The following is a 288,358-nucleotide window of genomic DNA, read 5'->3' on the forward strand; positions in this document are numbered from 1 at the left end:
GGTAAGCAATTCAAACATTTGGAATCAAATGGGTTAATAAACAATGCCATAATTAATTAACAAAAAATTAAAATTTATAATACAAAACAAAAGAATTGGACATATCTATAATATTGTATATGCATTATATTAAACAAAAATGAGTATAAAAATTAAGAAATATTTCTATTAATGATAAAAATGGAATGCCAAATTTAAAATCAACCTAGAAATGAAATGATATCATACTAAACAATAAAATTTTTTAAAAATAAAAAATACAAAGAATCACAAAAGTAAAAAAAAAAAAAAAGATAAAATTTTGAGCACATATCTAGTGTTATATATTTATAAAAAATAAAATATTGGGTACATTTCTAATATTATACATTCATTATATTGAACAAAAATAAGTATTTTACATAAGAAATAACTTTATGAATGATAAAAATTTAATACAAAATTTAATCTCAACCTATAAATCAAACCATTTTCCTTTTTGGGTGGTGGGTTAGTGGTTTAGGTCAAATGGACTAATTGATGATATGATAGTTAAATAATAAATCTTTTAAAAAATATATATATAAAATTATATATTAATTATACCAAACAAAAAGTGGATGTGATGTGTATAAATTATTTATATGACGTAGATGAAATATATAATTTAAAACTTATTTGAAAACAAAAATTTGTTCTTATCTAGATGGTGAGTCAATAATCCAACTTTTTAAAGAAACTCATGATAATTGTTAAAATAAAAATTATTTTTATTTATGATGGAAATGGGATAAAAAATTTAACAACAACAGCAACAACAACAACAATAATAATAATTGTTATTGTAATTTAAATTTTACGTGTGCAATGCATCTACAAATTTACTACAAACATTTAAAACTCAAATAATTAAAATCAAGAAAAATTTGTCACATGCAATGCATGTGCTTAATTACTAGTATAATTTCAAGTGGTATTCATCTATTAGTTTTCTCTTTAAAGAGGAAAGTTAAAGTGGGAATCACCTATTATATTCTTCTTAAAAGAGGAAACTACAAGTAGGTCCCACTTATAATTTCAAGTGGGGTCCACCTATTATTTTTTGCTAAAGAGAGGAAGTTCAAGTAAGATCCGCCTATAATTTAGTGAACTCATTAATTTGTATTTTATTTTTAACATTTACTAGTTTTACATTAAATAATTTTTATTTTATCTAATGAGACCCACTTGCAATTTTTTCAGTTTAATAATATTACGTCAATATTTCTTATTATTTTATTCATCATTTAGATGAACCTAATGACGATCTTTCAACTTAGGGGATGTTTGGAACCGTGACCATTTTTCAAAAAAAAAATGGTGCCACATCGGATCCACACAGGCATTTCAACAAGAGGCTAGATCTCTTGCCCGCAGCTTCCTACCCACGCCATAAATTTTGGACACGTCCACTAGCATGTGCCTCTTCTTCACATGTGCAGAATTGCATGTGAATTCAATAGAATGTAATGGGTCCATCCCGTCAAAACTTACCCATTAACCCAATTAATTTTTTAACCTACAAATAATTAATCTTTCCCCTTCCCAAGAACCCTAATATTCTCATTCTCTCAATTCCATTATCCATAGCGTACTGTTCCAGGAAACTTCACTGGCATCCCACAACCGGCAACCAGCGGCATGCTCACTAGCATCTTATTCTCTTCATACTCCACTGGTTAACCTTCTTCTTCTATTCTCCATAATGTCCTATTCCAAGAGATTTTACCAACATCTTACAGCCGACAATTGAGGATGTGCTCACCGATACACCGGTGGTTAAGTAACCTCAGCCAATACAAGAAAAAATTGAGCATTATTTTCTTATAGTTCTTCTAACCAGGTTCTTCTCACTGGTTGCCGGTTGTCGGATGTCGGATGTCGATGAAATCTCTTGGAACAGGACGTTATGGAGAATAGAAGAAGAAGGTTAATCAGTGGAGTACAGAGAGAATAAGATGCTGATGAACACGTTGTCGGTTGTCGGTTTCTGATTGCCGGATGCCGATGAAGTTTCTTAGAACAATACATTGTGGAGAATGGAATGGGGAGAACAAGACTATTAGGGTTATTGGGAAAGGGAAAGGTTAATTATTTTTAGGTTAAAATTTTAATTGGGTTAATGGGTGAGTTTTGACAGGATGGACTTAACGTCTGTCCCATTACATCCCATTGAATTCACATGCAATTATGCACATGTGAAGAAGAGGCACATACTAGTGGACGTGTGCCCAAAATTTATGGCATGGATAGGGACATGGATAGGAAGTCGTGAGCATGAGATCCGACCTCTTTCAACAAACGCCCATGTATTTCATTGTTTGGTTCAAGCATTTATTGAAAAAGCGGGCATGCCTCGTAAATCGGGATCCCTCTGATGGCATTTCATGCATCGGTGAATCATTCCCCCCAACGGCAATGAAAATCACCTTACCAAATAGCATAGTGTTGCTCACTGCCTACGTGGCAGAAATAGGCCTGTAAACGAAGCGGATTCGAATTGAATAAGGCCATGTTCGAATTCGATTCCGATTACAAAATAATTTATTTGAATTCCATTCGAAATCCGTTAGATGTTCAAAAATTCCAACCGAATCCGATTTTGATTAAAATACTGAATATTCGAATTGATTCAAATTCGATTGATTTTATAAATATTAAAAATCCTAAATCTTTAAATTAGATTACACAAGAAGAAACCCCCTTGGCTTGTGAGCAAAAAATAGAAAATGCCTCAAAAGACTATAATAAGAAGAAAATGATAGCAGAAAACACTTGAAAAATCTAAAAATAAAAAAAGAGATATAAAGTAACAGAGAAAATTGATATTTGAATGGAAGAAGTTAGAAGAAGTGAATAACGCCATGAAGCTCATTTGTCTTCGATGAAACCCGATGCTCTTTCCTTTTTTTTTTCTTCTATCTTTGAATCTATGATTGCAAGTTATGATAACACGACCATGACTAGGGGAGAGGGAGATGAGACGGAGATGGGGAGAAGCATGACCATGAAAATGGGTTATGCATGTTTCGATGAAGACAGAGGGGTTGTAGGGAGAAGGGGAGAAGAGTTTGTAAAAGTGAATGAGTTGTGGGGAGAGGTTCGATGAAGACAGAAGGGCTATGCATGTCTCAATGAAAAAAATATAATATAAAAAATCAAGAGGGACTATGCATGTCTCGATGGAAAAAAAGAATCAAAATGACTTGTACATTTATTGATTTTTGTCAGTTTTCTAAAAGGGCTGTAACATCTTTAATTGTCTTTGATGATACTCTTACACCTTTTTTTCTGAAAAGGTGTAAGAGTATTAAATGTATAAGACACGAAATCTTATATTACAATATATTTACATATATATTATATTATAATATATATTATATTTATATTTAATCAAATTTGAATATTTATCGAATTGAATCAACCTATATTCGAGTTCGATTTGATAAATTAATCAGTATTAAAACTTAATTCTAATTTGACCATTAAATTAATCGAATAATATGAATTTGATTCGTTTACATCGGATTTCGTATTCAAAATCAGATACTTGAATACCGTTTACACCACTAGGCAGAAACACTCCCAAACAAAATTAAAGATTTTTTTTTTTTTTTTTTGTGAAAAATGGATCTTGGAAGCATGGACGTTTTTTCTTAAAAATCAGTTCCAATAAATGCCTACGCTTCAAAACACCATCTTAGTTTGAGGGATAAATTGGCCCCTCAAATTTTAAAAGCCAAATATCCATTTTATTTTTACTTTTTATTTTTTTCTTTGTAATACATTAAGGATATGTTTGGTTTGAAGGAAAAAGTAGGGAAAGGAAGAGAAATGTAGGGAAATCTTTACAATATAAATTTCCCTGCATTTTCCTTCCTTTCCCTACTTTTTCCTTCAAACCAAACACAGTCCGAAATTAAGAAAGAAAATGACCAAGCCTGTTAAATAGCAATTTTTTATTTTTATTTTTTTTCCTTCAAGACATTCACGGAAATTGAGAAGAAAGAAAATGACCGGCAAATCAACATTCCCCTCTCCGGAGCCTGTTAAAAAACCAAATCACATGTAATTATTATTGTTTCTTCTCCTTTCGCCATCTCCCGCCCTTTCAATGTATGCCAACTGGATCTCTTCATTAGTCTCTCGATCGCAAAGTAGAATTATCGAAGGAGAACAGTAGAGGAAAAAAAAAAAAAAAATCGGGTTGGGGCAGATCTCACAACATTGGATGGAAGGTACAGGTAGAGATTGAGGAGAGCAGAAGATCAGAGGTAGCTGCTTTATTAGTTAATTGCTGGTAGAGGAGACAAGCGATGACTCGGATCTTCGAGTACTTTGTCGTTTGCGGGATCGGTCCAGAGATCTCAACGCTCGATGGTAACAAAGGATACCATGGAACAGGGGTCATGTACTTACCTTCCGTGCTCGATCAATACCCTCCTCCCAATAACGCGCTCTACCCTCCCCCGCCCCCTCAGCTTTCCACTGTAAGTGAAGGGCAAGTGCTTTCATAATTTCAATAGCTTTCGTTTTTTCACTTGTAACATGATTCTTAATGCGAATTTCCTTATAATGGCGCGCTTTTGCCAATATCTTGCTTGACACAATGTGTGTTTTGCCTGCAATCTATACAAACATCATTCTCCCTCCAATCATCGTTCTTCAACCCTGAAGTTATTGAAAATAAGGTTCTTAAAAGGGATAGTTTTGAAGTGGTGTTTATAGTCCTGCCCATAAGCCCATATTTTTTTTTCCAAATATCTACGTCGTGTTACTGTCTTTTGACTTCTTTTTGAAATTGCACCTAATCATTTTAAAGAATTTAAATCTCTTACCCTCCTGAAGTTCTTGAATTGGAAGCTACTGCAACGCTATTTCTTAGTATACCAACTTATCGGCCATAACCTACACTAGAAGAACTCACTGCAAACCTTCTGATTATCCAATGGGGAGCAAAGGGGAAAACCTCCCTGAGCAGTCCAGGCATACCAAGCTCTGCTCAATTTCAAATAAGCTGAACATGTTTCTTGAAGGAGGCTGCTAAAACAATAGCAATGACCAAATGAGTAACACCCAAATCTCACTAAATGCTGCATGACAAGGAACAGGTGTTTGTCACCACATTCTTTATTCAAGAGCACCCTGGAGCTTTCTGGAAACTATAAAACTTGAAGAAAATTTATGCAATCATATTGTTCAACAGTTGAGAAGTAAAAAATGTCCAAATTCCCTAGCTCTTGATCTCTTTCATTACTGGAGATCAATGAAACAATGGATCTGGGTACAATACTTAAGAAAATTGATGATCTTAAAATTCTAGAAGGTATTGTATAGTTCTCTAAAAAGTTTTAGTTGATTTTGAGAGTTTGATCAACATTATTAATCTGTTTGTCCAGTCTAATGCACTTTGTCTTGTATGGATTTTTGAAATAGTGAAACCCATTGCATGATATGGGACTGGTTCTATTAGTCACCCTTTTGGAGTATAGAACAGTGCAGAGGTTAATGTGGAGAGCATTAATCCATGTTATTCTTTTGGGAAGACCAGGGAGGTTAGAACATTTTGTTACAATAAGAAGACTCTGCAAAGCTTGTAGAAAGGAGACTATCACCATTCTAGTTATTTATTGGGTGCAGACCCTGGAGATGGCATTGCAATTGATGCCACATGACTTTCTTCGGGCAATCTGGGAGGGAACTAATTTAGAACATTTTATTACAATAAAATGACTCCTCAAAGCATTCTAGCTATTCATTAGGTACAGACCATGGAGGTGGCATTACAGTTGATGTGATGCTTAGATATGGGGTGCTGTGATAACATCTGATCCTCATAGATTGGTGAAACAGCAGGGGTAGGTACACTACACTGGGAACATCATCAAGCTGAATTTGATGGGTGTTATTTACTGGTCTATTAGATATTTGGAGTAGTGATCATATTCACATATTTTAGATCCATTTCATGATTTAATGTTTACGTAAGATTGGAATTGCTCTCTGCTAGTCAAGTCAGCGTTACTTATCGAAAAAGAAATTGCTCTCTATCAGACCTACTCTATTGTTTTCAAGGGAGCTATAGTGGCTGAAATTGTCTTAAAATGCTATTGTTTGGACAGGGGAACTAGGAGATTCAATATTGGATGCTTAATTACAGCAGAACTCTGAAGATGTAAAAATTGTAAGAAAAGGAAGAGAAGGAAGGAGAAGATTTGTGAGAGAGAAAGAAGAGAAAGAGGGGAGAAAGAGAAGAGGAGCCAATCATATTGGCTGTCCCTCTCATTAGCTTTTATACTTAAAGAAACAACATGTACAATGTCCAATATACCCTTGATGGGGTGTTTACTACTAACAACTTACAAATAAAAACAAACTACTACTTAAAAGTGCTCCTAACTAAAGGGCTGTGGTCCCAACATGCTAACTAAACAAAAATAAACAATTAAGTGATTAACAAGAAATCCTCAACACTCCCTCTCAAGTTGGGAGTAAATGTCACACATTCCTAACTTGTGTAGGTCATGTTCAAGCTTGCTCCTTGTAACTCCCTTGATAAAGACATCATCCAACTATGAGTCAAAAGAGACATACGGTAGGTAGACTTCTCCAGTTGTTACCCTATCCTTTATGAAGTGTCTATCAACCTCGATATGATTTGTCCTATCATGTTGAACTGGATTATGGGCAATGTTGATTGTGGCTTGACTATCACAATACAACATCATAGGTTCCTTAACAACAATCCTAAGTTCATTTAACAAGGACCTAATCCAAAGAAGTTCTAGGACACCACGTGCCATAGATTTGTACTTTGCTTTTGCACTTGATCTAGCCATAATTGATTGCTTTTTACTTTTCCATGAGACCATATTACCTCCTATAAAGGTGTAAACTCCTGATGAAGATCTCCTATAAGGGTGTTCACGGGTCGGGTTGGGTTGGTTTGAGTCATTTTTTTCAACCGACCTGACCTAGTCGGTTTACTCATTGACTAAACCGAAACGACTGACCCTGAAGAAAAACCGACCCAAACATGAAGGGTCGGTTTATCAGTTTAGTCGGTTTTTATATGTATTTTAAACTAAAATATCTATATCTAAATATCTATTTATATTTAAGTTTATTTCTTTTTAGTTTTTATGCAAAACCAAAATATATATATATATATATATATATTTAAATCAATTAATTTTTTATGCAAAATTGATTTTTTGTCAAAATATATTTGAATTTATACAAAACTGAATTAAATATTATACCATTGTATTATATTTGTATTGGTTTTGTGTTTTTAGTTTTTATCATAAAAATAACCATTTTTTTTAAAGTTCAAACAAAACACAAATAAAATATATCAACATTTAACATATAGGGTAGGGACTAATTAATAATTACTTAAAAATATAGGATCGGTTCGGTTTGGTTTGGCTTTGGTTTTCATACATGAAAACCAAAACTGAACCGAGTTGTTGGTTTATTTTTTCATACAAACCGAAACGACCAACGATTTTGAAAAACCGACCAACTCAGGTTGGGTCGGGCCGGTTTGGTCGATTTGACATTTAATGTGAACACCCCTAATCTCCTGTCATCTAGGCACCCTACCCAATCTGCATCTGTATATGGACAGGCCTCCAATATCAAGTGTCTATGATCAATAAACAAAATTCCCCTATTGGAATGTTGTTTTAGGTATGCAAGAATCCTATCAATAGCCACTTGGTGCTAAACTCGAGGAGCATGCATATATTGACTCACAATACTAACAACATAAGAGATATCTTGATGGGTCATGCACAAATATAGTAGGTGGCCCACCAACCTTTGATACCTCCCTACATCCTTTACTAACTCACCATCTGAGGCATTAATTTTGTGGTTATGATCAATAGGAGTATTGGCTGGTTTGAGTCCAAGCTTCCTAGTTTCCTGTAGTAAATCCAATACATACTTCCTCTGAGAGATAAATATCCAATGTTTGGATCTTGCATCCTCAATGCCCAGAAAATACTTTAGCTCACCTAGATCCTTGATTTCAAATTCCTACTGTAATGACTTCTTTAATGCATTAATCTCACTTAAGGCTTAGTTTGGAAGGAGTACAAATACAAATATGTACAGTACAAATCTATACAAAATAATACAAAATATAAGGTTTTGTGCTTTACATATTTGTATTTGTACTCCTTCCAAATGGAGCCTAACTAATTTCCTATAACCATAGGATCATCAACATATACAATCGGTACTGATACAAGTGATCCTCTCCTTTTCACAAAAAGTATAAGATGTGGATCAGTTCAATAAAAATAACAATATGATATGAAATTAGAAAGAAAAATAAAAAAGAAATAAGAGACATCAGAAGAGGAAGAAGAAGAAGATGAGAGAAGAAGGGAGAAGGAGAAGAGAGTTTGATCAATCCTCTCTCCTTTTGGAACTCCCTTTGTAAGAACAACTCTGAAACGCCATGGGCCATTTCCATGTACTCTGTCTCATCAGAAGATCTAGCCACCATAGAGTGATTCTTACTCCTCCATGAAACAATGTTCCTTTCCACCATAGCACAGCAACCCGAGGTAGATATTTTTTTGATAAGATATGAAATTTTATTGAAATTAAAGAATAACAAGATAAAGGTACAAGGTGGAAACTTCAACCACAGAGGTGCGAGCTGCAATCTCAATGAGTAAAAAGCATATTACAACTGTACCCAAAATAACTGATTCTTGTGTACCCCTTGCTTAGCTAAACAATCTGCCACACCATTGGCCGATCTTCTTTCCCAATGAAGCCTTACTTCAATGCTTGTGGTTAGCCATTTAACTCTTCGCAAAGCCCCCCTAAATGACTAAGGCGCTTTCTCTGGTTCCCTTAGCCACCCAATTACCAGTTTAGAGTCACCTTCAACTAGTAATCTGCCAAAGCTCAAATCTCTAGCAAGCTCCACTCCTTGGAAGACTACAAGGATTTCCACATTCACAACATTCCCTATTCCAATGGGACCTGAGAATAAGCTAAAATGTGACCATATACATTTCTGTTCACCCCCAACACCAGAGGGACCCGGATTGCCTAAGCTGCATCCGTCAAAGTTCAACTTGATAAATCCTTCTTTAGGGCCCCCCCACTCTTTCATAGGCTTCTTCTTGACAGTTGAGCCTTTTGCAATCAGTCCCCAATTCTGCCATAAGTCATCAAAGGAGTAATGTGAAAAGAAGTTGGAGGCTTTAATCTAATTTATAGCCCTGTTGAGTAGACATTTCCTAACCGCAACCTCATCTCTCTCCTTACCATTGAATGTTCCAGCATTTCTTTCCTCCCAAAGTGTCCACACTAGAGCTGCCCTAACACATTGCTACATAATCTTTCCTCTCCTCTTAGGCCATCCGAAAGTTGTAATGTCAAATAGGCTACGAACCTGTGAAGGCTCAATCCATGTGCAACCAAAAATACCAAAAATCTTTTCCCAGATGCCTATAACAAAAGGGCAGGAGATTAGTAAGTGGTAACAACTTTCTCCATTAGTTTTGCAGAGAACACACTAGTTCGGGGAAATGCTAACTCCAGGTCTTCTCTTTTGCAAGTTGTCCAAGGTGTTTAACTTTTCTTTTTTTTTTTTTTGATAAATTAGTAAGATTTTATTATAGCAGCAAATAAGAGTTACATGCAACCCATGGAAAGGCATGAGGTGCGACCTTTCCTTTATGACTAGTTATAGAATTATAAGTACAAAAGAAATTACACAAAAGCTCAAAATAAAGTAGCCCGAAGAACCCCCTGTTTTGCAAGTGAATCATCCATTGAGTTTGCTGATCTGCCTACCCACTAAACTCTGATTGTCATATTCCTTGTTAGCCATTTAACCTTTTTGAGAAGATCTCTAAAACCAGTCCGGATCCTTTAACCAACCCACTATCACCTAGGAGTCCCCTTCAATAATCAGATGCTCTATGCCTAGCTGATTTGCGAGCTGGATTCCTTGTACAACAGCAAGTAATTCGGCCCTTAAAGAGTCTCCCACACCCGCAGGACCTGAGTACAAAGATATAATGCTACTGTCTTTGTTTTTTAGAACTTCTCCTATGCCTGAAGGTCCTGGATTACCTCGACTACTTCCATCAAAGTTCAGCTTAATAAACTCCTCCCCTGGTGGCATCCATTCAACCACATGTCTGTCCTTCTTGGTAGAAGTATTAGCCACTGCTAACTAGCTTCTCCATAGGTCATCAAATGAGTATGCATCAAAGAGACTTAGAGTTTTCAGCCATTGAATTGCCCTTGTGAGAATACATTCTTTAACTTCCGAAAAACTCCTTTTACACAAAAAATTCTGGTGTTCCTTTCTTCCCAAACTGTTCACAACAAAGCTGCTCTTATGCACTTCCACATGATTCTCCCTCTCTTTGTGTGCCATTCAAAGATAGATGGACTAAACAGCAAGATAATATCAGATGGCAGGTTCCACCTACACTCAAACAACATAAAACTCCAATTCCATAAAGCTGTAGCAAAGGAGCAATCCAAGGTGTTTAACTTTCCAAGAGACACTTCCCAACAAAAAAGCCCTCACTTTGGGAGGAATTGGTCTAGACCAAATTTCCTTACAAAAAGACAACCGGGGGTTAGAAATAGAACACAGGGAAGAGAAGAAGGAGGCACAAGAGAAAGAACCCAAAGAGTTGGGGGTCCAAACATGCGTATAAGGTTTAGAAGGGTCCACACAATCAATCTCTGAATCCCTCAAGTCTCTCCTAAAACCCAAGTTCCAATTAAAACCCAAAGAATGAGAAAGGGACACTAAGCTTTGAATGGGTTCATTTTTAAAGAGAGAAATAGAGTACAATGAAGGAAATTGGTCCTTTAGGGCAGAGTTACCAATCCAGATGTCTTCCCAGAAAAGAACCTTATCACAGAGCAGATGTCATACCTGATGAGGCTCAAAAAATGGGGGAGAACCTCAATTATAGCCTTCCATGGAGAGTTCAAGGTGGCCCGTTGAGATACACCAGCATCCCAACCATTATCTACACGACCATGGATACATCCTATAACCTTATGCCAGAGCATCTTTCTCTAAAGAGGCCACCTCTACAACCACTTACCTAGCAATGCCATATTTTTCTTCCTTAGATCTCCTAAGAGCATGCCTAGGTACTTCAAAGGCCAATTAGAGATGGGACACCCTAGAGCATCCGCTACTTCCAACAACTCCTCCAAATTTAAACCCACCATGCAACTTATCAAAATTGACTTTCATCTTAGAGATAACCTCAAACAATTTTATCACCCTTCTCAGTTCCAAGCCTTATGTGGCTTCCCACTCACAAAATATTATTGTATCATCTGCAAACTATAGGCGAGTGACCACAATATTCTCTTTACCCACCCTCCACCCTCTAAAAAGATCCAACTTATCAGCTCTCAAGATAAGCATGTTGAACACCTTGGCTGTCAAGGTAAATAAGAAAGGAGAAAGAGGATCCCCTTGTTGCAACCCTCTGGTGGCCGGAAAAAAAATCTCCCATTAACTAGCATTGAATAATGGCAAGTCTTCAAGCAACCTTTAATCCATCTACATCATCTCTCTCCAAATCCACAACACCTCAGAATTTCTATGAGTAACGACCAATCAACCATATCATAGGCTTTCTCCAAGTCCAGTTTACATACAAAGCCTTTTTCCCCCATTCTCTTAAAATCCTCCACACATTTATTAGCTACTAGGAATTGGTTAGTAATTTGTCTTCCTTGAATAAAAGCTCCTTGGGATTGACTTATCAGGTTGGGTAGTAAGACTAATTTTAACCTTAGTGACAATACTTTAGCCATTATCATATAGATGCTTGTCACTAGGCTGATGGGTTTGAAGTCTTTTGGTTGGATGGCATCTCTCTTTTTAGGTATCAAGACTAAGAAAGTGGAGTTAATACTCGTACTAAAGTGTTCCTCAACAAACTCCATATAAATTGCCCATAAATCCACTTCAATCATCTCCCAACAATCCTGAAAGAATGCCATTGTGAAACCATCTGGACTTGGAGCTTTAGATCTATCCAATGATAAGGCAACTCCCTTTATTTTTTCCAAACCAATGTTTCTTTCCAAAATTATTGCCATTTCAATGTCCAGTCTTGGCCATTCTAGTCCTTCCACCCTAAACCCAACATTGTTCGACCTTTTATATATTGCTTTGAAGTGATCCACAAAACCATGGGTGATCTCTTCTTGGTTGACCAAAATTTCACCATTCACTTCTAATTTCTCCACAAGGTCCTTTCTTCTTATTGGCTAATGATGAAAAAACTTAGTGTTGCCATCCCCCTCCTTAATCCATTGATGCCTCAATTTCTGCCTCCAATAAAATTTCCTTCCTAAGCAAAATCTCTTCTAACTCCTTCTTTAAAGCCTGATGCAAGATCCTATCCTCCTCTCTTAACACTCCTTGGCCTTCCTTATCATCTAGTTGCTCAATTTGGGATACCACTCTTAGTTTTCTCTCCTCTATTCTTCCAAAATGATCTTTATTCCACTCTTTTAATTTGCATTTAAGCCTTCGTATTTTCCTGTGGAATTTAACTCCTTTCCAACTGACATCCCCAATTTCCTCATTCCACCATTCAGCCACCTTGTGCACAAAGTCTGGGTGAGTAAGCCACATATATTCAAATCTGAACGGTTTGGGGCCATTGAGAAAATCCTTGGTTGCAATACTAATTGGGCAATGATCTGAAGTGACTCTTGGCAAGGCCTTAGCAATCGACCCTATCCAATGCTCTTCCCACTCAGGATTGAAGATAAATCTATCCAATTTAGAACAAATGGGGGGGTACTTGTGAATTTGACCATGTAAATAGAGTTTGTTGGAGAGGAATCTCTTTTAGCGCATAGTCTTCAATAAACTCATTGAACTTCCTCATACTGGTAGAGGCCATCTGATTGGGATTATTTGTCTCATTTGTAAATCTAACTACATTAAAGTCTCCCACTAGATACCAAGGTCCATCCTACAGACCTCTAACATCATATAACTCTTCCCACATTTCACCTCTCTATCTATGTCTGTTAGGACCATATACATTCGACAAAACCCACACGAATCCATCTTCCATATTCCTAAACTTTAGAGAAATTGAGAATTGACCAATTAATTATTCCAAAGACTCCACCACCTCATTCTTCCACATAGACATAGTTACTAGACCCCTAGATGCTCCCCACGAAGGCAAAAAGGACCATTCTATTCCTCTAGTGCACCAAACACTTCTCAACTATCTTCTGTCCATATCTACCACTTTTGTTTATTGTAACAACACAATGTCTGGACTTTCCTTTCTTAGCAAGTCTTTTATTACTCACCTTTTCTTGGCACTCCCCAATCCTCTAACATTCCAACTTATTATCTTCATGACAATTTTTGCAAAATTACCCCAAATTACCCACCTTTTATTTTGATCCCTTCCTTCTCTCCGCCCTTGCACTAAACTCTTAAGTCCCCCACTACTAGGAGTGTGCATTCGGTTTGTTTGGTTAAAAACCAAATCGAACAAACTGAATTTCTTAAAATCAATATACTATATTGGAAAACCGAACCGAAACCGAACTTTGCCTAAACTGACCAAATCGAATCGATTTTTTTCCCGGTTATTTCAGTTGATTTGGTTAAAACCGAAAGTCCATTTAGATGGATTTAATAATCCACCATGTCCTGCCAGTTGCTTCAAACTCACTGGTGTCGGGCGATTCATTGAATAGCTAGCTCACTAGTCACCGTTGCAACTGAGGTAGGTAGCAAAGGGGAAAAAGAAAAAAAATGAGAACTAAACTGAACCAGATTGGAATCAGCAATCTGGTTAGTGAAGAATAAAAGGGGACTGGTTAATGAAGAATAAAAGGGGACTGGTTAATGAAGAATAAAAGGGGGAAAAGAACAGAAAAGAAAAAATTATTGTACTTGAGTTGTAGAATCGCTGTTGCCGGAGCTTGCTAATAATCCATTGGATAATCAACGTTCGATGGTCGGAATATTAGTATATCATTGTGTTCCAGTGTCAGTCTTTCATGGAAGAGGAAGACGGTGAAGACCGAAGAGAAGATGAAGCAAAAACAAAAAGTGAGAGGGAGACATGTCAAGGGTTTTGGCCTAATGGCTTGCATTATTACTCATTTACCCCCCTAGATGTTTGGTTATTTTAGTTAATCGAACCTCTAAATATCACAACCAAAACTGAAACCCGATATTAACAAAACCGTAATTAAAAACTGAACTGAACCATTTACTCGAACTAACTGAAGTGACCAAACTGAAACCGGAATTTTAGTTCTGTTATTCGGTTTCAACCGAACTATGCTCACCCCTACCTGCTACATCAGACTTTAATTTCTCTACTTCTGTCATTTTTTTTCTTTCTATGCCCTTATTTTCCCCTTTCTTATTGGAATAAACTATCGTATTATTAATTTCTTTTGCATAAATAGTTAGAGGATTATGTACTCCAGGAGGAAATAAGTTGGAGGTAGAAGTCAAGATGTAAGTGGCTGAAAGAGGGGGACAGGAATACTAAGTTTTTTCATGCTTTGGAAAGTGGCAGAAGGAGAAAAAACACTATCTCTAATCTAGAGATTGAAGGGGTGATAGTCACCAGTCAAAGAGAAATTTCAGGTGTTTGTAGACACTTTAGATCTATCTTTAGAAGGCCCCTAAATAACATGGTGTGGCTTGAAGGTTTGGAATGGCCAACACTTAAGAGGGAAGATAGGGAATGGTTGGAAAAGAAATTTGATTTGGAAGAGGTAAAAGGGGCAATTTTGTTCAATGGGTAGATCAAAGGCACCGGGCCCAGATGATTTTACAATGGCTTTTTATTAGGATTGTTGGGAGATACTGAAAGAAGATTTAAGGTTGGTATTTGATGAGTTCCATACCAGAGGAGTGATTAACCTTGGGCTAAACTCCACTTTCATTGCATTGATACCCAAGAAAAGTGATGCAAGTCACCCGAAGAGTTACAGGCCGATTAGTCTAGTTAATAGCCTTTATAAGATCATCACTAAGGTGCTGCCTTTGAGAATTAGGAAGGTGCTCCCAGTAATCATATCAAATAATCAAGGAGCTTTTGTGAAGGGGAGGTAGATAACAGATTAGATACTTGTAGCAAATGAGAGTCTAGAGGACTTTAAGAGATCAAGGAGAAGAGGGGTGGTCTGCAAACTAGATTTAGAAAAGGCTTATGACTTGGTTGATTGGTCCTTCCTACTAGAGGTGATGATTAATTTTGGGTTTGGAGAAACTTGGTGCAAATGGGTAATGGGCTGCATTAGGGATTGTCATTATTCCATTCTGGTGAATGGGATAGTGGTGGACTATTTTCCAGCCTTGAGAGGGATTAGACAAGGAGACCCACTATCCCCTTTTTTGTCTCTTGGAGGGAGAATCACTTTGATTAGGTCTACTCTTGCTAACCTTCTTGTCTATTTTTTGTCAGTCTTAAAGATTCCGGCTAAGGTGGCTAGCAGGCTGGAAAAACTAATGAGAGACTTTCTTTGGGAGCTGGGGGAGGAGAAAAAGGATCATAGGATTAGGCGGGAGGTGGTATGTAGGAGCAAGGAGGGGGGGCTTGGGAATTGGGAAAATAAGGATTAGGAACTTAACATTACTAGGGAAATGGCTGTGGAGAAAGAAAGATTGTGGGAAGTAATCATGGGTTGGCAGACAATGGATGGGACTTTGGGATCTCAACATGGACTACTAGAGCATCTCCATGGAAAGCTATTCAAACTATATTGCCCTTGTTCTCCCCATGGATCAGGTATGATTTTTACTCAGGTAATCTTATTAATTTTTGGGAACATGTTTGGGTTGGGGATTTCTCTTTGAAAGACCAATTTCTAGGCATCTTTGCTATCTCTACCCTTAAAAATGAACCAGTTTCCCCTTTCCTTGTACCTTCTAACTCACCCTCCAGTTTCAGCTGGAATCTGGGTTTGAGAAGGGATATCAGGGATACAGAGTTAGATTGTATCTCAGCCTTATTATCCTCTCTTGAAGGGATTTCTTGGAGCCATCAAAGACGGACAATAGAATTTGGACACTCACTCCCTCAGGTGCTTACACTTGTGCCTCTTCCTTTAAGGCCCTTTTACCTCCTCTTGTTGGACTGTCATTCCCTGTTAAAGAAGTGTGGTGTCAACCTATACCTCCAAAGGTTGGGAGTTTTTGTTGGAAAGCCATTTTGGAAAGAGTTAATACAGGGGATCTACTTCAAAGAAAAAGACCCAATAGTTGTTTGTCCCCTCATTGGTGTGTCCGTTGCAAATCTAATGGTGAGTCTTGATATAATTTACTAATTTCTTGTCAGTTTGTTAAAGTTATTTGGGAATGGTTTACTTCTTTGTTTGGGTGCAGGTGGACTCCCCCTTTGAATGAGCAAAGCTTATTCACTTTCATGCCTAATTGGCAAACCAAAAGGGCCAAGATCATGTGGAGATGTGTAAGGACTGCGGTATGTTGGACTGTTTGGGAGGAGAGAAACTCAAGGGCATTCTCAGATAAGGAGAGAAGCTTGGAAGTAATCTTGGAGACTATCCACATAAGGGTGATAGTTGAAAACTTTGGAATTGTTTACAGTGTTCTTAGTTGATGAGATGAAAAGACATTGGAAGGAGATTGCAGATTCAATTCCAATTAAGAAGATTTCAAGTTCTTGCTGGACACCTCCACCTCATGGGTTTACCAAACTGAACTTTGATGGCAGCAGCATGGATCCAAGGCCCTTCAGAATAGGGGGAGTGATAAGAGACGAAAAAGGGAATCTGTTAGCTATGCTTTCTGGTCCAATTGGGGTGGGTGATTCCCTGAGGGCTGAGATTTTAGGAGCTCTTGAAGGGATGCAAAGGGTCAAGGAAATGCATATTAAAAAATTGATCATAGAAGGTGATTCTGAAATTGTGGTGAATTGACTAAAAGAGGACAGCTCTATGCTTCGGAAATACAGCAATGAAAAGAGGAAGTTCAAGTGGCTCACTAAGGACATGGATAAAAAGAAGTGCAAATGAATTGGCAGATGGGCTAGCTAGGCAGGGGGTGAATAGAAACTCTATCTTTTGGGCTGTTTTGTAATTGCTTCATGGTTTGGGTGTACGTTGGATAGTAGGGAGTTAAGATTTTTTAGCACCCTTCCTTATAATCCTGAATTTCTCAGTCGTTAATAAAATTCATTATTATTGATAAAAAAAAATTCTTTTAGATTCTCAAACCATCTCCCTTGCCACTTCCACTACCGGTTCCCCCTTATTGTCTCCAATCTCCCCACTTAAATTTCTTTCAAGCTGAATATTGTCTTGCTTCCCAAATTCCCCATGATTTGTTGTAATCCCTCCCTCCTTACCTACAAGCTCCTCAAAGGATTCACACACCATGTTCCAAATTATTTCCCCTTGTTCCTTATGAAAAGCCTTCTCAACTTTCTCTTCATCTCCACTCTCTGTTTCTCTCAGAAGTCCCCCTTGGCCAGCTATTGAAACTTGTTGGGGCTGGATAGTATCTGTTATAGGCATAATAAACTCATCAGTAGCCTTAAAACAAATGACAGGCATACCTGGAGAGAGAGGTTCAATGCTGGACTCTGGAGCTAGAGCAACTGGATTGGCACTCGACCTAGAATTACCAAATTCCGAGGGAGCAGGGTTAGGTTTAATCAGCTGTAGAGAGATCGCTTGACCCTTGTTAGAACAAATATCCATCTCTAGTGTAACTTCCCTTTGTACAGGAAGGCAGCTAGAAACCACAAATGGAATACCCCGCGTATGTTGAGTTCCTGAAATAAGATTGGGTGTAGATGGGCATTGACTGTTACCTCTGCCACTAGAGCCTATTTCTTCCCTATTTGCCCCTAGAATGACTTCAGAGGGTAGTAGTAGTAGAGTTAAGTTTTTTGATGTGATGTTGTTTTCTTCCTCCAGGAACAAAAGTTCAGCATCAAAACTCTCTTGAAAATCTGGATTTCTGTCCAGGCAGATTTTTCCAATACTCGATGTTTCAAGATCCCCTAACTTGGTCTCTTCATCGTTTAGTGAAAAAACACTTTCAAAATCTCCAAAATCATCATCTGCGAAATCTTCTTGTTCCTAGGATTCCTTTTTTCAGAAGAACCCTTCTTGTTAGACTCCATAGGCTTCCAACTAAGCAAAGCTTCCCGCTTGGTATTCTTGCTTTCTGTCGAGCTTTGTGGGAGGGATGATGATGGACCATAGTTAGTGTCCACCATCAGTCCTTTAGAGACTCCTACGTAGTCATGAGCCTTACCTTTATTTTTACTTGAGAAATCTGGCCCATTATAACGCACAAGACCTTCCTTAGCATCTGGTACGTGACCTTTTAAATTGTCACTTGCTCCACCCCTTTTACTTGTTAATGGGCCCAACCCACTTGATACCCCTTTTATTCCCTGATAGCTTTCACCCGAAATAGATCTCCCGTCATCAATACATTCAACCTAGTCAGCATCTATATATGCCTCCAGTTTCATATGTCCATGCTTAGCAAAAAGAATGCCCTTCCCTAGAGTACTCTTCAGGTAACACAAGACCTTCTCAGTGGCTGCCATATGGGTGTCTTTAGGAGAATGCATGAATTGACTAATGACACTCACTGCATAGGAAATATCCAGCCAAGTCATACAGAGATACAATAACTTCCCAAGAAAATGAGCAATCTTTGGAACATCCCCCTATCAACGAACAATTCACCATCAATGACTGGAAGCTTGTGATTTAAGTCTATAGGTGTAGAAGTAGGCTTAGCACTAAATTTGCTAGTCTTGGCAAGAAAATATCTGAGCTCCCCCAAATCTTTGATTTTTTTATCAATAACAAAAGCAATTTCATTAACAAAGAACAATTAAGTACAACGAAAAGGCTCCCCAAGGAAATATCAAGTTACAACATAACCCAAAACAAATTGTTCCTTCCCACCCCTTGTTTAGCTAGTGTGTCAACAAATGCATTGGGTTCTCTTGTCACCCAATTGAATGTGACCTCTATCATGTGTAATAACCTCATCACCTTCCTTTTTTCATAGATGTAGCACCACCATCCATCCTCATCCTTTTGGAGCCAATTAATCACAAACTTAGAATCTCCTTTAATTGAACATTTTTGGATGTTCAATTCCTTTTGCCTTTTGAATCCCCAAATCTTTGATTTCAAACTCAGTGTTAGAAACTTCTTGAGGATAAGAACTTCATGTGCATCATCACTAGTAACTACAATATCATCCACATAAACAAGAAGAAATGCCACCAAAGAGGCTCTCTTCTTGACAAAGAGGGTATGGTTAGACTGAGTTTGTGTGTATCCAAAGGTAACAAGAGCAGCCCATAATCTCTCAAACCAAGCTCTAGGAGACTATTTGAGACCATAAAGGGACTTTTTCAATTTGTACACCTCCCCTTGCATTTTTCTCCCATACACTTCTGGAGGCAAAGACATATAAACCTCTTCATGCAGATCTCCATTTAAGAAGGCATTTTTGACACCAAATTGATAAAGTGACTAGATGAGACTAGCAGACAAGGATAGGAGAACTCGAACTGATGTCATTTTAGCCTTAGGAGCAAAGATCTCCAAGTAATCAATACCATACATTTGCATGTAACCTTTAGCAACCAAAGGTGCTTTAAACCTCTCAATAGTATCATCAACATGGTACTTAACAGTAAATACCCATTTACAACAAACAAGTTCCTTCCCCTTGGGTAAATCTGCAATTTTCCAGGTAATGTTCTTATTCAATGTGTCTATTTTAGTCATCATAGAATCCCTCCATTTTGGTTTAGATAAGGCTTCAGAGACAGATTTAGGGATGGCTTGTGTAGAAACAAAGGCTAAGAAGAGGGCAGGCCTATTATTTGGTTAGTGATGGGTGGTGCCAGAGACTCAGCTGAAGGTGTGGAAACAACTTGCGCATGCCTGAGTCATTGTCTTTGATACCACCTTTGAACAATGGGATGAGAGATAAAAGTATGAGGATGAGTAGGAATGTGTGAAGAAGACTCAATAGGAGGAGACACAACAGAAGGAACAGGTGACTCAACTGAGGACTCAATAGGAATGGGAAGAGGAATAAATAGGGGCTTTGCAAATAACCCCATTAATGCTCCCCCTCAGAAGAAGTGCCAAAGAAAGTGACCAGCCCCTGAACTCCCTACTTTTTGCTGTTTTCTTGATGAAGAACTAGAACTAGCTGCATCCTTCTTACCTATAAATTTTCCATACTTATCCAATTCAGTCTTGACTACAACTGTTGTAATAGACTCCAAGAGTGAGTGATCCTGATGACCCCCCAGTCATCACCATATTAGAATTACCTTTCTTGTTCCTGAGTTGAGCTGCTTTAAGGTGTGGGTGGAGTTTCTAGCATGTGTCTTTGGTATGCTTAGATTCCATACAGTAGTCACGCACTAGGTCCCCCTTATCTCCATTGGGTTTTGGTTTGACAGTGCTCACCATAGTTGATTGTTCTATCCCGGACTGTCTCATCATAGCATTCCTTTTGCTCTCCTTTCCAAACACAAATGCATATGCCTAAGAAAGAGTCACATTTTCTTTAGAAAGAATGTGCTGTCTTGCAATGTTGAACTCATGGTTAAGTCTAGCTAAAAACTCAAAAACTCTCTCAAACAATAGTCTCTAAGTGATCTATCTCTTGCCAAAGAGATTTTAGGATAGTGTAGAACACTGCAATAAGTATATCTCCTTTCCTTGCATTAATTATCTGATTTCTTAACTGATAAGCTTTGGCTACATTTTAGTTCTGGGAATAAGTTTCAACTGTTTGCTGGAATACATCAGCTGAAGAAGAAGAAGAAGAAGAAGAAGAAGAAGAAGAAGAAGAAGAAGAAGAAGAATTGAGAAAGGCGGCATGCACTCTTCAGCCGGCCCTACAATCTTATATAGATGATTATAAATAATATTACATGAATGGACTAGAATGCCCCTGATTAGTGATGGGACACCTAGACAAATAAAACAAATAAAACATTAAACAAGTTTAGGCCCAATAACTAAGAACTTAAGATACAAATATGACTAACATAAACACTAAAAAACAGCCGAACCAACACTCCCCCTCAAGCTAAGTATGGATGTCAGTCACGTTTAGCTTGCCAAGTAAGTTTGAGAAGTTCATTGAAGCTAGTCCTTTAGTTAATACATCTGCAATCTGCATCTCGGAAGGAGTATGAGGAATGCAGAGTTCTCTTGAGACAATTCTTTCTCTAACGAAGTGCCGGTCAATCCCAATGTGCTTCATCCTATCATGTTGCACTGGGTTATTTGCAATGTTGATGGCAGCCTTGTTGTCACAGTACAGCCTGAGAGGACACTCGACCTTTATTCCGAGCTCACCAAGAAGGGTCCTAAGCCACAACAGTTCAACAACACCATCAGCCATAGCTCGATATTCAGCCTCTGCACTTGATCTAGCAACCACATTTTGCTTTTTACTTCGCCATGTAACCAGATTTCCTCCAACAAACGTGCAATACCCAGAAGTAGATTTCCTATCTCCAACAGAGCCAACCCAATCTGCATCAATATACGCTTCAATTTCAATTTTATTGTGTTTTTTTTAACAGAATTCCTTTTCCTGGGCAAGTCTTCAAGTACCTAAGAATCTTTCCACTGCTCTCATATGAGGAATCTTTGGAGAGTGCATGAATTGGCTGACAACATGTACAACATAAGCAATATCTAGTCGAGTGAGAGACAAATATATCAACTTCCCTACCAGTTTTTGGTATCTTTCTCTATCAAGGTAGTCCTCTCCAACTGATTCCTGTAGACCATGGTTCTGTTCTATTGGAGTATTTGCTGGTCTACACCCCATCATACCTGTATCCCCTAGAAGGTCAAGGACATACTTCCGCTGACATATATAGATGCCCTCTTGTGACCTAGCAACTTCAATTCCAAGGAAGTATCTCAGATGGCCCAAGTCTTTGATCTCAAACTCAGAAACCAAGAACTCCTTTAATCTTTTTATCTCTTCCAGATAATCCCCTGTAATCACCATATCATCCACATAGATGATTAGTACCGTAAGTCAGCTATTTTGTTTCCTTATGAACAAAGTATGATCTTCACCACTTTGAGTGTATCCCACTCTCTTCATGGCCCCACAAAGTCTCTCAAACGAAGCCCGAGGAGACTGTTTAAGGCCATATAATGCTTTCCTCAGTTTACATACTTTCCCATCAAAGCCATAACCTGGTGGAGGATCCATGAATACCTCTTCACGTAGATCACCATTTAGAAAAGCGTTTTTCACATCCAACTGATGTAGCTCCCATGAGAAATTTGCAGCTAACAATAATAAGACCCGGATTGTGTTGAGCTTCGCGACTGGAGCAAGTCTCTTTGTAGCAAATTCCTTCATTTTGAGTAAACCCCTTTGCCACAAGTTTGGCCTTGTATCTTTCAATGGACCCATCCTCCCTATGCTTTACAGTGAACACCCACTTGCATCCCACAGTGCTCTTCCTTTTTGGTAGATCCACTAATTCCCAAGTCCTTGCTTTCATTAAGGCTTTCATTTATTCATTTATAGCCTCTTTCCATCTTGGATTAGACACTGCCTCTGAGTACATAGTAGGAACATGCACAGAGGAGAGAGCAGACACAAAGGAATAATAATGAGGAGATAAACGTGAGTAAGAAACAAATTCAGCAATGGGGTGTTGGATAGTACAAGAACGGGTAGACTTACGAAGAGCAATGGGGAGATCCAAATCAAAAGTATGAGTGATAGGATTACCTGGAGTTGCTGAGGCAGATTGATCCGAGTCCGATTGATTGCTGCCATGAGTTAGAGGGTCTTTTTTCCTTCTGTTGTAGGTGATTCTTATATCTTTCTGTTGCTTACTGGTGTCCTCAGTAACATCTGCAGCATCAAGAGTGGTAACAGGTGCAATGGGAGCCTCACTAGGTTCACTCGGGATGCTACAACTAGGAGGATCAGGAGGAGAAGATGGAAGGCCCGAGGTAGAAAGAGGCACAAAAAAGGAGGGGGAAGAAGAATCCTCTTCCATCCCACTAGTCTCCCTTAAGAGGATTCTGTGAAGAATGAAAATAGGAGTGAGACTAAAAAAATACCACATCTTTTGTGACGTATTTCTTCTTGGTGACGGGATCATAACACTTGTAACCTTTCTGTGTAGGAGAGCACCCTAGAAAGATTCCTTTCGTAGCCCTAGGATCCAACTTGGTATTCTTTGGATCCTTTACATGTATAAAACACACAACCAAGGAAGAGGAAAATCTAGAAGATTAGGGCAGAGGACAGAGAAAGGAGTTTTCACACCCAACACCTTGGATGGCATCCGATTTATCAGATATGATGCGGTAAGGACGGCTTGAGACCAGTAGTGCTTGGGAACCTTGTGCTGAAATAATAAAGCTCGAGCGGTCTCCAATAAGTGCCTATTTTTGCGCTCAACAGCCCCATTCTGTTGAAGGGTACTAGCACAAGATGACTGATGTATCATGCCAGCATCCTCCATGAACAGGTTCAAGGATCTTTCAAAATATTCCGCAACATTGTCTGAATGAAATTGCTTAATCTTCTTGTCAAATTGAGTTTCAATCATTTTACAAAATACCATGGTTATCTGTGGCACTTCATTACGCCCTTTTAACAAGTAGATCCATGTGCATCGTGAGTAGTGATCAATAAAACTGATAAAGTAACGAAAACCATCCACAGAAACAAGGGGTGAAGGGCCCCAAACATCAGAATGGACCAAATCAAAGGGAACTTGAATTTCATTACTAGAAATTGGATAAAGAGTTCTACATTGTTTTGACAACTGACACACTTCACAAACTAAACTTTGACTTGAAATACCCTTGAATAATTCAGGAAACAACCATTGCAATGATGAAAAAGGTAAATGACCTAGTCTAGCATGCCACAAGTGTAACCTAGCTATTGACTCCTCATTATTCTGACTACTAGTAGCAGATGATTGTAAGGCCGAACTTATGTCTGCATCAAAATAGTAGAGACCTCCACACTCATGACTGCTCCCAATCGTTCTCTTCGTCAATTTGTCCTGAAAGACACAATGAGTAGGAAAGAAAGTTACGCTACAGTTTAAATTCTTGGTAAGCTTCGAAGCAGATAAGAGATTAGAAGTAAGATTGGGAACATGTAGAACATATTTAAGAGAGAGGTTCTTGCTTAGGTCAACTCCCCCTTTCCCAGAGATGGTGGAGAGGGAACTGTCAGCAACTCTCATCTTATCTTGGCCAGACATCAATTGGTAAGAAGAAAATAAAGAGGACATGTGTGTCATGTGGTAAATTGCACCGGAATCAATAATCCAATAAGTAGAGTCTATAGAACTAGTTGTACTATAAGCAGAGACAATACCTGATCTGGCAAGAGAGGTGGAAGCAAGGGAATTAGTCCTTAGACGAGTTAAGGCCCGGCTAAGGACCTCTACCTCATCAGCAGTGAAACCCAAGGATCCGGATGTGGAGGAATTAGCAGTCTGGCCCAATGGGAGAAGATGCAACTATAGATGTGTTCTTCGAGCTATCATCACTGTGACTAGTAACATGATTTCCACTTGCTGTTTGATTCTTCTGGGGCTTCTTGTCTTTCTTTAATGCAGCTGGTTTTAGATGATGATAAAGAACCCAACAAGTCTCTTTTACATGTCTTTCACCACCACAATGAGAGCACTTAAGATGCCTCTTGTCTGAATGCTTGCTCCCCTTTTGGTTTGAAGAAATCAGGGCTGAATGCTCAACAGGCTGCTCGGCTGGCTGTGTTTGAGTGTCAACTTGCATCTCTTTCCTCCTAACCTCTTCATTTCTTACTAGATAATAGACATGATGTAAATCTGGCATTTCATCCCTTCCCAAAATTTGAGACCTTATGCTCTCAAACATTGGGTCTAAGCCAGCCAAGAACTTAAAGGCTCTACCCTCTTCAATTTGTTTATCATGCCTCTCCTTGTCTTTTGCATTCTCCCAATCAAAAACAAGATGATGATCAAGTTCTTCCCATAGTCCTTCTACGGTTGCAAATACGTGGCAACTATCATATCTCCTTGTCTCAATGCAGCAATGTCTTGGTTCAGCCTATAAATTCTGGCATTGTTCTTTCTTTGTCCATAAGTTTTAGTGACTTTCTTCCAAATCTTATCAGCAGTAGGAAAGTGTTGAACAGTTTTGGCCACTCTTGAAGTCATCGAAGCAAGCAACCTGGACATAACAGTAGCATTTTCCTTACGCCATACTGCATACTCCGCACTACCCACTACAGGTTCCTTCTTCTGTCCATCTAGGTAATCCATAAGTTCTCGGGAAGAAATGAAGAGCATGGTTGAAACATACCATTCTCTAAAATTGTATTCATCCAACAATACACTGGTGATCTGCAAGCTGTGCAGATTTGGATATTCCAGATTAGGAGACCTACCACCAGTTCTATGATCCCTAGAAGACACTTCTCCCGATATTGAAGACATCTCCTTCCTCTTACAGTGATCACAATTGAAAACTCAGTACAAAGAACACTATTTCAGACTTACCGAAGCTGTTGCAGGTCTGAGAACTCCTTGTAACAGGTCTGAAACCAAGGACAGTCCATCTCTGTACTGTGCTGAACTCTTCTAGACTAGACTGGGCTTTGACTTCTGCTGTTGTAGACTGTGATCACCCATACGATCTGTACTAGGACTGTCGAAGTCAGTCCTTCCACCTAGATCTGTTCCACACAGATCTCTCTTAGCAGCCGAATGGCTACTACCTGCTGCGAGGTGTCTAGTAGGGCATCGATTGCTGGAACAAACTCCCCTTGGGCCCTACAACCAAGGGAAACCCTATATATAGACCTTGTTGTGTTTTACAGTCAGCCCTAGGGTTCCTTCACAGCGACCAAGATAGGAGAGAGAGAGGAAAAAGAATGGAATAGGGAAGAGCAGAAAAAGTGGCGGCTGTAATCAGACAGACGGATTAGTGCTTTGATACCATGTTTGCTGGAATACAACAGCCGAAGAAGAAGAAGAAGAAGAAGAAGAAGAAGAAGAGAAGATTTGAGAAAGGCGGCATGCACTCTTCAGCCGGCCCTACAATCTTATATAGATGATTATAAAATAATATTACATGAATGTATAGAATGCCCCTGATTAGTGATGGGACACCTAGACAAATAAAACAAATAAAACATTAAACAAGTTTAGGTCCAATAACTAAGAACTTAAGACACAAATATGACTAATATAAACACTAAAAAACAGCCGAACCAACATTAACTATTCCATCTCAAATCTCCTTTGCAATATCAGCCCACAAGAAATTCTTACTAATATGAGGTAACATAGAATTACACAACCAAGTCATTACCATGTAATTCTCTTACATTCACTGAGAAGAATTTGTATTAGGTTTCTTCTCCTCTAGAAATATACCCTAGTTACCACGTGCACCAATAACCATCTTGGCTGATTGTGCCCATTCTAGATAGTGTGTACCGTCTAATTTAACTGTAGTGATAATCCTAGATCCCAAAGGATCACTAGTACCTCCTACACCCAAACCAAGGTCATTGGCAGTTCAACATGACAACCCTCCATAATATCTCAAACAGCTTACAACAGTAGTAAGAGGCAAAGAAAAAGCTCTTGTTTTAGATCGATTTCACTTGTATAATGAAAAATCGTTATGGAGACAAAAAACACTTACCCGGAGAGAGTTCTCCTTATTTGGGAACTGATAGAAACAGGAGAAGAGGATGTTAATCTCTCCAGAAGGCCTAGAATCAGCTAGAAACAAGATCGTCCACTATAGGAAGCCTCAAGAAATCCAGAAAACCTTGAGCACCCAATTCTAGGTCAAAAACAAAGAATCCACTCTGACTTGGACTCTTTCTCTTACCCCAGTTCATCCTGATTTTGATGCCTAATTACAGATTGCCCTCTTGGTGACTGAATCTCATAAAAAAATCCAAGAGCTGGACCTTCCTTGATCAAGCGATCAACCTCTTTACTTCTTCATGTAGTTGGCTGATCTAGGGCTGCATGAATACAGTTTCAAAAACACCTAAAACTGCTCTGATACCACGTAGAAATCAGTAGAAGTAAAAATTGTAAGAAAAAAAAGGAAGAAGATGATTTGTGGGAGAGAAAGAAGAGAAACATGGGAGAAAGAGAAGAGGAACGAATCATAATGGCTGGCCCTCTCTTATTAGCTTTTATACTTAAAAGAAAAAAACATGTACAATGTCCAATATACCCTTGATGGGGCAACTACTGCTAACAACCTAAAAATAAAAACAAGCTATTGCTTAGAAGAGCTCCTAACTAAAGGGCTTTGGTCCAAATATGCTAACTAAACAAAAATAAACAACTAACAGGAAATCCTCAACAATTACGAGATCAGATAGGATTAATCTCTGATTGCGAGGCTGAATCCCTTATTAAGGTAGTTCGAGATCTGTTGGCTTGGCTGAAAGCCTCTCTGGGGTACTGGGGTATAGGAAGTGAATAGAGATGTTTTGCATTTCTTATATGCCAACTTGATAATTTTTTATTTATTTTTGTATCTTTTATGCATGATGTAAAGGGGATCTCTAGGGGCTGCCATTAACACTCGTTTGATACCAAGGAGATGGTGTCATATCTATTTTTTTCTATGTTAAGACACACCTTAATTGTTTACAGTGAAAAATGAAAAAGAATAACCATTACATGATGCAATTCTAGTTCCAGGATCAAAGGGACTAGTAGCTGTCTCTCTGTCTCATTTTGGGTGATGGGAACACCTTTATGCATTTTACCTCTAAGTGGCGTATCTCATGTATCCATGATGCACTAGAACCTAGGTTTATGTTACTAATGCTACGATGTGATGTCACTGTAACTTTTCAATTCATTGAAAAACCTTTTATTTTCCTCTTCTAATTTTTATTCTTAATTTGTTTATTTATTTTTTGTTTTTTTTTTTTGTTTTTGTGGCGATGATCCATTCCATAAAGAAAAATTAGGATGATCCCTTACCATATGTGTTCTCAGATTCACCATAATGATCTGGAATGTATTTTCCAATGATTTACCTGGATGCTTAAATGAGAATATTGCTGGGTGATATCCATTAGATGGAAATGAAAGTTTTTTTTTTCCCTTTTTTTGCTGGATATTAGATGTATTTCATTTGTTTATTATGTGATTAAAGTCATAGACATGTGTCCTATGGTTGTAGTGTGTTCTTCCAGCTGGTGTGGAGTTCTATTCATCAGGGCTCAATCCTAATGATGCCTCAACATTCCCGAAGAGCTATCCAATAGTTTTAACAGGTACAATCTATAACCTTTAAATATTCTGATAAGTCTCTTTGATATTTAAGAGTTTGTTGAAAACTTTGGTCCTTAACTAGTGTTTCTTTTCTGGGTTGGTCCTTAACTAGCGTTGATTGTATTGGTATGTACTATGAGACTATCAGTTGTTTGCTTTGCTTATAGGTGGAAAAATTGTTGGTTATGTTTGAATGATGGTCATTTGAACAACATATAAAAAGTAGTATCAGGCAACAACCAACCATTCATTAGCCAGCCCATGCTTACAAAATGGAGGAGCCAATAAGAGTATGTGGTCCAGAAAATATCATAAAATGCCATTATGAAGCAACCAACAATGGAGGAAGGAGAAAGGAATTTCTCAGACAAAGGAATTTCTTGCTGGTGGAAGTGGAACAAATCACAAGAAGGCCTATGACTCAAAGTTTACTTTAAAAGGTTTTAAGGAGAGAGTAAATAAGTTGGAGAGAAAAATTCATAAGCAATGGATCAAAGAAGGGGCTATGAATTCCTGATTTTCTGATCTCACAGTATTGCAAATGGGAGGAGACAAAAAACCTTATCATCAAATTGGCTATGGATTGGGAGGAATTCATGGCCGACATTTGTCTCCCATTTCCAAACTTTTATGACTGCCACCTATTTTAGACGGTCTGTTGAGGGTGGGAAGAGGCAGCAAGGAAAGAACCTTTACAATGGACAAGGATAAATCCCTTGGTCTAGATTGTTTCACCATGAGCTTTTACCAGAATTGTTTGGTTAGTTAAAAGACCATATGGAAGTGTTTGGGGTATTTCATATTTTCATTTCTGAAGGCATCATCAAGGAGAGTGTGAGTTTTACTTTCACATCTCTTTTTTCTTATGAAGAGGGTTTTGAACCTAACTTTACGCCGGTTTATCTAGTTGGGAATCTGTGTGAGACAATCTTGAAAGTGATTCATTGAGAATGAAAGTTCTCCAACCTTTGGTTTATTCATTTTAAGGAGTGTTTTAGATGGAAGGCAAAATTTCTAATTTCTAATGAAAAGTGTGGATGTTTTGAAATGGTCAGGGACAAAGTGGTTGTATGCAAACTTGGAGAAAGTCTACAATCATGTGAAGTGAGATTTCTGGATAGGGATGTAAATGGCATCAATTTATCCAAATTCGAATTTGATCTGGTTATTTTGATCCATTAATTATTTTATTGTTATTAAAGCATAATCTTTCTCTTTATTCATATTGTTTTTTAGCTGTTCTGCATTTATGGTTTTCTTGATTTTTTTGAGCTTTATTTGTTTCCTGTCAATGTTTCTAATAGTTTATCTTGTTTTTCTGGAGTCTTACTTATTGCACTTAATTTGGAAAATTTACTACAGAGGGTGATGGATCTAAAATATATGTTAGCTGCATTGCTTTTCGGGATCCAGTCTGTGATGATATAGCTGAAGCTTACCGCATTCCCGCAAATTCTTTTGCTGACAAGTGCATTTGTCTTGTTTCACGCTCACCCAGTTTTCGTGTTCTTCGGGATGCACTGGAGGAATTATTTGCTCTGTGCTTTTCTCCTGATGGCAGTAGGTATTATTTTTAGATGATAGAAGCTTGATCGTCTCTATCTATTGTATGCTAATGGATCTATTTCATATATGGTCGGTTGTACATCAAAGTAGCCTTACATTCATCAAATATTGCTTTCTTACATGTTAGTTTTGCATGTTTTGATGACTAATATTCTTTTACATTCTTTTAGACATTATTAAATGATGATGAAATAATGTGCTTCCCAGTCGTACTTACTGGGAGACACTTGGAGTAAATAAAAAATTGTTGGACTGGGGTTTGCTTGGTCCCGGGAGGGATGTGTATCAAAATCATACTTAAATGTTTACAACCTAATTTGTAGTTTGCATATGTACTTGTCCTATATTCTATTTCTGGAACGTATGGTCTTTTTTCTAATAATAATACACAACTTTAATGGTAAAAAGTGTGTTTCCCAATCACACATTTCTAATTCATCTGCCTTCAAACTTTCCAATCTTAGCACCGTAAAATGTATTTGTTGGAAGTTGAAGGGCTTGGGTATGATGATGTGCCTTCAAAGATTTATTTTTTTGTATGGACGGCTTACCTCAACAGAATACTTACAAGGGATAACCTCTCTTGGAAAGGTGCTCTTCTGGACTCGAATAGCTGTCTCCTATGTGAAGAACATCTGGAAACAGTGAATCATCTATTACTTCACTGTAAATTTTCTTCAGAGATCTGGAACATAATCTCACAATTATTTGAAGTGAAAAGTTGCTGCCCAGGTTCGGTACAGGATTTTGTAAAAGGTTGGAGAGTGGAAGGCTTGAGTAGAAAAGGAAGATTAGTTTGGAATTTAACCCCAACAGTGGTTTTTTGGTGTCTGTGGCAAGAAAGAAACAGTCGGGTTTTCAAAAATAAGACAAATTCTGCTAACTCCTTTTTCAGAAAATTGTGGGAATGATGTTCTAGTCACAGGCTGGTTAGGAGTATAGGTTGAGTCCTTTTTTGTACATGATAATCTTTTTGTAAAGCAGGGTGGGGAGATCAAGTTTAGAGGGAACAGTTTTTTTCTGGTTCCTTTAGCACATCATCTTTCTGAACATTTTGTTCATAGTTAATAGAATGATACTTCACTTTCTCTCTCTCTCTCTCTCTCTCGAAAAAGATGTGTTTACTTACTTTCAAACTTTATCAATTAGAGCTTTGGTTTTTGAATGCTTTATTTTAAGTATTCTGATATAATTGTGTCAGAAGAATTTTCTATGTTGTAGACTTGTATGTAACTTCTTAGCTGTGCATCACTTTCAGCAAGCCTCTGTGGGATATTATAGCATATATTGTATCGGGCGTTCCTTTGCCTACTCCTGGAAAGGATCGAGTCCTTTTTGCTATTGAGAACTGCCTGCTTTCTGTGGAGGCTCCAACAAAGGATGGACTCCCATATGCTGATGTATGGTTCCTTTAAATCTGTTCTCATGTTGGCAATTAGCTTCTACAGTATAATATTGATGAACTATATGTATCTTGTTAAAATCAACCAATGCTTTTGACAACTGTTATTTGTGTTTTACTTGGTGCAGATATCTTTTCAGCCACTAGTACAGTGCTTGGATGTTGATAACTTGATTACGCTTTTCACTGCAGTGTTGCTTGAGAGAAGGATTTTGCTCCGCTCAAACAAGTACTTCCCTGATTTTGAACATTTAAAATTCAGTTCCTCCTCTAAAGTCCATTGTAACTTAGTAATGCATTATAATTCTTTATCTGAAATTTCTAGTTTAAATGGTGGACAAAATATTTACTTAACCACCATCTTAATAGCCAGTAATTTAGATTTAGTTTTATGGACATTGCTTTAATTGTTGAAAACTGGTTAATACAATAGATTGGCTCTAGCCACCCATAAAGACATTATCCAACCCCCAACAGAGTTACAATAGTGCCCAAAACAACTGCTATCTATAGACCCCTTGTTTTGCTAAAGTATCGACCACTCCATTTGCAGTCCTTACCCAATTGAAAGTAATGTTCTGCTCCTGTGAGAAGGCTCTCTATTTTCCTAAAAGCGTGCCTACAGATCCATGTCACACGATGCTTACTCCTGGCCCAAGAAACAACCAGTTTTGAGTCTCCCTCTACTTCCAAGTGTTGAAAGTTTGATTGCTTAGCCAGTTTTAAGCCTTGCAACAATGCCATCAGTTCAGTCTTTAGTGAATCTCCAATATCTGCACAATCTCTAAAGACTCCTCCAATACCTGCCACTCCCGAGCTTCCCATGGAGCTCCCATAAAAAATTTAATTTAATTTTATTAATTGTTGGGGGTATCCACTCCATAAACCCCTTTTCTTTAGAAGAAAGTACCATTAGCCCATGCCCTTAAAATATCATTCACTAAAAATCCTTGGAAAAGATCAAGTGTCTTTATCCAATGCGCAACTCTTTTGATCTACTTTTCTCATTGAAGATCCTCCCATTCCTTTCCTACCAAACAATCGACAACATTGCTGCCCTAATTGCTTTCCACATGGTTCTCCCTCTCTTTTTTTGGCTATCTTAGGAAACTTGGATTGAAGAGGCTCACTACATCCTGTGGAGAATTCCATCTGCAACCAAAAAGAGAACAAAGGAAGTCCCAAACACAAAGTACAAGAGGACAGGATGGCAATAAATGAGGTAAGGATTCACCACTTGCAAAGCAAAGGAAGCACATGTGAGGTGATGGGCATTTGTTTGGCTTTCTCTTCTAAAGCATATCACAAGTGTTTACCTTTCCAAGAAAAACTTTCCAACACAAAGCCTGAAGTTGGGGTAGGATAGGTTTGCTCCAAATCTCTTTCACTGGGAAATTCTCCCCCAAAGTATTAGACTACATAAGGGCATTGAAAAAGGAAGCACAAGAAAAAAACACCATCAGGAGCACAAGACCAAACTCTAGTGTCCTCCACTGATTGATCTAGAAAAGTTAAATGAAATTTATCCAGTAGTTGAATGAGGGCTTCACACTTGCTATCCCTTAAACCCTTTCTAAAACCAAAGTCCCAATTTAACATGGAAGGAGAAAAGGTAACAAATCTTGAGATAGTTTGTAATTTATAGTTAGACAAGGAGTAAAGGCTAGGGAAAGCAAATTGAAGGGGAGTTTTAGCCAACCAAAGGTCTTCCCAAAACAATACTTGGGTCCCACAGCCCACATCAAATCTAGTGAAGATAATAAAAATTGGATATACCTCTTGTATTGATTTCCAAGGAGAAAGTGACGTTGATTTGCACCCCAACCATTATTCAACATCCCATGAATCTTGCAATCATGCTATAGCCTGTCGCTTTCCAATGGAAACCTCCATAACCATTTACCTAAAAGCGCTCTATTCCTATAAATTAGGTTCCCTATTCCAAGCCCTCCCTACTCCTTAGGTTTACTAACTTGCTCCCACCTCACTAAATGATCCCTCTTCTCATCCCCTGGATCCCATAGGAATTCCCTTATGATCTTCTCTAACTAACCCGCTACTCTAGTTTGAATCCGAAAGGTGGAAAGGAAGCGTACAAGTAGGTTGGCCAAAGTTTCCCTAGTACGAGTTATTCTCCCACCCACTAAAATGTAATTCCTTTTCCAAAGTGTTAGTCTTTTAGTGAATCGTTTGACTACCTATTTCCAAAATTCTTTTGATCTTTGGTTTCCCCCATCGGAAGACCAAAATATTCCAAAGGCCAGTTCCTTACTGTGGAAAAATAAAGAGGAAGAGAAGAAGAAATGAAGAGGGAGAGAAAAGAAATACTTCTGTATTGATAATGTGTTAATAAAACATGTTGAGCATACAACTTAAATAAGAAAAGATAGGAGAGACAAACTCCTAGGATCTCTCTCAATTACTCCTAGAATCTCTCTCAATTAGGGATTGATTAAATCTTTCCCTTAATCCTAGGATATGATTTTCCTAATTTTATTCAAATCTAATCTTTCCTAAATTTATTCAAATCTGTAATCAATCAAATCAAATCTTTCTAAATTTGCAGCAAATCATATCTTTCTTAATTTGCCGCAAATCATATCTTGTCGACACTTCCCCTCAAGTTGGTGCAAAGATATCTATCATGCCCAACTTGCTAACTTGAAGTTCAAATGACTGTCTCAACAAGCCCTTAGTCAAAACATTTGCAACTTGCTGAGTGGTTGGTACAAGCGGAGTGCAAATTATTCCTTCTTCAAGTTTCTCCTTTATAAATTGTCTGTCAATCTCAACATGTTTAGTCTTGTCATGAACTGGATTATGAGCAATGCTGATAGCTGCCTTGTTATCACAATACAGTTTCATAGAAAAACACACTGGTCTCTTAAGATCTGCTAGCACCCTTTTTAGCCAAAGAACCTCACACACTCCTTGAGCCATTGATTTGAATTCAGCCTCAGCACTGCTTCTAGCAACTACACTTTGCTTCTTGCTTCTCCAAGTAACTAAATTGCCCCAAAGAAATGTGCAGTACCCCGAAGTTGACCTTCTATCAGTGATTGAGCCTGCCCAATCCGCATCTGTATACACTTCAACCCCTCTTTTCTCATTTTTCTTGAAGAAGAGTCCTTTTCCTGGTGTGCCTTTTAGATACTTAAGAATTCGATACACAACTTCAAGATGTTCTTCGTACGGGGAGTGCATAAATTGACTCACCATGCTCACAGCGAAGGCAATGTCAGGACGTGTATGTGACAAGTAAATCAATCTTCTTACCAACCTTTGGTATCTACCTGCATCTACTGGATTTAACTTCTCCGAGTTTATCCTTAACTTCTATCGGAGTGTCTGAAGGTTTGCATCCACTCATTCCAGTTTCTTTCAAGAGGTCTAGAATATATTTTCGTTGCGAAACCACAATGCCCTTCTTTGATCTAGCCACTTCCATTCCAAGAATGTACCTTAGCTGGCCTAAGTCTTTAATCTCGAATTCCTTGGCTAAGCTCTGCTTTAGTCTGCTCATCTCTTCAATATCATCTTCAGTCAAGATTATGTCATCAACATAGACAATCGGAACCGATTACTTGTCTTCGATGGATCTTTTTGTGAAAAGAGTATGATCAGATTGTCCTTGACTATATCCTTGACTTTTAACGAACCTTGTGAATCTTTCAAACCAGGCTCTGGGAGATTGTTTAAGTCCATATAGAGACTTTTTTAGCTTGCATACTTTAGTTCCAAACTTCTCAGTGAAACCAGGTGGAGGCTCTATATATACTTCTTCTTCCAAGTCTCCATTCAAAAAGGCATTCTTCACATCCAGCTGATTCAGTGGCCAATCAAGGTTAGCTGCAACAGATAAGAGTACTCGAACTGTATTTAGTTTTGCCACTGGAGAAAAGGTCTCAGAGTAGTCCACTCCATACGTCTAAGTAAAGCCTTTAGCTACTAGGCGAGCCTTATATCTCTCGAAGGATCCATCTGAGTTGTACTTCAGAGTGAACACCCATTTACAACCAACAACTGTCTTTCCATCCGACAGATCCACTTTTTCCCAAGTAGCATTCTTTTCCAAAGCTCTCATCTCCTCAAAAACAACTTCGTTCCACTTAGGAACATTTAGAGCCTCCTGGATACTGTTAGGAATGGAAACACTGGACACTTGTGAAATAAAGGCACAATATGAAGGTGAAATATTTTTGTAAGATACAAAATTTAACAGATGATGTTTTGTACAAGACCTAACACCTTTCCTAAGAGCAATGGGAAGATCAAGCTGACCGGAATAATTAGAATTACCTGAAGGAATATTTTCAGGTATTTTTGGAGAATTATCATGAATTTCATGATCCACCCTCAAATCAGATTCTTGTTGATGCTGTGGAATAGTGCCTCTCCTTTTCAATGCTAGATGTTCCCTTGAATATACAAGGCCTTTATACTGTTTCACACACATCTCTGTTGTTTCAGCTTTATTTTGAGATGGCATCACCGAAGGTTGTTCATTTTCAATATTTAATTCATTTGTTTCCACTAATTTTGTATTTTCTGCCTTACTTTCTTTTGGTGACTGGTTGTGAGGAACATCATTATGGACAAATTCAAACATTAAATCAGAACCAACTAAAAGATCATCTTCACTAGTGTTGCTCTCCCCCTGAAGATGGGAGTGTCTGTAGTAGGAGGTTGCTTCAAAGAATGTGACATCCATAGTCACAAACATCCTTTTCAAAACTGGATCAAAGCATTTGTAACCTCTCTGATTAGTGGGATAGCCTACAAAAATACATTTATGTGCTTTTGGGATTGATAGAAGAGACAAACTCCTAGGATCTCTCTCAATTACTCCTAGAATCTCTCTCAATTGGGGATTGATTAAATCTTTCCCTTAATCCTAGGATATGACTTTCCTAATTTTATTCAAATCTAATCTTTCGTAAATTTATTCAAATCTGTAATCAATCAAATCAAATCTTTCTAAATTTGCAGCAAATCATATCTTTCTTAATTTGCCGCAAATCATATCTTGTCGACACTTACCTCACACCCTAGAATCTTTGGCAACACACTTAATTCTTCCTCCACATTAATCCCTGCTACGCAACTCTTTCCCAAGTTTACCCTCAAATTGGAGGCAGACTCAAAAGCGGCATTGAGTTCCTTTAAATTCCTTAGGTCATCTTGATTGTGTCCTTCATAGAACAAAAATATATCATCTGCAAACTGTAGATGGGTACTATCACCTTGTTTCTTCCTACCCTTAACCTCTAAGCAACCTTTCCTGATCAGTCCTTTTTTTATTTCTTTTGAAGTGCTACACAACGGGGGGTAGCCCATCCCCCAACCTAGGTGCAGGCAGGATTTGATCCCAAGTCTCCGCTACGACCAGCAGGAGACCTTACCAACCAGCTGGTTGGCACCTTGCTTCCTGATCAGTCTTAACAATCATCATGCTTAAGACATCTGCTATTAAAGTGAAGTGGAATGGGGATAAGGGATCTCCTTGTATCAAGCCTTGTTGAGCTAGAAAAAAGTCTCTGGCCACTCCATTTATTAAAATTGAACAGTGTACTGAACTTTGCATCCTTTAATTCACATTCTCTATCTATTGTCCAACCCAATCTTATCTAGGATTTCAAGGAGGAAAGACCAATCCCCTAGATCATAGTTCTTCCCTAAATCCAGTTTACAAACTAAACTCTTCTCCCCGCCCCCCCTTTAATCTCTTCTCTGCTACACACTCATTAGCCGCCAAGATTTGATTAAGGGGAGTGGGAGAAGGTTTGTAGAGCAAAGGAGGGGGGAGACTTAGGGTAAAGTTATTTAATAAATCTCTGCTAGGGAAATGGCTGTGGAGGTTTGGGCAAGAGGGAGAAAGGGAGGCATTATGGAGAAGGGTGGTGGTAGGGAAATATGGAGTGGTGAGGTTTGGGTGGGAATCCAGGAGGTAAGAAGTTCCTATGGGGTGAGTGTATGGAAGGGAATCATGAGCTTTAATCAAAATTTCAGAAGTTTATTTAAGTTTAAAGTGGGGGAAGGCCTTAGGGTAAGGTTTTGGGAAGATGAGTGGTTGGAGGTGGGAAGATTATGTGAGGTATGTCCTAGACTTTATAAATTGACAGATCAGCAAGTGCCTATTGAGCAGTGTTACGAGTGGAGGGGGGAGCAAGTGGTCTGGAATCCTAAGTTTAGAAGACCTTTATTTGACCAAGAAGTGGAAGAATGCATTCAGATATTGGAGAAATTGGAAGAGGCTAACATTTCCAGAGATACAACAGATGGTTTATGGTGGAAAGATTGCAAAGAAGGACGATTTTCAGTTAAATCCTTTTACAAGGCTCTTCTGAGAGATGGTAGGATTCAAATCAGATAAAAGGTGTGTGGGGCAATCCTGTTCCCCCAAGGGTAGAGGCTGTTGCCTGGCTGGTGGCACATGATAGTATCTTAACTTGTGATAATCTGAAATCCAGAGGCTTGCAGTATTCCATTTGCAGTGTGTTGGGCCATTTGGAAAGAGAGGAACAGAAGGGTATTTGAAGACAAGTCAAAAAACATCGAATATCTGATAGCAGGACTGGGCAATATGACTTCAGCCTGGGCTCTAAGTCTTCCAGAGTTTGACCAAGTGCACAAGGCAGATCTGTTAGAAAACTTCTGGAGAATTGAATCCATGTAATTTTGATCCTTTTCAGCGTAATTCTGTTAAGCAGATGGTTTGTCATCTAGACAACCAGCATTTTGAGATGTACTGCATTTTTTCAATTTAATGAATTTCCTTTTTATTCTTCAAAAAAAAAGAAAAGATTTGATCAATGATCTGCCTCCCTTTAATGCAAGTACCTTGGAACTGTGAGGTCACCTGGGAAAAAACCTTTTTATATCTTTTTTTTTTTTTGATCAGTAAAAAAGATTTCGTTATAAATTTAGAAAGATTACAGAAATGAGAAGCCTCGGCTAACCCACTAGAACTTAGAGTTCGCCAACTATTGACTTTTAATTATCCAACCTTACAACTGAGCCCAGAAACAATGTTGCCTGTTAACCCCCTGTTTTGCTAGCTGATCTGCAAAGCCATTTGCCGCTCTTGGAGTCCACCATATTAACAACCGCATGTCCATGGAAAAGCAATTAAACTTCAATTTCATTTCTATAGAGCCAGGGAGTCTTTTCATTTTGCTTTAATTGGAATCGGCTTCCACAACCAGTTTTCTCACTTCCAACTTCATAGCCTTTTGTATCCCAAAAACCGCTGCCTTTAGTTCAGCTGTAGTGGAGTCTCCCCTTCCAATAGGGCCTGAGAACATCCCCACCACAGCTCCTTTGTCATTTTTTATCACCCCTCCAATTCCAGATATTCCTGGGTTGTCAAAACTACTTCAATCAAAGTTTAATTTGAGGAATCCATAGTCAGGGGGATCCCACTCTCTTAAAACCTTCTTTTTAGTTGATGAAGAGGAAGCTACTGTCCTCCAATTTCTGAAGATATCATCCACCGTAAAATCTGAGAACAATCCCATAGATTTTACCCACGAAATCACCTTTATCATGATCCCTTCTATCAGCACTTCCTTGCATCTTTGCTTTTCTTCAAAGATTCTCAGATTTCTTTCCTCTCATATCACCCAAAGAAATGCTGCCCAAGTGCATCTCCATAGCATTCTACCTCTTCTTTTTGGCCATCTAAAAGTGGAGGAGTCAAATAGCCTTTCCAAACTCATCGGGGTGTCCTGTCTGCATCCAAAGAGAGAGAAAAACCAGTCCCAAATACAGCTAGCAACAGGACAGGAGACAAAAATATGAAAAGCAGTTTTGCCACTTGACTCGCACAAACAACACCAATTAGAAGAAAGGCACCAGCCAGGCACAGGTGTTAATTGCACCATGGTAGACCTCCCAACAAAAAGCACTCACTTTCGGGGGAATGGAGCGACACCGAACTTCTTGGACTGGAAACAGTACCCCAAGTTGAGCAGAAGTAGACATGGTTTTGAAGAAGGAAGCACAACTGAAGGCTCCGGAGGGGTGAGGGGTCCAAAGCAAGAAACACCCCATCTAGCAGCTGAAGGAGAGAGGACACCAAGCCCATCTCAGAATCTCTCACATTTCTACAAAGCCCCAAATTCCAAGCAAAACCAGACTGGGAGAGAGAAGGGGTTAATATATCAGCAACTGGTCTGTTCTTAAGAGAGGAAAGGGCATAAATTGAGGGGAACAGTGTCTTCAAAGGAGAGTTATCCTCCCACACATCTTCCCAAAAGTTAATCTTGTTACCTGAATTGAGATCAACAAGAAGTCCCTCATTATCCTCTCCAACTTCTTTCCAATAGCCTAAGGCATGCAATACACCGAGAGGTAATACACCGGAAGATTTGCTAGGGTTGACTTAATGGGAGTAATCCTATCCCCCAAAGAAATGTAGTTCCTCTTCCACACTGCTAACTTCCTTTCAAACCTTTCCACTATTGGGTTCCAAAACTCTAGATTTCTAGGATTTGCCCCAAGGGGAAGACCTAGATACCTCAGCGGCCAGTCACTCCATAAACAACCTAGCTCCCCAGCCCACAAGTTAATCTCCTCTTGAGCTAAGTTGATCCCTGCCACCACACTTTTATTTAGGTTCACCTTTAGATTTGTCACTTTTTCAAATGGATTCACCAACATCTTTAGGTTTCTTGCATCAAACTTGCCTCCACTCTCACAAAAGATAACGATGTCATCCGCAAATTATAGGTGTGTTACCACCATTCTCTCCCGTCTTATTCTCCACCCCTTTAAAAGACCCCTTTCATCCGCCCTCGAAAGCAGTCTACCAAACACCTTTGCTAGAATTGTGAAAAGGAAGGGAGAATGTGGGTCCCTTTGTCTCACTCCTCTTTGGGCTCTAAAGAAATCCTTGACTGCACCATTTACTAGAACTGAGAAGTGGCAGGATTTTAGACAACCTTTAATCCATTTGCACCATCTTACTCCAAACCCGCTCGTCTCAATGCTTCAATCAGGAACTCCCAATCCACAAAATCGTAGGTTTTCTCAGGTCCTGCTTGCACACAATGCCCTTCTTACCCGATTTCTTGAAATCCTCCACACATTCATTGGCAATGAGTATTTGGTCCGAAATTTGTATATCTTGGATAAAAGCCCCTTGGGATTGAGAGATTATTAATAGGAGGGCCTTTTTTAACTGAAGAGAGAGAACCTTGGCTAGGATTTTGTATTGACTTGTTACCAAGCTGATTGGCCTGAAATCCTTGGGATGGCAAGCACCAGACTTCTTTGGGATCAGTGCGATAAAAGTAGGATTTACCTCCCTGCTAACAATCTCTCTGTGATAAAATTCCTCAAAGACTTGCATAAGATTGCCCTTAATCCATTCCCAACAGTCCTGGTAAAAATCCATAGAGAATCCATTGGGCCCTAGTGCTTTAGAGCAGTCCATAGAAAAGATTGCTTGTTACCTCATCCACCTAAAATTCTTTTTACAAGTTCTTACTTATAGTACCTTCTAAAACTAGCCAGTCTAATCCTTCTAACTTCCACCTTCCTGATAGAGGCCTTCTGAAAATCGATTTAAAATGATCCACCAAGGCCTTCGCAATTTCATACTGATTAGTTAACATGCCACCCTCCAATTCTAATAGAGAGATCAAATTCTTCCTTTGCCTTCTGTTCGCAAATCATGTGAAAATATTTTATGTTCCCATCCCCTTCTTTGATCCAACGCACTCTTGATTTCTGCTTCCACTTCATTTCTTCTCTTAGGAGTGTAATTTATAACTCTCTTCTCAAATTAAATCTCTCTTCCTTATCCCCTGCTTCCACCAACCCTGACTCCTCCTTTTTATTTATTTCTTCATTTTTACTTACCAAATTTATCTTCCTCTCTTCTTATCTCCCAAACTTATTAAGATTCCACTCGACTTTCTCTTCTAGGTTCCGAAGATTCGTATGGAATCTAAGCCCTTCCCACTCTACCAGAGGATCATATTCCTCCCATTGCTCCTTGATTTTTTGCACAAACTCTAGGACTGTAAGCCACATGTTTTCGAATCTAAAAGGCTTTTGACCTTCTCCTTCTGTTCCTTGTCTAAGACATATCGGCGAATGGTCTGAAGTGATTTTGGGTAACATTTTGCCTACCAAATTAATCCAATGCTCCTCCCAATCTTGAGAAACAAGAAATTTGTCCAATTTTGAGCATAACGGATTCTCTTGGCAATTAGTCCAAGTGTACCTATTTTGTCCAATTTCAATTTCCTTCAATTCAAAAGTTTCTATAAAACTATTGAATCTCCCCATATTAGTGGTCACACTTTGCCTTGGGTTATTCGATTCAGCAACATGTCTTATCACATTAAAATCACCCCCAAGCACCACGGGCCTTGCCATAGTCCTCTTGTTAGACAATGTATGCCCTTAGCTCCAATCAGAATGATGTACATTATGACCGAGAATTCATCTGAGTGGGTGATCATAGTGACAGGATCAATCCCTTTGTCGGACAAAGCGAATGATCGGGGATGCACTCTCTCTGATGGAAACCTAAACTGCTGGCAGTTGATTTCAACCGTTGAAATTTGTTTTGCAAAATATATTTATATAGAGACACACACACACACACACACATATATATATATATATTATGGTTTCAAAATGTTTGCAAAAGGTTTTAATTCTCGGGATCCATGTGAATAGAGAGTGCAACACTATACCTTGCAGTCGAGGGAGAGGTCCTCTCTTGTTGGGCAGTGTTTGATCATTATGGGCTGAGAGGTTAAGTGTAAGACCATTGAGGGTAATACCTGATGGACTAATTTTGCATATGCCCACAGTCTTTGGGTTTTTATAAGGTGGCTTGACCCAATGAGCATTTAGTGTAAATGTTGGGCCCATTAAGAGTCCATAGTGATGGACTCAGGGGTTCATTGTCTCCTATAGTGAATTCGGCTAGGCCTTGTAACAGAGGCTGGGCTGAACCCATGTGACTGATGTGTAGATCAATGTTTGGGTCCCACGCCATACAAGGATAACCAACTAGGCAGCAGATTGAGGGGCTGGTGAGCAGATAGACTTAATGTGCCTAAAGACCAATTCGAACTGGCTTAATGAGATTAATTAAAAGAGGGTGGTTTTGGGATTTGGATCAACAGATAGGATAAGGGATTATCCCTATCCACTCAAAGAGTCTATATCCAAATAAAGATTTGGATAAGGAAACTCCTAATTAGATTAGGAAGGCTGATCTTTATCTGTAGATAAGATAAGGGATTATCCATATCTCTTAAAGAGAGTCCAGATCCAAATAAAAGATTTGGATTAGGAAACTCCTAATGGGATTAGGAGAATCTCTCTTTAAGGCTTTAAATAGAAGAGTAGGGCGAACCTCCAGAGGATCTAACAGACTGCTAGTTTCTTGAGAGAGACAACTTAGTTTGACTGCACTGTCTTCTCTCTTGCTCTTGCTGCCATAACAGTTCGATCTCCACCTGTGGGAGTGATCATGAAAGGTTCTTGATATTACCTTATGGTAGAAACTGTAATTTGAAGTCGTGCTCACTAGCCCTCCATCACATTCTTGTTGAAGAATTCGGTTCTTGCTGAAGAGTCGTCGTGATGATTTTGCTTCACCCTGCACCGTGTCATCTTCGGTGGAAACAGTTTTTGGATTTTTCCTTGGGTGTGAACACCTTCATTGGAGGTTATTATTACTTTGTATCAGGTATATCCCTCCACTCCCTTTTGGTTTCAAATCTGGTTCGGTTTGGTTTCAAAATTCATCATTTAAAATGCAGTTTTCTAAAATAAGAAATGTGAGTCCCACATGGGAGAGAAATTTTTGAAATTTCGCCCAACTTTCCTGCAGGGTTCGGCCATCCATATGATGGATCTCTCATCCCATTAGTGGTATCAGAGCCAAGTTCAAATCTTGAACCAAAATTAACCAGATCTGGATCTGCGCAAATGGGCAGAAGGCGTTCTACCCGATTTGCACAGATTAGCGTTTTCTGGGAAATTTGTTCCCAGCTTTTGGGCGATTGATTTGACATTGAATAATTATAAATCTGATTTATATTTAGAATTGATCTACATATTTTTCTTGATTTTTGGGCTGTTCATACGGTGGTGATCGAATTTTTTAATGGTGCAAGAAATCTGTGCACCTGCTGTTCTTTTCATTCTTGGTCTGTAATTAATTTTTTTTTTAATTTTTAGACGGAATGTATAGGAATTCAATTTTGATGTAATATGAATAGAAAATAGGTTTTTGTATTTTATTCCATTCGAAGTTGAAGCAGAAAGCACAAGGAGGAGAATTTCACAGATTAGGGTTCGGCCATCTGCGATTTGTAGTTTTGGAAACTGCATGCTGCGGTCTAACTTTTGTTTTGCAGGGTATCAGTCCTACGAACAACCCTCCTACTGATTCTTGATTGTCTTGTATCAGTAATTTAATTTCAGATCATGTTCTTGAATTAAAAATCAAGCCCTAAACCCATTTGAACTAGATTGGACCAAACTGGTTGGACCGAATTTGTGGCTTGATGGGGGCTGTTCTCAGCCCTAATTTTTAACTCATGGGTCTAGGAGTTGATAATTAATTGCAAGATGCAATTCAACCCACATCTATAAAACCTAGTTTTAATTTGTTAAAACTGCTTTAGCCCATTTCAGCATAAAAGCTATATGGGCTGAACTGCTCTTTGCAATTCAACCCATATACCTAGATAGTATTAATCAGTAATATTATGAATTTTTTATTGGCATTAATTTTGGGTTTTACAGTTATTTAATTGATTGGATCAATTATGATTTTCCTGCATGTGATGTATGGATGTGTGATGTGCAACGTTCATAGACCATAAGTACTTGGCCCATGCTGATTCGATAGTGGCTCTTGTGTACACCATGGTTGAATGCACAATCATTGCCATGGTGTCATTAAGATCATTGGATGATCTCCCTTCGTGGTGGGTCCCCCTCCGGCTTCCTCCCCAAGAGGAACTGTGTGGAACCCTAGCCGTCTAGGGCCCATCTAAATATGGCTTTATGAAATCCAGTGGGAGCCACTTTGGTTTGACCTAATTTAAACTAGGGCGTAATATTTCGTTCCCTCCACTGAAATATGATTGCATGTGATAGGGAGATTCATATGATGAACTCTCTAAAGGCCTTCCATCATTAACATGAAGATGGGTCCTTCAGTAATGAGGAAACACCATAAAATTGGGTTATCCATTTGTTGCTGGATCTGTCGGATTGTTTCATAAGATGATAGGAGTGTCATGGACTGATGTGGGAGGGGCTTATCCTAAAATGGATTGCTCTCTCACGGTACCTTGGCATTCACGAATATGATGGGTGAGCAATCACTGGACAGAAAGGTTTAACCTAAAATGGCGATGAACCTTGTCTGACAGAGGCCAAAGGGAAAGCTCATAAGATGAGTGGATGTGATCCTTCACAAAAGGTGGTGGGGTTATGCAGTTGAAACAGTTGGCTCCATGCACCCTATGTGATTTCCCACATTTCCAGAGACATAATTCGCAGTCTCTGTTACCGAGATAGGAGGGAAATCTCAGAGATGAACAAATGGAAATGGAACATAGATTAAAAGTCATATCTATGTAGATAACATGATTCAAATAAGTTTCTGGACTAATATTTACTTTGCCCTTTATCAGAAATGGCAAACGAACAATTCGCTAAATTGTTGGATGACAACAAGCTTAAGGGCCCAAATTACACTGATTGGTATCATAATTTTATGTTGGTCTTGATGTCCGAGAAATTGGACAAGGTAGCTAAAAACCCTGCTCCGGAACATCCGGGCGATAGGCCTTCTAAGGCCCATAGGAGGGACTATCAAGAATATGCAGAGAAAAATTCTCTTGCCTTGTGCTACATCCTCCTTAGATAATCCGATACAGCGACAACTCAATCAGATCGAATTGTATGAGGAGCTGAATCGTTCTACTCGTCAGAAGGTCTTAAAATAGTTTATGACCGCACAAATGTCCAAGAGCCAACAAGTTCATGACCATTGTCTTAAGATGATGGGATACATCAATGAACTGGAGGCTCTTGGATCTAGGCTAGATCATGTCACCAAGGTTGATGCCATCCTCAACTCTTTGCCTCCTTCCTTCAATCAGTTCATCATGAACTATAACATGAACAAGCTAAATGTTAGCATCCAGTAACTCAACAATATGTTGCAGAGGGCCAAAGAACTGATAAAGAAGGATGAGCCCATTGCCATGCTTGTTGATGGTGGCAAATCAGACAAGAAGAAGAAAAAGGCAAAGAAGAAGCCTCAGAAGAAAATTAGCAAGCCCAAAAGGTAGAGAAAGGACAAAGCATCAGATGCTTGTCACTTCTGCAAACAGGCCGACCACTGGAAGAGGAACTGTCCTCACTACCTGGAGACCAAGAAACAAGGTAATTTTGAATCATTTGTCATAAAAAACCAATATGTTGGTAACTTCTGCTTCCTAGTGTATTGACTCCATGGCTTCCACTAATGCATGTAATACATTGTAGGGGTTCAGGACAAGCAGAAAACTGAGTGACGGAGAGGTGATTCTTTACTTGGGGACTTCTACAAGTGTTGCAGCTACAACCATAGGGACTGAGAATTGTATTTCAGAGAAGGATCAATTACATTAAAAGATTGTCTTTATGTACCCAATTTGAGAAGAAATTTGATTTCTGTTTCAAAACTGTGTGCAGATGGATATTTTGTTATCTTTAGTAATATGATTACTATCAAAAGAAATAACAAATTCCTCGCATACGGAGAACTTGAGAATGGTCTATATGTTCTCCATCCTTCTCTGGAAACAAACATAACCGAAACTACGTCGGATAATAACCCCAAGAAAAGAACCCATGGTACAGTCAATCCCACGTGCCTGTGGCATTACCGACTTGGCCACATTAACATATATCGTATCACAATGTTGGTAAAGGATGGTCATTTGGATTTTCTAACTATAGAAGATCTTCCAACCTGTGAACTTTGCCGTCAGGGTAAGATGACGAAACGACCATTTAACGGTAAGCCTGAAAGATGTACAGGAACACTTGACCTTATACATACTGATGTATATGGTCCTCTGAATGTTAGGACACGTAACCAACATGTTTACTTCATAACATTTATCGATGGTTATTCACGGTATGGTTACGTGTACCTAATGAGATATAAGTCTGAATCTTTTGAAAAGTTCAAAGAATTCAAACAATAGGTCGAGAAACAATTAGGGAGAGAAATTAAGACCCTTTGATCAGATCGATGTGGCAAGTATCTCTCTGACGAATTCAGGGACTACTTAAAGGACAATGGGATAGTATCACAACTAGCTCCTCCTGCTACACCACAACTAAACGGTATGTCAGAAAGGAGAAACCAGACTTTATTGGATATGGTTCGATCAGTTCTCGTACACTCAGAGTTACCCACATCCTTTTGGGGTTACACATTAGAGACTGCGATATACGTGCTGAACCGGGTTCCAATCAAATCAGTTCCGAAGACTCCCTATGAGCTTTGGATCGGTAAGAAACCAAGTGTAAGACACTTGAAGATTTGGGGTTGTCCGGCACATGTTAAACGAACAGGTGCTGACAAATTGGAATCCAAAACCAGTCGTTACCTATTTATAGGCTACCCCAAGGGCTCTGTGGGTTACTTATTCTATGACCCAGGAGAACAGAAGGTGTTCTGTAGTCGAAATGCCCATTTCTTGGAAGATGATTACATCTTGAACAATCATCGTCAAAAAGTTGTTCTTGATGAGGAGAACTCAGGGGTAGTGGGAGGTGTCCCACAAGCTCCAGTTAATAACCCACCTAGGAGATCTACCCAGGTTTCTTGGCCTCCAGTTCGTTTCGGCTATGACCAAGAAAATTACTTGGTGGAAGTCACGACCAGTAAGGTGGATCCCGTGATTTATACGGAAGCTATGCTGGACATAAATTCCTTGAAGTGGGTAGATGCCATGAGAGCTGAGATGGACTCAATGGAGGGTCCCGATGGTAAGGTTGACACCTACAAGGCTCGTCTTGTGGCGAAATGGTACATTCAGAAAGAAGGAATCGATTATGAGGAAACCTTTTCACCCGTGGCCACGCTTAAATCCATTAGGATCCTGCTAGCTGTAACAGCATACCATGATTACGAGATTTGGCAAATGGATGTCAAAACTGCTTTCTTGAATGGAGATCTTTGTGAAGATATCTATATGCAGCAACCACAAGATTTCATTGTTACGGGTCAGGAACACATGGTATGTAAACTAAACCGATCCATGTATTGACTTAAGCAAGCTTCTAGGAGTTGGAACATCTGGTTTGACTCTACCGTGAAACAGTTTGACTTTGAGCAAAATCCAGATGAGCCCTGTGTCTATAGGAAAACCAGTGGTGATAAGATTGCGTTCTTGGTTCTGTATGTAAATGACATTCTACTCATTGGGAATGATGTAGGAATGTTGACTATGGTGAAAGTGTGGCTTTCGCAGCAATTCTCCATGAAAGATCTTGGAGAAGCCTCTTACATACTAGGTCTTTGACTCTATAGAGATAGATCGAAGAGGATAATATGATTATACCAATCTGCTTACATTGACAAAATAGTCAAGAGATACAACATGGAGAACTCCAAAAAGGAAATGTTCCTTTCAGGCATGGAGTCACTCTCTCCAGGGGCATGTCTCCCAAGACTCCCGAAGAGATTGAGGGCATGAAAGAGGTTCCCTATGCCTCAGCCGTAGGGAGCATTGTGATGCCATGCTGTACACTTGTCCTGACATTTCTCAGGCAGTGAGTGTGGTAAGCAGATACCAGTCTAACCCAGGGCAGGAGCATTGGACCGCTGTGAGAAACATACTAAAATACCTTCGAAGGACAAAAGAATATTGTCTGGTATTCGATGGTAGTTCACTGTAGATCCAGGGGTATACTGATTCCGATTTTTAGTCAGATCTAGATGATAGAAAGTCTACATCTGGTTATATCTTCATGATAGGATCGTGTGCTGTTAGCTGGAAGAGCATCAAATAGGGGTCATAAGTAGTATGAATAACAGTCCACGACCCAAGCCGAACACATTGCCATAAGTGAGGCTGCCTAATGAATGAAGGTGTTCATTTTGGAATTTGGAATTCAGCACATCACCCATTCCACTGTTGTGTGACAACACTGGATCTACGGGAGATTGATGTTAAAAGGTAGCATCAGTGGAGAATGTGGCAGACCCATTGACTAAGCCAACTGACACAGAAAGTGTTTTAGAAACACGCGGAAAGTCTGGGACTCCGACTTGTACCCAATTAGACCTAAGTGCAAGTGGGAGCTATTAGAAGTGTATGCCCTTAGCTCCAATCAGAATGATGTACATTATGACATTTAATGTAAATGAATAAAGTACATATTTGATTTATGTTATCATGGTGTGTTTCTGTGTAATACCCTTAAACTGGACACATATGAGACTTGTGTTAGTTTAGAATCTTCACATCCGTTGGGTAGATCTGGGGAGATTTATCTTGCCAAGGCTGACACTGATGTGCCACCAAGTTGGTTGGGGTGGTCTGTCTCAGCTATCGGGGTGAGACCTGAGGTACATGCAGTGTGAGTTTTTCTTGAAACCCTGAATCGGACCAGAATTCCAATATTGCCCTGGACCTTGGAAATAGATGGGCAAAACTGGAATGTTACACTTGATCCCTAGACTCGATTATGATATTGCACTAGGTGTCGGATTGGGCTGTTTTTGATATGCCAATCTGTGAGATCCTAAGAGGGGGTCAAAACCTGGGTATGTTGGGACAGTCCGAGAATTCGTTTGAGTGGGTGATCATAGTGACACGATTAACCCCTTTGTCGGACAAAGCAAATGATCGGGGATGCACTCTCTCTGATGGAAACCTAAACTACCGGTAGTTGATTTCAACCGTTAAAATTTGTTTTGCAAAATATATTTATATAGAGATGTACATATATATATTATGGTTTCAAAATGTTTGCAAAAGGTTTTAATTCTTGGGATCCATGTGAGTAGAGAGTGCAACACTGTACCTTGCAGCCGAGGGAGAGGTCCTCTCTTGTTGGGCAGTGTTTGATCATTATGGGCTGAGAGGTTAAGTGTAAGACCATTGAGGGTAATACCAGATGGGCTAATCTTGCATCTGCACACAGTCCTTGGGTTTTTATAAGGTGGCTTGACTCAAGGACCGTTTAGTGTAAATGTTGGGCCCATTAAGAGCCCATAGTGATGGACTCAGGGGTTCAATGTCTCCTATAGTGAATTCGGCCAGGCCTTGTAACAGAGGCTGGGCTGAACCCATGTGGCTGATGTGTAGATCAATGCTTGGGTCCCACGCCATACAAGGATAACCAACTAGGCAGCAGATTGAGGGGCTGGTGAGCAGATAGACTTAATGTGCCTAAAGCCCAATTCAAACTGGCTTAATGAGATTAATTAAAAGAGGGTAGTTCTGGGATTTGGATCAGAAGATAGGATAAGGGATTACCACTCAAAGAGTCCAGATCCAAATAAAGATTTGGATAAGGAAACTCCTAATTATATTAGGAAGGCTGATCTTTATCTGTAGATAAGATAAGGGATTATCCTTATCTCTTAAAGAGAGTCCAAATCCAAATAAAAGATTTGGATTAGGAAACTCCTAATGGGATTAGGAGAATCTCTCTTTAAGGCTATAAATAGAAGAGCAGGGCGAACCTCCAGAGGATCTAACAGACTGCTGGTTTCCTGAGAGAGACAACACAGTTTGACTGCACTGTCTTCTTCTTTCCTGCTCTTGCCACCATAACAGTTTGATCTCTACCTGTGGGAGCGATAAAAAAAGGTTCTTGATATTACCTTTTGGTAGAAAAGGTAATTTGAAGTCGTGCTCACTAGCCCTCCATCACATTCTTGTTGAAGAATTCGGTTCTTGCTGAAGAGTCATCGTGCTGATTCTGCTTCATCCTACACCGTGTCATCTTTGGTGGAAGCAGTCTTTGGATTTTTCCTTGGGTGTGAACACCTTAATTGGAGGTTATTATTACTTTGTATCAGGTATATCCCTCCACTCTCTTTTGGTTTCAGATCTGGTCCGGTTTGGTTTCAAGATTTATCATTGAAAATGCAGTTTTCTAAAATGGGGAATGTGATTCCCATATGGGAGAGAGCAATTTTTGAAATTTCGCCCAACTTTCCTGCAGGGTTCGGCCATCCATATGATGGATCTCTCATCCCTTCACTTCTCACACCTGCCAACTCTTCTCACATCTCATTCCTTTCCCTATACGAGTTAGGCCCATATACATTTGTTAGCACCCAACTAAATTTGTCATTTACACTATGCAATTTCACAGACATTGAGAATCTTTCTATTAAATCCTCCACACATTCCACGGTCTCCTCATTCCATAGAGTAACTATCCCTTCTGAAGCACCACAAGATGGAGCCTTTGGGCAACATGTCTTATCACATTAAAATCACCCCCCAAGCACCACGAGCCTTGCCATTGTCCTCTCACATCTACCAACTCTTCCCACATCTCATTCCTTTCCTGTAGACCCATATACATTTGTTAGCACCCAACTAAAATTGTCATTTACACTGTGCAATTTTATAGACATTGAGAATCTTTCTATTAAATCCTCCACACATTCCACGGTCTCCTCGTTCTATAGAGTAACTATCCCTCCTGAAGCACCACAAGATGGAGCCATGGCCCATCCAATGCCTCTACTTCCCCAGACACTTCTTACCCACCTCCTATCAATGTTTTGTGCCTTTGATTCTTGTAACAGCACCTCATCTGGCTTTTCTCTCCTTAATACTTCCTTTATGAGCTTTCTTTTCGCTGCCTTCCCTAATCCTCTTACATTCCAACTTACAAACTTCATTATAACACCACAACGCTTAGCCCCTAGCTTACCTTTTTAACTTTCTACCTGTCCTTCCGCTCTTCTCCCCTTCCTTCACCCTCTTTCCCCACCCATATCTGAGTTTTTCTACCTCCTTGCCCTTCCTCTTACATAATCTTCCCCTGTCAACCACCTTCACCAACCTTGGGCTCTCTTTGACAATGGCTTCCTGCTGTAGCATCTACAGAGACATCACTTGCATCATTAGTAACCAAAAGCGAATTCACACAGTTACCTTGGTTACCCTGTAAACCTGGGGAGGAAGTGGGAGGACTTGGTATTGGCTCAATAACAACTTTCCTTAAACCCGAGTTGAAGAGTGTTGTAGGTTGGTCACCATCTGGCTGAATCACGTGGGATTTGCCTGAGTCTGAAACCTTAGACTTAAAATTTCAACTGCCTCCGTTTCTTTACAGGCTTCCTCGAATTAAGTCATAAAGCTCTGTAGAACTTTTGAAATCAAACCCCACCCAAAACTATTTTTTCCTTAAGTGAAGCAAACTAGTTGCTTTCTCCCTGTTCCAAAGTATTCAAACAGAGCTATGAAGTTTACTTTTTCATTCTTCTTTCTTTCTGCAATGAATCTCCTTCCATCTACTTCTCTTGACCTCTTAAATTCTTTTTCCAAATGCAAACATAAAGAATCATGAACAAAATTCTTGAACCAAGCAATAGTCTCAAAACCAACAAGCAATACCATAGCTATTTTCAACGATACTTTGAGATCCCCAAACAGGAAACTTTTTGTTTCTATCTTCTCCAGCCTCCATATCAGCTGCCTGAGGGCTCACCAAACCTTATGCCTCCATGTAACTTATTCTATGCTTTGATGCTTGGATATTAGCATGGTGCAATTAATTTTAGGTAATCAAATGAAAATCTAGCTTAAGCTTCTATTTCAATATATATATATATATGTGTGTATATGTATTTTTTTGAAGATCAACAAAGAAAAATTTTATTCATAAAACAGAAAGATACAAAGTTTTGGTGACAAGGGAGTCACCCCATCGCTAACGAAGAAAGACTCAAAGAAGAAACACCAAGAAACACAAATGGATTTAAACATTCAAAGTGTCCCAAAATTCAGTTTAAAAATCTTCTTTACTTAAGCCTTCGAATTCGGGCAAAACTAAAACCCAACCAACAATCCTTTAGCTAGTGGGGGTCCATCCTTCCCTGTTAAAGAGGTGTGGAGTAAACCTATCCCGCCTAAGATTGGAAGTTTCTGTTGGGAAGCATACCTGGAAAGAATCAGCAGTTGTGACTTACTTTAAAAGAAAAGACCAAAGAGCTGTTTGTCCCCTTACTGGTGCTATCTCTGTAAGGTCGACAGTGAGAATTGCTACCATTTACTAATCTCCTGTACTTTTATTAAAGGTTTATGGGAATGGTTTTCCTTGTTTGGATGCAGGTGGAACCCGCCACCAGATGTGAAAAGGTTATTTGCACCTTTGTTTTTCAGACTGCCAAAGAAAAGGAGAAGAATGATGTGGCATTGTGTAAGGGCTGCTGTCATTTGGACCATTTGGGAAGAAAGAAATTCCAGAATATTCTCTGGTAAGGAGAGGGGCAAGGAAGCTATTCTAGAGGTAATTTGTATCAGGGTAATACATTGGCTTAAATCTATGGAGCTATTCAATAATGTGTCATCGGATGACCTGTTAAGAAAGTGGAGAGAAGTTGCTTTTTCAGCCCCCGGTAAAGAAGTAGTAGTTCCAGTTTGATCCCCCTCCTAGTGGCTGTTACAAACTGAACTTTGATGGAAGCAGTTTCAGCAACCCAGGGCCATTGGGTATTGGGGGTGTTCCAAGATATGAGAAGCGGACAATAATTGCCTTGTTCTCAGGTCCAATTGAACCTGGCGACTCTCTTAGAGCTGAGATCTTGGCGGCATTGGAAGGTGTTCAGTGAGCTAAAGAGTTAAACTTACAAAAGTTAATCATTGAAGGGGACTCCAAGCTGGTGGTGGAGTGGCTGAAGGAAGATAAAAATGGGATGTGGAGGTACAGCAATGAAAAGAAGAGATTCAATTGGTTAACTAGAAACATGGAAATTGAAGTAAATTGGGTCAAGAGGTGTTCTAAATCCTTTGCTGATGGGTTGGCAAAACAAGGGGTAAACAGGATACATTGTTTTGGTCTCAACTGTAATGTTTTAGCTTGTTTTATTTGTTGTTGAGGGAGATAAGAAAGGTCATCTCCCCTTGTATCTTTATCTGTTAATGAAATCCTTGTTATTGATAAAAAAAAAAAATCCTTGAACTGATGACAGCCCCCAACTCTCTGTTGCTTCTCAATCTATTCTTGAAAGTTCTCTTATTTCTTTCCTTCAATGTTTTAAAACGCGGAGGCGTGATGTGAGGCGTTCCACTACCTAGAGCCATGAGGCGTAGTTTAGAATGCAAGAGGTGTAAGGAGGTGTAAGCCTCCCGAACACAAGGAGGCTTCCTTAAGAGGAGGGGGGTTAGGGGGAGGATGAAGAGGAAGGAGGGATCTCAGTTTTTCTTTATTTTTAATAAAAATCTTTTATATTAAGAAGAATAAAGATGCATAACATTAGTTGAAAGGGGTGCGACAAGACCCCCCTAACTCAAAAAAAAAAAAAAACAAATTGGGCTGCATCGAAAAGGGGGTGGGTGGTGGGGGTCTGGGGGGTGAAGTCCCCCAGCCGAAGGGGCAGGGGGCAAACCACTTTCTTTCCCTTTATCTTTTCTTCCCTTCCCTTTCCTTTTCTCTTTTTTCTCTTCTCTTTCTTTTTCTTTCTCTTCCATTTCTTTTCCTTTCCTTTCCTTTCCTTTTTTTTTTCCTTTTTTTTTTCTGTCTATTTATATAAGATGTGCACGAGGCATAAAACATTGCTTTCCTACCACACCTCCCAATATACAGCAAAAGGAACACAAAAACATTCTCACTTCCACCTCTTGAAGTTTCGCCAACAACCCCACACATTCCTCTATCTCCCAGTCCAACAAAGGTCTTCTAAACTTGGACACCCACCACTGAACCATCGTAGAGATCATGACATTGAGAAATATTTGTGGATCATATGGAATTTGGGGAATTCTACAGAAGATCATCTCATTAGGCTTTCCCTTATTCCATAACAATGAACTAGCATTAGACAACTACTTGATAGTGCAGACAAATTCAATATTTCATACTATATATATATAATAAATAATATAAATATAACATTTTATATTTATATAATTATATATAATATAAAAATTTAATATATGATTTAACAGTGGATATGGCTTTAAATAGAACAGATTGGTGAAACAGGAATCATGTGGCCGGCCCCATATAGTTGGGATAAGGCATGGATGATAAATTTATATCTGTAATAAATTTAATATTTAATATTTTGTTAATTTATTATATAAGCTAAAAAGTAATTAATATTTATTTTTTAAAAATGAAGCAGAATCGGATTAAATCCAATCCAATTACATCTCTGGTGGCTGGTAGCTTTCAGTCTTTCTTTTGGTTTGGAGAGAGGGTCCTTGGGAGTGTTTTTTTTTTTTATTTATATGTTGAGGGTGTGGAAATGAGTTGTGGTAGGGTGAGGTGTTGTTTTCTTTCTTCTCTCCAGTGACTTCTAGTCACCTTTCTTGTAATTTCTGTTTTCTTTTTAATAAATTTTATTTTACTTTCTTAAAAACAAGAGATTTTGCACTTGGTGCAAGTCAGTAGGCAATCAACTTGGTTAAATGCAACTTCCTAGTGCCTAGTTGTTGAGTAGTCTGTGGTTTTCACTTGAAAACTATGCTATATTTATATCTAGTAGATGATTGTCCTGCTTATTTAAAATTAAATATGATTGCCTCCTTGCCCTCTCTTCTCTTCTCTCTCTCTCTCTCTCTCTCCTTATGGGATTGTTCTTTTATTCTTTTCTGGCAGGTATTCACTATTAACACTTGTATCAGAAGCTATCTGCCATTTAATTTATCCATTCAGGTGGCAGGTGATTTTTTGAAGCACCCTTCATTTATTTATGTAGTATAGTCCTGTATATGTGTTCATAATTCTATGATGGCTTCATTTCAGTGGTAGGGTTTACATCTGACCCTTGGACAACCAGGGATTTTAATTAATACTCTATATGCTTATACAGAAGAGATGTTTTTATTTGTTTCCTTGATTGCCTTCTGATTACAGTTTTTCTCCTTTGTTGTGCTGAAGCATGTCTATATTCCATTGTTATTTTTCAATGGAGTTGACTACATTGATGCTCCTACACCATACATGATGGGTCTCCATTCAGGTGTTGACACATCTGGTCTGGCTGATGGTGTAAGTATCTGACCTTTGAGATAAGTATGGACAACTTTTCTACATTGCTTCTTGTCATGCATGTTCCCATGTCTCTTATCAGAGGTTATGGGCTTTCTTTTTCATTGGTGAACTAAGCAACTAGACCATGGAGCAGGAACGGGAACAGTAGTGTAGGACTTAAAATATGGGAAACTCCATGATTTAGGAGCAGCTATGGATAATTTGTTTGTGTATATGTGCATATATATATTTTTTTATTTCATATTTGCATATTATGCACTATATACATGTATTATCAATTTACCATAAATATACATTAAACAAGAATAAAAGGACATTTAGTTATGATAGAGAGATCCAATCTAGGTTTGTGATCCCTCCCATATAGGATCTATCAAGTTAAGATGGATAATCTTTTGGGTAATTTGGAAGCAAGGTGCAAATGTTAAAAAAAACCAAAAAGTTAAAAAAAATATTTAAAAATTTGCAAAAGTGTAAAAAAATTCAAAATAAATTAAGAAAAATATAACAATTAATATGAATTAAAAATATAAACTTTAATTTTAAATTAAATATATTAAAAAGCTTATTAGCTCAAATTAATATACATAACCATAGCATATAAATATTTATAATGAAAATGCAAAAAATAAAACCAAATATAACACATAAAACATATTCAAGTATGCCAAACTTTCAATTTCTTTATTTATTTTCTAACTGCATTATTTCAAATAGATAATATGATGTTCAACGTGTTTTATTTCTAATTCTATGAGCCGCCTTTGTACCAAGCCTTTTGAGGCAAGTCCAAACAAATGTGTGTTAGGGTCTTAAATTCTTAATCCCTACAAAAAAAGGTTTTATAATTTTAGTTACCTTTTGGAAAATATCATTTATTAGGAAGAACGAAAGAATGTCATTAGCAAATAGGGGGTTCTCAGAGCTGAGGAGAGTAGGATGGGGTGATGCCGCTCCTATCTCTCCTAAGAGGACATTGCATTTCATTGTGCTTGATTACTTCAGATTGGATGTAGAAGGTGGTTCACAGGTTATAGTGGGATGGTTGAGAGGGGAGCAGGAGCCCTTGGGTATATTGGTATTGTGTTAAAGAAGTCAAATCATTAGTAAACAAAGGGAACATCTTTTCTTGATCAATAACAGAGGGAACATCATTAATAAAGAGTTGTTTGGGGCAGCATTTGGTCTTTGTTATTGTTGGAAAAATGTAGGGGGAAGTGGGTACATCTTATGTAAATTTTGCTTTTTTTTTGGTGTATTTCTTATTTAGTGGGTGATTGCTTATGACTTTTTTTGGATCTTCATTATTATTTGTTTAATGAAAATTTCTTTTTTATTTACTATAAACAAATCTCATTCCACTTCATTAGGAGATCTGCTAATAATATAGCTGATTCTTTATCCAGAGACAGGATTCGTAGGGAAGGCTTATATTGGGGATCTGCACTTACTAGAGCAGATTTGGGTGTATAGGCAAGCTTTAGTTACAGCTTGGGTTCACTTTTTTTTCCCTCTCCTTCTCTCTATTTGCTTATTAACAAAGTTCATCCTATTACCGGTTGAGGGAGAGAGACTGTTGGAACTTGAAAGATGTATTAGTTTTGTCCCTGTCCTTTTTGTGGTAGAAGGTTTTCTCCCATCTTGAAAAAGTAGAACTGAAAGCAGGCTTTGTATGCCCTGTAAAAGGTACACCTAGAAATAGATTTTAGCCAACCATATGGCGTAATGGTGATACAAGAATGGGTGCCAAAACTGAAACCCGTTAGAAGTGGCCAAATGGCTCCTCTTCAGAATGCATGCCCCAAACAAATTCTTGTGTGGAGCAATTCTCACTTTTGCTCATTTTATTAATTGTATGTCATCTTGCAACTTGGGTTTTAAGGCCCTCTTCAGAATTTCCTTCCTGATTGTCCCTTGTTTAATTTAACTGCTTTGTGTCTTTGGGTGTATCCGCATTGCTCATATTTTGAGTTCATCTTGTTCTAGGTTCAATCCTAAGTTTGTCTGTTGTGTATTACTTTTTTCTTGATAGGTAATTGTAAAGAGGTTTTATTAAAATGAGACAAAAAGATATATACAATAGAACAAACAACCCTAGAGAGGTATAAGCTGCCACCTCTCAAAGTAATACAATTCTTGGATACTCTCATACTCAAAATAGGGTATTAGATCTTTGACCCATTTAATGGGAAAAAATGTTTTTGTTGATTTTATCTTTTGGGTATTAGTTCCTTTCTTTTCCCTCAATCTCTTTAGGGGGAGCCATAGACTCAGTCAAGTGAAGAGAGGTTGTGTCCTATTCCGCAGCCAATGCTGATATCAAGCCCTGAGATGCAGGGGTAGTCAGAGGAAGAGGCCAACAACAATAAATTCAAGTGGATATGAGGAAGATAAAGGTTGCATCCCTAGGGGCCAAACCACTCAATCTCATCTAAACCAAATAACCCATCTATTCATCCATTATGCTTGATCTTGACATGCCTATTGTTGTCAACAGAGAAAAGAAAAACAAGCCTGTACTTCACACCCCATTTCTCAATTCGTGTTGATACTTTATCTCCTACTTTCCATGCATTTATTACCTCCCTTTTCTGGTGTCTTTATTCCATCTAGTGTCAAAGATACTTTATATCACCCTAAGTGGAAAGGGGCAATGATTGAGGAGATGGAAGCTTTTCTCATAAAGATAGTTGATTTCCCCATTGGTAAGAGACTGGTAAGCTTTAAATGGGTTTTTACTACTTAGCAGATATGTGATAGTTTTGTGGACAGGCATAAGGCAAGGTTAGTGGCCAAAGGCTTTATCCAAGGTTATGGAGTTGATCATGGGGAGACACTCTCCAGTTGCTCAAATAAATACTGTTAGAGTCTATTTGTTTCTTGCAGTGAGCATGGCATTGAATATGCTGTGGTTGGACACTTGGACCAATGAAATTGTGTTGTGATAATAAAGCAACCATTAGTATTGTCCATGATCTTATGCATATGATCATATGAAGCACATTGAAGTGGACAGACACTTTGTTCGGGAAAAAGTTGCTTGTAATGAAATTTGTCTATCATTTGTAATTCCTAATAAAATTCTAGCTTATATTTTAACTAAGGCTATATCCAAAAATAAGCTAGTTAGGGTGCTTTACAAGCTGGGTACGCATAACATGTATGTACCAGCTTGAGGGGGAATATGTTAAAAGATAGGTGTTATCTTATCAAATTATTGTAGGGTGCTTTGTATTGTAACCAAGGGCAGAAGGGTCCCCCCACTTATGTCCTTGCTCCTTATCTTTTAATGAAATGATTCTGTTATTGATAAAAAAACATCATCTTTCTTTCTCCTCTCTCCTATATTCTTTTTTTTTTTTTTGATCAGTGTTGACATTTAGAATTTTATTAATGATGAAAGGTAGCATGCAAGTTACAAGATATAATACTTATATGCAGAGCACAAAACGAAAAGAAAAGAAAAAGTCTGTTACAGTTCACAACTCTGATCCATTAATAACAGCTACATATGCAGGATTCTTAATCCAATGGGTGTTCACCCCACCACATTTCCTGCCTTCCCACACCCTCATGAGCAAGGGAATCTATCCGAGAGTTAGCAGACCTAGGGGTCTAGTAAATTTCTTCTTGCATCCTCCAACATAGATGTCTAGCTTCCCATCTCATATATCTAAGGATTCCTTCTGCTTCACCTCTTAGGCAACTTATAATTGATTTTGACTCTTCCCTGCTAACAGTCTTGAGTAATTATGAGTACTGGTTAATCTCAATTCTCAACCCCTGCAGAATAGCCAGTAATTCAACTGTAGTGGAGTTGCCAAAATCAATTGGTCCAGCATACGCAAGAATAACCCCCTATGTGATTCCTAAATGGTTCACCAATGGCTGACTCCTCTTAGTTACCAAGACTACAATTGTCAAAATTCAGTCTGGTTTTGTCCACTGGTAGGGGGGGACCCATGTCCATAAGTAAACATCAACTGATAAAATAGTAACAATACAAGAAAGTTAACTAACATGAACTGGTGAGTAGATGAAGACTGATTTTTTTTTTGTCTCCACTGATTGTTCTCTATTCCTCTGTTCTTCTCCCTTTCTATTTTCTGTTTATTTCTGTTGTTGCATTACTGTTTCAGATTGTTTATGACACAAATCTTTTGATTGACAATGAGAAAGCATAGATACATATGCCAAAGATACATGATATAAAAAAAAAAAACTGCCAGCAATGCTGGACCACTGACACCCCACTATATAATGGAGAACACAAAAACTGACTGAACTTGAAAATGGACCCTAATATCCTGCTGGAAGGCCAAATTAACATTCATGAAATGGATTCTTTCTTGTTGCTTAACTTGGTTTTCATTTTTCACTAAATATTTATGCTATAATTTCCAGAACCTTTTCCTTGTTCCTCTTCTTTAGGTGGTTGTTGTAGACCTTGAATATAACCGTATTACTACATCAGAAGAAATACCTCCTATACCAGAGCCAGAATTAAGTTCTTTGCGTGGTGAGATAATGAAATTGTTGTATCCAAAAGTTGTTGGAATAGATCAAATGAAGACAAGCTTTGGTGTTTCATCTGAACAATATCCTAAAAGTGCAAACAAGCCTTGGGGAGAGGAACATGATCTTCAACTTAGGTGAGATGCCTCATCAAATATTTATGGCTTGCATGCAGTTTGCTTTTAGATTTTTCTTTTGTTATTAATATTTATGGAGTAGTTGACTTCTTTTTTTGGTAAAAGAACTGTTGATTTTAGAATCTTTTTTTTTGTCTTTATGTGTAAATTAAGAAGCTTTCTTAATCTAAATATGATTTTTATCTTGGCAACAATGAAGAAAAATTATTCAAGTAAATTTATCATAAATTATGATGATGATGTTGTTTTGATAAGTGGTTGAATTTTGTATTAAAGTGATCTTTTATTTATTTTTGAAGCTTGATGATGATATTGCTAATGACAATGTTGTAATTCATGTTCTTTTGTTATAAGTGGATAATTGCAATTTGTACAATTATTTGCATGGAGAATTAGAAGAATGGTAGATATAAAATAATGGAAATAGTTCCAAAACCTGGTCAAAGTTTCATTTTTTTCAACATATTCTGTGGTTTGAGAAGGTAATTGGAGGATTTGGAGTCACTCGACTCTTCACAGGGTGTCCAGGGTAAAGTATTTATTTTAGCAATATCTGCTTTTATTGACCTTTGTTTTTTCTGGTAAATAGCATAATGCTAATGTGTTGAGTAACATTTGATAGTGCTTTACAAGAGGATATGGAACTTGTTAAAAGAAGAATTTCTGATTGTTTACACTACTTACTCCTAAGGCAACATTTCACAGGTGGAACCCTTTCAGCTTCATTCTCATTCCAGAAAATAAACAACATTAGGTCTCTTCTAAGGCCCTAGCCTTGTAGATAGTGAGCCATCCACATAACCTGATGTACATCTATTATCTGTCTTGGTAACTTGTTCTGTCAAACACTTCACCCACTTTAACATCAGGTGTGGGTGAAAGCCAAGGAAGAAACTTTATGATTACAATGAAGGATTTCTCTTTTTGATCATTTATAAGAAGAAATTTTATAAGATAAGAAGTGATTCTAGAAAGTGCAATGTTCCTGGAAAAAGAATTGAAGGGAAGCCCAACCCTATAAAAACTGGTTCTTGACTCTCTTTGGGTCCTTTTATACAGTTTATGCACCATTTATCCACTTTTTACAACAATTAATAAAAACTTATGTTTGTTATAAAAGATATATCGGCAATCAAACTTTCAATACACTTAACTGATGGATGGAGCCCAGAAAGAAGAAAATAACTCCTCTCAGAATTTCTACTCACTGATTTGGAGTAAAGGGCCATTATGCAATTCTGGTCCCGAAAATCTGTGGTCTTGGGGGGGGGGGTTGGATGGATATGGACCTAACCTTTTGACATCAAACTTGAACCAACTGATTCAGAGTATGACAGATCATTAACATCCCTGAACGTACCTGATCTGATGGTTCTGGAGAGGCATTCACATCTGGAATAACTAATATACAGGGACAGATCTCTCTTTTACATGGTTAAGTATAGTAATATACCTCTGATATATGAAAAGTTTGTATGGATGAGCAGTGGAAATGATACTTTGATTTGTCCTTCTTGCTTGAATATGCATAAAATATTGTGATCACAGAATGCATCGCATGTGAACTTTTTCCTAATATTTTCAGTGAATTTATTTTTGCAGATTAATATTCTTAAAATTCTTTGCATCAATTTTGAGTGGCTACCGTAATTTCATAGTAAAGATTTTTCTTCTTCTATCTTTTCATGGTTTTTCAGTTTCAGTTTCTTCTTTTCTAAATATTCTTAGAAGTTTTCTTGATGATATTGTTCTTTATCAGGAAAATAGTGCTACTCAGGTCTTCAACACACAAGCATTTTTGAAGAAACGGTCTAGGTCAACAAACCAACCACTAGAACCCATGGTGATGCTAACTTGTCCTAATCTCTCTTTTACAATCTTCTGACTTCTTCCCTTAGTATCCTTTTTCTGTTACTTTCAAGTCAGTGATCTTGTATTGAACGCTGTATCTTTTGAAATGCTTCTTTTACTAGCATAAAATGAGTAGAATAGCACCTCCTTTTTCATGGTTCTGATCTAAAATCTATTTGTTTTCTATACTTTATGGTACTTGCTGGATTAAGAGTATGTGTTATTTTGTTTTTATCCAGATCGAACAGTTTTTAGATTCTCAAGGTTTCTTGGATTATTTGGAGAGGGGTATAGGTTCAGATGAAAATTCTAACAATCTTCTTGACAAGTTACAAGATGCTATTGGAAGAGGTCAAAATCCTATGTCGATTCTTCCCTGTCTTACGGAAGAGCCTGAGGTTATAACCATATCTGACCATGGTGTTGGAATTGCTGGTATTGTTGCTATGGTTGCTTATTAAACCTTGAGTTTTATGAGCTTTATGTGCATTAGAAACAATTATATTTTGGTTCCTTTTTTAGATATTTGTTCTTATATTCATATCTTTAGTTTTCTTTGACCATCAGGATCAGGTGCCAAATATTGTTATGACAGGTTTCCATCAAATGTTAGGACAGAAGAACAAGAAGAAAGGAGAAAGGCCATTATTGCAGCAGCAAGTGGAGCATTGGAGTATTCAGGAAGGCATATGCCTAGGTATAAGTAGAAAACAAAATGTTATTTTTTTTTTTTTAATCAGTAAAACAAAACAAAATGTTCTTTTGATGTTTGGCTTCTTGTTCTTTCAATTTTTGGATATATTAAGAGATATGCCGGTATTTATTTTAGTGTTAATTTCTTTACTCAAATTATCCTCATCCCTCTGCCATGGTTTTCCAGCTCACCTTCTATGCTAGTTGGTAAGGACTCAAAAGCAGAAAGTCTAAGTCCAAGGGAGAGGGCGGTAAGTTTATTTATGACCATTGTTGCATCCCAGAGGTTTTATAGTAGTTCTAATAATCAAGTGAATCGAATTTTTTACTACAGGCAGAAAGAGAGCGAATGGTCCTGGACATAAAAGTGAAGCTTCAGGTGAGGCTATTGTTCACCATATAACATTCTACCCATCACAGTTTGTTCTGGACTTAAGATAAAAATGTTAGGTCACTTCTCTGCATATTTTTCCCATAATAATGTGGATGACATTCACTTGCTTCACTTGGGTAAGTGGTTCTTTCGGTTATTTACATGTTCTTATCCTGTAAGTTTCTTGTGTGTTTCTAAAATTGCAGCCATTTTCCATGTGAAGAGTTTCTTATGGCATAACCCTTAAGCTGTGTTTGGTTTGAAAGAAAAGGTAGGGAACCCTTTTCTTTCAAACCAAACACAGCCTTTGGAGCTTTTGTGTTTGTTTAATCTGAATGACCGTCATTGGCTACCGTATAGATGATCTTTTGGACTTATTGATCTTTCTTACTGAATGGTTGAGGGATGTTTGCTTCATTTTCAAGTGATTATTTGCTTATCACTTCATAATTTGAATGGTCATTTCCCCATCCCACACTGCTTGAAATGTGTTGAATTTGATGGTTTTGGAATTAATAATTGGTTAGGGATCCTTTCTGAATGGTTCTATGTAATATCTTTACCAATTGGCAACAATTCAAGGAAAATGGTTTTGATTATTTAACTGGGTGAACTGGCTAGTTGAATTGTCCAACACCCACCCAGCCATTTTTCTGGGTTGAACTCCAGGTTTGTTTTTAAAGCATTGAGTTCAACATGTATCAATTGCCAAACTTAATATATGATATATGTGAAGATATCTTCTCTCTTTTTTTTTTTTTTGATTAGTAACTCTGAAATTTTATTAATTTATTTAAAAAATGGAAAAAAATTACAGTACAGGATGTGCCTTAGCACCCATGCTACTACTAGATTATTTCCAATCTAGCCTTTTGCCCCTTCTCATCCTTTTCCTTTTCCCATTTTACATATTTTCTTTTTAAGCAATTCTGTCAGTGGGGTTATCAGAGCACCATACCCCTTGATAAAACCCTGGTAATATCCAGTAAGGCCCCAGAAACCCCTAAGACTTGACTGTAGTGGGCCTAGGCCATTGCAACATACAGTCTATCTTATCCAGGTCAACTCTCACCGTGCCCGCAGTGACAATGTGACCTAAGTAGTGGAATTGGTGTTGCTCAAAATCATACTTCGACCTCTTAGCATAAAGCTGATTTTCTCTGAGGATGTCCAGGGTAGTGCGTAAATTCTGCACACCTATGCTTGGGGTAGTGGATTTGATGTTGCCAATACACCTATGCTCGGGGGAGAATTTCCCATTGCATTTGTAGCAGATCCCCCATCTCAGTGGGCCTGCATCTCTGACCACAACGACCTCTTCAGAGGAATGGGCTGAGTTGCCATAGCTGATGACTTGATTGTCTGGTCCTCCGGATGATTGGGAGGTGTCTTGAAGATTGGTCTGGATACTTGACTCAGCCTCCTTAGCCTATTCAATCGCTCTTCATGGGCGGCAGCGGAAATGGTGGTAGGTTGCATAGCCTTCACCTCCAAACAGATTTCATCTCGGAGACCGCCAACAAAGCAGCCAACAAGAGTTTTCTCCGGCCAGCCATGCATTCTCATCGCCAACAATCAAATTCCACCTGATAATCATGAACCATGCCTATCTGTTGTAGCTCAGCAAGCACAAGTGCCTCATCAAAATCTTCGAAGGAAGACATTCTAAACCTAACATAGAGAGCTTCTGACAAATTGTTCCTAATCATCTGCGGATGAGAACACTTATACCACTGGAACCAGTTGATAGTTCTCTTTCCATGTACACTGAAGCAATTGCCACCCTCTGATGACTGGCAATCTTGTAGATCCATGAAAGAGTATCTTCACCATTATAGACAGGGAAATCCATCTTGACTGGCCGAGGCATATTTCTGCCAAATTTTTGAATGCTGCCTTGGTTGGGAGCTCTTGGAGTCATTTTCCCTGCTGCTCACAGTGGCTGATATCTTTTCACACTGTATCATCACCACTGAGAGCACTTCCTTGATATCTCGGAGGTCACCCAAGAATTTGTGTAAATCCACCTTGATTTGGCTTACTCTTTCTTCCATAGTTGCAGATCTTGTCTGTGGCATGACAAAGCCGGTGCTCTGATACCAGAATTGTTGAAATCCTGCTCACCACAGGAATCTTTTTTGAGGGAGACTTTGCCTCCTGAAGCAGAGAGAGAGAGTGCTCGATGGCTCTCTTATTATTCCATGAATAGAGGCTGACATAGTACCAATTACCAAAGCTATCCCTGAATACAGAATACTCCACCAATGCTAGATGGTTTATTCATTTCACAAGACTATCCACATGCTCCATTCTGAGGAAGAGAACCCACAATATAGTTTCTTTCTTCAGGGCATGGGGAAAATAATAGTCCAAACTTGTATAATTCTCTTAGTCTGTTTTCGTCTCTTAGATGGTCAACAATGCTTGTGTCTCCAAGTAAATTGAAGATCTTTTGAGTATTAAGATGTTGTTCAGTTTCACAGTATGGTTTTACTAGTCATTTGCATTGTTATATTTTTACTTACAAATTTTCTTGGTTAAACAGGGACTGTGGTTACGTCTTTTGAAATTGGGAGCAACTGATGATCCTCTTTCATCATTTGAATATGGCACAATTCTTGGTATGATTCTGTGGGACATCATTCATTTCACTACTCTTTATGCTTGCTTCTGATGTATCTTGAGTGAAATTAATATCTAAAGTTTATATATACTATCTTGGTATGTTACAAGCATATGTTTTTTGCTTGCAGCTTTAATTGAGTCTGATGCAGAGGGAATTGGAGGCAGTGGTTTTGTTGAGTGTATAAGGGAACACATTCATTCAGTATGTAAAACATTAAAGAATACTTTATTTGAGTATTTTCTATGCGTGTCAATAGTTAACTGTCCATTGGGTTTATGTTATCAGGGATGGGCCTGTCGTTTGACCGAAGAGCAGTTTGTTGCAGTTAAAGAATTGGTATGTTGGTGATATTACCAAAAATGTATTACTAATGTAACAACAAGAGTTTACTTGGCTGCAATTCATGCCTCTCCTTGGGATGCTTGTATTGTTTCTATATTACGATCAATGAAAACATATTTTACTTGTCAGAAAAAAACAAGAGTTTACTAGGCTGGATAAAATATATTCTGGAAGTAAACCATTTAGCTCTTTCGTGGTTTTAGTTAGGACTGAACTTCTGCCTACAAATAAAAATATTGTCTTTTACTAGGTGGAAAACTGGAAATAGGTTGAGGTAAGCTTTGGTGAAACTCTTGTCTTGTGATGAGAAGTGTATAATATTCTAAATAAAATAGTGGAAAAGTATTACTAGTATTAGTTAACATTTTATATCCATTATATTTGTAAGTAGGACAGTTTTTGCTTTTTGTCTGCTCTCTTTGTGGTCTTTTAGTTTAGTTTGTATGCTTTAGAATTTCTCTTATATAATCCTTCTTATGAATGTCTCTTTTTGAATTTGTGTGAGACTTCAGCTCAAAACAGCAATCAGTCGTGCCACCTCTCGGAATGACATGTCGACCATAAGAGATGCACTTGAAGTTTCTGCAGAGATGTATAAAAAAGATTCTAATAATGTTCCAGATTATGTTCAATGTCATCTCCTTTCTCTATCCATCTGGGAGGAACTACGGTATGTTTTCACCATTCTTTGTTTGAGACCAGTGAGATTGGAGGTATTATTACCTCTATTTGCTATCAGCTGTTTTTGTGAGAAAGAAGCAATACAGTTGTTTAAACCCTGTTGTCAGTCGTTTATGTTTATGTATTCAGTGCTGAAGCTGAATATCGTGCTATGGCCCACGGGGTTGCTGAAGGCATGTGGATAAAGAATTTGTTGGGGGAGTTGGGTTTTCCAGTGACCAAACCTATAACTCTATTTTGTGATAACAAAGCAGCTATAAGCATTGCTGCCAATCCGGTGCTACATGATAGAACAAAACACATCGAAGTTGAACCTTTCCAGACATCTTTACAGGCGAAGTGTGTACCCCCTAAGTCACTTCAGAGAACCAGCTTGCAGACATCTTTACAAAGGGTTTAAACCTTTCCAGACATCATGATCTTTGTGACAAGTTGGGCATGATTGATATCTATGCTCCAACTTGAGGGGGAGTGTTGTTAGTCATTTGTGCTTATGTATTCAAGTTTAGTACCATAAGGGTACTGATGTAATTTCCTCTTTGATTACTGTTTGGCTGTACTAGTATAAATAATAATAGATCATTCTTTCGCCCCCTAAGTTCAATAGGGGCTTTCAGTCCTCTCGGCTCTCCTCTCCTCTCTCCCTCTCTTCTCTCCTCTTGTCTATCACTTGCTCTTGCTCAACAAACCCCTGATTATATAGTTCTTCTAATACTATTGTAAACCTATTTATCTTTTAATATCCTTACATATCTGATCAATGTACCCTCAGGTCCTAGCATTGCTTATTGGAGGAATATTATTTTTGTACTAGTTTGTCTTAGTTGTTATAAAAATTACAGTGCGCTAATAGTTAGATAAGAACTTTTTCCTAATCATTGACTTTAGAAATTGCACTCTATCAGGAGAGTAAGGATGATATGGAAGTCCTTAGGCTTTACGGAGGAAATGACAGGCTGCGAAAATCTTAAAAATGGATATATGAAGCTTTATTTTGAAGAGTAATTGCTTGGAAACTCAGGGCTATCAGGTGTTGGTGTAGAATTTAGAGGTATGAGGGGTTAGATTATGTTGCTTTTCTTAGGGCTAATTTGGAATAGGCTTAACCAAAGATTATATTGGTGTAGCATTTAGGTGATAAGACACTCATGGAGGGTCACCTCAGCCAATTGCCAGGACATTTTTTACAGAGTGCTGTTGGGTACTTTTACTCAAAGCTGAGGGGCTTTTTTGTCTTTGTACTTTTATTTCATTAGTTAGGTTGCCCTAATATAAATAGAAGAATTGGTGCCGCTAGCCTAACTTTTTGATTCCCAAGCTTCTTTTTCTCTTTTCCTCTCTTCTCTTCTCTCTTCCCTTCTTTCTCTCTTTTATTGATTTCTTCCAAGAGAACATGGTATCAAAGTGGAAATATCAGGTCAAGAATTCCTTGTCTTTCCTGCTGTTTTTTTTTTTTTTTTTTCAGATTAATCCTCCCCTTAGAACACTTCCTCCTGTCTGTGAATATCCTCATCTCACATCTCTCGTCTCTCCCCAATTACTACTTTCTTCCCTCCTCCTCTCAAATTCCTCCAAGGCCTTCCTAGCAAACTCCTCCCCTCCCTCGCAAAAAAAAAAAAAAAGCCAAGGCTTTTGCCAAATGCTATGTCTTTCTCCACAATTTTCTCAATAAGAAGCTTTCCAGACCTCTCCACCTGATCATCAAGACTTCTATCATGATCTCTCGCTTCAGAACTGGAATCAATTCCATTGTATTTTTCATGCTGAAAGATTCCCATCTAAGAGACCAGGCTATTATTAGCCCGAAAGTGAACACCTCCAGCGTCTTCGAATATTGGCACTGTTGTCTTCCTCCCTTTCCTCTTATAAATCTTTTTGTAATTTTTTGTAGGTCCTTCCCCCACCAAACCAAGTTTCATCTGAGAAAATACCTTGGTAATGTGGACAATGTCATATTCCTTTCTCCACAAGATTTCTTGGGAACTTCAGTTGTGACCACATCATTGTCTGCCGCCTTCCTACCTAAATCCACACAACTTTCCAATCACCACTTCCTCAAAAGGACTGTGAATGGCATCAAAGCACTCTACTTGGGAAGATTTGCAAACAATTGCATTGTTATCCTCTTTTCCTCTATCGTCATCTCCTAAAACCTTTCTAGATTCGGCATTGCCAACCCCTATCACAACTTCCTTCGGCCTCTCCTCCTAACCTATCCTTTGCTCCATTATGAATCTCCCTGGAATCACTAGCTAGAAATTCCTCCTTAGGCGAGAAATCAACCCGAACCGATATAGAAACAGTCACCTTTTGGCTCACCTCTCCAGAAATCTAATTAGCATCAATCTTGCTATTTTTGCAGCAGACTGGGACATGATCGTCAGAAACAACTATTTGATCAACTTCACGTTCATCACTCTCAGCCTCAAACTTCTCGATGCCCTTCTTGCTTTTGTCATATCTTAAGATTACCCACTTCCGTCCTTCCTTCCACCTTTGTTCCTTACCCAAAAATAATGGTTTCCAGATCCCACTTTTTTTTTGTTCACTTTTGAATGTTTGCCAATAAATGAGTTCCTTTTAACCACCCTTAAACAATCCAAAAGAATGCACTTCTTCCTAATAAAAGACTTGGACTTGGTGATATGGGTCCCACTCAACCCTAAATCTAGCTTCTTGGCCCTAAGCGTCTCTGTGTTCGAATTTGGAGACTCTTCCTCTCCCATATCAAACCCCAAATTCTTCTTCTCTTGGCCTTCCACACATCCCTCATCAACTCCTCCCTCCTCACCTTCCCCTATCCACTAAAGAGAGCGGGCAAAGCCGATCATCCTTGGCCGAAATTGAATGGACCCCAAATGCAAATTTGGGGTCCTACATTCTCCATTTCCAACGAGCCCCACATCTTCCCAATCATCCTTACAATCATTAATTTTATCTTTAATGCCAAAATTACCCTCATGTTTAACTTTCCTCCCTCTCTCCCAGCTAGCTTGTTCGTCTTCCCTTCCAACACAATAGAAGCCAGTGACCACTAACCTTAAATCAAAGTTCTCTCTAGCAAAACAAAGAGATAATGTCGTAGGCACCAAATGAATCTCTGGAACCTCGACTAAAATACGGCCAGCAACAAGATTTCACCATGAATTCGTTCTTGAATCCACAAACCCGAACCTTCCACACACATCTCCCATAATTTTAAAAGTTTGGAAGCACCAACCATGCAGAGGAATTCCATATATGTTTAACCACACCAAGCTTGAGGGACCTGTGTCTCTAATCGCACTAGCTAATGGGTATCATCTCCCGATCCTTAAATCTGGGGAACGTATCAGACTCTGTTCTCGAACCAAAATATCTCTCACTTCCTCCACATTAAAGAATAGAAAAAGAAAAGATCCAACACTCAATTTTCTAACATGAAGAGAACTTTTTGGACACCATTCCGCAGCAACCCATCCCCATACAACTTCTGCATCAGGATCAAAATTAACAAACTGGGCCACCAAACTCCTCTCTAGCAGTTTGAGACGACCGTTGATATCTCCTGACGAATTCACAACCACCTCCTTCATCCCTCTTGTCTAATTGCTATGCCCATCCTTTTGAGACGACTGTTGATATTGTGTGATCTCGAATTTTGCTCCGATGTTTCATCTAGAACACTTTCATCGTCTTCTTACTTCTCTCCTTCTGTACAAAGATTTGTGCATTCCTCTCCTCCCAAATCATCCAAATCAATGCTGGTGGAAGCCAAGTCTGATTTTCCTTGCTTTTGGTATTGGTTTGATGGCTGTGTCCTCTACTGTGGGTGCATATGTGTTGTTTTGCATGTCTCTTCTTCTCTTGGCCGTGTGCCAAGATATAGCCTGAAATGTGGTGGCTGCTTGCAATGAAGGTGTTTGAGGAGCATTTTCATCCTTTATGTGGACCATGTGATCCTTGTGTACTCAGGTGAGTGCTTTTGTAAGTTTGGAATGACCTGTACATGCAATAACAATAAGTGTATGTGCTATTCTTGATGATAGTAGTGACTCACTGTGTACCCTAGAGGAGTGGTTTTTGATGTTCATAGGGCTTATCTAGACCTATCCTGATCTGATGTTCGTATGGGGGTCTCCTTGAAAGACGAAGGAAGGCAGAGGGTAAAGGGTAGGCTAAAGGCTCTGATTGACAGAATGTTGTCCTCGTTATGAGTTAGACCTCCTTTTATAGGGAGAGATCCCAAGGTCCCGAAAGGAAGGAGCCAAAAGAGTTTTATTCTCACTAGGAAAGGGAACCTTTGATTCGGTGTTAGTTGTCAAGGGGACATCGCTAAAGTTTCGCCATGTGTCTTATGAGATCTCTCCATAACGAGGTTTCCTTTCATCTGAGTATTCTCATAATACACGTGTGCTACTTTTTGCGAGCCTCTTAAACTGACGTGGCGCGGATGGTGTCAATGCTAGTCTTATGTGTCTCTCCTAATCCTACTGGGCATTCTATCATGAGTGATGTCGACCGGTCATCGTGTTTCTTCGTTCGCCGCTGATCTGCGATGGTTGTGAACTCATTGCAGGTTTGCGATGGCTTTGAGCTCATCGCGGATCCCTGGCAGCTTTGATTTTATCTTCGGTACCATGGCTTTGAGTCTATTGCAAGTCCGTGGTGACCTTGAGCACATCGCAAACTTGTATAGGTTTTGATCTCATCGCAAGTCTGTGCGGGCTCGGAGCTCATCGCGGATTCGTCCTGAGTTGTAAACTTATCATGGGTGTCTTTGTAGCATTGGTTTAGCACCTTCTACGCTATTGCGGTTGTGGTGATCAACATGTACGTACAGGTGTTATATGTGGATTGTAGTGAATACCAATTTTTAGTGTTGTTTGTATAAGACCAAGGGGTCTAATGATTGTTATTCCTTCTTCTATTGCTTCCTGTGTGGCTGAACTGTAACAACAGTCATATTTCTCCATGTCATCTGAGGATTCAGCCACTTCTGGTGTGTCTGCTACCCATGGTGGAGTGAGTGGGGGGGTTGATATGAACTACTCTATGGTTATTTTTCCCCTAGATGGACTTAGAGATGTTGAACAGTTGAAGGGAATTAAACTTTACATAACTGTAAGACGAAATATAAGCTACATCAATGGAAAAATTAAGGAGCCGAAGTTTGGGTGTGCAGAACATGATAAATGGAACCAAGAAATAGTATGGTGATGTTGTGGCTTTTAGTTTCCTTGCTGCCACTAGTGTGGAAAATTTTTCTATGGGCGGACGCAACCTATGAAACGAGCAAGCTAAATCTACATATTCTAAGCAAAGACATTATGCAAAAGTCTACCAGTTGCAATCTGAATCTTCGACCTATAGACAAGGGGAGAGGAGTCTCTCAGTTTACTACTCAAATTTGATCTCTATCTGGAGGGAGTTGAATCATTATCTAAATATGGACTGAAAATGTGATGAAGATACAAAGATCTACAAGTCTCTAGTTTCCCAACAATGAGTCTTTGCTTTTCTTTTGGGGCTGAATCCTATGTATGAGTCTATCAAGGTGCAGATTTTGGGAAGCAAAGATCTCCCTTTAGTCCAAGAATTATATGCCTTGGTGTAGTTAGAAGAGGGTAGGAGAAATGTGATGAATAGTTCAGAGGGGGAGCTAGTTGCTTTGGTAGTTGGGGGAGGTGCAAATGCAAGTGGTGGAAGTTCTTTTAAGAAGGATGGTTTCCAAAAGAAGGTACATGGTTGTCAAGGCCTAGGTGATGCCTAGGGGACAAGGCACCCTTGGAGGCTTGCCTTGCCTAATTGCCAAGCAGTTCTGTACATTGTGTTATAAAATTCGTTGAACAACTTATTATCTTTTTGCTTCACATGGATCCCTTCACCGTAGTTCTTGTGCTAAAACACCCCAACAAAATGGCATTGCAAAAAGATAAACCATCTCCTTAAAGTTGCTCGCGGGTTGTTACTTAATATGAATGTACCCATATGTTTTTGGATGGATGTTGTTTTATCTACTACATATCTCATTAACCATATGCCAATTTTGGTTTTTGGAGTACAAGGCCCCACATCAACTCTTGTTTCCCAAGGCTCCCTTGTTCTCTGTCCCTATGTGTGTGGTTGATTGATGTTTTTTTCACGATCTATCTCCTCTCGTGGTAAACTTGACCCTCGTGCCATTCCTTGTTTTTTCTAGGTTTACCTTCTTCTCCAAAGGGTTACCGGTGTTTTGATCCTATCTCTAGAATACTGTGTATCTATAAATGTGTCCTTTGAGTGTGACCCATTTTTTCCTATTTCTCAAGGGCAGAGTAGGGTTGTGGAGAAGCATGCTCAAAAATAGTAGGGCCAACTGAGTATCGTGTGTTGCTTTGTTGCTATAAGGGCCAACCGAGTTAAAAAACTGTAGAGCAACTTGAAGTTGTACCATTGACATCATCACAATCTCTAGGGGTAGATCCTTCCCAGCCAAATACCAGTATCCCTATTGATATGTCTGATCCCATTAGTATAGATACTTTTGTTGTTGATGATCGTGGCATTTATATTGCTAAAAGAAAGGGTGTCTGGTCTTGTACCACCAACTATCCCATTTTGCATTTTGTTTTTCTATAAGAATATCTCACTTGTTTTTTGTACCTTTCTTTCTTCCATTGACAGTGTTCCTATCCCTAAGAATGTGGTAGAAGCCTTGTCAGTACTTGAATGGACAGATGCAATGAAGGAAGAAATAAGTGCTTTACATAAAAGTGGTACATGGGAGTTGGTGGACCTTCTTGAAGGACAAGAACTAGTAGGATGCAAGTGCTTTACATTGTGGAAAGGTATTAATCCCAATTGGTGGAAAAGGGGTTCACATAGGTGTATGGAGTGGATTAAGCAATGAAAATTTCCCCAGTTACCAAGATGAACTCCATTAGAGTCCTCTCATTGGCAGCCAATTTTAATTTGGACCTTCACCAGTTAGATATCGAGAATGCTTTTTTGAGCAGTTGTGTGGAAGAAGAGGTGTATATAGTTCAACCTTTTGGTTTTTGTGCTAAAGGCAGTGAGTAGAAAGTGTGCAAATTGAAGAAATCCTTGAATGTCCTAAAACAGTCACCAAGGACCTGGTTCAATAGGTTCCATCTAGTTGTGCAGCAGATCTGTTTTAAGCAATGCTAGTCTGACCATACATTGTTTGTGAAGAGGTGGAAAGGTAAAATTGTAGCTTTGATAGTGTATGTTGATGACATGGTAGTGACTGGAGATTGGGCAAGTGAAATTCAAAAGCTGAAGAAGTTTTTAGCCATTTAGTTTGAGCTAAAAGATCTAAGTTCCTTGAGGTATTTCCTTGGAAATACATTCTAGATCTATTATAGGAAAACTAGGAGTAAAGCCGGTTGATTCTCCCATTGATCCTAATCATAAGTTGGGTGACTGTCATGGAGAAACTAAAAAGGATGTGAAACAGTTTTAGAGGCTTGTGGGAAGGCTCCTGTATTTGTCTATAACTAGATCTGACATTGCATTAACTGTGGGTGTTCTTAGTCAGTTCATTCATGCCCCTAAGGCTGCCTACGTGGAAGCTGTTGACAGAATACTTAGATCTCTTAAGAAGTATCTAGGGGATGGTTTGTTATTCCAGAAGCATGGGCATTTGAAGCTGGAAGTGTATATTGGGCTAGGTTAGTAGATGTAGAGAAGATGGGCCGAATGGCCTATAGACTGTCATTTCATGTTATGTTATGTTTCTCTCTGTTGTGGGCCTTATTCTGGGCCCATACTCTGTAATATTCTGTTTTTTTGTATTTTCCTGCTCACTCAAGGGCCTCTCTGTAATTTATCAAAGATTAACTTATTAATAAGATGTTTAGAGTGTTAGAGAAGGGCTATGTTCGAACCTCTTACTCTCTAACACTCATTGCCGCCAGCTCTCTCTTCTCTTCCTCTCTTGTTTGTTCATTTTCTGGTTTGCATCTAATCTCAAACAGTTGCATACATCAAGTGGGCTGTTTTTCAACTTGGTATCAGAGCAGGCCATTGCTTGGCGTGTCCCTCATATGGTTCTAGTTCAGCCAACTACATGAGGAGGTTCTAGGGCTGAAAGTTTACAGTCATCCGCCTGGTTCTTGGAGGTCATTGGAGGGTGCCCAAGTTTCTATACACTTGGAGAAGGGTTCGGTGACCAGGAAGAATCAGAGAGCAAGTTGTTTGGCCTGATTTGAAATCAGAGAAAAGGACTTTCGAAGTTATCTCAGAGAACAAGTGTTCGGCCTGGTTTATAGTTCAAACCAGAGACTCTCTTGCTGTAAGTCTTTTCTCAGTCCTTTGCTGAGTTATTTTTTTGTTGTTTGGGAGGACTATTAAAGCATTCAAAGCCCACATACATTCGGCCCACTGTTGCTGGACTGTTTTTCTGGGTTGTTTTGGAAGTGCTATTCGGCTGATTATTGGACTGCCGAGCTGCTGAAACTGATCTAAAACTAAGTGGCACTAGTCTCATCTTCATCCCAGCCTCTTCTTGGACCTATACTGAACACCTTGAAGTGGTTTCTTCTAGTTAACAGTAGGCTGTTAACTACTGCACACTGAGTGTTCGACGAAAGGTCTCTTAAGGACTGTGGCCCTGTTTTCTTCTCTTTGGGACAACGGCTGTTGAGAACCTAAAATACCTTGTGATTGGAGGTTTGTTGGGTTTCCTTTAAAGGGTGAAACAGTAAAGAAAAAACTACCACCGAACTGGACTGTCACAGTTATCAAGTCTGAACTGATTCTGTGAGCTAGTTGTTGTTACCTATTCAGCTCAAACTAAACTCATCAAGACCCCAGTACCTTGAGAAACCTATTAAAATCCTAATTGGAGCCTTTACATGATGGATTTCTCAAGCCTTGAAAACAAGAACGCTGCTGAATATGGACAGATTTTGGGAACCCCAACTGATTCTATGCTGGCTGTAACTACAGTTAAGCTTGATGGGACCAACTACTTGGCTTGGTCACAATCAGTGAAAATCCACATTTGTAGCAAAGGAAAATGGGGTTTTATTTCTGGGAGCAAGAAAGCTCCTCCAGAGGATGATCCATCTTATGAGAGATGGGTACAAGAAAACTACACAGTGATTGGGTGGCTTGTGAACTCAATGCAGCCACAGATTAGTCAACATTATCTGTAGATGAACTCGGCTAAAGAAATCTGGGATAGTGTTGCAGAAACTTACTCCCAGAAGTTGAATGTTGCCAGAGCTTACAAACTGAGAAGTGATGTGAAGAATCTAAGACAGGGGGAGAAGTCACTTGCAGCATACTTCTCAGCCCTAAAATCTATATGGCAAGAGATTGATTTGATAGAGGCCGTGACATGGGATACCCCTAAGGATGCTGAAACATATAGGAAATTGGTTGAAAGGAATAGGGTCTTTGAGTTCTTGACAGGGCTGAATTCTGAATATGACATTACAAAGCAAAACATCTTGTCCAAGGAAGATGTTTCATTGTCTCAAGCATATGCTTTGGTCAGCAGTGATGAAAGCAGGAGGCAAGTGCAGGTTCAAGGGGTCAGTATCAATGATCATTTTGCAAATATGGGAATCAAACCCAAAGGGGTTACAGAAGCCCCCAGTGGCACAGGAAAGAAGGAGGTGGTGTGTGAATATTGCAAGAAGCCAAAACACACTAAGGACAAGTGCTGGAAATTGCATCCCAGTCTTGTCCCTATCCGATTCCAGAAGAAGAATGACAGTAGAAAGACAAGAAGTGCACATACAGCCACAAGTACAGATACAGAGTTTGAGTCTGCAAGTGCACAATTGGCAGCCATGAAAGCTGATTATGAGAAGTTTGGAAGGATGATCAGCCAGCTTGAAGGTGTAACTTCATCATCCAACCCTTCTGGAAGTCCAGCCACCTCTGCATTTGCTCACTCAGGTATAAGGGCTTATGCTAACCATGCATCTACCTCAGGTAATCCCAAGACCCCTTGGATCATTGACTTAGGTGCTTCTGATCACATGACCAACCTTTCCACTTTGTTTGTGTCATATGATTTGCTTCCTGGTTGTGACAAAATCACCTTAGCTGATGGTTCTCTTGCCCCCATTTCTGGCAAGGGAACTGTCAAGCCTACAGACTCTTTACTTTTATCTTCCACTTTTCATGTACCTAAGTTAAATACCAACTTGTTATCTGTAAGTAGCTTGACCAAGTCATTGAATTGTTGTGTAACCTTTTTCCCTTCTCACTGTGTGTTTCAGGACCTGAAGTCTCGGAAGGTGATTGGGAGTGGCCATGAAGCGAATGGAATATACTTGCTCGACACCCCTGGCCAATGCTTTGATCATCCCAAGAATGTTGCTTTTGGTTCTACTTCTTCAGAGTCATTGTCGGTTGGGTCATTTACCTTTTTCTGCTTTAAATCATTTGCTTCCCAAACTGTTTAAGGAAGTCAGTGTGTCCAGTCTCAATTGTGAGTCATGTCAGTTGTCAAAGCATTGTAGAAAAAATTACCCTATGAGCAATAAAAGATCCTCTTTTCTTTTTCATATTGTACACTCTGATGTGTGGGGGCCTTACCACTTATCCTCTATGGGGGGCTACAAATACTTTATCCTGTTCATTGATGACTTTTCTAGATTCACTTGGATATATTTAATGAAATCCCGAGACGAAGTCTCGAGACTTGTGAGGCAATTTCATGAGCTTGTTTTGACTCAATTTGGTACCAGAATTAAGGTTTTCAGATCTGACAATGCAAAAGAGTATTTTGAGAAGAGCTTATCCTTGTATCTCTCTGACATGGGGGTTATTCACCAAAGCTCCTGTGTTAGAACCCCTGAACAAAATGGAGTTGCTGAGAGAAAAAATAGACATATTGTTGAAGTTGAAAGGAGCCTTTTATTTGCCTCACATGTTCCCACAAGATTTTGGGGTGATGCTGTACTTACTACTACCTATCTCATAAACCGTATGCCATCCAGGGTTTTAGGGTTTAAATCCCCCTTCAGTCTTCTTCATCCAGATAAGGATCTCTTCCCAATTCCTCTTCGTGTGTTTGGTTGTACCTGTTATGTTCACATTCCAAGTGTGCAGAGACACAAGTTTGAACCAAAAGCCCACAAATGCATCTTCCTCGGTTACTCCCCCACACAAAAGGGTTATTGTTGTTTTGATCCAAAGACTGGCACCAGACATGTCTCTATGGATGTTACCTTTGATGAACTTTCTCCTTTTTATGGTTCCTCTCAGGAAGGACATTGTCAACAGGGGGAGAGTCTGTCACAAGTTTTTGCTCTTCCCCTTCCTGTCCCAGTTCAGTCTCTTGACAAATCTGTATCCTCACAAAATGAATCAAAGGAGGATCAGCCACTTCATTCCTCTTGTCCTAGTGCTCCTATTTCTTTACCTCCTTGTCCTACCCATAATCCCAAAGTGCATCAAAGGCAGAGATCCAGGAATGAGCAAGTGGTTTCCCTTACAACAGATGAGGCTCATACCCTCCCAATCACAGATGAGATAACAGGTATTGCTTCAGCTCCCTTGGAATCCCCCTTCCCAGATCTTGATGTCCCCATTGCTGTTAGGAAAGGAAAGCGGAAGTGTACTGCACACTGCATTTCCAAACACCTTTCTTATGACCTACTTTCCCCTTCATATTGTGCCTACCTCTCCTCAGTTGCTTCTAACCCCATTCCTAGGTCTGTATCAGAAGCTCTTGGGATTCCAGAATGGAGAGATGCCATGCAGGCTGAAATGGATGCTCTACATGAAAATGGTACTTGGGAGGTGGTGGATTTGCCTGAAGGGAAGGATCCAGTTGGATGCAAGTGGGTTTTTACCATTAAATACAGGGCAGATGGGACTATTGAGAGGTACAAGGCCAGACTTGTTGCAAAGGGCTACACACAGACATATGGGATTGACTATCTGGAGACTTTTGCCCCTGTTGCTAAGATGACATCTGTGAGGGTTCTTTTATCTCTGGCAGCTCACTTTGATTGGCCTCTCTATCAGTTAGATGTAAAGAATGCATTTCTGAATGATGACTTACATGAGGAGGTCTACATGTGTATTCCTCCAAGAATGTATGGGAAAGATATGCAAGGAAAGGTATGTAAACTGAAGAAATCTCTTTATGGCCTCAAACAATCTCCTAGAGCCCGGTTTAAGAGATTTAGGGCTGCACTTGTTAAATTCGGCTATGTTCAGACACAGTCAGATCATACTCTTTTTGTGAAGAAAAGCGGGTCTCTAGCAGTGTATCTCATTGTGTATGTTGATGACATTATAGTGACTGGTGATGATGCCTCTGGCATTCTGGGCCTTAAGTCTTTCCTCCGTACAGAATTTGAGATTAAGGATCTGGGGGAGTTGAGATATTTCCTTGGCATAGAAGTTGCCAGATCCAGGGATGGGATTCTTATTTCCCAGAGGAAATATGTCCTTGATTTGTTGTCTGAAATTGGAAAATTGGGTGCAAGACCAGCTGCAACTCCTATTGATATGAGTCACAAACTTTTAGCTTCGGATGGAACTTTGTTGGAAGACAAAGGGGTCTTTCAGAGACTTCTTGGGAAGCTTTTGTACCTGTGCATGACTAGGCCAGATATCGCGTATGCTGTCAGTTGCATTAGCCAGTTCATTCATGCTCCTAGAGATACCCATATGGCGGCAGCAGAACGGATTTTGTGCTATCTGAAAGGCTCTCCAGGAAAAGGAATTCTATTTGCCAAACATGGTCATCTGAAACTTGAAGCCTATACTGATGCTGATTGGGCTGGAAATATTGATGATAGAAGATCTACTTCAGGGTATTGCAGTCTGGTGGCTGGTAATGTTGTCTCTTGGAGGAGTAAGAAACAAACAGTTGTGGCTCGATCCTCCGCAGAAGCAGAATATAGAGCCATGGCACATGGAGTCTCGGAATTATTGTGGCTAAGGTCCTTAATGGAAGAACTTGGGGTAGATCATGACAAACCCATGATGTTGTACTGTGATAATCAGGCTGCCATCAACATTGCTCACAACCCGGTACAACATGATAGAACCAAACATATTGAGGTTGATAGACACTTTATTCGTGAAAGAGTCTCCTCCGGTGAAGTGTGTCTTCCATTCATTACTTCTGAAGGACAACTGGCAGATTTTCTCACCAAGGGCATTTCCAAGGCAAGGCTTCAACATGACACTGGCAAGCTGGGCATGATTAACATCTATGCTCAGCTTGAGGGGGAGTGTAGAGAAGATGGGCCGAATGGCCCATAGACTGTCATTTCATGTTATGTTATGTTTCTCTCTGTTGTGGGCCTTATTATGGGCCCATACTCTGTAATATTCTGTTTTTTTGTATTTTCCTGCTCACTCAAGGGCCTCTCTGTAATTTGTCAAAGATTAACTTATTAATAAGATGTTTAGAGTGTTAGAGAAGGGCTATGTTCGAACCTCTTACTCTCTAACACTCATTGCCGCCAGCTCTCTCTTCTCTTCCTCTCTTGTTTGTTCATTTTCTGGTTTGCATCTAATCTCAAACAGTTCCATACATCAAGTGGGTTGTTTTTCAACTGTAGATGATAGGAAATCCACCAATGGATATTGCACCTTCGTGGGAGGAAATCTTGTCACATGGAGAAGCAAGAAACAAAGTGTGGTGGCTAGGTCTAGTGCAGAAGCAAAATACAAAGCTGTCTCATGGAGTTAAATACTGTGGATAAAGAACTTGTTGAATGAATTGCGATTTGCAGTTGATAGTCCTATGTTATTGTATTGTGACAACAAGGCTGCTATCAATATTGCAACCAATCCTGTCCTTTATGATAGGATTAAATGCATTGAAGTGGACACACACTTTATTAGGGAGAAGCTTGTAAGTGGCGAAGTATGCACCCCTAGTTGCTAAGAAGCTGGAAGGAGATTGCAGAATTAGCTTCAGCTAAGAAGGTCTCAAGCTCTTGCTGGAATCCTCCACCCCAAGATTTTACTAAACTGAATTTTGATGGCAGCAGTATGGGTAATCCAGGGCCATCCGGAATAGGGGGAGCAATAAGAGTTGAAAAAGGGAATCTGTTAGCTATGTTTTCTGGACCAATAGGGGTGAGAGATTCCTTGAGGGATGAGATACTAGCAGCTCTTGAAGGGGCACAAAGGGTCAAGGACATGCATATTAATAAGTTGATCGTACAAGGAGATTCTGAAGCTGTGTTGAACTGGCTAAAAGAGGATAATTCTAGGCTTTGGAATTACAACAATGAAAAGAGAAAATTTAAGTGGCTGACTAACAGACTAAGGACATTGAAATTCAATGCACATGGGTAAAGGGAAGTGCAAATTCATTGGCATGTGGTCTAGCTAGGCAAGGGGTGAATAGAAACTCTATTTTTTGGGTTATGTTGTAATTGCTTTACTTTTGGTGTTCACTAGTTGTACTCGGGAGTTGAGATTGTTTAGCTCCCTTGCTTTGTAATTTTCATAATCTTAATTCAATCCATAGTTATTGATCAAATAAATAAATAAATAACAACTTGTAGATATCTTCACAAAAGGCCTACATCACCTGCAACATAGTGGCTTTTGTGACAAGTTGGACATGATTGACATCTATGTCCCAATTTGAGGGGGAGAGTTAATAGTGCTTGTACTCAAAGCCTTATGGGCTTTTTTGTCTTTGTACTTCCTTTTATTTTATTAGTTTGGTCACCCTAATATAAATAGAAGAGTTGGCGCTACCAACCTATCTTTTTGATTCCCAAACTTCTATTTCTCTCTACCTCTCTTCTCTTCTTTCTTCTCTCTTCTCTCTTCCCTTCTTTCTCTTTCTATTGATTTCTTCCAAGAGAACAACTTTTATATTCTTAATTTCTTGATATTATAATAAATAAAATAGACATTACTAAACTAAATTATTCAGTTTAGGTTAAAATGCTAATTTCTTTTTATTTATTTTTCTCATTTGTTAGGGTTCAATCAACATTTATACTATCTTGAACCCTTGAAGACTTCAAAACTTGAACTGATAAGCATGGAAGAACTCAAAATTTTATCCAGTCAACACATTGTTATTTTCATCATCATCATCATCATGAATATGTTGATTTCTTTTCTTCTTTTCCTAGGACAAAAATAGAGGCTCAGTCTTAAAATTTCTTTTCTTCTATTTTTTTTCATGAATATGTTGATTTTCTATGTTTCAAATAAAGCTTATACATTTATATGAAAATTATAGACAATTAATAGTGAAAGATGGTTGCTGCTTGCTAGGGAACCTAAGGCTGTATTTGATTTGAAGGAAAGGTAGTGAAACCTTTACAAACCTCGTATAGGTTTCCCTACCTTTCCCTACCTTTTCCTTCAAATCAAACATAGCCTAAGGAATTACCCTAGGATTCATGGTTTTTATTCAAAAAACCCCATCACCTAGGCGACTAGGCGAGAATTAATAATGAAAAGTAAAGACTACCTTTAAGGTCTACTACCTTACTATGACATTCAAGAAATGCCAAAGTAGCCTAACATGTGTTGTGATGTGTTCACATAGTCACAATACTTGTGACCTTCCAATTAAACACTAACATGTTATCAATACAAAGAAAAACCAAATCACCCCATGAGTGCATGCTTGGGTGATTTGATTTCAATGAGTTAATGTGGTCACAACACTTTCTTGTGACCCTCTAATAAGTCATGATCATGCTAATAATCAAGTTTAAAACCACCTTGTGATTGCACGCCTAGGTGATTTGGCTTTGATTTCCACATGGTTACTATAATTTTTTGCAACTCTACAATAAAACATAGACATTCTATCAATCAAATGAAAGACAAAATTACCCAGTGAGTGCATGCTTCTTGTTGCTACCCCAAGTGATACATGAACTACCCGCTATTATATGAAAAAATGGAGACTACCTCTAGGATCCACTACCTTACTAGGAATATCAAGAAATACAAAGGTAGCCTAACATGTGGAGCAATGAGTTCACATAATCATTACACTTTCTTGTGGTTTCTAAAGAACCCAGACATGCTATGAGTCAAGAGATAAACCAAAGCACCCAATGAATGCATGTTTGGGTGACTTTGTTTTGATGAGTTCACATAGTCACAACAATTTCTTTTAACCATCCAATAAAACACAGGCTTGCTGCTATCAATCAAACGAAAAACCATGGTTATATCTTGGATCTCGGGTGGCTAGAAATTTTAGAGCTAAATTGGTCCATGCCATACTCTCTGTCTAATTTTTCTTCAGTAATGTAATATTTGTTTTTGGAGTCTAATTTTCCTTCATGGTATGAGGGTAAGGATGCCCTAGTTGGTTGTCTGTACCTCATGTAATGTTTCTTTTCATTTTGAAAATATGATTCTTTACTTTATTCAAATATGTGCCGTCACTTTTACTTAGAATCTCCTTAAGCTCCTGATGGAATGAATTCATTTATTAAATTATTGTTCCTTTTATATTATTGTGTAATTAATCCTTATATTTCTCCTTTATCATCAATGTTTCACTTGCAGATTTTGGGAAGGCTACTTTGAGTATTTAATGGATCAATCTTCAAATAAGTAAGCATCCTATTTATGTGGAAGTCTAGTTATGCACCTGCTTTAGTTTTCATTATTTTTTAAAAGTGACTATATTGTCCTAAAATTTCTTGCTCTTTGGATGGTGCTTACGATTTTGTTGTTTCTTAGCATGTTTCTTTTCTAAATTGGCTTAACTCTTGGTAAGAAGGACCTTACCAAATGTGACATTACAATGTAGTGTATACCAATTACCAAATGTGACATAATTACAAAAGTAAGGACTTGGAATGGTTATATAAGTGAACTTGTGTGTTGGGTTGGTAAGTAATTGGCCATTTGCTGGGATTTCTCTTTTCTGTTGGGTGGCATTTTGGGTTGGGTTGTTCATAGTTCTGCTTTAGCAGTGCCTATTCGTTTCTGGCTCTCAAATCTAGTTGGTTCTTTCCCTCCACCCCCACCCCCACCCCCTTTATTTTCTCCAGAGCATTATCTGTTTGTCCTCCATTTGTACTTCTCTTCCAATTAATGCTTCAACAAAATTCCTTTCTAATCGATTAAAGAAAAGAAAGAAAAACAGAAAAAAAAGCCATGTATGCCAAGTGGAATTTTGGTTAATGAATAGCGTTCTCCTACTTCTATTGCCAGTTAGCCATATAAATAGCTGACTATAGTCTTTTGTATGAAGAGAAGAAATTAGAAGAATCTAAGAAATATTTCTATCAACCTGGCTTTATATCAATTGACAATAGTTTTTTGCCACTGACATGGCTTTATATCTTTCCATTGTGCCATCAACCCTGTGTTTCACTGCAAATACCCACTTGCACCCTACTAGTTCTTTTCCATCAGGAAAGCCCATCAAATCCCATGTACCATTTTTATGCAAACCACTTGTTTCCTCTTTCATTGCATCTATCCATTTAGGTACCAACAGAGCCTCTGCCACATTCTTAGGGATAGGGACACTGTCAATGGAAGAAAGAGAAGCATGGAAGGAAGATGAGATGTTCTCATAGGAAACAAAATGGGAGATGGGATATTGGGTAGAACAAGATCTGACACCCTTTCTTTTAGCAATGGGAATGTCAAGATCATTAGCAATAGAAGTATCTGCCCTCAGAGATTCCGATGATATTGGTGGTATGGCTTCAAGTTGCTCTACTGCTTTTTAGCTTAGCTGGCCCTTTCGGCAACGAAGAAACACACAGAATGGAGGAGGATCGGCAAGAGGAGGAAGTTGAACTTGTACGTGTTTCTCTTCAACCCTATTCTCCCTGTGAGGAGAAACAGGAAAGAAGGGGTCACTTTCAAAGGACACATCCATACAGACATAACATTTCCTAGAGATGGGATCACAACACCAATAGCCCTTTTGAGAAGAAGGGTAACCCAAGAAGACACACCGAATAACACGAGGGTCAAGTTTACCATGGGAGGGAGATAGGTCATGAACATAACAACGAAAACAAAATACGCATGGGGACGGAGAACAATGGAGCTTTGGTAAACAAGAGCTGATGTGGGCCCTTGTACTCCAACACCCAAGATGGCATATGGTTAATGAGATAAGCAACATATAAAATAGCATCCATCCAGAAATGTTTAGGAGCATTCATATGAAGCAACAATCCATGAGCAATTTGAAGAAGATGATAGTTTTTTCTTTTTGCAACCCCATTTTGTTGGAGTGTTCTAGCACATGAGCTATGGTGAAGGGATCCATGTGAGGTAAAGAACTTTGTGAGGTTAGAGTGGAAATACTCCTTTGCTTGGTCAGACAAGAATATTTGGATTTCAGTTTGAAACTAGGTGAATATCATACATTGAAAATCTTTTAATATTTTTGGAACTTCATCTCTTGATCACATTGGATACGTCCACACATATCTGGAATGATCATCAATAAGTGTAATAAATTACTTATAACCAGCCTCGAAGGGTAAAGTAATACGGCCCCAAAAATAAGAATGAACAATATGAAAAGGAAATTGAGCTTTATTATTCTTTGAAAGAAAAGATTTCTACAATGTTTGCTCTACTAAAAGGTTTGACATCTCAACTCAGACATAGACACTAACTTAAACAACTCCGGAAACAAAAATTTTAATGACTCAAAAGATAAATGACCAAGACGATTATGCCATAAATAAACCTGACTTATATTGGACTAACTCATAGACTCTATAGTTGCAAGACCAGGCTCTGTAGCTTCAAAACCAGATTTATTCTCCAACACATAGAGAGAATTGACCATATTACCTTTACCAATCCTCTCCCTCGAGGTTAAATCCTGTATAACACAAGAAGAAGGAAAAAAAGGTTGCTGAGTAGTTCAATGAATTTGTAATGCTACTAATGGAAAAGAGGTTTATGGGATGTTTAGGTACATGCTATATATTTGAAAGAGAAAGGCCCAATAAGAGGGAAATGGTTCTTTGACCAGCTATGGTGGAGAATGAACCATCTACTAGTCTCACCTTATCTCTCCTAGAAAGTAGGTTATAGGATTGAAATAAGTTGGACTTACTTGTCATATGGTTCAATGCTCAAGAGCCAATGATCTAGGGAGACTCTAAAGTAAGAGAAGATACATGGAAGGTTGTGGCAGAGTACCAAATATAGATGCAAAGGAAGTGGAGGGAGTAGTGCTAGAATCCATTTGACGAAGTATCTTACCATACAACTCAATATGGTCACAAAATGAGTTGATGATATCTTCCTTTGGATCGGAACTAGAAGGAAAATCTTGGTTCATAATGGGACCCGAAGTCTGATGTTCTTGGGAAACCATGTTTGCTGAGTTGTACATCTTTTTCTGTTCTTGAACTGATTTCTTACTTAATTCTTGTGCGCACTTAGGCTTTTATTGGAGATCCCAACAAGTGTCCTTAGTGTGCTTGTGTCGCTGACAATGAGTACACCACAGTTTATCTTTATCGTCCACCCTTTTGTGAGAATCACTTTTCTTAAAAGAACTTCCACTACTTGTGTTTGCAGTTTTGCACCTCCCCTGACTGCTAGAGCAACTTGCTCCACCTTGGAACAATTCATCGCATTCCTCCTATTTTCTTCTAATTGTACTAGAGCATATACTTCTTGCACTGATGGAAGATCTTCCCAATATCTGAACTCTAATAGATTCATACATGGGGTTCAGCCCCAAAAGAAAGGAGAAAACCTGTTGCTGACCATAGACTTGTAGGCCTTAGCATCCACATCACATTTCCAATCCATATTCTAATAGTGATCCACTTCTTTCCAAATGGAGGTCAAATCCGTGTAGTATGTGGAGAGACTCCTCTCCCCTGCTAGCAGGTTGAAGGAGCAGTTTGCAACTGATAAATCTTTGCATAATGATGTTGCTCTGAGTAGGTAGATTTAGCTTGCTCCCAAATCTCATAAGTAGCTTTTGCCCACATGAATGTCTTCCTCAGCTGTGGTAGCATGGGTAGTAACAGTCACAACATCACCGTGCTGTTTTCTTGATCCCACCTATCATGGTTTGCACTCCTTGACTTCGGTTCCTTTTTTTTTTTTTTTAATCAGTCCCTGACTTTGGTTCTTTAGTCTTACCATTAATATAACCTACCTTCCCCCTTGCAGTTATGCAGAGTTTAATCCCCTTCAACCATTCTAGGTAATTGAGTCCATCAAAGGGAATTTACAGCCATGGGTAAGTTCATTTCTAATCCCCTACTCACTCAGTTGTGACCAGAAGACACACCGGAGACAAATGAATCCTCAAACAACATGCTAGGAAGGGCTGATTACACTATTTCAGTCACAAAGAACAGTAGGAAAGAGAGAAACTGTCACCACTGTCACAAGAATACTTGAATTCACGTAAACCAGAACTATAGGATCATTCCCCTTTGTTTGAACCAAAGAAGGGACACTACCACACTGCTGAAAAAGAGTTCCAGAAGAGAAACAACTGTATTTCTGGTATGGACAGCCCCTACAAGGACCACTTCACCCTATTTCAGGCCACACGAGTACTACAAACACTGAAAGCAACATATAAAACTGCTGTTGCAGCATTTACAGGTCAGCCAGAAGCCTAGGCATTGATAAAAAGGTAAAAAATTCTCCAAAAATCTTCTAAACATCAGGCAATTTGAGGATGACACATCATTACTATCCTGAAAACAAAATTACTATTTGTAATAATTTATGAACTCACTATTTATAGTAATTCTCATAAGTACTACTTGTAGTAAAATTGTGGCTTACAATTTATAGTAAAAACCAGATCTGATTAAAGGAACTGTAAGAGGAGAAAGTTTAGAATAAAGAGATTAATCTAATAGGTCAAGCAAGGTGGGAGATCAAAGACACCAATAAGCTAAACAAAAACTGAGTGAAAACTAAACAGTTCAGATCAGACCATAAACAACTTCAAATCTAGTCATTATGAACGTCTTTATCATCATCAGAGTCTTCTTCTTCTTGCTCTGATACCCTTTTGTACTTTTTAGCAATAGAAAACGGAAAAAGAAATCAAGAAAAATAAGCAAGGAACTTAGGTTTTAAAGATAGAAGAGAGTAGGCTGAGACATGCTTGGAGAATGAATTGTGTTTCTCATAACAAATCTCCCAATCTCTTATATGGTTGCCAGAAATCTGTAAAAATTACAAAAGTGCCCTAATAAGATGGCAGTAAAAGGGACCTATAAAAACAAAAATAGGCCCGTGTCAAAATAACAATAAGTCCCATAAACTAAATAAAAGAAAAACAGCAACTAATTCCACTTCTACTAATACCTTCTACAGTCATTAATTTTACTTTCTGCTCTTTGAGATTGACTGAAAATGATTGTTGAGACAAGAAGGTTGAAAGCTCAGAGCACCCTAGATGGTAAGCTGAGAAGGCTGAATGGTATTCTAAGAAGCTTCATGCTAAAGGTATATCGTAGAAAGCTGAAAAGCAGATGAGTCTCATTTTCTCTTCCAATGATGACTCTGGGGGTGGTAGAAGTTGAAGGTGAGCACTTTATGCTGGTTTCAGATAAGAGCAGTACTAGGAATCAAAGAGTGCTCAAGGACACTTAATGGAAGGTCAAAGGGGATCAAGATCATGTAGTGTCCTCTTCAGAAGGTGTAATCATGCTCACTTTTTGTCAGAGCGGATGGAGAAGAGCTGAAAATGGCTGAGGGAGAGACTAGTTCGTACAGGGGTGATGGATCAACATTTAAAGAAGATGAGGATGATGAGGTAGCTATTAATTAAGCACATGGGTTTAGTAGCTCTTTGCCTTGGAAAAGGTGGTAGATATAGAGGTCCATATGTCAGAATTTCTTCTTGGGCAGAAGGGAAGCTGTTGTGAAAGTCTTCAAGAGGCTGGAGTAGGAAATTAGCATAAGCAGAGAGCTGTTTAGCAATGTATTTTGTGGCAGAGAATAAGATGTTTCCTTTACAGGTGTAGTGAGAATGATAATTCGGGTGGATTGGGACTAAGGAGGTTGAGAGGAAGGGGTCAGAAAAAGGTTAATACTACCTTTCACAAAGGAATGCTAGATCTGTCTAAAGAGTTTAGAGGTTCTGCTGGCTGTATACGAGGCAGGGGAAGCGGGGATAGGAGCAAGGAGTTTAGAGTTTTTGTTTAGTAAAAGTAAGGAATTTTATTAATTTATTGAGATTCTTGAGAAGAATGATGTACAAAAAATAATTGTGCCAAGCAGCCCATTTGGTAATTGGTAGGTTATCCCTTGCTACTTAAGCCCTCTTGTGCTATGTATTTATTTTCTATGTTACAATAATTTCCCTAGGTGGACCATCCCCAGAAAAGCTGGTTCCTATTTTCTCCTTGTCTTGTCCAGGCATCAGCCGTGCTGTTGGCAGATCTGTTTGCCCAATAAATGGTTGATTTCAATGTTGTTAAAATCTTATTCTTTATGATACGACTCATGACTTGAATCATTAATTGCAAGGGTTTCAATTTGAATCTTATGTCTGAATCATTTTCTGCAAAAATCTTACGGTTTTTATTTGAATTATATGATTTGATTCATAAATCTTATGATTTATACGATTCGTGTGACTCATTGTGATTCAAATAAATTCAGTTAAGAATTGTTCTCTACTTTGTCATTTTGTTTTTGTTTATATTTGGTTTTGTCAAGGGTGACTTTGTTTAATGACCTTACTGGAAACTGATTTATTTATGTTATTTAAGACTATATATTGAGTTTATTTTCTATCATGTGTTGGGAAAAGAGCCATTGCATGTGGATTATTTGACTTTCAATTCAAACTCGATTATATTATCTTGGACTTGTATTGTATAAATGGTAAGTTCTATTGCTTTAGCCTTTTAGGTACATATATGGTTGATACGACTAAAATAACACTTTTCTATACATATTTAGTCTTTTAGCATACTATATTTTATTTTTGACTAGTTTGTAAAAAATAGAATCAGTCTTACAATTTACGATATGATTACGATTTTTAGAACATGTTGACCTTAGTTCAGAAGCCAATTCTTTGGCCTCTGTTATAAGATGCTATTATTTTCATGTTCACATTGTATTATTAACCCAGCTCACCACTACCTTTGAGTCACCTTCCACCTCTACATTTCTGTAGTTATGGGATTTGCCCAATATTAGCCCTTGCAATATGGCTAAAAACTTAGCTTTTTGTAGAATCACCATGTCTCATGGATCCAGAGAATTGTGCCACCATATCTCCGTAACAATTCCTGAATACATTACAAATCCCTAAGTTGCTGGAATTCCCCAAACTACAGCCACAAACATTCATTTTGATAGTAATGAGTGGGAGGTGGCTAATGTTTGGTTTTAAGTGTTGTAGTCAATGAAGAACCAACAATAATTTTCCAACCTCTAATAATGTAATCAGCAGAAAATTGATAAAGATGGGCAAATATCTTACCGAATGTGCGACCCATACCATAATATTTTGCATTTGTTGCTTCCTTTGATTGACTTTTGTCTTTGTTCCCATTCTTATGAAGTTTGGAATAGGCTTCCCAATTCTTTTGAGTATTCTCCTCTTTTTGTAAAGGTTTGACTAGACCATCAATAAATCATCTGTTGCCTATCCATAAAGAAAGTGCAAAACATGCTTCCATTCCAAACATGGTGTGTGCATGTGCAGAGGGATTATTGTAGAGAACGCTGATGTGGGCCCCACAGCCGTGGTCCCCACTGTGTTCGTAGGACAGTATGTGTAATTATTTGTTTCAGTCATGGTAGTGTCAGTTGGTGGTCAGTTTTTTATTTGCTTTATTTGTCATGTAAGTACTAAGGGCAGATCTGTCCTTTTCCCAATGTACTGAACATAACCTATAAATACTAAGAGAGTGGCGGCGGCAGATCATTCTGAATCTGTCCCTTCTTTCAACCTTTGTTTCTCTAGTTCCCTCTCTTTTCTCCCTTTCTCTTCTTTTCTTCTACTTTTCCTAATCTGAAATCTATTAGGGTTCAAGGCTGGTTGTAGTCTTGATCGTCTACTTGGTATCAGAGCCTATCTATCTAGGGTTTCTCATGTGAGTCTAGTCCAACCAACCACATGAGAACCATCTAGGGCTCGAAGTTTATGAAGAAGTATACGTTGGCTGATTCTTGGAGGTTACCAGAAGAGGTTCGCAGCTGTTGAAGACTTGCCACAGCTTGCAGAGTGTTGGTAATCAGGAAGAATCAGAGAAGGCTAGGGTTCAGGCAACCTTGGAAGGTAGCGAACAGCATTCTCTGGGTAAGTCTTATTTATTTTCTAGAGACTGCTATCAGTCAAGATAGGTTGGACCTATCTAGAAGGAGCGGCCGAACTATTTTAGGGTTTTTGCTCAGTTCTAGGGTTTGATATTAACCTTGCGGCAAACCTTTCTGTTGGGCCGAACTCTTGTTATCCTCTTGGAAAGTGCTTGTTTTAGGGTATTCTCCCAGAGGTGATCAGTTTTAGGGTTTCACATTGACCCTACGACAAAACCTAACTGTACGGACTGCTTGGAAAGTGTGGCTGAGCACTTATTTCAGACCTACGATTGAAACCCTAATTCTGTTCCAGCATCTCAGATTGCTTTCTAAGCTGGATTCAGACCTGTTTTTTGGTTTCGAGCTCTTTTAGGGGGTGAAAACTTGTACGAATTGCTTGGTACTGTGATTGCCGATTGGTTTCAGATCAGATTTATACTGGTTTCATGCATATACTGTGGTTGTCGATTGGTTTCAGATCAGACCTGCACTTGTTTCATGCATATACTGTGATTACAGATTGGTTTCAGATCAGACCTGCATTGATTCCATACTGGTTTCTGATTGTGATCGACTGTCCAAGTGCTGTTTTCTGTTGTAGTGACCCTAACAGTTCGTACCTACTGATTCTTGACCAAAGATAGAGTTTAAAAATGAGGGAGAAGGTAGTTGTTGGAACAACAGTTATGGTAGTATATCTGAAACTGGGTTTCAGATTATAACTGTGAGATTTGACGGGTCAAACTACTTGGAATGGGCCCAATCAGCCATGATGGCCATTGGGGGAAGGGGAAAATTGGGCTACCTCTTGGGAGATGTGAAAGAACCTTCCAAGGAGGACCCGATGTACACCAAGTGGGTTCAAGAAAACTACTTGGTTATGGCATGGCTGTGTAATTCTATGCAGTCACATATCATCCGAAATTACTTGTGGGCCAAGATAGCCAAGGAGATATGGGATGTTATGAAAGAAACCTATTCCCAACCCCTTAATGTTGCCAGAGCCTATGAACTGAAGTGTGAAGTGAATAGTCTTAAACAAGGGGAGAAACCAGTTTCTGTCTACTTCTCTACACTGAAATCCCTGTGGCATGAGATTGATCACCTAGAGACCCTTGAGTGGGAGAGTCCCAGAAATGCATAGACTCACAGAAAGCAAGTCGAGACAAATAGGGTGTTTGAATTTCTGGCTGGCCTGAATTCAGAATATGACATTGTGCGGCAACAGATACTGACCAGAGATAGTGTGACCCTCTCTCAAGCATACTCCCTGGTGCATAGTGAAGAGACCAGGCGGAAAGTCATGATGCAACCTCAGCCTCTTTCCCCAGCCCTGACAGCTATTAAACCTAAGTTAGGGGGTGATCCAGAAAGGGACAAGAAAAAGGAAGATAAACGGGACCTGGTATGTGAACATTGCAAGAAACCCAAGCACATCAGTGTTCTCTACAATTATCCTGCAGAAATATTGAAATAATCAAACCTACAAATGTTTTCATAAACAGGCTTGGGTGCTGGTGATCTTGTGGAAGACTATTTAGGGGAGAGGGAGGAGGGTGCTGCAGAGAAACTCGAGAGATATCCACGTTAATGGGTTTTAAGGTTCAACAGAAAGAAAAAGAGGGTAGGTGGGTGGGTGGGGGAGTGGAACCGAATTCTTCCTTGGTTTAATCAGTCTTTGAGTGTGAAGGGTGAAAGTTCGGGGATAGGGAGGAGGGTGTTGCAGAGAAATTTGGAAGTGATATCCACTTGAACAGGTTGGAGGGTTCAGCTTAAAGAAAAAGAGGGTAGTTGGGTGGGGGAATGGAAGAGGTAAATTCACATCCTCTTGAGGGAGAGGGAGATTCTATAGAAGACAGAATTCTTCCTTGGTTTAATCAAAGTTTTTGAGTGTGAAAGGAGATAACTTGAGGGAGGATTTACACTTCATTGGGTGGTGGCTGTTTGTAGTGCTTGGGTGACCATGAGGCACAAGGCCTTGTTATGTTTCTGGTGTTCTGCTTTGTGCAGTTGTATGCAAGGTTCAAAGTATCGGTACGCCCCTGTGTATCGGAAGGGGCATATTGGTACTAAAAACTTACCGCTCAATGTTTTTTTTTTCAAAACTTGATCTATGGAGATGATTTTTAAGTGTTTTTTTATTGAAATAAATGGGGGTCCCGAAACACCTGTAAATAGGTGTATCGAGACCAAAAGATACGATATGGTATGCCCGATACGGGGCGTATCGTATCGATACTTTGAACCTTGGTTGTATGTTTTTGTAGAATTCCTTTTTGGAGTCTTCTAGAGCATGGTTTGGCTGGCTGAGGTGTTTATGGTTTTGGGTTCTTGTTGCATATTCTAGGCTGTCTGGCCTCTTCTTGGTTGGTGGATTCTGAGTATGTTTTTATCTATTTCTGGGCACTTGCTTCTTTTTATTATACAAGTTAGTCAGTTTTGTTTTTAATAGAAGTTAGTTTCAGAAAAAAAAATGCTCTGTTCATGAAAGATGATGACCAAGATCTGTAAGATATGGGTATGGTATCAATCTTGCATTAATACCTGTACAACCCTGCTACATGTTTTCTATAGCTTCAATATTAACTTGCTCTGCAAGTCTGCACTCTCTTGTATAATGTAACCTCTGGGCCAGGTAGAATGGTTTTGTATGGATTTGTTTTGTGATTGTTATTGGTTCTGCAATATCTTTATTGAGATTTCCATTTATGTTTGCATGTGGTTATTGTTGTCAGGATGTCTAATTATGTCATTCTTGTGACGGCACAGCTAATTATAGTGGCATCACATATGGTAATGTTGTTTTTTTTTTTTTATTACTTCATTGTATTCTCATCTTACTTTTTGGTACTTTATTCTTTTGTTTCATGTCCTCATGGAAGGCTGGGTTAGGAATGCCTGATACTGATGCTTGGTATATCATTGAGACTATTGCAAACAAAAACAACATTGGATATAAGCAATTTGTAAGTTCTTAATTTCTTTTGCCCTTTTCCTTTGCTTTGGTGTCTCTGCCATGGACGAGGGGTTTTACTTCAGATATTGTCTGACTTGGATCATTAATAATGCTTTTTGACAAACAGATGCAAAGGAATCACTTAAGTAATCACGATCCTATTTGATTCTTTTGTGGCAGTTCTTGTGATGATAATTTTCACAGAATTCTATAATCTTGATACTACTATTTGACTTTCTTGGAATGGATGACTTAATTGATCTGCCATCTCCGATAGCTCAAGGATCATTTTGGTTTTAAAAGCAATGATTCTTGGTCATTTGAATATTACATGTCTCTTATTGCTCAGTACTTGTGGTCATTTTCCACAATGTATTATTTCTAAATAAATCTTTAATTTTGTGAATAATTGGAAATGTACACCCTACATGAATTGGATTTAGTTGCCATATGTTTCTTGTACTATTTTTTAATGTTAGAGTCTGGTGGGAAACTGCCCTTCGCAGGGGTTCTTTGAGGGACCCTTGCTCCTACAGATGAAAAGAAAAGGAAATGAGTTCAAATATTGGTTCTTTTCCTGTCCATTCTTGTTTCATCCTTTTATAGGTTGCTTACATCCAATTCATGTTTTATATGCATGAGCATCTTAACTTACTGAAAACACATTTCCTTTTGAGTCTGATGATACTGTTGGCCGTGGGCTTGGGAGTAGTGGGCCTTATGAGCTTGCCCCTCCTCGAAAATAACCTTGTCCTCAAGGTTGAGCTGTGGAAATTGTTGGAGAGAAGAATTGTCTTCCCAAGTGGCCTTTGCTACTAGCAGATGAGTCAACACCACCAAGGCCTGCTTAGCAAATCATTTACCTATTTTCACCCAACAAAAATCAATGAACTTGTGCAGGAAAGTGTTGATCTCTCCTTGATCTCTCCTTCAGTGAACTTGTGCAGGAAAGTGTTGATGGTAGATCCTAGGTCTAGGTTCTTCTTGAGCAAGTACACATGAAAGACTTGGGCCCCGTTTGGTTCATGGGAATAGGGGTCTGGAATCGGAATCAGAATGGGCTATTCCGATTCCAACTGTTTGGTTGGGCGGAATCGGAATCCCATTCCCATTCCTGCTGCAATGGCATTTCCCCATTTGAGGGAATGGCCATTCCCTGCCCCTCCCTTGGGAATGAAATCCCATTCCTGCTCACTCCCATTTCCATTCCCATTCCTGTCTGAACCAAACAGAATATGGGAATGGACCATTCCGATTCTGATTCCAAAGGATTTCGATACCGATTCCGACTGCGAACCAAACGGACCCTTGGTGTAAATGGGAGGTAGAGGGCAAGTCCAGCCTGTAGGCAACTGCTCAACCAGTAATAAGATATGGTCCACAATGGCATGTGTTAGTGTTCATATTAGAGAAGAAGAAGAGAGGAGGAGAAGAAGGTTTGAGAGAAATGGGGTGGCAGCAGCTCTAACAGTCCCTAATCTTATTATTTATAGTAGGGTTTAAGAGATGGAGTACAATGACAAATCTACCCCTGATTATTAGGCAGGAAAGAAAAGAAAAGAAAAAAAAAACGTATTAGTATAATAGAGGCCCAGGCCCATTAAGCCTAAGAAAGAAACAAAAAAGATAACCACATAACATAAACAAATGGCCCAAGCCCACAAACTAGGTCTCACAACACTTCCTCTCAAACTGAGCATAGATATCTTTCATGCCCAGCTTGCATAACATCTCCATTAATCTTGCCTTAGGTGGCATTCGGTAAATCTGAAGTCTGAAGTTTGAAAAGCAAAAAAACCTCCGAAAAGGCTCTGAAAGTATTCAGTGGAAAGTTTGCTTTTTGCTTTTGCAAACATCTGAATATAGTGGAGTTGTTTGGAAATCTGAATGTTGTAACATCTGAAAATTGTGCATTTTACAAATTTACCCCTTCGTTATTTTGTAAAAAAAAATGAAAATGACTACAATAAAATATTAAAATAATAATAAAAAAGGCTAATAAATAATATTTAAAAGAGTAATGAAAAAGTTTAATATTACAAAAATAATAAAAAATTAAAAAATAAAATAATCATACAATATTATCAAAAATAATATCGGAGTAAGTATAAAATATAATAATATTAATAATATAATAATGCTAATAAAAATGAATATAATAATATTAATAAAAATTAATATTATCAAATATAATGAAAAATAAAAAGCATAAAATACCAAAATAATTCTTAACCAATAAATAAAAATATTAAATATACTATTAAGGATGATTAAGTATTAAAACTATTTTAATAAAATAACTAAACATTATAAACTAAGTACAAAATATTAACTAATAAATGAAAATTATAAAGAAAATGAAAAATAGTAAAATAAATTAATAAACAACTCATCTTACTTTATTTATAAAAAATATTAGAATTCTGGAGAAAGAGAAAAAAAGAAAAATATATAATTACAAAAACATCGAACGGGGTCGAGTATCTAGTCATCGGCATGAAGATGAAAAAATAGGGGATGGTTAGAGGTATCATTTTTTATTAATTTTTAAAAGGGGCACACTCAAGAAGAAGAATAGTCGGTGAACAGGGGCATCTTCGTGAGTAGTGGTAGTAAGAGCAGCATCGACAATCCTGTTCGTTGACTCCTTTGTTCACCATAGTGAAGAAGAGGGGTAGTGTTGTTGAGAAGATCATCATCAATGACTTCTTTGACATCTCCAAAGCCATAATCTCCACAATCATAGGCCGACCCGAGCAATCCAAGCTGGTCTTCCAATTACCTTTGCAACAGCTGCACCTTTCTCTCCTCCTCAACCAGGTTTCAGGACCAACCCTCTTTGCACCACCACAGTCCACTCTCGTCGCCATCTTTGTACCGATTGCTCCATCCCTTCTTGTCAAGAAAAAAGGGGGAGCAAAGAAGAGGAATATAAAGTGTTTCCCTTCTCTAACCTTGATATAGAGAACAGTCGGTGATCTGGTTTGCTGATTCCTTTGTTCACTGCAGTGAAGGAGGAAAGATTGTCGGCATTTTGTATTTTGAGAGAGAGACAGAGAGGGGGCGTAGATGGAATCGACATTTTGTCCACTACCTTCGAATGCGCTTGGAGGTAGATTGGGTGCTGAACGATTTAGAAGTATTTTCGGTGTTCAGATGAGCAGTTCAGACTTCGGAGGTGCAGCCGAACGACCTCCGACCTCCGACCTCCGACCTCCGAAAAAGCAAGATTTTTGATGTTTGGAGGTCGATTCAATGCTACCGAATGCCACCTTGGTGAGCCCCTTGGTAAAAACATCAGCCAGTTGTCTTGTAGATGGCATATAAGGATTAAGGAATACAAAGGTTGTTAGGAAAAATTCTTTCTCACACAAAGTGCCTATTAATCTCCATATATTTTGTACTATCATGTTGGATTGGGTTGTTAGCAATGTTGGTCACAAATTGATTATCACAATACAGCTTTAGAGGCACAGTAACATCTATCCTCAACTCCTTTAGAAGAATCTGAATCCAAAGCAATTCAGCAACTCTAGAGCCTTAGCCCTATATTCATCCTCGACACTTGATCTTGCTATAATTGTTTGTTTCTTGCTCCTCCAAGTAATAACATTACCACCTATGAAGGTACAATATCCAAATGTAGACCTTTTATCACCAAAAGAACCTGCCCAATCAGCATCAGTATAAGCTTCCACCTCTATTTTCTCATATTCCATAAATAGTAATCCCTTTCTGGCACATGTCTTCAAGAATCTAAAGGTCCTTTCCATTTCCTTCATATGTGTAACTTGTGTAGCATGCATAAATTGGCTGACCACATAAACTACATATGCAATGTTAGGTTTAGTGAGAGATAAATAAAGCAGTTTACCAACTAATTTCTGATACCGCTCTTTGTGAGGATACAATTCTCCATCATCTTCATGCAACTCATGATTTTGCTCTATAGGAGTATCTACTGGTTTGGTCCCTAGCTTTCTTGTCTCCTTCAGAAGGTCAAATACATACTTTGGCAAATGTAGATTCCCTTACTAGACCCATCTACCTCTATCCCTAGGAAGTATTTTACAAGTCCCAGATCCTTGATTCAAACCCCAAGGCTAAGAAGCCTTTCAACTGTCGAATCTCATCTGCTTTGCTTCCTTTCTTTTACAAAACAAAGTGCGATCAACACTGCTTTGCTTGTCCCCAACAAGCTTCATTGCCTTGCATAATCTTTCGAACCAAGCCCTTGGAGATTGTTTGAGACCATATAAGGCCCTTAGCTTTGCAAACATTTCCTCTCATGTCATACCTTGGAGGAGGATCCATGTAGACTTCTTATAGATCTCCATTTAAGAAAGCATTATTAACATCCAATTGGTATAATTCTCAAGAAAAGTTTACTGCAAGAGAAACACTTGCATAGTATTCAATTTGGCAATTGGGGCAAAGGTCTCCTTATAATCAATACCTTCTTTTTTGGGTGAATACTTTTGCAATTAATCTGGTTTTATACCTCTTGATAAAACCATCAACCTTGCATTTGATTGTATTCACCCACTTGCACTCCATAGTGTTCTTCCTGACCAAGAGATCTACTAGCTCCCAAGTATTTTCCTTAACAAGGCTTTCATTTCCTCATCCATACTTCTCTCCATTTGAGATTAATAATAGCCTTTGAGTACTTGGAAGGGGGTAGAAACAGAGGACAAGGCAGAGACAAAAGAGTGATAGGCAGGAAATAAATGAGATCTGAACATGTTTTAACAAGGTAATAGGAAGATTTGAATTGGGATTAGAGGAGGTTAGGAAGAGCAATACCTTGGCTAGAACATAAAGTTCCGTATTGGTTGTTGTCATTAATTGGAAAGCCTTTCCTCTTCCTTTGAGAAACACTTAGTTGCCTTTCATCATCAAGGTTAGGAGCAATTGCCTCAATGTGAGTAGCATCACAAGGATTTTCATCATTCATAGTCTCAATTGGGCAAATAGATTCAACATGAAGAGAGTCTGAGGAGAGAGAGAATTAGAGAGAGGGGTTGGAAGAGAGGAAGTAAGAGCCGAGACAAAAGGATTAGCACTAAGAGGAAGTCTCTTCCACTCCACTAGTCTCCCACTGAAGAGGATTCCAAGGAGGCTCAAACATAGTGACTCACAAAGGGTGATGTCTTTGGTGACAACTTCCTTCCAGTAGTTGGATCAAGACATTTATATCCCTTTTATGTAGGAGAATAACCCAAGAACACCCCATGGGTTACTTTAGGATTGAGCTTTGTCCTTTTAGGATCATTAATATGATTGAAACATACACAACCAGAAATCTTATGAGGCAAAGAGAACATAGGCTGCTCTGGACAGAGGACAAAGAAAGGAGTTCTCATCCCCATTCCCCAAAACCCTGGATGGCATTTGGTTGATGAGATAAGAAGGCATTAGAACAGCATGAGACCAAAATTTCTTAGGGACCTTGCTTTGAAACAGTAGAGCACGATTGTTCTCAAGTAAATGTCTATTCTTTCTTGAAATATTTAATTACATTATCTGAATGGAACCGTTTAACCTTCTTTCCAAATTGTGTTTTAATCATTTTACAGAAAACCATAGTGAATCTAAGTACTTCCTTTCATTCTTTCATCAAGTAAATCTAAGTACATCTTGTAAAATGATCAATAAAACTAATGAAATACTGATATCCATCCATGGAAATAATGGATGAAGGACACCAAACATCCGAATGAATTAAATCAAAAGGAGCATTGAATTCATAACTGGAACTTGGACAATTTGTTTTACAATGTTTAGACATTTGACAGACATCACAAGAAAGATTTTCGAAGGGCACTTTTTCAAATAATTCTGGAAACAAGACTGTTAACAATGAAAAAGACATATGAACCAATCTGGCATGCCAGAGATAAACTAAAGTACTAGACTCCTTGCATTCAATGATATTAGTTGACAATGCCTTAAGAGTTGAACTAATATCTTCATTGAGATACTACAGACCTGTAGATTCACGACCACTCCCAATCGTTTGCTTCAACTGGTCGTAAAAAACACAATGAATAGGAAGGGTCACAATACAATCCAAAGTTTTTGTTATTCTGGAAACTGAAAGCAAGTTGGTAGTAAAATTAGGAATATGTAAGCTAGACTTAAGAGAAAGAACTTTCCCAAGTTGGATATCTCCTTTCCCATGAATAACAAGAGAGAGAGCCATAGGCAACCTTAATTTTGTCTTGTCCAGAAATTAGATGATAAGATGAAAATAAAGAAGAATTGTTGGTCATGTGTTTAAAAGCTCTTGAGTCAATGACCCATGAATTTGGGGAAGAAAACTGAATAGCCCTAAGTGCAAAAGCAAGCAATACATGTTTTGTTAAAAGAGGAGGAAGCAATAGATGACTGTTTCAATCAAGCCATAGCTCGATTAAGGATATCTACCTCTTCAGCCATGAACTTGAGGAAGCTATTTGAAGGAGTAATGGCCTGTCTCGTAACAAAATAAACACTAGTAGTTCTAGTTTTATCTTTGGTGTGTTTCTCCCACCACAGTGAGAGCACTTTAAATTTCTCTTGTCTCCCCCTTTCCCACTCTTTTGAGTAGCTAAAACAAGAGTTGAGTGCTCCACCTATTGTGTGGGAGCCTTAACATTCATCTCTTTCCTCCTAATTTCCTCATTTTTGATTAGGTAGAACACATGTTGTGAGCTAGGAGTTCATCTCTCCCCGAAATCTAAGACTGAATACTATTATGTGAAAAGCCTAATCCAGCAAGAGATTTAAACCGTGTCTTCAGAATTTTTCTAATCATGATGAGATGATGATCAAGTTCTTCCCAAAGTCCTTCGAGGGTAGCAAAATAAGTAGCAACCAACAAGTTTCCTTGATTCAGGACTGCAATATCTTGTGTCATTATTCTTTCATTGTCCATAAGTATAAGATAGCTTTTCCCAAATTTTATGAGTTGTAGGATAGTGCTGAACTGTCCTAGCAATCTTTTGAGTCATGGAAGACAGTATCCATGACATAACCAAGGTTAGTCCAACCCCCATGGGTAGGATCTTCCATCTTCACTTCCTTACCTGTCCATTGATGTATCCCAGCAAACCATGACTTGTAATATCAAGTTTTGCAGAAATGGACCACTCCTAAAAGTTATATTCATCCAGTTTCACACCAGTGATTTGAAGACTAAGGAAACTAGGGTTTTCCATGTTCAAGAAATCCTCACAAGGTCTGTTTTACTTTTTGGTACGCTTGGTTTCCGAGAAAGGGAAGGGGTGGGAAGCATATTGGTGGAATATTCCACCTTTCTAGTGTTTGTTTAACAAGAAACACTAGGAAGTGGGAGGGATGCGAGTTCTCAAAAGTTAAAATGTGGGGTTGCACCAAAACAGTGAGACCCCGCTGAGAAGAGAAAATAGAATGTTTCAAGTGGGAAAATTTTGTCGAGCCTGTCAGAGCACCAAACTCGCATCTTTGTCTTCTGACTGTACATCCTTCAATGGTTAGTTCTCCGATGATGTTTCCGGCAGTTTTGCGCGACACCAAGTACAGATCCGACATCCTCTCATGTTTTACTTCTATTTTTGTATCATTTTTATGAGGTTTCGTTGATTTCTTCTCCTTCCACAACCCATTGAATCACCCCTCCAACCATGGTCGGTCAGACTAGTTTTTCATCGCCGGAGAGCTAAAACATGACACCAGTGTTCCAGATCTGCTGCTATTTCCCTTTGGTTTAACACCGGCATTCAAGATCTGGCAAGGACATGTGTTTGTTCCAGATCTGATTTTTTTCCATGGATTTGTTCCAGATCTGGTGTATTTCATATGTGTTCGTTCCAGATTTGTAATGGATTTTTTCCTCTTGATTATTGTTTATTAAATGTGTCGTATTACTTATTCGGTTAGTATTTGATGGGCTCTATTGTTTTGCTTTATTTGGTTCCATGGATTATAGTTCTGATTTCTGTCACTGAATACTTGGACATACTTCATGAATCTTTAGTTTCGATTCCATTGTTTTGATGGTTTTAAAAAACAAGAAGTTTGTTAAATTAAGCCAATGGTTTTCAGTTTTTTGTTTTTCTTTTTTCCATTCCTCAAGACAAAAAAACAGAGCTCACGAATCTGATGATTGCCTTTCCATTATGCTTCGATTCTGATGCTTTGAACATTTGAACCTGTCCTAAAAGGAACTAAACCCAATGGTTTATGTGGATTAAATAGCATGAGTTGATGACCGATAGGACTGGTCCTTAATAGTGCTTTTCAATGAAATTAAGTCCATATTCATGTAAGAATCAATTGGTGCAGTACATGTTCAAATTTAGGTAGCATCTCAGTTTCTCCATTGTTATCTCTGAGTTCCTTTTCTTTCTTTCTTTTAAAATATGCAAGTTTAAATTAATATAGCCTTAAACATATACACATTACAAGTTTATAGCTTTTCAACATGCCACATTACTTATGACATCATATGTAAGAACTTTATCTCCAAGGCATGAAAGAAAACTCTTGTACATTCAATCAAATATCATTTTCCAAGTATAAACCAAGCTTGAACATTGAATTGATTTGATAACCATGGCTATCCACCATTGTTAATTTCAAGATTGAAACCTATAGAAGGGTAAACCATCCATTAATTTCAAGATTAATACAAACTGATCAATGGCCAACTGGTGTGTAATTGATCAATGCAGACAAGTTGGTTTAAGAAATCTCTCCTACCTTACAAAACATGCTAATAGGGTTGTGTTGTGGAGTTGGAGAAAGCATGGACTTATCCAAGTGGGCCAAAATCAAACATCCTGCAAAATTTTCTCATCAACCAAACACTGAAAGTGGATTCTGTAGGATAGTAAGTCTCAACAAACAAACATAGGGACCAAAAATAAGAAAATAAAGTTTTCCTTTCTCATCCCATCCCTTCTCATCCCACTGTTTCTTGGCAACCAAACAGACCATTGAGTTTTAGGATGACATTTGACCTTCCAAACTCACCTGTAACAGAGACCAATACTGTTCCGTCACACCAGAATCAAAGAAATAGTTTTTCTAACAGTGTTTCAACTTCAGTTCTGCTGTAACTTGTGTAGGAACATGGACAACCTTTCAGCTTCAGTTTAGCAAACCCCAATCTTCCACTCGTGTGGTCTAGGAAATCCCTTGAACTGCACCTTCATGCAGCACACAAACTTAACAACCTGTCTTATACAGTTCACTCTAGTAGTCGAAAGTCTACTCCAGCTCTATCTTGCTCTAGTAAAGCACACCCGAACCCTGTTATGGGTCTCCCTAGGGCCTTCTCCTAAGGGGAAAAACCCTAAAAAGAGCTCAGCAAACCATGACCAGCACTAGGGTTTTAAACAACCCAGAAAAGGAAAAAAAAGAAGAAAGAGGGAAAAACAACAGCTGATTTGAATTTGAACCAGGAGAAAACTAGTATCAATGCACTGATACCATGTTAGTGTTCAGATTTAAGAAGAATAGAGGAGAAGAAGAAGGTTTAAGAGAAATGGGGCGTTAGCAGCTCTAACAGCCCCTGATCTTATTATTTATAGGTGGGTTTAAGAGAGGGAGTACAATGACAAATCTGCCCCTGTTTAGTAGGTGGGAAAGAAAAGAAAAAAAAAAAACATATTAGTACATTAGATGCCCAGGCCCATTAATCCTCAGAAAGAAACATAAAAGACAACCACGTAAAATAAACAAATAAAGGCCCAAGCCCACAAGCTAGGTCTCACAACCTAAAACACGGAGGCGTGACGCGAGGCATGAGGCATAGTTCAGAACGTAAGAGGCATAGGCCTCCTTAAGAGAAGGGAGGATGAGGAGGAAGAAGATGCAAAATAATCTCATTTTTCTTTACTTTTAATAAAAATCTTTTATGTCTCCAAACAACGATTTATCAGCTTGGTTTGACCATCTCAGTTTGGGGGCGATAGCTTGTCAAGTGTTTGAGCCAAGTCTTTTGGGCCTTGAAGTACTCAGATGAGTTGGCCCTGACCCTGTTCATGAAAGTGGGATCTCAGTTCGTAATGATAGACTTTGGATGTTGTTAGAGTCGACAGTACAAGGGTATTTTGGTCTTTTGTCTATCTAATTGAGAGTGAATAGTCTTTTTATTCAAGTTTAAGTTATGTGTCCTATCTTTAACGAGGGACAATACTGTCTTTTGTAATTCAGCTTATACATTATAAATACAAAGTGGGTCGGCTGGGTAGAGTGACTTTTTCTCTTCTGGTTGAACCCTTCTCCTCCTCTGTCTCTTCTTCTTCTTCTTCTTACATACTTCGAACCTAGAACTGAATAGGATTAGTCTACCTATTTACAGATGTCATAGAGTTGGGCTATTTATTAAATAAAAGCTCTAGCTACCTATGCTACCTTATAAGGATGAGAGAGAGTAATGAAGTGGCTGTACTTTGAAAGCCAATCAAAAAGTACTAAGATCACTGATTTTCCTGATGCTGCCAGAAAAATCTCCAAAAAACTTGCCTTGGGCTTCAACTAGGGATGAAAAATCTCCACAAAACCTCTCCAAGACTCTCCCAACTGGGCTATATAAGCTGCTAATTAATCAGCCGATCAGTTCACCATACACACTATGTATGGCCAAGAAATGAGAAAGATGTCAAAGGTGAGAACCTGCTCTGTTACCAAGTTGCAGAACACACCTGTAATAAATCAGAAAATACAGAAAAGAAAAGAAAGGAAGAAAGAGAAGTTTCAGCAGAAGTTGTGGAATAAGATGAGAGAAGAAGAGAAGGGAAGAGAGAAGAGAAGAGTTTGATCCCTCTCTCCAGCCCTCAAAGATATCTTTCATTTCTTTAATTCTAATCTGAGTAGAATTCCATGAATTCTCTTAATAGGGCAGCCAGCACTGAAAAAATAATAAAGAAACAAAAACAGGCCCATAACTAAGGCCCACCACTTAAAAGAACATAAGCATAAACATAAATAAAAGAAAGGAACTAAGGTCTATTCGGCCCATTCTCACTACAATAATTAACTGGAAAAACTTTTCCTTCTTAATAAACAAACTTGATTGGTGGGCTTGGGCTTTTAGTTCTGCTCAATCCTCTTCCCTCATGAGTTAGGGAAGTAGAAACAACTTCTCTTTGAAAATTAGTTTTGTTTTACTCCAGTTCATTGAACTTGTTTGAGAAGGAATTACTTGAATTGTTGAGTTGGCCTTCATTTTTCTGGGGGCTTATTATTGTTTCTTGCTTCGTTGTTTTTTGTTTCATTTTCTTTCTGTTAGTGCAGGTTGTTTTCCAAAAAAAAAAACTATATTGGTCTGCTGCTATTAATCTTATTTCCTTTTTTCAGATAAAACTCCGGGGATTGTTGTCCCATATCCAACAACTACGGATTGGTTACTGGGGAATCTCATCTGTGAAGATCCAGTCTGTCTCACCCTATGGATTGCCATCTCCACGCCTTCAAGATGCAGCAGATGAAAGTCAGCAACCTGCTGAAGCTTCTGGTGTTGGACGAAGCTGGGTGCAGAGCATGTTTAGCAGGGACACAACATCAAGAGCTAACTCTTTCAGTCGTGCTCGTAAGTAGACTTCTGATAACACCTCTTTGGGTATATTTCTTATTAGCACAAAGGGCGATGTAATTTTAAAGTTCCTTGGGCTTTTTTAATATTGTTCTACTTCATTGTCTTTGACCTTAGCTGTAAATGAAAGCACAAAAAATACTGCTTCTCCCCGCAAGGCAGATTTACCAGCTGCTGGACAGAAGAAAACTCAGTCAAGTATGCGGATACTTAGGGGTCATAACGGTGCTGTTACTGCTCTACACTGTGTAACAAGAAGAGAAGTGTGGGATCTGGTGGGTGATCGTGAAGATGCTGGTTTTTTTATAAGTGGGAGCACTGACTGCACGGTATCTTACTAATTTGTTATAATTTCATTTTTTTTTCTTTGACTCTGCTTCTTTTATGGGACAAAACTAGTTGGGTTGAGTGTTAGGACTAAATTCTGTATATGCTATATTATTTATACTGCATTTTACTGTTTAAATTTTGGCTGGCAAGCATAAGAACGCAGGTTTGACTCTTATAGTGGCCACTTTGTGCATAAAAAATGCCAAAGGTTAGGACTGTATCCAGTCTACTCCTCCCAAGACCCCAGATAGCTGGGACCAACATTGGCCAATGGCTGCTTTTTTCATTTTACCGTTTAATTTTTTGGTATGAAAGTCCTTGTTTTTTCATGATTTTACAGGTTAAGATCTGGGATCCTAGTCTTCGTGGCTCTGAACTACGGGCAACCTTGAAAGGACATACAGGGTTTGCTACTTGTGACTTTATTTTGCACTATTCTGCTTCTTTATTGAGCTTATTCAATACTTCCTTTTAAGAAGTAATGTAAATGATGGTATTAATAAAAAAAGGAGATATTCAAGTACAAGTATATCCCTTGTACATTGAGATGCCATGCATTACGACTTATTTGGTATCTTTCCACTTCTAATGACTGGTTTGGTCAGATCAATCAGATCCACAGTTTCTTTTAATATCAGTACCAATATTTCTTCACCATAAGTTTTTGTATCCTGAGATTTAATTTGATTGAGTAATAGATTCTCCCTCTTTCTATCAGCTTTTTAAGACTTTGATGGCTTTTTCTCATATTTAGTGGTTCTCTTCTTGTAGGGCTGTTCGTGCAATTAGCTCTGACCGAGGGAAGGTGGTATCTGGCTCTGATGATCAGTCTATCATTGTCTGGGATAAACAAACAACTCAACTTCTAGAAGAGCTGAAAGGCCACGATGGGCAGGTTTGATTACCTAGCTCCTTGTTGCATTGTTTATCAAATATTAGTTTTTAAAGAAAATAATGTAATCAACATTATGGTATCTTGAATTCTTGATATAATTTGATAGATACATTGCAACAAATAATCCATTTGACATTATTGTATGTTTTCTTATTTATATTTATAGAATGCTAAGGAACTGAATAAAACCTCAAATTCATTAAATTGGAGATTGATAATACAAAAATGGAGCCACATCTGACATCCATAAGCATGAACTGAGATGGGAGTGGGAGCACTGGAAAACCAAATTTGAAAGGCTTCAAAGGTCCAGATTGGTCCTAAAGTGCTTGTGTGTATACTCAAACACAAATAGACATATATAACATATATTACATTCACAACCATGTAACCCTTGAGAATGAAACATCATATCTGTGGGAACCAGGAGAGGAGAAGAAAGATCATAGGGTGAGTTGGGAGGTGGTAACTAGAAGTAAGAAGCTAGGAGGGCTTGGGATTGGGAATATTAAGAAAAGAAATATGGCACTGTTGGGGAAACGGTTGTGGAGGTTTCCAATGGAAAGGGACAAATTATGGACGAAGATAGTGGCTAGCATACATGGGCCGGAAGACAATGATTGGGATCTAGGAATCTTGGCAAGGGCTACAGTTGCTTCCCCTTGGAAAGCCTTCATCATTTGCTTCTAGTTTTCTCCCCTTGGATAAGGTATGATTTGATTTCTGGTAATCTTATAAAATTTTGGGAGTAGCCTTGGGTTGGGGATTCATCCCTGATGGACCAATTTCCCTCCTTGTATGCTTTGTCAAATTTGAAAAATGAACCCATTTCTTCTTTCTTGGTTCCTTCTAAATCTACTTCTGGCTTTGGGTGGAATCTAGGGTTGAGAAGAACAATCAGGGATACAGACATGGGTTATATTTCATCTTTGCTAGCCATCCTTGCAAATATTTTCTTGGACCCGAGTAAGGATGACTCCAGAATTTGGACCCCCTCCTCCTCTGGTTCCTTTCCTCGTGCATCATTTTTTGAGACTTTGGTCCAACCTCCTGCCCCCTTTGGGTTGTCCTTCCCTGTTAAAGAGATTTGGAGCAAACCCATTCCTCCTTGGGTTGGTAGTTTTTGTTGGGAAACTTTCCTGGAAAGAATAAACACAAATGACTTGCTTCAAAGAAAAAGACCCAATTTCTGTTTACTTCCCAATAGGTGTATTCTTTGCAAAGCTGATGGGGAAACAGGTTACCACCTTATGGTTACTTGTCCAGTTAAAATTGTTTGGGAGTGGGTTTTTTCCCTTTTTGGATGTACTTGGAATCCCCCTGTGAGTGTGCAAAGCTTGTTCTCTCCTTCGTTCTCAAGGTGGCCTAAGAAAAGAGGGAAGGTCATGTGGAGAAGCATTAGGGCAGTAGTGTGTTGGTCCATATGGGAAGAGAGAAACTCACAAATTTTTTTGGACATGGAAAGATCCGTAGAAAACTTAATTGAATTGATACACTTAAGGGTAGCTCACTGGCTGAAATCTATGGAGTTATTCTCAGATTTTTCCATGGCTGACATATTGATAAAGTGGAAAGAAATAGCTACCTCTGCCTAATGTAAGAGGACCTCTAGACCTTCTTGGTCCCACCCCCCTTCCCCCTCCTTCTGGATTCATAAAACTGAATTTTGATGGTAGTAGCTTAAGGAATCCTGGGCCTTCTGGGATTGGGGGAGTGTTCAAGAATGAGGCTGGGATTATTAATGCTATTTTCTCAGGCCCAATTGGAGAGGGTGACTCTCTTAGGGCTGAGATTTTAGAAGTTCTGGAAGGAATCCAAAGAGCAAGAGAATTAAACATACGATGCTTGGTCATTGAGGGTGACTTGGAGGTGGTGATTAGGTGGCTGAAGGAACACAACAATGGTTTGTGGAGGTACAGAAATGAAAAGAAAAAATTTAAATGGCTGAGTAGGGATATTGAGGTGAAGTACAGTTGGGTGAAGAGAAGCGCTAACTCAATGGCTGATGGGTTAGCCAAGCAAGGGGTGCTTAAGGAATCTATGTTTTGGGCTAATTTTTATCTTTCTTCTTTGTTCCTTGTTGTGGGGCAGTTAAGATAGTTTACCTCCCCTTTCTTGTATTTAAAGTTTCACAAATTTTATTATTTAATAAAGCATCTTGTTACTGATAAAAAAAAAAAATCATATCTGTGTCATGTAACAATTACACTGAAGAAAGAGCAGTACTATATTGTGGAGATGCATGAAGGCAGCATCATTTAGTCAGTTTGGGAGGAGAGAAATGCTAAAATCTTCAAGGGGAAGATTTCACCAAAAGAGGTTTTGATTAATAATGTCAAGGTCAGGGTAATTCATTGGGATACGACACTACCTATTTCCGCTTCTTTGTGGATGACTTGATTAGAAATTGCAAATTATTGCTTCCTCCTCTTCCGCATCCTTGGTGCCAGCTCTCTATTCTTGATCCCCTCCTCATGACCAGATTATGCTTAACTTTGATGTTTGTAGCTTTGGAAATCCAGGGCAGTTGGGTGTTGAAGGTGTCTTTAAACACCACAATGTCACAATAGCAGCTTTATATTCTGGACCTGTTGGAGTTGTTAACTCTGTAAGAGCAGAATTATTTACAGGCATTCAAGGAGAAAAGGCCTAAGGATTGGAAGGGATCAGCACTAGAGACAGTTGGTAATAGGAGATTTAAGGACTATTCTTTGGGTGACTCAGGAGAGGAAGTGAGGGACCTTGAAAGTACAGGTATATATCAAGGGAAATTAAGCATCTTGGTGGAGTATTGAGAACAGCATTCCATTCAGTTCAAAGAGAAAGTAACTTTTTGGCAGAAGGGTTAGCTAAAAAGGGGGCTAACAGATCTCAAATGTACTTGGGGACAGTGTTTCAAAAAGTGCTCAAGGCATACGCCTGGAGGCGTGCCTCTAGGAGAAGTGCTAGGAAAGTGCCTCTATTGCACTCTATAGAAGAGGTTTGCACCTTTTATGCTTTGTATTTAAGCACTTTTTATAATAAAAATGCTTGAGTTAACCATTTAATCATGTTCCCCATTATATATTAACATAATGTAGAGGACAAAACCCTCCAAATTTGTTTACCCTTGTATCAATGTCTCCTGTTCACCCCTTGTTTTTCCAACATGTCAGCCAGTCCATTTACTGATCTATAAATCCATTGCACATCTGCCACCGTTTCCCTCATTAACACTTCTATGTTCTTCTTTGTATTTCTGTATAACAGGGAGTCTGCTCTTGGTTCATCAACCATTGCACAACCACTTTGGAATCCCCTTCTTATATCAGGTTTCGAAGGTTGCATGTTTTAGCCACCCTAAGTTCTTGCACAACCGTAATTTTTTTCTTTTTTTTTATGGAGAAAAGATAAACTATTGTATTACTATGAATATTCCCAATGTACAGCAAGAGATTGTGTATTGGGTGTAATATGAAGAGCTATACTCGAAGTAGCAAGGAGGAGAAGAGAACCACAGAACTGAAGAGAATGTCGAACTGTTCTATCCAGTCGATCAGTCCTTTATTTATAGATGAATATGGTACAAGGTACAAGAAATTACTGGGATGCCCCTGATTAGTGATGGGACACCTAGATGACTTAAAACATTAAACAGGATTAGGCCCAGGCCCATTAACACAAGCCCAGTTACAAGATAAGTTAAACATAAGAATGGGCTAATAAGAACTCTTATCATCCGAACATCACTCTAACATTCTAACACTCCCCCTCAAGCTAAGCATGAATATCAATCATGTTTAGCTTGCCAAGTATGTCCCTGAACTTCGTTGATGTCAGCCCTTTAGTTAATACATCTGCAATCTGCATCTTTGATGGAGTATAAGGCACACAAAGTTCTCCTGAAATAATTATCACAATACAGCTTGAGAGAACCCTCAGTCTTGATACCAAGCTCATTAAGGAGAGTCCTGAGCCATAAGAGTTCAGCAACCCCGTGTGCCATAGCCCGGTATTCTGCTTCTGCACTTGATCTAGCCACAACATTCTGCTTCTTACTACGCCATGTGACTAGGTTTCCTCCCCAGAATGTACAGTAACCTGAGGTTGATTTTCTGTCTCCAATGGACCCAGCCCAATCAGCATCAGTGTAGGCTTCAATTTCAAGTCTGCTGTTTTTTCTGAATAGAATTCCTTTCCCTGGGCAAGTTTTCAAGTATCTGAGGATTCTTTCCACTACTCTCATATGAGGGGCCTTTGGTGAGTGCATGAATTGACTGACAACATGCACTGCATAGGCAATATCTGGCCGAGTAAGGAAGGGATAAGTATATCAGTTTTCCTACCAACTTTTGGTACCTTTCCTTATCACAGTATTCCTCACCCATTGATTCTTGTAATCCATGGCTTGGTTCTATAGGAGTGTCTACTGGCCTGCACCCCATCATGCCTGTTTCTTCTAGGAGATCTAGCACATGCTTTCTTTGACATATGTAGATTCCTTCTCTTGATCTAGCAACTTCAATTCCAAGAAAGTATCTCAGATTTCCCAGGTCTTTGATCTCAAATTCTGAATCTAAGAACACTTTCAGCCTCTTCATCTCTTTCACATCATTTCCAGTAATCACCATATCATCCACATACACAATGAGTGTTGTAAGTTTGTCATCCTGTCTCCTTGTAAACAATGTATGATCTGCACTGCTCTGAGTGTACCCTACTTTCTTCATGGCCAAACAAAGTCTCTCAAACCATGCCCGGGGAGATTGCTTCAAACCATATAATGCTTTCCTTAGTTTACATACCTTCTTTCCAACATCATATCCAGGTGGGGGTTCCATGAATACCTCTTCATGAAGATCACCATTTAGGAAGGCATTCTTCACATCCAGCTGATGAAGTTCCCAAGAGAATTTTGCTGCTAGTGACAGTAGAACCCTGATTGTGTTGAGCTTTGCTACTGGGGCAAAGGTTTCCTTGTAGTCAATTCCTTCCTTTTGTGTAAATCCCTTTGCCACAAGTCTGGCCTTGTACCTCTCAATTGACCCATCTTCCCTGTGCTTTACTGTGAATACCCACTTGCACCCAACAGTGCCTTTTCCTTCTGGCAGGTCCACCAATTCCCATGTCCTTGCTTTCATTAGGGCTTTCATCTCCTCATTCATGGCTTCTTTCCACCTCGGATCAGATGCCGCCTCTGAATACCTGGAAGGGACACATACAGAGGAAAGGGCAGACACAAAGGAATGATAGGCAGGGGATAAGTGTGAGTAAGAAACATAATCAGCTATGGGATGCCGAGTGGTACAAGAACGAACAGGCTTACGGAGAGCAATAGGAAGATCCAAATCTGAATTGAGTGAATCAGAATTACCTTGGATTGCAAAGACAGATTGATCTGAGTTCAACTGGTTGCAATCATGAGGTTGAGGGGCCTTCTTCCTTCTACTGTATGTAAGTATCTCTTTTTCTTGTTTACTGGAACCTTCAGGAGCATCAGCCGAATCTGGAGAAGCAACTGGCACAGTGGAAGTCTCACTAGGTTGATCCGGAATGTTACAGCTAGTAGTAGTGGAAGGTGATGAAATGGGAACAAAAAAGAAGGGAGAATGAGAATCCTCTTCCAACCCACTACTCTCCCCCTGAAGAGGATTCTGAGAAGACTGGAAATAGGGTTGAGACTCAAAAAAGACTACATCCCTAGTGACATTTTTTCTTGGAGACAGGATCATAACACTTATACCCCTTCTGTGTAGGAGAGTACCCCAAAAATATTCCCTTTGTAGCCTTAGGATCCAGCTTGGTCTTCTTTGGATCTTTCACATGTATGAAGCATGTACAATCAAAAACCCGCGGGGGAAGAGGAAATTCTCGAAGAGTGGGACACAAAACAGAGAAAGGGGTCTTCATACGCAGTACCTTAGATGGCATCCGATTTATCAGGTAAGATGCAGTAATAACAGCTTGAGACCAATATTGCTTGGGCACATTGTGCTGGAAAAGAAGGGCTCGAGCTGTCTCCAATAGATGCCTGTTCTTGCGCTCAGCAACCCCATTTTGCTAAGGGGTGTAAGCACATGATGATTGATGTAACATGCCTGCATCTTCCATGAATGAGTTCAGGGATCTTTCAAAGTATTCAGCTGCATTGTCTGAACGGAATTGCTTGATCTTTTTATCAAATTGTGTTTCAACCATCTTGCAATACATCATAGTTATCCGGGGAACTTCTTCACGTCCTTTCAACAGATAAATCCAAGTGCACCGAGAATAATGGTCAATAAAACTGATAAAGTAACGGAAGCCATCAATGGAAACAATGGGTGAAGGACCCCAAAAATCAGAATGAACCAAATCAAAAGGGGCTTGAATTTCATTACTAGAAATTGGATACATTGATCTACATTGTTTTGACATTTGACACACATCACAAATTAAACTCTGACTCAGAATGCCCTTACATAATTCGGGAAACAACATTGCTAAGGAAGAAAAAGACAAATGACCTAGCCTAGCATGCCACAAGTGCAGCCTAGCTATTGACTCCACACTTTCCGGACTAGTAGTAGAAGCTTGCAAGGCTGAGCTGACATCTTCATCAAAATAGTAGAGGCCCCCATACTCATGACCACTCCCAATCGTTCTCCTCGTCAATCTGTCCTGGAAGACACAATGAGAAGGAAAGAAAGTTATACTACAGTTCAAGTTTTTTGTAAGCTTTGAAACAGACAACAGATTTGAGGTAAGACTAGGAACATGTAGGACTGATTTAAGAGAGAGATCCTTGCTTAGGTCAACCACCCCTTTTCCAGAGATGGCGGAGAGGGACCCATCAGCTACTCTCATCTTATCCTGGCCAGACAACAGATGATATGTGGAGAATAAGGAGGACATATGTGTCATATGGTCAGTGGCTCCTGAATCAATCACCCAAGAGGTAGAATTAATGGAACTAGATGCACTAAATGCAGAGGTTGTACCTGATTTGGCAAGAGAGGTGGAAGCTAAAGAATTGTTCTTCAGACGGGCTAATGCCCGGCTGAGAACCTCTACCTCACTAGCTGTGAAGCCCAAAGTACTTGGTCCATAGGAGTCGGTAGCCTGCCTTGCGGTGGAAGATGACACTGTCTGAATACTCTGTGAGTTGTCACTATTGTTGTTGGTGGCAAGATTCCCACTTGCTGTGTGGCCCTTATGTTGCCTTTTGTCCTTTCTCAGAGCAGCTGGCTTCAGATGAGGGTACAGGACCCAACATTTCTCCTTTGTGTGTTTCTCACCACCACAATGTGTACACTTGAGGGACCTCTTGTCTGAAAATCTATTCCCCTTAGTGGAGACTAAGGCTGAATGTTCTCCAGGTAGTTCTGTTGACTGTGTCTGGAAGTCAACTTGCATCTCCTTTCTCCTTACTTCTTCATTCCTCACCAGGTAGTAGACATGGTGAAGCTCAGGTAATTCATCTCTCCCTAGAATCTGTGACCTTATACCTTCATATACAGGGTCAAGACCCGCCAAAAACTTGAAGGCTCTGCCCTCCTCAATCTGCTTATCATGCCTCCCCTTATCATTAGCATTTTCCCAATCCAAGATCAAATGGTGGTCAAGCTCTTCCCAGAGGCCTTCCAGTGTTGCAAAGTAGGTTGCCACGGACATGTCTCTTTGCCTTAGGGCTGCAATGTCTTGGTTCAGCCTGTAGATTCTAGCATTGTTCTTTTTCTGGCCATATGTCTTAGATACTTTCTCCCAAATTTTAGCAGCTGTGGGGAAGTGATGAACAGTTCTGGCCACCCTAGGAGTCATAGAGGCCAGCAACCAAGACATGACTGTGGCATTTTCCTTGTGCCACACGGTGTATTCAGGACTGCCAATTTCTGGTTGTTTCTTGTCTCCATCCAAATAGCCTGTGAGGTCACGAGAGGTAATGAACAGCATTGCTGAGACAGACCACTCTTTGAAGTTATACTCATCTAGCAGCACACTTGTAATCTGCAAGTTGTGCAGATTAGGGTTTTCCAGGTTTGAGGACCTTGTAACAGGTCTGTTATCTCTAGAGGAAACTTCACCGGATAGTGAGGACATCCTGACTTCAGTCCAAGAGTTGTTCACAGTACTATAGGTGATTCTGTTAAGGACTGGCCAAATTGGTCACTGTGTTCACAGTACGGGTACAGTAGCAAGTAGAGGTCTGTAACTGAACCAGTTCACGGTGTTGGTAAAAGTTTAAGGCTGCAACTGTGTGGTGCAAAAGTTGCCGCAGTTCTGGTAAAAGGTAAAGGTCTGTAACTGAACCAGTTCAGTCCAAGAGTAGGGCTGATAACCGACCTGAAGAAAATCTGTAACTGAAGTTGCCGCAGTTCTGTAAGAGTCTTGCTGATGCACCAAGACTGCAACTGTAGATGCTGATGCACCGAAACTGCAACTGAAGTTGAAGGAGCTAAGTCTTTACCACTTGTTCTGATGCACCAAGACTGCAACTGAAGTTGAAGGAGCTAAGTCTTTACCACTTGTTCTGCATAAGTCTTGCTGGAGCACGAAGCTGCAACTGTAGAGGAAGTTCTCCCCCTCTCGGCTAGTGCTAGGACTGCTGAATCAGCCCTCAACCAGGTCTGTCCTATACAGACCTCTCTTAGTAGCCCAATAGCTACTACTTGCTGGTGTAATCTAGTAGGACATCTACTTCTGGGTCTTACTTCCCTTGAGTCCTACAACCAAGAGAAACCCTAGGTTCGAACTTGCTTTACTCTCTTACACTCCTAGGTCTTCACTGCAGCAACCCAGAAAAGGAAGAGAGAAGATGAAAGGACAGCAAGAGAAAAGAGTGCGCCTGCTGAAACCAGGAAGGAGCTAAGGCTCTGATACCATGTAATCTGAAGAGCTATACTCGAAGTAGCAAGGAGGAGAAGAGAACCACAGAACTTAAGAGAATGTCGAACTGTTCTATCCAGTCGACCAGTCCTTTATTTATAGATGAATATGGTACAAGGTACAAGAAATTACTGGGATGCCCCTGATTAGTGATGGGACACCCAGATGACTTAAAACATTAAACAGGATTAGGCCCAGGCCCATTTACACAAGCCCAGTTACAAGATAAGTTAAACATAAGAATGGGCTAATAAGAACTCTTATCAGCCGAACATCACTCTAACATTCTAACATTGGGAATTTACAAAAAGCTCTAATACAAATATTGCCTTTACATTCTTACAAAAACAAAAGGATTTTCTTAGTTATATGGTCTTCCTTTAAACAATTTATGCATGGCTTCCCATGAAAAAATAAAAAACATCACTAGGATTTTCTTAGTTACCAGAGTCTCTTCAGTACTCTTGTTTTCATGAGGACTCTTTCCAAGGCTAAGGGCTAGGGCCTTACAAGGTGTTCTGGATTGTTATACAATTGTCTAGAATGGGCTGGATGTTGGCGGAACCTATCGGGACTTTGTGGATTCATTTGGGGCATTCTAGGGCCAGAGAAGTCTAGAAGGGTCTGGGCTTGCTCTAGTGCCTTCTTGTGTATTGTTGTACCCAAGGATCAAAATTTTGTCACGTATCGGCCCGTATCAGCCGATATGTATCGTATTGGAGCCTTCCCAATACGCTAGAGGGGGTGTTTCAGTTTGGTGAGCGGTTCACGGGGTAGACCATCCTTAAACCAACTCCTCTGAACCAGTTTTGAAAAAAATTAGAAAAAAAACATAAAAAAACAGTACCGATACAGGCTGATACGCCCTACCAGCATATCGCCCTGTATCGATATTTTGAACCTTGGTTGTACCTTCTATTGTGAGTAATGCATGTAATTTCCATTCTCCAACTTGTGTGTATTTTGTTGTACCTTAGTGTGGGTGTGGTGTCTTTTGTGCTTTGGCTGTGGGAGCCATTGTGAACAAATGTCTCCTCCAGCATCTCAGCAAGGTGATAGTGATACTGGGCAAGATGAGGGCAGACTGATTCTACTTGGAGAGCCAAGTAGGGTGATACATGGTATAGCTAAGGTGTTTGTTGGGATAAGTGCTATCAGAGCGGGGTGCTAAGGCTAGGTCCATGGCATTTGGTATTAGAGCCAATTTGCTGTGTCGTGCATGGATGTGAGGGGCTGAGGGCACAGCATGTCAAACAGCCTTGACATTGGCTAAGGCATGGCAGTACTACTCTTTCCTGTTTGGCATGTCGGATTTTCAACCTTCCTCACCTTCAGAAATATTTTCCTCTTGGCCAAGGTTCAGAGGATGCAAGAATTGTCTGGAGCTGTATCCCCTTCTCTGTGTGCTGGACATTATGGAAGGAACGGAACAGGAGGCTGTTCGAAGACAAATCAAAAGGCATTGAAGTTTTGGTGGCCTCAGTAAGAAAGCTGGTTTCAAGCTGGGTTCTAGTCCTTCTGGAATTTGAGCAAGTAAACAGTGCAGATTTGGTGGAAATTTTTTTTGGAAATTCTTGAGATTCAAGCTTGTAATGTAAACTTGTTTCTTAGTGTTTAATGGTGTGGTGTGTCATCTTGATCCCCAGTCAAATTGTAAATTTCTTCTTTACTCTTCAAAAGAAAAAATTAGAAACCATACTCGCTAGAGTGGGAAATTAAGGCATTGTTTGGTACCAAGGCATTGCGTGCCTGTTTTGAGTCCACGTAAGTGCCACATAGGATATTCTGCTTCAACAGTCAAAAAACCTATTCACCTAGGAATCCGCATAACTCACAACCGTTCGTAACACCAAAAAGGTGTTTTGAGCAAGAGGCTAGTGTTTCTCGCAATGATGATGTGACGTGGCAGCAACATTGCCGTTGTGACCCTTTTAACATAGGTGAAACCATTGCATGCTATCCTACATGGCAGCAACATTGCCAAACTGTTTTGTGGCTGTTTCTAGTGAGGTGTTGTACTGCTGTTTCCAGTAGAAAACACCTCATTTAGAACAGCCACAGTACCAAACACCTACTAAACCATAAACAAGGTTCAAAATATCGTTATGTATCGGGGCCTTCCCGATACATCCCTACAGGGGATGTATCGAGTCAGGCCATGGTTCAGAGGGTAGCCGGGACTTAAACCAACCCCTCTGAACCGGTTTTGAAAAAAATAAATAGAACATAAAAAAAAAGCACCAATACAATAAGAGAGAGAGAGAGAGAGGAATGAAGATCTTTTGCAGTTGATGCCAATTGGAAGTTGCTAAGAATTTCAAGGCAATGCTAACTTGATTCTATTTTCTCTTAAGGTTTCCATTAAATAGAAGATCACTGGAACAACAAAATTGATGTTGTTATTTTTATCCCGTTGCAAGTTGAAGGGGCTAGAAGTGAGGCTAAATAAAAAATAAAAAAAAGGGAAAATTCCACTTTAGTACCCTGAACTTTGGGGGTGGTATCAAGTTAGTACCCGAACTTTCAAACGTGTCACTGCAGTACCTAAACTTTCAAAAAGTGTCAAGTTGGTTCCTGCTGTTAACCGACTGTCAGTTATCTATTGAAAATGTCAAAACTACCCTTCAAAAGAAGACACTGTTCATTGTCTTCTTCTACCTTGAGACTGAACCGGTTATCTTCAAAGAAAAAGAGAAAAAATATGAAATATGATAGAGGAAAACAATAACTGAAAGCAAAGAAATAACTAGAATAGAATGTATTTCAGATCTAAAGGTACAAGACAACGACTTCATTAGTCTAGAATCTCAAACACCTCAACCGGTTTAGTCTCAAGGTAGAAGACAATGAACAGTGTCTTCTTTTGAAGGGTAGTTTTGACATTTTCAATAAATAACTGATGGTCGGTTAACGGCAGGGACCAACTTGACACTTTTTGAAAGTTTAGGTACTGCAGTGACACGTTTGAGAGTTCGGGTCCTGAAAAAAAATGAGAGAAATGAAGATTCATTTGCAATTTATACCAATTGCAAGTTTCTAAGAATTTCAAAGCAACACTCACTTGATTCTATTTTCCTTTAAGGTTTCCATTAAATGGAAGATCACTAGAAATTCAAAATTGCTATTTTTATTTTTATCTTGTTGCAAGTTGGAGGGTCTAGAACTATAGAAGGGCTAGGGGTAGACCGAAAAGGACATGGGTCAAGGTAGTAAGAAATGATTTAATTGCTCATAAATTTAACAATGTATATGGCATTAAATAGAATAGAATGATTAAACAGGATTCATGTATCCAACCCCATATAGTCGGGATAAGACTTGGGTGATGATTTTCCTTCTTTTTTTTCCCTTTTATGTCCTTAATTATTGATTTGGTTTGCAGGCAGGACCGAAATCAGAATTGAAATTGGAAACTGATTCTGATTGTTTCTGTTTGGTTCACTTGGAGTTGGAATTGAAATCAACTAAAAATTTTTAATTTTGTATTAGTCTATTTATTATTACTTTAGTAATATTTGTTTTTATATAATTTTGTTAATAATTTTTTTATTTTATTAATTATTATATCTTATTATTATTTTCTTATTAGTTTATTAATATTCTATTATTTTTGTTTATTATTTTAAAATTAATTTCTTATTATTTAATAAATAATATCTTTGTTTCTTATTATTAATTTATTAATATTATATTGTAGTGCCATTATTTTATTAATATTTTATTATCATTTTAATTATTACTATATTCTTACTTTATTATTATTATATTATTATTACTTTCATAATATTTTATTATTTAATTATTAATATATTATTAATTTCATAATATTTTATTATTTTATTAATATTAGGGTTTGGGGGGTTTTTGTCATGAGTTATTTACTTCTTGATAGACTCTGGAATGGGAATTCAATTCTGCCAAGAATGGGAATTGGAACCCCATTCCTGCCGAACAAACGGTTGGAATTGGAATGGGCCATTCCGATTCTGGTTCCAGGCACCTATTCCAGTGAGCTCTTATAATTGATGAATCAATTAAGGCATTCTGTAATAGATAACTGGAACTTTTAACTGATTGATATTATTCATGTGTGCAGGTTAGCTGTGTGCGCATGTTGTCAGGGGAGCGTGTCCTTACTGCTTCCCATGATGGCAGTGTAAAGATGTGGGATGTGAGGACAGATACTTGTGTGGCAACAGTTGGCCGTTGTTCTAGTGCAGTTATTTGTATGGAATATGATGACTCTACAGGAATCTTGGCTGCTGGTGGTAGAGATGCGTATGTAATTTGGATTCATAATTATGATTTGTATAACTTCATAGTTTTTCTTTTTTTTCAAACAGAAAAAAAAAATAGAACAGTAAAATATGATCTGAAACAGTATTTATTTACCAATTTGGTGGATAGAAAACCCAACCTGCATATGCTTGCATTTTCAGGGTTGCAAATATTTGGGACATCCGTGCTGGTAGGCAAATGCACAAACTTTTAGGGCACACAAGATGGATCCGGTGAGCCAAAAGCATAGTAATGTTCTGTTGCTGTTTTACTTAGTTATGTGATCACCAGTCTATAATATATCTGCCTGTCATGCAGGTCATTGAGGATGGTTGGTGACACTGTTATTACTGGTAGTGATGACTGGACATCTAGAATATGGTCTGTTTCTCGAGGAACATGTGATGCTGTTCTAGCATGTCATGCTGGTCCAGTTCTCTGTGTTGAGTACTCAATTCCAGACAAGGGAATAATCACTGGTTAGTCAAAATATCCCTTTTATCCATATAAGATTTAATGTTAATGTTGTGGTTGTAACTATCAAAATCCTGCAAATTATTTACCACTAACTTATACATACTTTAAGTAAATAGAAATAGCAGAGTGGAGTGCTCTAACCTGAACTTTATGAACTCGTTTTTCAGGTTCAACTGATGGGCTGCTCCGTTTTTGGGAAAACGAGGATGGTAAGATATTTATCTTTATCCATGTTACACCACTGATATCGATATAGTTGCAAAACACACCTGCAATAAAATCTAAAAATAGAAGAAAGGAAGGAGAAGAAGAAGCTCAGTAGAAGCTTTAGGAAGAAGAGAAGAGGAAGAGAATAGTTTGATCCTCTTTGTCTCTCTTATTTTATTTAATATGTGCTTAAACAAAAAAAAAAAAGTGTAAAGTTGGGTGGCAGACTTAAAGACATAAGAGAAAATAAGTATTAAGGCCCATAAAGCAGGCCCACTACAGCAGATATAACAGAAGAAATAAAGCTACTGAAATGGATAAGAAACTAAGGCCCATTTGGCCCAGTCTCTCTACAATCACCCTCAAGCTGAGCATTGATGTCAATCATGCCCATCTTGTTTACATAATGTTGTAGCTTTTCCTTGGGAACTCCCTTAGTCAAAAAAATCATCTAGTTGTTCTTTTGAAACAATGAAAGGAAGACACTTTCCCGAAGGCCGCTCTCTCTCGTATAAAGTGTTTGTCTACCTCAACGTGCTTAGTTCTGTAATGACAAAGCGGGTTATAAGCAATGTTGGTAGCAGCCCGATTATCACAAATTCACAATATAACATCAGGGGCTTATCATAAGAGATACACATCTCATCTAGGAGAGATCTAAGGCATAACAGCTTTGAAACCCCATGGGCCAGACCCCTATACTCTTCCTCAGGTGAAGATCTTTCTCCTATTGACTGTTTTTACTCCTTTAGGAGATAATATTTCTAGCTACCATAGCACAGTAACCTGATGTAGATCTCTTGTCATCTATATTACCCACTCAATCAGCATCTGTATAGGCCTCTAACTAAATATGACCATGCTTGGAAAATAGTATGCCCTTCCTAGGAGTGCCCTTAAGATAACATAATACTCATTTTATAATAGCCATATGTATGTCTCTAGAGCCATGCACGAACTAGCTAATTACACTCACAACATATGAAATGTTTGGATGTCATGTAGAGGTAAAGAAGTTTCCCCAATACAATATTCTCTGAAAAATTACCGTCAGTTAAAAGATCTCCATCATCTACTGAGAGCTTATGATTCGCACCAATAGGGGTGAGGCAAGTTTGGCACCAAGCTTCCTAGTCTCAGTGAGAAGGTCTAGCACATACTTCTGCCGGAAAATGAAGATACCTTCTTTGGTTCTAGCAACTTCAATGCCCAATAAATATCTCGACTCCCCTAAGTCTTTGATTTCAACTTCAATGCCCAATAAAGCGATTGATTATTCAGTCATATTTCTCATACTCAACCCCAGTGGCTACAAGTTGTTCTTCCACTGACTTCTCAACACTCAGCCCCTATTCACTCTGTGAGGAGGTGGCTACATTTGCTTTACCACCTTTTCCACTCTCATTCTTTTTACCACTATTTCCATTCTTGAATCCGGTAGGCATGAGCTCTAGATACAGCTTCCAACAATTGTCCTTAGTATGTTTGAGCTTCTTGCAGTATTCACACACATCTTTCTTCCTAGTATTGACCTTCGGCTTCATCCTGACTTTAGCATGGCTAACTTGATGTTCCACAAACTGAACCTGTCTCTTGCTCTCCTCACTACTCACCATTGCATAGGCTTGAGACAAGGTCACCTCATCTTTTGTTAAAACATTTTGTCTCACAATATCACACTCAAGGGTGATTCCGGTGAGGAAGTCAAAAACCCAATTTCTCTCCAACTTCTTATGTGTTTTAGCATCTTTTGTGCACCCCTATACAACAGTCTCCGTAAAGCCAATCTCCTACAAAGGGAAAACAATATGGAGAAGTAAACAACTAAGGGTTTCTCCCCTTGTCTTAGATTGTTCACGTCATTCTTTAGTTTGTAAGCTTTGGCAACATTCAGCTTTTGGGAATAGGTCTTTGTGGCACTATCGCACACTTCTTTTGTAGTCTCCATCCACAGGTAGTGTTGCTAATATGTGGATGCATGGAATTTACTAATCAGCCTACTATTGCGTAGTTTTCTTGCATCCACCTCTCATAGGTAGGGTCATCCTCTATAGGTTTCTTCTTGGTTCCGGTGATGTACTCCCATTTCCCTTTACTGAGACCATACCAAAAAGTTGGTTCCATCCAACTTCATTAAGGCCACTGCCCCCAACAAAGTCTCTACAAACCCTCTCAAATCAAACCCAGAATTTGTGGGGTGTTTCATCTCACCTCTAATTTGCTTCGTTCGTCAAACAAAGACAAGAAAATCAAAATAGGGTATTACTAGTCAAGATTTGCTGCCCTAAGGCCAAAACTGCTTTTCAAATAGCCAAATTAGGGATTTCACCTGACCCAGCAAAATGGGAGAAAGGGAGAAAGTCTAACTGCTCCTACCAAAGGCTCCAAAAATCTCTCCAATTTGGATCGGTCTCAAAGATAATCAGAATGCTTCTATTTGAGCCCCAAGCATTACTTCAAAACTCCCTCTATACCCCCCGTAATAAAAAACCTCTCTAGTTGGCTAGGGCTTTTGGGAAACTCTCCAAGAACCTGCCCTAGGCCCAAACAAGCACTGCATCTCCAAAAGCCTCCTCTAACTGTGCTGAATACTTGCTAATTTATTAACCAATCAACTCTCCATACATCCTGTGTATGGGATTAAAGAGAAGAAAAAAGAAAGTAGGACCTCTGCTTTGGTACCATGTAGCAAACACACCTGAAATAAATCTGAAAACAGAATACAGGAAGAAAGAAAGGAAGGAGAAGAAGCTCAGTAGAAGCTATAGGAAGAAGAGAAGAGAATGGAAGAAAAGAGAAGAGGAAGAGGATAGTTCGATCCCCTCTTTCTCTCTTATTTTTTTTAATATGTGCTGAAACAAAAAATGTGTAGAGGTACAAGAGTACCCTTAGTTGGGCGGCAAACTTAAAAACATAAGAGAAAATAAGGATTAAGGCACATAAAGCAGGCCAACTACAGCAGATATAACAGCAGAAATAAAGCTACACAAATAGATAAGAACTTAAGGCCCATTCGGCTCAATCTCTCTACAGATATTATGCCCTCATGGCATCAACAGATTTATGACACCAGCTAATCTGCTTGAAGTTGTGAGTTGTGTATTCAGATAAGAAATGCCACTAAAACAAATAGAAAACAGAAAGGAATAATAGAGATAAAGAAGAGAGAAGAGAGAGGAGAAAGAGGAAGAAAGAAGAGAGAACATGAGTAATTTGGAAGCATAGTTGTCAAAGTGACGCCCAAGCAATAAGGCACTCATGGAGGGTTGCCTCGCTTAATTGCTAAGACATTTTTTACACGGTGCTCTTGGTTACTTTTATTTTCATAACTTTTTGAGATTATAGTAGTAATGTAGACATTATTAAACTCAATTATTCAGTATAAGTTAAAATACTAATGTCTTTTATTATTTTTTCTCATTTGTTAGGGTTCAATCTACATGTATACTGCCTTGAACCCTTGAAGACTTCAAAACTTGAACTGATAAGCATGGAAGAAACTCAAACTTTTATCCAATCAACACATGTTGATTATTTTCGTCATCATTATCATAGGACAAAGATAGAGACTTAGCCCCTCTATTTTTTGAAAATTTTCTTCTTCCATTTTTTCATGAATATATTGATTTTCTTGATTCAAATGAAGCTTATACATTTTTTATGAAGATTATAGACAATTAATAGCAAAATATGACTGTTTCTTTCTACGAAACCTAAGGAATTACCTTAGGATTCATGGTTTTTATTCAAAAAGAAAAAATCACCTACACAACTAAGCAACAATTAATGGTGAAAGATGGGTTTTATTCAAAAAATACCCATCACCTAGCCTCACTTCTATGCCTTGAAAACTATGCCCCTAGGGTCCACCACTTTACATTGACAATAAAGAATACAAAGATAGCTTAACATGTCGAGCAATGAATTCACATGGTCGCAACACTTTAGTTGAAAAACAGCCCACTTGATGTATGGAACTGTTTGAGATTAGATGCAAACCAGAAAATGAACAAACAAGAGAGGAAGAGAAGAGAGAGCTGGCGGCAATGAGTGTTAGAGAGTAAGAGGTTCGAACATAGCCCTTCTCTAACACTCTAAACATCTTATTAATAAGTTAATCTTTGACAAATTACAGAGAGGCCCTTGAGTGAGCAGGAAAATACAAAAAAACAGAATATTACAGAGTATGGGCCCATAATAAGGCCCACAACAGAGAGAAACATAACATAAAATGAAATGACAGTCTATGGGCCATTCGGCCCATCTTCTCTACACTCCCCCTCAAGCTGAGCATAGATGTTAATCATGCCCAGCTTGCCAGTGTCATGTTGAAGCCTTGCCTTGGAAATGCCCTTGGTGAGAAAATCTGCCAGTTGTCCTTCAGAAGTAATGAATGGAAGACACACTTCACCGGAGGAGACTCTTTCACGAATAAAGTGTCTATCAACCTCAATATGTTTGGTTCTATCATGTTGTACCGGGTTGTGAGCAATGTTGATGGCAGCCTGATTATCACAGTACAACATCATGGGTTTGTCATGATCTACCCCAAGTTCTTCCATTAAGGACCTTAGCCACAATAATTCCGAGACTCCATGTGCCATGGCTCTATATTTTGCTTCTGCGGAGGATCGAGCCACAACTGTTTGTTTCTTACTCCTCCAAGAGACAACATTACCAGCCACCAGACTGCAATACCCTGAAGTAGATCTTCTATCATCAATATTTCCAGCCCAATCAGCATCAGTATAGGCTTCAAGTTTCAGATGACCATGTTTGGCAAATAGAATTCCTTTTCCTGGAGAGCCTTTCAGATAGCACAAAATCCGTTCTGCTGCCGCCATATGGGTATCTCTAGGAGCATGAATGAACTGGCTAATGCAACTGACAGCATACGCGATATCTGGCCTAGTCATGCACAGGTACAAAAGCTTCCCAAGAAGTCTCTGAAAGACCCCTTTGTCTTCCAACAAAGTTCCATCCGAAGCTAAAAGTTTGTGACTCATATCAATAGGAGTTGCAGCTGGTCTTGCACCCAATTTTCCAGTTTCAGACAACAAATCAAGGACATATTTCCTCTGGTAAATAAGAATCCCATCCCTGGATCTGGCAACTTCTATGCCAAGGAAATATCTCAACTCCCCCAGATCCTTAATCTCAAATTCTGTACGGAGGAAAGACTTAAGGCCCAGAATGCCAGAGGCATCATCACCAGTCACTATAATGTCATCAACATACACAATGAGATACACTGCTAGAGACCCACTTTTCTTCACAAAAAGAGTATGATCTGACTGTGTTTGAACATAGCCGAATTTAACAAGTGCAGCTCTAAATCTCTCAAACCAGGCTCTAGGAGATTGTTTGAGGCCATAAAGAGATTTCTTCAGTTTACATACCTTTCCTTGCATATCTTTCCCATACATTCCTGGAGGAAGACACATGTAGACCTCCTCATGTAAGTCATCATTCAGAAATGCATTCTTTACATCTAACTGATAGAGAGGCCAATCAAAGTGAGCTGCCAGAGATAAAAGAACCCTCACAGATGTCATCTTAGCAACAGGGGCAAAAGTCTCCAGATAGTCAATCCCATATGTCTGTGTGTAGCCCTTTGCAACAAGTCTGGCCTTGTACCTCTCAATAGTCCCATCTGCCCTGTATTTAATGGTAAAAACCCACTTGCATCCAACTGGATCCTTCCCTTCAGGCAAATCCACCACCTCCCAAGTACCATTTTCATGTAGAGCATCCATTTCAGCCTGCATGGCATCTCTCCATTCTGGAATCCCAAGAGCTTCTGATACAGACCTAGGAATGGGGTTGGAAAGCAACTGAGGAGAGGTAGGCACAATATGAAGGGGAAAGTAGGTCATAAGAAAGGTGTTTGGAAATGCAGTGTGCAGTACACTTCCGCTTTCCTTTCCTAACAGCAATGGGGACATCAAGATCTGGGAAGGGGGATTCCAAGGGAGCTGAAGCAATACCTGTTATCTCATCTGTGATTGGGAGGGTATGAGCCTCATCTGTTGTAAGGGAAACCACTTGCTCATTCCTGGATCTCTGCCTTTGATACACTTTGGGATTATGGGTAGGACAAGGAGGTAAAGAAATAGGAGCACTAGGACAAGAGGAATGAAGTGGCTGATCCTCCTTTGATTCATTTTGTGAGGATACAGATTTGTCAAGAGACTGAACTGGGACAGGAAGGGGAAGAGCAAAAATTTGTGACAGACTCTCCCCCTGTTGACAATGTCCTTCCTGAGAGGAACCATAAAAAGGAGAAAGTTCATCAAAGGTAACATCCATAGAGACATGTCTGGTGCCAGTCTTCGGATCAAAACAACAATAACCCTTTTGTGTGGGGGAGTAACCGAGGAAGATGCATTTGTGGGCTTTTGGTTCAAACTTGTGTCTCTGCACACTTGGAATGTGAACATAACAGGTACAACCAAACACACGAAGAGGAATTGGGAAGAGATCCTTATCTGGATGAAGAAGACTGAAGGGGGATTTAAACCCTAAAACCCTGGATGGCATACGGTTTATGAGATAGGTAGCAGTAAGTACAGCATCACCCCAAAATCTTGTGGGAACATGAGGCAAATAAAAGGCTCCTTGCAACTTCAACAATATGTCTATTTTTTCTCTCAGCAACTCCATTTTGTTCAGGGGTTCTAACACAGGAGCTTTGGTGAATAACCCCCATGTCAGAGAGATACAAGGATAAGCTCTTCTCAAAATACTCTTTTGCATTGTCAGATCTGAAAACCTTAATTCTGGTACCAAATTGAGTCAAAACAAGCTCATGAAATTGCCTCACAAGTCTCGAGACTTCGTCTCGGGATTTCATTAAGTATATCCAAGTGAATCTAGAAAAGTCATCAATGAACAGGATAAAGTATTTGTAGCCCCCCATAGAGGATAAGTGGTAAGGCCCCCACACATCAGAGTGTACAATATGAAAAAGAAAAGAGGATCTTTTATTGCTCACAGGGTAATTTTTTCTACAATGTTTTGACAACTGACATGACTCACAATTGAGACTGGACACACTGACTTCCTTAAACAGTTTGGGAAGCAAATGACTTAAAGCAGAAAAAGGTAAATGACCCAACCTACAATGACTCAACATAATTTGACTGACTGACTCTGAAGAAGTAGAACCAAAAGCAGCATTCTTGGGATGATCAAAGCATTGGCCAGGGGTGTCGAGCAAGTATATTTCATTCGCTTCATGGCCACTCCCAATCACCTTCCGAGACTTCAGGTCCTGAAACACACAGTGAGAAGGGAAAAAGGTTACACAACAATTCAATGACTTGGTCAAGCTACTTACAGATAACAAGTTGGTATTTAACTTAGGTACATGAAGAGTGGAAGATAAAAGTAAAGAGTCTGTAGGCTTGACAGTTCCCTTCTCAGTTAATAGTAGGCTGTTAAGTATTGCACACTGAGTGTTCGACAAAAGGTCTCTTAAGGATTGTGGTCTTTTGTCTTCCTCTTTGGGACATCGGCTGTTAGAATCTGAAATACCTTGTGATTGGAGGTTGTTGGGTGTCCTTTTGAAGGCTGAAACAGTAAAGAAAGAACTACCACCGAACTTTGCATGATGGATTTCTCAAACCTTGAAAACAAGAATGCTGCTGAATATGGGCAGATTTTGGGAACCCCAACCGATTCTATGCTAGCTGTAACTACAGTCAAGATTGATGGGACCAACTACTTAGCTTGGTCACAATCAGTGAAAATTCATATTTGTAGCAAAGGAAAATGGGGTTTTATTTCTGGGAGTAAGAAAGCTCCTTCAGAGGATGATCCATCTTATGAGAGATGGGTACAAGAAAACTACACTGTGATTGGGTGGCTTGTGAACTCAATGCAGCCATAGATCAGTCAACATTATCTGTGGATGAATTCGGCTAAAGAAATCTGGGATAGTGTTGCAGAGACTTACTCCCAGAAGTTGAATGTTGCTAGAGCTTACAAACTGAGAAGTGATGTGAAAAATCTAAGACAGGGGGAGAAGTCACTTGCAGCATATTTCTCAACCTTAAAATCTATATGGCAAGAGATTGATTTGATAGAGGCTGTGACATGGGATACACCCCTAAGGATGCTGAAACATACAGGAGATTGGTTGAATGGAATAGGGTCTTTGAGCTCTTGATAGGGTTGAATTCTGAATATGATATTACAAAGCAAAACATCTTGTCCAAGAAAGATGTTTCATTGTCACAAGCATATACTTTGGTCAGCAGTGAAGAAAGTAGAAGGCAAGTGCAGGTTCAAGGAGTTGGTATCAATGATCATTTTGCAAATATGGGAATTAAACCCAAAGGGGTTACAGAAGCTCACAGTGGCACAGGAAGGAAGGAAGTGGTGTGTGAATATTGTAAGAAGCTGAAACACACAAAGGACAAGTGTTGGAAATTGCATCACAATCTTGTACCTATTAGATTCCAGAAGAAGAATGATAGTAGAAAGACAGGAAGTTCACATGCAGCCACAGGCACAGATACAGAGGTTGAGTTTACCAGTGCGCAGTTGGCAGCCATGAAAGCTGAATATGAGAAGTTTGGAAAGATGATCAGTCAGCTTGAAGGTGTATCTTCATCATCCATCCCTTCTGGAAGTTCAGCCACCATTGCATTTGCTCATTCAGGTATAAGGGCTTCCGCTAACCATGCATCCACCTCAGGTAAACACAAAACCCCTTGGATCATAGACTCAAGTGCTTCTGATCACATGACCATCCTTTCCACTTTGTTTGTTTCATATGATTTACTTCTTGGCCATGACAAAATCACCTTAGCTGATGGTTCTCTTGCCCCTATTTCCGGCAAGGGAACTGTCAAGGCTACAGACTCCTTACTCTTATCTTCCACTCTTCATGTGCCTAAATTAAATACCAACTTATTATCTGTAAGTAGCCTGACCAAATCATTGAATTGTTGTGTAACCTTTTTCCCTTCTTATTGTGTGTTTCAGGACCTGAAATCTCAGAAGGTGATTGGGAGTGGCCATGAAACGAATGGAATATACTTGCTCGACACCCCTGGCCAATGCTTTGATCATCCCAAGAATGTTGCTTTTGGTTCTACTTTTTCAGAGTCTGTTAGTCAAATTATGTTGAGTCATTGTCGGTTGGGTCATTTACCTTTTTTTTGCTTTAAGTCATTTGTTTCCAAAACTGTTTAAGGAAGTCAGTGTGTCCAATCTCAATTGTGAGTCCTGTCAGATGTCAAAGCATTGTAGAAAAAATTACCCTGTGAGCAATAAAAGATCCACTTTTCTTTTCCATATTGTGCACTCTGATGTATGGGGGCCATACCATTTATCCTCTATGGGGGGTTACAGATATTTTATCTTGTTTATTGATGAATTCTCTAGATTCACCTGGATATACTTAATGAAATCTCGGGATGAAGTCCCAAGACTTGTGAGGCAATTTCATGAGCTTGTTCTAACTCAATTTGGTACCAAAATTAAGGTTTTCAGATCTAACAATGCAAATGAGTATTTTGAGAAGAGTTTATCCTTGTATCTTTCTAACATGGGGGTTATTCATCAAAGCTCCTGTGTTAGAACCCCTGAACAAAAAGGAGTTGCCGAGAGGAAAAATAGACATATTGTTGAAGTTGCAAGGAGCCTTTTGTTTGCCTCACATGTTCCCACAAGATTTTGGGGTGATGCTGTACTTACTGCTACCTATCTCATAAACCGTATGCCATCCAGGGTATTAGGGTTTAAATCCCCCTTCAGTCTTCTTCATCCAGACAAGGATCTCTTCCCAACTCCTCTTCGTGTGTTTGGCTGTACCTGCTATGTTCACATTCCAAGTGTGCAAAGACACAATTTTGAACTGAAAGCCCACAAATGTATCTTCCTTGGTTACTCCCCCACACAAAAGGGTTATTGTTGTTTTGATCCAAAGACTGGCACCTGACATGTCTCTATGGATGTTACCTTTAATGAACTTTCTCTTTTTTATGGTTCCTCTCAAGATGGACATTGTCCACAGGGGGAGAGTCTGTCACAAGTTTTTGCTCTTCCTCTTCTTGTCCCAGTTGAGTCTCTTAACAAACCTGTATCCTCACCAAATGAGTCAAAGGAGGATCAATCACTTCATATCTCTTGTCCTAGGGACCCTAGCCATGGAAACCGACATGGATGCTCTACATGCAAATGGTATTTGGGAGGTGGTGGATTTGCCTGAAGGGAAGGATCCGGTTGGGTGCAAATGGGTTTTCACCATTAAATACAGGGTTGATGGAACCATTGAGAGGTACAAGGTTAGACTTGTAGCAAAAGGCTACACCCAGACATATGGGATTGACTACTTGGAGACTTTTGCCCCTGTTGCCAAGATGACATCTGTGAGGGTTCTTTTATCTCTGGCAGCTCACTTTGATTGGCCTCTCTATCAGTTGGATGTAAAGAATGCATTTCTGAATGGTGACTTACATGAGGAAGTCTACATGTGTGTTCCCCCAGGGATGTATGGGAAAGATATGCAAGGAAAGGTATGCAAATTGAAGAAATCCCTTTATGGTCTTAAACAATCTCCTAGAGCCTGGTTTGAGAGATTTAGAGCTGCACTTGTTAAATTCGGCTATGTTCAGACACAGTCAGATCATACTCTGTTTGTGAAGAAAAGTAGATCTTTAGCAGTGTATCTCATTATGTATGTTGATGACATTATAGTGACTGGTGATGATGCCTCAGGCATTCTGGCTCTTAAGTCTTTCCTCCGTATAGAATTTGAGATTAAGGATCTGGGGGAGTTGAGATACTTCCTTGGCATAGAAGTTGCCAGATCCAAGGATGGGATCCTTATTTCCCAAAGGAAATATGTTCTTGATTTATTGTCTGAAACTAGAAAACTGGGTGCAAGACCAGTTGCAACTCCCATTGATATGAGTCACAAACTTTCAGCTACAGATGGAACTCTGTTGGAAGACAAAGGGGTTTTTCAGAGACTTCTTGGGAAGCTCCTGTACCTGTGCATGACTGAAGATCTATTTTGGGATATTGCAGTCTGGTGGCTGGTAATGTTGTCTCTTGGAGGAGTAAGAAACAATCTGTTGTGGCCAGATCCTCTGCAGAAGCAGAGTATAGAGCCACGGCACATGAGGTCTCGGAATTGTTGTGGCTAAGGTCCTTAATGGAAGAACTTGGGATTGATCATGACAGACCCATGATGTTGTACTGTGATAATCAGGCTGCCATCAACATTGCTCACAACCCGGTACAACATGATCGAACCAAACATATTGAAGTTGATAGACACTTTATTCGAGAAAGAGTCTCCTCCGGAGAAGTGTGCCTTCCATTTGTTACTTCTGAAGGACAATTGGCAGACTTTCTCACCAAGGGCATTTCCAAGGCCAGACTTCATCATGACACTAGCAAGCTGGGCATGATTGACATCTATGCTCAGCTTGAGGGGGAGTGTAGAGAAGATGGGCCGAATGGCCCATAGGCTGTTACTGTATATTATCTTTATGTCCTTCTCTGTAATGGACCTTATTTTGGGCCCATACTCTTTTATGTTCCTCTTTTGTAATTTCTTGTCCAACTAAGGACCTCTCTTGTAATTACTGAAAGATTAACTTAATAAAAGTGTATTAGAGAGTTAGAGGGAGGTTAAGTTCGAACTCCTCATCCTCTAACCCTTCTCGCCGCAGCTCTCTCTTCTTCTCTAATCTTCTCTTGCTAGTTTTCTTTGTTTCAAACACAGTCCCTACTTCTAGGACTGTTTTTCAACTCCTTCATTTCTATAGCAAAAGCTTTGCTTTTCAGTCCATCTAATTTGCTTTGGCGTAAATGGAAAGGAAAACAAATTTTTAAGGGGAGAAGGTTTACTAAAAAGATTTGTTATCTTTTAATAGGCCATAATATGTTTTGAAATATCTTGTTTTCCCTCATTTAAATAGCAACAGGGAAGGGTGTAAATCATTTCAGATTGGTGTGATTCATCAATGTAAGTTAGTTAATTGAAAGTCGTATTTTTCAGTTGTTTGGGAATGCATACCAGAAAATTGAAAGCCGTATTTTTCAAGGATTTTTGTGAACGAAATTTCAGAAAATACCCAAACAGATTTGATTGCTTTTTAAATCATTGCCAGATATTCCTTAGAAGGCCTCAATCAAACGGCTGAGTCATCTTTGTCAGTTGTTGCAGGCTAAATCTGAACCTATTGATATGACACTATTGTCATCATCACCATCTAAGCCTTATCCCAATTATATGGAGTTGGCTACATGAATCCAGTTTTGCCATTCTGTTGTGTTTAATGCCATATTCATTTTCATGGCCTAAGAAATCATTCAGGCTCTCTTGAACTCAGTCAAGCAAAAAAAAAAGATCAGATCACTGTTCTATACCAAGTTGTGTATTTAGATGAGTAATGACACCAAAAAAAAGAAAATAAAAAACTGCAGCAATAGTTGGGAGAAGAAGAGAGAAGAGAGTGGAGAACGAGGTGGAAAGAAGTTTAGAATAAGAGTTTTGGGAGGAAGAGAACAAGCAATGAGAATGCACCTCTATTAGTTTATATTTTAAGTTAAAAACGTAAAAAGACCAGATTATGCCAATTGTATAAGCATATTTTTTTTGGAGTGTATAAACATAAAAATGAAGGTGAAAAATCTTACTAATCTATACACTTCAAGAGCTCATTTTTATTGCTTTCCTAATCAGGTATTAATTTAGGAATATATAAAAAACTGTTCATGTGGGAGTCATCTCTTGCTTTTTTTCCCTTATTTTGTTGCTTGGGCCATAATGTTCATCTACATCTTGTATACTCTTTCAGTCTTTCTTTTCCCCTTATGATAATTTTTTGTTTAGCTATAAAGAAATCTAAGAACATATACTGGAAGAAGAGGAATGATGTACACGCTACCACAATTGAGACTTATTGATGTAATAAACTCTCTTTTACTCTAAATTTACATGTGAGTTCATTCTTTGTAATTTATTTCGCATAATATACTTTAACTTTATATTCATATAAATGGTTACACAATAATGTGTTTGTTTTTGCCTTCTTTTTCTTTTCGAACAACATTATGGCATGGTAGTGATTAGTCTTGGTTTTCTGGTACCACCCAGCATCATGTTTATTACTTTCTTGGCCATCATGCAGGTGGAATAAAATGTGTTAAGAATGTTACTATTCATTCTTCTTCTATTTTATCTATCAATGCTGGGGAGCATTGGTTAGGTATTGGAGCAGCAGATAATTCCATGTCTCTCTTCCATCGGCCTCAAGAAAGGTTTGGGGGCTTCTCGGGTGCAGGATCAAAAGTTCCTGGGTGGCAACTGTACAGAACTCCACAGAGAACAGTTGCTTTGGTATTCATCTCTTTCTGTGAACTTTTTATTTCATAGATAATTTAATGCAACATTACAATATCAACAGAAACATTTTTCATATTTCAGAAAGGTTTGGGGGCCTCTTTTTTGTTTTGTTTTTAAGTTTTTTCCATAGTTTTAAATGTCAGAAACATTGCCAAATTTTGGTCTCAGGTACAGCCACTGAAACAAAATATTATGAATTTTATAAAGAATTATTTCAGCCAAAAATTTTCATTTTTTTCTGAAATTATGCCCGCTTCTGGTGTTTTTGACCAATAGTTGACCCAGATGGTTGGACTGGTCCATAGTCTGGAGGAGAAAGCAGCACTCTAACTGAAAACCCATTAAATGTCAAAATCCTGTTGATCTGGTCAGTGAACTGTCAACCTGGATAGTTGAATTGTTGTTTCATTTGAACCATTAACTGTTTGTCTTTTAAAAAAAATAATAAAGCTCTATGGTCCTGTTTGAGAGAGAGAAAGAGAGAGATGTGGTCCTGTTTGAAGTACATCATAATGTATACTATGGAGGACACTTATGTTAGGGATGATTGAAGACATTTCTTATTTTTTCAAAAAAAAAAAGATAAAATAATATACTACACTATACTAATATAGATATAAAATATTAATGAAATTATTATAATTTAATCAATGTTTTAAAATGCGGAGGCGTGACACAAGGCGTTCCACTACCTAGAGGCGTGAGGCGTAATTCAGAACGCAAGAGGCGTAAGCCTCCCGAACACAAGGAGGCGTAAGCCTTCTTAAGAGGAGGGGGTTAGGAGGAGGATGAAGTGAAAGGGGGGATCTCATTTTTTCTTTATTTTTAATAAAAATGTTTTATATTAAGAAGAACAAAGATGCATAACAATAGTTTAAAGGGGGGATCTTGTCGAAGAAGCGAGCTTTTCTTTTCTTCCCCCACCCCCCCCCCCAGCCGAAGGGGCAGGGGGCAAACCATTTTCTTTCCCCTTATCTTTTCTTCCCTTCCCTTCCCTTTCCTTTTCTATTTTTTTCTTCTCTTTCTTTTCCTTTTCTTTCCCTTTCTTTTCTTTTCCTTTCCTTTCCTTTCCTTTTCTTTCCCTTTCTTTTCCTTTCCTTTCCTTTCCCTTCCTTTTCCTTTCCTTTCCTTTCCTTTCCTTTTTTTTCTTTTTTCTTTTTTTTTTCCTGTATTTTCATATCAGGTATGCATGAGGCACAAGAGGCGTACACCTTAGGTGCAGAGGTATCAGCACCTCTGGCATACGCCTCGGGGCGTTTTGGGAGCGCCTCGCCTGGAGGCGCACCTCTAGGCGTACGCCTCCCACGCCTTTTAAAACACTGAATTTAATGAAAATCTGCCCAAATTCCCAAATCCACAGCTTTTCCATCACTCCCCATTTTACTAGGTGATTGTTATTGGTCTCCCTATATGATGGTTTCATAAGAAGGCCTCATGGTATATAAACTTTGCCAGCAATCTTAGTTGTAACCTTGAAGACTAACATGTTAATTAGGAGGTTATTGGAAGTGGATCTAATCAAGGTTTCCTTTCCCCCCTAGCGATATGGGCTTTTACTTGTGATTTGTCAATGGTTCTATATGCATTTTGATAGTAAAATAAAAACCTATTAAGAAAAGCAATAGTATAAAATGTGGGACCATACAGAAATGCCCATGATCAAAAGATGCTCCAAACCTCTCTAAATTTTTAACCTTCTTTTTCCAATGATTGGAGACCACTCCAGCTCCAGCTCCTGCTTCTGGGCAGTCCTGTACTGTCATTTCAGCTATGTGATCATGGTTACTATGTGTATGGTGTCTTAGGTTGGCACTGGTCCTTGTATGCATGTTGGCACCATATTGCACACTTGAAATATTATATTTTCTTTTATCTATTGAAACGGGTTAACTCACTGAACATTTATAACTTTCCTCTCACTCATGTTGCACGAATGCGTATATTGTCATGCATGAATCTTGCTTTGCATTTTAGTCTGTTTACTCTTCTGCTTAATGCTTAAATAAGTTGTTAGGGGTTTCATTTTGAGACCATGTTTCAGTGTTCAAGATTGTTTTGGATATGGATCTCAGAATTTTTATTCTTGCTTTCTTTGCATAGACTGTTGTCTCTCTGCCTTGTATTTATCTACCTTTTCTTTTGGATTTATGCTGGTGTTTTTTTCATAATTGCATTCAGGTACGCTGTGTGGTTTCGGACCTTGAACGGAAAAGGATATGCAGTGGTGGTCGTAATGGACTTCTCCGGCTGTGGGAGGCCACTATCAATATCTAGTACTTCTTTGGCATGTAGTGGTATTTTTAAACATATGCGGGTGTGCAATTTGTTTGCGAGTGGAGGAATGCAGCTACAGCCTATAGCCTACAATTGATCACTCTACAACAAGGGCAGTATATCAGAGTATAAATCCCCCCAACCAGGCCTTTTGTGTTATTGGAGAAATACGGCACTGAACTTTACCTAAATTATTCGTCCAGCTAATGTACAATTTTGTTTCAGATCATACTAAATATTAATTTGTACTTCGTGCATCTGTTTGTGCCGCTTGCTGCTAAGTTTAATGTTATATGTTCATCTTATAGGATCGTGGAGTTAACAGTTAGAAAACAGAAGCAGATCTGCAAATCTTTAGTCACGTTATAACATAATTATATTAGACAAAAGCCGATCCGGAATTGCAACTGCTTTGACCACCGGTTTTTGGGTCAATGGTTTGACCATCTTGTCTAAATGGATCAGCCCATGATTCTTTAAAAACTTAAAAAAAAAAAAAAAGGCTTGAAATCATTTCCGGGTCGAATGGATGAATGAACCCTCAAAATGAATATACAAAAGGAAACGGTGCACTAAATCTGGGATTTAGTACGACTTTCTTTTTTATTTTTTACCATCAAAATGAATACCATTGACAAACCACAAGTAAAAGCACGTTTTTTGTATAAAAGGTGAATTTCATTAAAAATAAGCCAAGGTGGATACTCCATTACATAATTCAACCCGGGCAAAGCCCGGATCCATTCTGATATTATATTTATAGATTATAGAATGAATGTAGTTTCGCCTTGCCTTCTGGCTGCTGCAGTGTTGCTTCGTGAGCCACCTGATTGAGATCTTCAAGCAACATAATCGGGTCCCTACAATCAGCATTCAGCAACAACTGCATCGTCTGGTTTGGACCCTCTGTCCTCAAGCTTAATGGCTTTAATGGCTCCCTTTGCGTAGCTGGGATCTGCTCACAACAAAATAATTTTTCATATATCTCTCCATGGTTAAATCTTATGATGGATCTATGGTGAGATGTGCGGACACAGATCATGTTGGAAAAGTATTTTGTTGTAAATAGATCTATACCCGCATTTAATGTTGGTCCAAAGTTGGCATCACAAATTGCAATTTGCTTTGATCCATGCTAGTGAGAGTCTTGCCTCTCTGACTCGTTCCGATTCTACATTTTCGAAGACCATCTTGCTCTAAAATACTGGGCTCTGAATGGCAGATAGCTCATTCAACATATGCATATGGCTCTAGACCCCATAGTGTTCACATGTAATTTGTCAAGAAAAGTAATAATCTTGGAAAAGCACTTAAACAGTGGAATAGAGAAAATTTTGGTAACATTTTCAAGAAGAAACAGTATTTTAAGTAGACTTGAGGAGGTGCAAAAACAAATTTCAGACTCTCCTTCAAACAGAAGCCTTCTAAACTTTGAAAATGCACTCCAAAAACAATTGGACAATATCTCTCTCTGTGAGGAGGCCTATTGGGCCCAAAGAGAATGGATCAATTGGTTGAATCGAGGGGACCAGAATAACAAATTCTTCCACACATCTGCTACTATTAGGAAATCAAAGAACCGGATTGTCGGGGTTAAAAATGAAGGTGAGTGGATTGGAAATCAATTTGACATTGCTAGATTCTTATGAAAAGTTTAGTAAATGATTCAAATCAGAGGGATCGAGTGGAATTGGAAGTTTCCTAATGAAGAAATCTTCGAGGCCCTCTCTTCAATAAAGGAATTTAAAGGCCCCAGGACCGGATGGTCTTAATTACCTCTTCTTGTGGGGGATGAAATCTATGGAGTATTTAAGTCTTTCTTTCACTCAGAGAAGATGTGTGGAATCCTAACAAAACTTTCATCACCCTTATCCCTAAGTGCAAGAATCCAGAAATAGTCAACAATTATTGCCCAATAAGCATCCGCAATGTTATCTGTATGTGGACTTCCTTTCTTTAGATTCATGTAACCTCCCTTCGGCTTTGCTGACTCTTGGCGACGTGCTACCCCCACCCTATGTATCACAGTCCGGTTTTAATAAATAAAAAAAAAAAAAAAAGCATATACATATGGCACCATAAATTACTACCTGAATTCCATCTATTCTAAAACTGATTAGTCCTCTAGACCACATTGCTCTAGCAAAGTTGCAAAAAAGAAGCATGTGTTCTACAGTTTCTTCACCATTGTCGCACCCAATACAAGTAATGTCCAACCCTTTTCTCCTGTTCAGTGTTCACCAAGGCCTTCTTCGCGGCAATGGATCCCTAACAGTATCCCATATCCCTAGTGCAACAAAGGAAAACCTTGGTTAGATCACTTTCAATAACCTCCCAGTCAACATGTTAGTCTCCAAGGCAACAATTAAGATTGATGGAAAGGTTAAGAAATCATAAGGCCTTCTTATGAAACCCTAGGGAGGGCTTCTTATTGGTTTACAAAATTCCATTACAAACTTTCCCTTAACTATCTTGTGTCTCTTATTTTCTATCAAAACACATAAGCCCAAATGACATTGGACATATCTTCCACGTGGTAATTTAGCTGGAATCTCAAAAGAGTCCAACATGAGTGAATGAGGTGACTGGATATCCTGTTAACATTTTCCTACTACCCTTCCTACTAATCCAGAAAAACTTGGCCCAGGGTGCAAGCTGGGCTAGGCTTAGGCAGCCCTCAAGGCCATCCATACCTTGTAAAACCTTCCCTAGCCTAACCTATGACCATCCCTCCTTTAAATGCATGTAACATCACTCCCACGTGCAACATTCATCTCTTGGTGTGAGTTAGGGGCACAACATGGCTGGGTCCAACCCGAGCCCAAATCAACGCAGGCCAATATTTTACACAGGTTGGGCTTGAATTTGGATCTTCGGGCTGGGCCTAAGCCAAAAAAATTGGGTTTTTTTTTATTTTTCAGATTGGACCTAGGCCTAGCCCTTAGGTAGCTTGAACCCAGCCTGTTGACTTTATCCCTATTCTAATTCGAGCCTGACCCAACCATGTATATACCATATATGTGTATATAGCCACATATTTGCATGCACAAATTTTTGGCATATAAGTGCATATATATTTTTTATCAACCCGAGTGCATTAAATTGCAGTATGGGTTGGGCTTAACCTCATATTTAGGCCTTAGGTCCCACTATTAGGGTTAGGCCTTGGTTGAGCTTAAACATAGACCAGCCCGCCCAACTTGCACCTCAAGTAAGGAATAGGATTGCTCATCTAGGAGATGATGTTTCAAATGGTGGTAGGTAGGGATTATCATGGGCCGAGTCAGCCCGGATAAATGGGTTGGTCCATATGATTAATAGTATTTATGTATATTAAAAAATTAAAAATTTAAAATCAAAATTACAAAATATATCTAAAAATTTAATGTGTATATGTTAATATATTATACCATATATTAATGTATATATGATATCATGTGTGTATCTATCTATCTATCTAGATTTAGCACCAATGTTGTCACACTAGAGAATGGGAGACTGAGAAGGAGAAAAACCAATTTCACACAACAGAGACTAAATCCAAAAGGCTTTAGAGGCAGCAGGAGCAATACCCTGATACCTAGCTTCAGTGTTAGAGCGAGAAACAGTGGCATGTTTGCAAGAAGACCAAAAAATGAGGTTGGAACCAAAATAGACACAACAACCTCCTTGGGAACGTCAATCGTCAGCAATCTCCAATGTCAATGGAGGACTTCAAATAGCGCAATATGTGTTTGACAAATGCCTAGTGCATGGTAGTGGGAGAACTCATGAACTACAAGCTTTGTTGACAGGTCAATCCAAGTGATGAGAAGATACTAGAGGGCCTCGATGACACTTCTGTACAATTGGACATCAAAAAATGGATCTCTATTTTGTTGAGACAAATGAGAGCCTGAGGCCACTGGGGTTTGAATTGGTTTCACATAAACCAAACCAACATTGCAACAAGTCAAGAGCATAGTGCCACTAGTTGAGGAAAAGGCCAGAGCTAGCATGGGTAGTCTTGATGCCAAGAAAAAAAATTAAGGGGCCTAAGTTAATGAGAGCAAATGAAGAAATCATGGCAGCAACGAGAGATGAGATGGTTGAGGAGTTAAACCCAGTGATGAGAGTTAGACCCTTAATAATAATTAATTTTATAATTATTAATTTTTATATATTTTTTTTATTTTTATTTTTATATGTCTTTTATATGTATAATTTTTTATAGGAAATTTGACTTATTTTTTTATATGCATATTTTTTATTTTTATAGGAAACATATCTTGTTGAGCTCAAACATACTAGCTTTCTAGTTGAGTCAAACTTGAGCTCAAGTCTCTAGCTCAAATAGATCTTAAGCCTCATGGTTTTTTATTTGGTAAACCAAGCTTGAATAGGCAGATATTCAGCTCAGCTCAGCTTAAATCAACCCATAGTTCAGGCTTCGATTGGGCTCAAGCCTTTAGCTCAATTTTTAGGGTTGGGCCTAGGTTGAGCTTAAGGCCTCGTTTGCTTTTTGATAAGTTACTTACTCGAGTAATTGCATTTATCCATATTCTTTTATTTCCTAGGTAAAAGTAGATGTATAAATCGAGTCATGCTACCCACAATTTGGCACAATGGTCCAGGTCATGCTAGGCCTGGGGTTCCAGATCCACCGGCCAACATGACACAACCCGTGGTCTACTCATGGCTCACGTGCCAACGCGGCATGACACAACCTATGGGCCCATGGCCCACATGCCGGTGTGGCATGACATGACCCACGGGCCTATAGCAGGTTGTGCTCAGCCCGCCCGGTGAAATAGCTACTAGGGCTCCCCAACAGCTAGTTTCAGGTTTTTTGGGGGTTTTTTTATATAAATACCCCACAACAGCTATAAACAGCTATAGAGGGGGTATTTATGTATTTCAGTTTGAGGGCATTTTGGGTGAAGTGATAAATTACTTTACAATGAAAAAATATCTCTCCCAATAACTAAAAAATGGCTAGTTTTTAAGGTATTTTGGGCAATTGAATTATTTTTAATTCCTATAAATATCCCTTTCCTTCATTCTCATTACACCAATTCAACAATTCTCTTAATCTCTTCTCTTGTTCTCAAACTCTCTCAAGTCTCAATCTCTCTACATTCTCCCATTCTCCAATTTTATTGAAGTTTCAACAAGAGTAAGGCTTCCTCGACAGCTCAAGTATCTCAAGTTAGCAATTTGGGAGGCTTGGACTCTTGGAATTGAAAGGCTTCAACTGTTGAAATCAAGTTGGGATTTCGAATTGGCAATCTGGGTAAGTGCAATTAAATTAATTTTTATTTTTTTAGAAATTTAAAAATGATTGGCTCCTCCTGAAACTAATTCCCCAACATGTTCAATGTTGGTAATATTCAGTCGCATCATGGTAGTGTTAGCATCGATATGGATGCCATTGATATTGATGGAACTTTCACTCATATTACTAATACTAAGGGAAAGAAAAAAAAGGCCACTAAGTTGATTAGCCCGGTTTGAAAAATATTTAAAGTAAATGAGGTTTAAGGAAAGGGAAAAAGAGCTATTTGCCAAAAATATTGGAAAGACTTCAGCTATTATAGCAAGGGTGGTACTAGCCATTTGGGTAGACATTTGCTCACCCATGAGAAAGAAGAAGAAGAAGAAAAGGGAGAGAAACAACACAAACACAAATTGGGCGAGAGGGGGTTTTGGTACTTTTAAATATTCTCAAGAAAAATTGAAGCAAGAATTAGCAAAATACATTGTACATGCTGAACAACCATTTTTGTTAGCTGAAGATACTAAACTTGAAAAATGGTTACATAATTTTGTAAAATCACAATTTAAAAAGGTTTCTACAAATACTATTAGATCAGATGCTTTAAAAACTTTTTATTCGTATAAACAAAATTTAATTTATATATTATCAAATCTTAATTCTAAATTTGCAATTACTTCTAATATTTGGACTTCTAAATTTAACATAAGTTATATTTGTGTTATCAGCCATTTCATTGATGAATTTGACTATTAAATAAAAGAATTTTAAGTTTTACTAGGCTTGAATAGCCACATACTGGCCCAACTATTGCTACAAGTATTTTAAATACTTTACATGCTTATGGAATTAATAATAAATTATAGTTTTGATAATGCTAGTAATATTGACAACAATAAATATTTTAAAAATCTCAATTAAAATCATGTTTAAATGGTAAATTATTTCATATTAGATGTGCATGTCACATCTTAAACTTATGTATTTAGGATGCTTTAAATATTATTTATACTCATATTTCTAAAATTAGAAATTGTATTATATATATTAAAAGTTCTAGAGCAAGAAAACAAGAATTTAAATATTTATGTCAAAATTATGGTATAAAATATAAATATTTTATATTAAATGTTAAACATAGATAGAATTCTACTTATGCTATGTTGAAAAGTTATATTTTTCACAGAAAAATTCTTAGTGATTTTTATAATACAAAAATGCCTAATAGTATTATATTTGAGGAAGACTGGGATATGGCAATTTGTATAAGAGATTTTTTAAAATATTTTTATAAAGAAACTAATGATTAATTAGGTATCTAATATCCAACTAGTTGTAATTTAGCTTATCAATTAATGATGATTAGTGATTGTTTTACAAAATATAGAAATAATCCATAATTTAAAGTATTGTTAAAATAATAAAAATAAATTTAAAAAATATATATTGGGATAACATTTCTCCTCTCTATTGCTTAGGTTGTGTTTGGTTGCAATGCAAATAAATTTGCACTGATGCAAAACCATGGCAGTGCAAATGATTTGAGTGTAAATTCTAACCTATTTTTGTTTCAAATGATTTGATTGCAATACAAATGGAGTAAATTAAGGCATGAAGCAGAATAAAGTAAAACCCAAAACAAAATTAAATAAGAATATCATTTTTTACATTTTGCACTCCCATGCATTTGTACTCGTGCAAATAAATTTGCACTGCAACCAAATACACCCTTAGCTACAATATTAGATTGTAGGATTAAGAAAAATGGTTTAGATATTTTAATTTAAACATATTGTGAAAATATAAATATTAAAATTGAAAATAAAAAAGAAGAAATTAATAGTTTATTATTTGAAATGTATAACTTATATGAATATGAAGTAACAAGGAATAATAAAAATTTTACAACTTGTACAGTTGCATCTTTCACTTTTGAACTTGAATCCAGTAGTGGAAGAGAAAAACGTTTTTATTTAATAAGCAAGGTAAAAATCCACCACCTTGACAATAAGTTCACTTATTGAATTTAATTTTTATTTACAAGCAATTCTTTTCTAGTTTAGATGATTATTCCTTCACTGCAGAGGGAACAAATAATTTTGATATTTTAGCCTAGTGGAATGAACATGTAAAAAATTATCGACTTCTTGCCATTATGGCACATGATCTATTAACCCCTCTGGTGTCTACAGTTCCATCAAAATCTTATTTTAGTGTAGGTACTAGGGTATTGGATGACAACAGAAGCTATATGAATGTCAAAAATCTAGAAATGTGCATGTGCTTTAAAGGTTGGTTGGATGTTGAACATAGATTACAAGAAAAAGGAGGGCATGACACTACTCTTAATGTTTCACCTGAAGCAGATGATCAAAATCAAGAACAATAGGAGAAAACGACGGAGTCAATATTTTTTGTATACTCAATAGTTGTATAGCATTTTTCAAATTATTGTAAATTTTGTTTTTAACTTTATTTAATTTATTTTATATTTTTTAAAAGCATAATTTTTTTTATTTTCAATTTGTAACTATATTGTATTTTTTATATTTTATTAATTTATTCCATTTTTCTGATTTTCATATTTCATTCATCCAACCATTGTATGCTTTGTATCATTCATATTTTTCTTCCAATTTGTTATTCAAATTTGAAAGAGCCTTTGTCTCTTTAACTTCTTATTTGGTTAAGTTTTTTTTTTTTTTCATTTCTTTGTTAGATTTCTTATTTTTTCAAATAGTTCCCAAAGGAAAATTAAATATTTTAGTTTTACTTAACAAAGAAAAACAATAAAAAATGTTAAAGAAACAAAAAGAAATAGTCTAGCTCGGTTCGGTCCATGCCCAAGGCTTGGCTTGTGGCCCAGCCTAACCTACAGCATGACCCAGGCCCGCAGCATGGCACGGCATGGGCCCACATGGCTTGGGTCATGGGCCGTGCCGGGCTGACTCCAAATTATCCATGGGGAGGGCAGCATGATCCAAGACGTCCCACACTTTGAGCGGGCCCCGACATGACATGTTTTACACCTTTAACTATGATAGATATGGTGATAAGGATGAATCAACTTGAGAATTGGTGAAGCCTCAAGTAAAAAAGAATTGAGCTTCGAATACCATGCATGAGGGGCCTATTTAAGCTCGTAAAGCGACTTGTGTAATTTGTAGACATGTATTGGATAGATGGAGTCACAAACCCAAGAGTTTGATGCATATAGGCATCTTCCTTCAGCTCCCGATTGAGAAAGACATTTTGTATGTAAATCTCATGTATGGGCCAATGAAGAGAAATAGCAATGCTCAATATAATTCGAATAGTAGTAGGCTTAATGATAGGACTGAACGTCTTAGAGAAATCACTATCCATTTCGAATGAAAAACCCACCTGCACCCAACGATATTAGCACCGCGAGGTGGAGGATGTACATCCCATTACGTAAGAGTGCATTGTATTTAGAAGTCATGGCTTCACACCATTTGATGTGTTTGGTCACTTGAGAGAAGCAAGTGGCCTCAACATGTGTATAATCCAATGGGGTTGTTGAAGCAAGTGGCCTCAACATGTTTGATAAGCACACTAAGTACTAATCGCTGTGTGATAACTGTTCAGCTAATTCGCCTTTCATCTTAACGTTTTTGTTCTGTTAGGAGTTATCTATTATTTTATTATTTGTGTCAAAATAATTAAAAATTAAAAAAAAATCATAAAAAGGAAAACCTAAATGTGTTGAGAGTTGAAAGTACTTGGAATTCATTGGATTCTCGATCCCCAACCTTCTGCCATTTAAGTTTCAATTATAAAAAAAAATAAAAAAATAAAAAAAATAAAAACTTCTGATGTTTTTTAATTTTTTTTTTTTTGTCAGAACAGGTCAATCATTCGGTTTGACCCGGTAACCAAACCCTTGACCGAGTCGGTTTTAGAAACCATGACGTTATGTCATTCGACCATGTGACTCATACAACCCAAAAATGGAACCGTTCTTGCCACTGGTTTTTATATCGACGGTTCAACCATCCGGTTCGAACGGATAGCCCGTTCTAACAACAAAAATTTTAAAAAAAATGGCTAAAAACCATTGAATGGGTCAACGGGTTGACAATTCGACCACTCGAGTCAATGGGTCATTGACCGATTCAACAGTTTTTTGCTAGGGATCGGGATTGGGGTAAAATGGAACTGGTTGCTTGGACGGTTTCCAATTAAAAAAAAAAACGGACAACCCGTTCTGACAACAAAAATTATAGACAAAAAATTAAGTGTGTGAGGTCCATTAAACAGTACTATATGTGTTATGTCATTCAAGTGTATGACTCATACGACCTAAAAACGGAATTGTTCTGGCCACTAGTTTTTGGGTCAACGGTTCGATTGTTTGGTTCGAACAAATGGCCCATTCTGACAACAAAATTTAAAAAAGAAAATAAAAAAATGACCAAAAACCATTGAATGGGTCAATGGTTCAACCACTCGGGTCAATGGGTCATTGACCGATTCAATGGTTTTTGGCCAATGACCGAGATTAGGATAAAATGGAATCGGTTGCCCAGATGGTTCCTAATTAAAAAATAAAAAATGGCCAAAAACCATTGAATGGGTCAACAGGTTGATGGTTCGACCGCTCGAGCCAATGAATTGTTGACCGATTCAATGGTTTTTGGCCAAAGATCGGATCAACGGGTTGATGGTTCCATTCCAGCCCCTTTGAAACAAGGCCCCTCTACTAGTTTATAAGTATTACTACTAAGCTCTCCATGTGCAGGAATCTTTATTTTTTTAAATTTTATAATTTATACACTAAATCAAAGCTATCTATTATAAACAAAATAACAATAGAACAAAAATTAATTTCGGAATTTCTGAAGATAATAGAGGATGAAAAAAGATTGTAATTAATAGAATTAAATGCAATATTTATTTTAAAGGTCCTTAAAAAAACACGATGCAAATAATTGAGTCCACTACACCCAACCAAGTTGAATGCCTGCCCCAATCAACCAGTTCCTTTTTCATAATTTGTTTTTTAATTATTTTGACACAAATAATAAGTTGTCACACAGCTATTACACAGCTATTAGGTGCTTTCGGCTTAGTTCTTACATATATAATGAATGACTTGAACAGTTGAACTTCATCAACAGAATTTTTGCAAGGTTAGAAATGGTGAATGGTGTATCGTTTGAATAGAGACAACATTTTTGAGCTATCTTCGTGCATAGACAACACCTTTACAGCTGCCCCAAACCCATGAACAGCTAGCCCTGACCCTTGAAACGTCTTTTGCTAGCGGTGCTTTCCATGGTTGAGAAGAAACACTACATCAAATCCCAAGGTTCCATTTTGGAAAATTTTCAGGATTAATTCATTCTTTTAAAGCCAAAAAGCAAAAGTTATCCAAATTAAATAGAGAATAACTTATCCAATGCCAAATATATTAAACTTTCTATTAATAACTAACTTATACTTCTCTTGTAAAACAGGATTCATGTTGTCTTGACTCTTCAGACGAAGTATCGCCACTCCTGGAAGCTCTACACCCTGATCCTCTTTTTTTTTTTTTTTGAGGTGAAATTAATATAATAGCATTCATTCCTCATGTAGATTGAGTTGAACACTTCTGTAAACATATATGAGATCGATAAGGTTGCATTCAGCACTACTGCTAAGATTGATTATTCTTAAAACCATGCGACAAATGTATCAACCGCTCCTAAAGGTGATGAAGGTACGAGGCTGAGGTCTTGTATCTCTTAAACCTTCGTCTTTCTTCAACACCATGAGAGGCTAGAATTTTCTTGCTCAAATGAGTATTCCAAATAAACGTTTACAGGTTGTCCGGTGTAACTTGAGAATTGGTCGTTTTTCCCTGCAAATAACATCATAACCATATAAATATTCCTGATACTTTGTTCAACATATATACACACATGAATTGAAAAATATATAGACAAATTTGGGAGAAAAAAAATATATATAAGCATTTTCATATATGAATGCACATAAAAAATATAGAAAAAAAAAAAAACAGATCTTCCTTCATTCCTTGGTTTACATATATAATTTACATATTTTCTGCCAAGCCCAGATGCATTATATATGCTCGTGGAAAAGATTACCTGAATTTGGTAATGAAAATGCTTTGCTCTTCTCGTCCTCCTCCTCCTCCTCCTCCTCCGGCCTCCTCTTTCTCCGGAACTAAAGCCGGCACCTCCTCCTCCGTCCATGTGGTTTTGAGCACTTGTTGATGTTGCTGTTGAAGCTCTCATCCCGTATTTATAAGTGTTTTCGAGGAATTCCTTGCAGCACAAAACTCTCTACACCTTTCAGAGGATGGACATCCAGCCGCACACCGGGAGGATCTCTTAGAGAGATGTTCTCAATATGCGACTAGATGCCATGTATACAGAGTTAGTAACTATGAAGTATCACTACAGTACAGTTAGAAACAGGGAAAACATTTCCCCGTGACCTTGTCACATGCCAACCCCCTAAGCCCCCACCCACCGGCCCAAATATGAAATGTAAATATACCATCGTTTGAAAAAAAAAAAAAAAAAGAGTTGATGTGATGCGTGTTTTCCCATTTTTATTGAGGGGTGTCTGATTCTCTGCCTCTCAGAAATGTAATGCCCCTTCATAGTCACTGGCCACCATGTATGCATGGATCCATCACTCTCTCCCCTGCTTTAGGACTTCGTACTACGCGTCCTTCAAAAGGTGCCTTATTGGTTGTTGATCACATTGAATTGTCCATTCCATTAACTTTACGTGTACCAGATCCAGGGTGTTCATTGTCGTGGGCCGCTTTTGAGTTTTATTCGGTCTACCCATGTTCCCCCGTAGATCGTATTCAGTCCTTACAATCATGATTCTCAAAACCGGATCGGACTGAATGCTTAGACTAGAAAAATCAAGAATCAGTCATCTGATCGGTTTCATTTCATCTTAAAACCGTTTTTTGGCTAAAAAATATTGATTTAATCATCGAACTATTGAACCATCGATCTGGATAACAGTTTTTTTGTCGTTTTTATATACTTTTTCTTTTTTTTATTATTTTAAGCCAGAATAGGTCATCTGATTGAACCATACAGTCGGACCGTTCGACTCAAAAACCAGTCCAATTGTGATTTAGCTCCACGGGCCGGTGTCGGTTCAATTCATCTGGCCCAAGTTCACATATTATACCGGTGTGGCAGTGAGGGTGTGTACAGTGGCATGCAGTAACCCAATTATAGAGCAATTAGTCACTCTCGTAGTACGTGTTGTTTCTCTGTTAGTGGTCTCCTATTCCGAGGCTACTGTGCTGCCACGAGAAGAAGGAATAGATGAACAATCAAAAGTGGGTTTGAGAGTTTGAGTGGTGTTGAGTGCCACGCCACTTGGCCCACTTCTATCTCCTCGGAGTCCCAACATCAACAATTAATTGGACAGAGATCGTTTTGTTGGTACTGTATTTCACTTGAACCACCCTCCACTTGCCATTACTCTGCAGTTTCAAATTACTCTGCAGTTAAAGCTCAGAGGGTGCTGAGAGTTGACACTTGAGGGAGGGTGCTGGTTCCATCTTCCATGCAAGCTCAGCTCCTGATTATCAGTCGAACCAGAAAGAAATTTGGTTTGTGGAACTAGGAAAGTACCTTCCTGGCTTCCTCCACTCCATCCCATATTCATATATACCTTTCTCAAGCACAAAGTTTAGAGAAGAATCAACTTTGTTCCCACTTCTATTTTGGATACGCTGTTCAAAACTTGTCAAGTAAATAAGGAACCGGGTCAATTCATCTCTTGCTAGATCAATCGGTATCTAGTGGAAAGGAAGGCCCTTAACTCGGTCGTTGACTCACCAATTCGACCAATTTACTCTGGAAACTCAGCCAAGCTTCATGCGGATCGACCATAAAATAGAATGTATCTGTTATTTTTTAGGTTTCTTATGCTGTTATAATCCGGCCCCTACGTTTCGCTATTCAGTTACTTGGCGTATTGATTCACATTTATGAATTAAGGTCGGTGTCATGATGCATGGTGGGAAATCAGCTATGTGAACAGTACAAGTTGATGAATGTAATTTAAACAATCAATTTTTTCGCAGCCTCGCTCTTTTTGTGTATAGGAATTAGGAATTAGCATTTAGCAATGTTTTAAAAATTGATCTGGAACCTGAACTCGAATGGACAGTCCATTTTAATTTTAAAAAAAATAAAAGATAAATAAAATAATTAAAATAAAAAATGGTTTAAAAACTATTGTTCAAGTTGAATGGACCAATAGTTCGACTGCCCAAGTCAATAAATCGCTGATCATGTTAATGGTTTTTGACTATAAAACATAACCGATTGCTTAGACAATTTCCAGGTCAAATGATTCAATAATCTGAATCAATCATGATTCGAAAACACTGAGAATTAGAAAACTGTTTTGCAAAATTACAGATTCTCTGATTACTAGTGTCCAATTAACAAGGGATAAGTTTACAATATTTTTTAATTAAGATGGGTTTTAGCTGACAAAAACAACTGCACAATGTCACATAACACTGGTGTGTGATTTAAACCATGTGATTTAAGCTACACTGCTTTCAAACTTTTCCACATGCAATTTAATAACTTGAAAAACTTTTTTTTTTATAGCAAAAGATGAGCTACACAAACTTGGGGGTAGCTCCTCCCCTTACATCCGAATCACAAGTGAAAAGAAAACCACTAACACTGAATTCCCTATCACCCCCCTGTCATTAAGAGCTTTACGAGCTAACCAGTTTGCCGCTTGACTTGCTTCCCAATACGCATGCTTGAATTTTATATTTAAGTTGAAGAAATCCACTAGGTTCCAGCATTCTTTGATGACACTTTTCAATCTCTACGGAGATGCAAGTTTACCATTGAGGCAATCGATTACTAACTTAGAGTCACCTTCTATGACGATTTTCTGATCCCTATAGTTGATAGCCATATTAATGGCTTCCCAAGCTGCCCAAGCTTCTGCAAGATTGATAGTCGAAATTCCAATTCCAATAGCTTTAGACTCCAAGACTTTGTCTTGATGGTTCCTAGTTATACAACCAATTGCACATTTGCCACCATTCAAGCAAGAAGCATCGAGCAAGAAGCATCAAAGTTAATCTTGATGCAGTTGTGTTTGGGCCTAAACCACTCAACATGGGTTAACATTTTTCTGTTATTGTTAATCAAACAAGAGGATACCTCTTTAATCTCATTCCAGTAGGCCAAGGCTCTATTACTGATGGTCTCCGCATCACCATTCAAGCAAGAAAACATTTACTGTTTTTATTCTTCCAAATGAACCAAGAGATACAAGCAAATTTTTCTCTAATGAAGCTATCTTTGAAGATACCAATAGGTTTGCATAAATTATTCCACCACCTGTCCATCGAGGTAGATGAGCCCATAGGAATCGGCAGTTCCCCCGAAAGGCAACTCCAGACTTGCTTAGCCACACTACAATTAATAAAAAGGTGATCGATATTTTCAACTTCCCCGCAAAAGACACATGTGAGATTCAGTTCAAAACCCCTAGAAATGAGGTTGTTTTTTGTAAGAAGTCTATTATTAAGTAAAAAGAACAGGAAATTTTTTAATTTTGGTGGAAGCATGAGTTTCCAAATTTTTTTTTGAAAGTCAAAAACAGGATCCCCACCACCATTAAATCAACACTCCTCCTCATAGGCCGGTTTAGTAGAGAAGTTCCCATCCGGGGTGAACTTCCAAACTCTTTTATCTTCAGAATCCTCATGGGGAATAAGGATAAGTTTTATCAATTGCCAAACCTGCTGGTTGGCAAGCAACAAAATACTATCCTCATTCCAAATTCTTCTTTCAAAATCGATTATCCTACAAATCGTCATATCCACATAAGTAGGAACACTATTGTCCCTCAATTCTATTAATGGGCCTTCTCCAGCCCATGAATCCAACAAAAAATTCACACTCCTACCATTGCCAATCCTTTACATAGAGCCCCTTTTAATAAGATCTCTTGAACCCATAATACCCTTCCAGGCCCAAGACCAACTTTTCTTCTTATTTGCATCAAAGAAACTATTGTTTCTAAGATATTTATCATTTACAACCTTGACGCAAAGATTATTATGACAATTTAAAATTTTCCACCCTAGTTTTGCAAGAATAGCTTTATTAATCCATTTGAAGTTATTCACACCTAGTCCATCCCACATTTTGGGAGTACAAACACTATTCCACTTAACAAGATGGATGGGGTTTCGGTAACTCTCTTTTGCCCAAAGGAAATTCTTTCTATTTTTATCTAAACCAGCAACAACACTATTTGGGATTTTAAACGATTGCATAACAAATTGTGGAATCAAGGATGCAGAGGAATTAATTAACATTAACCTCCCACCAAGAGATAGAGAATGTGTTTTCCAACTAGCAAGTTGATTAGACAGTCTCTCATTCAAATATTTAAAAGTATCCTTTGATACTCTACCCTCAATGATAGGGGCTCCAAGATAAAGTCTTATTTTTGGAGTCTAAAGGGGACGTTATTGGAGAACGTAATGGCCAATTTAAGATAATTAGGAAGCTAGCCCAAAGCTTTAGCAAAGCTATCCAAAATCTCCTTAATTTTGAGGCAAGCATTGATTGAGGCCTTTGCAAAAATAATGCAATCATCTGCAAACTGAATAATTGGAATTGTCAGACCTCCCCTAGAGGCTTTATAGTCAATCCCATTTGCACCACATTCAACCTCCATATTAAGATTACTTGAAAGAGCTTCAGCACAAAGGACAAATATGTAGAGGGACAAGGGGTCACCTTGCCGAATCCCCTTACTGGCTTTGATGACTCGAGTGGGTGAGCCATTAATGAGAATCTAGAAGGAAAACAAAATTAATGCATTCCATGACCCAATTAATCCATTTGTCCAAGAAACCAAATTTAACAAGCACTTTTCTAATAAAATCTCATTCCAACCTATCATAAGCCTTCTCCGTGTCAATCTTGCAGGCAAGCATCCCCACTTTGCCTTTTTTTTTCTTTTTCATAGTGTGCATCATCTCATTGGCAATGAGAATGTTGTCTGTGATTTGTCTATTGGGTAAGAAAGTACTCTAAAAGGGGGAAATAATGTCATCTAGGAATGGTTTGATTATATTCACAATGACTTTAGAAATTATCTTATAGATGACATTGCAAAGGTTGATAGGCTTGAAATCATTGACCCCCTCTAGGTTTTCCCGCTTTGGGATAAGAGTAATAAAAGTCCTGTTTAGATCACCATTCAACTTCCCATAATGAAAAATGGCTTTGACAATTTTACATACAGCATCCCCAACAATATTCCAGTACTTTTTGAAGAAAAAAACATTAAGACCATCAGGACCCAAGGCCTTTATATCCTTCATCGAAAGCAAAGTATTATGAATCTCTTCGTTTGTGACATCTTTACAAAGATTATTATTAAGAGTTTGAGAGGCACAACATTCTATATTTGAAATGAAATTGTCCACTCCTGAAGTGTCATCAGAATTAAATATATTTTCAAAACTGCAACAAAGCATCTCCTTGATCCCCTCAGCATCTCATCCTCATTTCTAACTTTTCTAATTTTGTTCTTATTTCTCCTAATTGTTGCAGTAGTGTGAAAGAATTTATTATTTTTATCCCCAAATTTAATCTAATCAACTCTGAAATTTTGAGCCCAACAAATTTCTTCCTTAGCAAGAGTATTGTTAAGAAATTTATGGAGAATTTTCTCTTGATTGATGAGACTTATGTTATTTGGATCCCTTTCTAAATTGTCTTGGATCATCTGAATTTTTAACAATAACTCTTCTTTTCTTTTTCTAATATTCCCAAAATTATTTTTATTCCAATATTTGAATTCTCTAACAAGGTTATTTCTCTTTTTATAAAACTGCATGACTCTAGAACCATTAACGTTGATATCCCAAGCCCTTTGGATCACATTATCAAGACTAGAATCTAAGCACTACATGGTTTCAAATCTAAAAGGCCTAAGAGAAGCCTGAGAATTAATATTAAGTATCAAAGGAATATAGCTAACAAATCTGCCTTTTTTGGCTTCAGACCATAACTTAAAAAACTTTAAAGCAACTTGAAAACCCACGTGAATTTGAATGAATATCGATTGATTGCTTAACAATTGAATGATATTGTTATCAGTTTCTTAGGTAGTATACTTTCAACTCTATAGATAATAACCTTAAATTAACCATCCAAACTTCCAGTTCTTTAATTTAAAAATATCTATAAAAAAGAAGACCTTAGCATTATTATTTGAATTTTGAAACATCCCTCCACTCTTCTGATATCTCTTCAATCAAACTAAGCCTGACTAGCTTTTCAATACATCCAAAGAATCCCTAAAACACCCCTCCACTTTTCTGATATCCCTTTAGCTGAGTCGTAATGTTTCTATTTTTCCTGTTTGCTAGTGTTTCTTTGTTTTATTTTCTTATCTTTTTTTCTTTGTTAGCTGGTTCTGGCTTGTTTTTCAAGTTGTTTCGTCTCCAGTCTAGTGGTTTTGTTGTCTTATGAGTTATGTCCTTGTCCTTTGTTGCTGTTTAAACTCTGGTTTAATCAATCTATTGGCCTTTCTACCAAAAATAATATCATTAAAAAACAAACAGTATTTGCAAGGTTACAATGACGCCCCTCCATCAACCCCATTCTTAGAAATAGCAATGAGGCGGGGTAGGGCCAGATTTTGCATTTCTTGTTTCCGACCCCAAACTCAAATACCCTGTATCTTAACGGAACAAGAAATTCCAATCCTATCCCTCTTCTCACAAAGAGGAAACGGGGAACCCCAAATTTGTCTCACACCGCCCAGATCATCCTATTTGCAATTATATTTTTCTATTTTTTTTAAATTGTCTAGAATTATATTATATAATGTAATATAATATAACATAACATAATATATATATATATATAAAGACACCTACACACTTTTAATTGGGACTGGATAGACAAATACTATTCCTACCTTATCCCCAGTTTTCAGAGTTTTGGGTTTCCCAGAAACCCACCCCAAACTCGATCGTTGTCAATAAAACCCACCCCAACCTGGGCAGGGTGGAACTCCATAATAAGACAGGTCAAATTGCATCTCTAACCATTCTTTGAACCGAACTTTTCGTAGACCCATCTACTCCCTCAAATTAAACTGTTGACCAACAAATCAGACTATTGGCATGTTCGCTCGTGATTGGTCATATAGCCAGATCCCCATACCCATACTCATTTTTGACATATAAACAATTGGTTTGGTAGGAAAGAATAGTCAGTGGAGAGGACTCAAGGTTAGTTTTGTCACTTAAAAGTAAAAATGACACCGTGTGGACCACTTCTATTATGGTCAATGATGTTAACTTGATGGAAGGTAATGTATATTACAAATCAAAGTGTTTGACAGGGCACCTGGAAAGCCGTGAAGCTGTGGTGAAACTTACAGGAACTGCAAAATCAACTTTATGGTGAAACTTCTCAGAAGCAGTTCAGTCGGTGCAATTAATCAAATACTGAAATCCTTCCAAACGAGCTCTTAGATAAAAATCTAAGAAACTTGTCCCAGAAATGTCACAACGCCCTTTAGGCCTGGTTTGTTTGAAGTGTAATTTTATTTACACCGATGCAAAAATATGGGAATGCAAATGATCGGTGTAAAAAAAGTGACTTATTTTTGTCTAATTTCCCTTATTTTGCGAGTTTGCATTGCCTGAAAAAAAAAAAAAAAAAAAAAAAAAAACCTGCCTCAAAACCCAATACCACCCAAACTTGTTCATACATCCACCTCGAATTCCATGTCGATGGGTTTGGTACCAACTTCCAATGGGCCTGACGGGCCTGACCCATATGACCCATAAAGCAGTCTGGGCCCTATAACCTGCCAAATGTCCCATTATTAGAGGAGTTTTTTTGGTGGTAGAACCCATATTAGAGGATCAATATTCAGGATTCAGTAGTCGACCATAATTCAGGAATCAGGAGTCGACCACGAGTTGCAGTTTGAAATTCCAAAGCTTTAAAACCCGATCCAAGGCCGACCCTTTTTCTGCCTCCTGCCACCGGTTCTACCATCTGGGTCAGTTAGATTATATTGCATCAGCATATGTAATACAAACGTGCATCAATACACGTGGCAAGTTTTTGAGAATCCCATTCGGTACCTGCAGCTGTATTTGTTTGCCATGTATATACAAGTATGTACTCTACATAAATACTCTTTTTCTGGTTCATAAATGTAAAATATAACTCATTTTTTGTATTCTTTCTATTCGTTTGAAATGCATGCAAAGCGTGGCCCCATTGTTAAATGTCCTAATTTTTTTTGTCAAATACACCATTTATCCGAAGAGCACACATTTGTATCCAAAAAAGGGATACAGTAATGTGCTCTTCTCATGATGATACAGAGATGTCAAAAAAAAATACATTTTTGACTATTTTAAGCCTTAAAGTATAAGGTGTACACCTTGAGGCAAGGTGCACAGATTTTGCACCTTAAAACAAAAAGGACTAATCAAGTTCTTAATTTCTTTTGAATAAATCAAGTGAGATTTTTTTTATTATTCTAAATGTTATGGCCCAAGTTTATTATTTTCTCATTTCTTATCCTAATAATAATAATAATAATAATAATAATAATGCATTATTTACATAAATAAAATCAACTAAATTATTTCCTTCCTTCTAAATTATTTTTTATATGAAATATAAAGTGTTTATAATTATTAATTAATTAATTATTATTTTATTTAATACTCAAATGCTAAAACTTATTGCTTATAAATTTCTTTTATAGATGCATAACTTCTATCATTTTAATTTAATATATTATATGTTATTTTTATTAATTTACAAACTTTAATTAATTTTTTTCTTAAACCTTACACTTATGCTTTGCATTCTGCACGCCTTGAGGCTTACGCCTTAACATTTTATACCCCGATTTTGCAGGAAACAAACGCAGCGGCAACTCCTATGCTTCACATATAGCACTTAGCCGCATAATGGGAATATCTCCTGTATTATAATTCATATTCATTGGGGGATGTTCTGAATGTGCGGCCGGATTGATGCTTTTAGAGGTGTGCTGAGTTTTGCTTGCAGGGAATCCCGTCGCGCATTAACCCGCCAACTGAACTACTAATACTCACTAAGTTTCCTCCTTTCTTTTATTTCACCTTCGTGAGTCAAAGTTGCAGGTTTTATTTCTACGCTTGCAGTTTGACAAATTGTTCGATTCACAAAACTATCTAAATCCAAGGGGAAGATCCTTCGGTCTCTCCTCGCAGCTCTCTTGTTATTCTCTGCATATCTACTTGGATTGAGGTATGGATAGGGATTCACAGAGAGCAATGGAGTCGCCTCAGCTTCAAGGGGTGGTTATAATCACTCTGCCACCCGAAGACAACCTCTCTAAGGGTAAAACAATTACTGCAGCTTTTGCTCTCTCCGGTCCTCCTTCCTCTCAAATTCAGCAACAAGCACGACAACAACCACACCCACAACCAGAAGAAGACAGTCTTCCCATTCGATCATCACCAAATTCTGAACGCTATTTCTCATTTAGAGGAGTCTTATCTGGTAAACCAAAACAAATTCTGAGATTTCTGGCTGTTTCCGTCTTATTGTTATTCTTGTGGAGTTATGCTTCTCCGGAAACCCTTCTTGAATTACGCGATCACGATGATGATCGGGAAATCAATTCTTTCGTTTTCACTTTGCATCCCAAGCCGGGTACTCTTGAGATGTTCCATCGGGATGTGGAACTTAAATTAGGGAGGTTTGTCGAGGCAAATTCAGATGCTGTCCTGGTGATGTTCAATGGTGGAGTAAAAGATGAGGAGTATAGAATTTCTCTATCGGCTTCTTCTTCGTCTGCAGTTGATAAATCCACCGTTTTCCCTGTCAGGGGGAATATCTATCCAGACGGGTATCTACATCTCGGAACTTAGTTCCTATGTAATTCAAGGACTATTAACGAGTGTTATATATTCACTTAATATTTAGGATATCTTTGCAGCAATAATTTACATTGTTCTTTGTTCAGAAATTGTCTCACAAATAAATTCTAATCATGGCTTTAATAAATATAAGCATAAAGAAATTTCCTAACATAATAATTATGCTTCCATTTTCGTGTTTTCATGATAAGTCACCTCTATGTAAAACTGATGTTTAGTGAAAGGAGTAAACTATGTACAGTTGATATCAGAGGTGGCCTATTTTTTGAAAATAGGGATACACAAGTATAGGAAGGTGCGTGCATAGAAGGATGTAAATTGATATACAATGTTTAATAAAATAAAACAGCCCTACCCCTTACCATTTACCAAGAAAGAAAAATGAATTATTCATAGACCCATCACTGGACAATGAACCCCTTCCTACACTTGCTCTAGCAAGCGCATCTGTCATAAAAATTCATTTCCGTTGGGATCTACCTGATTTGAATTGGAATGGATGCCAAGAGTTCTCTAATTTTGTCAATAAGACGCGATGGACTTCACCAAATTCTTTTGCTCCATCTAGTCCCATTGTCTGTGTTTCCTTGAATTACTATTATTTTTTTTTTCTTGATAATTGAGTTTCCTTGAATTACTATTATTTTTTTCTTGATAATTGAATTTCCTTGAATTACTATTATTTTTTCCTTGATAATTGAGTTTCCTTGAATTATGAAAGATGTGAGTTGTCATACTTCACCTCCAAATATATCAGGGGAGGGAGCAGAGCCCTCTACAGTACCCAGGGATTGTTGAAGTATCTCAGGCAAATTCTATCTGAGATCATCAGATAATACAGCTCTAACCTCTTTGCTTCTTAGTAGCTATGGCCTATGAACTAGGAGAAAAAGAATTGGTTTCCTCTCCTGACATCAGGGAATTTAGTTTGTTTCATCTTAACTTCCTGACATAACAGCATATGTAAAATAGATCTATACAGTTCTCCCTTGACCCCAAGACCACAAGTCTTCCATTGGAAAAGCATATCTAGAAGTTGAGTTGTCACCAACTCAAAACCCACCACCCCCATGGATGCCATAGTCTCCTATGTTGTTTTATCCTTGATAAGGAGGTTTCCAGCTTGGGAGGTTTGGGAACCTCCACCTATCAATTTTATTAAGTTGAACTTTGATGATTGTGGCTTGAACAATCCAGGAGATTCAAGAATAGGTGATGTTTTTAGAAATATTCAAGGATTGATCTGGATTGTCTGTTGGAACCAATAGTATGGGAGACTTTGTTGCAGGGGCTGAGATGCTAGGATATGATAACCTAGTAGTCAAAGATCATTCACAGGTGGTGATAGAATGATTGGGAACAAGCAATCCAGGGAGGGAGGGAGGGAGGGAGACGAGGGTACATATGTTGGTTAGTCTAAATGGGAGGTGGGGGATGAATATACCTCTTTTAAGGAATCACCGTAGGTGGAATATATTTGGACAACCTACCTTTGAAACACATAAATGCATCCACCACAAAGTTAAACAGCTAGTCAATTGAATAGATGCCTTTTATTAGAGTAGTTATCAGTTGCAATTGAAATTATTTAAGTATATAATGGCAATCTGTGTCTCCAAACAATGTTTGACAGGTTAGACATTAAGTCATTAACACATGATCTGTTGTTTAAAAATTATTTCGGTACCTATGCAAAGATCTTTCTGAAAAAACATTGCATGGTTTAATATTGGATTTATTTATTCCTTTTTATCCTAATTGAAAATAATCTCTAAATCTAAACTTAAATATGGAGCAACCTACAAGTTCATCTTTTTCCTAGGTCTTTCCTTCCCAAAGGAGTTTTTCTTTCTTTGTGTTCGTGTGTGTGTGTGTGTGTGTGTGTGTTGAGAGGGGGGGTTGAGTGGGTGGAAATTCTATTTGTTCAATACTTTAGACCATGCATTTTTAAATCCAGATATTGACAGAGTAAATTGGTTTCATATGGCACTCAATCAAATCCTTGAGTAAATTGGTTTCATAAGGCACTCAATTAATTGACCATTTTGATTCCAGCTTAGATTTTTTGGTCATTGCTTTAGAGTGTAGGCCCATTGACATTTACCAATGGGAGAGTGACCTGTTGACAATCTACAAGGGTTGATTTTACTCAGGTACTAGATTACATACATGCAGACAGACACCAATCAATTTATCTGTCTTCATCTATATCTTACAGATCGAACTAATGTGTATTTGTGTCCTTGTTTATACTTTTTCCATTTTGCAATTAATATGATGGTGTCATGTCATCTCATGCCACATTTCATCTTTTATGCTCTGCAGATTGTATTATGCATCTATTTATGTTGGCAGCCCTCCAAAACCTTATTATCTTGACATGGATACTGGGAGTGACTTAACATGGATTCAATGTGATGCTCCATGCATTAGCTGTGCCAAGGTATGCAAATTGGTAGTTTAAGATGTCTCTGTACAAGTTCCTCAGGCAATCCATGCTTCTCATGTTCGAACACAATACGTATATATGACAATATGCGTGTATCAGAGTGCTGCAGAAAATTGTTCACATCCATGTATGTACATTTAATCTCTTATAGGTGCATGTGTGTGTTCTCTGCATTCAATGGCCATTATTCTTTTCTTAATTTTCCACAGGTTTTATTTATCAAAAAATTTTCCACAAGCTTTCTCTCACCTGTGCTTTCCTGTATAACTACTTACAAGAGGATAAACTAAATGCAACTTCTTGTCTCTCTCTTTCCTCATCTTAGAAATCAACACATGAAGCACTCTCATGTTGCTACAGATATTTTGGGATGTGCACCATCAATATTTTTAAAGGAAATAATTTATGTAGGGACCCCATCCTTTGTACAAGCCAAGTAAGGGGAAAATAGTACCTCCCAGGGATTCATTGTGCCTAGAAGTGCAGACAAGTGGATCTTGTGAGACTTGCCAACAATGTGACTATGAGATAGAATATGCAGACCAGAGTTCCTCCATGGGCGTTCTTGCAATGGATGACCTGCCACTTATGATTGCCAATGGAACAGAGGTGACATCAAATTTTGTTTTTGGGTAAAGTATTTCTTCTTCTCAAGCTAGTTCTTTTTACATGTCATAACTCATAAGACCAAAAATTAAATCCATGCTTTGTTTTTTTTTTCTTTTTCTTTTTTTTTTTTTTTTTTTTTGCAATGTTCCATGTAGGTGTGCTTATGATCAACAAGGACAACTTTCAGTCTCTCCTGCAAATACAGATGGAATCCTCGGACTTAGCAGGGCAAAAATTAGTCTTCCTTCTCAGTTAGCAAGTCAGGGGATTATCCGTAATGTGGTAGGCCATTGTATTAGAAGTGATAAATATGGAGGTGGATATATGTTTTTAGGTGATGACTTCATACCTTGGTGGGGTATGACTTGGGTCCCCATGCTTAGCAGCCCTTCCATGTGAGTATAAATTTCTTAGTTTCTTCCTTTTATTGAAGTCTATTGAAATTATGTTTGTAGCACATAACAAAAACGCATATTTAAGTATTCATAGGTTATGTGTACCCACCAAGGTTCAAAATATCGATACAGCTGATACACCGGTAGGGGCATATCAGCCTGTATCAAGGCTCATTTTTCCCTTTTTTTTAGTTTTTTTTTCTCAATCTGGTTCAGAGGGGTCAGTTTAAGGCCCATCTACCCCCTGAACCATGGTCTGACCCGAAACACCCACTGTAGGGGTGTATTGGGAAGCCCCCAATACGTTACGTATCAGCCGATACGGCCTGATACATATCAAAACTTTGAACCTTGGTACCCACTATCTATTCTTGATTATCCAATTACCCAGTTATTATTTCTTCTATGCACATGAAAATCTGTTTGAGATCATTTATGTTTTTCGTGTTTATCTTCTGTTGAACACTTGAACCTTTAACTTCCTATATTTTCTTTTGTATTTGGTTTTTGGTAAATTACCTAACAATCATGTGATTATATACCCTCATACATATATCACTTATTCACTTGCCTTAAGAATTATATTCTATTTCTTGTAGTGCCACTATATCTTATTGTATTAAAATTTTAATTGTTTCATCCAGGAATAACTTCTATCACACAGAAATCATGCAAATGACTTATGGAGGTGGACAACTCAGTCTAGGTGGGGTGGATAACAATGTAGGACGAGTAGTTTTTGATAGTGGCAGTTCTTACACATACTTCACTAGGGAAGCATATTTGGGTTTAATCGCGTCTGTAAGTATTTTCACCAGAATTTTTGGAGAGGTCATGCTTAATTTGTTTATGAGATTAACCAACCACAAGAATTCTGCCATGCAGCTTGAAGATGTTCCTAGTGAAGAACTTACTCGATATGAATCAGATTCTACCTTGCCAGTATGTTGGCGAGCTAAATCCCCAATTAGGTATTTTCTCAAAATAAATAGAAGATTTACGAAAGGAGGTAATTTTTGTTATAACTATGTTACTAAATGGTCGACAGCTTGGAGATGTATCATTTCCAGGCTACAATTTCTGATTATAATACAAAGTATTGGTCAATCTTTGGTTCAGAAACTACATGTAGAAATAAGAAAAACATATAATATACTGTTTGTTCTTGACGGTTTTATTTGGACAAAAATCCTGGACATTTTGGGCGGTTATGTGCTCAAAAATACATGCATGATGCATGTTTTGAAAACCCAAAGTGGATAATTTGGGAAGCAAATCCATCATGTAAGGCAAAATAAGACAGAAACTATCAAATATTAGAACATCACTCTCAATCACACTGAAAAATGTTCCCTTGCATTCATGAGAATATGTACATCAATGTGCAATAATAGGATAGGTAAGGAGTTACCACTATACAAGGCCCTTTCCACCCCTCCCATACCAAAAACAAAAGATAGGTAAAGATCCACCATACAAAGAATGCCCAGATCAAGCTAAGCCATCTGTGGCCTCAGTTAAGGCTGCTTCCAATCCATCTGATTGCAGCTAAGGGTGCAGTTAGGATCTTCTAATGTCATTAACAAAAGAGTTGTGAGCATAGAGATGCAATTAGAGGGATTAAACAATTGGCAAGGAAAATAGGAATGGCATTTACATGGAGTCCAAGGTCAGCTAATTGTGCAGCTATTGCCTTGGCAAGACAGGGGCAGAAGGAACCATTTATATTGGGGTTTGACCCCTCAAGGGAGGGAGCTTGTAGTGCAGAATAAATATTACAACCAGGATGTAAAAGGGGTGGACAGCATTGGCAAGCCCTATAGGTGGGGTGCTTGTAACATTATATATGTACAGCATTCTTTTATAATATTTAATAAAATGGTCTTGTAGTTACTAAAAAAATAAAATTATTTTGATACTGATCAAAAAAAGTTCCCTTGTATTTATATAAAATCCTTGGAAGAATAATTACTACAGAGTACAAACACACTCACAAGTAGACATACTGATGCAGGATAAAAATTCCCACTATGAAAAGAAAATTCAATTACTCCTAAACTACTTAATTAGCGATTCTGAAATTTGAAACACAACTAAACTTAGTCATACCAAACTCTAAGACCAGACCCCCAAAGACAATCTAAAATTATGAAAATATCCCTACTGTCAAAAATACAAAAGTGCATTAAAATTCAAAAGTTTCCAATTTTGACTTTTGGCTCCATCATGCACAAATCAATAGTACAGGATCTAGAGATACATATGTACCAAAATATGTATCATGTATTATCTGATCAGTATTTATCACACTGTAAACTTAGAAAAAAGGCTTCCACTTTTATTTTAACCTTTTTTCTCTTTTTGGGAATTGTTCTTGTTATCAGCACCAATTTTTTTATAGTTTTCCTTTCATACCGCAGATCTGTTAAAGATGTTAAACCATTCTTTAAGCCCTTGACCCTTCACTTCGGGAACCGATGGTGGATTCTCTCCACAAAGATGCTGATTCCTCCAGAGGGGTACCTAATTATAAATGTAAGGACGACGTATCTTTTACATTTGTATTATTTCTCTTGAAACCCTTCACTGCAAAATTTCTCAGTTTTTGTGACTCATGAAGATGGACTTGCCACTGACTGAGGCATTACTGCAGAAGAAAGGCAATGTGTGTTTGGGGATCCTTGATGGAAGCAAAGTTCATGATGGATCCACAATTATACTTGGAGGTAAGTTCTTCATAGTTTATACCATATCTTAACTCATTTTTGTTATTGATGTTTTCATTACGAAGTTACTCGGTGCATTACCATAAACCTTGAATTACTGCCAGATAAAAAGGAAATTATCCTATGTCTTTTCTTGTTAAGACACAAGGGACATGATCCCATTCTGTCTTATTTGCCTTTTCGTTTTAATTATAATACCAAAATATTTTCAGACTATATTTTCTCTTCATTGCCTTGGGAATGAGATTAACTACTATGCTTTCTGCAGATATCTCATTGCGTGGACAACTGGTTGTGTATGATAATGTCAATGAGAGAATAGGGTGGGTCCAATCAGATTGCATCAAACCCCAAAAACTGGAGATTTTTCCTTTTCTCTAGCCAGTATATATGCATACAGAATTATGTAAAAGCAACCAGTATATACGACACAAATCATAGAGAATTTTCTGCATAATCATTCACTCTTGTTGTACACAGTATATTTTTGCTCTATTACGTTGAAAGCACCGCCTGAGGATACTTTGTACATACTACTAGTTCAGTATCCATGCATGCTGAAAAATCCTATATCGTGTCTATAATGCTTTTCCTACGTCCTTGTCTTACACAAATTACATATTCTTTGCCCATTTTTACCCTTTTCTGTTTTGATATTCTTACTTGTACTTTTCAGATGCTATCACTAGCATTTGTATTTTCTCATCCTATTTCTAACTATTCAACGGCATCATTTTTTCTTCTTTCTTCTAAACTCTGCCTCTTCACACATCTCCACCTCTGGACAGCAACAACGGCAGCAGTAGTGCCTGTAATCCATTTGTAGCCCAGTTACAAGTTGCAGAAGCTATGCTGTACCTTCAGTCCTCGAGAGGGCATTTAAAGGCCGCAAGTTCTTTTATTTATTTTTTTTTTTTTTCGTTGTAACTGTTGTGCACCAAGAAATTTGATTGTGGTCAAAATCTGCTTGCTCACCCTTTCTCTTTTTTATTTGCTGTTGTGTTCTTGGTTTTCTTTAATTTCTTATTGGCGATTGGGATTGGAATAAAAACGGCTATTTTGTAGGTATATGGACAGATATGTTCTATTGGACTTTCTATTCCATTGTCTTCAGCAGGATATTTATGGTGTTTCTTCTGTGGTTTAATGAAATCCTTAGTTTACCAAAAAAGAAAAAAAGCAGGATATTTATGGACTTGTCGACTTGAAGTAAACCCCCATCGTTATTCATTTAATAGCTACTCTTCCCGAACGGCTGTATATGTATAGATCAGAGTCATCAGAGACAACTTTCATGGCAATATACCAATATCAGATTTTGACAGTTTGGGCGGTTACCTTCTAAATCAAGTCTGACAGCTTCATCGCTGCGTTATTTCGGTTGTTTGGCATCGATGCATTTCAGGGCCGATTCGTTTCTTAGAGAATCGCCTAACGGTCAAAAAAACATTTTGTGGCCGTTTCAATCCTCAATCTGTTTCGTTCTGTTTCATGCCACAGCAGCACTGAAAAAACGTTTCAGCTGGAATCGGCTGAGTGCAAGCCGTTTCTCTTTAGTGTTTTTTTGTGGTCGACATTATCCCATGTTACATGTGCATGGGATGCATAAATATGTTCTAATCTAATGGTTACAGATTCTAGTACAACAAAAATATATTGAAATCCATCAGTTAAATAAAATTACAAATTTTATTAAAAAGTTATTACACAAATGATTATTAAACAGCTATTAATCACCGAATTAATGATTAAAATGCTATTATACAATTAAAAATAATATTAAAAACCTGTTTTTTTATAGAAAAATAATATTTAAACATATATAGAGAAAAATCTATTGAGAAATTAATACACATCTTAAAAAATAATATTTATTAAATCAGAATATATTATTACACCAAAATGGATTAAATAATAAAATTTATTTTAACAATTTAACTTAAGATGACTCAAGTAAACAATTAGTTCTTTGTTCTTGTTGCCATATAGGCCATCCAAAAGATGAGTCCAGTAAATAATTAGTTACAAGTAAAACAACCACTCATGTAAACAATTAGTTCCAATGTAGAGCTGAATTCTGATCCAGATATCAGTTAACTCTCTATTTGGTGGGCCAGTTAGATATCAGGCTTTGCAGCCCAAGCAAACCAATACAGCAACACATACGGATTCATATGCCAAATAACAAGAATACTTGGGCGAATCCCAAAATGATCTTCATCAATTCTATCTGCCTTCACCCAACTACAGTACACCTACCCCTAGCAAATTTTCAGAACTGTCACTCTGTTAGTCCACTTCTCATTTAAATTTTCAGATCTGTTAGTCCCTTAACGCATCCATGGTATCATGTTCAAAGAAAACTCTGGACTCAATTAAATTTTCAGAGCTATTAGTCCACTCTCTTACTTCAAGCTCCACAAACATTTATCTAGCAAATTCCACAAACATCTTCATGAGCCACCCTCGTTAATATCTGATTTTCTTTTTGTTTGTGTGATGCACCTCTTCAATCTGAATTGAGAACAGGCAACCACAAGCATAAGAAATTTAAGAATTTCTTTTAACACCCTTCCACACCCATCAAGCATTAGAAATCGACCAAGGTTTAGCTGAGCGCTTTAGTTCACCGGGCTGTGGAACCAATGATAAGGTTCCACACCAGCATTATGTATGGAATTCATCTTTACGGTGGAGCCCATGAATTTATTACTGGCATGAAACCTCATCATTGATTCCACAGCCCACTGAACAGCTAAAGCATTCAGCTAATCCAAATTCTAAGAAATCTAAGCTTGAAACTGGATTGTTAATGTTTACAATAGAACCTCGATTTTCAGACCTGGTATGACCCAAATCCACACCCACCCTTCCAAAAAACCGAACTTTACATTCATCAGAAATATGATAGATTCAAGGAAGTTAAGTCAGAGATGATCTGTATCCTCATTAGACCACATCCATCCTCTTAGACCACACCACCCTTAACCCCTTCCATTTACCAATGGCTGATTATATTTTATCATAATACGGAGTCAGCTATCAGCTTGTTGACAAGGATTCAAATCCAGATGGCATAAATCAACACCCAAGTCCTAGACTATTCTAACTACTAACCAGTAGGCAAGCATATCCTGTTTAGTGCGAACTGTTCATAACAATATGTCAAACTTCTTGAATTTTCAGTAAAAATCTGGGAAAGACCGAAACAAGCAGAAGAGAACCCACTTAACGTGTTCCACAATCCAAGGTTTAGACCAGAGCCCATACCAATCTTTACAATGCAAGTATGTAACCATCCCACCCATAATAGAAATTATCTTCTTCTGAACTAGGAAGACTAAAAACAATGAAAAATGGAAGAACAGGAAAATAGAGAGAGAGAGAGAGAGAGAGAGAGAGAGAGTTAAAATCGCCCAAGTGGTCACAAAGTGAGCATCGTAGGTCACAAATCACAATATTTCCCTACCACAGTGGTATCTTGCCCTTCATATAATTGCATGATCACCCGTTACGGTTTTCCTGAATTTGTACTTCCCGTGGTTCTCCTGCCTCTGGAATCTGTTGTTATCCAAACAATACGTCCTCACTGATGGAAGCTCGGCAGTTTCTGAAAAATTCAACCTGAACCAGTATCTCAGATGTCAATATTAACAGTCTCTCTCGTTGGTAGTACAACCTGGGGTAAAAGTTCTATCGAGGCATAAATGGAAAATTTTGACATGGCACTAGAACTGAATGAAATCTAACTAAAAACTCATACATGTTAGTCATATAGATACAAAAACATGGAAGCACTCCAAGTAATAAAAGTAGAAAGAAAAAAAAAAGGTCCGTTGTGGCGAACTTCTAGCAGCTCAGTCACACGTTTCTTCAAGACAATGTGGATGCAGCTTGAACTTCTAAATCAGAGGGAAAATATTCCTGAACAACAAGCATGTCTAGCTAGACATCATTACTTGTTCACTTGTCTGAAGTGCTTGGCGGGCAAAAAACCTAACATCCACATCTGGGTCCTCGCTTAGCTCCACCAAGCAAGGCCGGATTGTCTGCTCCACCACCTACACCACAAGATAATTCCAAATAAGTCTCCAAATTTAGCGGTTGTGTACAAAGTAATAACGGCATCTTTATGTAAGAATTCCATGTAATTAATTATCAAAAAAAAAATCCATGTAATTACTTACAGACTGGTCAACTATAGGAATGAGTGATTGCAACACCTTTGCTACATTGAATTTGATGTTTGGTACCCTATAAAGTTCAACATGCTCAGCCGAACACCCTAACACAGTCAATCTTCCACCAAAAATCTTGAGAAATATGGAGCCTACCTGTCCTTTGATGCATTGGTTACCACTTGTAACAGTTTTGAATAAGTGATATCTGAGCCCATAACGGGTGCAAGTAGAGAAATTGCATTAAGAATGGTCATCCGGTACAAATAATGTGGGTTGTTGGCCATCTCAAGAACCTGCCAAGACATGCTAACATATTGCTTCATGAATAGTGAACCAAGAAAGGAAAAAAAAAAGGACAATCAATAAACAAAGAACCACATCTCAAACCAGTCCTTAAGTTCTCAACCAGCTCACAGACAGCACCATTGTACACTGAACAACAGTATCCCATGGTTTCCACAAAGCTTTTCAGAAGCTCTGACAACATACTATTGTACAGAAGTTGCAGAAGCAATCTAAGACAATCTTTAGGAGGCACGAAATAACCAATAATTTGGTCCAGTTACCAATAACACATTATATTAGAACAGAGACCAAATAATGGAGAAAAAACTGTCAGCAAAATTATTCCCAGAGTTTTCCGTCATTTGATCTTCTGAAAGACTCAAAAGGCCACCTATCCTTAAAAGGATCACATACTTCATTTATCATCTTATAATGGATCACATACAGGACCCAAATTGGATATTGATAATAATAACTGACATGGTCCCCCATACACACAAAAATATTAAATAGATAAATAAAAGGAATGGAAAAATGCACAATGATAACAGCTATTATGCAGAAGATTCAGACCTGTGGAATTATATGTTGCATTGTCCAATCTGGACCAAATTCTTCTGCAAGACGCTTCAAATTATTTGCTGCTGCATCACGTATTGAGTAAACCTGTAACAGGTTACCAAGATAATAAACTAAGAAGATACTGATGAAAACTAAACCACACTTGATTTATTTTGATCCCATAAAGGAACACAAATGACTATTGCAGAAACAGGTTAGATTTTTCTAGGTATCTTTATCCTAGAGATTTCCATTTGATCAATTAAGCAGTAGCTAGGGTCAAATGTCAGCCAATGCAAAGAGGACTGTCAGTAATCAAATCTGCAGTAATGCAAACTTGTAGAAATTGTTCCTATATGAAACTAATGCTTATCTTTTGTTTTGGAGGTGAAACGGAATAGGATAGAAATCACAGAAAAACAACACAATCAAGCACATTCAAAAGTAAAATAAAACAAACTTCAGATACTTAAAGAAGCTAAAAAGTAATTCTAGCCTGTACTCTGTAGAGGATATAGGACAAAACCAAGCAGGTAAGATAGAGTTGAGATGTCATGTATGTTTCCCATTTTTTATTAGCCATGATTTGGAACTTCACAAACCTTGTCTTCCAGCCATTGCATGCAAAGAGCACCAAGCTTATCATCAAAAAATCCTACACCCAACTGACTTGCCAATAGTGGTATGTACTCTATTATTGCAAGCCGAACCCTCCAATGTCTATCTTCGGCAAGCTCAACAATGGCTGGGAGCAAAGATTGGGACAGCAAATCAATTCCAATCACCTGCAAAGAAATATCCAGCAATATTAGAAAAAACAGAAGAGAGAGGAAATAAGTTTTGTTGATAAATTTACTAATAGAATTTCTAGTAATACTTTAATCATCTGGAATCAGACCCCCATCTTCTAACCTAAAACTTTGAAGGGCACTTCTTTAATTCTAAGTTTAGTGCAAGGGTAAATCTATGATGTCAGAAAGGTATGATACCAGAACAGTTTTGACCAATCAAAACTCGCTTATGAAGTTTGATGAAAGTGAATTGATTGGTTATCACTTTTATGATACCGGTTGATTGGCTATAAGTTTTTCAGATAGCATGCTTTTCCAGTATCATAGTGGAACCCTAATGCAATTAGTTTTGAAATGGAAAATTAAATGAAATATGTCAATGGTCAACTACACAACTAAAAATATGACCATGGCTTTGATTGAGCTCATGGGAGACCAACCTGATTCACTTGATCAAGCTTGCTAATAATATTGAGCCGTACATCAGGGAACTCATCTTTTAGAAGGGAAAGAAAAATTGGAAGAAGTTGCTCAATTGTTGCATCCTGCATCAAACAACCAAATAAAAGTTAGAAGTCCAACAAACAGAAGGAAAAAAATGAGAAGAGTTTTTCTTAATGCTCTAAAAATAAAAGTTGGATAATCCACTAGTAAGCAATATTTCATGATCCATGTGCAATGCATTACCACCAGCAAGTCAATAGAAAACCAAACATATGAGTAATCACAAAAAATAGCAATAAATTTAAGCAGACAAATACCATTAAAATGACGGGGATAGCCATTTATGACCTCTTTCGCATGCTTTTGTAGAATTACTATATTTGCATACATAATAAGTATTATATGACCACTTTAATCTTCTTGACTGCATAGCAACATGCACCCCTGTACAGTACCTTACCTTTCCCAAGATTGGTGCCATTCCCATTATGACTGAAGCTAAAGCAGACCGTACATGCTGGGAAGAATCAGATGATAATTCCTATAAAATGTAAGATTATTTAGTTACAAAGTTAGGAGATGGAGAGAGAAAATAAAAATAATATTCAAAACATGATTTCATACACAAACAAAAGCTTTATGCTCTACACAGAACATAATTGTCAAGGCAATGCCTAGGCGACAAGGCGCTCATGGAGGGTCACTTTGCTTAGTCACCAAGTTAAATTGTACATGATGCTATGAAATACTTCCATATTCTTAATTTTTTGAAGTATAATAATAAAATGGACATTGTTAAACAAAAATATTCATCTTGTGGGTTTATATACTAATTTCTTTTTATTCTTTTCTTATTTGTTGGGGTTCAATCAATACACATGTTGGTATATGCTGTCTCAAACCTTCAAAAGACTTAAAAACCTGAACCAATAAACTAGGAAGAACTTACAATTTTGTCCAAAAACACCTTTTCCTTTCTTCTTTTCCCAAGACAAAAATAGGGGCTCAGCCATTATATTTTCTGATTATTCTTTTCTTCTCATGAATATGTTGATTTTCTATATTTAAATATGAAGTTTATAATTTTTATGAAATTTATAGATAATTATTAATGGAATGATGGTTGCTAGTTGCTATGGAACCTAGGAAACTACCTTATGATTCATGTTTATTGTTTTAAAAAAAAAAATCCATCACCTAGGCAACCCCTAGGTGCCCACCTAAGCGACTAGGAGACAAGGTGTTCCCCTGATGCCTAGCCTTACCCTGGTACCTTGAAAACTATGACACAGAATGAACAACCTTGGAAATGTAAGTATATGGTACCTTGACACAGGGTAAAATATGTTGAATTGCAAGTTGTGGATTCAAGATACGGCAAAATTTAGTAACCTTTCCTGCAGCTGCTATACGTACTTCAGCTTCATTATCTCGAAGTAACCGAACATATGCAGGTACCAAGTCCGTCCTTCAAGCAATATGAGATTCACCGTCAGTGAAAAAATTTAAAAGGCATTCATAATAATCAATAGTTTAATGTAATGAATCAAAAAAATGGAAAATGATGATAAACAGAAGAAAATTGAAATTAAAGATTTTGCAACAGTTAGGAATGAATGATTCAATGAATATGGACATGACTGATACTTAATAGTTGTGAAAGACAAACAAAGTATAACTGCAAGAATACTGGAAAAAAGGGGGCAGCATGGTAGTTTTTCAATGACTCTTTTACCTGGTAGGTTCAGGCCCCACAGCTTCACAAAGCTCATATAATTGATTTGCAACCATGTATCGAACACGCCAAGATTTATCCTATCCAAAATTGGGGGTGGGGTGAGAAAAAGATGTAAACTCTTATAGAACTGGAAAAGGCCAAACGGCCTCTGAACACCTACATTGGAAAACAAAATTATAGATTCTCAAACTGCCAGGTTAAAAACCACTTCATACACCTACATGGTAGAATAATGTGAAAGAACGAGCAAAGCAAGTGGAGAAAGTAAAAGAGCAAAGCACAGGTTGCCACTTCTAAATTCTTCCAGTTGATCAAGGTTTCAAGGTTTGTCAAAGACAAACCTCAAGCTCCAAAATTGAAGAATGAAAGCAATTAAATAGCCAACAGAAGAAGTCATTTTAGTCATAGCTCCAATCAACAACTAAAAAGGGGTATTATCCAGGTAAGTACTTAACTACAAGAAAAGCAAATAAAAATCATTCAAACTTAAATGGATTAATATTTTGCTGTTTATTTAAACGTATGCTGGGGGTCCAACAGTAGACACAGCAGATTCAGTTATGAACTAATGTGAACTGGACCTCTATATGACTTATTGCTAGTACATCTTGAAGCCCGGTCCTTCACTTCAGGGATAATATTGCATGGCATTGTAAGTAGTGTGTGACCTACTATTATGGCATACACAAGAACAAGGACTACAAATTCGTCAGACATGAACAAGTCAAGATTCTCAAAAACATGAGAAGGTCTTAACCAGGGCATAGAAACAAGTTTTTTACTAATTATCTGTAAAATTACTTATTCCAGAGGGCATCCTTCATATGCTAACTGGGGGGAGAGAGGAGGAGACAAAAATATTGCCCAGTACAATAAGATCAAATCATCTGCACTTGTGACAAATGTACCTGAGAGAAATTAACAATGACAGGGAGGATATGAGCTACACAGTCCTGAGGTTCCAATAACTTCCCAAGTGCTGCACAACCCTCAACAGCCAATAGCCGAACAGAATCTTGATCTGAAAGGAAGTAAAATTCCAAGGTTCTAATATTAGTATCTTGACAAAAAATAAAAAGAGCATGCTTCACAAGTATAATGGTAAAATTAAAATGCAAAGCAATGGTTAAGTTGATAGAATTTTATACACAGGGAATTTTTGGTAGGGTTGCAACTTGGACAGGCTGGGTTTGACCATTTGCCAAAATTTGAATGGGCCCAGGCTATGCTATGTAAATTCTTCAAGCTCAGTACCCAATTTGCACCCCTAATTTTTCTTAGAAAATTAACAGTCACTTTTTTGGGAACAATTAACACAACCAATATTGTCAGAACCAGACTGGACTAGGCAGTAGGAGCACCAGAACCGGGAACCTGCACCTCAAATGATTTTTAGGATGCTACGGTTCTTAAAAAACCTACTTCAAATATATTAAGAATATATTATAACTCATAATATTTATTGTTTTCAGCTTATTTTGATATAAAGTAGCTTTAAAATTTAATCTAAATTTGTTTTCTATTTTTTATTTTTTGTGTATTTTATTTGAGCAAGTAAGAAAGTCATTTCAGATGATCAGACTGTTCGACCCTTGACCCAGTGCCAAAAACAGTATTGTGTTCTGAAAAAACTGAGCACAGCCAAAGAAACTTTATTAGGGAAGCAGATGAGGAAAACACAGTGATAGTCACTGACAAAAAATAACACAACCAGAACTACTATATATAACAAAAACACCATCAATCAGACTGTTAGCTGCCCAATAGAACTGTTTTCCCCACTCTCCCCTTGCCAATCCATCAGCCACAGAGTTTGCAATCACTTTACCCACTTGAACGAGCTTTTCAAGCTGAATGCCATTCATTTCACTTCTCCAGTTTGATGTCAATAACTGAATCTCCCTTCACATGTTTATGCTCTAAGATAGTCAGATAGATTATCGGACCATACAGTACTGGAGGTCTTCTTGATTAATTGAAAGTTGGAACAAATCTCCTTGGCATTCTAATTTGTTTCCTAACAAATCTTCAAAGCAAGCCCTTGCAAGGAAATTAGAAAGAGGGGCGGCCACTGACAGGATAACTACAGATAAACCTAGCCAGAATCCTAGTAACAAACAACAGGTAAATGAGATTAAATGGGAGAATATTCAGGGAAGAATCCCAAACAAAGGAAGCTGTAATAGAAAACATATTTCTAAAGGTGCCTCACTGGGTTATGACTGCCTAGCTTTGCTCCCTTGTCCATAGGGGACATAATAAAGGGATGGCTTTGTATAGCAAACTCTAGTGCAGCAAGGAGAGCAATATCTTCCTCTTGGAAAGCTCCAAAGTGTTTTAAAAGCACAAGGCACAAAAAAAGTGCAAGGGTCAATTTGCTCCCGAGGCGCAAGGCAAGGCACCCAACTTTTTGAAGCAAGGTGCAAATTTAAAAAAAAAATTGCTAAAAATTAAAAAAAAAAAGGTCAAAACTTCAAAAGAAAAACAAAAAATATTAATAAAAAAATATAAGCATAACACATAAAGCATATTCAAATGAAAATTTAAAAATAAAATCAAACATATAAAGCATTTTCAAGCATGTAAAACCCACAATCTCTTTTTTTCCTCAGTTGCATTACTTCAAGTAGCTAATGTGATGTAAAACATATTGTGTTCCTTATTCTACGAGCCGCTTTTGTACCACGCCCCTTGAGGCAAGCCCAAACAAGTCCATGTTAGGGTCTTAAATTCTTAATTCTCACATTTTCAGGGCTCAACTGCTTACTGTACACCAAGGTTTAAAGCTGGGGGAACATTCTGGTTTATAGAAATCATTGCAGAAAACTCCCGGGTCATTTTAAGCTGCCTAGCATATAACAGCCCAGGGCAATGGCAGTAATAGACATGTCATAAGTGAAGTAAGAATGTCATTGCAGAATTTGAGAGCTCAATTCCAATGGATTGAAGGGGAGCAAAGAGTTAGGCCAATGCTCTAGCCAAACAAGGGGTGAACAGGCACAATTGCATAGGCCAAGAAATAATGACACTAACTGAAGCCTATGTTAGATCCAAAAGACAACTATAGAGCCTCCTCAAACCAGGCATGTTCTTATTCTAATTCCATTAAATGTTAAAAAAGACGAATTCATTAACTACCACCTAACTGGCACCTAAGTGCTTAAGCAACAAGGTGGTACAACTATCTTGTGACCTAGTCTCACCTTGCTATTTTGATACCTAAGGATCCTCCAAAACTAGATTGGTCACTTGTTTGATCCCCCAGTCTATGTATGTAAAAAAACAACATCTATACCTTCCAAAACAAGCATAAATGAGTACAAATGCAGAAAACATGAAAATTACTTCTTTTTAAGTTTTCTTTGATGAGCTTAAAACATGACAATATAAATTATTAAGTATTTATATGCACTAAATTTGATAGAAACCAATTGGGAAATGACAAATTCACCATCATTAAACAACTATACAACAAAGAGCAATGTACCATCCTGTGTAAGATCCTCAAATATTGACATGATATCTGTCTTCAGATGGGTAGGCTCAACTGTAGCAGCAAACTTTCCCAGGTTCGATGCAGCAGATCTTCTCACCATTGGCATATCATCTTGACACAGTTGACTGTATATTGATCGTAGTTCTGTTTTCAACATCTCTGGGGCACTTGGATAGGCAATATGAAACAATCCACAAGAGGAAACTCGAGCTGTAAACCATTCACCAGCTGCCAGTCTCTGAAAGTAGGTTTTTATGACATGTCAAAATAAATAACAGTCATAAGATGAAGATAGAAACAAGAACAATGTATTTGACAACTTTTTAATAAAGCTTAGGGGAAATCACCAGTAACTGAAGCAATAGTAGGATTTTGATGAAAATAAATAAAACCAAATGACAACATGTATTAAATAAATTGAATTTTTGAGGAACTCAGAAATACTAATCCAAAAGGAAATAAGTGGAACAATTGAACAATAATGAAAACTGGTTTTCATGTGAAACAATTTATTTTTGACGACTCAAAAGAATTTATATGCAAAGCAATCAAAAAAAGAATTTATATACATTTTTCAACCGACGGAAAAGCCACCCATAACTTTTTTCCATTTTTTGGTCCCAACATGCATAGACCTTCAGACAAGCATTACATTGTGATATAAAAGCAATATGAGATAACATAGTTTACACTTAAAATCACCAACACGTATCAGTTAGAAAATGTTGCCCATAAATCTTTAGATAGAAAACAGAGAAGTTTTGGCACTCCTACAGGGGCTCAAACTGGCTAAACAACTGGGTTTCCAGCAGTTGGAAATGGAGGGAGATTCGAAATTGGTAATAGGCTGGGCACAAACAAATAGTTCGGGCACCTGGTCCCTTAGACAACCTGTAAGGGAAATTATGCAACTAAAAAGGGAACTTGAAGTCTGTTTTAAATGGACTAGGAGATCAGCCAATGCAATGGCCGATACTTTAGAAAAGCGAGGAGTTAGTAGGGAGAACCTTTTTTTGTGCGTTTTTGTAATTTATGTTGAGGGGTCACCTTGCTTATGAAGGTGACAGTTGTACTAAGTCTGCAATGATATACATTTTATTGAAATGATTGAAAACCAACTCAATTTTTTCTAAAATGATTGAAAAACACTCATTGATTTTTTTTTCGTGTGTGTCCTATCATACATAAACCTTCAAAGTAACATGATATTGAGATAAAACAGTATCATGGAATAATAAATCTGCACTGTAGATCAACATTGTGTCCCAGTCAGAAAGGTTGCTCTTGAAACCATGGACAATAAAGAACAAAATGGTTGACTTTTCCAAAAAAAAAAAAAAAAGACTCCATATGAGTAAATAAGTATCCCAAAAACCCAAAGTTTAACATTTTATGTGGTTAAATATTCTCTGTGGTTACCACTCAAAAACAGAATAAGTAAGAAGCAAGCAACAACCAAATTCAAACACAAACATAAATCAACCACATTACCTTTACCAGAGGAATAAACCATTCAACCAAATCACTCTCCTTCATCTGAGCTCCAATTCGACACAATGACTCCACAGCTTTGTCCCTCACACAAGTTTCCTCAACTGTGCAAAGAGTCTCCAGTGGAGGGAGCAAGATATTTGCATATTCAACTCCCCCTACATATGGAACAAATACCCCCAGCTCCTCTGCCATGGCGAGAAGTACTTCATCATCATCATCATTGTTCTCACTGAGAAAAGGAATCAATTCCTTTCGCGTTCTCTCTTCGCCAAGCGCGCGAGCAATTGTGGAGAGCCTACGGATGGAGTTCAACCGCAGCTGAATGTCTTCATTTTTCAGCTCATCTATCAGAACAGCAATTGGATACAGCGGCTCGTCGATCATAGCCATTGTATCTCTACGAACTTATTCAGGGCAGCTGCTGGCTGCTGGGATGATTTTGGATAAGGTCCTAAATAAACAGAACGAATGAAGAAACAAAAATGAAACGGAAAAAGAACACTCTTTCTTTAGCGCAGATCCTAATTTAGTTACAAATCAGCCCATATAGTGAGTTCTGGAATTAAAAACTTCCAATCAAACAACAGAAAACTCCTAGAATTTCAAGGAATACAAATAGAAAAGAAACTTGACAACAGATTGGAAGAAAAATCTAAGCAAACAATGACGAGATCCTAACCAACGATCGAGTTATTTCCTCAAATCAACAATTTGTTCCTCTCCAAGCTTAAAATGAAGACAAAAATTAAAATTTTAATCTTCTAAAAGTTGGATCTCGACAGCATCTAAGATCTAGCAGAAACACCACGGAAAATGGATGTTGATTGCATGGGGAAAAATGAAATGATAATGAAACCCTAGAATCAAGGCATCCTATGTTCTCCTTGAAAGCGAAATCAGTATTAAAAGATAAAATGAAAATTGGAAATTGAATCTTCGTGAATAATAGAAAGCGAGGGAGGAGGATAGATCGTAATACCGTCTTCGAACGGCTTCTCAAATGCTGCCTCCAATTCGAAATGGCGTTCCTCGTCGGAAATGATTGAGAGAGAGAGAGAGAGATCCACGACGTAGGGACTTTCATAAATAAAAAACTCTCACACCCGGGAGGGAGTCTTTTGGCGCACCAAAATGGACCAGATGTGCGTTTGTATGGGCTCGCAGTCGCAGGTCTCAGCAGTTTTTGGCTTTTTGCTGGGCTTGGGAATCACTACAAGAGCCCGTGGGCTTTAAAAGTGCAATTCGTAGGCTTGTTTGCATCCGTCCAATGAAATCATTTCATTTTGGTTTTACGGCTTCAAAGAAGAAGGTAGAAGATTTTAAATAATGAAATATTGGCAGGGTTTTCCAAACCATCTTGACTTGGGTTGATAATTCCAGCATATGTCGTGCCAAGATGAGCTTAAGGCTGTGTATGGTTTGAAAGAAAAAGGTAGAGAAAATTTTGTGAAAAGAATTTTCTCTCTCCTTTATTTTCTATCGAATCAAACACAGGTTTAAGTTTATAAAATGAAAATAAATAAATGATTTCAAAAATATGCTACTTTATAATTTTTTACCGTTGGTCCAATTGGAAAAAAAATCATGAACCGGACCATCAGGCGGTTTGATCATGCCCTAAAACCGGGGGTGATAAAAACCGGACAATTAGTCAATCCAACTGGAGAACTGATGAACCAGTCCCAGCTTCAAAAACCCATTTGGATTTTATCTTTTTTAGTTACTTCAAAAGGCCATAATTATGCACTCAATTGTCTTATTGATTTGGCGCCTTGGCCCCCTGTTTCTGCCAAAAATGCCATTTTGCCACAAATATTAACTTTTAATATAAAAATTAAAATTAAAACCAAACGTATGCGTTATAGCAAAATAGAATTATATATTATAAATATTATATACCATGATGTCATGGGTTGACTAATTCGGGTTCGCATCCGCCCCCACAACTTTGCCCCCCAAAAGCGTTCCACGCGCGTGAGTGAGCCGCGTGTCTTCTTACACACGGATAAGAGGGACTCGTGCGGAGCTAACCGTGTTTCCTCTCGCCCAAAAGGTCATCTTTCTCTTTTCAGAACACTTCAACCCTTTGAGTTCCGCAGGTCGACGCGCTCACTTCAACCTTCCACCTTCTACTCTCAGAACTGAAATCCGCCGGAGATTGCACCCCTTTGAATTCCGTCGGTCGACGCCGACGACCATTCTGAAAGCGAAGCATTTTTGACAGTGAGAAACGACGAAGAAGATGTCCACTCAAACGCCTTGTTACAGGTCCCCTGTTATATCCATTTCCTCAGTTTTCATGAACCCATTTTGCCGTTTGTTTTTCTTGCTTCAAAACCCACATAATCAATCAAAAACAACCAAGTTGTTCAATGAAAAAAAAAATAGATTTTTCTTTCGAGTAGGCGAAGATAGTTTAAATTGATTGAAAGGACAGTCTTTGATGCCGTTATTCTGTGCAAGCCACGCAACACAACTCCCACATAATTTGGTAGTGAGAAGAAAGAATCTCACATCTAAGCATGTAGGCGTTCTGCTATTATCCAGTAGTAAATGCTGCCTAGCCGCCTCTTCCAGCAAGGTGGGTCTCTCAGAAAACGCTGCTTCTCTTTCAGGAACTTCTCCATCGATCATGGAGGACGAAAAGTTGGGGATTATATCCTCTGAAATAGAGGAATATTCAACAGAATTGAATGTTGCTGTTAGAATCGTCCAAATGGCTTGCTTTCTCTGTCAGAGGGTGCAGGAGAGCTTGATTCCCAAGGGCAATAATCAGGTTAAATCCAAAGATGATAATTCTCCGGTCACAGTTGCAGGTAACTGCATCGACTGTCTACAAAATGGTTTCTTTTTGGTGATTCTGTATGCTTCGTTGTGTGCTACTTATTTTTCATCCATCACAGTTGCATTAAATGGAACCCTTGCTTTTATCCTTTTATTTATTATATTTTTTTGGCGAGTGTTCTTTCAGTTTTTCACCCTTTGTTATTAAGGAAACGGTTCTGCTGCTAAACATGAAAATTTGTTATTTTTCTGAGGGACTGAGGTTATGGGTTCCGTTTCGTTTTGTAGTAGCCACATCTTGAATTTGTTGGTTGGTTTTGTTTTGGTTTACAACTGAAATTTGGGAGATTTTACCAACATGGGTAGATTTTTGGTTTTGGTCAATGGAAGAGACAGAGTTGCAGATGTTGCAGCGGTTCTAACTTGTTGGCGTCGACCCGGCGGAAGAAGGGGGCTCTCACTCCGGCAAAAATGAGAAAAAAAAACCAAAAAAACATAAAAAATGAGAAAAACTTACCTCCGGTAAATAAATCTATCGGTATAGGAAGACACGCGACGTACTCACAGCGCGTGGGACGTTTTTGGGGAGCAAAGTTTTGTGGGGAGCGGATGCGAACCCGACTAATTCGAGCTGAGCAGTTGAACCGCTGACCTGAGACAACACTGGTTCATCTTCCCATATGGTTCTCTAAACATTGGTTGCACGTGAAATGGATGTGTTGGGTGATTGTCCTTTTTTTCAAAAAGTAGATACTAATTGTAGGAAATACAACATTATTCCTAATTTGCATGAACTTATTTTCTGAAAAGGATATTAGCTCTCTTGAAGGGTCATTGCTTAATGTAATGGTAAAATCTTGAACCGATAAATAAGAGAATATGAATTTTGAGTTGGCCTGAGAATAGCAAAAAAAAATATGAAAAAAGCATTTAAATTTTAGGTACGCATCCAATTAGGGGTTTAAACGGATCTAATTCGAATTAGATCAGGTAATATCTGAATTTGAATCTGATTAGAAAATTTAATATCTAAATTTGATTCGATATCTGATGGACATTGAAAATTAATATATGAATTTGAATCCGATTAAATATTCGAATATTCAATTCGATTTGAATTAGGTTAATTAATTATTTTAGATAATTAATAAATATATAAAATAAATGTTTTATTGATATAAAGTATATCAATATATAAATTATTTATATAACTTAACTATTATATATAAGAATAAAATAAATGGTTGAATTTGGATATTTATTGAATCGGATCAGGTCATATCCGAATTTGAATCCGATTAACTATTCAGTAAGAATAGGATATCCGAATTTGACCGATTAGATATTCGAATTATCCGAATTCAATTTGATTATGCCGAATATCGAATTCAAAATTGGATTTTCGAATACCATTGACTCCCCTACATCCAATCTACCCCTCACAAGATCTAGAAGTATAAGGTTTGAGAATAGAGTTTTATATGGTCAAATTTGAAATGTCCAACCACATCCGATTAGACATGTTCATGGGTCGGGCTAGGCCGGGCTTTTACTCTTTATTAATAGAAAAATGTTACATCCGAGCCCGAGCCCGGCCTGACCAACGGGCCTACAACTTGGGCCCGAGCCTGGCCCTGATAAAAAGCCCGAAGCCCGAGCCCGAGCCCGAAGCCCGACCTAATAAAATATATTCAAATTTTTCCCTATTCAAATGGACATTATCTATTTTAATTCAGATGTTTTTTCCCCTATTTAAATGAACAATGGGCCTACAAGTGAATCAACAACCTTCTTAAATCAAAAAATTTATTCAAATGAACATCACATAGGGTTTTTACTTAGGTTTAACTATAGGTCGGGTCAGGTCGGGCTTGGGCTAGGCTATTTTGGCAAAGCCCGAGCCCAACTCGAATTTTATGCGGGTCGGGCTTTTTGCCCCACGGGCCAAAAAGCTTGTTCAAGCCCGTCCGGGCCCGGCCCGACCCATGAACAGGTCTACATCTGATACCAAAACTTAAAATCCGAATCCAACCCATAATTCAATATATTGGATTCATGTATAAATGTTAAAGTTAACTATTTTTTAACGTATACACATTTAGTAAATTTATATAAATATTGTTCAGGTCATGGCTAAGCTGGTCCAGAGAGACATGTGGCCGCTCAGGCATCGCCCGATCAGCCCGGCCACGTCGGCATAGCTTAGCCAGTTCTGCGCCATACATGGATTTTGCGGCCTAGGCTGGGCTACACTATTACTGTGGCCCCCCATCTTATCCTTTCAGCCACGTCAGCTACACGTCACACGGATGAGCATAACTACGGATAAAGAGGAGTAAGGAAGACGACCCCGCCGGGGAATAGGACTCTATCCTGAATACCTCGGTAGCTAACCTCATCCCGACAACCCCGGAAACCCAATCCGACCAAGACACAGATCTTCGACTATAAAAAGGCATTTCATGCTCAAGGTAAGGGATTCCAACTTCTAATACCCATACTATTACTCTGCTTGGATCAGCTTCCTTATAGCTCGGTCCGGCCATCCATCACCTCCTACTAACTTGAGCGTCGGAGTGCCTATCCGGGGATAACACCTCGAGCCTCTGACTTCTCCTTTCTTGATCCTAGGTCTTGAAGCGCAACCTCGTCCTTATAGCTTGGCACCACCCCATTGGCAAGGACTATCTGATTGCTCTCCTCAATTCGTGCACCACCTCAGATTGAGCAGCATCAGACTGGCGCCGTTTGTGGAAAATGCACAAAAATCCTTCCTAAAATCTCTCTCACCATGCAATCAAGGAAGCAATCAAGATGCCGAGGAAACATTCTAAGTGATCAACAGGTCGATCCCCATCTCGGGTATCTCGCTGCCATAATTCTCCACACCAAGAAACTCAACAAAACCCAACCATAGTCCATCCTGCACAATTCCAGGCGTCCCACCTCTCACCCCGATGCGCATGAAGGATGATCCTTGCCTTGAGGACCCCAAACCGCGTCGAGCTGACAAGGGGCGGTGCGGTCTAATCAAGAAAGGCAAGACATAGCAAGAAAGTCCGCTCCCTCCATCCGCTCTCGTGAGCCTGGCAACCACAGCAGGACACACCAGACAACGCGGATCCCCACCAAAGAAAGGCTCGGTAGACGGATGCCGCCTCGCATGGTCTCCGTTGCCGAATCCAACTCTATGAAGGACCGCCTTGCACACCCCAAGAAAGAAAGGGCAACACACACCGTGGCTCCAGTCCATAGGGATCCCGAAATCTAGAAACTCTGACAATGCCTAGAAGAGTTGGAGCACAGTCAAGTTTAGAGGAGCACGGCGCCGACCATAGATCAACTCGTGCAACCCATTACTCAGCTTGTCCAAGAACCACCATTCATCCAAGAGATCATGGACGAGGTGCCTCCCACAAGATGGTGGGCACCCCAGCTCGACAAATACGATGGGAACACTGACCCTACCGACCACATCGATGCCCTAAAAGCTCAATTGATGTTGCACGATTCATCTGAGGACCTGATGTGTAAGACTCTCGTGGCCACACTCAAAGGCCCAGCCCTGACTCAGTACTCCTCACTCACCCTGCACTCCATAGCATCATGGAGTCAGCTAGAGACTCAGTTCCAGGCACAATTTACAGCAATCCAGAAGCAATGGAAAACCTCGGCTAGCTTCATGCAGGTGCGGCAGAGGAAAAACGAATCTCTTAGAGACTACCTAGCGAGGTTCAACACTGAAGCACCACAGGTCTGAAAGCTGAACCAATCTGTGGTTGTCACAGCCATCCAACATGGACTCCACTCCTCACCATTCAACTTCTCCATCTCCAAGCACCTCCCGCAGACACTAGCTGACCTAATGATTCATGTCTAGAAATATATCAATGCGGAAGAAGCACAGGCACAGATGCAGGACGAGGAAGAAAGGCCCGACAAAAAGAGGAAAACCTCAGAAAAATCAGATCAGAACCATAAGAGGTAGGATCTCCAACCCAATCATAGACCACGAACACCGTCGCCGACCTATCGGAACTTCACGCCGCTCAATGCACCACGGTCTAAAGTCCTTATGCAAATCCGTGACCGCAATTACATTCGTTGACCCAAAAAGATGGAAATGCAAGGCAACAAGAGGAACTGCAACAAATATTGCGAGTTCCATAGAGACCACGGCCATGACATAGAGAATTACTTTGACTTGCGCAACCACATCGAAAACCTGATCAAGTGCGGGTACCTTGATGGGTTCGTCGCCAAAAGCGAGAAGCCGAAAGAACAGCACGCGGATAATGCTCGGCCACCACCTCAAGCCTCTCCTACTGGAGTGATCCACATCATATCAGGAGGAATCGTCGTAGGAGGAGAGTGTAGTTCGAGGTGCAAGAAGTATGCGCAGCTGTGCGAAATCGACAACCGGGGGCACAAGAAGAAGTGTGACCAATCTATCACCTTTACCAACGATGATCTCCAATGGGTTCAAACCCTGCATGACGACGCCTTGGTAATCACAGCCGAGGTTTCCAATTTTGATATGTGGCGAATTATGGTTGATATGAGTAGCTCCATTGATGTGCTCTTCGAGGATGCATTCGAGAAGCTTGGCATAGACAAAAAGTGCCCCACCCCCATCAACACTCCCCTAATGGGCTTCTTGGGGGAGTCCCTCTTGCCCATTGGAAGGATAACTCTTCCCCTCTTGATCGGAGATGGCGACATCATTGCAACGGCCATGGTGGACTTCATTGTGGTTCATTGCCCTTAGTCCCACAACGCCATTCTTGGCAGGCAACCCTTAATGCTCTACAAGCCACGGTCTCAACGTTCCACCTCACCATGAAGTTCCCCACCGAATACGGCGTAGGCGTAGCGCATGGAGACCAAAGAACTGCACGGTAGTGCTACTTGCTCTCCTATCAGGACCACGCCTAGCCGCAGAAATGTTGATGGCCGAAGCCTATGATTTGTGGGACGAGGTGAGAACACTGCATGGTTAACCTGTCGAAGACCTCATCTAGGTGCTACTCAATGAAGAAGACCCCAAGAGGACGATCTAGGTTGGCTCTCTCCTAGAAGACCACCATCGGGAAGAGTTTATGCGGCTATTGAGGGATCACGCCGATGTATTCGCCTGGTCGGCAACGGATATGCTAGGGGTTGACCCCAAAGTCATCACGCACAGCCTAAACGCCGACTCTCGCTACTGACCTATTAAGCAGATGAAGAGGAGCTTTGCAATGAAACAATGGCAAGTGATTGCGGACAACGTGCATAAGTTGCTCGACGCTGACTTCATTCGAGAAGTCAAATACCCCAACTGGCTGGCCAACGTGGTGATGGTGAAGAAAGCCAATGGAAAGTGGAGGATATGCATTGATGTCACCTACCTGAACAAAGTCTACCCTAAAGATAACTTCCCTCCAATAAGGATCAATCAACTCATTGACACAATGGCAAATCATGAACTCCTGATCTTCATGGGTGCCTTCTCAGGGTACAACCAGATCCGAATGCACCCTGATGACCAGGAGAAAACAGATTTCATCACCGACTGCAGCCTATATTATTACAAGGTGATGCACTTTGGCCTCAAGAACGCTGACACCACTTATCAACAGTTGGTGAATGAGGTATTCAAGGATTAGCTCGACCAAAACGTGGAAATGTATGTCGACAATATGCTCGTGAAGAGCAAGAAGGTCGAGCACCACCTTGCCGACCTAAAGGAAGTCTCCGACACCCTCAGGAAGTATAAGATGAAGCTGAACCCAACTAAATGCGCTTTTGGGGTCGGCTCCAGTAAATTCCTTGGGTTCATGGTGGCGTAGAAGGGGATTGAAACCAACCTAGAAAAAATACAGGCCATCCTCGACATGCAATCACTTCGGTCTCACAAAGAAGTGTAGTGACTCACTGGCAGAGTAGTCGCCCTCAGTAGGTTCATGTCTAAATCCATGGACCGGTGCCTGCCCTTCTTCAAAGCCCTTAAGCGACCAAAGGACTTCCAATGGACCGAGGAATGCGAACAGTTCTTTCGAGAACTGAAGTGTACTTGAGCTCGCCGCCTCTCATCACCAAACCAAGCCCCAAGGATGAGCTACTGCTCTACCTCTCGGCGGGGGATGAGGTTGCCAACTCGGTGCTAGTCAAAGAGGAAGATCGGGTATAGAGGTCGATTTACTACACTAGAAAAGTTCTCAGCACCGCGAAAACCCGGTACTCCAACTTGGAAAAAATGGCCCTGGTACTGGTTACCTTGGCCAAAAAGCTCAGGCCATACTTCTAGGCCCACAGTATCCGAGTACTCATTGACCAGCCCCTCAAGCAGGTCTTCCAAAGGCTGGAAGCATCCGACCACCTAATTAAGTAGAGCGTAGAGCTAAGTGAGTTCGACATCAAGTATGCACCCCGCCCCGCAATCAAGGCCCAGTCTCTGGTGGACTTCATTGCCGAGTGTACGTTCACTTCCGAGGATCTAGTCACGCTGCCACAAGTATGGACTCCACACGTGGATGGCTCATCGAATCGACAAGGCAGCGGGGCCGGCCTCATCCTCCTTGACCCAGACAACATGGACCAACCTCCTTATAGCTCAGCCCAGCCATCCATCACCTCCTATTGACTTGAGTGTTGGAATGCCTACCCGAGATAACATCTGGGGCCTCTAACTACTCCTTTCGAAAGAAAAAAATTTCACATGTTTTGTTTGATCTTTTTCCCAAAAATCTAGAAATCTCAAAACCATTCAGTTTTCTACTCTGTTCGTTCACAGGTGTAAACCTCTTACTTGAAGATAGAATATTTTTTTATATGGAGCTCTTCTTAGGGGTTCGTTGAAGCCGGTGGTCAACTTCCATATATTGTTTTCTTTGATTCCCCCCATTTGCGTCGTTTTAAATCCCACAGGAGCTATTGAAACTGAAAATGATGGGATTCCAATTCTTAATATTTATTTCAATGAGGTATTAGCCATTTCACCCAATTCAAAATCCCTAAAAAACAAAGGGGTTCCATCTATTTTTACACACGTTTCATGTATGTAAGAGGAGAAAACTAGTTTTTGTTCAGTTGCAGAGGCTGATCTTCTCTCATTGGACCCTAGTAGTGCTTCTCTTAGAAAGGAAACGATAAGATCCATCTTAGTCTATGCTATCCTCCAAAGTAAACACTACAAAAATTATCTTCCCGTTTTCTATGATTTAAACTGAACAAGAGAAAGAGATAATGAATAGTTTCTTCATCATTTGCTCTATTATTATTCATGTTTTTGTATATGTGTGGTTTAACTTTTGTGTTCGGATTGGTCAAAGGCACCTATACCTGAGAGCCTTTTTGTGGAGGCAATGGTACTTGAACAAGGGTTTCAGTGGAGCTGAAGGTGAAGATCACAATCCACCTCTTTCATGTTATTCTTGGCTTAGGCTCTATTTGGTATGTTTTTTTGCACAGGTTGTTGGTTTTTTAGAAGTTCTACAGCTCACATTTTGGTCTTTTTCTGTTTGATTGAGAAAAGATCTGGCCACTGAAAGTCGCAGCCTTGAAAAGACACGGGAAACCCAATTTAACTATTTTTGAGAATCTCCAAATGAAGCTTTTTGCCTTTTTTTCAACTTGTCTTTGCACGGAAAGACATGTGAAAATATGCACCTTAACCAAATGGTCTTCAAGCTGCTAAGATCTTAATGCAAAAATTCATAGTCTTTTAATTGTCAGATCTTTCAGAAGATCTTTCAAAAAAGGCTTACCAAATAACCCCTTAGAAATGTGTTATTTGTTCATTTAGATATATGACATGTTAAAACTGAGAAAAATGTACCAAAATTTTCAGTTACATGTTAATGTGATACAGTGATAGTGTTGTTCAATGTTTAGGGTAGATTACATAAATCCTAGTGTCACCTTTTCCACTCTCTCAATATCCATATCTATTGCTTCCTGTCTCTGACCACATTGCTTCCTCTTCAAACATCTCATTTTCTTGAATCATTCATCTAATGCCTTTTCTAAATAAGGACTAATTAGTAATGTCATCTTTTAGGGGAGGGAAGGTCTTAAATCTTGCAATCTCACATAAGGAAATTTTTATTTCAAGTTGTCACTGCTCAACAATCAAGTTCTTAGGAGTGCAAATACAATTATCTGAAGTGTAAAACATTGTATTTTGTATGTATTTGTACTGTATATAATTTTATTTGTACTCTTTTCAAACTGAGCCAAAAAGATTTCCTAAAAAAAAAAAAGTAAAAACGTCAAACTAAAACAGCAACCACAACAACTAAACAAAAATCATAGACATAGGGGGTGCAAATTGGGCGGGTTGGGCTGGGTTTATGGTCAACCTAGGCCCAATCCTAAGATATCGGCCTAAGGCTCAAGCCTGACCAAGCTCAACCTTTTCAACTCAAACCCAACCCCCTATTGTAAGAATTCAGATCTCCTATCCACATGACATTACAACTATATATTGGGAATATCTCTCACTGTAGTGAGGCATGGGTAGGAGATCCAAACTCATATTGTAATTTAATGCACTTGGGTTAGGTTCTTGCCTGGGCTGGGCTCAGGTTGTTCAATGAACCCACTCCATAATTATACATGTTTGTATGCATTAATGCAAGTATGTAGATGTATATGTATGTATATCTGTAAATGCAATTCTATATATGTATAATGCATGTATGAAGTGTATAGTTGGATTGGGCTCAGGTTGGGATTGGGCTCTGGCTTGATCTGAGTTCAGATTACCTAAGAGCTAGGCCCGGACCTAATCCAAAAAGTATAAAAAAAAAAAAAAAAAAAAAAAAAAAAAAAAAAAAAAAAAACAAAACAAAACAAAAACAACAACAACTGAATTCTTGAACCCAAGGACTGAAAATCCAACCCAGCCCATGTAAAATTCGGGATGGATTGATTCAGGCTCATATTGGGCCCACCAGTTGCACCCCAACATAGACATTGCGTACAACATGGTTCAAAGTATTGACACGCTTGATATTGAACAACCTTATCTAGTGATTCAAAGCGTTAATGCATCCTGATTTTAATGTTTCATGTGTTACCTTATTATAAGAAAAGAAACCAGGAAAGATATTAAGGTTTGGAAATGTGGAATTCCTCTAATTCATTTCATGCTATCAAAAAACCGATACATATCATACAATATGGCACCATATGTATTGGTACTTTGAATAATGGTACAAAATTTGAATACTTTATGCCTTTATGCTCCTTTCAAATTTTAAAAAATGTTGCCCGCCCAAATTGCACTTTTGGCCTAGTTTGGAAGGAGTACAAATGAAAATTTGTAGAATGTAAAATCTTATATTTTGTATTATTTTGTATATATTTGTAGTGTATATATTTGCATTTGTATTATTTCCAAACTAAGCCTTTATATCCAGCCCACCTCTCCCAAGACCTGTATTGAATAGCTGGTACAAACATTCAGTAATAGCCCCCTTGGTTGTGTGCCTCACTTTTTTGTCGGGAAGAAGGAAAGTGGTTTTGACCAACTTTCCTACATTCTTTGGTAGAGAACTATAGAATTTATGGAAAAAATTTTTTCCTCAAGAAAATTGTTGGGTCATTTATCTGAGTAAGGGTGTATTATGTAGTGTAGATGAGAAACTGGTTGTTCTAAACTGTAGATAAACTGTGTGGACTGGACCTGTCCACTCCCATAGTGACGTTTCGCAGGCATGGTGTGGACACACTTTTTTATTCCATGTACCTCATATATATATATATTATGAATAAAGTACATAGTTGATCATAAAATGTCTAATTTTTGTATTTTATATGATATATAAATTGAAAAAAAAAACATCGATAAATCAATATTAACTAGTAAATATTAATTTTAATAAAAAAGATAGTAAAATAATTAATATTTAAATAAATGAAAAAAGAGTGGAGAATGAGCACCACTAGGCCTGTGTTAGAATTAACACTAAAAAGTATTATTTTGTTAATAAAATATTAAAAACTTAGAATTAAAATTTTATTATTTTAAAACTTAAAATTTTAAAAGAAAGAAAAATATGTAGAAGAGATGTATTGTATCAAAATAAAGTGTGAAAATGTTGTGGACAAGCAACTGAATGCCATAAGCATCCCATGGCGTGGATCGAAATAGCCATCCACGAGATGACAATGGTTCCAAACACCGCCCAAGTGTTATCCTTCTCATAAGGGAAAGATGGGTCCCCCACAGAGCGCACCCCACATCCATCTCCCCATGCATTGGGAACTCTCCCATTCCTGTCATGGGGAGATGCTCCTAATTCACAAAGGGATTGGGCTGTGGGAAGCCCTTCCCATCTCCACTTTCTCATGGGGGGAGGTAACCAAAGTGTTGTGAGATTAAAATGCCCCTACCATCATACAAAACCCAAGGCTAAAAGTGGCAGTCAGGCTTAGTTTGGAAAGTGTACAAAATGCAAATATGTATACATAGCAAAATAGGCTCAGTTTGGAAGGAATACAAACACAAATATGTATGGTACAAATACATACAAAATAATACAAATTACAAGGTTTTACACTCTACATATATGTATTTGTACTCCTTTCAAATGGAGCCTTACACTCTGTTTGATTGCAATGCTAAATTTGCACTAATGCAAAATTATAGTAGTGCAATACAAATGAAGTAAATTAAGACATGAAGGAGAATAAAGTAAAACTTAAATGAAAATTTGCATTTTTTTTTTTCATTTGCACTCCCATGCTTTTGTACTAGTGCAAATAAAATTGCACTGCAACCAAACACAGCCTTAAGAAAAAATACTTTTTGACAAAAGAACATGGATAGCACTTCCCCTGTGTACCCAACAGAAGGTCGAGGCCAAGAATTCCCTACAAGCAACAACCTGGGTAAAAATTAGGAATGTAATCCTCTGTCCTAACATCAGAATGGGCAATTGGGCATAGTCATATCCCCTTGAAGCGAAAAATATTGAATCCAACCCAATGTAACTTCATTTTCATTAGTTAGAGTTAGTTTTGCAGTTGATAGTTGAACAGGCTGGATCAGTCATAATCAGTAAACAATTCATTATGAAAATCTACAATAGTGATTACAGAGATAATTAGATCTTAATTCTTGAACAGGAAGCATTTAGAAAATCTGGTCCAAAATCCAATAACCTCATTTGGTGGTGGGTCAACAGGTACCTTAAATTTGGCCTTCTCACTAAGCTCTTGGAATGAATCAACAAGATTTTGAAGCCTTGCAACAAACTCTATTAGAAGAGAAGCAAATGTAGCCAAAGACAAGGCACTTGCACTTTCATATGTTCTTGATTCTTCGTTGTTAAGCATCCCATCACCAATGAGTGAGTAGCGCGACGGCCATGATAACTGTATCTTGGTATTTTCAGATGTATCATCTTCTAGCAGAGGGGTGTTGATACCCATGTTAGTATTGTGAACATCCCAGCCTTTCGGCACTTCCACTGATCTAAGGTCGAGAACTGCTTCACTTAGTGACTTTGTTGACAAGAATTTACTTTCATCATCTAGACTACCAACAATTTCCTCAGAATCTTCTGGGACTTTATGCCGTCTTCCAATCTCCCAGCTCTCAGAGTTGACAAGAAGGTATGATTTTCGATCTATCTTGTTCTGCAGCTCTTCAGCTGCGTCATGCACTTCAGAAAGAATGTCACCAGGATTCAACCTCTCCATCTTCTTGACTTTATTTCCAAGCTCACGCAACACTTTAGCACCTTCAGTACCTACCCTCTGCAACTCACCGCTGAAGACCTGCCTTCTTTCTGCAGGTGCCTGTAAATGTTAAATGTAAAAAATACAAATGAGAAGTTGGGGATATACTCTTTCAAATCATTCAGATACACATTTATTCTGTTATGTGTAAAGAGACAGACCTACTTATATTTTCTCTTTTACAGATTCCACTTGAAGTCATTTAGTTAATATTCCCTTGTTTTATGGGACAAAGGTATTAGGCGAATCATGTAAGACAACTTAGGCTGCATTTGGCATTCCTTGTTTTAAGGACTCATCTCCTTTTTGCAGTTAAAAACTGAGTGTTCATAGGAGCATCTTGACTGCAAAAAGGAGATAAGTCCTTAAAATAAGGAATGCCAAATGCAGCCTTAGTGCCTTACTATACTAATTTTAAAGAGAAAGATGTTAGAAGTTCACATATACTATTTATTGCAACAAGAGCAGGATATAGAAAATGATAAAGTTGTGAGACCGTGAAGCAAGGGACTGAGAGGAAGGTATTATTCCCTTATGAAGAATAAAAGGAGATGGTGAAGATTCAAAAGTTAGGCTAGATGAAAGAAAAATAAAGGAATTACAAACGAGAATTTTGCAAGAGTTTTAAATTTTTATTTGTTAATGAAAAGACTGGACTAATTCTACTAATGCACATCTGGCTTGGGAATCTTGCAATTCTACTAATGCAAGAGTTTTAAATTTTTATTTGTTAATGAAAAGGCTGGACTAATTCTACTAATGCACATCTGGCTTGGGAGTCTTGTAATTCCTAAACTTCTTGAATCATAACAGTATACCCTACTCTTTCTAATTCAATAATGCACATCTGGACTAATTCTACTAATGCACATCTGGCTTGGGAATCTTGTAATTCCTAAACTTCTTGAATCATAACAGTATACCCTACTCTTTCTAATTCAATAACTTGCCACTCCTGAAAACTAAGTGGCCGAAAAGCACCATCAAAGTAGACAGTAACTGAACACTGTTGAAACTGATGGTGAAAGGAAAAATGAGTTATCAAATGCAAACATTGCTGATGAGTGTGCTCTGGTTATCATTGTAAAAATGCAAGCAAACACATAGGTTGATGTCTAAGTATACAAATAAACAACTTAATTAAATATGATGCAGCAGTAGAAATAGTTCATGGGAAGAAATATCTACTACACATTTTCTTTTTCCAACATATGTTTATGATAAAATGTCACTTTGTCATGGTGCCACAAAGAAAAGAATCCCTAGCCCCAAAGGCAATAAAAAAAAAAAAACAGAGAGATTGATGTACTAGAAATAGCTTCAAAAAGAAAAATTCTAAAACAGAAAGCACAATCACCTGTATTTCAGAAAGTATACATCCATGCAAAGCCATGACCATGAATGCACAATGCCTCAGTGCGCCGCTTACTTTGACATAGTTCTTCCAAGGATAATTGAACATTTTATAAGGTCCATGAGGGGGTTCCCAGACAGCAAAACCTAGCTGGAGAAATGGGTATAGTTTAGTTATTTAAAATCTATGGTTACTTCCATTTGTCTAAATGAACTGCTTAACTTCCATTGTTAAACTCATACCAGGGTCTCTTCTTGGAAAGTAGATCCTAGAGCTGATCTGTAGCCCTTGTATACTTCGTCATCAAAAGCTTGGAAAGTAAGAATTTTTGAAGGGATCCTCTCATATTCAATACACTGCAAGTATCCATTAACACATCCTGTAAATTACCCAAAAAAAAAAAAAGAGGGAATAGGTCAAGCAAGTCAAGAAACAGATTGATAACCTGAGCAATCCCTCTCAGGAAATGAGATAATTCATATGAAACAACATCTAACCTTCCAAAGAAGCAGCAACATTCATGAAGTTTTTGACAACCAAGTTGTGCAAGTCCTCACCCGCCCAAAGAGGGTAAATGAATATAGTAACAACCAAACAAATACCGGCACCAAGGACAATGAGCATGAAGCGATTCACTACTGTGGTGACAAACTCCCTTGTTTTATACCCAGATACCATTATAAAACAGTAAGTCAAGAGAAACACACGAAACCCGTATTCATATGGTTTCATCGTTGGGTGCATTTTGATGAAGTTGGCACAAAATCCTGAACACCAGAAAAAGAAGACACAAGGAACAGAGGGGAAAACGAGAAGAGTGTTAATGCGTGACTAAACAAATAACGAGAAGAGTGTTAATGCGTGACTAAACAAATCGAAGCTCAGACCTATAATGAAGATGCTGAAAACAATGAAGGATGCTTCCCCCTTCCCAAATAAAATAGATAGCTCTGCCATTCCTATAGCAAGACCTCCAGCAGATAATGTCCCCAAACCACGATTAAACCCTTTGCTAAGGGTCGATCCTGTCAAACAAACCACCACCAACATGAGAATGAATTAAATTGCAGCACCAAGACTGAATGATGATAGATGAAGCAGTCTAATTCAAGTTACAGAGAAACGACCTTCCTCTTTGAAAACAGAACAAAATAAAATTCTGTATAAATACAAGTATACTACCTACGCTGAACTCGAAGACGACAACCACAGTCATAATGGCCCAAACAGAGTAAGTACCGAGATCCTTGAATGGTTCTCTGTAGAATATAAGCAGTGTAATAAGTACCAGTGCCAATCCCCCTTTGGCCGCGAATATAGCTTTCCTCGGGTCGGAACGACCAAACTCCCATAACTTAATAGCAGACTGTGACAATGTTGTCCATGAGTTAACGATTACTTCTATCGGAGAACAACACCACCGCCATCCCTTTGTTTCATCAACTCCATCATTGATGCAGAACCCAAGTTCTGAATATCCCCCTTTATTGGAAAGTAGCCTCTCCCTGCTTTTTTCTGCAAAAACACTCTTGAATGATCCCATTTTCACCGCCATCTCTTCCTCCTATATATTTTTTTTCACTAAAAAAGTATAAAAAACAATCAAGACACTATATCAAGACAGAGCCAGTGCGTTAAGGGGAAAAAAAGCACAGCTTTATACATTAAAATCAATAACTACCAACGTCTTGATCTAAGCTAAGAAAACCCAGAAAGCAATCAACAAAATCGACTGAGAAGCAATAGAATTCAAAACAGATAACCAAATTCTTACATTCAAATCAAATTTCTTTTTCCTTTTAAGCATTTAACCAAAAAACCCAAGCTTCAAACGTCGAAATCGCCAGTGAGCCTATGCGCTGATCTGCGAAATGCAATTATGAACAAAAAACAGCAGGATCGGATCCACATGTCAATATCAGCGTCACGTAACGATAAGAGGGAGATTTAGAGAGTGAGAGGGAGACATTTTTTTTTCCGAAGCCAAGAGAGAGACAATTTCGTTCATGACATTGTTTCCGGTCTATTTGTTTTCTCAGAAGGATATGGTTTCTGCTCAAGAGAGGATTAATTCCAGGCTGTTCATGGTCGAATCGTTAACATCAAACGGAGAGGAGAAGATTGAATGCGGGAGTCGTCTTTGTTGAAAGGTAGTTGAATTGCAGAATGGAAGACCTGTTAGGAGTTTGCCCGTATGCCACTGGTAGATGATAAGAGGAAGGAGTTGCATTTCAACTTTCACGACAATAGGTTGGACAGGACATGATGTTAAACAAAATTTAATCTAACGGTTAATAATAAAGTGTAACGTGGCTATATCTGAAACAAGAAAAATCAGCTGCGCTTGAATTGGATGAAGCGACGTTGAGGTGGGGCTATAGCAATACATCGAAGGCTGTGATTTCATTGCATTATCCCAGGGCTACTCCCCCAGGCGTAGCGGATTTTTCCTCTGTATGAAAAACCCATAAGAACTCCAATAATAAAGGCGTGAAGAACATGTGTTTTCTATAACGAGGAAAGGCCGTCCCCCTTCCCTCGAAAGTCTTGAACCGCACAACCTCAGGCTGACGAAAGCGGACTGGAGCCAACCAACCAGCAGGTCTCCGGTCCACTACGAGACATTACCGGCGAGCCATCTGGAATCTTCTCTTTGCCAGCCACGTTGCCCAATAGCGTTGGTCTCCACGTGAAAAATCCAGACTAGTTAGCGAGTTTCCCTCCTTTTCTGGCTTTTTATCAGGCGAGCCAATTAAAAAGAGATTGCTGTAGCAAAAAAATCTTACCCATTAATAAAAATAAGAATGGCTCGATGATGTTATTGTCAAAGGACCGTGATTTCATTCTTCCATTTATACCCCTGTCATTAAAATATATTTCCATCTTATTACATTTTCAGAAATTTATTAGTATAATTTTATTAGTGTAATTTTATTATTAGTGTAATAATAATTATTAAGTTACATTAATTGTTATAGTAAAATTTGTTATTTTCAAAATACTATAATTACAGTAATTTTGAAATAACTGTAACTCCAATAATAATTATTAGTGTAGTTAAATTAATTATTTTTAAAAAATAATTATTACACTAATAATTATTATTGGATTTTTGTAGTAATTAAATAGAGTAATCATTATAATAAATGTTTTACTATAGTTACAATTTCTTAAAATTAATTTTATTACACTAAAAATTAAATTGTGTTATTTTCCAAAAGAATTACTAGAAAATGAATATACAAAATTTTCAACCAATAATTTATTTATAAATGTCATTTAAAATTAATTAAAATTTATAAAATTGAAAAATAAATTCAACAATTATAGCTCCAGGAAAGAGTTGGTGGAGTTTGCAAATTGGCAAACAAAATATCATAATTATGGAGAAGAAGATAAAAATATATATTAATGTAATTTTGGAAAATTTCTTTAAAATGTAGTAAATAATTATTGAAAATTATTGGAATATTTTGAAAGTTCGGGAACTTTTATTACATTCGATAGATTTTGGGAAATTATTAAAAAATTGTGTGATTTTCATTTTAAATTAATAAAGATAAATTAGTTTTGGTAAAGGAAACGTTAATTTGAACCAGTAATTACACAAATTATTTCTGTTATTAATATAAATTAGTATAATATTGGAAATTTTTAGAAAAGGAAACTATTAATTAACTTATATTGAAAAGTACAAAATAAATTAGGGTAATTTTGTAAAGCTTGACGACCTGATCTAGACACTGACCCGCCGACTGACACAAGCGCCAGCTTGACGACCTGATCTAGGCACTGTCCCGCCGAATGACACAGGCGCCGACCTGACGACCTGGCCTAAACACTGACCCGCCGACTGACACAGGCGCCAGCTTGACGACCTGATCTAGGCACTGTCCCGCCGACTGACACAGGCGCCGACCTGACGACATGGCCTAAACACTAACCCGCCGACTGACGCATGCACCCCTCTGACAACCCGGCCCAGGTGCCGACCTGGCCGCCTGACACAAGCGCCAGCCTGACGACCTTGAGGAGTTCACCACCGTACCCCGGTTCTGGCCGGATGCGACGAGTCTTACCGTTTGGAGGCTTTTCACCCACCTAACCCGCGAAGACTCCGGTATATAAAGACCTCACCCCCCAAAGGGGAAGGGGATGAAAAAGAAAGGGAAGTAACCCTGCTCTCTAGCTCTCTCATATTATCTTCAAAGCTCTCTACAATAAGAGTGCTAACTTAAGCATCGGAGAGCCCCCACCGAGAAAGTACCCCCGGGACCTCTGATTCAGTTCTCGTAGGTCCTTCAGCTCCCACCGCCTACGAAGAGGAGGAAAAGATGCAGTTCTCGGAAGTCCCTCAGCTTCCCCCACCTACAAGGAGGAAGAGACGGATCTCGGAGGTCCCTCAGCTCCCGCCACCTACAAAGAGGAGGAAAAGATGGAGTTCTCGCAGGTCTCTCAGCTCCCGCCACCTACAAAGAGGAGGAAAAGATGAAGTTCTTGCAGGTCCCTCATCTCCCACAGCCTACAAAGGAAAGAAGGACGCCTCATGCTGAGGGCAGTCAGATTGCGTCGCGCCAGGGAGCTCCAACATTCTCTAAGGCAATTCGCCACCAGGCAGTTCGCCACCAAAGCAGTTCGCCACCAGGGAGTTCGCCACCAGGCAGTTCGCCACCAAGTAGCTCGTCATTAAGGTACGCCACCACCGGGTCGAATAACGAGGTACTTTGCCAAAAAATTTTACATCACAAAACATTGGTACGTGGCCGAAAACGGTTACATCAATTGGCGCCGTCTGTGGGAACCCGCTACAAAAAGCTAAGTTCTCATCCTACCAAAGCTAAGTTCTCATCTTGCCAAAACTAAGTCCTCACTTTTTAGAAACTGAAGCTATCGCTTTATAGTTTACATTTTTTATGAACTCAGAGACTATGCAGGGAGCTAACGGACTAAGTAGCTCTACCAACCTTACTTTCAATTCAGATAATGCCACATCAGTCCTCTCCGCAAGGTCCCCCCTACAAAGATGAGCTCTTCGTGGCTTTCGCGGGAGTTGGCGGCCAACTGACTACATAGGCGCCCTTACTGGTAGAGCCTTCCAAGGCTCCCGTGTGAGCTGGCAACCTAAAGTTAGTGGTGTTGCCCCCGAAGGTTGACCCCTAGTAGCTTCTTGTAGGAGTAGGTGATCGGCATTACGAAGCTGATGCAGGCCAAGCCTACGGGCCACATTACTGCTTAAGAACCGGTCGCCTCTTCGGCACGGGCAAAAGTCAAAAAAGAGTAGACTATGAGTCACTCCCAAAAGCCTACGGGCCACATTACTGCTTAAGACCCGGTCGCCTCTCCGGCACGGGCAAAAGTCAAAAAAGAGTAGACTACGAGTCGCTCCCAAAAGCCTACGGGCCACATTACTGCTTAAGACCCGGTCGCCTCTCCGGCACGGGCAAAAGTAAAAAAAGAGTAGACTACGAGTCACTCCCAAAAGTCTACGGGCCACATTACTGCTTAAGACCCGGTCACCTCTCCGGCACGGGCAAAAGTAAAAAAAGAGTAGACTACGAGTCACTCCCAAAAGCCTACCGGCCACATTACTGCTTAAGACCCGGTCGCCTCTCCGGCACGGGCAAAGTCAAAAAAAAAAAAGAATAGACTACGAGTCGCTCCCAAAGCCTATGGGCCATACTAGTAATTGGATCAACACTTACTAGCTCATCGACTTACGGGCCAAAAGAAATCTACTCCCTTCGCTAAGTTACTATCAGCTCGGGAGTGGGGGGCTATTGATGAGGGCAGATTTGGCCCTCCAGTAAAATTGTGACACGTGGCACCTCGTGACAACTAGGAAAACACCCAGCCAACAAACTTACGAAGTTGGTGACCCACCCGGGCACCTGCCTGGCCGGCGCGACCTGCGCGCGGCCTAGTGCGCGGCCTGCGCGCGGCGCGCACAAACTGCACGGTGCGCGCGCGGCCTACGCGACCTAGCCGACCTGGACCAGGCTAGCGCATGATCCGGCCAAGGCGCCAAGCTTGACGACCTGATCTAGACACTGACCCGCCGGCTGACACAGGCGCCAGCTTGACGACCTGATCTAGGCACTGTCCCACCGACTGACACAGGCGCCGACCTGACGACCTGGCCTAAACACTGACCTGCCGACTGACGCAGGCACCCCTCTGACAACCCGGCCCAGGCGCCGACCTGGCCGCCTGACACAAGCGCCAGCCTGACGACCTTGAGGAGTTCACCACCGTACCCCGGTTCTGGCCGGATGCAACGAGTCTTACCGTTTGGAGGCTTTTCACCCACCTAACCCGCGAAGACTCCGGTATATAAAGACCTCACCCCCCAAAGGGGAAGGGGATGGAAAAGAAAGGGAAGTAACCCTGCTCTCTAGCTCTCTCATATTATCTTCAAAGCTCTCTACAATAAGAGTGCTAACTTAAGCATCGGAGAGCCCCCACCGGGAAAGTACCCCCGGGACCTCTGATTCAGTTCTCGCAGGTCCTTCAGCTCCCGCCGCCTACGAAGAGGAGGAAAAGATGCAGTTCTCAGAAGTCCCTCAGCTTCCCCCACCTACAAGGAGGAAGAGACGGATCTCGGAGGTCCCTTAACTCCCGCCACCTACAAAGAGGAGGAAAAGATGGAGTTCTCGCAGGTCTCTCAGCTCCCGCCACCTACAAAGAGGAGGAAAAGATGAAGTTCTCGCAGGTCCCTCATCTCCCACAGCCTACAAAGGAAAGAAGGACGCCTCATGCTGAGGGCAGTCGGATTGCGCCGCACCAGGGAGCTCCAACATTCTCTAAGGCAGTTCGCCACCAAGGCAGTTCGCCACCAGGCAGTTCGCCACCAAGTAGCTCGCCACTAAGGGAGTTCGCCACCAGGCAGTTCGCCCCCAGGCAGTTCGCCACCAAGGTAGTTCGCCACCAGGCAGTTCGCCACCAAGTAGCTCGCCACTAAGGGAGTTCGCCACCAGGCAGTTCGCCCCCAGGTAGTTCGCCACTAGGCAGTTCGCCCCCAGGCAGTTCGCCACCAAGGCAGTTCGCCCCAGGCAGTTCGCCACCAAGGCAGTTCGCCCCCAGGCAGTTCGCCACCAAGGCCGTTCGCCACCAGGGAGTTCGCCACCAGGCAGTTCGCCACCAGGGAGTTCGCCACTAGGCAGTTCGCCACCAGGCAGTTCGCCACCAAAGCAGTTCACCACCAAGGAGTTCGCCACCAGGCAGTTCGCCACCAAGTAGCTCGTCACTAAGGTATGCCACCACCGGGTCGAATAACGAGGTACTTTGCCAAAAAATTTTACATCACAAAACATTGGTACGTGGCCGAAAGCGGTTACATCAATATCATTTTGATCATTTTTACTAGCAAATTAGACATTGGGTTTTCCCATGCATCGCATGGGTTCCCTACTAGTAAATAAATAAAAGTAAAAGGAGATTTGTTAAACTATTTCTACTCTTCTTCATCCATCTAAAATTTAGATTTTTTTTGGAAATTTTAATAAAATAAAAATATTCTTAAATAAAACCTCATAAAAAATTAAAATTATTAAAGGACAACCCCACTTCATATAAAATCTACGATAAATTTTTGAAATCTCATTAAAGTTTGGTAATTGCAATTAGGGGTGTTAATTGCACTCGATTTGGTCCAATCTGATCCAGTCCAATGTGAGTCTATTATAAATGGACCAGGTCCAATCCAATCCAATGAATGTTTTGTATCAATTTGGACCAATTCAATTCAATGTCTAGACCGTCCAATCTGTTCAAATTCATTTTGATTTTAGATTGGTTTTAATCCAAACCCAGTCCATTGACACATATATTCTTATCTTATATCAATGGACCAGATATTGGCTTAATCCAACCCAATTCAATATAAATTTGTTACGAACGGACCAGGTCCAATCCAATCTAATAAATATTTTGGACTGGATTGGTCCAATTCAATATGTCTTGCCAATTTGTCCAATCCGTCCAAAGTGTTTTTGGACTGGATGGGGTCCAATCCAAAACCGGTCCATTAACACCCTTAATTGCATTCACCTCTATTGAACTTTCTAACAAAGCTACAACTTTGCAAAGTAAACCTCCCTTAATCCTCTTACAAAAGGTAGAAAAATGTTCAAAACACCCATGTGGTTATTATTGAGGTTTGTTTCTATTGAAAATACACTACAACTTTTATAAATAAAAAAAAAAAAGAGAATTTAAGTTGCAGCTTTACCTTTGAGTGATTGACATGAAGGGCAATTTTAAAAATAAATCAATAAAAAAAAAGAGATCGAAAGGATTTGGGCTAGGGATGAAGAGAATAATTAAAAATTAAACATTTTGGTCAAAGGTAATAATATAAGTATTTTGGACATTTTCATACCTCTTTTTAGAGGATTCTAACAAAGGGGGTCTACTTGCAATTATATCAAAAACAAACATGTTCATAGGCCAGCCTTCGGTCATAACTTTATGCTATGTTGGGCTCGGGCTTAGACTGAACCCATTCAAATTTTGACAAAAGTCTAGCCCAAGCCTGACCCATGACTTGGCATAGTCAAAAAGCTTAGGGGAGGTGATTGCAATTACTAAACTTCAATAGAAGTTTTACCAACGGTCAAAAGAAAAAGTTTATAGAGATTTCAGTAATTTACCCTAAAATCTATGTTGTCGTAAATATAGGATATGGGGAGGGCTTTGAACAATCAAAACCCCAATGAATTTAGATAAATAGCATTGTTGATTGGTTACAAGTTTTTTCTGGTATGTCTTTTCAGTATGATGATGTAAACATTGACCAACCAAGACTTCCATAAATTTTAGGGAGAAGTACCAATCAGCCCAGATCAGAATTTACTAGGCCCAAAGTACAGGGGAATGCATTCTGACCGTGAATTGATGCCAAATTCACGGGCAGAATGTTGTTTATAGGGGGGGAGAGGGCTGGTTGTAGGGGGGCTGGAATTCAGAATTCTGCATTGTATGTTTTCGTACTTTTCCCTAAATTTTAATGAATGCCAACTATTTTTCATAAATTTTAGGGATTTTTACTGTTCTGTCCACCCCAATAAATCTTAATTCCACCATACAGTTGGGGTAGGTGCCAACTTGGAATTAATGTTGGTATTATAGGTGGAGGTATTTAAAATTTTGAATTATTATAAATTTGCAGTGAGTTCATAATTCTGAGGTGGAGATTTGGTTATTAGTTTTATCCTACCGATTGATGTAACGATTTCCTTTTAAAAAAAGTACAAACACCTTAAGGCTATGTTTGGTTTGAAGGAAAAAGATAGGAAAAGGAAAATAAACTTTTACAAACTTTGTAAAGGTTTCCTTCTTTTCCCTACCTTTTCCTTCAAACCAAACATAACTTAAAAGAATGCCATCCTGCCGCTGCCCCACATCGGGAATATTTCCCTGTAGGTGTTGGAAGGATTTTTTTTTTATTTGAGGAGATTTGGTCTCCGGATTGATTGGTTAAAAGGTTTTTAAGGTATCATGCATTTTTCGGCATCAATTCAAGTGAGGAGTCATATTCTCATGGGTTCGAAGTCTCAAATAATTTAATAATATGTAACATCCCTGTCATTTTAAGTTTATTTTCTTTATGGTATTCAACTTCCAAATTTGATCAAATCCAGATGGAGAGAATTTGATTCAAATCAAATTTGGATCTAGGCATCTTTGATTCATTCCAAATTTGGATCGATTTGCGTCCCTATTATAATTTCGTTTTCTTTATTAGTGATGTATTCCCTTCATAAAAAAAAAAAGATTAGATGTGCTCAATTCCACTCTCCATGGTTTATATCAATCTATTTTCAATTTTCAGCAAGAAATGGTAAAGAGTGAACCACAAAGGTCACGGGCCCCAAGCCCTTTAAATCACAAGAAAGGTAGCAGAGTGCAAAAGGAGATTGCGACACAGTCTAATTCAGTGGAAAATGTTGGCCTTTTTTTTCCAACCGCATGAATTTGGGATGCCTCCACTAATCCAATTAAATTCTTTTTCATCAAAAATGATTGCTTTCATCATGGTTTCCGTCAATATTTTGGAGCCTAGCAACAAATTCTATCTAAGGGTAAAGAAGCTGTGGCCATTGACAAAGCACATAGACTATCATATGTCCTTGGGAATGGCAACGGACAGGGCTGCCCAGTAGTCAAGATGCTTTGTTCTGTTTTCATTTCGTCCCCAGTGGTGGGGTTGGGCATTCATTCTTTTTAGGGATGGAGAATTTTTGAAATTTTTTTAGATAATCATTAAAAATAATTTAAAAGATTATAATAATTTTAGAAATATTTTAAAAATCGAATCATAACAATTTGATGATACTTTAGAAATAGAATTATAAGATCTAAGATTTTAAAAATTTAGGAAAAATTTAAAGATATTATAAAATTAATATCAACTCTAGAAATATTTTATTAATTTATCATGTGATTCAAAACGAATTAAAGAAATTATATGAAAACCTTATCCCTGTCCCTTCCCCATTTAAGATAAGGAAAAATCTGTCCCATTGACGGACCCTGGTTTTGTGAGAAAAATTGCCATCTCTATTCTTTCTTATTAAGCAACGAGGCAAGTGAGTTAAGGGAAAGATGTGAACGTCATGATGCCTGTTTTTTTGGACATGATGGAATTCTTTACAAACAAAAACTTTGCATCAATTTTACAAACATGAAGGATTCCATGAATTTAATATTCATGCACGAAGATATCTGTGCAGCCGAATGCTATATGCGCACATAAGGCTGTTTTTGAGCACTTTTTATGTGGAATCACTTTTACGCATTGTGTCAAAAACTTATAATAAAAGAGAGAGTTTGGCTCCCCATATTTTGTCGATAATCAAACTTTTCAATTCTAATAATAACCTTAACTTTATGTTTTCCCACCTCTGCTCTTGATTGTTGAACCCAATAGAGATATGGGTTTTCTGTATAAATTATCATATATTAAGCTTAATTTTTTGTTTTTTTTGTTTTTCCTACCTCTGCCCCTATTGTTAAACTCAAGAGAGATTTGTGTTTGTAAATCAAAACACTGAAGCGGTGTTTGGCAATAACAAGTATCCTAACATGTCCATCTCTTTTTTGCCTCCACGGGAATGTGTATCTACATTCAGCCACCTAAGGCATTGGAAACAATGCAAATGGGGCATAAATCCCGGTTTAGGGTAAATTTGCACTATGGTTTACTTTTGTTTGTGTTTGGCAATATTATATTTATGCATTGGCAAATGACTGACCAATGCACATTTACATTGATAATAAGATGTAAAAGTACATCAATAAAAAAGAATCAAATTTGCATTCAAGTGGATTTTTGGTTAAAAAAAAAGCATATGTTTTATTGGAATTCATGTTTGCATCAATTATAGTTAAAAGTCTGTTTGGTAAGAAGATAAATTTGTCCTGCAAAACTAATCCAATTTTGCAATTTATATGAACCATTTTACACTCTACATATTTGCATTCACACTTATTTGCATCGTTTCCAAACGCAGCCTAATGCAAATTTTTATTTTTTGGCTCCATTTGGGAAGAGTGCAAATGCCACAAATCAGTGCATATTTGCTCTCTGCTTTAGTTTTGTTGGTGTTCGGTAAGAGTACATTTATGTCTTGAAAATGACAACCAACATAAATTTCAAGACATGTTTACATTCAGAATGAGAGCAAAGCTTGCATCCATTGCACTCAAAGTTGATCATTGTTTAAAAAGGAATATTTCATTCTCAGATTTCATGTTTATACCTATTATAACTAATAATCATTTTGCAAGAGTACAAAATTAAACCAATTTTGTATTTTCGTGATTTTTTTTTGCATTGATCATTTTTTGAATTTAAACTTTCCCAAACAAAGCCTTTAGGCTGTATTTGGTTGCAATGTAAACACAAATATGTGCATTACATATTTACTCATTTTTTGGTTCATGAATGCAAATACGGTTCACATTTTAAACCGTTTTGTATTCATCTTGTTTGTTTGAAATTGGAACAAAGTGTGGGCCTACCATTAAATGCTCCAACTATCTTATACTCTAATGTCTTAACTTTGGTCAAAAAGTTAATTATCAAATGAACATAAAATTGTATCTAAAAAATATGTACAATAATGCTCTCTCATCAAAGTACAAAAGTATTTAAAAATATACTTTTACTCTGATAACAAATGCTGATAAACGTAAATTGAGGTACATAAATACCCCAATTTAACATTTGTATGGCAAACAAACGAATTCTTACACACAATTTAGGAAGACTGCAAATACAAATATGTAAAATCTTTTGTACATACGTCTACTCCTATTTTATATCTGATGCTAATCAAGAGCATAGTAAGGAAAATTTGGAAATTTTCACTTGTCAACACAAAAAGACGTTAAAAAGCCTCCCAAGGGTTAGAATTCGAATGACTAAATCAATCAAAGCGATTCAAGAGCCGAGAGGCCAAGTGAGATAAGAGCAACAGCAAGAATGAGGATCGGCAAGTTATAAGCTTTTCGTAACGATTCCACATGTCAAGGTGCAATGAAAGTCAAGCCATTAAGATGGCATCCATGAAGTATTACTCTTGCATTAATGAACCAAAAAGTTGGGCGGAGGTAGTAGCATCCCAAGAGTAATCCACCATTAAGGCCTAGCACAAAATACCAAGGCGCCCCTTGAAACCTTCTAAATGACGAAGTTGCCCCTTGAGAGAGCCACATTTGCCCCAAAGGTTGGGTGAATAATTATTGCCGTATCAACACCCATGCTGAAGATATGTTACATTGTTAATTATATAAGTATGTAATGATATACTGATAGCCACAATTCAAAATTCATCAATAAATCTCATCAAAAGTTGCTGTTGATCAGTACAATCTTTTGCATAGTCTGTAGCATCCTTTTTATGGTTCAGTTTAGAAAGAATATAAATATAAAAATGTATAATATAAATACATACTAAATAATACATAATATAATACAATGTTTTATACTTCACATATTTACATTTTTATTCCTTCCAAATTGAGCTTGTATTTCAAGAATCTCATTAAAAATTGATCTGTCAATACAATCTTTTGCACGGTCTGTTGCATTCAATTTGTTTTTCTACTTGGTGGCATTTCAATGTTTATATTCCAAAGATTCCTGATATATGTTCAGAATGCTCATAATTTGTTAATGAATTCTCTCTTGGTTAGGTTCTTTGTGTTCGTTGTTACTCGATTAAAATATATATGATGTGTATATTTAAATTGATATAAAATACATATTTGCATGAATGGTATTTTTTGGGTAGTTTTTTTTTCTTCTTCTTCTTTTTTGAAACAAGTAGGAAATTATACCAGATGCAAAAAAAGGAAAAGCAAAGAAATCAGAAAAAAACAAGGTTTCCAGATGTTCCCTCTCGCTTTTTTATGAGAGAGTCTCCATTTTAGAATTTTCCTCAGGTTTCTTCTCCTCATTCACTTTCAGTTGTTCATCTTCCAACTTCGGTTGCTTTTGGGGTGGCTCCGCTTAGGGAGTTACTCCTATCCCCCTTTCTTTTCTTCCCACTCTCTCCCTTTCTTCTCCGTTTTCTTCTTCCTTTCCCTCAATCATCTCTCTTCTTCTTGATTAACTTGGTCCAATCCTCAATTCTCTTATCTTCTTCTCTTTTATTTTCTTGTTTTGTTCTTTTATTCTTTTATGTAGAGATTTTAGTACAGGAGGCGGAGTGTTGGGCGGTGACCTTAACCACTACTTTGGATTTCAGCACCGGTGACTGTTTCCTTCTTTTATTTATCGGTACTTACAGTTCTGGGTGGTTCCAATTCCGACGATAACAGTTCTGACAATTGCATTTTCAGGTGGTTAACGTTCCAGTTTATTCTAGTTCCGGCGATATCAGTTCTGGCGGTTTTAGTTCTAAGTGGTCAAAGTTCTAGTTGGTTCCACTTCCGGCGATAATAGTTCCAGCTGTTACAATTTCTGGGTGGTTAAGGTTCCAATTGGTTCCAGCTTTGATGATAACAATTCCGGCGGTTATGGTTCTAGACTGTTAAAGTTCCAGTTCCAGCGGTTATGGTTCTGGACGGTTAAAGTTATGGCGAATCACTACTGTTTTTAACCCTCGATTTCGGTGGTTGGAGATGTGCTCATTTGTTTCTTCTGTTGGTGATTCTACCTCATCTTATGTCTATTGCAGAAGTTTCTTCCTTTCCTCATTTGTCCACTATGAATATTTTGTTCTTTCTAGGGACTTGTATTTGCGCTTTCTTGCTTCGTACTGTTACCACTTCTTTGTTATCATACAATGTTTCTATGCTTTCTTGCTTGGTATTGTGACCATACTTTGTATTCATGCAAGTTTTGTAGTTGAGTGAAATATGATTTTGGCCTTCCAAAAAAAATCCAAGGCCACGTTTCATCAAAAAAGAATAAAAAAATCAGAAAAAAATAATAAAAGTGAAAGTCCCTCGAAACTAATGATGAGCCTTGATGGTTCCAATGATGACTTTCGTTAGCAAACAAGTCCACTACTCTATTCCCTTTCCAATGGATGTGATTGTAAGAAATTTTTGCTGTTGAAATTTCAGCCTAGGTTCAATTCTCATTCTTTGTCATTCTTACTCAAGATGAAATTCTAAAATGGAAAAGAATGGGTAAAAATAGGCAGAATGAGAAAATATTGTTATAAACCAAACACTTTTATCCTAAAAATGAATTCTTTTCAAACTAACATGTGTCCTATGCTACTCATTTTCATTCTTCAAAAAAACAAAAAAAAAAGTACCAGCATTCACAAGCTGCTAGCCAAGTTCTCCAATAGTAAATGTTTACCAATTGACATAGATGTTTTGTAAAAGTGCTTCATAAAAGTACTTTCATAAAAATTCTTTTATAAAAGCACTTCTGTAAAAGTGCTTTCCTAAAAGTGCTTTTGTAGAAGTACTTCCATAAAAGTGATTTCATAAGAGTACTTTTGAAAAGTGTTTTCGTAAAAGTGCTTTCATAAAAGTACATTTGTAAAAATACTTTCGTAAAAGTGCTTTTATAAGTGTTTTCGTAAAAGTGCTTTAGTAATAGTGGTTTTATAAAAGTGCTTTAGTAATAGTGGTTTTATAAAAGTGCTTTCATAAAAGTACTTCCATAAAAGTACTTTCGTAAAAGTGCTTTCATAAAAGTGCTTTCATAAAAAGTACTTTTGTAAAAGTGCTTTTGCAAAAATAAACATCTATGACAATAGTTTCATAGGTAGAGTTTCCTCAGAATGAAATGAGCAAGATGGAGCATGATTATTTTTCATGCTACACGCTAGTCAATTTTTGTGCTATGGGGCTGATTTTTCATTCTAAAAAGAATGTGTCGTTGGCAAGAATTTTGTAACCAAATACTCTAATGTTATTCATTTCAACCTATTCTTGCCTAGAACAAGCAAGAATTAAGAGAATGAGGCCTAGAGCAATGAACCAAACATGGCCTAGTGTCTCCTTAGATTGTAATCTTATTGCTGCAAAATTCTTTAAATTACAAGGTAAATTGCTGAAAGTTCTCCTAAAGTTTCTAACCATTGTTGAAACCTCCCCTGGAGTTTGGTATTTTTAATCACCTCCCTTTAATTTTCTGACACAGTTGCAAGTAGACCCCCTTTGTTAGAATCTACTAACAAGGGGCACAAAAATGTCCAAAATACCCATATAATAATTAATGAGGCTGGTTTCTACATAAAAAAAAAAAAGAAAAAAACAATAAAAATGGATAACTTAAAGATGCACCTTTACCTTTGAGTGATTGATATGAAGGGGTCAATAAATCAATTTTGGAAAAGAGATTAGCAGGGTTTAGGCTAACCATTCATATGAAGAGAAAATTTGAAAAATAAACATTTTGGTGAAAAGTAATTGCATGGGTATTTTGGACATTTTCATATATCTTTTTAGAGGATTTTAACAAAAGGAGGTCTACTTGCAACTATGTCACAAAGTTAGGAATAACAACGGGGTGGAGCGGGGTCGGGTTTTGCCTACCCCATACCTGACCCTGAATTAAAATTCCTTCTCTATCCCTGCCCCAAACCCCAACGAAGCTAAAAATTGTAACCCCATCACCATCCCCATGGGGAATGAGGATCCCTGACTTTGCCCCACTCCTCCTCGGTCATTCTTACTTGTATATTTATAAATTTATTTTTTTTATTTTTTTGAAACCTACCTAGAATTATTTTATAATATGTAATATAGTATAGTATGATATAATATATAATAATTGTTGGATAGTGTATGCCCTTAGTTCCAATCAGAATGATGTACATTATGACATTTATTGTAAATGAAATAAAGTATATATTTATCCATGTTATAGTGGTGTGTTTCTGTGTAATACCTTAAACTGGACACTTATGAGACTTGTGTTAGTTTAGAATGCTCACAGTCGTTTGATAGATCTGGGGAGATTTATCTTGCCAAGGCTGACACTGATGTGCCGCCAAGTGTTGGGGTAGCCTGTCTCAGCTGCCAAGGTGAGATCCGAGGTACATGCAGTGTAGGTTTACTTGAAACCCTAAATCGGACCAGATTTTCAGCATTGCCCTGGACCTTGGAGATTGATGGGCAAAACTGAAAAGTTACACCTGACCCCTAGACTCGATTATGATATTGCACAAGGTATCGGATTGGACTGTCTTTGATATGCCAATCAGTGAGATCCTTAGAGGGGGTCGAAACCTGGGTATGTTGGGACAGTCCGAGAAATCATCTGAGTGGGTGATCATAGTGACAGGATCAGCCCCTTTGTCGGACAAAGGTAATGATCGGGGATGCACTCTCTCTAATGGAAACAAAGACTGCCGACAACCGATTTCAATCGTTGAAATTTGTTTTGCAAAATATATTTATATACGGATATATATATATATATATCCGCCCACAATTAAAACCATAATATATATATATATATAATATTATGGTTTCAAAATGTTTGCAAAAGGTTTTAATTCTCAGGATCCATGTGAATAGAGAGTGCAACACTGTTCCTTATAGCCGAGGGAGAGGTCCTCTCTTGTCGGGCAGTGTTTGATCATTATGGGGTGAGACGTTAAGTGTAAGACCATTGAGGGTAATACCTGATGGGCTAATCTTGCATCTGCCCACATTCCTTGAGTTTTTATAAGGTGGCTTGGCTCAAGGACCACTTAGTGTAAGTGTTGGGCCCATTAAGAGCCCATGTGATGGGCTTAAGGGGTTCACTGTCCATAACAGTGTATTCGGCCAGGCCTTGTAACAAAGGCTGTGCTGAACCCATGTGTCTGATGTGTAGATCAATGTTTGGGTCCCACGCCATACAAAGAAGCCTAACTGGGCAGCAGTTTGAAAGGTTAATGAGCACATAGACTTATTGGGCCTAAAGCCCATTTCGAACTAGTCTAATTTGGTTAGTTAAAAAGAGGGGCGGATCTGGGATTGGATCAGCAGATAGGATAGGGAGTTATCCCTATCCACTCAGAGAGTCTAGATCTAAATATAGATTTGGATCTAGAAACTCCTAATGAGTTAAGGAGAGAGATGATCTAATCTGCAGATAAGATAAGGACTTATCCTTATCACTCAAAGAGAGTCCAGATCCAAATAAGGATTTGAATCAGGAAACTCCTAATGGGATTAGGAGCTAATCTCTTTAAGTCTATAAAAGGAGGAGGGGGCGAACCATTCAGATCATCCAAATCCAACTCCAGATATCAGATCTTAGATCACATAGAGAGAAGACAGCAAACAGTGTGACTGCGCCATCTTTTCCCTGCGTTCTCCTCCTATTGCCGCCAACTACCAGTTCGGTCTCCACTCTTGTAGGAGTGATCAAGAATAGTTCTTGATATCAGTCTTTGGAGAAAGGCTGATATGAAGTCGTGCTCACAGCCTCCATCGAATTCTTGCTGAAAGATTCGGTTCTTAGGAAGAACACTACCGATTCTGCTCCACCCTACACTGTGTCATCTTCAGTGGGAGCAGTCTTTAGAGATTTCTTTGGGCGTGAACACCTTCATTGGAGAATACCGTTTCTTCGTATCAGGTATATCCCTCTCATACCTCTTGGTTTCACATCTGATTCGGTTCTTGGTTCAAGATTGATCATTGAAAATGCAGACTTTCTAAAACAGGGAATGTGATTCCTAGGTGGGAGTGAGAGAAATTTTTGAAACTTCGCCCTAACTTCCTACAGGGTTTGGCCATTCATATGATGGGTCTCTCATTCCCTTCAATAACATAATATGATATAATATACATTAGCATACATTAACAATTTTATATGTATTGTGTTATATAATACAGTCAGGGCGGGGTCGGGGTTGGGGTGGACAAATACCATCCCCGACCCAGAGTTTCATGTTTTTCTTGAGCCCACCCTAAACCCTGACTAGTGGTAAAAAAACCTACCCCAACCGGGATAGGGAGAGTGGGGCCCCATGGGGACAGGTCAAATTGCCATCTCTACACAAAGTTCAGGAATCAAGAGTGGCAATTGCAATTATCAAACTTCAAGGAAGGTTTTAACAACAACTAGAAATTTCAGGGAGGTTTCAAAAATTTACCCTAAATTATAGCTGCTGAATGGACGAACTTCCAATTGGGCCCACATTCGTTTTAATAATTTCCCTACATATATATTTGTATTTGTAATTCAAATATTCCCCTTATTTTGTTTTCGAGGCTCAGTTTTAACCTTCACTCTACATATTTGTATTTGTACGTCTCAGCCCAAGTAAATGTGATTAAGAATAAATTTAAAAGAATATGTATTGATTTTCATAGAAGTCATATTTTGATAGAATTACTTTTGTACATTTCATTTGTTATTTGATTATCATACAATTTTTATTGATTTATTTTTTTCTCTCACAATCATTTTTCATTTTATTGCACTTGCAAATGCATATACCATTCAAGAGTTCATAACGATGCCTTACAGCACATCCAGATTGTGTATTGAAAATATCTCCCAAACCCCAATAATAAGTATGGGCGATTTTTCGGAGAAGTACGGATAATACCCAATGCAGATTTCTGATTTCCACTTCACAGCTATGAACATTCAAAACGTCCAAAAAACACATTCTATGCACCTATACCTGCCCGTGAATTGGCATCAATTCTGAGCTGGCATCTACCTCAAATGTACTTTGAACCTACAAATTCTAACACTAGGGGTATCAGTCATTCTCTCTAAGATGTACACGTGAGGGGCCCGTTGGACACACCTTGTGGGACACTGATGTGATTCAACTAGTTACATAAAAATGAGGTACATGTGAGATCACATCAGCGCCCCACAGGCACATCTGATCATGTATTGAGAGTATTTCCATTGGGATGTGATGTGGGGCATTAGTCCCTACAGATTCTATAAATGGAAAAGACTAGACTGTTTGCCTTTCACAACTTAGTGCAAGATCTATTCCAACAGCCTTTACAGCCTTGCATTGGAAACATCTCCGTATTTCTGTGTTTTATTTTACATGGAGATATTCCCAATGCAAGGCTATACAAGTTGTTGGAATGGATCTTGCATCTGACTGAATTGAAAAAACTTTAACTGTTGGGAGCCAACGACTTATGCTGTTGAGAGAATTTCTGAGAATGCCACATTACCATAAAAATAAGTAAATTAGTAATTACATTTTAATTTATTTTGACTAAAACAAAAGCATGGGCGTGATTAAGTGAATTGCCCAAAACGTGCCCGACAGCCAATAAATTGTCTTAACAGCCTATTCTATTGGGCCCAATAGCCAAAGTTAATTCGACTGAATGCGGTTTCCTTATGTGGTCAATGGGATTGTCCTTGATGGCACAATTCAATCGTTATCCAGCACAGCTGCAGATGTTTTGTCAATACGTCTTTGTTGAAGTAATTAACATGTCATGGGAGGAGAGCCGAGTTGACACCCCAAGCTGTTGAAGTTGGACATTCAACATTTTTATCAACACCCCAAGCTGTTGAAGCTGTTAAATTTGGACGGCGAAAGTTGTATCATTTAACATCTATAATTGCAATATAAGTATTAATTATATATCATATATGGCATTGTGATTTAACTTTTTATCAATGTTTTTGACCTGTTGTCAATTTGGTCAGTTGTAGGAATGCAACGGGGTGGATTTGGGGCAGGGCACCTCTTTCCCATCCCTGTGTCGTAGTCAAGATACTTTGTTCCTTCTCTGATGGCGGAGTGGATTCAGGGCGGGGCATCCACTCCCCGTCAAGGATAGGGAATCTCTGAAATTTTCTTGCTCTAAGGCAACTACTTAAAAACTATCTATTTTATGGATAATTTACATGTAAGATATAGAATTTTTGGGGGTATTTTAGGAATTGAATTATAATACTTTAGGGGTAATTCAAAAATAGAATTATGGGATCCTACGATTTTAAGAATTTAGAGAAAATTTAGAGATATTTTAAATATCAATATTAAACATAGAGACATTTTACTAATTTACCTTTGGTTCGGGCAATTATATACAAAACCCATCCCCGCCCTGTCCCTATTTAGGGTCAAGGAAAACCCGCCCCGTTCAGGGTAGGGTGGGGCCTCGATTTTATGAGGGTAATTGCCATCCCTAGTTAGTTGAACCATTTAAACCATCACCCAACCTTGATTCTGGGTTTGGTTCTGTTGAAACCCATTTCTTATTAAAAAAATATTGATTTGGTTAAAACCATCTGGTTGAGTGGTTCAACCATTGACCCATTTGACTTGGTCACTAGGTTGCAGGTTGCATAGTCAATGTATGTACAAATTTTTGAAGGCCATAACTTTGCACTGTGATGTCTAATTGGGGGTGATCTCTCTCTTTTTTTTTTTTTTTATTGTTTTGGGTAACTTTTCATGATCTATGCATCCCAAGGTAACACACCTTGTTCAACTATTTTTGCCAAAAGAAAACCTTTTTTTGGCCTTAAATTGCAACTTTTAATATTTTTAAAAATAAAAATTTAAAAATTGTAACTTAAACATAAAATAATATTTACATATGCATATATTATATCTCAAAAATAATTATACAATTTTAATGATAAAATACATGTTCACACACAAAAACTTGAGTGGTTGAATTGGTGAGCCACATGGCATTGCAATTGTACATTGAGAATATCTCTTATACATATGTGTTATCATGTATGAGAAGATATCCTCGATGCATGGAAGAAGTATCTTGTGGGTAGGAGATCCAAAGTCTCTAACATGAAGAATTTACGCTGCATTAGTCGAGTCTTTCAAACCATGGTTTTCAAAACCGGACTGAGTGGGATAGTCGGATTGGAAAAATCAGGGACTGGTTAGGTAATCGTTTCATTTTACCTCAGAACTGTTATTTCGCCAAAAACTGTTAATTTGGTCAACAAACTGCTGACTCGGGTGGTCAAACCGTTTGAACCCTCTAACGGTTTTGGTCATTTTTTATTTTTTGTCAGAATGGGTCGTTCGTTCAATTTGAACAATCAGACCGTTTGACCCAAGAACCAGACCTCTGACCGGTTTGGTTTTAAAAACCTTGTTTCAAATTAAGCTATTAATATTTTAACAATTTCCCAATTGCCCAAATTGTACCCCTATTCCTAAAATTACACATTTTTGACAATTAGATTTATCTAAGGTCGAGAGTAGTTTTGTTAAGAGATTTTGTCCCCATATTGTGATTGGGATCTTCCTTATCTTTGGCTTATCCTCAACCTATAGCTTTGTCATTTCACTAGGATTTTTCTTCTTTTGCAGCTTTGAGCTCTTCTACTGCCTTATGCACGTCTAGTATTTCTTTCACCATGGCTCAACTTCTCCCATCTTCTGCAACACTTTGGCACCTTCAACGCCCATCCTTCCTAGCTCAGTACTAAAGACTCTATCCCTTTTGGGGTTGCCTTTGAATATAAATTGGAGATGTCTTTAACTCAAATTCAACCAAGGCTTATACCAATTACATGAAGTTAGCCAACTTTTGGGACAATAGTAAATATGCATGTGCATTGTACGTGACAATTTCAGATAACATTAATAATTTCTATATCCTTATTATTATAACCATTTAAAAAGGATAAATAATCAAAGCATAGTCTGTTGGTGGATTTAGATTTTATATTTTATTTTTATAATATAAATATTTTTCATTTATCATATTTATTTTTGTTTAATATGATAAATATATAATAATAGAGATATGAACAAATTTGTACAGACATTTTTTGTATTATTCTTTTTATTTATTTTTGAATTTTTAGTATATAATTATGAAATCATGTTTTGACTTATTTGACTTGAAAAAAAAGCAATTTCAATTTTGGGCAGCTTTAAATTTTTTATTTCATTTACATAATTAATTCTAAAAATAGTTCTTGTTTATCACACATATTTTTTGTTTGATATGATAAGTATCTAAGATGTGTTAAAATTTTCTATAAAATTTATATATTTTTTTGTTTTTTTTATGTTTCTATTTTTTTAATTTTTATTATTTAATTATGACAACATTAGTTAACCTAACCCTATGCATTGGACCTAAGGCTTTAGACGAAAGCCAAGCGTAATTTGTCCAACATGGGCCCAACTTGCATTGAAATTTGATGCACGTGTATTAGTCTTGGACTTGGTTATGCCAATTAGCCCTATGACACAATTTGATATAAAATGTATGTGTATAATTGTAAGTACATGTATGTATGTAAATATGTGCTATATATGTATTTATGACTGTAAGGATAATATCAAGCCTAACTTTAGATACATAAGAGATAGGCTTGGACCCAACCTAAAATGTAAAAAAGCCCAAACTTTGGAGCCTAGGCATAGGCCCAAGTCGAGGACTGAAAATCGAAGCTAACCTATGTAAAATTACGAATTGAGTCAATTCAAGTTCGAGTTAAGTCTACCTCCATATGGACCATTGACTACCAATTAGATGCAAAAATAGTTTTCTTTTTTATGTTAGTTTACTTTTTAATTATATTTCTACCATTAATAAAAATAAATTTTACTTATCACACTTATTTTTCTTTAATACGATGAATACATAATATTAGAGATGCACCCAAGTGTTTTTTTTTTACAAAATTACTACGTTTTTAATAATTTTTGTGTCTCCATCTTTTTTAAAATTTTTATTATTTATTTATTATATAATGGGTTGATCCATTTGGCCTAAAAGGTTGAACCATTGACCCACCACTTGAATAGAAAAATGGTTTCGCTTTTGTGTCAATTTTAAATCTTGTATTTCATTTTCATCAAATAAAAATACTTTTATTTAGCATGCTTATTGTTGTTTGATATGATAAATAAATAATATTAGAGATGTACACAATTTTTTCATAATTTTTTATATTTATTTTTAAATTTTTATTATTTAACTATGATAACATTGGCTAACTCATTTGATGCGATTGATTGAACTATTTACTTGCCACTCAAACAAAAGGGTTTGTTTAATTATTTTCCATGTTTGTTTTGTACATAGGTTTTACATTATTAAAAATGTTGGATGTAGATTTAATTTATAAAATTTATTGGTGAGAAACAAAAATACTTCAAATAAAGCATTATGGAGAAAGAATGAGAGAGAATCTAATGAACTGGGAATTAATAGCATTTTAAATTATATTTTTTACCAACATAGTTAAAGAGGAACTAAATTCATAAATAGGGGTGCTTTAGTCAAGAAAAGTCTGCAAAGCTCACTTGTTTAACGTGCCTAAATTTAAAATTTAATGAAAGAAAGTGACAATTAATACCTTAAATATAGGACTTAATGATGAAGAATATGAATTTAATAAAAGTAATAGTTCAAAGTATTTTTTTGCCCAAAGGAAGACCGAATTTAAATTATAAGGGTATTTTAATAAAAAAATTCTAGAACATAGACTTCATTCATATTTTTAATAATATTATAGATAAATATATAATAAAATGGAACATACATTTCATTAAAACGTGCTGAATTAAATTTGCTGCATAGGGACATGAGAAATTTGTACCCATTTTTCCTATTTATTTGCAGCTTCAAGTATTGACAAACCACAAACAGAGAGGAAGTTTGATACTCTTAACCCATTAGCGTAAAGCAAGATCATTCAAGGGTTCCATTTAAAGAGATGATTTGTGCCTTTGCTTACGTGGGGGTTGTTTTGTTTTGAAAAACAATATCATACTCTTTGACAAACACATCCTTAATTGTCACATTTTGACTAAGGCACTGCTTGAATCCTTGCGAAACACATGAATGAAAAAGTACAGTGAAAAGCATCAACTAGTCGATCGTTTAGGTAGAAATGAAATCAGATTTGTTGAAGAAGAGGTATGACTTCAGATGGATTTACCAAATTTGTAACTTGTACACTCAAGAAATCAATAGAGAGAAAGAATAGTTGCTAATGTTTTAAAAAGGGAAAAAAACTAAACTAAATACAAAATACAAAGAAGCAGAGAATCATCAGTTCTTTCAAGTTCATTCTGAGATTTTATTTTTTGAAAAAATTCCTGAACAATACTCTGAATTTTGAGAGTTGTGTCAAATTGGTCTGCAACTTTAAAACATGTCTCTACAGTATCTTGAACTTTTAAATTATATCTAATAGGTCCCTACCATTAAGAATTCGTTATGGGATAAGTGAAATGATATAAATGTCCATCAAATGTCATCAAATTTTTTTGTCTGCCACTTCCACATAAGTTAATTCAAGAGCAAAGCGGCTTGAATGGGTAGAGCTTCAGATATGACGACTGTGACGGAGAATCATTGCGTTCATTCCCAACAGCCATCATCAAACCTTCCGAAGACACGATTCTCATCATGAAATATTTGAAAGCTCGAGCACCAAGAACTGCCACAACCGCGACTTTATCCTCGTCGTTCCAAAACCGATCACCCATTCCAATCTCTGTCTTCATCACCAACAATCACCTCCCAACTCCAATCCCCCCAGCCGAAAAGAAGAATAAATAAAAAAAGAAAAAGAAACATAAACTCAAATAGAAAGAAGCCTTAAAATTCAAAAAATTACACACAAAAACCCAATTTCCAAATGAAATTTCTTCTAGAAAACCCCTCAAGAAATCACACGATATTAAACAACAAAGAAAACAAGAAACTTGCATGATCCCCGTTTTCTACCATATATCCTTCATTACGACCAATTCGGTATTGTTCAGTTTCAAATCTCACCGGTTGTCAAATTGATTTTTGAATCCAAATACAAAATACACAATAGTGCATGCAGATAACATAAAAAATCTTACAATGGAATTCGAAAAGCATACACACTAGTTGGGCGAGCAACTATGTATAAAGCATGTCAAAAATCTTATAAGAATCAACCATGTCATTTCTTTGATGGCAATCATCCATTTCTTTTTCCTTACATAAAGAAGCATACGCATCAATTATTTCTTTCAGCCATCGCCCAAACTTGGTCAGCTCCCAGTACCATTGTAGCAATGACATGGTTGTTTAGTTTCAAGGTAGAAGACAATGAATTTCAAGGGTGAATTTTGATATTTTAAAGTTTTAAGTGGCACATGTCATCATGTAATACAGATGATTAACCCACTTTTAATGGCAAAGACCTATTAGACACAATTTTAAAGCTCAAGGTATTGTAGAGAAACATTTTAAAGTTTGGGGACTGACTTGACACAACCCCCAAAGTTTAGAGTACTGTTCAAGAAATTTCCCTTTTTTTAAAGAGAAGAAAAAACAGAATAGGTTTCTTTTGTAAAATATTTACTAATATATAACATCTTTTCGCATGTATACTACGTTTAAGCATGATAAATCTATAATGCTATAAGATATGATATCAAAAGAGCTTTAATGAAAACCCCTGTGAATTTTGATAAATGCCTCTAAGTTGGTTACCACTTACTACTTTTATGATACCAATAAATATGCACGTGCTTTGCACGAGCAATTTTAGATGATGAAAATAGTAATATACATTCAAATTCTTTTAAATTTTGTATATATTTCTATGTATATACTATTTTTTTCATGTAGGTCTTAAAAGTATAAGTTTTTTATATTATTAAAATTATTAATTTATTATGTATGGATTTAATTAATGGAATTTAGTGATGAGAATAAATAAGGATGCTTTAAATATATGATTCAACGACGGTGAATGAGAGTTAATACCTTAAATGTGTGATTGAGAGAGAATTGAGTGCATTGAATACTAACATTTAAATTACATTTTCTACCCTCACAATAGAATGATCATATTTCAAAATAGGGGATATTTTAGTAAAAAAAATTACAGAAATTTAGAGGCTATTCATACTTTTTATATATATCATGTCTTTCAGCTGGTATCATGTCTTTATGGTATCATAATAGCACCTGTATAATCAATTAAAAAAACTTAATTAGTCCTATCCCACTACTATTTTAATTTGATGTCCAATGTTGAACTATAAGGCTTTAAATTATTTCTCACTACTTCAATCCATGTTCCTAGTGAAAGTTCCTCTCTTCTATAACCTTCAACTTACAAATTTATTTTTATTCAAGTTTTAGATGGTCTTCCCGGCATGTCAAAACCGCCAAGTATGCATGACAACATTATAAAGTTGGGCTTTACTTGGCTCCTACCTCCTACCATGCTCGGATGCTGATTTTTACATTTAAACCCTAAATTTAGGGGTGCAAGTCAGGTAGGCTAGGTCAGCTTTTAGCTTCAACCCAAGCTTAACCTTAAGAATTGGGCCTAAGAGCACCCGATCTTGGCTGGAGCCCTAGATTGATCCCGGACTATTCAACTTGAGCTCAATATGCGCTAAAATTTAATGTACTTGGATTGGGTTTGGGCCTGATCAGGTTTGGATTTATCAATCAACCCATACTAAAAATTGATATACATGTATGTGTGTATATGCATATGTGATATGTGTATGATTTTTTAAATGAATATGCATATATGCATGTATACATGCAAATATGGATCTATATATGCATATAAGCATATGTACATTATCAGGCAGGGCTCCGTTGCGATATGGTTGGGGTACGTTTGGGCCTAAGCAACCCAAAAAATTTAAGGGTCCATTTGGTTCGTGATCGGAATCGGAATCGGAATAGTTTATTCCCCCTACCTGTTTGGTTCAGACATAAATTGGAATCGGATTCCAATTGATGTTGTTTGGTTCATTAAGAAGCTGGAATCAGTTTGTGTGTCAAATACAATGCGTACACATTAGGTGGTGATAGAGGTGTAAAGTGGGACGTGCTTGTCCGACACGGCATGGCTCGTGGGTCGTGCCACTCTCTCTGGTGAAAATTTTGGGGGTCAATCCGGCACGATCCATGTGGGCTCGTGCCGTGCCGCGGGCCGAGCATTGGGCCAAGCCTGGCCACGCATCGGGCTAGAGCTATTTATTTAAAAAAATTGATAATACAATAATTAAAAAATTAGTATAGTGAAATTAAAAAATATTTATTTTATTAATATATTATATACTATATATTATTATATAATTATAATTTATATAATATTATATATATGAGTCGTGTCGGCTCGTGGGCTACGGGCAGTGCGACCCGCTTGGTTGTGTCGTGTTGTGTCGGCTAGTGGACTTAAAACCCCAAGCCTAGCACGATCCGCATGACCATGCTGGACCTAGCACGGCTCGCGGACCGTCATGCCGGGCCGCGGGCAGCATGGCCCGATTTACACCTCTAGGTGGTTAGCAAGTACATTAAATGTTTTTTAAATATATTTTGAGTTAGAGACTTTTTTGGAGACCAAAACAACCCAAAACCGCATTGACATAAGCAATAATTTTGGCGTTGATGGCGTTGATGACATAAGCAATAGTAATCACATTCCCAAAGATAATGTTGATGGTGTCCTTCAACTGTGGAATGTGAATCCCAATCCGGGGGAGGGGATCGGGAATGGCCAATTCTACCTATTCATTCCCATTCTGATCCACCAAACATCTGGAAATGGAATGACCCATTATGATTCCAATTCCAAGGTTCTATTCTCTTAAACCAAACAGACCCTAAAAGTTTGAGCTTTTAATCCTACGCCCAACCCATGTTGCACCCTATCTAAATTTTAAGTCCTTACCTTTAACTCCAAACCCTAAAGTTAACGCTGAAAATGAATGTGATTGGAGGCATATCCTCCCATCAGGTTTGGAGCCTAAGTAAACTTGTCCGAATATGGTATTGTATATTTGTACATATGTTTATAAATTTGATAGGTAAGGTTCCAACAAAAACCTTGAGACGCTTCACAGTAGAGCAAGGTTTTTGAACCACTGTTGATTCGGATGGTCGGACCGTTCGGCTTAGGAACTGTCTAAGCAATTGGTTCCGTTTTTCCCTAAACCCGGTTTTAATAAAAAATTGTTGAAAAAGTCAACATGCTGTTGATTCGAACAGTCAAACCATTGATCCGTTCAATAATTTTGACATTTTTTTTATATTTTTTTAATTTATTTGTCAGAATGAACTATCCATTCGAACCGAACGATCGAACTATTGACCCAAAAATCAGTGGCAAAAACGACTCCATTTTCGGATCATTTTTTAAAACGTTGCACTAGAGTTAAAAGATCAGATTGATTTAGGGGTATTCGTCAACCTAGATGGTTATGCTTTGAAGATACAACTATCATGTTAGCATAAACATAAAATAGGGCTGTAATGAGATCGGATTCATCGATTACTAAAAACTTGTATACAAATCTAATATGAAATCTAATCGGATTTGAAGAACTCAAATTCACATTCAGGATTCAGATTTAATCTGATTCCACTTTAAATTTTTTAAATATAAAAAATTAAACATTTAATTATTTTTTAACTTTTATATAATAAATTAATATAAATATAACATGCTGAATTTATTATATATAAATTTATATATAATATAACATACAAAATATAATTTTTTATAATTATATAAAATTTATATATGAAAAATAATAAATATTATAATATAATCAGATCCAGATTTTAATTATCGGATGAGTCAAATCCGAATATGATCCAATTATTAATCGTATATAGATTGTAATATTTAAATCCGATTGTACCGTTCATATCCGAAATAATCAGATTTGGGTTTCGGACTTTCGAGACAAGCCTACATAAAACCAAACCATTCACATTGGCATAAAACGGATGAATACTCCTTAGAATTTTGGTTTACATATTGGGTTAGGGGTTAGGGTGCATAGTCATTCCAACTGTGACTGTTATACTTTTACCTGTTACAGTGAAATCAAACTAAGCAGCATTTGGCATTTTTTATTTTCGGCTGCATTTTTATGATCGACATAAAATTCTATTCTAATTCAATTTTGCATGTATTTATCAAGGTTCAAAATATCGATACGTCTGATATATCGGTAAGGGTGTATTGGACATTTCTATACTTATATTTTTATTTTTTATTATTTTTTTTAAAACTGGTTCAGAGGAACTGGTCTAGAACCCTTCCATCCCTTAAACCGGTCAAGGTGTATCAAAAGGGTTCCGGAATGATATATATCAGCCGATACGGCCCGATACATAACGATACCTTGGTGTTTACATCGATAATTGGTAATCAATTTTATGGATGTAAAATTTTACACTCTTCCACCCATCCCGTTTTTCAAAAAGCAAGATCAATTTCACGATTCACGGTAAAAGGTTATGGTGTATTTTTACACAAATGACCTTTTACACTCTATCTCCATTTTACAGTTAAAACCGTAGTGTTAAAAAAAGGAGATGACTCCTCATAATAAGGGATGCCAAATATCCCTAGGACCCTTATCCTTTCCTCAGTTCCTGACTCGGACTCGCCAAAGCGCATCACAACCCAACACAGCGAAAAGATAACATGGCTTCTTCTCGCTTATAGAATCTCTCTCTCTCTCCCCCGAAAGATCTATGGCGATTCAACCTGGCGTTAATGGAACCGCTCTCGCACACTCATTTCCTCCTCTAAAACTCGGTTTCAAGCCCTTCACGGCATCAATCTCCATTAAGCCAAAGTCCACTCCGTTACATCTATTGCCACTTTCCGAATTAAAACAAAGACCTAACAGAAGAGAACTGAGACTATCCGCTTCGCTTGCTGCAGCTGAAGCCGTTGAAGAAGAAACATCCAACGATGACTCAGCTCCCGAACCCCTCGAAGAAAAAGAGGTCTTAATTCTCTCTCTGTCTATTCTCCTCAATTGGGAACCTTTCTTGTTCAACTCCATGATTCATTCTGTTTCGTTTCCTTTTTGTCTGAAATTGCGAATTGTTGTTTTCGTAGAAGCTTGGAGTGGCTGTCAAACCGATGGAGAAACCAAGGCTTGTATTGAAGTTCATTTGGATGGAGAAGAACATTGGTATTTCGCTCGATCAGAAGATACCGGGCCATGGCACCATCCCTCTAAGCCCTTACTACTTTTGGCCGAGGAAGGACGCCTGGGAAGAACTTAAGTCCTTGTTGGAGAGTAAACCATGGATATCTCAGAAGAGGATGATTATCCTTCTTAATCAGGCTACTGACATTATCAATTTATGGCAACAAAGTGGCGGCAATTTGTCGTAAACAGTAACTTCATAAAAATAATTTATTTCAGCACATATCCCTCTTGTAGCTTATTTTTTTGCTTAGTTGAAGACTTCAAGTTTTGTGTTACTCTAAACTGGAGCATTATAGTTCTTGGGCTTCTTGTATTTTATTTCATCTGATTTTAGTGAAATCTCGACTTTTGTCAGCTTCTAGGTTGCTGTAAAACCACATTCGTCTAAATGGCCTTGCTATGTATTGGCAATGTATGAGCACTTGGTTCTTAGTGACGAAACTTGGCTATTTTTGGTATTTTAACTTTTTACTTCCTATGTGGTAGCTACTAGGCAGAAATTCGTTTTCTACCAAAAAATTGAACTACATTATGGTTGCTGTAAAACCACATTAGATTTCATGTTTAGAACAAAATTTTATTAACTATTGATATTGATAAATATTAAAAGTACTGATAGCAATCAGACTAACCAATCAACATCAAACTTGGGGGGCAGAAATTTGGAAATTCTTTTGCTTGTTTGTAGCAGTGCATTCGTCCTGCCGCAAGCGAGCAAGTGGTATCTTAATCTTCTAGTCAACTCTAATTGTTTCATAAGGATGTTGGTTCTTAGTGGTGGATGCCTTTAAGAAATAAGAACTCATGTGAATGTTTCCTGGCTGTGGAAACTAATGATATTAAATGAATACATGTTTTATTATATGTGATGGTTTGGGAATTGGAATTAGAGTTGTTTAGCACACATTTATCATCTTACAAGTTCCATATCAATTTTGAAGCTTTCATTGTAGAAAGGCTAAATGCCATGTTTAACTATGCACTCTTTGACCTTTTCTTGAGATTAGCTTCAATTTGATCATTGCCCTTGTGTGGAAAGTCAATGAAAGTAATTTTTTGGGTTCTTAGGCTCAGTTTGGGAAGAGTGCAAATACAAGGTTAGAAATACCATATACAAGGTTTTGCACTGAAGATATTTGTATTTGCACTCTTCCCAAACTGAGCCTTAGATACAAATTTTCTTTTCAGAAGTGCAGAACTTTTCTTCTTTCAGTTTTCTGTGGTATCTGATTGGGAAAGAAAATTTTCTATGTCCTTGAACATGTCCATTTGATTAGTGTAGGAAACATTAGGCAAGTAATTGGCTAAAGAATAACTTCAAAGTTTAGACAGGTAGCTGATGTTATTGTAAAGTGTATTATTCTTCAAACCCCGTAAACTTATATATACCTGTGCATGTTTACTCTTAAAGGGTTGGCATATACTTGCTCATGAGACCCTGAAAACAATCTACTCATCTACAGATGAATCAAACATTGGCAATGTGTCCTTGATAGCTAATTAAAGGGGTGAAGTTCCATTGGCATAAAATTTCTTAGGTTAATTATGTGTTGTCTGATCTAGTAGATCTGCTGTTTTCTTCAGCACTTGGAACTTGCTATCACTGGAGAGCCATCTAGCTACTAAAGATACAGATCATCATCATCATCTAAGCCTTATCCCAACTATATGGGGTTGGCTACATGAATCCTGTTTCACCATTCTGTTCTGTTTAATGCGATATCCATTGTTTAACTTTGATCATTTAAATTACTGAAGATACACATGAAAGGATAATAAAGAAATTTACCATGATTGAAAGGTCTGTAAGAATAATGTTAGCATGGCTGCATTGTCTAATTTGTTTGACACTTTTGAGTGTGTTAACTGATTAATAAAACACCATTTTTTATAATTATAATTGAACAACATCTGCTGAATAAATCCTGGTGATGTGCTGGTTAATTTTCATAATTGAACATGAATCACTAAGATATTCTTCTTAGTTTCCACTGACATATGATGGCTTTCAAGTAGGAAGTGAGTTGGTTTAACCACCAGTTTGTTAGTACTCTTTTAGAAAGCCAACCAAACAACCTTAAGATGCGAAGATGTTAGTCACAGAGGAGTTTGAAAATATCATTCTGTTGCTGTTTAGAGTGAGAGATGACTGTTCCTCCATAAGGCCCAGGCTACTGAGTTACTATGTTCACCTTCTGCCACTAGATTCTGTATGTTAAGATCTCCAGAAATTTCATCCATCTAGGAGGGCCACTGCTTTGGATTTGTTTAACCAAGCTTTCCAATACACTTTTCATTGTTCTCTCCTTTCTATCACTAAAGATCCCTGTATTCCCCATGAGTCTGGATTGCCAAACAAATCCTGTCAAAGTCACTTCTTTTGTTATTCTCTCTATTGGATGCTCCCAAGCTTCTTCTAACCAACAATACCACTGATCCCTATTCCCTTATTATCCTTAAAATCCCATTAGGGCATTAAGAAACCAGAACCAAATAGACTGCTTTCATTGTTGCCAATGATACTTTGAACACCGGAAACTTTATCTCCAAATAATATGCAACACTCTCTTCCATAGAATTGCATGCTGATAATTCATAGGTTACTTCTGTTTTCTTCCCAATATACTTCTTACTCATTGACCATTAGTTACTAGCTTACTTAAACAGAAAAAACAAAGGTGCTTTTCAATGGGTAAAAAAGTGGTTTATAAATCATTTGTCCTTTAATATAATGCACATGGGGAGAAATGTACTTTTAATTTCCTTTTACAAATTGTGCCATGTGTGTTAGTATTTTCAAGTGCTGTGTGAAGGACTTTGAACTTTATTTAGAGCTAACAATTTTCAATTCTAGAAGGCAAGAGACCAACATCCAAAAGGTTGTTGGAGAAATAATTTGGATGAAAACTGAAAAGTGAAAAGGGCCCATTATTCCCCAGAATCAGATTTTGATACTCTAGCCGAGAACCATACCATATCTTCAAGGCCTCCAAATTGTTGATCAATTGTAGTAGTATCTTCTTGTTCTTGTCTATACCATTCTATGGGTCCACGGAAGTTCATATTTTCTGATGATTAACATTTAAGCAGCTGCTCCTTTCATGTTGACTAGATCCATAAGGGGACCATGTATACCTAGGGGAAGAATTATGACAAATTCATGTTGCAAAGATGTAGATGAGAAAGTGTCAATTCAGCCTTCATTGGTGCTTGGTTGATGGTTAGAGAGATATCTATGTTCGACAGGGGTGGGTCAGAGGGTAGATACAAAATCAATTAAATGAAACTTCTATTTATATCCATATTTTCATAGCATGGTAACAGAGTCGTGAGGCAATCCTCGCTCTGGAGGCTTTTTAATTGAAAGCAATCCATTATTTTATTCTGGAGCTTCTTCTTACACTTTTATAATTGTTCTTTGCCACCCAATTTGGATGAGCATTTCCCCCTTGTTATTTATACTTCTTGACATCTTTTTCAATGCACTAGCGTAGCTTATTCAAACATCAACTTCGTCTCCCTTTCAATTGAAAAAAACAACTTATTTATTCTTTCACGAAAGTGACAAGTAGTTGTGTAATGCAGCATCCATGCAAGAGAAAGGATGTTATCTCGTTACTTGATTCCTTGATCATCACTGATCAGAGTTAATGTCATTTTCCATATTCTTTGTGGTATTGTCAATAATAGTTATCCACTTGATTACGTGGTGCAGGTCCAATTCCTTCATGGCCATATTTTTTATGGTTGCATTTCTTTGTTGCTAACTTGGCGATAATTACTCAGTCCTATCATTTGAAAAATGTTTTGCTCCATTCTTTGGAATTAAAACCTATATAGAATACCAGACTTATTGCTTTCTCTTCATTTGATGGGCTTTCCGATTCAAATGGTCATGCCTACAGGTTTTCCGCAGATATTGTAGGTGTTTGGCAGTGGAGCTTTTCACAAGCATTCCATTTCACAAAGTTTGCCACCTCAGAAAAAAAACAGAAACGGTAAAAAATTGTTTGACACAGCGTTTTTCATAAAAAGGAAAAAAAAAAAACATTGCTGCTTTGATAAACTTCAGGGTTCAGGAAAGGAGACATTTCTTGAATCATCAAAATCGGTGATTTTTGAATCACTAGGTGATGTAGCACATTGAGGTTTGAAAAATCTGAAACTGGGTTCAGGAAAGGAGACATTTCTTGAATCATCAAAATCGGTGATTTTTGAATCACTAGGTGATGTCGCACATTGAGGTTTGAAAAATCTGAAACTTAAACATTTTTGAGATGTCATACAGTCAGAACACTTTAATATCTTGCATTTCCACCCAATACATTTTTTTAGTGTGTTTTTCAAAAAAAAAAAAAAAAAAAGAAAAGGTAAAATGAAACACTTATGAGTTGTGAAACAGAACGCTTCTGCAACACCATGGTGCCAAAATATATATTCAATTTTGTTTTTTCTCAATTTCTTAATTGTCTCGCTTGATGTTGATAGACATGATTTTACCAATTTGACTGATAATAATAGGGCTGTCGATGGACTGGATATTGATCTAACCTGATCTGATCCAATATGAGTCGATTACAGATAGAAGGTCTAATCCAATCGATAAATATTTTGGAGTGGACTGGTCCAATTTGATGTCTTATTGGAGTGCCCAAACTGTTCAAGTTGGTTTTAATTCAGATTGAATCCAACCCAAATCTAGTCCATTTGACATTTCTATTCTTATTTTCTGTTTATTTTCAGATATTGGTTCAACTTCAACCCAACACAATCCAATATAAATCTACTACAGATGAATCACGTACAATCCAATCCAATAAATACTTTGGACCAATAAGTCTGGACTTGTCCAATTCATTCAGTACTAGTCACTTAGTCATGGTATAGTCCTTAATCAATAGAGAGGATGATGTTACCAACGGGCTAAGAGATAGCTTTTGCTGAATCAGAAAGGGAGAAAATGAAGCAGAATCCATAGGATCAGCCACTACCTTGCTACTGGCTGAAAAATAGCAGAATCCACAGGATCGGCCAATACCTTGCTACTGGTTGAAAAATATGATGGGTATCTCATGAAATAGGATATTAGTTAGGTAAATACATTTTCCCATGTTCTTTAATTTCCTAGGTATCTCATGAAAGGGAGGTAATGACCATTTTAACCATAAAAAATCATTAAAGGGGCATTTTTATTTCATCCAAGTGTTGGCAACTATCCACCAGTTATTCCTACATAATTACATCCTTACCCACAGAACACCATCATCATGTATTGGGAATTTCTCCCATGAATGACAAGGGAGATATTCCCAATGCAGCTGTAATGTCTTGTGGGTAGAAATGTGAGAACAACTCGTAGGTAGCAGATCTAGATCCAAGTGATACCTAGGAAAATAAACTTTCTTGATCCCCACATAAATCTGAAAAGAGAACATAAGTTTCTTGGTTAATAGAATTCACAATCCTATTGACTAATTTTTTCCCTTTCAAAATCCAAAAATACGAACAGCCCCTTACTAATTAATAGAACAAAAGGGGCAACCAATACAAGATCGACCAGTATCTAAATCAAATGAAGGAACTATGTGGGTTTTGCTATATGCAACCAGCAGAGGACCGGCTAACGTGAGGCTTAGATAAACTTGGGAGATGGGCACTCATTTCATCGAAAGAAAGCTATTGTGTAGTAGTCAAGATAAGAGTACATCCCGGTCCACCACTTCTAAAGTTAATGAAAAATAATATTAGGGGGCATTCTTTTTTCAAATTTTGAGAGGGGAGAGTTGGTCAATGAGGTTTTGGTTCCCATTGACCAAGAATCCCATGTTCATTTTTCAGATTAATGTGGGGATCAAGGAAACTTTATTTGGCTGAAAGTGATACCCATCTCTGGGTAAATAACTTTCCCACTTAGGAGGAAAGTTGCTTACACTTGAATGGGACAAAAAATGCCCTTTTTAATAATGATTTTTTATGATTAAAATGATCATTACCTTATTTATCTGAGAAATAAAAGAACATGGGTAAATGCACTTACCCGGGTAAGTGTTTCTGCATTTACCCAGGTAACTTACTGAAAAGTGAACAAGGCCTTAATATATTTCTGAAAATTCTGGAAAAAAATGCCACGAGGGTGGCTTGAATGCACAGCTACCGACTTTCTTTGGCCATTTGGTGGTACTCTATTGATAATACAAAAATTAGCAAATCTCAAAGATGGTCTGCGAACTGGGATACCTCGGACTGTCGGAGCAACTTTAGAGATACCCAGTCGACATGGATCACGAGCACTTGTTTGATACATGTATTGCATGAACATTCTGATACAAAAATGTACTGTGAACACTTCATAGTTATGGTGTCAAGAGAGAAACAATGCTTTCTTTCCGAGTAATTGACCCTCTGAATCTGGGTTAACAACTGTTAGACATTAATCAACGCCCTAGACCGAAAAGGATCACACATTTAGCTAAAATTCCTTTTCAGGATCCAAAGATAAAAGGTAGGCAGTTAAGCCGATCACTGGAATAAATCTGAGATAATTCACTGTGTCAACCTTACTCTGTTGAACATTTTGTAGGTTGTCACCTATCAACCAAGGCTGAAAGATAATATAGAAAAAGATGTCCCAGATGAAAGCATAAGCGAGCCTCTCTGATCCAAGATACCTTAAGAGGAATTCCCATCGGTCGGTCATGGTCCCAAAATCACTGTCCATTCGGCCAAAGAAGGTCCACAATGCAGATAAGACACACATAGCCCCACCAATCAGTCCCACAACTGCTGCACCATTTGTCATCACAGAACCCAGTTTAGAGGGCTTTCTGGGAGCATAGTCACTGTCAGCCTCGTTGAGCCGAATTGCCATGTAAGGTATTAAGAATGCTGGAACCACACAAGCAAACAACAAAACTCATTAATGGACATGATTTTGGGTTTGCAGAAAGGATATTGATGAACAGTAAAAAAAAGACAGAGAAGGATATCGTTTTAAAGGCTCTTCTCCAAATGATACAGGAGGGGACCCACTATGAGATCTCCAGCATCACAAAATTGATGTAAACTGATTGCAAAGACCTGTCCTATGGCACTTCTACAGATTGCTTATTCCAGTCATTTTAAATGTCCTAAAGAATTATTACAATTGTCTGACCATGTTAATTCTTGGCCCAAACAATCTTTAGGTTAAGATGGGTCAAAAATTGCCCTCGTTCCAAAAGAACATGAGCTTTTTTTTCTGATCATTATAGGATGTAACCGCCCTTTGGGTCTACCTCAAAGGTACCTAAGACTTTTCCTTCTCTCTTTATGACCGGACTAGCATGAGTTAAGAGGTTGAGCATACTGTTTGTGAGGAACATCTGAAGGCCCCATAAGACATCTAGTGATCCCTTGTATCTGTCTCTCTTACAATCCGTGAAAAGCAATGGAGCAAACATGAATGTCCACCCAATGACAAAATTAAATAAAGCTTCAGACACCTGATAAAAGAAAGATGGTGTGATATAAGAGTCAAAGGTTCAAGGAAGATGGTGCCTTAGAATTCAGTATTACAAATTCCATCTTTTGAAGATCCTTACCGGGTGAAGAACAGGAGCCTCCATCAAATGAATGCCAACTACTCTGCCAAGAAATTATTGCACACCATTATGATCATAGAGAAAGAAGATAATGACAAGCATTAATTAGGGGAGTAAAAGACCATGATAAGAGGTTTCCAAGTTACAATAGCTAAACCAAAAAAAAAAAAGTTACAATATCCTAGATGTCCATTTATGTCAGGTGAACCATGGGTGTACTTCATTACCATTTGGAGGAATGCATGCATCTGTTTATGTCAAATGGAGAGTAATATTTCAGAAAATGATACTGAATCTTACCACTAAGGAAGTGAACAATTAATCAACATACCAGAATTCACCAAAGGCAAGATAAAGAAGAAGTTGAGAGAAAGGCCCACAATAGAATTCACAGTGTCTGAACTAATTGCCCATACTGGATCACCCTGTTAGACATAGGATGCAATGAGTCCGAGAAAAGCCAAATTTTCACATTAATCCCCTTCCTTTTTCTACATAGTGATAAACGAAAAGCTACCTATAATGAGTCAATTGGGATATCCTCATCAAGAAGGATTAAGCATAAGATTATGGATCTCGAGATTCTAATCATATATTGGTAAACATAGAAGATATAGAATGAAGATCAATACACTGCAGAACCTCATTACCATGTCAAAACAAGTTCAATTGGGTATTGGGACATCTGGAGTTGAGCAACACATACTATTTATAATGGATACTCTCCACACATAGTACACATAGAACAGCTTAGGTCAAATTAAATTATTTAATACATTCAATTTGAGAAAATTTATATGTCAACACTCAACATTGTATTGGATTGTTAACAGTCTGATCTATTGGCTTCTTTTGGATTGCAGCAGAATTATGTAGATGACCAGTACATGAGAATCCAGTTGATAGGCTAGAAAAGCTAAGTGAACTGCATAATTTCAAATGACACACTTTCTGATTTTTGCCAAGGAAATGGACATTGAAGTTCAAAAGGTCTTCCTTTCCTAATTGATAAGAAAGGAGTTTATTAGAGAGAAGAAGGAAAGATTCAAACTACTGACACTACTCAAGGGAAAAGTAGACTTTGGTGCACCTAAGCCACACGCTTCCAATCAAAAAAATGAAAAGAAAACAATGCACCAAGATTATCAAAGGCCCAAAACATATGTATAACTCTGGAGTATAATCAGATAATATTGTTTTGCAACTCCAGTGGAAATATGGCATAAGCAAGAGTCTAAAGTCCAGAAGCTTCATTAATTGAATGAGAAGTGTCTATTAGAAATTGAATGGACTAAATCTGGTCTAAGACAAATTGACTGGAATGGACATAGTGAAGTGCATTGATTTGTCTCATGTATATTGGCTTTGGAGCCTGTGACATGTAACAATTGTCATATTCGTAACTGCATAAAAAGGACTGGTGCAACCCTCCATGCTCAAAACTGGCATTTACCTCATATGGGTTGTAACCTACTCCTAGGTATCCAGTGGTATAAGGACATCTCTTGCTATCTCTAAACATCAAAGGAAGAAGGTTGTTTGATCTTTTCTTCCCTTCTCCTTTTAACAAGTAACAGGGGTAAAACCAATAAAAGAAACAAGTAAAAGAGGTAAGTATTAATGCAAGTGCAAGGTAAATGAGAAAAATCCACATACAAATAAAAGCCTAGGTAAGAAAATAGGCACCCATTGGCTAGATGGGGAAAAAAAGACTTCAAATGACGCCATGAATTACAGAATCCAAACCAGAGCAGAAGTGCCCTTCAAATTGTTCAAAACCAAAGACCATAGTGATAATACAAAACAAGATCATTCATTCACCAATTTAATGGACCCGAACTTTTCTTATAAAATATGGTCACTCTACTTTTTCCAAACGACCAGACATGCTCTGATTATTCTCAATTTATCATCGTGTACATCATACACCATTGTCCAACTATTCTCAAGTTCGTCTCTAGGTGAAGAAAGAAAATCTATCCGTCATATTAGAGGTTGGTGTAAACAAAATGCCAGTGTATTGTCTCTCGAGACACCCATCTACCTATACATCTTGCCATTTTCGACAGAACTGAGTTATGTGATAGAAAGGGATCATGCATGATTCAACAGCAGATAAAAAGAAATTTTCACAAATTACTCTAGTCCTCTTAGCGCGCTTTACACTTGAAATACAATAACAATCACACCACCCAATGTAAGCATCTAAAAAAATATCCAGAGGCTAACCACATACACGTGTATCCACTATTTTAGTGTCGAATCAATTCTGCAAGCGATTAATTGATCTAGCAGCATAAAGACAACAGTAGATAGCTAAAGTAGAGGTAAAGGGTTTGCAAAGAGGAAATTGGGGAAGAGAGGAGAAACTAATTACCGGGGCATAAGGGAGGAGAAAAAGCCAAACTATGTACACACCCTCGGCGGCCCACAGGACGAGCTGCTGTAGGACTCGTCCTCGTTGACCATCTTCTTTTCTATGTTCAGGAGGCTGTTTTGAGGTTGTGGCCTTCTGGGCTTTACACACCATTGTACTCGACCACATCGGTGTCCCTTCATCGCCAACTCCTCCACATTTTCTTCTTCTTGTTGTTATAATAGAGACACCAGCCCGTCTCCTGCCGAGGATGGAGTCTCTTCGTCTTACAGTTCTACAAGAGGAATGAATCCGAGGAGAAGACAAAGAAACCGGAGGGAAGTGATCGATTGTAAGAGCGGAACTGCTGCAAAGAACTCTCGTTATCATCTCTCGCTTTTTTCTATCAAAGTCCGAACTAAAAGGAGATAATTGGTTCTGGCTTTTCGATCACCAGTGAAGCGCAGGCTCATTCATGGCAGCGGAGCACAGGCTGCATAGTCTTCATGCTCTCGGAGAGTCGGAGCCAATGATTCAACCGACGGATGGGCCGACAGGAGTCACAGGACACGGGAGGTCTGATAATGGGCTACGTGGCCCAGTCTTGTGAAGGCAAAAAGGTAGTTTTGGAGGTTGGGTGCCGTGGGGTGAGAGTCCGCGTTCTGTGCACCATGGGTGCATTGGACGTGTGCATCAACCAATCACCATCGACCACGTCGATTGAACGCGTTCTGTGTAACGGTAACGTGGGTTTGGCCGTCAATCGATTCCATTCGGTTCAATCGGGCACAAAATGACAAAATTGTTCATTTTCATTTCACACAAATTCGAGCTCCCCCTCCCTGTACTTATTTCAAATCCTAGCACCTCCAACAATTGCAGCTCACTCACTGACGCCCTCGTGAACGATGAAGTCACCGGTGGCGAGAGACAAATCGTCCGACGGTGCCGGTGACCATCGTCTGTTCCTGAGCTTGCGCGTGCTGGGCTGTGCTTCTTTTCTCCAGCTTCTGTATCTTGAAGGCACTTCCGCCACCATAAGAGACTGAAAACATAGTAGCAGAAACACAAGGTCACAAGACAAGTTCCGACTACCGTAACAACAACCAGTAGAATAAGTCTCTTCCTCCTCTTCCTGTTATTGGATACATTCTCAAATTTTACATCCAATGGCTTTCTGCATAGATTTTTGTTCATTGCAAATGTAGAAGGATCGTTGAATCGGGAACCCAACACCTCTGGAATCTCTCCCTTCAGGTTGTTCTTTGACACGTTGAGGTATTTTAAATCAGAGAAGTGAGCCAGATTTTCAGAGTCAAGTGGTTCGTTGAGAGGTTTAGCATGGTTAGATTTGATTGGCTAGATAGTGAGTACAGTATGGAACCCACCAGCTGATTTTCATCTAATAATAGAAAAGTAAGAAAAGAGCATTTGGATATTTCCTCCGGTATTTCACCCCGAGAAATTGTTCTGCCCCAAGTCAATCTCCAAGTTAGAGAGATGAGAAAGATCAACTAGAATTTGGCCACTCAAACGATTTTAACAAAGCTAAAGGATTTCCAGATCAGAGCAGTTGCCAAGTTCCACTAGAATCGAGCCTAAAATGCGATTGTTGGATAAGGAGAGAATAAGCAATGATTTGAGGAAGCCATAGGTTGCTGGAATCTCTCCATAAAAAGCATTTGATGTGAGGTTCAAATACCTTAAACCCAATAAGTTATTGAAACCTTCCGATACATCTCTAGATAGTGCATTGTCTTGCAATGCAATTACTTGCAGATTTGGCAAACCTGAAAGCTCGAGCGACAACTCACCAGAGAGGTTCCGCCGACTCAAATCCAGAGTCCTAAGATCCAACAGACTTCCAATGCCGGAAGGTATCCTTCCTGAGAAACTATTACCACTCGTTCAGAACAAGTAGCCTTCGTAAGTTGCCTACACTCGAAGGAATTTCACCATCTGTTGCCACTGAGATTCAAAGTAGTCAAATTGCTCAACTGCATTAGCTCTTTTGGCACACTGCCAATTAGGTTGTTTTGCCTTAGATTCAGTATTTCCAACTCATACAGATTAGAGACAGAATTCGGGATCTGGCCAAAGAAGAAATTCCCTCCAAGAGATAGCATCTTCAGATCCCTTAGCTCTCCTATAAATGAAGGAACTTCACCGGAAAAACGATTCCCTTCTATATTAAGAACGCTTAACAAGCTACACTTTCCAATCTCCACTGGAACAGAACCATTAAATGAATTGTTTGCTGGAATGTTGGATTTCTTGTCGTTGTTCCACAGTCAAGGACGCTGGTGTGTGGTGAGTGGCCGATGGGATGCTCAGGCTAGGGCTCAGAGGAGACGAGGACAAGAGATGGGGAGGAGAGAGTTCGAATGATCTTAAACTTTGAAAGAAGCCCTGATTTTTTAGTTTTATCTTTTGTGGGTGGTTGAATCGGGTTTGTTCAGCTAATGGATGAACACCCGTTAAAAGTTGGTGTCCATAAGGGTAGTTTAAGAAATTTGTTCTTCAATTATTTGGGATTTTTGAACTCCCTCTCATTTTCTCCTCTCCACTTCTGTCAAGTCTTAACCAAGAAGCATCCCACCGGTGATCTCATTGCAAATTGGCATCCATGAACGTGCAATCCACCGGTGGTGGCAAGAAATCAACCAGCAGTCAGCAGTCATCATATTCTTCTTCTTCTTCTTCTTCTTCTTCTTCTATTATTGTTCTTCTCTTGTCAACAAATTGAAGAACCATTGCTCCAAAGTTGTGGTCATTAATCATTAGATTCAATAATGGGTGGTAAATGCCCTTGCCGGAAAGTGAAGAAGAGAAGGGTTTCTCACAAGTCATCTTTCTGAGTAAAGTTCCTTCTCAAAGATATCCTTTTCTATTTTCTGTTATTTCTTTCATTCTTCAGTCGCTATGTATTTCACCATTTTCTATGGAACTTTCCTTTTTTATTTTTAAAAATTCCTTAGCTAGTTGTTTCAATCACATGATGATGTTGAGTATGAAGAGCTTCGGAAGCCAGATGAGGAGAGGAAGCCCCTATTAGGAGTGTCAACGGTATTTGAAAATCTGATTTTGAATTCGACATTCAATATAATCGAATCAAATTCGGGTAATTTGAATATCTAATTGGTCGAATTCGGATATGACCTAATTCAATTCAATAAATATCCAAATTTGACTGATTATTTATTTCTTATATATGATATATAAAATGTTTAAATATTCTGTATAATTTATATATATAATTAAATTATATAAATAATTTATATATTTATATACTTTATATAAATAAAATATTTATTTTGTATGTTTATTAATTACCAAAAATAATTAATTAGTTGAATTCGATCTAATCGAATCGAAAACCTCAGGTCTAAACTTAACAATTGCAGGGCTTCTCCCCCCTCCCCCTCCCCATTCTATGAGTCTGAAAAAATAATTAGAGATTTCTAGTGGGGGGTCTCTAATTCATGGAAACATCCATACCATTGGTGTTCTTTGCAAACTCTTATCTTACCTAAAGCTTTTGGAGGATTAGGTTTTAAAATTTTAAAACTAGTAAATCAGGCCCTCCTAAAAAAAGTTGCATGGAAATACCTAATTGAACAACATAAGTTATGGGCTCAAAATTGGAAGTCAAAATATCTCAAACATCAGAGCCTCATATCCTATTCAACGTCTTCCTCAGGTTTTGTTTACCGGAAAGCTATAAACCCAAAGATCACTAAGCTGGCCTCAGAATGTGGTTATCTAGTGAATGAAGGTTCTTCTTTCTATGTGCACCAAGTACCATGGGTCCAATCTAATAATGAATTCTATCGGATCTCTTTCCCCTTACCTCAGTTGAGGAACATGAATATTTCAAATCTTCTTATCTTAGATCACTGGAATGTCAACTTGATCCAATCAATGTTCTCAACTGAGGAAGCTTCAAAGATTTTGAAAACACCTATCTTCCCATAAAATAATGAAATATCCTGGATTTGTACCAGTCATAAGTTAGGTAAATGCGAAGTGAAAGAAGAATATAAGAAGAATTAGCAACAATTCCTTCCAAATATTCCCTCAAATCTCAAGTTCTGCTTATCTAAAGTTTGGAAACTTTCTATTCCTCTGAGGTATCAATTATTCTTCTAGAGAGTGATTAATGATTTCATTCCAGTAAAGGGCTTGATCTTTGCAGATCTTCTAGACAAACTTGGTGTTCTTTGTAATGATGTTGTTGAATCCTTATCCCATCTTTTAATTGATTGTCAATTTTCTCAGGCTATTCTATTTAGAAATCCTTGGAACTTATGTCTTAATAATATATTTCAAGGATCTTGAATCTCGTGTATAAATAATCTATATAATCTGATTAATGACAATCAACTCTTTCTAAGGATATTAGGTTGGATTGCTATTGCCTGCTATTATATTTGATATGCCTACAATAAAAAATGCTTTAGAAATAGGCAAATATATCAACAAACAATCTAGCAAACCTCGAATTTCTCGAATGAGCCTATAGTATTTAATATGTTCTCTCAAGATCAAAGAATGCAGGTCTCAATTACCAATCCTACTGATTTAATTATCTTTACCAATGCAGGGAATGTAGGACCTTGAAGATGCAGGGATGCATGACTGATGCTTGGGTATTCAAACCTGCATACAAAGAGAAAAATGTAGCTGCCACATAATATGGGATCCGAGACACCAACCTCTCGAACAAAATGTAAGAGAGAACTACTTAATCTGATTAGAGCCGAAGCTGAGAGGATCTTTTCCCTTCTCAGTAAAGAACTTATGTTGTGTGTATGAAACACTTGGGAGTGATCCCTTATATAGTTGCTTCTCCAACGTTAAGTTCTTTGTTATTAGGAACAAACAGTAACCAGAATAACCAATTGAGATAAGTGTTCCTCAACAGTAAAATTCATGCTCCATCAGATTTGAGACAAGTGTCTCATGTTGACCAAGGATCTAACCACTTGGTCATCCAGTCTACACTGGGTCAAATGGATATCCATTGACCCAATAAGAGGTGGAATATGGATCCAAATAATCCAACAATATTGGTATCTCCATGCATAAAAACATTTTCAAATAAACAATCAAATAAATTTGTTTTTATAGAAAATAAATAAATAGGTAAAATTTTAAAATAAATGATTGTGTGTGAGAGTGTTACATGGAGATAACCATAAAATAATCATCTTCCATCAACATGTGGCTTGTCACATGGCCATTGGATATTCCAACATGTAGAGGATTAAACGAGGGCCTATGGCCACTCTACCATCATCTCCCACTTGGCCAGTTAGGCCCGAGATGAATAAGTGCCAACCAACCCCATTGCTTTAACGTGCCTTACATAATCTGTAATTGCAATGGGTTTAGTCAAAAGGGTCAGCAATCATATCTTTTGTAGGCACATATTCCACCAGGATCTCATTCCGTTGATAGACATCATATAAATACCGGTAATGGAGATCTATGTGTTTCCCTTTAGTGCCGATCTCACCATTTTTAATTGTCTTAATAGCAGTTTGGTTGTCATTGAAGATCTTCACAGCTCCTATTGGCACATCAAGAATTCAGAGTTCTTCCAAGAATTTCCTAATCCAAACTGTTTCAGATGCCATGGAGCTACAAGAGATAAACTCAGCTTCCATGGTGAATTTAGCAACACAGCTTTGTTTCTTGCTTGTCCATGAGACAACACCTCCTCCTAAGAGGAATAAGTACCCGGTTGTGGATTTTCTATCATTTGGATCACCTGCAAAATCTGCATCACAATAACCCAGTAACTCTAAATTGTTTGCATGATAGGTTAATTTGAAGTGTTTTGTTAACTGCAAATATCTAAATACTCTTTTGACAGTCTTCCAATGTATTTTACATGGGTTACTTTGGTATCTACTAACAAGACTTACAGCATACGAGATATCTGGTCTTGTGCAAAGCATGGCATACATCAAGCTACCAATAGCTTGAGCATAGGGTCTATACTTTATTTTCTCTATTTCTTCATCATTAGTGGGAGCGATATCTCTACTTAATTTGGTTCCTTTACAAATTGGAGTTTCAACTCCATTACAATCTTTCATATTAAATTTCCTTAAGATTTTTTCCAAATAATGCTCTTGTGAAAGAGTTAAGGTCTTAGTGTTCCTATCTCTTTCTATTTTAATTCCAAGTACATAACTTGCATCACCCATGTCTTTCATTTCAAAGTTGGTTTTTAACTAATCTTTAGTTTCATTAATCATAGATACATCATTTCCAGTAATAAGAATATCATTTACATATAATGAAAGAATAAAAAAACTGCTCCCACTATTCAAAGAGTAAACACAATGATCAAACGGATTAGGTATGAATCCAAGTTTAGAGATTGCTTCGTGGAAAGTATGGTACCACATCCTAGAGGACTGTTTTTAACCATATAATGATTTCTTTAATTTATACACTTTATTTTCTTGTCCTTCTATCACATAACCTTTAGGTTGAGTCATGTATATTTATTCATTCAGCTTTCCATTGAGAAAAATAGTTTTAACATTTAATTGGCACAACTCTAAGTCCAAAAAGGCAACTATGGACATTAGGATTCTAATAGAGGTAAACTTGGCAACTGGAGAGTAAGTCTCCTCATAATCAATCTCTTCTACTTGGATGTACCCTTTTGCTACTAATCTTGCCTTATATTTTTCTATAGACCCATCAACATTGAGTTTTCTCTTTAATATCCATTTACACCCTATAGGTTTCCTATTCTTGGGTAAATCAACTAATTCCCAAACCTGGTTTTTATTTATTGAGTCTAACTCTTCTTCTATAGCTTCACACCACTTTTCTTTATTAGGTGCATTCATAGCATCTTCAAAGTCAATTGGATCATTAAGAGCCTCTTCATTCAAGTAGGTGTAATAATCTTTTAATCTTGATGAAGGAGATCTTTCTCTTTGAATTCTACCTAAGGTGTCATTGTTAGGTGAAACTTGTCTATTAGGTGTAGTCTCAAATTCTATAATTTTTTTATTTAATTCAAATAATTTAGGTAATTGTTTATTATCCTCAATTTAATCTTCTAGAAAAACAGCATCCATGATTTCTATTAATTCAACTGTTCCATCAGATTTATGATTAATAAACCTATACCCTTTGCTATTATCACTATACCCTATAAAGGTACACCTTAGACTCTTGTTATCTAACTTGCTTCTTTGCGAATTTGGCACTCTAATATAGGCACTAGCCCCCCAAATTTTGATGTCAGTCAGGTCTGATTTTCTACCGGTCCACATTTCATGGGGTGTTAAGCTATTAATTTTAGTTGGAATCTTATTTAAAATATATATAACAGTACTTAAGGCCTCTCCCCAAAAGTGTGTTCCTAGACTTGAGTGAGATAACATTGATCTCACCATATCCAATAAAGTCATATTTCTCCGTTCAGCCACTCCATTTTGTTGTGGTGTGAAGGACATGGTTAATTGGTGTATGATTCAATTTTGCATACAAAAGTCACTAAATAGGTTAAAGATATATTCTCCACCTCTATCACTCCTAAGAGTTTTTATTTTTCTACCCAATTGGTTTTCTACAAGTGTTTTATATTCTTTAAAATTCTCTAAGACTTTTGATTTTCTTTTAATTAGATACACAAAGCCAAATCTGGAGAAATCATTTATAAAAGTTACAAAATATTCCATACCCCTATGTGTTTTTACGCTCAAAGGGCTACAAACATAAGAGTGTATTATAGCCAACAATTCCTCTGATTTCTTTCCTTTCTTAAAAGGGAGCCTTGTCATTTTTCCACTAAGGCATGGTTTACAATAATTGAAATTCATTTCTATTTTGGGAATTAAGCCATTGGTGCTCATTCTCATCATTTTATCTTTGTTTATGTGACAAAGTCTCATGTGCCATATGTACGCATTTTCATTCACATGATAAGCACAATCATAATTAAAAAGAACATCAACTTTATTAATAGTCAAACGATACAATCCATCAGACTTATTTCCAAACAATAAAACTCTACCATGCTTTCCCATGGTTACTTTTCCTCTCCTGAAACGTGTACATCAAAACCCTTCTCATCTAACAGAGGTACAAACAACAAATTTCTCCTAAAATTAGGTGCATATAATACATCATTAAGGATTAAATTTGTGTTCTCATTTATGGGGATCTTCACTTTTCCGGTTTCAAGTACATCGGTGTAGGTGTTGTTTCCCATAAAAATTTTGTGTTCTCCTATCTTCATTTCCTTCAATTCCAAGAACATCTTTTTAGTTTTGCAAATATGCTTAGAGGAGTCAAAATCTATGCACTAGTCAGAAAAAACATAATCAATAAAGTAGGATTCAGAGACTACACAAACTATGTCTTTCTTTTCAGTTTTTCCTTTTTCATTATTTGATTTATTCTTCTTGCATTCAAGTCAATTATATTTTGTATAGCCTTGTTTTCCACAATTAAAGCAATGTTTACCCTTAGTCTTCTTGAATCCTTTTGGGAATTTAAATTTCTTGTTAAATGTCTTCCCATTATTATTTTTGAAAAACTTGCCCTTAGGCTTTTCAGCCATTTGGGAAGTTTCAATTGGTTTGGCCATTAAGGATGAAGGTTAGGATTTCTTTCTCTTCCTTTCAGCCTCTAATCCTAATAAGGTAGGTAAGTTTTTTATGCTAACTTCTCTTCCAAATAGGTTTAAAGTTGTTACTACAGAATTCCGAGAAGATGGGAGGCTATTAAGAATGTTGAATACCTGAATTTTCTCAGGAATAGGGTTCCCAATGGCTGCCAACTCTTTGGCAATCATATTCATTTTACTAACATGATCTACTACAAAATCATCTTCTCTCATTTCACAACCATAATATTTTTCAATTAACAATTGAACATAGGTTTCAATTATTTTTCCATATGTTTCTTTAATGGTTTCAAACATATCTTTGGCATTATTGTATTCTTCAAACACAACTTCTATGCCAGGCTCTATAAAAGTTAAACAAACAATTTCTTGCCTTCCTATTATCCCTTCCCATTTTTGATATTCATGAATTACAATCAAGGTATCATCATTAGCAGGTTAGCAAGAATAGATTTATCTAAAACATAGTCAACATTTTCTTCATCAAGTATCCTTCTAATCCTACGTTTTCAAAGAGAAAAATTGGTGCCATTCAGTTTCTCAGTTTTACTGAGTTCTTGGGATAAGGCAGTAGCAGACATGATTTAAAAAAAATAGCAACGGTATTCTAGAAATAAATAAAGCAAGTGCAATATCAGTTGGTTTTATTTTACGAGACTATCATTCAAGTTTGGAGGCTCAAAAATAAAAAAGAGTAAATGAAGAGAGAGCACTTAGTTGTATACGCAAAAACAAATTGCTAATCCGCAGCTTAAGTGACCAGCAATCAGATTTAATCTGTCCAACTCCCATTGCTCCTATTAGTTCAGGAGAAGATCATGCATTCGGCAATGATGCTTCTATGTGGCTTGGAGCCCGATTTGAAATGCTTGGGTTTGGCTTACTGGTCGAAAATAGTAAAAAAACTCAAACTTCATATCTGAGCAGCTGTGGAGATGATTGGAGTTTCTGAGATGACCGTGGTCGATCTGGATTTTGCAGATGGTTTCTTATTGAAGAAAAAGGAAGAGAGGATGAAGCTTCTGTAGATCCTCGAGCAGCAGATTCGTTTGAGAAAACTCGAATAAGGGTCTATCGTCACAAAAGGAAGTCGCCAGAGCATGTGTTCGTTCGAAGATGAAAAAAAAGATTCAAATAGGTGCTTTAGAGGTTGTAGCAATGTTGGAACTGAGGTTGGCGTCGATTTCGAGTAGCCTTTTGAAGGCTGCAGGGTTTCTGTGGAGATAAGAGGAAACCCTCATATTAGTTCTCCATCTCGCAGTGGAGGGTGCGCAGATGGGAGAGACGAGAAGAGAGGCTGAAATGCAGAGATGAGAGGAAACCCTCGAAGTGGCTTATCTTTCTCTCTCCTCTCCCTCTCTGAATCTTAAATGATGAGGTAAGATCCGGTGTGGTGCGACTATACTTTAAACGCTATGTCAGTCGATGTTGCGCTCTGATACCAGTGTAGGACCTTGAAGATGCAGGGATGCACGGTTGATGCTTGGGTATTCAAACCTGCATACAAAGAGAAAATTGTAGCTGCCACATAAAATGGAATCCGAGACACCAACCTCTCGAACAAAATGTAAGAGAGAACTACTTAATCTGATTAGAGCCGAAGCTGAGAGGATCTTTTTCCCTTCTCAGTAAAGAACTTATGTTGTGTCTATGAAACACTTGGGAGTGATCCCTTATATAGTTGCTTCTCCAACGTTAAGTTCCCTATTATTAGGAACAAATAGTAACCAGGATAACAAATTGAGATAAGTGTTCCTCAATAGTAAAATTCATGCTCCATCAGATTTGAGACAAGTGTCTCATGTTGACCAAGGATCTAACCACTTGGTCATCCAGTCTACACTGGGTCAAATGAATATCCATTGACCCAATAAGAGCTGGAATATGGATCCAAATAATCCAACAATATTGGTATCTCCATGCATAAAAACATTTTCAAATAAACAATCAAATAAATTTATTTTTATAGAAAATAAATAAATAGGTAAATTTTTAAAATAAATGATTGTATATGAGAGTGTTGCATGGAGATAACCATAAAATAATCATCTTCCATCAACATGTGGCTTGTCACATGACCATTGGATATTCCAACATGTTGAGGAGCCTGTGGCCACTCTACCATCAGGGAAAATTTCGGATTCCTTATTTAGTTTTGGTATTATCTTCCTGTCCAAGAATTCATCTTGCCTAAATATTATTGGAAGCGTAACTACTCAAATTACCTAAGCCGAACTGCTTGCAATTATGCAGGCTTTAATGGAACTCCGGAATTGGAATAATAAAGAAATGTTTATATGTTCGGATGCCAACAAATAGTGAAGGCCTTAAAGAAAATGCTGATCTACCCTGGTCCTGCCAATGACTTTTGTCTGCAAACAGGAATTTACTTTTGAACTCTTCAAATGTTCAATTTTGTTATGTAAATTGTTACTTTAATCGTCCTGCCCATAAGGATCCCAAGGGTAGAGGACTTTGTAAATATTAGCTCTATCTAATGTAGTTGCTTTATCTTTCAAGAAAAAAGGAAAATGAAAAACGTATATGAGAGGCTCTGTCATGCGGATAACAGGTTGCAATTTGCAACACTGCAAGTCTGCAACAGGTTTCCCGCGCTTCCGCCAATGCCCCGAAAGTCTGATAGCGTTGAAGCCTTGAAGGTAAAACATTTCTCTAATTTCCTGGAAAATAGGCGCTCTTCTGTTCCCTGAATGTTGATTCCTCCAAGCGGACTCGATTCGATTATCTCACTTCATAAATTCTGTTACTTTCTGGACGCTCCTGAACATCATTTACTAATTGCTGCGACATTTTTATTTGAGTAATTCTGAAGCATCTGTCTTGATTATTAAGTGAATCTGTCCATGTTGTTGCTCATCAGTGCTTTGTTGTTTATTTAAAAATTTCAGGTATCGCGCTGAACTTTGTAAATGAGGTAAGAATCGCTCGCAACTCGCCCGACTAATTTCCTTGGTTCTGCTTTGGATTTACAGAGTTCTGATTTTCAGACGCATTTTGTTAAGAAGCGGCGGAGCTAAGTAGCTTACCGTAGGCGTCCTACCTTATTCTCTTAATGCATCTGAAGTTTTTAAGTTAATGGAATTAGATGTGGATGTTATACTTTTCTCAGGTTAGATCCAGAAAATTAGTTTACGAACATCTCTACAGATTGTAGTATGCTCGACATGATAAAATGATGTATTGGATGAAGCAATTCGTTCATTATTTGTCAGTTATAATGCTTATTTCTCCACTCGTGTTATATTGGGGCTTCTGTGAAATTACTAGATTCAAGCTCATGAAAATCTTAACATTGTTTCATAGCCCGCTGATGGACACTTGTAGCAAGAGGTTGTCTTCTTTTTGCCCACTGAGGGGAAGTACTGTCATGGTAAAGTTTGGACATGAGTCTTTGGTAATCTTATTGAATCATGAGAAAACAAATGAAATGGGGGATAAGATAAACATTATAACCATATATAAAAAAGACTCCAATATAAATGATTGGTGTCCAATGTCCTGAAATATTATTTTGCCAGGATGTAATATAGTAGTCCTCAGTTGAGGCGTAAAATGATGCTGCATCTGGAAACCCCATGGGATGAAACTGCTCCATTTGAGATTAGCAATTGGGAGCACAAAATCAGTGTTTGAAGTAGATTCTTTCAGTTACATTAATAGAGAATGGAATGGTGACGTAGTGTTATTTTTTGCTACCAGAAAGAAACTCATTTCTAAATTTGGTAAGCATTTATACAATCGTTTTAGATGATGATGTTGAAGGCATATGTCAAGGAAAGCTATTATTTCCTTCTCAGTGGCTTCATGTCCAATTGTAGAACGAATCATAAAGAAAAACTGATTCAAGCTGAAGATGATCATTTGTGTTGGTTTAAAGGTGAAACTTTCCATCTTCAACTTATAGGAGACAGTTTATGCCTATTTAGATATGGTATGAGTTCATTCAATAAAAAATAATGGACTTGCATATTCCTTCTCAACATGCAATTATGGAAGAATTATTTTGCTTGGTCCAGTGAAGCAGTTGAGATTTCCTTTGCAACTATGTTCTATCCTTATTTGAGTTACATTTTCTTATTGCTTCAACATATTTATGTTTTTTCTTTCTTTTTCTATCTTCAGCAAATAGACTGTTGAATTCTCAAAATGTTGCTGGTGCTTTACAAAAGTATAACCTTAAAAACACCTGTTCAAAACGCATTGGATTCTCTATCTGATAGTGGCTGCATTTCATTCAAAGAATACAGTAAGCAGATGATATACCTTGCTCGGCAAGATCCATCAGTTTGATATTCCCAACAGTGAGGTGCTTGATTGAATGAAGAAAGAAAATGCCAAACTGCAACAAGCCAACTAGGTTTGGAGGATCAAAGGAGAGCAGTCAGTGAGGTTGAGGCAGGTATTGTTTCATACCATCTGTGGTCATTAGAAAAGTTTGTATATCATTAATGGTCTTCTTAACTTTGTTATTTATTTAGAAACTTGTATGAACTTCAGCATGTGAAATAAAATAGTATAGGACAATCTGCTACAGTCTGACTACCATATTCCTGCTGCATCTTGTTGCAGAAATCAAAGCTTTGCAGTGAAATTTACAACTGGAACAAATATATACCAAAGAGGCTAAACTAAGAGCTGAGATAAGTTATATTTGGTCCAGTGTCTTTAAATTGATACAGAGATTTCAGAGAAATATAAAGAGCATTACGAACCTTCTTATCCTTTCTCAGGTTGAGGAAATGGAGAAAATAAATAAATTGCGAGGTGTCACTTTAGTAAGACCAGAAGAATGGAAGGTGGCTTAACAGATTTATTTGGAGAAAATCAGTCAGTGGAGAAAGTGTAAAAGGATGTTGAAAGACATATGGGATGTAATAACTGAGAACTCACCTAAGGATCTTAAAGAATTCAAGGTTGATTATATGACCTTTTTTATTCATCTATGCTGGTTTTCATGCTGATATTGTTTACAATGGGCACTAAATTGTTACAGGAGGAACTTGGAATTGAATATGATAACGATGTTGGAGTGTGTTTACAACCATTTTGTGATTTAGTGCAACATGGTAAGAAGCGCAACAGAGGTCAATGATTTCCTTCTTGTATGCTATAGACTAAAACAAAAGTTTCAATATATAGGTTGCTTAGTGTATCCAAGTGCTGGTCTGCTTCAGCTCCTTGTATGTTCAAGTCTTTGGTAGATCTAGAGTTGTCTGTCTTGAATATCTATCTTTACTTAGTTCATAGTGCTGTATGAAACATCCAGGTCAAATGAGTGTCAAAGAGCCACTTTATCGGGCATAACCAAAGGCCCCATGTACATGCTTTTAGATTCAAAAGAGTAAATTTTCTAATCATTCTACCCATTCTCCACAATGTCCTTGCAAGCCTCAAAAACACAATGCATAGATGACTTGTGTTGGTTACCTTGCAAACATATGACTATGGTTACTCCATTCCCAATAGAGCATGTGCTGTATCCTGCCAAGGTATCTTGTCCTACATAGATTCATACACAGAGAAGATGCAGTCATTATTTATCAATCAGGGCTTCCCAAATATTGGACTGACCTTGTATGCACCCCAGCATCCTGTTGATTCTTGACTATACAGTCAATGTAAGTTTACCTAGATGCCAAGATACCATCCAAATGAAAATATGTGATGAGATGATTATCACCCAATGAAGTCTAGGACTGTGACCAACGACAAATGTGTCCTAGCCTTTTCATAATTCACATAAAGCTATTGGTGAAAGGCTCTTGATGGGGTCATCAACAGAGTGCAAATGTTGGGCTGCCTTATTGGCTTTGTCTCTATATGTTAATCACAATGTAAAAAATATTTCAAACTCCAGCCCTATACAGACTAAAGTATGGAAGCCTATCAAATAGAAAACACCAAAAGGAGGTTCTATCAAAATCAATTTTGATGCATCTGCATTGCAAGAAATCAATGGGGGAATGTTCTAGAGACCAAAGCTTATTTTATTGAAAATTTCTCAATTAATGTAGTGGAGGCTTGGGCTGCATCGGAGGCCCATAACATAGCCCTTAACTATAGGGGTCTCCCCATTTTTATTGAGGGAGGCTCTCTTCTAGTGATATCGTGCTTAAAGAACAAAGTGGACTGCCTGTGGAGACTAAAGACCAGTGTTTGAAGCTGGCTGGAGATTTGGAATGTGGAGTCACTTACAACCATGTTTTCAAATAAGCCAATCAAGCTGCAAGACTGGGTGGTGAACCAAGCTCTTTCATCCTCTCTTAACACTCGGTTTTTGCTTTTCCTTTATCCCTAGGGATTTAAGTTCTTTTTTTTTTTTTTTTGATGCTTGGGGCTGAGCTACTCCCCCCGCGTATTGTGTAGCTCCTCCTATTTCTACCAAAAAAAGGGTGACATCACTGAGTTTATCTATATTGGCTCTTGATCTCATTCCCAGGTTACTCATGCTGAGGAGGAATGTTTTGTTGCTGAGCAGGGACAGGTACCGGTGTTCTTGTCATTTTATTCATTAGAACGTATGCCATTAGAGACCTACTACTATAGTTTAGGCTTGAGCATCAACAAGATTCACGCATTTAGTTAGGTTTCTTTTAACATTAGAAAATAAAATCTTAGAGGACTAGTCAAGTAATTACGAGTGTCAATGGACCGGTTTTGGGTTGGACTACATTCAAGCAAGATTGGATGGACCAATAAGATATATTTGAATTGATCCAGTCCGGACTTAATGGTCCAAACTCCATTAGTATTTATTGGATTGAATTGGACCTGATCCATCTGTAATGAATTTTTGGATTGGATCAAGTCGAACCAATATCAGTCCATTGATGGAAGATAAGAATACAGGTGTCGACGGACCAAGTTTGGGTTCGAACCATTCTAAATTAAAACTAATTTGAATAAATTGGATGGTCGAAACATTGAATTGGACCGGTCCAAAATGGTCCTAAGTATCCATCATTGAATTGGACTTGATTCATCTGTAATGGACGGACCGGATCAAATTGAACCAAATCTGGTCCTTTGAGTATTGACGTATTCAAGCAGCAGGTTATTTGACTAATTGCAACAATTCTATGAACGTAGTAGAGACTTTAGGGGCGGTTAACCAATATGCATGGTCCTGTTTTTCCGAAAAAAAAAACAAATCATGGTTTTGGCTTAAAAAAAAAAAGAAAAGAAAAGCTGCTACATCAGAATTCAGAAAAAAAATAAATAAATAAATAACAAAACCAGAACAAGAAAAAAAAAATATTATTTTTCCAGATGTAGCGGTTTTTTTCCCTTTAGAAAAACAAAATCAGGAATATTGGGAAATACTCGTTATACTCGAACTCATGAACAAATTTTGGGAAATACTCACTTATAAATGCCAAATCCTACCAGAAAAACATCTGAATCGAACTTTACACCATCATAAACTACCAATAGAAATGAAAAAATTAAGAAATATAAAAAACAAAAAGAGCCTCTACAACAATTTCTTCACCTTAACATCATACGTTTCACTGCCGATGCACACGTCTGGTTCTCACAGAAACCGGCCTCATTCCTACTTTTGGATCATTTGGACTTGTTCGTTCTTCAGAATCCAAGTGATGTGTAGTTCCTAAACGAGACCTTGCACTAGAATATGAAATGGAAGTCTCTTCATTTCTTGATCCTAACACATTGACCTGCCCATGCTTATGTTGATCAGCTTGATATCTTAGCGTGTTCTGGGATGGATGATGAAGCTTAACATCATTACTGTCGTCTGGCATATATTCATCTTTTACCCCACCAAACCCTCTGAGTTTTGGGGCTTCATTTGTGGTCACGCTTGACTTTCCACTGAAACCTGGGTGGAGTTGCTTAGCCCGTGAAATTGTACCCTGCTCATTCCTTCCCTCATTATCACTCTCGTCAAAGAATATCTTCTCCGGCGGCTGGTTATGTGGTATCTCGGTCTCCTTCAAAGAGTCCCCAGCTGAATCCGAACTGGAATCCGACGGTGATCTCTCCAGTTCAGCTTTGTCCTTCCCATCTTTGAATTCTTCAAGATGAATTTTCTCAGAATTATTTTCCAGTTCCTCACCTTCTGATTCAGAACCAGAGTTGTCAACAGAACGGATCTTCTCAAAGCTCGATCCTCCAATCAATTTCTCAACTTCAACCTCCCTCCCAGTAATATTCCCGGAGGGAACTCCAGAACTAGCTTTGAACGACGCGCTACCCCGAGTAGTGGAACCACTATTGTCGTCGGGATCTTTGTCACGAGATTCAGACCTCGAGAGCTCTACAGCGGCTCTGGCTGCTGCTGCTGCAAAAGCTGCTGATTCAAAAGCATCTTGTGCTGCAGTGGCAACATCTCTGTACTTCCTTGATTTCATTGATCTTGGAGTGAACTGCTCATCCCTTTCTTTCTCCTCTGCAAAACTATGTGTCTTCTCTCCAAGCCCAGCATCATCTAAGTTAACAGAAGGGTCCTGCTTGGGATGATTCTTCCTCTGATTCCTCTCCAATTTCTCCTGCTGGGAATATTAAAAAAAAAAACAGTTATACATGTGCCAAGATTAAACTGTATCTCTGGTTCTCTTAACACTAATTAACACAATAATCTACGCACCTTGGTAGCATCAGAAGAAACTTCCTCAAGATGCAGAGTGATCCCGTTGTCGGTAGCAATTTCTTTTAGCACCTTCATTCTGCTCTCCGTATTTGCCGATCGTGTGGACATCTTCTGTATCATCTACAACAACCATGGACAGACGATTTTCATCAATATACAAGAGCTATGAAGTTGAAGATTTTTTGTAAGAAGACAGCAACCTTGAAATGAGCACCACCGCCCTACCTTGAGATTCACCTCGCAACTGTTGCGTAATTCAACAGCTCGTGCAGCAAATTCCTTCCCAAATCGTGAAGTGAAGACCGCACGTATCTCTTGGAGCTCTGGAAACTCGCCACATCTTGAAGCAGCAAAAATCAAGCTTGATATCGCCTCCTTCAACTCATCAGGACATTCTCTGCAGAGAGGTGAAACAAACATATGCATCAGGAAAACGAGAGCTCAAAAGTCAAAATTAATAACCAAACTGCTGTACTGCTTATCCAGCAAACAACGCAGACCATCTAATCAATACCAAATCTTAAACAATTGAAAGTGATGAGAAGAAAACTCACTTGTTGTTCTCAATGAGGACGACCCTTTCAATCATGAGATTGCAGTATCCCTCTATCATAATAAACACGTCCAGCATGTTCTGGTCCTTGATCACATGCTCAACCTGTTCAAAGGTGACATGAGAGATGAGGCATCAAGCAGTGGCGTCATGGGCAATTGAAGAGGAGTTTGATGAGTTGAGAGAGAGCGAGAGAGAGTTATTTGGCAGGGAACTTACACGAAGGAGAGCACGTTCATGGTGTCCGAGGTTGAGAAGCTGAACGACATCGGAGCGGGCTTGAGAGCAGCGGACCTGACGCTGGTTCTTGAGGATGGCAAGGCGGGAGATGGCGAGGTTCACAAGGGCTTTGAATTTGTAAGTCTTGAAGGTTCTTCCGAGCAGAGCGTCCAGTCTTTTTCCCATCTTTTACTCTGAGGCTTGGCTTGTGATTGTGGATGAGTCTCAACTCTCAACTCTGAAACTCCTGAAGAACCCCCGAAGACGTTCGTCCCGGACGGAACCGACAAACAAATGGATTTCTGTTCGCTCTTTATGCGATGACTAGTTCTTGCTGGGAGGACTTGTTTCGATTGTTTTACGCGTTCGGATTTACTTGCCAATTAAGACTTCGTCATTCCAATGGGAGGAGGGACTACAGTCTACAGAGAATGCACGGACAGCACACGATTAGTCGTCAGAGTTGAGGTAGATGTGTTCGTGTTTACACGGACGCGGCCAATGAATTAAGGAGGGCTGTATTAATTTATTTGGCGGGTTCTTGGTGGTTTCCTTGCCGAGAACCAGGTCAAGAATTTTGTCCTTCCTACATGCATACATGAAATATCTACGATTAATTCTAGTCTAGATACCGTAGTATACTAGTCTGTACGTACACATGGAATGTAGTGGCATGGGTCATTTATGAAGGCCCACATCCACACATACACAAAGTAGATCTCCAGGCAAAAGCCAAAAAAAGACACATTTATGAAGGCCCACATCCACCGATCGAGTGGCTAGGTGAGTGGGCTCGCGAGTTGATAGGTGATACTAAGAATTACAAAAGCAAGAACTCAGACGAGTTAACTTACCAAGTGAAAGTGTCCAACCTCTATTCTCTACTCGGGATATACCTTTTAATGAACAACAACTCTACACTCAATTTATAGCTGCTGTTGTTGTTCGGTAGAGAAGGTTTTTTCATCTGGGTTATAATATTTGATTAGAACACGAATTGATCGAGCATCCACATCGGAATCATTCAAAGTTCAAACCTACTGTTTGTAACCGCCCCCCCCCCCCCCACCCCCCAAAAATTAAACAAGCTTTATTTTGATCGTTTCTAGTACCCAACCTTCACTTTTATAGAGCGTAAGTTTCCAACATGTATATGCAGAAGAAAGTAATGTCTTGAATTGGTGGAAATGGTTTCATTTGAAGTCCAGATTTCTTCCTTTCATTGTTCTGGTAAACCACCCGAATGTATTTTCAATTGAAACGTGGCAACATGGAGGACGTTGGTTAAGGAATCGGCCAATAAAATGTTTGGTTCTAGGGAGCAAATTTGGACCTTAGCTCAAATAAAGTTGTATTTCTTGAAATTGTTATTAGTAAAGCAAAGAGACATTGATTCTGCCTTTTCTGTTTCTTAGACTAGGAAACAAATGATGGGGCAATCCATTGACTTTGGGGCAAAAAGAAGGAAAAGAACATTTACTTTTATTTGCTTTCACAATTGAATTCCACCTTTTTACTTTGCCCGTTGGAGCAAGAAAAATAAAACCCAGAAGGAATGGAGAAGACTGATAGCATTTGTTTAGACTTGGCTCTGGATTCTGGATGGCTTTCTGTCTGTCTCTAGAAGTGAGTTGGGGTTTCGCTTTCATGGAGGTTCACACTAGTCTATGTGGCACCAAATAGGACTAAGAACATAGATGCAGCGGAGCAACAGAAGATGACAGCTAGGGTAGATAATGGTCCTCTTTGATGTTTGAACACAGATAGAAGATGAGTCCATGGTGGCCCCGGTCCTAACCAGAAATTCCTTCATGCCAAAACTACCAGTCAAATCATGTTCATGTTAATCAAAATTTTCTCATGCCAAAGCAACATGGTGAGTTGCGACCCGTCGGGTCGTTACTGCAGAACTCATACCAAGGCAAAAGAGTTTACCATTGGCATCAAGTATACCGACTGTCGGGCTTACAACTTGACCCATTACAGTCAGAGAATTGTACAGATGGTAACTTCTATCCTACCCCGTGGCCACACCTGGGCAAGAACAGGTTTTGGGATTATACAAATCATGTGGGTATGAGTAGCGGGGTAGGATATGGTATTTTGTTAAACTCAAGTTTTCTTAACCCGTATATTGTTAGAAATCATATGAGCAGGGGTGGAGTTAGGATTTTTTATTGAGGGGGTAAAACCTAGAAAACATAGATAGGGGGCCAAAAATTAAGAAACGTGAATAAAAGCGAAACTTAAATAAATTTAAAGAGAATTTTGAAGGCATGGGGGATGGCTCCCCTCCGCCACCCCCTGGCTCCCCCCTGCATGAGTTTTATGTATTAGATGTTAAATTTAACAATATTTTGAATTTTATTGGAAGGATATTGATAGTTTATAGGTTTTTTTACATGTCTTAATTAAATAATTGAAAATTTTATTATTTTTTCTTATTATTTTACTTATTTATTGTTTATATATAACAAGAAACGATAGAAAATTAGATATGGGCTCTAAACCCAATTTACCTTATCCTTTAAATGTAAAGAAGAAATGATCTGAAAGGATTTTACATTTTCATGTGCCGGAACAATTTGAATCCATCTCTAACCAAAGTTTGCTAGTTCACCTCTTAACTTCTTAACCCAACCCAATGGGTCGAGTTGGGATTATCATTTCATTATGGACAGGTCAAGTTTGAATTGGAGTGCCTTTGGTTCAGGGTCGAGTTGAGCCAAATCCAACCTGTTGACGTCAATGGGCGAGTGGATGCGAGGGCAAATTAAAGTTGGTTTCTTATCGGTCTGGATCTCATATGCTTAAATGCCTTGTACAGTAACAAATGAAAATTAATCAAAATTCATGAATGAATAGATGTGTACAGAGACTCTAGATCTCTTATTCACAAACTCTTCTTACATCCGTACCCACAAAACACTAGGCAGTGTATTGGAAGCCCATGAATGATAGGAGAGATACTTTTAATGCACCGCCTGTAGTGTCTCCTGTTGGTGGAAATGTGGGAAGAATTTGTAGGTTGGAGATTCAAGTTTAAAAAGAGTTGCTTTATTTTGAAGCATACTCATAATATAAGGGCATTTTTGTATCACAAAATCTTTTTTTAGGCTCTAGGAGTATAAATAGAGTGCAAAATTTTATATTTTATATTGTTTTATATATATTTGTATTTATACTCTTTCTAAATTGAGCCCTAGGTGCAAAACATAAACTCATTCATTCATCTCAGATCCAAATACATCATTATCTACAATGAATATAAGAAAATCTGGGCACACCGACCATGTACAGGTTCTACAAAGAGAAGTTGCCATTTTAGCTAAACAGTGCACAACTTTATTAGTCGTACAATGGATTACACGAACGGAAGGTATCGAAATAAACTTCTGCAATCTGCAATAGCTGTACTAATGCGCCACGGTGGTTCCAAAGATTCCACCAACAGAAGTTGAACAATAGCTGTACAAATGCCGGCCATGGTGATCACGTATTATGAATCCAGCGCCAGAAGCGTGGGGACCAATCACAAAACCTAACTTAAAATTCCTAGCCCCTTCTTCATGTTTCTAACAAAAACTACAAGACCTAGGTTTGATACTTTGATCATTCTTGAGCCAGTCCAGAAACCTGGCCTGGCCCAGCCTGCAAATTTTTAGGATTGGGCCCAGGTTTCTGTCCTCAGGCCTGCATCAAGCCAAGAACGTTCTAGGCCAGGGTTGGGTCCAACACTTCAAGCCCGGCCCAGGCTTAGCCCACAACATAATAATATATGTATTTTGAAACATATATTAAATGCTTATTTTCATATAAAATATAAAAGTTTCATATTTTGTTTTAACACACAAATAATTATTTATGAATGGACATGTGTCAATATTTAGTCAATTTTAGTATGAGACTTGTCCTCCTAACTATGAAACTTGGGAAAATACTCATGGGTTGGTTGCACTAATTATTTAGTATTGTTCCAAGTATTAGAATGAAGGCCTTAACTTCATCTATAAAATAAAAGGACAGGTAAACTAAGTCAAATCAGACTTAGCAATTAAATATGTCTTATGCCTTATTTTTTTTGTGCCATAGGCCTAAAGCTAGTCATGCCCAATATAATTTTAGCTAATTAGCTTGTGCAATATATTTTTTTTGCATACATGTTATTAAATTTAAAATTTTAAATAATTAAATTTTTATTATTCAGTGACATGGCCCAAAGTCATAATTCATTAGGCCCAAAAGCCAAGCCTAGGCTCATGTAAGGTCAGGCCTAGACTGGTATGGGGTGCAGACCAAGTTGGGCCCTCACCTAATTTAAAGCCCTTATTATTTGGTACTAAAGTTACCCTGGACCGTCCCGGTCTGACCTATGATCACCCCTACTAAAACCTTTTTTTATTTTTATCTTAATCCTTAAAGGCTTGGTTTGGAAAGAGTACAAATATAAATATGTAGAGTGCAAAACCTTGTATTTTGTATTATTTTGAATGTATTTGTGTTTGGAATGAATATAAATACAAAAGTGTACAGTACAAATACATTCAAAATAATATAAAATACCAAGTTTTGCACTCTATATATTTGTATTTGTACTCCTTCCAAATGGAGCTTAAGAAACTTTCTATCCAGAGGTGAATACAAATTGAGTTTTTCATGAGCTATTTGAGCTCAGTTTATGAAAAGCTCGATTTTAAATTGAGCTTCAAGCCAAGCTTGAGCCCAATATGTAGGCTCAATTAGCTCGAGACTAATGAAGCCCAACCTATGATCACCCTTACTAAGACTTCCTTTTAGATATTCCTAATCCTTTCTATCCAAGAGAGGATACAAGTCAAGCTTTTCATGAGCAATTTGAATTCAACTTGTTGAAACCTCGATTTAAACAAATCTTTGAGTCAAGCTTGAGCCCAATATATAGGTTCAATTAGCTTGAGACTAATGAAGCTTGGCTTGTTAGGATTGTGATCCTAATTGATTTTATATTATATATTTTTTACTTAAATATATAACAAATCATTTTTTGTATGTATAGTTTTAAATTTTTTATATGAATAACATGAATTTTTACATGTATACTCTTTTGTTTTTTATATGAAACTTGGCTCACCAGCTGAGTCGAACTCAAACACATAAGCTTTTGAGTCAAATCAAATTCAAGCTCATATCTAGCTCAAATCGAACTTGAGCCCGATATTTTTCTGCTAAGCCCAACTCTAATAGGCATATATTTGGCTTGGTTTGGCTCAAATACGCCCCTATTTCTATCAAAGTATTTCACTATTAACCTTGACAGAATGGGAAATTATCAATAACGCCCTTAAAGGGTTTTGGATGTTTGAATCTGATGCTAAAAATGTTCCCTTAAAGACTGAAAGTATTTTGCTATTAACCTTGATAGAATGAGAAATTATCAAGCATGCCCTTAAAGGGTTTTGGATGTTTGAATGTGATGCTAAATATGTTTTTGACATGGTTAAGTTGATGGCTTTATCACATATCAAAATAACTCATATTGAAGGCAGACATCTTAATGTACCAATCATAAAATTTGGGTCCAATTGGAGGTCAGCATGAAATCCGAAATTCGATGTTTACTTCTACAAAACTTCAGTCCATGGACAAAATTATTGAGCGGCACATGGTTAAAACGAGTTAATTTTACGGATCCGGATTAATGGAACACAATGGTTGTATAGCAAGCTTTGGAATATGATGTTGCTCAATATGGTGCTCTCTATTGGCAGATAGATCAAATGCTGAACTATGTAAGTTGCCTAGTTGAGCTGTAAAAGAAGATATCAAAGTCTCTGGGTTGCTTTACCCGGGGTGAACACTCTGATGGTTAAGTTAGCAATGAGTTGTGAGAATTGGAAAACTTGAGAGCTAGAGAACTGTGAATGCTAAATAGCACATACCTTTTCTGAGGAATGGGACGCTTTTATATAGGCTAACAGCTGTGAGCTCAACAAAGCGTGTCTGAGACCTCCGGCCCATCTAGTTCGGAGGTGGTTTTATGCCCAGAGATGGGCTCCGTGTAAGCAGGTAATGCTTATCTGGTCATGCCCAAAACAAGTAAGGCGGTAGTTAGCTTCGTCAACATGGCATCGTGATCCCAGGTAAGTCAGAGGCAACAACTCGATTGAGGAGGAGGTCACCCATCACGTCACGTAGGCCACTAGCTAAATCCCTACTAGGTCTGTGGAAGCAAGTCGCTTCTTACGTCGACTTGAAATTGACCAATCTATTTGCAGTCCAACCTATTGAGGTAGTAGGGGTGGAGCTAGGAATTTTTTGTGGGTGGGGGGGGGTAGGCAAAACTTATGAATGGGCCATAGGGGGGCCCAACCATTGGGTGAAAAGTGAGGAAGGAACAAACTTACATAGAAAAATGTATTGTGTGTGCAAATTTCTAGACCACAGGGGGGCCATGGCTCCCCTGGATCCCCCTTAGCTCCACCCCTATGAGGTAGGGCCGAGAATTTACTAGAACGGTGGAGGTAGGTCGCTTCTTACACCAACCTGACATCAGCCGGTTTATCTGCAGTCTGACCTACAGCGACGGATGCGAGGTGTCTATCATGCCTCCTAAGTCCGCTTACATGGAGTTGTCTATCATGCCTCCGCTTACATGGAGTTGAGTTGTCGCTTGACAATTTTCTGGAGCCACGTGTCATGATATCAGGAGGGACAAATATACCCTCATCATAACCAATGATAACAGCTATAAATGCTAAATGAGAAATCAAATGTCGAGTTCGGATAAGTTGAATGCCCCTATTTATTTAGTGGGTCTAAGGGAGACTAATGGGAGTGTTTCAAGCTTTTCAGGTTTCTTTTCTTTTCTTTTCTTATGTTTTCTGTCTCTCATGCTCTAACCCTCTCCTTCTTCTCCCCTTTTTCTGTCCCGCCTCCACCTTCTACCCCCTCTTAACTGGTCAGCTTCAATAGTCCTTGCTGGTAACCGTCAACTTCCACCACCAGCTCTCTTTCTCTCACTCTCTCTGTTTTCTTCCTCTGTCTTTTAAGAAATTCCGTTTTTGAGAGTTTAGGAAATTCATAACAAAATAAAACAAAGTGGAGCATGATCTTTTCACGAAAGTTTAAGGTTCTATAGTTTACTTGGTTTGTGGTATTGTCCTTGGGTGTATAAGGTGCTCAAATTTAAAGCAGTACCACAGAATACCGTTTTGGTAGACGAAGATGAAAAGAATAAGGTGTGTGTATGTGTGTATATGTAAGAGAGAGAGAGAAAAAAAAACGGTGGTGGGAGTTGAGAGGGTTAGGGCATGAGAGATAGGAAGCAAAAGAAGGGGAGACTTGCACATGGGAGGATGGAGGCTGAAGAGAAAAAAGGGAGAGGAGGAATGAGAGGGTTAGGGCATAAGAGACAGGAAGCAAAAAATAAAAATAAATTTAAATAGTTTGAAACACTCCCAGGTCTACGTTAGAGAGACTTGCACAAGGGAATGGCCTAAACGTGTTGAACTGACATGTTTTATTATAATTGGCCCCATAACCTACTAAACAGCCAAGGGCATTCAGCTAATCCGAACTCTCAAATGTTATAGACGATATGCATTTTATGATTCCTCCTATGCAACCATTGCTTTCAGCTAATCTGATGACAATTTTTAGAAGGATATTTGGTGCCCGATTTTCCAAGCTAACAATTTTGATTTGCTACATGATTTATCTGTTGGCCAGGTATGCTATAGGTGATGCACTTAAATGGTTTATATGCTGACATGTTACATTCTGACCCGTTAATTTGGATAGTCAAACTGGTGACTTATGATCCAAAGGCAAAAATGATTTAGTCTCTGATTCGGTTTTTTAAAACATTGGTGGTTATTGTTTCTTACGTTTTTTTATTGTAACCTCATAAATAGTGTTTATAATTTACATTTTAGATTTAACATTTAGGCTGTAGAATTACTTTTTTCAATTGTATTATATAGTTTTCTAAATACAATTTTTATTTTTTAGAGTCTAAAATAATTTATTTTTACTAGGATATAATAATACATTTCTTCCTGAGGAATTCTGCAATAAGGTGCACTCATGAGCTATGTGTATATATTGAAAAAACGCAGAAAAATGAGATCTACAAAAGGGATTGAACCCGACGTGAATCGAACACGCAACCTTCTGATCTGGAGTCAGACGCGCTACCATTGCGCCACGGATCCACGTTTGGTTTTCTTGAAAACCAAATAGTAAAGAAGAAGTTAACAAATGTAATATTTTAATTTAAAAACCCAAATTCTTGGATCTGAAATCAAAAAAATAATCAGAGTTTCTAAACAGATAGTTTTTTCTTTTTGCATGGGTCTAAAACCTTTTCCGACATCGCAACATTTAGCACAATTGAATAATTTTTGGTTATCTAGAATTTTTTTTCGTAGTTTCTTTAGGACACAATTTTCCACTGTCAAATTAAATGCAAAACCAGGCGACTAGCCTTTCATGAAGACGTTTATACATCGCAAGCTATATGGTGATGGTTAGCCATGGTAGCAGTTAAAAACCAAGCAAGTGTAGTGCAAGGTTCTAAATATGGTGTATCGGCATTTATTGATTTTTTTTATGTTTTATTTTTTTTCCAATACATGTTCAGAAGGGCCGGTTTAAGTCCCAGCTACCCTCTGAATCATGGCCTGATCACCAGGCGACTAGCCTTTCATGAAGACGTTTATACATCGCAAGCTATATGGTGATGGTTAGCCATGGTAGCAGTTAAAAACCAAGCAAGTGTAGTGCAAGGTTCTAAATATGGTGTATCGGCATTTATTGATTTTTTTTATGTTTTATTTTTTTTCCAATACATGTTCAGAAGGGCCGGTTTAAGTCCCAGCTACCCTCTGAATCATGGCCTGATCCGATACATCCTTTATAGGAGCATATCGGGAAGGCCCCAATATGAAACATATCAATCGATACGGGACATGTAACGATATTTTGAACCTTGGTGTAATTTTCACCAATGTTTTAAAAACCAACCCCAGAATCGGAATCCAAACCATTCTGACCACCAATTTCTAGGTTGATGGTTCGACCATCTGATCTGAATAAATGGCCCATTCCAACAAAAAAAAATAAAAAATAATTAAAAAACAATTAAAATAAAAATGACCAATATCATTGAATAGGTCGACAGTTCAGCCACCCAGGTCAGTGGGTCACTAACCAATTCAACTGTTTTTGGCCTGAAACCAGATTTTAGTAAAATGAAACCGGTTGCCTTAACGGTTCCTGAGCTGAATGGTCCGACCATCTGAGTCAACTGCGGTTCAAAAACAACGGGTGTGTACCTTAATTTTTTTTATAAAGAATCAGCTTCAATCAGGGCAAAACCCATTCGACCAGCCTTTACTATCTCCGTACTTAAATACTTTATTTCCTGGAGGGAGATTCCCAATACAAGGTATCAAAAGACGGTGTGGGCACAGAACGAACTTTAGATGTCAGTTGACCCACCCTGATTGGAGTTTGGCTTCTATAGGGCAAAGCCTATTGGGGCACACATTCATGGGATATTCCCAATGCAAGGTTGCAAAAGGCTGTAAGAATAGTGTGGGCATAGATTTGCCCTGATAAGAGTCGATCTCCCCTGATTGGTTGACATCAGTTCCTAGTAGCTACCCTCACAAATTACATCTATAATCACTCTGTTTAGGCATATTCGACATTAAATATCTATAAGTTCCAATTCTGAAATTCATGATGCGCATTGCTCTAAAAAAAATTCACGATGCGCATGAAGGTAATTTGTATAACGGTTCAAAATGAATTAATAGGTTCAGTGTGATGCATCGGTGCAAATTCAATTTCTTTAATTAACCAAAAATCCCAGTAATTGTTTTTGTTACTCACCGTCTCAAATAGTATTTCATAATTGTTTTTTTGTCAAACAACCACAGTAAGCATACTGCCTAGTTACAAGTTCATTCCAGATTTCTTTGAATAAGTTGATTTCAGGTTCTATCTTTTCTAGTTCCCACTTATCCATCTCAATATTCATGTTTCTGCCATTCATTTTACTAGACATGTAGTTTCTTGGTTACACAACACATTAGCTTTTGTAGTATTCTCTCATCACACACGACTCCAGATGCGGGTATCCATTGTTCTGGCATCCAACTTTTCCTCCATGGTGTTGGTACGTTATAGGGCAGTACTTTTATATTTGACTTCTGAAGAGGCTCTTGTGCTATAACTTCAACTCAACCACTACTTTCACAATCACTTGTTAAGCAAATGATCAGGCAACAAAAGCACCGTGTCACAAAAACGACCAAACCAGTCATACCTGCCAATCCATCATCCTCGTGATCCTATAGCGCTAATGGAAAAATACTGCCAAGTGCCAACTAGCATTGAGCAAATGGACTCAGATATGGCCTATTGTTGGTCAACATATTGGACCATGCAAGTCTTTCTGCTTTCCACTTTAAACGTCAATGAACAAATATTATGCACTACAAATCAGTCATTCAGTATTGACGGACAGACTTTACTTGAGACATTTAATATGGAACCTATCACCCTTGCCCACAAGAAACGAAAAATGGGCATTAGATAGGTCTAAATGACCATACACCAATTAATTATGCAGTATTAATAACACAAATGTAAGACCTAACTGCTTAAAATTGGTATGTAGTTAGAATATAAGAAAAATAATAATAATATAACAATATTAAGAGAGATAAAACTCATTTTATAGAAAGTCAAGTAAAACCAGAAAACAAACTGTTCATTGGTTGATAATTTTGTTTTCAACGAATAAGGTAACCATCATTTCAAGGCAAAAAGAGGGGAAGGGGATGTCCAAAGAAATGGTTGGCAATCATCCTACGCAAGCAAGAACCAGGTCTACCTTAATGACCCAGTATTTGGAAACCTTGAACCCTAAACTAATAGGCCATATGCACTATAATTGTTCAATTAGATAGCATTTGAAAGATTACCAGTGAAGGTCATGAACTTACTAGTTGGGAATTGGGATGTCATGAGTTTCAGAAAATACAAGTAAATAAGTTGAAACTTGAGGCATTCAACAACTTATTTTTTATTAATGATTGAACCATTTATATATATTTATCCCATGTAAATACATAGGCCATCATCATTACACATTTAAAGGTACAAGTATCTCACCTTATGCCTTCACCTCCTGCTGAACCATAAAAAGAAAAGTAAACCATAAGAAAAGAAACTCGAGTACCTTCACCTTATGCCTTCATGTCTTTATCCCACAGTTTCAATGATTGCCATGACTTTTCTTTTCTTTGTTTTCAATTGGGGAGTTGCGGAGGGAAGGGACGCAGAATTCCCTCCAACAGAACCACAGACAGTTATTCATGAATCTACCTTGGATATGAGCTGCTCTCAGCACATTTTCCAAAGAAACTAGTACATTTCCCTAAGAAATTAGGGTGAGTGGGTTGACCTTAAAGGATGCCAAATATTTAATTGCCAGGATGTATCAAGTAAGCAGCAGAAATGTAACAAGGACCTATGGCGAGGCACCAAAAAACCATAAGGTGATTTACAAAGCCACATAACATGTATGAAAACTGATATATGGTTCTGATGGACCGAACCCACTTTATTCACCAAAGTGTTCAAACAAGACATGAAGCCATCCGTAATTAAGCTTCCAAGTCCAATCATGAACTAGATAGTCTTACATCAATCCAGATTTGCTCACAGTATGGCCTCCAGCTTCAGAAACCAGTTTTTCATGGTGGAAGAGAAGTTTTGAGTGTTGAAGCTGCAGATAGGGAGAGAAGCAGAGGAAACAAGGTGGATTCTGGTGCGGCATTAGAAAGCTCAGTGAATGGCCTGACAGGTTCAAGAACTTTGGAGATCGTTGCTAGTCTGAATACTGAGGTGAGTTCAAATTTTTTATTTTCTTCAAAGGTAGTGGAAGATGATAACAAGGAAAGGGAGAAGCAGGGTTTCTACATTGAAGTAGAGTTAGGCAGGGGAGACAAAATCAAGAGAATTTTCTAACGTGAAAGAAGTGAGCAGCAACAAAAGTTCTATAATAGAAAAAGAAAAGAATATTTCAGGAAAATGAAGAAGTGGGGGTGAAAGGGGGAAGTGAGAGTACAGGGAGGGGTCTTGGGAGAAGAGTTAAAGAGAGGTAGAAGAGATGGCTGGGGGTCTAGAGGGGGAGAAGGCTCCAAAGCAGGAAGGATCTGGGCAGAAAACCCTTAAGGGAACATAAACTTGAGCCTTTCAAGGAGACAGTGTATGAAAAGGTGGTCAGCTGTCTCTCCCTCACGGAGACAGAGGATACAAACATGAGGGGAGATATAAAGCCTTTCAAGGTTCTTCTTCTGAAGTAACTCACAAGTGCCTCCCTAATTCTCCCAATGAAAGCAACATAAACTTGAGCCTCAGAAGACCATTAAGGGAACCGGATATCAGTGAGTTAGCTGACCTCCTCCTCTCTCCCAGAGAAGTTTACATTCCCCCAAACTCCCAAGACTCCCGAGTCTGGAAACCCCACCCAGGTTCGAAGCTCTGGTTGCAGGAAACCGAGACTGTGACTTCCCTTTCAAGAAGATCTGGTGCAAGTTTGTCCCCTCAAGAGTGAGTTTCTTCATTTGGGAGGCTTGTCTGAATCGAGTAAACACTTGTGAGTTACTTCAAAAGAAGAACCTTGGAAGGCTTTATATCTCCCCTCATATTTGTATCCTCTGTTTCCGTGAGGGAGAGACAGCTGACCACCTCTTCATACACTGCCAGGTAACCAGCAACATCTGGAACTACTTCCTACAGCTAGTTGGGTATAGTTGGGTGGCTCCAAATCACCTTCAGGACTTGATTTCTCAGTGGCAATGAAAGAAGTCTGAGCAAGAGAGGTAAGGTTTACTGGCTGATAATGCTACACACTGTGCTCTGGGGAATCTGGGAGGAAAGGGACAATCAGCTGTTTGAAAATAAGGCAACATCTAAGGGTGAGCTGATCAATCACATTGCTTATCACTGCAATCTGTGGGCTTCCAGCTCAGAAGAGTTCACAGGATTCAATGTTAATGACCTTAACAGGAATGTGTATTACTTTCTGCACTCCTCCCCTTCTATTCCACACACCCCCAGAGTTCCCTCAATAAGACGGGAAGGAACTTGGACTCTAAGCTTTGATGGAAGTGCTTTGGGTAACCCTGGAGTTGCCGGCATAGGGGGAACCCTAAGAGATAAAAATGGGCTCATCTGCTGCGTATACAGTGGACCAATTGGAATAGATTACTCTACAAAGGCAGAAGCGTCAGCAGTTCTTACAGGGATTCGCCTAGTCAGCAAACTGGGTATTCAGAACTTCTCTATCAAAGGTGACTCAGCAAACACTATAAAATGGTTAGGACAACAGGAAGCTGGACTGAGACTTAGTCACTTCTTACCAGAGGCAAGAGACCTATGGGCTCCTACCAATGTTTCTCTGTATTGGATTCCAAGGGAGCTAAATGCCATTGCAGATGGATTACCAAAAATAGGTGTCATTCTGGATTCCTTGTATTTTGACAAAACTACTCCTGTGTAATTCTCAGGGGTCTGGCCCCTGTTATGTATTTGTACACTTTCTTGTGTACCCTTCTCTCCCTTTAATGAAATCAGTTAACTTCTTTCATAAAAAAAAGAAAAGGGTGGATATTAAGAAGATAGTGGAGAGACAGGTGGAGGAGGGAAAGCCTCTTGGTTTATTTTTTTAGGAGGGGAAAGAGTGGTCCGGAGGGCAATTGAACAGTCTGAAAGGAGCAGGAGAGAAGAAAGAGACAAGAAAAAAGTCTTGGGGGGAGGAAGGATAAGGGAGGGAAGAGGATCTGATAGAAGAGGAGTGAAGGGGCTTTTAGAAGCAAAAGAGGAGGGACAGCAGAAGTTGAATCTGGAAAGGAGATTGCTGTCTTGGAATGATGAGGGGTCTGAGAGATGGAAGAAGAAAAGGGTTTTGGTAGGGAGAGTGGTGAGAAAATTCGGCCCAGATATGGTGCAACTGCAAGAGATAAAGCTGGATAATTTGATTGTGGGTTGTGTTGCCTGATGTTGCGCAAATCAGGAAAAGAAGACATCAGGGATAGTCTTTGGGAAGTGTTTGTGATTTCAAAGTTGTAATTTGGATGATTGATGTTGATTAGTTTTATTTTGTTGTGTTTTGTTGTTTGAATTAATTCCAGGTGTTGCCTCAACACCTTCTCAGGTTGTAATTTTCTTTTCTTTTAACGAAAATTTCAGTTTATTACTTATAACAAAACATAACAATGATGGCTCAATTGGTAGGATCTCTGACTCATTGTAGCACAGACCAGGGATCAAATCCCACTGCCACCAGGGTTGGGGGATTAAGGGGATGGGCTACCCCCCATTGTGTAGCCTCATGAAGCAAAGAAACATAAGCAAAGGATTGTATCAAAGGATTCCTCAATATCAAAACTAAACCTAAGTGCATGATCCTTCTATCCTTAATATCTGATGAACCAATCTGCATTTGGCATGTCCAAAAATGATTTATTCAGTAATTATAGTATTGATTAAAAAAATAGGAAGTAAACAGGTTTTACAACTCAAGCACCACACCAAAACCATTAACCATTCTCCCTACTCATCCTAGTCATCACTAAGATTATTTTCAAAAGGAAGATTGACATCCTCACTCAAGCAATAGTACTAACAAGAACAACAATAGTAGTATGTAGTGGCAGTAGTATATCCATAACATTGCCTGGACTGAGATCAAGTTCATGGCATTGTCTGAATTATTCAAATCATCTGTTGGGTGGTGTTCTGTGACAAATTTAATACATGTGAGTACTCGGTACTTACAAAGGAGAAAACCTTTCTGGTTTCTTTCACCTCATGTTTGCCTTCTCTGCAGAGAAAATGTGAGTACGCTCCACTTACTAATCTCCTGCAACTTTGTATCTACTAATTGAAATTTTTTCTTTTCTCTATTTGGTGGCAGGTGGAATCCTCCCTTTAGAATTGAAGGACTTGTTGGTCAACTCCCTCTTCACCCCTCCAAGAAGCGAGGCAACCAGGCAAGTTATATTATGGTGTATTTGGGAGGAGAGAAGTGAAAGACTGTTCAGTGATAAGGACAGGTCATTGAGAACATAAATATCAAAATGATTCATTGGGTAAAGACTATGGAGTTACATTCACAATTTACGGTGGATGACATCATGATAAACTGAAAGCAGGTGCAGACCCTTTGACAGTTGATATTTTTAGATGGTTGAGATTCCCCCTCCCCTAAGCTTCATAAAACATAACTTTGATGGTTGCATCTAGGCAATCCAGATCAGTCAGGTGTTGGTGGAATATTCAGAAATGAAGAAGGAACAGTTTTGGCCATAATGACATCATGATAAACTGAAAGCAGGTGCAGACCCTTCGACAGTTGATATTTTTAGATGGTTGAGATTCCCCCTCCCCTAAGCTTCATAAAACATAACTTTGATGGTTGCATCTAGGCAATCCAGATCAGTCAGGTGTTGGTGGAATATTCAGAAATGAAGAAGGAACAGTTTTGGCCATCTATTGATTTACAGATAGCAGTCACAACTGAAGCAGAAGCATGGGCAGTTCTCCAAGGGCTTAGAAAGGCAAAGTCACTGAATTTCAGGAATCTAATTGTCAAGAGCGATTCAGATGTTGTAACAGGCATAGTTTTCAAGGTGCCAGGGCGAGGCTAGGCGACTGGGGGGAGCCTTGTTGCCCAGTCGCCTAGGCGATGGATTTTTTATGTTAAAAACATAGATCCTAGGGTAGTTCCCTAGGTACCATAACCATATTTCTTTAATAGTCATTCATGATTTTCATAAGAAAAGTATAAATTTCATATTAAAGTATAGAAAATCAACACATTCATGAGAAGAAAAGGAAGGAGTATAAAATTCAAACAATATAGGGGCTGAACCCTTATTTTTGTTATAGGAAAAGAAGAAAATAAGAAGTATTGGTAGTAGTAGCAGTAGAAGAAGAGGAAGAAGAAGAAGAATATAGGGAAGAGGAAAATGTGCTGATTAGATAAAATTTTTAGTTCTTCCTTACTTATTGGTTCAGGTTTTTAAGTCTTTGAGGGTTCAATAAAGCATTTAGCAATGTTTGTGTTGATTAAACCCTAATAAATAAGAAAATAATAAAAAAATTAGTATATAAAGACACAAAATGATTATTTTGTTTAATAATGTCTATTTTTTAATTATAATCTCAAAATAGAATGAATAAAAAAGTATTTTATAGTAGGAAGTAGAAAACTATTAGGTGATTAGGCGAGGCAAGCCTCAAAGGGCGCCTTGTCACCTAGGCGTCGCCTTGACAACTATGGTAACAGGATAGGTAATTGGTATTCAGGAGGGATCATATTATTTTGGGCAAAACACTAAAGTTGCGTATTGGTGGATAATTTTCCACCTTGATGTAATACCTCAATTAAAGTAAATAAAATCTTTATCTACTATCAAAAAAAATAGGAGAGATCATGGGAAACATAGACATGTCATAAGGGGCATAAAACAACTAATACATGAGCTAGGAGCCATTGTAAAATGAGTACCTCACTCTTTGAATGGGTTGGCAAAGCAAAGGGCTAGAAGGGATCAATTGTACTGGGGTCAAGAAACTCAAGAGGAGCTGTAACTGAACTTTTGAAGCAACATCACAGTATCATACTAAGATTTTTCCTCTAAAGCAATAAAATGAATTGACAGTTGTCTATCAAAAAAAATCTTTTCGAGCAGTTTAGGAAAATGTAAGGAGGAGAACTACGAGACATAAAAGGAAAAGTGGAGCAAGAAAAGGGAACAAAAAAAAACGAAACAGAGGAAGAATAGGAATCTCTAAGAGCTCCATGAAATATCAAATTGAAGAGAGATCCTCTCCAATGATATATGGATTAGATAAATTGTTTTTTTTTTCATCTATAAATCATGTAGTTGCTGCAATGGTTTCCCACAAGCTTCACAATGCATGGAAATTATACAATTGTACAAAGAAAACAGGCCATCCTCCCTCCTTCCCACATCTTCCACATAGGTTCATGGATGATTATTATGTTTAAGCAAGTCCAATTGGCTGACAGCATGTTAGTGTCATTAGATCATTAGATGTATTCACGTTTAACTATTTAACAGCAAGTTTTATATTCATTTACATCATGTTATGTACTCACTTTTTGCTATACACAATTAATACAAATACTATTGTTACCATTCTCTAAAACTAATTTCCAAACAACAAAATTGAATTATATGAGTGAATGGGATAGATAGGCAGTGAAGTTACTCAGCAGCAGGAGATGATATGATTCATTGGTAGAAAGAGCATAGACTCATTGATGGAAAATAGCATAGTAAAGCAGCAGAACAATGACAAAAAGTATAGAATATTCAACAGAATGAACCCAAATCCATTATAGCAAACAGTTTTTTAAAAGCACAGGGGGCTTTCTGTAACCAAGGCACAAGGCGAGGTGTGCACCTTTCTGAAGCATGGCACAAATTTTTTTTATAAATTCAAAAAAAATCAACAAAAATTATTAGAAATAGTATTAATTAAAAATACAAACTTAAATTTTAAAAGAAACTAAATGTTTTAAAAAGCCTATTGTATCAAATTAAAATACACAACATAAAATATAAAACATATTTAGTAAAAATATAGAAATAAAATCAAACATAACATATAAAACATACTCAACTACTCAACAATTCAAGCATATGAAACTTCCAATCTGTTTATTTCTCTACCAATTGCATTACTCCAAGTGGCTAATGTGATGTTAAACATCTTGCATCCCTTAATTATACGAGGAAGAGAGAACAACACTAGCAAAAAAGGGAGATTCTAGCTTGCAAAGACACATAATTGGGCTGAGGTGCAAATCGCATCAGGCATGGACCTTTTCAAAGGGGCTGCGCCTAGGCCTATATGAACCTTTTAATCACTGATAGCAAACATGGCCAATGTTTTAAAACGTGGAGGCAACGCGAGGCGTTCCACTACCTAGAGGCATGAGGCGTAGTTCAGAACGCAAGAGGCGTAAGCTCCCGAACACAAAGAGGCATGAGACTCCTTAAGAGGAGGGGGGTTAGGAGGAGGATGAAGAGGAAGGGGGGGTCTCATTTTTCTTTATTTTTAATAAAAATCTTTAATACTAAGAAGAATAAAGATGCGTAACATTAGTTGAAAGGGGGGGGTCTTGTCAAAGTGGAGGTAAGCAGAGCAAGACCCCCGTAACTCAAAAAAACAAATTGGGCTGCACCGAAAAGGGGGCAGGGGGGCCTGGGGGCGAAGCCCCCCAGCCAAAGGGGCAGGGGGCAAACCACTTTCTTTCCCCTTATTTTTTCTTCCCTTCCCTTTCCTTTCCTTTTTTTTTCTTTTTCTTTTTGCCTTTTTATATAAGATGTGCATGAAGCACATGAGGTGTACGCCTCTAGCACACCTCATGAAAAAAGCGCATGAGGCGTACACCTTAGAGGTGTCAGCACCTCTGGCATACGCCCCAGGGCGTTTTGGGAGCGCCTCGCCTGGAGGTGCGCCTCCAAGCGTATGCCTCCCACGCCTTTTAAAACACTGAACATGGCAACAATTTCATTACACCATTCAGCAAAGGTTTTTTTCACCCGATAACTACTATTCAGTGGAATCGTGTATAATAAAAGAACAATGGATAAACACAATGTAGCCCTAGACTTAGAAATTGATTAGTCAAGGTATCTAGAACTCAAACTGGAAAAACTACTTTCCTAAACATTAAACAAAAAAATGAGAAAACTTTAGGTAAAAAATGAGAAATAAATTTCTAAAAGAATAATTAAATGTATACACTTACCATCACAAGCCATACCCTGATTCCTAAACATCAATAAGGTGGATAGTGCTCAATGAATATGAGAGCTAGATTACTTACAGAAATTCCAGATAGTTAGCAACCATAGTAGTATAACCTAGAACGAGAAAGAAAGAAAAACAAGGCATGTCAAAACATCAACACTTAAATTCAATATTGTTGTTACTGCAGCCTATTAAGAAAGAAAAAGGCAAATGAAAAAAAAAAAAAGAAAGAAAAGAAAAAACATAGAACATCAGATCAAGTTAATGAACACAAAACAAAATCAAAGGGGGAACAAACTACTCACCAAGCTACATATTCACCATAGAGCTGCAACCACTCATCTCCAGTGCAAAAGCCTCCAGAATGACCAAAGCATAGATCAGATGTAGTGGAGTTTATAAAAATACAGAGAGTAAACAGACAAAGATGTTTAAATAGTAGTGTGCAAAGCATATCAGGAAGAACCATTTTTCTTAAAATAGTAGTTTGCTAAAGCATTTTACAACAAAGTATTGAAAATGTTATGGGCAAGGCAACCTCTCTCTCTCTCCATATATATAGTTGTGAAATAACGAGGAACAAGATTTTTGGTGGCCACATAAATAACAGACCACTGGATAGCAGTATGATTTAGAAAGTTAAATCCAATTTCCAACACAGTTCAAAGCTAGAATATTACAGTTACAACCATGTCAAAAAATTTTAATGGTGTGACAGTAAGCTGCCTAATAAACAAACCAGGGTACCTTCTTTTTGTTTGCCCTCTAAGCATCTAAAGCACTGATCGTTGCCTCATAGCACTGGAAGAAACCCTGAATGAAAAATATAATTAGACTCTCTAGGATCCAAGTAACTTGGATAAATGAACAGACAGTGCACAAAATGAAACCAAAAGAAATGCAACATCCAAGTTTTCCATTAGCAATCCCTGAATGGAGATGCAAGCTGGCTATCAGAAAAGACAACTTTCAATATCCATCATTTCTGAAAGTTAAAGGAAGCGTATATGTGTTTCTTTACAACGTCATAGTTTAACTACTACTATTATTGAGAATTTTCAAATGCAAAAGGAACCTGCCAAAGGTTGCAGGGAACCATATTAAAACTTCAAAAGAAAATGCCATGGAGGAAGCAAATGTCATAAATCTTTACAAAGCCCAACATCAAGAATGACTACAAGAGATGAAAACGCCTTCGGCAAGTTGTCTTACAATAGAGACAGAACACATCCCACTGGAAGAACCGCCAAGTAGGAAGGTCTCCAAACCAAACATCTTTTTTCGCACTTCAGCCACGCCAGTAACTATGTGTCCAATGCTCTTGGGACAACACAGAGAAGATAAAGAGACAAGGAAATGCCCAATAATTAGAGAACTGAAAAGTTGAGACCATAATGTACATGTATCTAGATCAACATCATTCTGGAGTCAAAAAATCAGCATCTTTGTTCACTTGCCAGTGATGAATGGATGACTCAATGCTTGAGAGACTGTCATTCTCTTTTCTGGATCCAATATAAATATTCTTTCTAAAAGATCCTTGAAATTGGCCAACATCTTTGGATCCTCACCAGGAGAACTTGTAATTAAAGAACCAATATCTTTTGGCTTAATATTGAGAAGAAGCCTCTTTACAGCCTGCAAAAGCAAAGTAGAAAGATGAATCAAGTTCATAGAAAACATTGTAGAAAATTAAACATTTTTCTAGAGTCTAGACCTAAATCCCTAATCAACATTATCTTTAATATTTTGACGAACCACTGTTAACTTATCAGCAATAAATTGACCACCCTGTAATAGAAAAGATAATGCCCACCTTTTTCGTAACAGGATCTTCTTCGGTAGCATGGAAATTCAAGTCCTGGTCAAAATGCTGATCAGTAAATGCACCCTGTATTAAGACAAACAGATAGAAGATATGTCACCACAAAATCAATAGGTCTAATCACATTACAGGTGTCTTTAATATCAACAAATACAAAAGACATCAAAAGTTACTAGACATACTTGCCACATTATATGAATTAATGAAAGCAACATAAAAATTCATGATCATGGAGAACATGGGAGACAAACCCAAGATTCAGAGAAAGGAAAAACAATGCAAAAATTCAGCTTTTATAATTACACAGAAATCAAAATTCAACCTTCCGCAGCATCTTCTTTGGAAAGGGACCCTTTAATTCCATGTGGAGGCGAAGCATGTCATTGTTTGATGGACCAGGAAAAAGAACCTTCCCAGTATAAAGCTCATACAAACAGCAACCAACAGACCAAATATCCATTGGATGATCATAAGGCAAGCCAAGAACTGCAGCAACATGATACAAGTTCAGGTCTTATGGTACAACCAATGAAGATCTTTATTTAATGAAGCATCAAGAATGGATCCAACAATCAGAACTCCAAACATCTTTACCAATCATAAGTCATAGGACTTACTTATTTCAGGAGCACGATAAAAACGGCTCACCAAGTATGGAGTGATCTCATTTTTTCCAGCGAACATTGCATTGCCAAAATCACAAAGCTTCAGCACATTTTTCGCCTCATTAACCTAAAACCAACAACAAGTCAACAACAAAATGGTGAGAAGTTATAAAAGAGCCTAACAAATCAAGAAAAATGAACTTACCAGCATATTATCGGGCTTTATGTCACAATGCAAAACACCACAGTTTCTGAGATGCTTCAATGCAATAAAAAGCTGCTTTGCATATGCCCTCACAGCAGTCAGTTTAAGACCAATATTACGACCAAACTTCTTTAGAACCTCACGAAGATTCATATGAAGAGATTCAAAAACTAAGCAAAGATGATTCCGGTACTTGAAACTTGAGAGAAATCGAACACAATGACGCCGGTCCTCAGGATCTGCACCAGCTAGCTTCTTCAATATGACAAGTTCCTCCATACCCGCCTTGTACCTGTTTAAGGGAATTTTAGAAAACAGTAAATTTTATGAATGATAATAAAAGTATAAAACCCAAACCCAACACTTAATACAAATGAACTAATGTCTAAGAAAAAAGAACCTCATTTACTGACATGGTCTCATTATTGCGTATGATTTTTATGGCCACTTCTTCTGGATCACCTCTTCCAGCCTTGAGATCCTTTGCACGGACTACAGTAGAAAAAACGCCTTTCCCGTGAGCAGCAGTAATTTCATATCGACTGTCAAGTATTTCCCCAAATCGGTAACCTGTATAGGAATGACATAATTAACCATGCCCACAAGACAATGCAGCACAGGATTGACATAATGAAGAGATCAGCACTGAATCAATTAAAAATACAGGCATAGAAATTCAGCCACCTACATCTGCTGAAGAAAAGCAAAAGAAGGGGAGAAAAAAAATGAACAATGACTTACTATAGTATCCCTCTGCATCGTCCCAATTATCATGAAGACCACTCCTTTCAATCTGTAGACCATCTCCTTTCCCCTGCAAAAGGTAAATGATTTGAACAACAACTTTCAAAATACACAAGGAAAAAGAAGGAAAGATTACTTGCATCATCTACATAGAGAGAATGGAATAAGAATAACTGGAAGAACAATCAGCACACTCCCATATCATTTTTTTTATCAGTGGTGCACTCCCGTATCATTGTCATTTAATGCAAAAAAACAGTCAAATTGAAAGCATCCATGGACATCCTTGAATTCATCCAAAATAACTAAACTCAGAGTTTTTCGTTTCTAAAACTAGTCAAATAGTGATTGAACAATAACTGATTCAATAAATCCTAGATAAAAGGAAACAAAGGTATAGATGTTGTACCCACAAGTGAACATTTTCTACAATTGCTATCCCTCTCAAACTTGAAGGACAGTCAAATTCACCATTGACATTGAAGGTGGACATCCAGAAACCAGACTTAACTGAAGCCAAGCACAAAGACCATAAATAAATCAAATTGGAGATCCAGACCAAGTAATAGCAAAATGTGCAGTTGCCAAAGCACTTCCTTTATTGACCATGGAAAGAAGGAAAGACAAGCCATTGTGTTGAACAAAATAAGATTGAATAGGCAATTAGGAATATAGTAGCAAATCACAAAAGAATGCTTTCCAATACAAATTCTAGTACATCTTCATGAAACTCCAGAAGATCGTATTACCAAATTTGGATTACATGCATATATCAGAATCAGAGAAATGCAACATCTTATGAAGCACAGCCTGCAATGTATCAGCTTTCACTGCCTCAAAACCATTTTCGTAAATGTTGTGGATTTTTCATCAGACATTCTAGGCCTCGGAAGAGGGAACCTGACCATTGTAAATCTACAATAAGTCTTAAACTACTGCAGTTTGATCTTCTGCACTAAAGATGTAAATCTACAAGAAGTCTTAAACTACTGCAGTTTGATCTTCTACCCAAACCAAGGACTTGGGTAGAAGTAATAAGAAATGATTTAAGCACCCATAGATTGTGCTGTGCAATTCTGAGATGGAGCATCTTTTTCTGCATCGTAGCTTCACTTGGGAGAGATGGATGAAAGTTCTAAAGGTGTTTAGAGTTCAGCTGTGTTTTCCCAAGGGTTTACTGGCACTGTTAATGGGCTGGATTGTGGATTGTTTGTCAAGGAAAGGAAGGATTGTTTGGAAGGTAGTGCCAGCAGCAGTTCTGTGGTCAATTTGGAACGAAAGAAACAGGAGGCTTTCTAAGATAAGTTCATTTCAGAAGAGTTGGTTTTAAAAGACATTTGGGGTAGGATATACTCATGGGTGGTGGGTCACACAAAATATTCAAGAATATTCCTTTCAGATCTTTTTTGATCATAGCAATCTCGTTGTATGATTTGTTCAACAGTAATTTTTTTGGGGTGTACAAAGTCAATACTTGCCTTGTCCGGTGCCTTACTGGGCAAGGTCTTTATACATGTTCAGTTTTTTTTTTATCAGCAAAATAAATTCATTAATTAATGTCTGAGATAAATACAATGGTTTAGCTACATAGTAGCCCAACAAACTCAAACAGTATACAGATTGCCCACATTCTCATCCCCTTTTTTTATAGATACACATTCACATCCCCTTTTGCTACTACAGATTACACCATTGCCCAAAATAAATTGGATCTATCAGCTCCCTGTTTTGCTAGGATATCTGCCAACCCATTTGCTGTCTTTTTAACCCAGCCAAAACTTGAGTTACAGCTCTTTGCAAGAGAATCAATCAATTCCCTGAAAGCAAATCTGTATTTCCAAGGGGCTGAGTTGACTTGATTCACCCAAGACATAACCAGCAAAGAGCCTCCATCTACTTCTAGCTCTCTCACTCCTAGCTGTACTGCTAGTTTTAGTCCTTGTAAGAGAACCACTAACTCAGCTTTTATCGAGTTTCCAAATCCAATTGGCCCTGAGAATAAGGCCACCACTACTCCTTGATGGTCTCTAAAGATAACCCCAATACCTGCCCCTCCCTGGATTGCCAAAAGAGCTACCATCAAATTTTAGTTTCAGTTTATTTGGCTCAAGGGGGTTCCATTCCATTCTCACAGTTTCTTTATGTGTATCGGTTTGCACCATTTTATTTAATGAAATACTTTACCATTCTCTCAAAAAATGATTTAAGCACCCATAATTTGTCGATGGATATGGCACTGACTGAACAAAACAGATTGGCAAAACAGGATTCATGTAGCCAACCCAAGATAGTTGGGACAAGGCTTAGATGATGATGATATTGTGAATTTGCCATATCACTTTTACATAAAAAAATTGCAATTCAAAATGGAAACAAGAGTTTATAATTACCGGCTTACGAACTCCAGCAGGTGACTCTCCAAAAATATCGTCACAAAACATGTCATCTGATCTCTCACTCTGCAGAAATTGATAAACCAGTTAACCCAACGGGATTAGAAACAAAAGGCAGATAAAAAGGTCCAAATACATACACACACACAGATTTCTAAATAAAATGAGGAATCAATACTCATTCTTAACAACTGTTAGAATTGTAAGTTAAGTTTTGTATGTTGGTCAGTTTTAAATGGGAGTAAGAAAGCTAAAATTGTGTGGTTCTGCATTTTTTATGTGGTTTGTTGGGAGGACAAAGAGAAATAGATGAGTCTTTGAGGACAAGACAAGATCCAAGACGGAACCCTGTCCCTCATTGGGAGAAGAATTTTGGACTGGGTTTGTTTCTTCCTGAATTTTCAGGGATGTCAATAGAGTTGCTTGGGGCTGCTTTTTGGTCATCTTTGGAATGAGAGGGGAGTTAATGAATTGCATTTTTGTTGGTTTGTCTTTTGATAGGTGATTTCTCATTACCTCTTGTGGCTGTACTGTCACCATTTCTTTTCAGTTAATGAACTTTTCGTTTTAATTTACCTTCAAAAAAATAACAGATACAGGGACTTATGTTCACAAACCTTTGGTGAACCATCTCCTAGGCCCCCAACACCAGAAGTCCTCTGATGATCCAAAGCTCCATTTTTTGGTGGTGATTTCCCGACAGAAAATGGCACACCAACAGCATAGAAATCTGAAGTCTTTTTCCTACCCTCAACAACTTCAAGGCCAGCACTAACAGCAGCTTTTGAAGAGCAAGGCTGCTCTTCTGGCACATCAACATTGGAAGAATTCTTTTCCTCTGATAAAAAATAATTTAGCTTAAGTGCAAAGCAAAGTAAACTAGAACCCCACCAATATAAGAACAAAACGGAAATAAAACATAAGGCAGATGCCAAAACTCAAAATACAGTATTTCTACAGTCAACTTGGAAGGTATTTTGAAGATACCTTTATCCACAATTTGAGAATGAGATTCAACCTGTTGTTGCAAGTGCTGCTGTTTATATTTTTCTAAAATAGCTTGTCTTCTTTTTCTGCTCTCCTCCTTAATTCTGTCAATGTCTTCCTCTTCCTGCTCCGCAAGTTGCAATGCAACCTTGTCTTCATAATTCTCTTCTTCATCATCATCTCTGAACATGAAAAAATACAAACGAAGTCAAATACAAATCAATCCAAGAAAGGCACAGAAATTAAGTGATTGTGCTTCAGGAGAAGTCCAACCTTTGTAGATTCTCTTCATGCCCCTCTGAAACATTATTCATAGAATTAGGTGCTTTCTTTGCATCTTTTGTTCTTGTTCTTTCCCGTCGCTCAGGTTCACCATATTTTGGATGCTTGGAATCCTTATGCCTATCTCGACTACCATAGTCATCTTTAGGACCATCATAATTATGTCTGCTCACTCTGTCAAACTCAGTCTCCCTACTTCTATCCTTATCCCTACCTCTCTCCCTCTCCCTCTCACTATTCCTATCTCTATCCCTATCTCTTGTCTTTTCCCTGTCCCTTTCCCTATCCCTATCTCTATACCTTTCCCTGTCCCCATCCCTTTCCCTATCTCTATCTCTATCCTTACCCCTATCCCTTTCTCTTGTATCCCGACTGCCATGTCTATCTTCTCGTTCAATGTATCTGCTATAACTACTACTCCGCTCCCTTCCTCTGTCCCTCACCCAGTCTCTACTACTATGCATGTCCTCCCTACTGTATCTTACCACTATTTCATGATCAGAATCATTCTTGTTCTTCTCTTGCAATACACTACGGGACTGAGATCTCCTCTCTCTTGCATGCTCAGGAGACCTTAACCTGTTCCTAGAATGGACCTCATCATAGTACCTATTATTCCTGTACTTCATACTTTCAGGAGACTTTGATCTTCTTCTATGTTCTGTACCATTTTTGTCAGCATCTATTAGTTCCAAAGGTTTACTTAATTCATCTCTTATTGATTCAGTTTTAGCCCCTTGATCATCTCTTTTTCTGTTCTTTCTTGAGCCCATATCTTCTCCAGCTACTGGAGATCTCGACCTAGTACACCTTCTTGATGCAGTTTCTTTAGCATCCCTGTAATCCTTTTCCTTTCTTGTTCCTTTTAGAGGGGACATATAATCCTCTCCAGGAAATTTCTGACTAATATCCCCATTGGCATGAAGCAACATGTCATCACTTGAGGATGAGCCAATATGTTTCGTTTCCCCTTTCTTTTCCCTGGACTTCAAGGCTTCAGATTCGGAACTTGACCCATTAATCTCTGCTTCTCCATATTCCTGACCAGATGCCAAATGGCCAATCCTTGAATCTCTGGAGCCACCAGCCCTGGCAGGTGCATTTTTTATATCTTTCCTGTCAGAACGTTCATGAAGCTGATTGCCAATCTCCTCTCTCCTATCCCCCGCCAAATCCAATGTTGTATCATCAACGTTATACTCTTTGGATGTTTTTGAACTTTGAGCATTCTTTCCTACGCTATTATCTGTCAGCACATTACGATTTAGCTCAGGCTCTTCTTGACCTTTACCAGAAGCGGTGTCTCCCTCGGTGTGATCCTCCTACAACAAAGAAATAGACAGAATTAGTGCATAGGGTATAAGCTCATAAAGACATAAGATCTATTGCAGTTTTTACATGTCAACATGAAATTAACCAACGTGTGGATAGTTCTCACTAATTTATTAGTCTCCATAGGTCAACAAGTTATGCCTATAGTACGCCTGAAAATTGTGCAACGGGATACCGGGATTCAACTTCACTAGAAATTCGTGTAACGCAAACGGATCTTCTAATTTACAACTAATCCCAATAAACAACAAAGGTAACCAGAATGAGCTTCAATAAACCGAAACTAATGTAGAAAGTAGAAACAGTGAAAAGGATGAGTTATGGGGAGTTGTCTCTTAATGCCAGATAAGAAAAGCAAAACATGTTCCAACGATTTCAGAAGAAATCTCAGCGAGGTCTCAAGTCCCAATAATATCCAAACAAATTGAAACAAAATCAACAGATAACAGGATGCAAGGAAAACGAAATTTGGGAGTTTGAAACCGAAATTAGGAAAGGAAAAGGGAATGAAATAGAAGGAATCTGCACGTACCCGATCCCGATTATCCGATCCGCCAGCGACTTCACCTGGCTCAATCTCGCCGGATTCAACACCAGAGTCTGTTTTCTCCTTCAGCTCGTGCAAAAGGCTTTAAAGCATAAAGTTACCGGTAACCAAAGAAGCTTATCTTCAATCTTCAATATATTCCGAGATCTTGCTTATTCGTCCTTACTTCGGGAGAGAAATAGAGAATCAAAGAAAGGAGCGCGTTTGGTTAGGGTGAATTGATTCTGCTTTTTCTTTTCTTCTTCAAGTTCTTATTTTTTGCTATTCAACATTTTTATCTCATTTTGCATCCTTCTTTAGGCAGTGTTTGGTATGCCTTCCGTTTATATACCTTCCTATCATGCCGATTGGTATGCATTGGTATTAATAAAAGTTGGTCTTGATTTATATGTGCATTAACCATTGGGAAGCATCATTTTAATACTTTCTCCAATGATTAAACGTTTATTCATTGCTTTGCTGATGTGATGCTTAGTGACATATAACTATCAATAAATCATAGAAAAAAAATGTTTATCAACCACTTTTTTTCAATTTTGAAGACAAATCAAATACAAATGTTTATTTAATAAACGGAAGCAATGCCAAACATATACTTAATGTAAGGGAAAGTATTTCCCTTTTTATGGATTTAAAAAAGAGTGAAAGGAGATGGGATTTTTTAATAATAATAATAATTTAGAGGAAAGGAGATGGGATTTCGTCAAACAAAAATCATAAGAACACCCTATCTCTCCATCAATTTAACATATTAGCACGGGAGATGCTCCCAACGTACAATACAGGGCATGGTCTCCACACTTTTTTGACTTCAATCTAGCCAATCCAATCAACCAAGTGATATTTAACAAACTTACTCATACCTTACCAGTAACATAGAACTTTGATGAATACTAAGATTGCGTTGGAAATGATGCAAATGGAGTGTAAATCCCAATTCAGGGTAAATTTGCACTTTGGTTCACTTATATTTGTGTTTGGCAATATTACATTTATGCATTGACAAATGACAGACCAATGCATATTTACATTGATAATAAGATGTAAAAATACATCGATAAAAAATAAGTAAATTTGCATTCAAGTGGGCTTTTGATAAAAAAATAGAAAAAAAAAACATATGTTTTATTGGAATTCATGTTTGCATCAATTACAACTAAAAGTCTATTTGGTAAGAAAGTAAATTTGCCAATGCAAAACTAACCCAATTTTGCAATTTAGGCTGCGTTTGGTATGCAATAATACCCGCTACAAACTATGACACCTCCTTTTCAAGTGCATGCAATTAAGGATTTGGTTTTAGTTTTATTTTACAATCTTCTTGTTTGGCAATTATAGATGCAAAACAATGTGTTAAATTGTGAACAGTTGGCTATATATAAAGACAAAAATTAAGAAGAAGAAACAGGGAAAGTCAAGCAATCATTGGTCTTTGAAGATGACTCCGTCACTTGCAGCTTGGAATCTTATCATTCAAATCATAGATGCTAGAATTACAAGGACATTGACGGTGAAGTTGATTGAATAGAATCTATTGAAAGTGATTTAGATCACAATGATGATGACGAAGACTATAACAATGATGAGAAAGATGATGTCCAAAGAGTACCTATAGAAGAGTCTTTTGAGTCATTTTTCTCTTGCCGACTAGTGGAATTACAAAATCATACTTGCCCAACTCCACCATTCAAGGAGGTTAGCAGCCCTATAATGACCTGTGGTTCACTTGGTCTGGAGCTCAAGACACTTAGGCCAACCCAAAACACTTGAGATAGGAGCCAGTATGTTAATTTCGTACTGAACTCAGTTGAAAATCTCATTCAATATAAATTTGTTAAGGCAAGAACACCACCACCATTAGAGCAGCACCAAACGAAGGAGAATATTAATTTCAAAAAAGGCCTAAAAATGCCCTTCATCTCATAACTGACTTTCAAGCCAATGCCTCTCAAAACAAACTCAAATTTCAATCATTCTAATCCACCTAAACAATAAATTGCAATTGATGTCAGCCTTTTGTTGTAATAGTCACTAACAACTTGACATCTAGATATAGAGTATTGGACAATAGACATTTAGATCTCGAACTCTTGGACGCTCAAACAAAACTTAACAGTCGCCAACGACTTGATGTTTAGACCTAGAGTATCTGACGACAAACACTCATATCTCAAACTCTTAGACATAAGTCATCGATGACTTAATGTTCATATCCAAAGTATCTGACAACAGACACTTAGATATCAAACTCTTAGATGCTTAGACATAACATAATAGTAGTCAACGACTTTGACGTTCAGACCCAGAGTATCTAACGATAGACGTTCAAATCTCAAACTCTCGAATGCTCAGTTGCTCAGATAGAATGTAATTGTCGCCGATGACTTGATGTTCAAACCTAGAGTATCCGATGGTATACGTTCAGATCTCAAACTCTTGAACGCTTAAACAAAACTTAATAGTATCGACAACTTGATGCTCAGTCTCTTAGATCTTGGATGTTGTGATGCTCAAACCCAAAATGGGATAATATCCGTTACTCATGCTCAAATGGATGAGTTATGATGAGTGGTGGATGAGAGTAAACTATTCACCTGTTTCTCTCGATGAAAGAGGCATGGATTTTTATTTTAAAAAAATCGAAGTAGTTTTCCACCCTCAAGATCGAGGCACACTCTGACATCTTTGCAATTTTACTTCAATTTTAGAAGTATATTTATAACGCTTCCAAACATATGCAAATTAAGACCGGAGTACAATAATGCATCGAACTGGTATTTATGCCGTTTCCAAATGCATCCTTATATGAATCATTTTATACTCTACATATTTGCATTCACACCTATTTGCATCATTTCCAAACATAGCCTAATTGATTAATTACCAAGCCCAAATGTGCTAATATTGGGATTGTTTTTAGAGCTGGCCCAACCCATGATTATCCCTATTAATCATTGTTAGCCTAGCTTTCGAGGTCCATTATCATCTAAGCCTTGTTATGGGATTGGCTAACTAGCTTCATTAAACAAAGCCCAGGGGCAAAGGGTATGCATCTAAAGCTAAAAGATGTAAAGTCAGTTAAAATAGAGGCTCTAAGATCAAAGAATTGCAAAAGAGTAGGTTGTCGTTCTAGGGGCTAGATAATGGGCCACAGTATTTTCTAATCTACTCAATGAAACGCCTTCTACCAAACTACTTATTCATGTTTCACTAGTAGCTTTTGTTTAATGTCATATCCATCATTAAATTATGACCACTCAAATCATTTATTATTACCTCAACCTAAGTCCTTTTTAGTTTGCCTTAGCTTTTCTAAGCCCTTCAACATGTAACAAACCACTTTCCCTAACAAGTGTTGTAGATGATATTTTATGCATATGAGCAAACCACCTAAATCTACTTTCTTTTATTTTATCACTTAAAGCTACTTTTAGGCTCCATTGTATTATTTCATTTGTAATATTGTCCTTTATAATCTAACTATTCATCCATATAAAATTTATATTTCTGCCACACTCATTTTTTAGGCATGTTGTTTTTTAATTGATCAATGCTCTTCTCCATACAATATAGCTAGCTTTACACTTGTTATATGGGATTTTCCTTTCAACTGAAGTGCTATTCACCTTTACATAAGATATTGGTTGCATTCGTCTATTTTGCCCATCTTGTCCTAATTTTATGAGCACCATCCTCTTAAATTTCTCCTTTTTATATGACTACTTTCTACTCCTTGGACTACACAACTGGGAGTAGCCCATCCCCCCAAACCCATAACCACCAACCTTAATATAGGTGGGATTCAATCCCAAGTCTCTATTACAAACCGGCCAAAGTTCTTACCAATTTGACTTATTATGAATTATTGAAGCAATGTAATGGAGTATGCCACATTGATTTGTCTCTTGGTCTCCAATCCTTTTTTTACGGCGCCTCTAATCTTTAGTAAACCTTGATTTGCACCCTTGTTATTAAATCTACGGGAAAATCTATTATATGGGAAAGATATGGTATGGAAAGAGTTTTGATCAATCAAAACCCTCCCATAGATATTGATAAATAACACCTGAATCATTATCATGTTTATGATTCTAGTTTATTGGTCAATTGTTTTTCCCATATCATATATTTTCCATATCATAGTGGAACCCTAAATCTACATTGCATATATTTATTTTAACCATACTTATTTTAAAACCTATTGTTTCTAACGTGGTTGTCCACTAAAAGCCATATTATGCATTTAGTCCTTCGCTAGTTCCATCAATTAAGTATGGAGGTGTTTAGTACAATGTTGTTATGCTACCATTGTGTTTTGGGTTGATCAATACAAATTTGTATGAGAAAAAAATTTTGTACCTCAATCATTTTAAAAATGTTTTTAAGTTGATCAATGCGAATAACTACTTCTACCTAAAACATCAAATTCAATGTTTCTTACACACTCATTTTTCTAATTACAATGGCACTCATGTATGATATGGCAATACATCTTTCTCACAAAATTGCATTGATCAACCCAAAATGCAATGACAACACCCCTATGACATCATCAAACATTAGGGGTGGCAAATGGGTGGGTTAGGTTGGGTAAGGGTTGAATATTGACCCACCAACCCACCATGACCCATCATCAATGCTTGTTAAAAGGGTCATAACCCACCATAACCCTGACCTACCCATATTGACCCTATTGTCCCACCCATATTGATCCTTTCCCACCCTCACCTATAAATACAGAAATGGGTTGGGTTGACCCATATACCCAAAATAACAACTTTTGAGAGAACCAACTCTCTTGAGGCTGCCATGTGGTGGAAACGGGTTGGGTCGACCCATATACCCAAAAATAACATTTTTTGGGTGAATCATCTCTTAAGAGTGTCACAGGACGAAAACGGGTTTGGCAACTTGTATACCCAAAAATAACATTTTTGAGAGAATACTCTCTACCAAGGTTACCACAGGGTAGAATGGGTTGGGTTGACCCATATACCTTGAAAATGCAAGAATTATGCATAAAAATACCAAAAACTTTGCAAAAAATACTAGAAATTTGCGAAAAGGGTAGAAATATTGTAGAAAAATACAATAAATATACAAGAAAATTGCAAAATGCATGAAAACACCAGACAAATGCAGAAATTATGTAGAAAAATTACAAAAAATCTAGAAAAAATATATAAAAATAACAAAAAATTGCAAAAATGCAAAAAACCAAAAATTGCAGAAATTGTAGAAAATGCAAAAAAAAAAAAAGAATAACTTTTTCAGAAAAATTGACCCACCAATCCACCATGACCCATCACCAATGTTTGTTAAAAGGGTCATAACCCACCCTAACCCTGACCCACCCATATTGACTAACTTAGCCCACCCATATTGATCCTTACCCACCCTCACCTATATATGTGGAAATGGGTTGGGTTGGCCCGTATACTCAAAATAACAACCTTTGAGAGAATTAACTATCTCGAGATTGCCATGTGGCAGAAATGGGTTGGGTTGGCCCATATACCCAAAAATTACGTTTTTTTGGGGTGAATCATCTCTTAAGAGCGTCACATGGCAAAAACGGGTCAGGTGACCCGTATACCCAAAAATAACATTTTTGAGAGAATACTCTCTACCAAGGCTACCACATGGCAGAATGGGTCGCGTTGACCCGTATACCTAAAAATGCATGAATTATGCATAAAAAATACCAAAAAATTTGCAAAAAAAAGCAAAAATGCATGGAAACATAAAAACATGCAAAAATATGTAGAAAAGTTCAAAAAATTCAAAAAATATGTAGAAAATTTCAAAAAATTCAAAAAATATAGAAAAATAACAAATAATTGCAAAAATTGAAAAAAATGAATAACCGTTGCATAAAAATTACAAAAACAATGTAGAAAATACCAAAAAATGCATGAAAAAAAATCAAAGATGCATAAATTATGTAGAAAACACCAAAAAATTATAGAAAATGTCAAAAAATACTAAAAAATTATAGAAAATGCAGAAAATACTAGAAAATTAAATAAAATACAGGAAAATAGCAAAATATTGCAAAGAATGTAGAAAAATTCCAGAAAATTGCAAAAACAATGCATCAAATACCAGGAAGTTGCATAAATAGTAGAAAATTGAAAAAAATGTGCAAAAATACAATAAATTTTAAAAAAATGCAGAAAAATGCATATCTTTTGTAAAAAATAAAAAATGCAAAAAAAGTACCAACGAATTGTAAAAAATGCATGAAAACACTAGAAAACATGAAAACATACCATAAAAACAAGGCAGAAAATGGTAGGAGGAAGCCTCGACCTTTACTCAAAAACCCTAGACCTGAACAAAGACTTTCAAATTAATGAAACCAAGGATTAAAGTATCAGTATTGGGTATCGAGTAACATAGATATAGATACATTTTGGAAATACATGGATACAGACAAAAAATATGAAAATGTATGGATATGCTGGGGAAATACATACAAATTTTATAAATACATTAATAACACTAAATTTAAGATCTAAATAATAAAAAAATAATATATAAATACATAGAAAATGTAAATTTTAATGATATATATGAAGATATATATTACAATTAATATACTGGGATGCGTAAATATCATATAATTTTAGTTATAATGGATCAATCAAGAGTCCAAGACACTAAACATATGCACCTATTATACTTTAGTTATTATATCAATTATTAATTTATTTTAATATTTTAAATTTTTAAAATTAATAAAAAATAAACTCAAATTAAAAATATCAATTAATAATTTGTAAAAATATAATCTCAACTTAGAGTATATCAAATTTGTTAAAATTTCTAAGATACATATCATATACAAATTCATATTTTTTAATTACTAAAATATTGTTCCATTATTAATATTTTTATTTTTATAAATTTTATGAAATAAAAATATTTTTTTTGAAACAAATGTAGATCAGTGGATTTGATAAATTCAATTTAATATTATATTCTTTAATATTTATTTTATAATATTTTTTATTTTTTGTAAATAATAAATATTTTGTGATTACTTATTAATTTAAATTAAAGTATTAGTTAATAATTTATAAAAATATATATTAACTTTAATATTTATATATGTGTGAATTTATAAGTTTTAAGTTTAAAATAATTATTTTATTATTAATATTCAATTTGTCTATTTTTTTGATATTACAAATCATATTTTTTTATATAGATGTAGATTTGATATATTATTTATTCTACTAGTTTATAAAATACTATTTTTAATATTATTTTACAATTTTTAGCTAGTGTTGTTAAATATAAATATGTGCTTTTTGTTTAAATTGCATGTGAATACAAAAATTAATAAAATCTATTTTATTTCACTTTTAATCACAAAATGAAATGTGGCTTGGTGGTTTGATTTGAAGCAAGATGTGAATGTACTAGGTGGCCCTAAGTTTGAATAACCTCAAATGCATTTTTTATGAGACTTGGCGAAATTGCCGACCCAACCCATCATAACCCTAATGGATACCCTAGACCCAACTTACCCTTACTCTTTTCCACTAACCCTAATGGGTTGCTCGACCCATATTGACCTGCCAACAGAATGGGTGGATCAAATGGATTGGGTCAAGATTGCCATCCCTATCAAATATCACGTACCATAAAAACTTCTATTATTTCTTTGGTAGATAAAAGCCTTTTATCAATCTCTTAAAACCTTCTATTAATTGGGCGATGTTCATCTAAATAATGATCGGATCTTACTTCGTGGGTTGAGTTGGACCAGCATTATTGGACAATGCTGGGGCCATTTGATTCATTGCTGAATTGACTGAATATCGTTTGTTTTTTTGTGGATAAAATAGTCATATAGTCATATAGCGAAATATTTAGCACTAAAGTAGCTAGCAACCAGCTTGCCATTTAGTAGTTAAAATTTAAAAGAGCTTACAACCTACTTATTTGCTTATTGACTAAAAGCATTTAAGCAACTCAATTCACCCAATCCAGCTCTAAAAAATCTCCTAATGCTGAAATGTGTCCTCAAGAATAAGACATCAGCAATCAGCCATTATTTTCTTCTGCAAGTTGATTACAGATTTACAGGCAAAGACTTGCACTTCATATTGAGTTGGTTGGCTGTCAATCCAAATCCAGCTTGACCATCGTCCACGTCAATTATATTTATTCTTTATCCTCCTCATATTGGTTCCGAATCCTTTATATTTTGTTTTTGGATTTTAAAAGATAAAAAATGGCTATTTAAATCCACCCACAACCAAATCAATTTCTTTTTAATTGGGAAATTGAATGTAATCACTCTCCTATACGACATATACATCTTTTCAGCACCAGCCTGTGCATTCAATGGATCTTTTATAATATAAGATTAAAAAGAAAATGCATTTAGAAACCAAATTTAAGAACAAAAAAGGCACTTTGAGCTACAAATTTTTCTGAAACAACTTGACTAAAGAAAGTATGAGGAAATCCAAACTGGTAACCATCCAATTCCATAAACCCGTTAAAAAATCCACCAAGTCCACTCATCAAGTTTTAAATTAGTTAGCCAAACAGGCTCAGACTTGGCCCAGAAAATGGCCAGGCCAGAAAAAGAAATCTAGTTAGCTGTGCACAAACCGATCTGATTGGCAGGTTGAACTGAACACTTCAGGTATATAAAGAGGAAAGATGATTCAATGTCAAAGAATGTGTTCTCGTTGACAAAGCCACGAGTGCCTTTTATGTACATCACTTATTGGCTGGGAAATTCAGATAAAACGAGAAAGATTGTAAACTAATGCATCCCTTCCATGAAACCAAACTCCAAAACAGAACTTGGCTCGAGATAATTCAGAAGTAGAGGTCTGGGTTCTGGGCCAGGCTAGGCCTATATATTATCCAGGGTTCAGGATGGAGTCATGGACCCTAGTTATAATGCACCCATTCTGGTTAGGCCGGTTAACGATACCCGTAAACCTGTGACCTGATCCGACATCCAATCCGATGATTTCGGATTCATACAGGGTAAATGTTATATCAGGTCGGATTTGGATGGCAGAAGTAGAATCCGATTAAAAACCAGATCGAATTCGGATTCACCCCATCCGATCCAATAAAAATCCAAATCTGATATATTTATTAATATAAATATATATTATATTTTGTATACTTTTTATAAATAAATGAAATAAATAAAATCTCTTAGGGGTAAATGAAGAAATCTGTTCCTCAATCCTCATTAGACATTTTCTTCTCACTTCTCAGCCCAGGTTTTCTTCTCTCTCATCATCGCCTGACACGCCTTGTTGAGTTATCCTTCTCTCCTCTCTCAACTCTCGCTCTCTGCAACAACCAACAAGAACAAGACTCTCGCTGTCGTCGTTCCGTTTTTTTTTTCGGCCAAGGTTTTCTTCATTCTCGTTGTTCCCCTCTCTTCTTTTGTTAGTTTGGTGTTGTTTTATTGTAGGATGAACTTTTCTTGTTGGCTCTATGAGTTTCATTCATCATCCTAAAATCTAGAATACTTCTCTTAATTTTTACAGACCATATTTACAAGAAAATATAGAAATGTTAGTTCAAAGTCAAATGCATGGTTCTTATCCATCTTGACCTTCCTAATGATATCTCCCATCGGCGATTAATTTCCCGCGTCACTTGGTCCAAGCCTTCATTGACCAAAGGGGATATGGATTCATAAATAGTCTGAAACTCTGAATTCAGATTTCTAATTTAAAATGAAATGAAAAT

At 37.9% G+C, this 288,358-nt stretch overlaps 9 protein-coding genes, 3 long non-coding RNA genes, 1 other non-coding gene and 1 pseudogene across 24 annotated transcripts; 6 read left to right on the forward strand and 8 right to left on the reverse strand.

Annotated features, from left to right (window-relative positions):
* Positions 1-3,995: 3,995 nt before the first annotated feature.
* Positions 3,996-136,453, forward strand: SCD1 (stomatal cytokinesis defective / SCD1 protein (SCD1)). Its single transcript, XM_088941489.1, has 31 exons — positions 3,996-4,508; positions 28,288-28,381; positions 29,742-29,943; positions 31,204-31,345; positions 31,476-31,576; positions 55,192-55,255; positions 55,474-55,584; positions 60,019-60,239; positions 61,842-61,896; positions 61,999-62,082; positions 62,330-62,525; positions 62,658-62,787; positions 62,971-63,034; positions 63,118-63,162; positions 65,702-65,777; positions 65,910-65,983; positions 66,068-66,118; positions 66,637-66,794; positions 83,276-83,323; positions 93,739-93,796; positions 93,886-93,969; positions 105,288-105,519; positions 105,640-105,851; positions 106,193-106,257; positions 106,624-106,747; positions 119,688-119,869; positions 120,031-120,102; positions 120,188-120,348; positions 120,514-120,555; positions 133,708-133,916; positions 136,101-136,453. Exons 1-31 carry the CDS (start codon positions 4,335-4,337, stop codon positions 136,194-136,196), a joined length of 3,627 nt encoding a protein of 1,208 aa, XP_088797615.1. The 5' UTR covers positions 3,996-4,334; the 3' UTR covers positions 136,197-136,453.
* A 10,412-nt stretch (positions 136,454-146,865) lies between these two features.
* LOC148854787 (uncharacterized) lies at positions 146,866-147,703 on the reverse strand. Its single transcript, XR_016113244.1, has 2 exons — positions 147,567-147,703; positions 146,866-147,316 (listed from the first exon to the last, which is right to left on the reverse strand). It is a non-coding gene; the product is annotated as an uncharacterized LOC148854787 (long non-coding RNA).
* An 8,895-nt stretch (positions 147,704-156,598) lies between these two features.
* Positions 156,599-164,203, forward strand: LOC148854788 (Eukaryotic aspartyl protease family protein). Of its 2 annotated transcripts, none has more exons than XM_088941305.1 (9): positions 156,599-157,398; positions 159,755-159,872; positions 160,290-160,510; positions 160,643-160,882; positions 161,527-161,683; positions 161,768-161,853; positions 163,303-163,417; positions 163,536-163,608; positions 163,877-164,203. In XM_088941305.1, exons 1-9 carry the CDS (start codon positions 156,797-156,799, stop codon positions 163,987-163,989), a joined length of 1,725 nt encoding a protein of 574 aa, XP_088797431.1. In that variant the 5' UTR covers positions 156,599-156,796; the 3' UTR covers positions 163,990-164,203. The 2 variants fall into 2 exon arrangements, with proteins under 2 accessions (XP_088797431.1, XP_088797430.1); XM_088941304.1 differs by having other exon boundaries at positions 156,640-157,398; positions 163,503-163,608.
* Positions 164,204-167,323: 3,120 nt separating this feature from the next.
* On the reverse strand, positions 167,324-178,629 carry LOC148854789 (uncharacterized). Of its 2 annotated transcripts, XM_088941490.1 has the most exons (14): positions 178,498-178,629; positions 177,578-177,893; positions 176,596-177,049; positions 175,096-175,342; positions 172,517-172,629; positions 171,606-171,685; positions 171,197-171,338; positions 170,331-170,411; positions 169,867-169,971; positions 169,238-169,420; positions 168,648-168,740; positions 167,943-168,082; positions 167,796-167,862; positions 167,324-167,669 (listed from the first exon to the last, which is right to left on the reverse strand). In XM_088941490.1, the coding sequence occupies exons 3-14, from the start codon at positions 176,986-176,988 to the stop codon at positions 167,550-167,552; spliced, it is 1,764 nt and encodes a 587-aa protein (XP_088797616.1). In that variant the 5' UTR covers positions 176,989-177,049; positions 177,578-177,893; positions 178,498-178,629; the 3' UTR covers positions 167,324-167,549. The 2 variants fall into 2 exon arrangements, with proteins under 2 accessions (XP_088797616.1, XP_088797618.1); XM_088941492.1 differs by lacking the exon at positions 178,498-178,629 and having other exon boundaries at positions 176,596-177,023; positions 177,578-177,706.
* A 101-nt stretch (positions 178,630-178,730) lies between these two features.
* LOC148854790 (uncharacterized) lies at positions 178,731-179,915 on the forward strand. Of its 2 annotated transcripts, none has more exons than XR_016094959.1 (3): positions 178,731-178,866; positions 179,214-179,414; positions 179,779-179,915. It is a non-coding gene; the product is annotated as an uncharacterized LOC148854790 (long non-coding RNA). The 2 variants fall into 2 exon arrangements; XR_016094958.1 differs by having other exon boundaries at positions 179,773-179,911.
* Positions 179,916-183,499: 3,584 nt separating this feature from the next.
* Positions 183,500-184,150, forward strand: LOC148854791 (uncharacterized). The gene has a single exon (XM_088984860.1). It carries the CDS (start codon positions 183,500-183,502, stop codon positions 184,148-184,150), a length of 651 nt encoding a protein of 216 aa, XP_088840986.1.
* A 6,266-nt stretch (positions 184,151-190,416) lies between these two features.
* On the reverse strand, positions 190,417-195,292 carry LOC148854792 (aluminum-activated malate transporter 9-like). Of its 2 annotated transcripts, none has more exons than XM_088985723.1 (7): positions 194,241-195,292; positions 193,649-194,047; positions 193,354-193,491; positions 192,964-193,233; positions 192,709-192,845; positions 192,470-192,616; positions 190,417-191,172 (listed from the first exon to the last, which is right to left on the reverse strand). In XM_088985723.1, exons 2-7 carry the CDS (start codon positions 194,019-194,021, stop codon positions 190,483-190,485), a joined length of 1,755 nt encoding a protein of 584 aa, XP_088841849.1. In that variant the 5' UTR covers positions 194,022-194,047; positions 194,241-195,292; the 3' UTR covers positions 190,417-190,482. The 2 variants fall into 2 exon arrangements, with proteins under 2 accessions (XP_088841849.1, XP_088841850.1); XM_088985724.1 differs by having other exon boundaries at positions 193,649-193,981; positions 194,241-194,920.
* Positions 195,293-222,234: 26,942 nt separating this feature from the next.
* LOC148854793 (small ribosomal subunit protein cS23-like) lies at positions 222,235-223,217 on the forward strand. The gene is made up of 2 exons (XM_088985461.1): positions 222,235-222,631; positions 222,747-223,217. Exons 1-2 carry the CDS (start codon positions 222,374-222,376, stop codon positions 223,026-223,028), a joined length of 540 nt encoding a protein of 179 aa, XP_088841587.1. The 5' UTR covers positions 222,235-222,373; the 3' UTR covers positions 223,029-223,217.
* A 5,903-nt stretch (positions 223,218-229,120) lies between these two features.
* LOC148854794 (uncharacterized) lies at positions 229,121-233,380 on the reverse strand. 2 transcript variants are annotated; one of them, XM_088941144.1, is made up of 6 exons: positions 232,801-233,325; positions 230,755-230,848; positions 230,651-230,671; positions 230,424-230,461; positions 230,189-230,324; positions 229,121-229,728 (listed from the first exon to the last, which is right to left on the reverse strand). In XM_088941144.1, the coding sequence occupies exons 1-6, from the start codon at positions 233,167-233,169 to the stop codon at positions 229,313-229,315; spliced, it is 1,074 nt and encodes a 357-aa protein (XP_088797270.1). In that variant the 5' UTR covers positions 233,170-233,325; the 3' UTR covers positions 229,121-229,312. The 2 variants fall into 2 exon arrangements, with proteins under 2 accessions (XP_088797270.1, XP_088797271.1); XM_088941145.1 differs by lacking the exon at positions 230,651-230,671 and having other exon boundaries at positions 232,801-233,380.
* An 11-nt stretch (positions 233,381-233,391) lies between these two features.
* Positions 233,392-241,654, reverse strand: LOC148854795 (uncharacterized; annotated as a pseudogene).
* Positions 241,655-243,692: 2,038 nt separating this feature from the next.
* LOC148854796 (uncharacterized) lies at positions 243,693-247,946 on the forward strand. Of its 2 annotated transcripts, none has more exons than XR_016112889.1 (6): positions 243,693-244,101; positions 244,351-244,376; positions 245,585-245,861; positions 246,032-246,375; positions 246,456-246,528; positions 247,902-247,946. It is a non-coding gene; the product is annotated as an uncharacterized LOC148854796 (long non-coding RNA). The 2 variants fall into 2 exon arrangements; XR_016112888.1 differs by lacking the exon at positions 247,902-247,946 and adding an exon at positions 246,602-246,819.
* Positions 247,947-248,803: 857 nt separating this feature from the next.
* LOC148854797 (uncharacterized) lies at positions 248,804-251,348 on the reverse strand. Of its 2 annotated transcripts, none has more exons than XM_088984385.1 (5): positions 250,849-251,348; positions 250,631-250,734; positions 250,302-250,473; positions 250,074-250,196; positions 248,804-249,975 (listed from the first exon to the last, which is right to left on the reverse strand). In XM_088984385.1, exons 1-5 carry the CDS (start codon positions 251,032-251,034, stop codon positions 248,971-248,973), a joined length of 1,590 nt encoding a protein of 529 aa, XP_088840511.1. In that variant the 5' UTR covers positions 251,035-251,348; the 3' UTR covers positions 248,804-248,970. The 2 variants fall into 2 exon arrangements, with proteins under 2 accessions (XP_088840511.1, XP_088840510.1); XM_088984384.1 differs by having other exon boundaries at positions 248,804-249,978.
* A 7,620-nt stretch (positions 251,349-258,968) lies between these two features.
* Positions 258,969-259,040, reverse strand: TRNAW-CCA (transfer RNA tryptophan (anticodon CCA)). The gene has a single exon. It is a non-coding gene; the product is annotated as a tRNA-Trp (tRNA).
* Positions 259,041-260,771: 1,731 nt separating this feature from the next.
* On the reverse strand, positions 260,772-278,713 carry LOC148854799 (serine/threonine-protein kinase prp4-like). 5 transcript variants are annotated; one of them, XR_016113426.1, is made up of 17 exons: positions 278,603-278,713; positions 276,730-278,060; positions 276,457-276,638; positions 276,087-276,307; positions 275,467-275,535; positions 273,074-273,146; positions 272,746-272,902; positions 272,333-272,624; positions 272,140-272,254; positions 271,845-272,008; positions 271,514-271,588; positions 271,155-271,335; positions 270,910-271,017; positions 270,445-270,510; positions 270,003-270,054; positions 269,774-269,810; positions 260,772-261,397 (listed from the first exon to the last, which is right to left on the reverse strand). XR_016113426.1 is itself a non-coding variant. In XM_088986757.1 (13 exons), the coding sequence occupies exons 2-13, from the start codon at positions 277,668-277,670 to the stop codon at positions 270,986-270,988; spliced, it is 2,502 nt and encodes an 833-aa protein (XP_088842883.1). In that variant the 5' UTR covers positions 277,671-278,060; positions 278,603-278,713; the 3' UTR covers positions 270,761-270,985. The 5 variants fall into 5 exon arrangements, 1 of the variants encoding a protein (XP_088842883.1); XR_016113427.1 differs by having other exon boundaries at positions 261,033-261,160; XR_016113428.1 differs by lacking the exon at positions 260,772-261,397 and having other exon boundaries at positions 269,537-269,810; positions 272,171-272,254.
* Positions 278,714-288,358: the final 9,645 nt, after the last annotated feature.

This window comes from Nelumbo lutea, chromosome 4 (genome assembly GCF_056320005.1).
Source record: "Nelumbo lutea isolate HS-2025 chromosome 4, American lotus-T2T, whole genome shotgun sequence".
Taxonomy (NCBI): Eukaryota; Viridiplantae; Streptophyta; class Magnoliopsida; order Proteales; family Nelumbonaceae; genus Nelumbo; species Nelumbo lutea.

Excerpts from the sequence above, each read along its gene's own strand:
- SCD1 (XM_088941489.1), top strand. The coding sequence starts at position 4,335 with ATGACTCGGATCTTCGAGTACTTTGTCGTTTGCGGGATCGGTCCAGAG. Across the intron at positions 31,346-31,475 it reads ATGGACTCCCATATGCTGAT|ATATCTTTTCAGCCACTAGT; the intron begins GTATGGTTCCTT and ends TACTTGGTGCAG. Across the intron at positions 106,258-106,623 it reads ACCTTGAAAGGACATACAGG|GGCTGTTCGTGCAATTAGCT; the intron begins GTTTGCTACTTG and ends CTCTTCTTGTAG.
- LOC148854788 (XM_088941304.1), top strand. The coding sequence starts at position 156,797 with ATGGATAGGGATTCACAGAGAGCAATGGAGTCGCCTCAGCTTCAAGGG. Across the intron at positions 160,883-161,526 it reads ATGCTTAGCAGCCCTTCCAT|GAATAACTTCTATCACACAG; the intron begins GTGAGTATAAAT and ends TGTTTCATCCAG. Across the intron at positions 161,684-161,767 it reads ATTTGGGTTTAATCGCGTCT|CTTGAAGATGTTCCTAGTGA; the intron begins GTAAGTATTTTC and ends TCTGCCATGCAG.
- LOC148854789 (XM_088941490.1), bottom strand. The coding sequence starts at position 176,988 with ATGGCTATGATCGACGAGCCGCTGTATCCAATTGCTGTTCTGATAGAT. Across the intron at positions 172,630-175,095 it reads TGAGGATCTTACACAGGATG|ATCAAGATTCTGTTCGGCTA; the intron begins GTACATTGCTCT and ends ACTTCCTTTCAG. Across the intron at positions 169,421-169,866 it reads AGCTTGATCAAGTGAATCAG|GTGATTGGAATTGATTTGCT; the intron begins GTTGGTCTCCCA and ends ATTTCTTTGCAG.
- LOC148854791 (XM_088984860.1), top strand. The coding sequence starts at position 183,500 with ATGGAAATGCAAGGCAACAAGAGGAACTGCAACAAATATTGCGAGTTC.
- LOC148854792 (XM_088985723.1), bottom strand. The coding sequence starts at position 194,021 with ATGGCGGTGAAAATGGGATCATTCAAGAGTGTTTTTGCAGAAAAAAGC. Across the intron at positions 193,234-193,353 it reads TTTCAGCATCTTCATTATAG|GATTTTGTGCCAACTTCATC; the intron begins GTCTGAGCTTCG and ends TCTGGTGTTCAG. Across the intron at positions 191,173-192,469 it reads GTATACTTTCTGAAATACAG|GCACCTGCAGAAAGAAGGCA; the intron begins GTGATTGTGCTT and ends TAACATTTACAG.
- LOC148854793 (XM_088985461.1), top strand. The coding sequence starts at position 222,374 with ATGGCGATTCAACCTGGCGTTAATGGAACCGCTCTCGCACACTCATTT. Across the intron at positions 222,632-222,746 it reads AACCCCTCGAAGAAAAAGAG|AAGCTTGGAGTGGCTGTCAA; the intron begins GTCTTAATTCTC and ends TTGTTTTCGTAG.
- LOC148854794 (XM_088941144.1), bottom strand. The coding sequence starts at position 233,169 with ATGATAACGAGAGTTCTTTGCAGCAGTTCCGCTCTTACAATCGATCAC. Across the intron at positions 230,849-232,800 it reads TTCTCCTCCCTTATGCCCCG|GGTGATCCAGTATGGGCAAT; the intron begins GTAATTAGTTTC and ends TATGTCTAACAG. Across the intron at positions 229,729-230,188 it reads TCAGATGTTCCTCACAAACA|CATTCTTAATACCTTACATG; the intron begins GTATGCTCAACC and ends GTGTGGTTCCAG.
- LOC148854797 (XM_088984384.1), bottom strand. The coding sequence starts at position 251,034 with ATGGGAAAAAGACTGGACGCTCTGCTCGGAAGAACCTTCAAGACTTAC. Across the intron at positions 250,474-250,630 it reads GTCCTCATTGAGAACAACAA|AGAATGTCCTGATGAGTTGA; the intron begins GTGAGTTTTCTT and ends ACCTCTCTGCAG. Across the intron at positions 249,979-250,073 it reads TTTCTTCTGATGCTACCAAG|CAGGAGAAATTGGAGAGGAA; the intron begins GTGCGTAGATTA and ends TAATATTCCCAG.
- LOC148854799 (XM_088986757.1), bottom strand. The coding sequence starts at position 277,670 with ATGTTGCTTCATGCCAATGGGGATATTAGTCAGAAATTTCCTGGAGAG. Across the intron at positions 276,639-276,729 it reads CATGAAGAGAATCTACAAAG|AGATGATGATGAAGAAGAGA; the intron begins GTTGGACTTCTC and ends TTTCATGTTCAG. Across the intron at positions 273,147-275,466 it reads CTGCTGGAGTTCGTAAGCCG|GGGAAAGGAGATGGTCTACA; the intron begins GTAATTATAAAC and ends TACCTTTTGCAG.